Raw genomic sequence first — 288358 nt, forward strand, 5'->3', positions numbered from 1 at the left:
TGTGAGTTCATTACTGCCTGTTCTAGTTATTGTCTTTATTTTGGTAATTCTTTGCAAATCTATTATGTCCTATTCTTCATTTAGGATTAATTTTTTTTCTTCTGCATCGAATTAGCATCCTGGTAACTAAGTTAGTGATAAGTTTGGTATAATTTAGTTTTACTTACTTTGAATAGTTTTAGAATTGGCTCATATAATTTATTGTAAGGCAGGCTACTTGGATGTGGTTAGGATCCCATTAGTTTAAAAAAGAATAAAGTTAGTATAAAGCTACATGTTCTTACAGTTGAGTTTTAACGCAAGCATCATTCTAGTTCATTTATTTATAATTTAATGTGGTAGTTAAATAAATAACTCAAGTTCTGTCTAAAAATATTTGAAGGTTTAAGTTGAAATAGTCTAATAACACTTAAGTTTTAATTGATGTTAAGATTGTTAGTTTAGGTAGTTTTGAGTCTCTGTTTCACTAAATAATTTCATGAGTTTGGTTATAGCATATGGTCAATTTTCTTTTAATCATGTCTATATTTTAAAATTTAAAATCACAGTATTATATTTAATCAATAATTCTTTCTCTTTATAAACAATATAATTGTTAGTGTGTGTCTGGAACTTTGGTGAGAACGTATTGCTATCATTTAATTTTATATTCTGTTAGAATAATATATATGAACTTCCAAAGGGTTCATACCCAACTAGACAGGAATTAATAATATTGGGATCTTCAGTTTATTTATAAGTTTGTTGAATGTGATGTCATATAGCTTAATGGATAGAATTTTATTTCATATTAATTTTGTTGTATGTTGGAACTAATAAAAGGAACAGTAGGGGAAATAAATTTGAGTATAAAAAAAAAAATTGAGCCTAAATACAACTTCGAGCTTATTCCATCAATAAATAGCTCGGAGTACATATGAGTTTTATAGTAAGATAAAGGGTTGCGATTTAATTCAAAGCCCGTTATAAGAAATAAAAAAGTGGTAAAAGAATTTGTGAGGGAGCGAAATGAGTTAGGAACTAATTCAAGACTCGTTGTAAGAAAGTAATTTATATATATATATATATATATATATATATATATATATATATATATATATATATATATATATATATATATATATATATATATATATATATATAAAATGTCTCGGATAAAAAAAAGATAAATAAACGGAATACTCCTAATAAGCTAGTATGCTTTAGGCGCGTGTTAACCAATAAGTTATCATGATTATGCACACGTTCGCGTGATATAGTTATGATTACCCAAATTAAAGGCAAAGTATGCGTTTGCACAACTTTGACAAAACAATCTTAAATATAATAAAGTGTTATTAATTGTGTACACGTACGCGTGACATGATTCCTGACACACTAAGCAAAAACGAATACATGTACGCGTGATTCGTTTCAAGATAATTCTATAATTTCAAATAATCAAGCAATTAAAAGCGGTTTGAGGCAAAAGTGCATAAATTTCTCTAGAACATAAAATATCCAGAATTAGTCAAGCTAGTTATAATTATTAAAGCGACCGTGCTAGAACCACGGAACTTGGGAATATCTCACATCTTCTTCCGGGTTAACAGAATTCCTTACCCGATCTTCTGTGTTTCACAGACTTAATCAGAGTCAATTTCCTTGAATTGGGATTTTAAAATGGTGACTTGGGATACCATAAATATTTATTCCAAGTGGCGACTCTTAAATACAAATAAATTAATCCCTTTTCAAATAATGTCACTTAAATTGGAAAAACTCTTTTCTTTCCATCCCCCGATAAAAAGAAGGTGTGACACATAGCATGCGAGTGAGTCTTATACTTGTGACCGTTGTGTTTCTTTATACATATTGTTCCTGCTTAAACTAGTTATTACTCCTGTCAAACAAGTCTTATTATGTTTTTTCCTGGTTTTGGATATTGGTTGAGTATTGATTCAAGTTGAGATTTCTGTTATGAATTTAAATGATGAAATGAAGTTGTTTAATTGTGATGCCCTTGTCGGGTTGTTATCTGTTGTTTTATATGGTGAGGAAGAGTGATAAAGCACGAAGCGTGATGCCATGCATGTTTCTATTATTGATTGCATGGTGAGGATTGAGAGTAAAAGCACGAAGGGTGATGCCGTGCATTTTCTGTTTGTTGTGTTTACTTGTTGTCATCGGTTTAAGTGTACTAGCTGCTTAGATTCCTTTACTGCTGTGATTCTATATGTTGGAACCCCCATAGCATGTTTCCCCTTCCCGTTTATTTCTGCTTAGTTTTTATTACTTGTTATTCTGCTAGTATATTGTTTAACTACACAGGTTTATGTTGTTGTCGTGTCCTAGCCTCGTCACTACTTCGCCGAGGTTAGGCGCGGCACTTACTAGTACATGGAGTCGGTTGTACTGATACTGTACTCTGCACTTTCTGTGTAGATCCCGGTACTGGACCAGACTGGTCAGAGTTTGAGGTTGCTGCCTTCAATCCACAGGAGATCCAAGGTAGATTTGCCGGCGTTCGCAGACCCTGAAGTCCCCTTCCCTCTATCTTAGTTCCTGTTTTCTTTCATTCCGAAAAACAAATGTATTTTTCCTTTAAACCAGTATTTGTAGAAATTCTTAGACATTCGTGGATTGTGACACCAGATCATTGAGGTAGTCGTGTTGTAGGGTTTTGAACCGTTATCAAAGTTTCCGCACTTTATATCTGTTTAGCTTTAAGTAATGTTTATCATTGTTTTGGTTAATGATTAATGTGTTAGAACCATATCTGTTAGCTTCCCTAGCATTCAAGAGTCAGACGCCTTCACAATCCCGATGATAGAAAATCCAGATAGTGACATAATCACTTAACCCTTATGATGAAATTGAAACAAAGAGGGAGGATAGGAGGGAAACGAAGTAAGACTAACGCTGCATTTTACATCTTACTCAAGGAGGGAGTCACACCATGAATAGTGACTCGATTCACCTTACATATATACTTTTAGATTACTTTAAATATTAATAAAATTTATTACGTAATAAAGGAAGCTTGACTTTAAATTTTAGAAATACTATTTTTCAGTAAGAAATTTGATGGTCATTTCATTTTTGTTCATCAATAAATAAAAGATCAATTATGGCTTAATTAGTTTTACTTATGATCAAACTAAAACCTTGTACCCTCCAAGTTGTTGCGGGGAGAAGTTAATGTAAGCGCCTGATGGTAATACTTTTAATATCCTCCTTCTTAGATAATAGTACAGTCAAACATCTCTATAACAATCTCGTTTGTTCCAAATATGTTTGGATGTTATAAAAAATTGTTGTAATAGAAAATATATATTTTAACAGAACATGAAATTTGGCTCCGGAAAAACTCACCTAGAAATCCGGTAATTAGCGACCACAAAAACCGACCAACGTTGGTCAGTTTTGGCAAATTACCGACCAAAATGCATCCAAACACGCTTGGTCGCTATTTTGATGGTCGTTTTAGTATACCGACCAGGGTTGGTCGCTAATTACTGACCAAGGTTGATCGCAAAGGTAAAAGGACCAACTGTACAATTTAAACCACATACCGCAACTTTGGTCGGTAACATATTTTAATAATTTAATTTTACCGACCAAAGTTGGTCGGTGTATTTAAATTACGTTATTTTATTAATTATTAAAATTTAAAAATTAGCGACCAAAGTTGGTCGATAAAATAAAATATATATTTTTTTAAAAAAATTAAAATTTAACCATACCGACCAAAGTTGGCCGGTAAAGTTGAAATCTGGGTAATCCTTGTTCATTAACCGACCAACTTTGGTCGGTAATTTTTAATTTTTATTTTTTTTAAAACTTAATTGGTCGCTAATCAGCAGAAAATAATTTTTTTAATTAGAAACCGACCAACTTTGGTTGGTTTTTTGGGTTTTAATTTTGGCATAAAATGCCTGTTTTGGCAGCTACACCACCTGGCAGCATACCAAAATCCCTAAATAACAACACAACAACAACAACAATAACAACAACACAATTCAATAAATACATTAAAACTAACAAATTAAAGCTCAATAGAACTAAAAAATCCAAAATCAAGTTAAAACTTATTACAACTAGTTCAAAATTGGTTCTATTTGTCTAGTTCAAAGTATGTAAAAGTCAAGGAGTGTTTTGTACAACATTATCATCACCGTCTGATGAACTTTCATCTAAAAGACGGTATCGAGAAGGGTCTTGTGGAGGACGGGAAGTACGACTACGGTGAGGACGGGAGGAACGATCACGGGGAGGACGGAAGGAATGCTCACGTTCAAATCGAGCCTCTGGCGATGACTCACGAGACCGGGGCAACGAAAAAGCTCCAGTAGATAGGAGAGTTCTGATCTGAGCTTGCATGCCAAGGAACTGAGCATCTCTAACCCTTTCTCTTTCCTTGGCCGCTTCTAGCTCGGATGAGCTTTGTCGGTAATGTGAACTGGATCCCACATTACCAACCAAAGTTGGTCGGTAATGTAAAATTTTCTTTGATTAAACAAGTCTGACCAGTTCGGTCAACTTGTTGACCACTTTACCGACCAAATTTGGCCGGTAATTTATTTAAAATAAATATAAAATATTTTTCTCCCCGTTTCCGACCAACTTTGGTCGTTTTTTTCGACCGACCAACTTTGGTCGCAAAATTTTGATCTCTAATTATCGGATTTCTAGTAGTACTTAAATTTTATAGTGAAGTGTTATTATTTTACAATGCAGTTATAAAGAAGTTTGACTGTATTAACTTATGTTAATCGTGAAAGATTTTATTTCACAAAATAAATATCAAGTAACAAGTTTTTAATGGAGGATATAGTTTTGAAAAAACATATAAGCATGGACCATACTTTGGAACATGAACTTATCCAATATTAAATAATGACAGTATATACATTGAGACAATAGAAAACTAATCTAAGGTCACTGAATTCTTATAATTGTCACGACCCATTAAGCTGCTGAACGACACAGGAAAGGAGCATGTTAGCGTGGATGTCTCAGAATATGCTCAAGGATGCTCACCAGACTGATAACTAGAGGTACCTGCCTCAGATCCTGTACAATTAAGTACAGAAGTATAGTATGAGTACATAAACAATATGTACCCAATAAGTATCATGTCTAATCTCGAAGAAGTAGAGACGAGAAGTCGACTTGACACTTACTAGGGTCAAATAATATGAGAGATGAATTATACTGAGCATGGATAAAATAAATAATTAGCAGTGTATAGAAAGAACTAACAGGTCCTCTCCTAGATAATGTCACAGTTGGAAACTTCCATTCCAGGACAAATAATAATCTCAAGTCATAGAAGAATACTGGGTAAAGCATGCGCAAGTAGTGCCGAGGTCGTACGGCCCGATCCAATCATAAAAGTAAATTGCGCATTGCCGAGGGTCGAACGGCACGAACCATAGATGCATCTATTAACCCGCTCGTGAATCAACCATGCGACGCGGTCAAATGTAATTAAAGACAACAACAAGCAGATAAGAACATATAACTGAGGCGCAATTACTCACTGGATTATCAACTTCTCTTTAAAAAGGCCAAGAAAGGTCATGTTCCTCTTAACTAGTCTCATTTATCATAATCACCATGATTTAAGTAATCCAAATTAACCATAGAGTTGCAAGAATACCACATAAATCATGCTTTTGGGTCCTAAACTACCCGAATTTAACATAATAGTAGCTACGCATGGACTCTCGTCACTTAGTGCGTACGTAGCCCCCACATTTAATGGAAAATTATTAGATTACATCACCTATGGGGACAATTCCCTCTTACCAGATTAGATAGGAGACTCACCTCGCTCCAAAGTGCATTTCCAATACCAAGAACGAGCCCGAACTCTCAATTTGGAGCCGCACGATCCAAAACTAGATAAATGAGTAGGAACTAGTCAATACAAGCTCACAAGATCGCATTCTAACTATTTAAGCAATTCCCCACCCTTAAACACAAGTTTCTCAAAATCCGACCCCAGGCCCACACGCCCGGATTCCGAAATTTTTCAAAGAAAGTTGTTCTTCATAACCCAAGGATCAATAATATATGATTCAAATTCATTTCATAACAAATTTCATGGTCAAATCTAACTTTTATCAAAACCCTAGGTTTTGCTCTAACCCCATAATTTTACCTTAATCTTTGTGTGTTAATCTACCCAAGACTCGAGTATTAAACTAGAAATAGGTAGGATAGACTTACGTCAAGATGCTAGGTGAGGTTCCTCTCTCAAGAGCTCCAAAATCGCCCAATGGATGAGTGAAAAATGGCCAAAATGACTTAGAGCCTGTAATAAATGAAGCTCATTGCTTTAGTGATTTCCGCATCTGCGGCCCCGCTTCTGCGAGAAAGAGGCCGCATCTACGGAATTGGACAAGCGGGTTGGGACCTCTTATGCGGTCTTGAAGCCACTTCTACGGCTTGGGAGCAGCTTTTACGATTTTGGGCCTGGCCTGCTTTAGCTGCATCTGCGAGAGGACGACCGCTTCTGTGGTCTCGCACCCGCGGCTGACCAACCGCAGGTGCGGTTATGACAGAAACCAGATGCTTCAGCTTTTCTCAACTTTTCTAACCTCACTCGAGACTCGTCCGATTGATGCTCGGGGCTCCCGGGCCCAGCCCGAACATACCGACAAGTCTGAAATCATAAAACGGACTCGCTCGAACCTTCGGAACACTCGAAACAACGCTAATTCTACGAATCACCCCCTAAAACTAATTGAATCAAACTTATGAACTTCAAGTTCTTACATTCACTTCTAACGTGCCGAAGCGTACTTATACTACTCGGATTGACACCAAATTTTATGGGCAGGTCTTAAATGTTATATTGGACCTGTACTGGACTCCGGAACCAACCTACGAGCCCGATAACAACGTGATCAATCATTATTTAGTTTCTTTAAATCCTTAGAATTTCAGTTTATTAATTTCTAATAAAAATTCATTACTCGGGCTAGGGACCTCGGAATTCGATTCCGAACATATGCTCAGGTCCCATATTTTCCTACGGGCCCTCCGGAACCGTCAAAACACAAATTTGGATCCATTTGCCAAAAATGTTGACCAAAGTCAAACTTAGCCTTTTAAGAAAATCTTAAGGAACCAAATGAGAATATTTCAACCCAAATTCTTCCAAATCCCGAACCAACCATCCCCGCAGGTTGTTAATTAGTTAAAGTAAGCACGAGAAGTTTTATTTAGGGGGACATGGTTCTAATAAGAAAAAAGACCAGTCGGATTGTGACATTCTCCACCTTTTAAACAAACGTTCGTCCTCGAACGGACATAGAAAAGTACCTGAGGTGTTGAATAAATGTGGGTATCGGCTCCGCATGTCCTCCTCGGACTCCCAGGTCGCCACCTCGACTGGTTGGCCCCTCCACTGGACCTTCACCACTGAAATCCTCTTGGATCTTAACTGGTGATCTTGCCTATCAATAATGGCAACTGGATCCTCCTCATAACTCAGGTTCTCATCCAATTGAATAGTGCTGAAGTCTAACACATGGGACAAGTCGGCATGATACCTCCGAAACATAGAGACGTGAAAAACTGGGTGAACACCCGATAAACTGGGGGGTAAAGCAAGCTCGTAAGCAACCTCCCCAACTCGCCTCAACACATCAAATGGGCCAATAAACCTTGGTCTCAGCTTGCCCTTCTTCCCGAACCTCATAACACCCTTCATTGGCAAGACTTTCAAGAGGACCTTCTCGCCAACCATGAATGATACATCACACGCCTTCTGATCCGCATAACTCTTCTGTCCGGGCTGAGCTGTGCGAAGCCTCTCCTGAATCAACTTTACCTTGTCCAAGGCATCTTGCACCAAATCTATACCGTATAACTTAGCCTCACCAGGCTCAAACCACCTGATAGGAGAACGACACCGCCGATCGTATAAAGCCTCAAATGGAGCCATCTCAATGCTGGACTGATAGTTGTTGTTGTAAGCAAACTCTGCCAAAAGCAAGAACTAATCCCACTGTCCTCCAAAGTCAATCACACATGCTCTGAGCATGTCCTCCAAAATCTGAACTGTCCGGTCCGATTGCCCGTCGGTCTAAGGATGGAATGTTGTGCTAAGCTCTACACGGGTCCCCAACTCACTCTGAACGGCTCTCCAGAAATGGGAAGTGAACGAGGGCCCCTATCTGATACGATAGAAACAGGCACACCGTTCAACCTGACTCTCTCCCGAATGTAAATCTCTCCCGAATGTAAATCTGGGCCAATCTCTCTGAAGTGAAAGTAGTCACAACCGGAATAAAGTGCGCCAACTTGGTCAACCTGTCAACAATGACCCATACTACATCAAACACTTAGTTCCGGGGCAACCCAACTACGAAGTCCATAGTAATGCGCTCCCACTTCCACTCCGGTATAGGCATCTGCTGGAGTAGGCCACCCGGCCTCTGGTGCTCATACTTAACCTACTGGCAATTCAAACACTAAACCACATACTCCACTATGTCCTTCTTCATTCTCTGCCACCAATAATGCTGCCTCAAGTCACGATACATCTTCGTCGCACCCAGATGAATGGAATATCGCGAACTATGTACCTCCTCTAGTTTCCTCTCCCTCAGACCATCAACATTAGGAACACATAGGCGACCCTGGAGTCGCAAAACACCATCTTCGCCAATATAAACCTCCTTGGCACTACCCTAAAACACTATCTCTCTAAGAACTACCAAATATGGATCATCGAACTGTCGGGCCTAGATCTGCCCCAATAATGATGACTGAGCAACCATGCAGGCAAGAACTCGGTTGGGCTATGAAATATCCAACCTCACAAGTCTGTTAGCCAAGGACTGAATGTCTAAAGCTATTGGTCTCTCCTCTTCTGGAATGAATACCAAGCTACCCATACTCTTTGTTTCCTGCTTAAGGCATCCGCGACCATATTTGCCTTGCCTGGATGATAAAGAATGGTGATGTCATAATCCTTCAGCAACTCAAGCCATCTACGCTGTCTCAAATTAAGATCCCTCTACTTGAACAAGTGCTGTAAGCTGCGATGATCAGTATAAACCTCACATGATACCCCATACAGATAATGCCTCTATATCTTCAGAGCATGAACAATCGTGGCCAACTCCAAATCATGCACATGATAATTCTTCTCATGGATCTTCAGCTGACGCGAAGCATATGCAATAACTCGCCCCTTCTGCATCAATACACATCCCAATCCAACGCACAAAGCGTCGTAGTATACCGTATACATCCCTGAACTGGAAGGCAACACAAGAACTGGCGTTGTAGTCAAAGCTGTCTTGAGCTTCTGAAAGCTCGCCTGACAATTATCGGACCAACGGAATGGGCACCCTTCTGGGTCAATCTAGTTAGAGGTGATGCAATAGATAAAAAGCCATGCAGGAATCGTCTATAATAACCTGCTAACCCCAGGAAACTCCCATTCTCGGTCACTGAAGTAGGACGTGGCCAATCCTGAACTGTCTCAATCTTCTTGGGATCCACCTTAATACCCTCTCCTGACACAACATGCCCCAAGAATGCCACTGACTCTAGCCAAAACTCACACTTTGAGAACTTAGCATATAGCTTCTGCTCTCGCAAGGTCTAAAGCACTACTCTCAAATGCTGCTCGTGCTCCCCTTGGCTACGTGAGTATATCAAGATGGCGTCAATGAAGATGATGACAAAGGAATCAATATAAGGTCTAAACACCCTGTTCATCAAGTCCATATATGCCACTGGGGCATTAGTCAAGCCAAAGGACATCACCAGAAACTCATAATGGCCATATCTAGTCCGGAATGCAGTCTTCGAAACATCCGAGTCCCGAATCTTCAACTGATGGTACCCTGACCTCAAGTTGATCTTAGAGAACACCCTAGCACCCTGCAACTGGTCAAAAAAATCATCGATGCGAGGCAATGGATACTTGTTCTTGATGGTGACTTTGTTCAACTGGCGGTAATCAATGCACATCCGCATAGTCCCATCCTTCTCCTTCACAAATAACACTGGTGCACCCCAAGGCGATACACTGGGTCTAACAAATCCCTTCGCTAACAACTCCCCAAGTTGCTCCTTCAACTCCTTCGGAGCCATACGGTACGGTGGGATAGATATAGGCTGGGTGCCTTGAGCCAAATCAATACAGAAATCAATATCACGACCCGGTGACATGCCAGAAAGATCAGAAGAAAACATATCGGCGAACTCTCGAACTATTGGAACTGAATCAATCGTCGGAGACTCTACGGTTGTATCCCGAACATAAGCCAAATAAGCCAAACACCGCTTCTCGACCATATGCCAGGCCTTCAGGAAAGAGATAACCCGGCTAGACGTATCAATTATGGAACCCTTCCATTCCAACCTTGGCATGGCAATCTAGGACGGTGTGATTTGGATATACCTAGTCCATGCCCAGGATAATCTCAAGGTCAATTATATCAACCAATAGGAGATCCGCTCTAGTCACGAAACCACAAAACGTGACCACATAGGACCGGTAGATCCGATCCACAACCACATAATCGCCCACAGGAGTGGACACATGAACATGAGTGACCAAAGGCGCAGGAGGAAGAGGCCGCATCTGCGGAATTGGCCAAACGGGCTAGGACCACTTCTGCGGTCTTGAAGCCGCTTCCGCACAGCCTCTTATGCGGTTTTGGGCCTGGCCTACTTTGGCCGCATCTGTGAGAGGACGACCGCTTCTACGGTCTCACACCTGCGGCTGACCAACCACATGTGCGGTTATGACAGAAACCAGATGCTTCAGCTCTTCTCAACTTTTCCAACCTCACTCGAGCCTCGTCTGATTGACGCTCGGGTCTCCTGGCCCCGTCCGAACATACCGACAAATCTAAAATCATGAAACACACCCGCTCGAACCTTCAGAATACCTGAAACAATGATAAATCTAAGAATCACCCCCTAAAACCAATTGAATCAAACTTATGAACTTCAAGTTCTTAAATTCACTTCTAACGTGCTGAAACGTACTTATACTACTCGGATTGACACCAAATTTTGCGGACAGGTCTTAAATGTTATATTGGACCTGTACTAGGCTCCGGAACCAACCTACGAGCCCGATACCAACATGATCAATCATTATTTAGTTTCTTTAAATCCTTAGAATTTCAGTTTAACAATTTCTATTAAAAATTCATAACTCGGGCTAGGAACCTCAAAATTCGATTCTGGACATACGTCCAGGTCCCATATTTTCCGACGGACCCTTCGGAACCGTCAAAACACAAATCCGGATCCGTTTACTAAAAATATTGACCAAAGTCAAACTTAGCCTTTTAAGAAAATCTTAAGGAGTCGATGAGCATATTTCAATCCAAATTCTCCCAAAGTCCGAATCAACCATCTCCGCAGGTCATAAATTCGTTAAAGCAAATGCGAAATTTTTTATTTAGGGGGACGAGGTTCTAAAAAAAAATAACCAGTCGGATCGTTACAATAATCTTGTCAATATAGGCCAAGACGCGATAGTATAGCAAGAATTAACCCAAAAATAATTATTTCAAATATGTTAGAAAGTTAATATACGTCATTCATCATAGCACATAATAATAATTAAGTTGTTTATGTTTATATCAAGACTCATTAAATTCAACATCACATGATATATTGTTTTGCGATATTCATGATATTAATGGAGGATTGCATGTAGGTGTTCGTAACATGCAGCGGAAGACAATAATAATCCTAGGCAGATTTTTTCGTATTTAGAATTTATTTACATGTCAAAGATCGGATCTAAGACGTACCTGGTGAAGAGAGTCTCGTTTCAAAATTTTCTTCGATAGTGCGAAGACTCTATGCGTATCCATACCGAGACCGTTCCTTGCTATCAACTCTGTGATCAACGAAACACGTGAACAAATTGAACGAAATATTGCGTTGAAATTTTTCTAAAAAATCTGAACTCAAAAGCAGAAGAACAAGAAAACACTTTTCTTGCAATTGTATTTTCTCTCTTGGCTTTGTATTGCACTCTCACTTTCACAAAGTGTTTTTCTTCTCAAGAATTAATAATGCGGAAAATTTTCTACATCACCCTTTATATAGCATCACCTACAAATCCTTTTCTTATTTGGTTGAAGTAATGATTTACTTAGATAAAAGTTTATTCCAAAAATAAACTTTGTATAATTTTCAATAAAATTTCGAATCTCATTCAAATGGGTTTTGCCGAATAGTACTTTCACGTGACTGTTCCAACTCCAAATTGGAATCACTTGCTTTCATATTTATAAAATACTAATCCCATTCCAAATGGGATGACAGTGCACGTGAATCAATCCAATTGTTGGCTGGCCTTGTCTTCACGAGAGGCACCATCACGACCGGTTCGGGTTTAGGGTCGTGACAAAAATAATATTATATATATAATAAATCACCAATTCTTTCCCTAAATTGTTTATTTAAAAACATAAATCCTATTCTCAATAGGATGAGGCGGCAGACACATCCTTTAAGGACTTCCCTGTTGATCCAATTTGGATCTTCACAAACAAATCTTTGTAACTTTTTACATATATCTTTATATAAATAAATATTAATTATAAGCACTAAATATATATACCGCATATACATATTTCAACCAAGAGATATAAATTAATTTTCTATTCCAAATAGAAATATCAATTTATTCACAATATTAATTGTGAGCGTTACTGTGTTAAAACAAAAATCAGAAAACAAAACTGTTAGAAGAATAAAGAAATCTAGAAAATAATAAAGAATCAGAAATATTCCGAGTCCACAATTTTCTTGTGCGTCCTTAAGGAATTTTAACCCCCTCACAAGTTGCCAAGGTAATGGATTAAATCCTCCCAGTATAAAACAGAATAAACCTTCCTGCAACAGTGGCAATACAAACTGTAGGATACCAACGAACTCAAAGAACGGAGCAAAATCACACTTACGAATTTGAGAGAGAGAGACTGCGAATTAGGATGCAGTATATTCAGAAAGAAAGAAGTTCTGGAGTATTTTTCGTGTGTAGAAAATGGAGCCTTGCCTCAGAATTTATAGGCAATTATCAGAAGAGGTGTCTGGAAAAAGTGCCTTTTCAGAAGAATACGCTGCCTGCCGCGGTTCTACCGCGATCACGTCATAACCGCGGTCAAATAGGCTCTTTGAATCTGCCTGCCGCGGTTCCACCGCGACCGCGGCAGAACCGCGATCAGATAGGCTCTCTGAATCTTCAGCAAGATTCTGGTGTATTTTTTTTTCGCAATCCACTAGGCAAGCTTATAGGGCTAGTTTTTTATTAATAAAAAGAAAAGAAAATACAACAATTAGGAATAGTACAAATAAGGGGGACAATAGCACCGGTATTGTTACCCATATGCCTTGGCTATATAATCACTCCTCTGCGCCTCACAAAGCCTATGGCAGCCTCATGTAGAGGATTCATGGTGCAGCTGCCTGCAAAGTCTCACGAGGGCATATAATCTCATAGCCGTGTGGATAATTTCCAAAGGCATAGGACCAAGGTAACACAAACCGGGATAGACCTTATCTTACTAATCCTATTGAGGCGTAAAATAGCCTCACCTACTAGCATGCATGTAAAAAATAAGAACCGGAGAGTACCAAATATTCAATGATCATCACAGAGTTTATAACATACTCTGTGATGATATTACAAATGAGTATACTAACATAATGGTAGAATAAAATGAAGAAGGAATTAAATTGTTGTCCCTTCTTGCCCAAACTTATAAATTCTTCAATTTGTAATTCTTTGTCATCACTGTCCCGACTCTTCAAAATGTCTTCAAAAATCATGACTTCTTTTTTGAACGGTTTGACCTCGTTGAGGTAGTTGGGGCAGCCTTCTTTTGTTTGGCAACTCTCATTGGAGGTCGCCTAACATTTAAAAAATCACTGACCTTCTCGTCCCAACTATTTTTCCTTGTATGTGCTTTCATTATTTTGCCGCTATGCATATGAGATAAATCACCTTGTTTTGCTGCATGTGCACGACATTCTTTCAAAATAGCATCTTCTTCTCCTTCCTCATACATATCTCTATCTACATTCACAGGATGCGGATAGTTGTCGATGAGGTCCTGTGTCATCAAAACATTTCCTTGTGTATTTGCCAAAGCTGTCGTGTTGTGATGTTGCTTTATGACTTGCATTTTATTCCTGTTTTTACTCATATTTCATGTACTAACAAATTGCATTGAACTTACTGAGTTTCGATGTGTAGAGTCTGCCAATGCATCAAGAAGTTTTCTATCTTCCTCAGAAATCATAGGAGTACTGGATTCCTGTTGTTTCTGTCCATCATTTGAGTTCATTATTGCAGTACTTGGTGTGCTTTCAAGTTGTTGTTGTTGTCCAGTCATATTGCTTACAGTAATGTCCTATTGTTCTCTTGAATTTGATGAAAGGACTGCTGCTCTTGATGTGTTCCCTATTTGCTGCTGCTGTTGGAGTGGAGTGTTAGCATTCTGCAGTTATAGTCCAGATTCAAAGCTAGCCAAATATTCCTGTTGCCTCTGTTGTATTATAGCTGGTTTGGTTGTCACCACATATTGCTGGCCAGATTCAGTAACACATCCAGCTGCTTTGTTTGCAATGAGTTGCTGCTGCTGCCTAGATTCAGTAACAACTCCAGCTACATTGTTCCGAGCGTTCGCATCATTTTGTTGCATTGCATCCAAAAGCTGTCTCTCCTCTACTGAAAAAGCTGTGGAGGTTGTCACAAGTTGCTGCTGTCCAGTATTTAGTGTTACTGTTGCTCCTCGATCATCAGTAGGAATTGTAGCTGAGGGGTTTGGATTAAGCTGCTTATGCTCTACATCAAGGATTGGGTTGGTTTCAACTATTTGCTGCTGTCCAGTTATCACTGCTGCTGCTGTTCGATCATTAGCAACTGGAACTACCTGCTTTGTTTGTGTTGCTGCAGCTTGCTTTGAGCTTCCAGCTGGAGAATTTCTGGGCAGAAAAACTGGAGCATAAACGTTCAGTTTGCTTTTGGAAGTTGCTGCTCCTTCCGGTTTTGAAAATGGTGTTGAGTCAATCTCTTCACCTGCACTATAATGATCTTCTTCCTTGTCGGCCTCTTCCGATGAGTATCCAATAAATCCATCTCCCCAATGTTCTTCATCATCCTCCTCACGCTGGTCACGCCAAAACTTGTAATTAATATACGTTTTCCTTACCTTGGCTTGTATAACATCATTATTGTTTCCAGTTGCTAGCATTAACTGTCCAGATTCACCCTCAAACTCCCTAAAGGATTCCACTGATTTAGAGGGAACATCAAATACAAAGGTATTCAAGGTGACCAAGGGCTGTTTAACCAAAGTAGACTTCAACATCATTTCATTCTGTGCATCTTTAATTATTTGTTCTACCTTAGGGTTGGAGAAATGTAGAGTAGGTGCATTGGAAATGTGTGCTTGAATACCAATTAGTTCAGCCCCAACCTGTTCTTTGAATCCTTATGTCGAACACCCAACTTTTTTCCAAAATCAACATTGCCTGGGCCTTCTTGTTCATTGTTGGCTATTGGAACAATTTGTTTGCACGTCCCACTTTCATTTACTCCTGTTGCAACAGTTTCTGAATCTCCAGCAGCAACAAGAATTTCGAATGAATTTGAGCTGGAACCATTGCCGAGGTCATTTCGTCGAAAATCTTGGGTCTGACTTTTTGGTGAAACCTCCTTCTTTGAAGGGGATTTTCTACCTGTTACGACCTTCCAAACTCGCTCCTTTTTGTTATATATTTTCTCTTACTATCCTCAAACACCTTCCCAGTACTATTTTCCATTAACAAACTCTTTTTCCCAGTTTTGTTATTCCCTAAAATCTGGGCAGCTACTGCTCTGTCAGAGATTTGCCCTGTATATTTTTTTTGTTGCTCACCTTCAGCATTATTTTGTGAATTAGCCTTAACACCATCTTTAACACCTGAAGGCATTGATCCCATATCCATATTACCAGTTCCTGCAGCATGCTGATCTCCTACTGCTCTATCAATTGCTTCATTCACATGAGGTGCATTACATATAGCTCGATCTGCAGCAGCTTTCAGTGCACCAGCAGCAGCTAGATACATTCGTGCAAATATAGTAGAGGCAGGGACATCTCTAGAGGGTTTAGGAGGTCCCTTGTCCAACTTTAACACCTCTTCTATAGGATTTTCCTTTGCCTCTTGATCCCTCGGTTGCACAGCTCTCTTGGCATTAAGGTAATCCCTGTCATCACCAACTAATTTTTCAAGACTGCCCAAGCCTTCCACTACATCTCCTCGAGCAGCAGTTTCCTTACCATCCTCGATCCTCCTACGACATGAGTTTTCATCATGCCCTTGGTGCTTACAACAAGTACGGTATTCTGGTAGATTGTTAAACACTATCTGCTGATAATGTTCCACAATTCTCCCAGAATTCTTGTCAACGATATTTATTCGAACTCTCTTAGGATGTTTGTTTAATAAATTAATCAAGACTTTAACCCTTGCTGTACTTGGTCTTGTTCGATCTTGAGTCGCTTTATCAATTGCAATAGGTTTCCCTACTGCTGAAGCTATAGAAAATAAAGATTTCTTTGCAAAAAAATTTGCAGGCAAATCAGGCAAAGAAATCCATGCCACAGCTCTTGAAGTTTCTTCACGAGGATTGAATCCTAACGTCCATGGAAACGTCCTAAAGAAAAATTCATCTCCCTTCGCCTTAACATACCCAGTAGATCTTGAAAAAACCTGAACATAATCTTCAAAGAGATCAAAACGTACCAAGATATGACGAAATTCTAGCTGTCCAACGTTGCAATAACCTTTGATGTCGAATTGTTTCGGAATTAACTGTCGTAACTCTTGAATATCTGGTTTGCCATATGAAAATTTGAGAATTACTGCCTGATGCAGTCCTTCTTCGATGGTGAAAGTGTTCACCTCTTCGACTGTGAATTCTACAGTTTGTTCTCCATGAACCATATGGACAGGAGTTAACTCCAGTTTTGACGAGGTTGCAGCAGATTTCGTTTTTTGAATCAGCGCAACATAGGATTGTTTTGGCATCACATTTGGATTTGTTTCATTAGTATTTTGATTTGTCTCTCCCACAGCCAAAGGCTGGGGAGAGCTCGCAGCATCCATGGCTGCCTCAATTCTCGTCAAAACATCTGATGAAGAACTGAATTTCTAGAAATTCTCGATGCTACAGTGCACGCGAAAAAAGAAATTAAGATCTAGAACAATTGGCTATGACTTTGACTATGAAACCAATTGGGGATTGTGCGCAAAGAGTAGGAGGTTCTTTTGACACCAATCTTGTAATTTTCCACTGCCGGACGCCGGAGTTATGGTCCGGTGAATAGTGATGGCGTCACTATTCACAGTCTTCTTAGGGTGCGATGTTGAGAGAGGCGGTTCCATTCTGGCGTATTTTCAGCAGTGACTTGGCATTTAATTAATTATTAAATAATTAAATAAATTTTGTCCAAAAAATAATCTTATCGATCGATCATTTGACAAATCCAAATCCAAATCCAAATCCAAATCCAAATCCAAATCCAAATCCAAAGCCAAAGCCGAGCCGAGCGAGCGACAACGACGACGGCGCGAGGGTTCATTCTCTTCAACTCCTTTTAAGAGCTTTAAGAAGTGATTCTATATATAAGCACACAAATGTGGTTGTACCTCACCAATGAGGGACAAAGTGTAAGACAAAAGTTCACTTCTTCAAATTTTTCATTTTCCCTCCATTTTATTTCCATCCATTTCCAATTCACACTTCTTCTACTTTAAAGCCCAATGGCTTAAAGTCCAACAATCCCCCACATGAATGAGAATGGCTATATCAAGAAAGATCATAGATGAAAGCTATATGATTTTGCAAGTAAGGATTAATTGCATCTGGATAAGTCAGTTTCCCTTTGAACTTTCCGTAGTGAACATATGTCAGATATACTCGGTCAATCGGTAGATTTGATATCTTTGAGTCGTCGAACTTTAGTGTATACCTAGACAACCATATGTCATACAACTAACCCTTAACCGTCTTTTGGTTCTCATTGTTGTGTTCGTTTTAGCCATGAACACCGCATGGTCTCATAAGTGCGTAGAGAATTGGCCTTACAGAATTCTCCTTGAAGCGGCTTACACTTCACACTTACGTAGGTGATTCCTAAACGTGTAATCCTTTAGATTGACACTATTTGATAGATACCTCATCAAACTTTGGTAATCATTAAAGAACGTGTAAAGTTCTATCCTTGTTACTGAACATTGTCTTCATCACGAGAATGGACCAAAGATTTTATTTTGACAATGTTGAACCGGTCAATCACAACTTTGTTTGAGCTCCTTGAACCTAGATCTCGGAACATCCAAGATTCTAGGTAGAGTTACCACCATGTTGACTTGTCCTCGGCCATAGTCCCATTTCCTTTGATGATTTCTCAACTCCCTCTCTAGTTAAGAATTTTATAAGCGGATCCGCCACATTATCCTTTGATTTTACATAATCAATAGTGATAATTCCACTAGAAAGTAGTTGTCTAATGGTGTTATGTCTTCGTCGTATATGACGAGACTTTCCATTGTACATAGCGCTCCCTGCTCGTCCTATGGCAGCCTCACTATCACAATGTATGCAAATAGGAGCCAAAGGCTTTGGCCAGAACGGAATGTCTTCTAAGAAATTTCGAAGCCATTCAGCTTCTTCACTGGCTTTATCCAAAGCTATAAACTCTGATTCCATTGTAGAACGAGCGATACACGTCTGTTTGGAAGATTTCCAAGATACTGCTCCTCTACCAACAGTAAAAACATATCCACTTGTGGACTTTATTTCTGTTGAGCCGGTTATCCAATTTGCATCACTATATCCTTCGATAACCACATGATATTTATTGTAGTGCAAGGCGTAGTCTTGGGTATACTCCAAGTATCCCAGAACTCGTTTCATTGCCACCCAGTGATGTTTGTTGGGATTACTTGTGAATCGACTAAGTTTACTTATTGCACAAGCTATATCAGGTCGTGTACAGTTCATGATGTACATTAAGCTTCCCAACACACGAGCATACTCCAATTGAGACGTACTTTCACCTTTATTCTTTATAAGATGATGGTTTAAGTCAATTGGAGTTCTTGCACTTCTAAATTCCAAGTGTTTGAATTTTTCCAGTACCATTTTCACGTAATGTGACTGAGACAAAGCTAGACCTTGAGGAGTCCTCTGGATTTTAATTCCTAGAATTACATCGGCAACTCCTAAGTCTTTCATATCAAACTTACTAGCAAGCATACGTTTAGTAGCTTGAATGTCGGCAATGTCTTTGCTCATTATTAGCATATCATCAACATATAAGCAAACAATGACTATATGATTTGGAACGTTCTTAATATAAACACATTTATCACATTCATTAATCTTAAAACCATTTGACAACATTGTTTGGTCAAATTTCGCATGCCATTGCTTGGGTGCTTGTTTTAGTCCATAAAGGGACTTGACAAGTCTACACACCTTCTTTTCTTTTCCCGGAACCACAAACCCTTCAGGTTGGTTCATGTAAATTTCTTCCTCAAGATCACCATTTAAGAATGTTGTTTTTACATCCATTTGATGGATTTGAAGACCATACAAGGCGGCTAACGCTATTAGCATCCGAATGGATGTAATTCTTGTTACCGGCGAGTATGTGTCAAAATAGTCAAGACCTTCTCGTTGTCTAAATCCTTTGACAACAAGTCTTGCCTTGTATTTGTCAATAGTACCATCGTCCTTCATTTTCTTCTTGAAAATCCATTTAGAACCCAACGTTTTGTTATCTGGAGGAAGATCAACCAATTCCCAGGTATGGTTGCTCAATATGGATTCTATTTCACTATTGACAACTTCTTTCCAATATTGTGCTTCTGAGGAAGACATTGGTTCCTTGAAGGTACGAGGCTCATTTTCTAACAGAAAAGTCAGAAAATCTGGATCGAATAAAGTAGATATCCTTTGACGTTTACTTCTTCTTGGATTTTCTTCATTAGGCATACCATCTGTTATTTCCTCCCGAGGTCGTTTTGACTTTTGGCAGGTCACTTCACTTTCCTTTTTATACGGATAAATAGTTTCAAAGAATTCAGTATTATCTGATTCTATTATCGTATTAATGTGAATCTCAGGATTTTCTGATTTATGAACCAGAAAACGATATGCCTTGCTATTGGTTACATATCCAATAAACACACAATCAACCATTTTTGGACCTATCTTAACCCTTTTAGGTTTAGGAACATGTACCTTAGCTAAACACCCCCACACTTTGAAGTATTTCAAGCTAGGCTTCCTTCCTTTCCACTTTTCATAAGGAATGGACCGTGTTTTACTATGAGGTACACGGTTGATTATCCGGTTAGCTGTAAGTATAGCTTCCCCCCCACAAGTTCTGTGGTAAGCCAGAACTTATTAGTAATGCATTCATCATCTCCTTCAACGTTCGATTCATCCTCTCCGCAATTCCATTAGATTGTGGAGAGTAAGGGGAAGTTGTTTGATGAATAATGCCATTTTCCAAACAAATTTCCTCAAAAGGAGATTCATATTCGCCACCCCTATCACTTCTTATCATTTTGATCTTTTTGTTTAGTTGCGTTTCAACTTCACTCTTGCATTGCTTGAAAGCATCAATTGTCTCATCTTTACTATTAAGTAAATAAACATAGCAGTATCTCGTGCTATCGTCAATAAAAGTAATAAAATACTTTTTCCCACCGCGAGATGGTGTTGACTTCATGTCGTAAATATCTGTGTGAATTAAGTCTAAAGGACTTGAATTCCTTTCAACAGACTTATAAGGATGCTTAGCATACTTTGATTCCACACATATTTGGCATTTGGAATTAACGAAATCAAATTTTGGCAATACTTCTAGATTTATCATCTTCCGCAATGTTTTGAAGTTTACGTGACGGAAACGCGAATGCCATAAAGTGTTTGACTCAATTAAGTAAGAAGAAACATTCACTTTATTGATAGGAACTGCTATTACATTTAGCTTAAAAAGGCCCTCATTTAGGTAACCTTTTCCTACATATACATCATTCTTACTTAGTACAACACTATTAGAAACAAAAATACATTTGAATCCATTCTTGACAAGAAGTGAGGTAGACACAAGATTCTTGCGAATTTCTGGAACATGGAGGACTTTGTTTAGAGTCACTATTTTTCCCGACGTCATCTTTAACGCAATCTTGCTAACTCCTTCAATTTTGGCCATAGATGAATTTCCCATGAAGATTGTCTCGTCGGGTCCTGCGGGGACATAAGAAGAAAATAACTCCTTGTTAGCACAAACATGGCGGGTGGCTCCAGAATCTATCCACCATTCTTTTGGATTTCCTACCAAGTTGCATTCAGACAACATGGCACATAAGTCCTCCATTTCGTCTTCAACCATGTTAGCTTGATTCTTTTTCTTCTTATCATTCTTTGGCGCACGACAATCCACGGCCTTATGCCCAGATTTTCCACAGTTGTGGCAATTACCCTTGAACTTTTTCTTGCTTGGGTAATTCTTTGGTCCAGAAGCCTTCTTCCTCTTCTTATTTTGTGGCGCCTCCTCAACAACGTTTGCCCCCATTATTGTCGAGTTTCCACGTGACTTCTTTTCAGCATTTTTGTTGTCTTCTTCTATCCTCAAACGAACAATCAAGTCTTCTAGTGTCATCTCCTTCCGCTTGTGTTTAAGATAGTTCTTAAATTCCTTCCACAATGGAGGTAACTTCTCAATGAAAGAAGCGACTTGAAAGGCCTCATTTATGACCATACCTTCAATAACAAATTCATAATTAATAATAAGATAAATGTTATTAATAAAATTATTGATTCGGGTCATACCTTCAGCAAGGAGGTCATGCACAATAACTTGTAATTCTTGGACTTGAGTTATGACTGACCTAGTGTCAATCATCTTGAAATCCAAAAACCTTGCAGCCACGAACTTCTTAAGTCCGGCATCCTCAGTCTTGTACTTCTTCTCAAGCGCATTCCATAACACTTTTGAAGTTTCCATGACACTATAAACATTGAACAAGCCATCTTCCAAACAACTCAATATCAGTTTTTGCACAAGAAATCAGAATGTTTCCATGCTTCAGTTACAACAAGTCGTTCATCATCCGGAGTATTTTTAGCCATGACCGGAGGATCCTCCTTGATGAAACATTGCAAACTCAATGTAGTAAGATAGAAGAGAATCTTCATTTACCAGCATTTGAAGTCAATACCAAAAAACTTTCCGGGTTTTTCTGCTGGTGCCGTAGCTTGAGCAGGAGTAGAACGACTTGACGAGGCAGCAACACTCGTAACAGTAGCACCCGTTCCTACAACACTTCCATTAGTTTGGTTTTCATTCGTCATATTTCTGTAAAGTTGAAAACAATACAGAACTTATTAAATCAGTAAAGTTTTGATATCTTCAAACCGAATACCAAACCAAACATACAACACGTAACAATGGTGAAGTTTTTATATACTTCAAATCCGTACATTTATTATTCCGGCAAAGTTTTTATGTACTTTAAACCGGACAGAAACAATTATAGGAGTAGAAAGCAACAAGGCTTTAGTCTCCAACAGAGTATATAGAAAACAGTTTAATAATCAACACAGAAACGTTAGTAATTGTAAAATTCCTTAAGCTTGTGAGCATTACTGTGTTAAAACAAAAATCAGAAAACAAAACTGTTAGAAGAATAAAGAAATCTAGAAAACAATAAAGAATCAGAAATATTCTGAGTCCACAATTTTCTTGTGCGTCCTTATGGAATTTTAACCCCCTCACAAGTTACCAAGGTAATGGATTAAATCCTCCCAGGATAAAATGGAATAAACCTTCCTGCAATAGTGGCAATACAAACTGCAGGATACCAACGAACTCAAAGAATGAAGCAAAATCACACTTACGAATTTGAGAGAGAGAGACTGCGAATTAGGATGTAGTGTATTCAGAAAGAAAGAAGTTCTGGAGTGTTTTTCGTGTGTAGAAAATGGAGCCTTGCCTCAGAATTTATAGGCAATTATCAGAAGAGGTGTCTGGAAAAAGTGCCTTTTCAGAAGAATACGCTGCCTGCCGCGGTTCTACCGCGACCGCAGCATAACCGCGGTCAAATAGACTCTCTGAATCTGCCTGTCGCGGTTCCACCGCGAACACGACAGAACCGCGGTCAGATAGGCTCTCTGAATCTTCAGCAAGATTCTGGCGTATTTTCAGCAGTGACTTGACATTTAATTAATTATTAAATAATTAAATAAATTTTGTCCAAAAAATAATCTTATCTATCGATCATTTGACAAATCCAAATCCAAAGCCGAGCCGAGCGAGCGACGACGACGACGGCGCGAGGGTTCATTCTCTTCAACTCCTTTTAAGAGTTTTAAGAAGTGATTCTATATATAAGCACACAAATGTGGTTGTCCCTCACCAATGAGGAACAAAGTGCAAGACAAAAGTTCACTTTTTCAAAATTTTCATTTTCCCTCCATTTTATTTCCCTCCATTTTCAATTCACACTTCTTCTACTTTAAAGCCCAATAGCTTAAAGTCCAACATTAATAACATCATATGTGCTAGCAAAGAATATAATAATATTTCATTTGGACTAATAACTAAATTTATTTCACTAATTAAATTCTTTAATTTAATTATCACATAATAAAGTAATTAATCCTTTAGCAAAGATCAGAACACTCGTTAGTGTGCGACCCCATAGGTTAATACTAACCCGGTAGTAAATTAATCATATCAATATACTAATCAAGGGTAGCATCTAACAACAATCCTTAACGACCGAATAGCATGAAGTATACAATTTACTCTCAAGAACCCGTAGAAGAATAAAGTAGTATTTCCTTCTGCCCTTATAGCTCTGAGTCACCCTAGGATATGGTTCAATTGTCAAATCCTAATAGGCGACCAACTATGTGTCCATGTCAAATATAATCGACCATTGAATGACCTAGGAAACTCTTTTCTTCTTTTATTCAATCACCCTGGCCAAGGTCTTAGTTTGGTCGTTTATAATTCACGACAACATGGAGCTTAAACTCATTACCAAGAGTTGACAGATTCCATCTTGAGCAATCACTAATTCTACAAGTAATTAATCATACCCAATATCCTTTGAACTATCGCTCTAGGGACATAGGTGTCTAGTATCAAAGCACAATAAATAACTTGTCAATTACTATGATGATCTCAGGTCAAAGGAAACTCTTACATCACATTCTTCAAGAGAATATCCTATTGACAGTTTATGGTAATTCTAACCATTAGGAATTATCCAATGAGTCAGTTCAATGATCATATATCTATATGCATCATCTATCTATGTGATTTAGTTAATGAGATCAAATAATCTTTATATCATAAAGACGATCACATAAATATCAATCTAAAAGGATTACTAATGTCCAAATTAAAAATCCTATGATCAAAAACAAATTTAGATTAAATTATAAGAAACTTCACTCTCATTATCGTGATCTCCATCACAATGTTAAGTCTCAAAATTTAATCAAGGACCTTATCAAATTAATAAAGCAATTAATAACAATGATAAAAGAATATTAAATGCCATATATATTTTATATCAAATGAAGTTCACAAAAATATGTTCAAATCATCAAATATGAGAATGAATCTAGGGCATATCTACTATATCCCTAACAATCTCCCACTTGCACTAGAGCTAATCACTCTTGTACTTCATCCAGAATTTCCACTTGTGCTTCAAACTCCTTTGCGCCAAGAGCTTTAGTGAATGGGTCTGCAGCATTTTCCTTTCCATCAACCTTTTGAATCTCAACATCTTTATGTTCAATGATTTCTCTTATCAAGAGAAACCTTTACAGAACGTGCTTGGATTTTTGGTGTGATCTTGGTTCTTTTGCTTGAGCAATGGCTCCAGTGTTGTCACACAACAATGGGACCGAACCTTCTATTGAAGGAACCACACCAAGTTCAGTTAAGAACTTTTTCATCCATACAGCTTCACTAGCTGCTATATATTCTACTTCACTCACTGAATCAGCTACTATAGCTTATCTGGAACTTTTCCAACTCATCGCACCACCATTTAAGGCGAATACATAACCAGAAATAGATTTGCTATTATCTCTATATGAAGAGAAACTTGCATCAGTATAACCTTCAAGTTTCAACTCAGAATCTCTATATATGAGGAATTGGTCTTTAGTCCTTCTTAAGTACTTAAGTATGGTCTTTACCACCTTTCAATGTTTCTCACCAGGATTTGCCTGATATCGGCTAGTCACTCCAAGTGCATAAGCCACATCAGGACGTGTACATGTTATGGTATACATGATAGCTCCCACCGCACTAGCGTATGGGATCCTACTCATGTGTTCTCTCTCTCCAGGTGTTTTAGGACAATCCTCCCTATTGAGAGTAATTCCAGTGCCTATTGGTAGATAGTCTCTTTTGAATTATCTATGTTATACCTCTTTAAGATGGTATCAATGTACAAAGACTGGGAAAGTCCAATCAGCTTCCTAGATCTATCTCTATAGATCTTTATTTCTAATATATAAGCTTCTTCTCCCAAGTCTTTCATGGAGAACTGTTCAGATAGCCAAATCTTGGTACTTTGCAATGCCGGTATGTCATTCCCTATGAGCAATATATCATCAACATACAATACTAAAAATATAATCGTGCTTCCACTAACCTTTTTGTACACACAAGGTTCTTCTTCGCATCTAACAAAATTAAACTTTTTAATTGTCTTGTTAAAGCGAATATTCCAACTTGGAGAAGCTTGCTGTAGTCCATAAATGGATCTTTGTAGCTTGCAAATTTTATAATCATCAGACGAAGATCTGAAACCTTCAGGTTACGTCATGTACACATCCTCTTCTATCTCACCATTAAGGAAAGCTGTTTTCACATCCATTTGCCATATTTCATAATCATAGTATACTGCTATAGCAAGCAAAATCCAAATAGATTTGAGCATTGCCATGGGAGAGAACGTCTTATCGTAGTCGACTCCTTCTTTCTGACGATATCCCTTGGCAACAAGATGTGCTTTGTAGGTCTCCACCTTTCTGTCTACTCCAATCTTTTTCTTAAAAACCCATTTACAACCTATAGGTTTTATATCCTTTGAAGGTTCAACCAAAGTCCATACTTTATTTTCCTTCATGAATTCCATTTCGGATTTCATGGCCTTTTGCCATTTCTCATAATCAGAACTTTATGTAGCCTATTCATAGGTCTTAGGGTCATCATCATTATGATCAACCTTATTTGATACATCATCTTGATGTAACGACCTAACCGGCCGTTTTGAGCTTTTATACTTCGCTCATCAGTTTTTAGGCATGACTGGCCCCGTGTAATGTATTATGACTATATAAATCATCGGTTTTGGTTATCAGGATAATTAGAATAGATTTGGAAGAACAATTCTCAGTTTGAAGCTTTAAGTTTGAAAGATTTGACCAAGTTTTGACTTTTTAGTATTCGATCTCGGATTTGAATTTCTATGATTTGGTTAGCTTTGTAGGTGATTTTGGACTTGGGAGCGCGTCCAGAATGTATTTTGGAGGTCCGTGGTAGATTTAGGCTCGAATTGGCAAAATTGGAAATTTGGCATTTTCCGGTCGGTAGTGAAAATTTTGATATCGGGGTCGGAATGGAATTCCGGAAATAAGAGTAGGTCCTTTGTGTCATTTGTGACGTGTGCGTAAAATTTCAGGTCATTCAGACGAGGTTTGATAAAATTTTTGATCAAATTCGAAATTTGGAAGTTTTGGAATTCTTAGGCTTGAATCCGAGGATGATTCAATGTTTTGATGTTGTTTTGAGCGTTCTGAAGGTTGGAACAAGTTGTAATGATATTATGAGGTGTGTTGTCATGTTTGGTCGGGGTCCCATGAGGCTTGGATAAGTTTTGAAAGAGTTTTTGGAAGATTTTGGCATTTTGAGCATAAGAATGTAATGATCCAAAGGTCCATTTTTAGTTCTAGAGATCTAAATTTGATTTCGAGACTTCCAGAATTTTGATATGAATTATAGGAGTGATATGGAAAGTTTAATCTAATTTCATCAAGTCGCGATTGGGTTTTTGATGCGAATCATGAGTTAATTGTTTAACGAGAGAAATGGGTATCGCACTGAGCAAATAAGCTCCGAATTGAGTTTCGATTGAAGGAATATGTTCGTATTATTATTTGTGACTCATAGGAACAAGAATCATCAAATTCCGAGTTTGTATGATGAATTTAGAGCCATTTTAGTGAAATTAAAGACTGCTGGTGCATCAGATCTGGTGTGCACCTTTAGCGACCAGATTGGACCACTTTTAGCGACACGAATTAGCTTTTAGCGACCAGAATCGGGTTTATTAATGCCGTTCTATTTTTTTAGCTCATTTTGACATTTTTTTGTGAAAGAACACGGCTTGGGGCAATGTTTGAGCAAGAAATCGTGAAAAATCTTAAGGTAAGTCACTTGTGATCATTTCTACTCCATAATATTGAATTATCATTGAATAATCCTACTAGATTACATGTTTTTGAGGTGTAAATTAGGGATTTGGACCTAGGGATTTGAAAATAAGATTTGAAGATTTAGAGGCCGAATTGTTATCGGAATTTAGTAATTTTGGTATGGTTGGACTCATGGTTGAATGGGTTGTCGGATTTTGTGAGTTTTGTCGGATTCCGAAGCATGGGCTAGGGGGTCGGGTTTGAGCCAAGTTCGGGATTTTTGATCTAATTTGATAATTTTCATAGGCAATTCATTCCTTTAGCGTATATTGATGATTATATACTGATTTTGGTTAGATTCGGAGCATTTGGAGGCCGAGTTGAGCGGCGAGGGCATTGCACGGTAGAATTTCATCTGGATTGAGGTAAGTAATGATTGTAAATGTTGTCCTAAGAGTATAAAACCCCGGATTTCACATCGTTGTGCTACTTTGAGGTGACGCGCACGCTAGATGACGAGCGTGGGGTCGTGCACCATTGGGGATTGAGACTTGGTCCGTCTCGTACGACTGTTAAGTCGCGTATTTGATTGAAAATTGTTTGATATCATTGTGTTTTGGAAAGTATTACCATATTTTGGGCTGAATGCCATATTTGGGCCTCGTGCCAACTGTTTTGGACCCTTAGGGGCTTTTTACTACTATTACTCACTATTTTGACATAATGTCTGTATTCAGTAATGCTGTGCTTTACTGTTTTCATAACTCAGCCGTATTTACCCCGTTTTGATATTTTAAATGATATTTTGGAGGCCCGAGTGGCTTGAGAGATTTCTGACTGAGTGAGGCCGAGTGCCTGTATTGTGAGGATATTATGGGATCGGGCTTCACGCCATAGCAGGTTGTTACTGATTCATGATATTGTGAGGTCGAGGGCCTGATTGATTCATGCCACAAAGTGGCTTGTTGTTATGAGGCCGAGGGCCTGATTTATTATGCCACGAGATGACTTGTTATAGAGCTTGGGCTGTAGGAGCCCTTCCGGAGTCTGAACACCCCTGTGAGCGCGGGTACCTAGTGTGAGTGATGTGATGTAGCCCAAGGGCCTGTTGATATTTTATATTGTTGCCCGATGGGCTGTTCTTGATATATGTTTTGCCCGAGAGGCAGTTCTTGATTCATGTTATGCCCGGGGGGCTGATTACGAGAGATTGTGAGGTAGCCCGAGAGGCTGGTTCTGTTGCTATTATGCCCGAGGGGCAATTTATGGTACATGTTTTTCCGAGGGAATGTTTACGTTTCTATCATTTTTACACACTGTTTTATCACACGTTTGAAACCATTGGAAGATGTTTTGAAAAGGAAAGGGTTTTTACTGAACTCAGTTTGATTTATGAAGTAAATGATTTCTGTACTATTTTGGAAATTTATTGTATTTGCTGTAGCGTTATGACATGGTTTGCGTGTTTTCTTACTGCTCAACTTTCATTTACTTTTATTACTTACTGAGTTGGCGTACTCACATTACTCCCTACACCTTGTGTGCAGATTCATGTATTTTTGAACCCGATAGCGGGTGTTGATTGCTCAGTGGCAGAGTCGTCGGAGTTAGCAAGGTAGTTGTCCAACGTTCGCAGCCCTGCTCTTCTCCCTCTTGTATTCCTTAGACTGTTTTTATATATTTTCAGACCCTTCATTATATTCAGACCTTAGTAGATGCTCGTGACTTGTGACACCCCAATGTCGGGATTGTGTTATATTTCCACACTAGTCATTTAGACCTTTATTATGAGATTTCTTGTTGAATTAATGGCTTAAAATGACCTTTATAGAAAAATGGTTGATTTGGATATTGTGTCGGCTGGCTTAGTTTCACGATAGGTTCCATCACGACCGGGTTGATTTTAGGGTCGTGACACTTGTACCATTGGATTTAATCTAGTTGGTACATAACGTTATCTTGTAGACCTTCTAAGAGGTACTTGTACAACTTGTTCACCTTGTGCTGGATTTGGTAGGTGTTCAATTTGGTTTGGAACTGGTTCACTAACCTGTTCTTGAACTTCAACTGTTGAAGATGGCAACTTCAAAACATCCAATTAAGGTTCTTCAACTTGGGTCTCATGATCTTTATTTTGTGTTGATTCATTAGTTTCTTGAACTTCATCTAGTTCTATTTCTCCATTATAATTTCCTTTCCAAAAAGGTTGTTGTCACGACCCAAACTGATGGGCCGCGATGGGCACCCAATACCTTACTCAACGGAGTACCAACATAACATATCTTTTCATGTCATACTATCATAAATAACTGAGCCGGCGAGGCTTCCGTAAAATAGGTAGAATACAACAGGTAATGCCAACTTATACATAAGATATATGGGCCTCTAAGATCAAAATAACCACATGAACACTAAACATAGGCCGACAAGGCCATACAATCTTTTATGTACATGACATTTGTCTACAAGCCTCTAGGAATATATAATTTTTATAAAGGTCGAGACAGAGTCCCGCCATACCAAACAATACACATCTAACTCATACTAACCAAACAAGCAACTCCGAAGCAAATGGAGCACACCAACATCTTTCGCTGAGCTAATAGCCTACTTGGAGGACTCTTGAGCTGTCTATCGGGACCAGCGGGCATGAAACACAGCATCCCCAGGAAAAAAGGGACATCAGTACAAATAATGTAGTGAGTATGTAAGGCACATAAATAAGTACATAATAGACATGGAGGAAATATAGAGTAAATAACTCCACCTGTAAGTCTGAATAACTTTGTAAATCATGAAATAATTATAGTATCATGCATATGCATATGAATGTCATATCGTAAATAGGTACATGTTTCATAACATCATCAGCCTTTGAGGGCATCCCATCATATCATCTTGGCCACTATGGGCAAAATCATCAACGTATACCAACTGATCATATAGTGGTGCGTATATAATACCATAACCTTTCCCATATCCCATATACATATATATATATACATACATATATACGCATATATAATGTCATCTGGTCATGAGTCAATGTACATGAATGCAATGCATGGAAAGTACGTTAATAAAATCTTTCGGAATGTTATAAGACCATTTTGCCTTTGAGTAATATTATAAAGTAAACTCTTTTCAACTTTTGTATTTTTCTGAGACACATGAACAAATGATAGAATAATATGACACATGGAAAATCAAGAATATAGGCACCCCTAGTATTTCTATGAATAGAGTCATTTATGAAAGTTGCGTATTTTGCTCGTTTCATTTGTATCGTATGGATCATGCCAAAAGAAAGAAGGGATAGCCTTAACATATCTGAATCGATTCTCTTGACAATCCTCTAACACACGTTAATTGCAGCAAAACACAGAACATGTCGTATGAAAGGTTCGAAGCATCAACGCTGCAATGTAAAGATAATGTTGGCTAAAAATTTTCTTTAAAGAATTTGCAGCAACGTTCCAATGCAAGAAAGGAAGCTCTTTCTTAAGAGATTGGAAAATGGATGTTTGGACTAGGAATGTTACAAGAAAATGAAAAGCTTGGCTGAATTTTGGGCTTAAGAGACTAGAAAGTATTATTCAATTATGAGTATTATCTTTAAGATTTGGATGGACCCCACATTCCAAGCTTGGTGTCAATTCTCTTGGTCAAAATGTGACACCTCTTTACCTTATTTAATTAGTCATTAGGTAGATAAGAAAGGCTTGCCACGTTGGGGAGGGGTAAATCTTATCCCAAACCTATTAATTAATTATTCACTAATTTTAATTAACTAGGCAATCTTCCATTACCCAATAATTAATCAATTACCTTAAATTACTTAAAATACTACCCTACTATCATGATCATAGGGTTCCTTGTATGACATTAGTCTATAAATACCGGGTATTATGGCTCGGACCATATTTTATCTCAAATCAACAACGTTCAACGAAACTTATTTTCTTTGATTCGTTTACCCTTTATCCTTTACGAGTACTTACTTATCACTTGTTATAAATATTATAAATACGTATAACCCCAAGATAATCTCATCCCCGAGTTTACGTCGATTAATTTACTACAAAACTTTTAAAGTACGAAAATATGGGGTGTAACATCATTCCCCCCTTTAGAACATTCGTCCTCGAATGTTGACTGATGTACTTATCATTATTATAGCCTACAGTTCTTGTGAATACTTTAGTACTCTCCTTGCCATCTTAGGCAATTGTTCTGTGAATAAATCCAAAGTGTAGGGTATTCCCAATTGTAGGTCTCTTTCTTACACCACGGCCTGTGGTCGGGATTATTTCAATCTCGTAACTGTTGCTACCTTCTACCATGCAACCCGTACGACTCTAACCTTGTAAGTGCGCCTATGCGACTCTTCTCTCCTTTTTCCTCCAACTTTTTGCCCATCTCTAGGCCTCACCTTCTAAACATATACAGAGCTTGACAAGATGTCGCTCTGGGAATCTATAGGTATACTGAACTTCTTCACTCGGTACTTTGTCGAACTTACGAATATTGCTATAACTTATTTCATAGTCTAGTAATCATCCGTATGACTTTACTGCATCTAGATAGGTCATATTATACCATAACTTTTACTTCGATTCATCGTTATTGAGGTCCGCTACCAAATTCCAGGTTACCCTTTCACTGCTTATCATAATGTATAAGTCTAAGTCCTTTAATGCTTCATCATTATTGTTCACCTTAGGGATGATGTCCTAATCTCATCTCATACTTTATAATTTTTATCCATCCATTGTTGATTCACCTCAATATTTATCTACAATATACCACTGATAACTTGAAACTTCTTATGTAATATCTTGCCACTAGGGTTTACGTCTCATCGTGGAATATTTGAAGCGATTTTCTTGATTTACCTAGGGGCGATATGACACTATACTTCCATAATTGTATTTCATAGCATCCCAATGTGATTTACCCTACATGGGTATTTCAGTCCTATACAATTCATCAAATCATTACTCCATCGAAGGCCCAAACGTCATCCTTCATCCATCTTAATTACACCTTCATTCTACTACTGGGGTAGCATTCCATCTCCTCTAAATGCTACTAGTCTTAGACTTCTTTGAGTTCATTTAGGAAATACTGAGCTTTCAATAACTTAGAGAAACAATCAGCTCTTCTTGTTTTCATGGGTTTAATCCCGAGGACTTATCCATTCTTGTTACCTTCTGTAACGACCCGGTCGGTCATTTCATGAGTTACCGCTCTATTTCTCCTATTTTTGCTTCTTATTGCTTTGTTTATTAGTTCTATGTGTGCTCGGATTGGTTGGCTCAGGTTTAGAGAGGTTTTGGTAAGGTTTGAGACACTTAATCTTTTTTTAGGAAGCTTAAGTTGAAAAAGTCAACTAGATGTTGACTTATGTGTTAGGGGGCTCGGATGTGAGTTCCGATGATTCAGATAGCCTCGGGAGGTGATTTGGGACTTAAGAGCGTGATCAGAATGTGTTTTGGAGGTCCGGAGTAGATTTAGGCTTGAATTGGCGAAATTGGAATTTTGACCCGGTTGATAGTGAGATTTTGATATAGGAGTCGGAATGAAATTTTGGAAGTTGCAGTAGGTTTGTTGTATCAATTGGGATGTGTGTGCAAAATTTCAGGGCATTCGGACGTGGTTTAGTATACTTTTTGATCAAAAACGTAATTCGGAAGATTTTGGAAACTTAGGTTTGAATCCGATGTGTTTTGGTTGATTCGATGTTGTTTGAGGTATTTTGAAGATTGGTATAAGTTTGGATGGTGGTATATGATGTGTTTTTGCTTTTGGTTGAGGTCCCGGGGGCCTCGGGGTGATTTCGGATAGTTGGCAGAAAGTTTAGAAGTTGGTTTTGGCAGCTGAAGGTATGCTATTGCTTTCATAATCGCACCTACGGCTAGGGGACCACAGGTGCGGTCTCGCAGAAGCAAGTTTGGAGTCTCAAAAGCAGAAGAAGCCAAGGAAGGCAGGAACCGCACCTGCGATGGTGCAGGTGCGGGTTATGTATCGTAGATGCGAAAGCTGAAGGGCTTAAGTGAAAATCGTAGAAGCAGTTCATGGACCGTAAAAGCGGTACCGCAGGAGTGGGATTGGCCGCAGATGCGAAATCCCGGGGCCAGAAGGTATAAAAGCATTTCTTCGCGATTTTTGAGTTGTTCTTCACCATTTCAAGTCGGTTTTGGAGCTTTTTGGGAGATTTTGAAGAGGGAATCAAGGGATATCGTCTGGAGGTAAGATTTTTTAGTCTAATAATTGATCCTATGGTATTATTTCACGGATTAGGGCCGTAATTATGGAAATTAAGGGTTTACAATTGGGGAACTAGGGCGTGGTATTGGAGACCTTTACTTGAGGATTTGAGGGTCCATTCATGGTCGGATTATGGGACTTTTGATATGTATGAACTCGTGGGGAGATAAGGAATCTATTGATGTAAATTTTATCGAAATTCCGAGACGTAGGCCCGGGGGTCGGATTTTGGTTAATTTCGGGATTTATGCTATAACTTGATTATTTTCGTATGGGCTTCGTTCCCTTAGCATATTTTGATGTCGTGATTCTGATTATGCATAGATTCGACGCGAGTGGAGGCCGATTCGTGGGGCAAAGGCGTCGCGGGCTAGAGTTTGGATCGGATTGAGGTGAGTAATGATTGTAAATGTTGTCCTGAGGGTATGAAACCCCGAATTACACCTCGTTGTGCTATATTGAGGTGACACACACGTTAGATGACGAGCGTAGGCTTGTGCACCGTTGGGAATTGTGACTTAGTCCGTCCCGAATGACTGTTTTACCGCGTATTTGATTGAAAACTGTTTGCTATCATCATGTTTTGGGCTGAATGCCATATTTGGGCCTCGTGCCAACTATTTGGACCCTTATGGGATTTTTACTGATATTTCCTCACTGTTTTGACTTTATACTTGTACTCAGTCATGCTATATTCTACTGTTTTCATAACTTAGACATATTTACTCTATTTTAACACATTAAATGATATTATAAATGATCATTTGGGCTGAGCATCATGTTTTATTGTTGCCCGAGTAGCTTATGATATTTTGACTGAGTAAGGCTGAGGGCCTGTATTGTAAGGATACTCTGATTTATGATTATGAGGCCGAGGGCCTGATATTGTACGCCACGAGGTGGCTTGTTGATATGAGGCTGAAAGCCTACTGATTATACCACGAGATGGCTTGATATTGTACTTGGGCCGTAAGGGGTCCCTCCTGGAGTCCGTACACCCCCAATGAGCGCGGGTACCCATTGTGACATGACATATAGCCCGAGGAGCTGGTGTTGTTCCATGATATTGCCCGAGGGGCGGATTCTGTTGACATTGTTCCCGAGAGGCGGATTTTATGTGTTTATCTATTCTTGCTGCTTTTCATTCCATTGTTTAATTGTTAAAAAGATGTTTTAAAGAAGCTTAATCTGAACTAAGGCAACTTTATATGTTTTCACTGTTTCATTATTTTTACTGGTTTTATACTGCTTCTTTATAGTATGTTGATATGCTTTTACGTGATTTCTTATCGCTCAGTCTTCATTTATTATTATTACTCACTGAGTTGGAGTACTCACTTTACTCCCTGCACCCTGTGTGCAGATTCAGGCGCTTTGGGTCCCGCTAGCGAGTGTTGATTTCATCCAGCTTCGGTGGATTCGGAGATTCACTAGGTAGTTGCTCGGCGTTCGCAACCCAGTGCTTCTCCCCTATCTTATTTACTTTAGTTTAGTTCTGTAATAGATCATGTATACCTTTTCCTGTCTTTACTCGGATAGTAGATGCTCATGACTGGTGACACCCCGATGTCAGGCTATGTCTATTCCGAAAATTGTCTTATTCACCTTTAATTTGGGGTTATTATTATTATGTTAAAGACTTAATTTGTATTATTTTAACTGCTTAAAATGAATTGGGTATGTGTCGACTGGCCTTGTCTTCACGAGAGGCGCCATCACGACTGGGTTCGGGTTTAGGGTCGTGACAAGTTGGTATCAGAGCCTAGGTTACATAGGTCTCACGAGTCATAAGTAGGTTTAGTAGAGTCTCGCGAATCGGTACAGAGACGTCTGTATTTATCCTCAAGAGGCTACAGAACCTTTAGGAAAAACTTCATATTCTTGAAATTCTTGTCATGCGAATCTGTTGATCCGAGTACTAAACGTCTGCTATTCTATTCTCTCACAGATGGTAAGGACACGCGCTACTGGTCAGAATGGATGACCACCCCACTAGAGGTCGAGGACGCGATCGTGGTCGCAATAGGGGTAGGGGTGTGGCCCGCACAGCAGCTAGGGCAGCACCTGCAGATCCACCAGCCGCCCTAGTTTAAATGCTCCAGCAGCACCATCTTAGGCACCAGCCGTGCCCATTGTGATTCCGAGTCTTCAGGAGGTCTTGGCTCAAATTCTATCAGTATGCACTGGCCTAGCTCAGGGGGTTTCAGTTACTACAGCCATAGCTACTTCTCAGGCCGGGGGAGACACTCAAACTCCCGCCGCTCGCACACCTGAGTAGGTCATGCAGGGACTTCAAACACCGGGGGCACATCCAGCCCAGTCGGTTGCAGCTGCTCAAGACTCTATAGCTCCTACCATGTTAGAGGATGAGTAGCGTAGGTTGGAGAGGTTTGGCAAACTTCAGCATCCGACTTTCAGTGGTATAGAAGGCATGGATGTCTAGGGTTTCTTGGACAAGTGTGAGAGGATTCTTCGCACATCGGGTATTCTTGAGACCAGTGGGGTCGCTTTCACTACTTTTTAGTTTTTTGGAGCTGCCTTCACTTGGTAGGAGGCTTATGAGAGGTGTAAGACTGTTGGTGTAGCAACCCTTACCTGGCAGCAACTCTCCGTTCTCTTTCTGGAGAAGTATGTGCCGCAGTCTCGCAGAGAGGAGCTGCGCAGGCAGTTTGAGTGGTTGCGTTAGGGAGAGACGACTGTGATGCAGTATGAGATGAGGTTCTCCGAGTTAGCTCGTCATGCTATTTGGTTGGTTTTGACAGATAAAGAGAGGATTAGGAGGTTTGTGGATGGCCTCACTTATCAGCTTCGTATTCTCATGACCAGGGAGAGGGTGTCTGGTGCTACTTTTGAGGAGGTTATTGACATTGCTCGTGAGATTGAGTTAGTTCGTTGCCAGGAGCGAGATGAGAGGGAGGCTAAGAAGCCTCGAGGATCTGGTAGTTATGGCGGTGCTCCTTCAAGAGGTCAGTTTCAGCATGGTAGAGGCCATCCATTCAGGTATGTTCAGCTAGCTCGCCCAGGTTATCGTAGGGCATCATCGGGTCATGGTTCTCACAGTTCTCATCAAGGCAAGTCATCATGTACTGCCCTTCCAGCTCAGAGTTCGTCCCGTGCTCCATCAGTTCAGGGCTCTTCTATGCCAGGTGCATCTACTAGTCATTCTGGTGCTAGGTGTCGCACCTCCTTTTTCCGCCCCGCGAGGGGTGAAGGAAGTTTTCTCCAATTAAAGGATAGTCGAAACGGGATTTGTTTGTTTGTTTCAGAGTCGCCACTTGGGAATTTTAAGGCGTCCCAAGTCACCAATTTTAATCCATGAATCGAGGAGAATATGACTCTGTTTATTATTCTGCGAACCAGAAATCCTGAGTAAGGAATTCTGTTAATCCGGAAGAAGGTGTTAGGCATTTCCGAATTCCGTGGTTCTAGCACGGTCGCTTAACTGTTTTTATTCTTGGCTTAATTATCTCGATTTTACATTTTTTATTGCATGATTTTGTTATCGCTTCTGTTTAGATTGTTTATAATTAAAGACCCTTCTTCGAATCGAATCACGCATACGTGTATTCGTTTTATATATTATATATTTTTTAACGTGAAAAATCATGTCACGCGTACGTGTACACAATGATATTGATAATATATTTATTATAAAATAATTATTTTTTCGAAATTGTGTTTTAAATAAAATCAAGAACGTTCGCACTTTTTGTATGATTAAGTAGTGAACCGCACATCTCGGGTTTTTATGAAATTAATATTGATATCCCCCGACGAATTAAAATTTTGGTTCAAAGTTGCGCGAACGCATAATCCGAACTGCCTTTAAAAATGTAATTTAGGCCACGCGAACGTATCCCTAATTTCACAAAAATATTCTTGATAAAATTCTCTACAAATTGTTTATTGCATCCACTTATTTTTATATGAAAGCCATAAAGAAACATTGATTTAGACGTCTCTAAATTACTCGAAAAGGATTCACAAATTATTGAGTGTTGACCACAAATTATATTTTTTCGCGTATAAATTATATTCCTCCAAGCCATTCGAATTTAAGGAGTAAGAATGAACAACATGTGATTAATACTACCATTTGTAGTGAATACATTATTTGCCTACCCAAATAAACAACGTGCGAATTACGTATAAACATTCGGAAAGAATTGATGTAAGAAAGGAAATGATATTTTCCAAGAATTTTCATTATTCTATTTGAGGCGAATACTATTTTTTATATTTTTTTTAAAAAATGTTGCAATTTATAAATACAATCTTCTTCTACACCATTTGTTTTTAATCCAAATGTATAATTATTTGGTTAATTTGCTCACGATGATTGAATTTAGGATAAATATAATCAAACCAATTCTTATTCTCGGCCTATGCGAATATTTGCAAACACTAGCTCTATATTTTGTACAAATTATTGACATTATTTTTTATACTTTGTTTTTTTTAGAATTGAATTGAACGCACTCTCACAATAACTATGACCATTTGTTATTAAGAAAGAGAACTAATCTACCAATTGATTTAATAAGACGACATCACATATAACGCAAACATACATCATGAACTGTTTGCAACATTCCAACATTGTAATCGTAACGGATTATATCAATTCACCTTTCAACTATTGATTATACACATAACCATTATTGCGCCATATATAATCAAAATACAACTAACAATCATCTAGCTTTGAACAAAATCAAATATTGGACGAGATATGCTAGTAATATAGTTTCTTGGTATTTCCATACTATCCTACGCTTAACCAACAGTATCACAAAATGTAATTAATGGCCAACTTTCTGCCATGTTCCCTATCTCAACAATTCAAACAGTAAATGTCATCACTAGTCCTAAAAACATATAAGATTATCGTGGAATTTACTACTCCAGAAGGTTAATTAGTTAACAGTTTATCATGTCAAGTATAATACTATATTAACCAATTAAAACAAAACTGAAACTTAAACTAATAAAATTTAAATGAGTAGAAGACATCCTTATAATTCCAAACTTCATTTACTTGCCATGTTGAAGCTTTTCATGACATGAATTTACAAATATGTACCTGATATTGGAAGCAAAAGAAAAATGATAATGAGAATCAGCGGCAGTAATAACAATATAGCACAGCAGCAACAACCCAGCAACAGTAACAACCCAGGAAAAGAGTTTGCAAACCAGTAGAGCAGTAATCCCAAAAACAAAAGCTTTTAGCTTTGAATGAAACAACAACCATTAATACTAATTTCAAACAAAGAAAGAAAGCAGAAGATTTGCAAGTTTTTATTTTTATTTTTGAAAGCTTAAATATTTTTCGGAAATTTTCTTTCTCTTAAATGTTCAACCCTTTTTTTTCTCTCTTCTATTCTCTGTCCGTTTTTTCTCTCTCGTTTTTTTTCTCTTTCTGTCTATCTGTGTTTTTTCTCTCGTATCTGTTTTTTCTCTTCTCATTTCAAGACTTCTTATAACCCATCCCATAAATCTTTCCATTAATTAAAATCAATACTTTTTCTCTACCCAACCCATTATCTTCCCACTCATCCCCAATACATTAAATAAACATATCACACCACCCCATTATATTTTGTCCCCCATGCCTAACATAAAATAATACAAGATTCCCCCACACTAAAATTTGTCTTGTCCCCCCTTTATATTAAACAACTATATCACAACCCACCCCATTTCATTTTGTCCCCCATGCTTCATATAAACAATTACAAAATGTACAATTCCTAAACTACCCCTCCGCCCCTATTACAAATTACTATTTTACCCCCGAAAGTACTATAAATTACCAAACTACCCATCAGCTATAACACATCAATTAATCAAACTTAACCAAAATATAGACAATATGATTAATTTCTAACAATGTTCAAACAACAAATTTCATGAACATGATTTCTTCAACATTTCAACAACAAATCACATGAACATGATTTCTTCAACATTTCAACAACAAATCAAATGAACACAAATTGAACAACAAAGAACAACTAAAATTTGATTGAACAATATTTTAGCAACAAACAATCCTATTTTCGGATTCAACAACAACAACAAACAAGTATATTTAGATTTCTAAATTCAATAATATTGAACTTAAAATCAACTACAACAACATTACAACAAACAATTCCTATATTAAACCTCAACAAGATTATGAGACAAATTCAAGAAATAATCATAAGTGATAAACAAGAAATCAAACTATACAAATTTCGGATTCAACAACAATCAAACAAAGTATGAACATGAATAAGTCTATTTTAACACAACAAACATGAAGGATTAAATGATTAAATCAATATATTTCCTTCAACACAACTAAATTCTTTTTAGACAAATAACAAGATCGACGAAGAAACAATTATGAACTTAAACTTGAACTTAACAATATTAACAATTTCTAAAAATACATAAACACATGAAACAAATTGAAGAAACAATTAATTAAACTTCAATTTGTATCTCACCAACATTAAACTAACAAAATCTTACCTAAACAATAAGACAAACATGAAATAAACATGAAAAACAAATTAATTAATTTACCATTTGAATCTGAAAATTAAAATCAACAAAACACATGAACAAACTAGAAAATTATCTCAACGATGAACAACGAACAAAACAAGAATCAAATATTTAACGATTTTAACTTCGAGAAATATAAAAACGAAATATGGACAAAATAAAACTCCAAAACAACTAACCGGAGATGAATCAACGAAGAACTTTGATTGTAAACAAATCTGTCCGAGCCTCGACCAAAGCTCGAACAAATGACGACGAAGACGAAGAGAAGATGAAGCAGCCCGTAGCTACTGCCGCGACGAGCAGCAGTAGCGGTCCGTCCAACACCTGCTGCGACGAGCAGCAGCAGCACGACGTAGGAAGCAGAAGCAGCGGCGGAGGAAGACGAAGTAGCTACGGCATAGTAGCAGCTGAAGACGTGAGCAACAGCAGTAGTGTCGACGCGGCTGAAGCGAGCTTCGCGTTGGGTTGTTCATGTTTTTTTTTGAGGTCGTTCATGGGAGGGCAGCTTGGAGGTGTTGGTGCGTGTGTGTGTGAGTGTGACGTTGGGCAGCCATGGTTGAGCTTTGAGGGGGAAGCCATGGATGACCTTGGAGAAACTTGAGGAAGAAGAAGAAGATAGGAGGGGGGGCGGATGACTTCTTAGTCTTTTTAGGGTTTTTTCTTCTTTTTTCTTTTGTTTTGTGTTGTTTGTAAGATAATAGGGGTGTTGGGTTATGGACTAGGTCGACCCAGTTTGAAATGGACTGGGTCGTAGGGAAGGTTGGACAATTTTTTGGGCCTGTGGCTTGAAATTGAAGAAGAGGCCCAATTCCGATTTTCTTTATATTTTCGCTATCTTTTCTTCTTTTATTTTTCTAAAACTAAATTATAAAAATACTTAAACTATTATTAAGAACTAAATTAAGTTATAAAAGCGCAAATTAACTCCCAATAACAATTAACGCACAATTAAATAATAATTAAGCATAAAATTGTATATTTGGACATTAAATGCTAAAAATGCAAACGATGCCAATTTTTATAACTTTATTTTTTTGTAAAACAAATTTAATTACTAACAATTGTAGAATTAAATCCTACATGCAAAATGTGACATATTTTTGTATTTTTATTAATTTAACAAATAAACATGCACAGACAAATACAAATAATTATTCAAAATATCACAAAATTGCACACCAAAGAAAAATCATTTTATTTTTGAATTTTTTGGGAGTAATTCTCATATTGGGCAAAAATCACGTGCTTACAGCTGCCCCTCTTTGCCCGAAGACACGAAGGGTTTTCGTGCAAAGATAAAGCGAGCGATTTTTTGCCCATCCGAGTACTCCGTGTGAAGCATTTTTTGAAAAAGATTTGACCGAACCTTTGCTTCAAAGGTTTCCTACATATCCTGGGCTAAACAGGAATCAGGTCAATGTAGTTCTGGAAATTTTGGGTAGCTGGGACTACCATGGGACTGTGATGCTACTGCTGTTTCGTGCTGCTTTTACTGCTTGCTGATCTCCTTATTACACCTTGCTTCAAAGGTAATACAAAAAGCTAAACTAGACTATGGTACATGAATTATAAAATCTTATCTAGATCATGCCCTTGTGTTTCTTGTTGTCTTGATATCTTGGTGACTCTTGGGCATTTGGCTTATTCCGCATTCCCTTTCATTGTGTCCCGTATTTTCTTTCTCTGTTTGGGACTCTTGTTGTTTCCTGCTGGGGACTTTGTTGGACTCCTCTGCTTTATTGTCCTCTGACTTGGTCTTGAAATGTATGCCTCTGTTGTATGGGCGGGCTCCCAACTTCAATACTTGAAAATTAAAGACTGAAATGTATGCCTCTGTTATCTGGGCGGGCTCCCAACTTCAAATAAACAACTTTTGAAATAAACGCCATTCCTCTCTTCAGGCGGGCTCCTGACTTCAACAACAACTTCTAAAATAAAATGTCTTTCCTCTCTTCAGGCGGGCTCCTGATTTCAACAATAACTTTGAAAATAATCGCCATTACTCTTTTCAGGCGGGCTCCTAACTTCAACAACTATAAAATAAAATCCTATTCGAGGGCGGATGAACCCGAAATATCCTATTCGAGGGCGGATGAACCCGAAATATCCTATTCGAGGGCGGATGAACCCAAAATATCCTATTCGAGGGCGGATGAACCCAAAATATCCTATTCGAGGGCGGATGAACCCAAAATATCCTATTCGAGGGCGGATGAACCCAAAATATCCTATTCGAGGGCGGATGAACCCAAAATATCCTATTCGAGGGCGGATGAACCCAACAATATCCTATTCGAGGGCGGATGAACCCAAAATATCCTATTCGAGGGCGGATGAACCCAAAATATCCTATTCGAGGGCGGATGAACCCAAAATATCCTATTCGAGGGCGGATGAACCCAAAATATCCTATTCGAGGGCGGATGATCCCATTATATCCTATTCGAGGGCGGATGAACCCATTATATCCTATTCGAGGGCGGATGAACCCAAAATATCCTATTCGAGGGCGGATGAACCCAAAATATCCTATTCGAGGGCGGATGAACCCAACAATATCCTATTCGAGGGCGGATGAACCCAAAATATCCTATTCGAGGGCGGATGAACCCAAAATATCCTATTCGAGGGCGGATGAACCCAAAATATCCTATTCGAGGGCGGATGAACCCAACAATATCCTATTCGAGGGCGGATGAACCCAAAATATCCTATTCGAGGGCGGATGAACCCAAAATATCCTATTCGAGGGCGGATGAACCCAAAATATCCTATTCGAGGGCGGATGAACCCAAAATATCCTATTCGAGGGCGGATGATCCCATTATATCCTATTCGAGGGCGGATGAACCCATTATATCCTATTCGAGGGCGGATGAACCCATTATATCCTATTCGAGGGCGGATGAACCCAAAATATCCTATTCGAGGGCGGATGAACCCAAAATATCCTATTCGAGGGCGGATGAACCCAAAATATCCTATTCGAGGGCGGATGAACCCAAAATATCCTATTCGAGGGCGGATGAACCCAAAATATCCTATTCGAGGGCGGATGAACCCAAAATATCCTATTCGAGGGCGGATGAACCCAAAATATCCTATTCGAGGGCGGATGAACCCAAAATATCCTATTCGAGGGCGGATGAACCCAAAATATCCTATTCGAGGGCGGATGAACCCAAAATATCCTATTCGAGGGCGGATGATCCCATTTTCAAAATCTTGGAATTGTCTTACCTCCGACTGTTTTTCTTCGAATCGTGTTGTCTTGCTATCTCTTAAAAATTGAATTGATTTCCTCGTTCTTCCGAGAAAATTTTCGACAATGGCAGAAAATCTTCTGCCCCAGTTTTGGTGCTTTTCCTTGTTCTCTAGGTGGACGCCTGACTTCTGATATTTCAACTGTTCTTCCTTGTTCTCCACGTGGACGCCTGACTGCTATTTCAATTCTTCATCCTTGTTCTCCAGGTGGACGCCTGATTGCTATTTCTTTTCTTCATCCTTGTTCTCCAGGTGGACGCCTGATTGCTATTTCTTTTCTTCATCCTTGTTCTCCAGGTGGACGCCTGATTGCTGTTTCTTTCATTGCTCTTCCTTGTTCTCCAGGTGGACGCCTGATTGCTAATACTTCCATTACTAATCCTTGTTCTCCAGGTGGACGCCTGACTTCTAATACTTCCGTTGCTCTTCCTTGTTCTCCAGGTGGACGCCTGATTGCTGGGGATAATACCACTGGGGGAGTCTCCTTTCTTTCCCTCCTTCAAATTCATTTTTTTGTTGTTTTTTTGTTTTTTTTAACACTGCTGGGGATAAAAGTGTTATCTTCTTGGGATAACGTTGTTGAGGATAACGTTGCTGGGGAATTTTATCCCTTCAAATCGATGCTTCATTCTTCTGGAAGCTGTTGGGGAGGATAATGGCTCTTTGCTTTTCTGAGCACAAATGTCATCCCTTTGTTCTGTCTGCTGGGGATCAACTTCCTCCATTGGAAGCTTATTATGTTGGGGGCAACCCTGGTTCAAAGACCACTTCCTTGGTGCTATCTTTATTCTTCCCTAAATGGGTACCTGATTTCCAGAAAATTTTCTAACTGAAAAGAAAATTTTCTGCCCCAGTTTGCATTTTCCCTTATGGTCTTCACTGCCATTCCCTTTACCTGTTTCAAACCAAACAAAATTTGTTAGTTTAAAAACCCGGTGGTTGGTTATGATACTCCTACTGGGATGGTTTTTCCCTTTCTCCCTTCCCCACTCTATGTTGTCCGACCCTCTTGGAACTTGGTCGAAAATCTGTCGGGGATGCTCCTACATCTCGATGATCTGCCGGGGGCCCTCTTTGAATTAGGTCCACAATTTTCTCAACTGTTGTTTTCCTGTTTTTCTCCAACTTCCCTTGGAAATTTGGTCCTATTGGGATCTAGGCCCTTTTCATCATTTGGTCTTGCGACCAACTTCTTTTCTCTTTATCGCCTTATCTTTGGCATGTCCTATTCGCATTTTGCTTTGCATCATTTTGGCAACTGGTAGTAAGCTCTGAAAATCCTTTTCAAAAACAAACTGCTGGGAAGGTAAAGTCTTTTAAACCAAGAAATGAAAAAGTGATGATTTCAAAAAATAGAAAAAGAAGAAGTCTTTCTGAACAAATGCTGGGGAAAAGGAAAGAAAAGAACTTATCTAAATGATATAACCGATTCCAACGATCATGTCGCGCATTCCGGATTAATCAACCCAGTCTATTTGTATCAATCAACCTTCCAGACGGCCTCATGTTGCTGGGGATAAACAGGCACTCAACTCTTTGCCAAATGCGGATCCTTCCCGCCAATCTTGTCTTGTCGCCTCATAGTGCCCTTCGAGGGGTTTTCACTAATAAGACTCTCTCATTTCTCTCAACTCCCGCCGCCTTATGGTGCCTCTGAAGGTTTTCACCGATAAGACTTTCTCATTTTATTTTATTTTTCAGCTGGGGATTGGAGTGCTGCCGATATGACTCTCTCTGTTGGGGATTCTTTCGGCTATCAATTCATTTCCAGCTTATGATCTTCTTCTTTGCTGGGGATCAGAGTGTTATTCCCGACTTCCATTTGAATTGACTTAGCACTTCTCAGATACTGATCGGGAGGTCTTTTTTGGACATCAATAGGGGTTTTTGTGTATGGCTGAAAGGAGAAGGGGGTATCCAAAGTTCAAAAATAATTTTTAGGGGTAAAATAGTACAACTCTTGGAATCAAACTTTCTTGACAAAATTACAAGCGCCAACTTCTGCCCCAGTTTTTCTTGCTCGGGGATTTTTATTTTGTCACACTATGTTACCTTATGCACACTATGTTACACTATGACCGAGCCGTGAGGCGCCTACGTATCCTTCTTTGAGGAATCAGGTCAAACGTAGTTCCCAATTCCTTTTTTTTGTGACTTTTCTTTTATTCTTATTACTTTTTTTTTCATTTTCATTACTGATTCCAAAAGAGGGGTATGAAAGAGTAAATAAGGCTCAAAAGGGGAAGCAAAGGTCAAAGTGTTTGGGATAGAAGAAAGAATTGCCTTCGTCATTTCATTCTCTGATAAATGCTAAGTACAAACAAACAACAATTACAATTACAAGAAATCATAATATCTCTTAACTGCGTCAGAATTGATAGCCATGTCGACGCATTTCCCTTCGATATCCGTTGATCATAAAGCGTCATCGGGCTTGCTCTGTTTAGATTGCGATAATTAACACACACCTCGGATTGTTTTTTATTTTTTTTTGTTTTTTTACACTGGCACCACATTAGCCCACCAATCAGTATATCGAGCGGCCCGAATAACTTTAGTATTCAGCTGTTTGGTCACTTCTTCCTTAATCTTCACACTCACGTTTGTTTTGAACTTCCTCAATTTTGCTGGATGGGGGGTAATGCCGGGTCAGTGGGCAATTTTTGAACCACTAGATTGGTGCTTAATCCCGGCATGTCGTCGTATGACCATGCAAAATGTTTTGAATTCAGTAAGTGCTTTGATTAGTTCTTCCCTGATGTTTGGTTCCATGTGGACGCTTATCTTAGCTTCCCTGATGTCATCCGCATCCCCTAGATTGACGGCTTCCGTGTCATTTGAGTTGGGCTCTTTTTTTCAAATTGGCTCAACTCTCTGTTAATTTCTTCGAAGGCTTCATCCTTATCGTATTCCGACTTATCATCACAATCTTGTACTATAAGTTCGAAATCAGATTGATTTTTTTAGACTAGGTTGAAGATCCGTCGTGCATGCCATGTCATTAGAACCAGTAGAAAGAGAACTGTTCAGAAGAGAAAAATAAGAAGAAAAATTAAAACAAAATAAGGAATGAGGAAAAAAAACTTTCACTTTATTAAAATACGGGATAGCAAGGTTTCACACTTTGGCGAGCACAAGAAAGATCTGGATTACAACCCTGGAATAATCCAGACAACAAAAAAAGAAAATCAGAGCCCACTACCAAGACTCCCTTCGTATAGGAAGAGGAGTAGCCATTCAATTGTTGATTTTTGCTTTCAACCCCACAAACTGCACATCTGCCTCGTTGGACCCTTTTCCCAACACCATAACTGGCTTGTCATCCACCTTTTCCAACTATACCATCGCTTTCCCACTGGTTAACATTTCTTTTGAACCGACACGGATCATCATCACTGTTTGTGAGGGTTTCTTTAGCTTCCCTCCTTCGTGCATTAGCTCAATCATGTGGGTTTCAAGGTGTGCCGACAACAGGTTCTGATTGATGTTGGGTGCCTCTGGTATCTGAACCTCAATCTTGTTGGTGTCAATAAGATTCTGTACTGCATGTTTCAACTTCCAACACTTCTCGGTATCATGTCCGGGAGCCCCCGAACAATACTCACAGCTTACCGAGTGGTCCATATTTTTGGGAAGGGGATTTGGCAATCTGGGCTCAACAGGACTCAACAAGCCTAACTGCCTTAATTTGTGGAACACGACAGTATAGGTTTCCCCCAACTCAGTGAATGTTCTTTGTATTCTTTCATTTCTGAAAGCCTGATTTCCCCGTAAACCTGCCCCTGGAGGGTTCTTGTAGGCTCTTGGTGGTGAATAGGTGTTTTGCAGTGGTGTATGTGTGTTCTGGGGAGCCGGCGCATGCCATTGCGAGCGAACCGGAGGCTGAGTGTATGTTTGGGCTTGGTGCACGGAGAAGTGTGGTTCTTGAGGTGGATAGTAGTGCTGTGGTGGGCTGTATGGGTAGTTTGTTCTGTGGGGTCTGGGTTGGTCGTAGTATAGTTTACCAGACCTGGACCAACTGCTTGCCTCAATCGTGGCAATTTCTTCTTTCTTCTTTCTTCCCAGCGCACCTCCCGTGCCGCTTTGAATAGCCTGGGTCGTTGCCTTGAGTGTCGAGTAATTCAGGATTTTGTCGGTCCTCAGACCCTCCTCTATCATGACCCCTATCTTTACTACTTCATTGAATGATTTACCTACCGCTGAAACCAAATGGGCATAGTAAGTTGGTTCCAAGGCTTGAAGGAAGTAGTCTACCATTTCACTCTCTTTCATAGGAGGATCCACTCTCGCTGCCTGTTCTCTCCACCGGAAGCCATACTCTCTGAAACTTTCATTGTGTTTTTTCTCAAATTTTGTCAAAGATAGTCGATCTGGGATGATTTCCAGATTGCACTGGAAATGGTATGCAAATGCTTGTGCTAGGTCATCCCAGGTGTACCATCTCCCATGGTCCTGGCGTGTATACCACTCCAAAGCTGATCCGCTTAAACTTTGACTGAAGTAAGCCATCAATAATTCGTCTTTTCCCCCAGCTCCTCGCATCTTGCTACAGAAACCCCTTAAGTGGGCTACTGGGTCGCTGTGCCCATTGTATAGGTCAAATTTGGGCAACTTGAAACCAACTGGCAATTGTACATTTGGGAATAAGCATAAATCTTTGTAGGCCACACTGACCTGTCCTCCTAACCCTCGCATGTCTCAGAACGATTGTTCTAGGCTTTTGACCTTTCTGAACATCTCTTCTTGTTCAGCATTTTTGACTGGTTTGTCAATTTCGGTTGGAAGGTCAAAACGAGGAATAGTTGAATGGATTTCGGAGGCCTTGAAGGTGGGCTCCGGGGGGTAGTATTGACTGTCCTGGGCCTGGAATACGGGCTCACTAGGAGATTCGTGGAATGTAGCCGGGGGAGGTGCTACGAAAACAGGAGTCACTGGTGGAGGAAAGTATGGAACTGGTTTAGGAGGGGAGACTGTGGTGTCTGAGAGGTGGTGCTTCGGTAGTGTTGGTAGATGGGGAAATTTGGGGATAATTCAGTGGTAAGATTATCCTGAGTTTGGTCCATTGATGGAGCAGGGTTAGTTGGGTAAGATGGGGGTGACCGCCCTGTAGACCAGGCCTGGTACATTTCAGCCATTTGCTGCTTGAGTTTAAACATCTCTTCTTTCATTTTCCCGACATCCATCTCCTCTAGCTCAATACCTGTGTCAACATCTGGGATAGACATACTTTCGGGTATTGGTCCTTTTGATCTCGTGTGATAATGATAATATGCCAGTATACTCTTTAGAGAAACCAACTGCTTGTATTCTGGAAATGAACAAACTTGTTAGTTTTGAGAGTTTAACACATATATAATTACACGTTGAGATGCAATGCTCCTAGACAAATAATCCCTTTCTATTATGCATTTGTTCGGTTGCTTGTATCGTCCCAGTTTTCTTGAAATTTTTATTGTTATTTTATTTTATTTTTTATTGTGGTGGTCGAATCTTATAGAGATTGCCTACGTATCATGCCCCCGCATGAATCAGACCTTGCGTAGTTCGGACAAAAAGGCAATCACTTTTATTTATTTCTTGAAATAATACAAAGATGGAACAGGCGTTACATTTGGAAAACATTATATGAAAAATGGTTTAAAACCCGACACACACCCCAAATCAAATAAAAGACATAGCTCTTAACAACTCATTTTTTCCAATCAATGAATCATCTGCTCATGGTTGATTTTGGGTGGCGCTTATTTTGTATCTGAAATTAATTTTAATAAAAATCAGACTCAAAAATAGACGCTATATATATATATATATATAATTTATTTATTTTTTATTTTATTTTTAAAAAAAAACTTTTAAAAATTATTATTATTTTTTTTCTAAAATAACCCATTTTATTCCTCGGCTCTCACACTGATTTTTTCAATCAAGCTGGTCAACAAGCAAATCCGAGGCAAATGAATGTACAGGTAGCAAGTAGGATGCATCAGGATGGTCTTTTTATTTCGGGTTCACCTGTCCTAGACAGACCCAACCCCTGTGTTGAGTCTCCAAGGCCAAATGTACATGATGCAAATATACGTTCCTACTAGGGATCCGGTACATGGCTGAGTTATTCTAAGTGAAAAACCTGAGGTTGATTGTTCTAAACCTGGCTTACCCAAACGGACAGTTTGAGCCGAAGCGGGGGCAACGTACCGGGAGCATGAAAGTCTACCCGGCCTAGTTACTTGTCCCAACTTCGTCTTATTTGGTATGACTTTAACAGAAAGGTGGGCCACGCGCACGTGTGCACCATAAATTTAGAAGACTCAGAAAGAAGGGGGTTTCGTAGCAGTTGTATATATTCATAATTCAAATAATATTAAAGCGGTAAAAGTGTCATTTAGTACATTGGGCATATATCAAAAAAATCAGATAATAAATAAAGCCAAATATAACAGTTATTTAAAGCTCGAATTCTTTAAAACCTGAACCAGTGGTTCTGGCTTACGGTTTTCAACTCAAAATCCCCAGCAGAGTCGCCAGAGCTGTCGCACCTCCTTTTTCCGCCCCGCGAGGGGTGAAAGGAGTTTTCTCCAATTAAAGGACAGTCGAAACGGGATTTGTTTGTTTGTTTCAGAGTAGCCACTTGGGAATTTTAAGGTGTCCCAAGTCACCAATTTTAATCCCTGAATCGAGGAGAATATGACTCTGTTTATTATTCTGCGAACCAGAAATCCTGAGTAAGGAATTCTGTTAATCCGGAAGAAGGTGTTAGGCATTTCCGAATTCCGTGGTTCTAGCACGGTCGCTTAACTGTTTTTATTCTTGGCTTAATTATCTCGATTTTACATTTTTTATTGCATGATTTTGTTATCGCTTCTGTTTAGATTGTTTATAATTAAAGACCCTTCTTCGAATCGAATCACGCATACGTGTATTCGTTTTATATATTATATATTTTTTAACGTGAAAAATCGTGTCACGCGTACGTGTACACAATGATATTGATAATATATTTATTATAAAATAATTATTATTTTTTTTCGAAATTGTGTTTTAAATAAAATCAAGAACGTTCGCACTTTTTGTATGATTAAGTAGTGAACCGCACATCTCGGGTTTTTATGAAATTAATATTGATATCCCCCGACGAATTAAAATTTTGGTTCAAAGTTGCGCGAACGCATAATCCGAACTGCCTTTAAAAATGTAATTTAGGCCACGCGAACGTATCCCTAATTTCACAAAAATATTCTTGATAAAATTCTCTACAAAATATTTATTGCATCCACTTATTTTTATATGAAAGCCATAAAGAAACATTGATTTAGACGTCTCTAAATTACTCGAAAAGGATTCACAACTTATTGAGTGTTGACCACAAATTATATTTTTTCGCGTATAAATTATATTCCTCCAAGCCATTCGAATTTAAGGAGTAAGAATGAACAACATGTGATTAATACTACCATTTGTAGTGAATACATTATTTGCCTACCCAAATAAACAACGTGCGAATTACGTATAAACATTGGGAAATAATTGATGTAAGAAAGGAAATGATATTTTCCAAGAATTTTCATTATTCTATTTGAGGCGAATACTATTTTTTATATTTTTTTAAAAAATGTTGCAATTTATAAATACAATCTTCTTCTACACCATTTGTTTTTAATCCAAATGTATGATTATTTGGTTAATTTGCTCACGATGATTGAATTTAGGATAAATATAATCAAACCAATTCTTATTCTCGGCCTATGCGAATATTTGCAAACACTAGCTCTATATTTTGTACAAATTATTGACATTATTTTTTATACTTTGTTTTTTTTAGAATTGAATTGAACGCACTCTCACAATAACTATGACCATTTGTTATTAAGAAAGAGAACTAATCTACCAATTGATTTAATAAGACGACATCACATATAACGCAAACATACATCATGAACTATTTGCAACATTCCAACATTGTAATCGTAACGGATTATATCAATTCACCTTTCAACTATTGATTATACACATAACCATTATTGCGCCATATATAATCAAAATACAACTAACAATCATCTAGCTTTGAACAAAATCAAATATTGGACGAGATATGCTAGTAATATAGTTTCTTGGTATTTCCATACTATCCTACGCTTAACCAACAGTATCACAAAATGTAATTAATGGCCAACTTTCTGCCATGTTCCCTATCTCAACAATTCAAACAGTAAATGTCATCACTAGTCCTCAAAACATATAAGATTATCGTGGAATTTACTACTCCAGAAGGTTAATAGTTAACAATTTATCATGTCAAGTATAATACTATATTAACCAATTAAAACAAAACTGAAACTCAAACTAATAAAATTTAAATGAGTAGAAGACATCCTTATAATTCCAAACTTCATTTACTTGCCATGTTGAAGCTTTTCATGACATGAATTTACAAATATGTACCTGATATTGGAAGCAAAAGAAAAATGATGATGAGAATCAGCGGCAGTAATAACAATATAGCACAGCAGCAACAACCCAGGAACAGTAACAACCCAGGAAAAGAGTTTGCAAACCAGTAGAGCAGTAATCCCAAAAACAAAAGCTTTTAGCTTTGAATGAAACAACAACCATTAATACTAATTTCAAACAAAGAAAGAAAGCAGAAGATTTGCAAGTTTTTATTTTTATTTTTGAAAGGTTAAATATTTTTCGAAAATTTTCTTTCTCTTAAATGTTCAACCCTTTTTTTTCTCTCTTCTATTCTCTGTCCGTTTTTTCTCTCTAGTTTTTTTTTCTCTTTCTGTCTATCTGTGTTTTTTCTCTCGTATCTGTTTTTTCTTTTCTCATTTCAAGACTTCTTATAACCCATCCCATAAATCTTTCCTTTAATTAAAATCAATACTTTTTCTCTACCCAACCCATTATCTTCCCACTCATCCCCAATACATTAAATAAACATATCACACCACCCCATTATATTTTGTCCCCCATGCCTAACATAAAATAATACAAGATTCCCCCACACTAAAATTTGTCTTGTCCCCCTTTATATTAAACAACTATATCACAAACCACCCCATTTCATTTTGTCCCCCATGCTTCATATAAACAATTACAAAATGTACAATTCCTAAACTACCCCTCCGACCCTATTACAAATTACTATTTTACCCCCGAAAGTACTATAAATTACCAAACTACCCATCAGCTATAACACATCAATTAATCAAACTTAACCAAAATATAGACAATATGATTAATTTCTAACAATGTTCAAACAACAAATTTCATGAACATGATTTCTTCAACATTTCAACAACAAATCACATGAACATGATTTCTTCAACATTTCAACAACAAATCAAATGAACACAAATTGAACAACAAAGAACAACTAAAATTTGATTGAACAATATTTTAGCAACAAACAATCCTATTTTCGGATTCAACAACAACAACAAACAAGTATATTTAGATTTTTAAATTCAATAATATTGAACTTAAAATCAGCTACAACAACATTACAACAAACAATTCCTATATTAAACTTAAACAAGATTATGAGACAAATTCAAGAAATAATCATAAGTGATAAACAAGAAATCAAACTATACAAATTTCGGATTCAAGAACAATCAAACAAAGTATGAACATGAATGAGTCTATTTTAACACAACAAACATGACGGATTAAATGATTAAATCAATATATTTCCTTCAACACAACTAAATTCTTTTTAGACAAATAACAAGATCGACGAAGAAACAATTATGAACTTAAACTTGAACTTAACAATATTAACAATTTCTAAAAATACATAAACACATGAAACAAATTGAAGAAACAATTAATTAAACTTCAATTTGTATCTCACCAACATTAAACTAACAAAATCTTACCTAAACAATAAGACAAACATGAAATAAACATGAAAAACAAATTAATTAATTTACCATTTGAATCTGAAAATTAAAATCAACAAAACACATGAACAAACTAGAAAATTATCTCAACGATGAACAACGAACAAAACAAGAATCAAATATTTAACGATTTTAACTTCGAGAAATATAAAATCGAAATATGGACAAAATAAAACTCAAAAACAACTAACCGGAGATGAATCAACAAAGAATTTTGATTGTAAACAAATCTGTCCGATCCTCGACCAAAGCTCGAACAAATGACGACGAAGACGAAGAGAAGATGAAGCAGCCCGTAGCTACTACCGCGACGAGCAGCAGTAGCGGTCCGTCCAGCACCTGCTGCGACGAGCAGCAGCAGCACGACGTAGGAAGCAGAAGCAGTGGCGGAGGAAGACGAAGTAGCTGCGGCATAGTAGCAGCTGAAGACGTGAGCAGCAGCAATAGTGTCGACGCGGCTGAAGCGAGCTTCGCGTTGGGTTTTTCATGGTTTTTTTTGAGGTCGTTCATGGGAGGGCAGCTTGGAGGTGTTGGTGCATGTGTGTGTGAGTGTGACGTTGGGCAGACATGGTTGAGCTTTGAGGGGGAAGCCATGGATGACCTTGGAGAAACTTGAGGAAGAAGAAGAAGATAGGAGGGGGGAGGCGTGGGGGCGGATGACCTCTTAGTTTTTTAGGGGTTTTTCTTCTTTTTTCTTTTGTTTTGTGTTGTTTGTAAGATAATAGGGGTGTTGGGTTATGGACTGGGTCGTAGGGAAGGTTGGACAATTTTTTGGGCCTGTGGTTTGAAATTGAAGAAGAGGCCCAATTCCGATTTTCTTTATATTTTCGCTCTCTTTTCTTCTTTTATTTTTCTAAAACTAAATTATAAAAATACTTAAACTATTATTAAGAACTAAATTAAGTTATAAAAGCGCAAATTAACTCCTAATAACAATTAACGCACAATTAAGTAATAATTAAGCATAAAATTGTATATTTGGACATTAAATGCTAAAAATGCAAACGATGCCTATTTTTGTAATTTTATTTTTTTGTAAAACAAATTTAATTACTAACAATTGTAGAATTAAATCCTACATGCAAAATGTGACATATTTTTGTATTTTTATTAATTTAACAAATAAACATGCACAGACAAATACAAATAATTATTCAAAATATCACAAAATTGCACACCAAAGAAAAATCATTTTATTTTTGAATTTTTTGGGAGTAATTCTCATATTGGGCAAAAATCACGTGCTTACACTAGGGGTTCCCTTCGGTCCCCGTCTCCAGCACCCGAAGTTGCTATAGTGTGGAGAGATGGGTCATATGTGGAGGCAGTGTCCTCATCATTTTGCGGGTTCATCTCAGCAGAGGAGTCAGCCATCAGCTTTAGCGCCAGTTCCTTCACCATCACCCAACCAGCCAGTTAGGGGTGGAGGTCAGTCAGCTAGGGGTCACCCTAGAGGGGGAGGTCGATCAGGTGGCAGTCAGGAACGTTTCTATGCACTTCCAACTAGGTCCGATGATATTGCTTCAGATGCTATTATTACAGGTATTGTCTCAGTCTGCCACAAAGATGCCTCTGTATTATTTGATCCCGGTTCCACCTATTCTTATGTGTCATTATACTTTGCTCGTTATTTGGATACGCCCCGTGAGTCTCTTGTTTCACCTGTTCATATATCTACTCCGGTGGGCGATACTGTTGTTGTAGACCGTGTGTACTGGTCGTGTGTGGTGACTATTAGGGGTCTGGAGACCCGAGTGGATCTATTGTAAGTATGGTAGACTTCGATGTTATTTTAGGCATGAATTGACTATCTCTGTGTCGTGCTATTCTGGACTGTCATGCTAAGACAATGACATTGGCTATACCGGGTGTGCCACGGATTGAGTGGCGAGGTTTGACTGATTATGTTCCCAGTAGGGTAATCTTATTCTTGAAGGCCCAATGTATGGTTGGGAAAGGTTGTCTTTCGTATATAGCCTTCGTGAGGGATGTCGGTGAGAGACTCCCAATATTGATTCTATTCTAGGTGTGAGGAAGTTTCCCGATGTGTTTCCTGCAAACCTACCAGGCATGCCACTGGACAGGGATATTGATTTTGGTATTGACCTGGTGCCAGACACTCAGCCCATTTCTATTCTGCCGTATCGTATGGCACCAACAGAGTTGAAGGAGTTAAAGGAGCAACTTCAGGAACTCCTTGATAAGGGGTTCATTCGGAGTTGAAGCAACTGGTTCTATTTGTGAAGAAGAAGGATGGAACAATGAGGATGTGCATTGATTATAGGCAGTTGAACAAAGTAACAATTAAGAACAAGTATCCTTTGCCTCGCATTGATGATTTATTCGACCAGCTTCAGGGAGCGAGAGTGTTCTCCAAGATTGATCTCCGTTCAGGTTATCACCAGTTGAAGATCAGGGACTCGATATTCTTAAGACAACTTTTAGGACCCGATCATTATGAGTTCTTGGTGATGTCTTTTGGGCTGACCAATGCCCTAACAACGTTCATGTATTTGATGAACAACGTGTTCCAGCCTTATCTCGATTAGTTTTTCATAGTTTTCATTAATGATATTCTGGTGTATTCGCGAAGTCAGAAGGAGCACCTGGAGCATTTGAGGGTTGTGTTGCAGAGATTGAGGGAGGAGAGGCTTTATGCAAAATTCTCCAAGTGTCAGTTTTGGCTTAGTTCAGTGGCTTTCTTGGGGGACGTGGTGTCCAACGAGGGTATTCAGGTTGATTCGAAGAAGATAGAGGCAGTTCAGAGTTGGCCCAGACCGTCCTCAGCCGCAGAGATTGGCAGCTTTCTTGGTTTGGCAGGCTATTATCGCCGGTTTGTTCAGGGATTCTCATCTATCGCATCGCCCTTGACCAAGTTGACTCAGAAGGGTGCTTCATTTGTATGGTCGGATGAGTGTGAGGAGAGCTTTCAGAAGCTTAAGACAGCCTTGACCACAACTCCAGTGTTAGTTTTTCCATTAACATCAGGTTCGTATACCGTGTATTGTGATGCTTCAAGAGTTGGTATTGGGTGTGTATTGATTCAAGAGGGTAGAGTTATTGCGTATGCTTCTCGCCAGTTGAATCCCTATGAGAAGAACTACCCTGTTCATGATTTAGAGTTGGCTGCCATTGTTTACGAGCTGAAGATTTGGATGCATTACTTATATGGTGTGTCTTGTGAGGTGTTTACTAATTATCATAGTCTCCAACACTTGTTCAAGCAGAAGGATCTCAATTTGTGGAAGCGGAGATGGTTAGAGTTGCTAAATGATTATGATATCACTATATTGTACCATCCGGGGAAGGCCAATGTGGTGGCCGATGCTTTGAGCCGAAAGGCGGAGAGTATGGTGAGTTTGGCATATATTCCAGTTGGGGAGAGACCTCTTGTAGTTGATGTTCAGGCCTTGGCCAATCGGTTCGTGAGGTTGGATATTTCGGATCCCAGTCGGGTATTGGCTTGTGTAATTTCTCGGTCTTCCTTATATGATCGCATCAGAGAGCTCCAGTATGATGATCCTCATTTGCTTGTCCTCAAGGATAGAGTTCAACACAATGATGCCAGAGATGTGACCATTGGTGATGATGGGGTGTTGAGGATACGGGGCTAGATTTGGGTGCCCAATGTAGATGGGCTTTGGGAGTTGATTCTGGAGGAGGCCCATAGCTCGCGGTATTCCATTCATCCGGGTGCCGTGAAGATGTATCAGGATCTGAGATAACATTATTGGTGGAGGAGAATGAAGAAGGACATTATGGGATTTGTAACTCGGTGTCTCAATTATCAGCAGGTGAAATACGAGCATCAGAGACCGGGTGGCTTGCTTCAGCAGATGGATATTCTAGAGTGGAAGTGGTAGAGGATCACCATGGACTTTGTAGTTTGTCTCCCACGAACTTTGAAGAAGTTCGATGCTATTTGGGTGATTGTGGATTGACTGACCAAGTCCGCGCACTTCATTCATGTGTGTACCACCTATTCTTCAGAGCGGTTGGTAGAGATCTATATCTAGGAGATCGTTCGTTTGCATGGTGTCCGAGTTTCCATCATTTCAGATAGGGGCACTTAGTTTACTTCGCAGTTTTGGAGGTCTGTGCAGCGAGAGTTGGGTACTCAGGTTGAGTTGAGCACAACTTTTCACTCTCAAACGGACGGGCAGTCTGAGTGCACTATTCAGATATTGGAGGACATGTTGCGTGCTTGTGTCATTGATTTCAGAGGGTCATGGGATCAGTTTCTACCGCTTGTAGAGTTTGCTTATAACAACAACTACCAGTCGAGTATTAAGATGGCTCTATATGAGGCTTTGTGTGGGAGGCAGTGTAGATCTCCAGTTGGTTGGTTTGAGCCGGGTGAGGCTAGGCTATTGGGGATAGACTTGGTGCAGGATGCTTTGGAAAAGGTAAAGGAAATACAGGAGAGGCTTCATACAGCGCAGTCGAGACAAAAGAGTTATGTTGACCGGAAGGTTTGGGATTGTCGCACCCCCTTTTCTCCCTCCGCACGGAGAGAGGTCCGGGTTTCGACATTCATGGGGGGTGTAATGACTCATTTCCTTTTGGGAATTGGGTATTTGAAGAGTCGTCACCTAACGGATTATGGTGCGTTAGGGCACCTAGAGCGATTAACTCTTGGGTTGGTTTGCATTACCAGAGATTAGGGTAAGGGCTCAAAATAACCTCGAGGAGAAGGTGTTAGGCACCCCTCGTAGTCCAAAATTGTGGGTCCCGACCAAACTTATATTTACAAATTAGTCCATACAAATAGTTGAATCAAATAAATTTCAAGTAAAACATATTGGATAGTTTAAGTAGTAGGATAAAGGTTTGAACAAGCTTTATAAAACAAAGTTTAAATAAGAAAAGGATTTGGGGAAAGGAGGGGTCCTAGGTTGTCTGTCCTATAAGATCACCCCACGCAATGTCTGGTAAACACTCCTCAATGAGGGGCTATACGTGACATTAACACGTAGTCATCATATCCCATGTCTACCCTTCCCATCCCCTTATTGGTCATGCAAAGCGAGTGTTTGGTCACTGATTCCTATTGCGTGCTGCTACCCGTCCCTTCTTAATAGTCCCGGAGGGAGTTAGGACCTCTACTTATAGGTGGTTCTAGACGTACCCCTAAGGTTTTAAAGGCAAAAATCTAAGGCGACAGTCAAAAAGCATCTAGGACTTTCACATAATGGGAGAAAGTAAAAGGCTCATAATTCCTCCTCAAACAAACATTCAGGCAACACGACTCAGACACAAGTAAGGTCTTTATTAATCAAAGTCCTAAAGCAGGATTTCTAAGTGATTATGCAGAAATAAACCACTTGCAGATACAAAAGTCATAACCTATTAGTTGCCTAGGACCTCTTCTTTAGAAGCTTATTAGAATTTAGAGACGTTGAGTGACAGAAACAACTTCAGAGAAATGTGTTTTGAAAATGCCCTAAGGCTTGCCTATATGCAGTACTATGTCTATGTTAATGCAGAAACAGACAAGTTTTTGAAATAAAGCCTTTCAATACCAATAGGCAGGATATCTAATGGGATTAAAGCAATTATGAAAGGACCAGTTTTAGAGACGTTATCGCTTAACAAGACCAGTTTTGAGAAGTAAACTAGGTGAGATGAATTCGACTTATTAGGCTAATTAGACTTTCTAACATAATTACGAATAGAAATCCCTATAGGTATGGTATCTATGTGTATCACTAGTTTTAGTCAATTTGCAGTATATGAGAGTCTTACTAAATCAGAATTATGTCATATAGGCATGGTATCTATACCTAAATTGATTTAAGACATGAAGGCTTGGAACCTAGAAACATGGTTTCTAACATGACAAATTGTACGAACATGGTTTATATCTGATGCAAATGACATTAAAAGTGAAGTCCTTATAGGCATGATTTCTATTTGATGCAGAGGAAATTAGAAGTGGAATCTTATAGGCATGATTCTCTATTATGCAAAAGCAACCAGATTCGACAAGAATAAAAACCCTATGGATATGTTTTCTAGTGAGTGAAGTAGGCAGGTTTGAAAATATATCCTAAGAGCAAGATTTCTACCCATGTTACCCCACAAAGTATACATCTACCCACACTTTTACTAGATACCCCAACTATTTGTTTACAAATTATTACAAGCTAATAAATGAATTACATAAGTAAAATAGAAAATCAAGAAGCTATTCTATAGAGAGCATGCAATCAAGCCCAAGTTTCCCAAAGCCTCCAATGGTCTTTCAAACCTCATTTCCATAGACAAATCAGAGTCTAGGTGCAACAAAGTTCCCTAAGGGTCTCAAGGACCCCGGGCAATGCTTACACCTAGACTTAGTAGCCAAGCATTGAACTAGTGCAGTATGGAAAGGCCAGCCTTAGTATGCTAGAGTTCAGAGGGTTCTCAAGAGTATCCCAAGGCAGTACACATACTAGAGGGGAAAGAACTTATTAACTAAGAGTAGAGTGAAAATACAGGACACAGGTTGAAATAAGTTAATGAAAGACTGGACTCAAAATTTTGTTTTGAAAGCAATTAGTAACACATATTGTTGAAAAGAAGTTGGAATAGTAAACAGAGTTCAAACACTTTAGGATACGATCACACACAGCAAGTTCACAGAATCCAAATGAATTCAGTAATCACATAGGGGTCAAGGGGGTTTGGGGACACACAGACATTTGACTACAGACACATGATCCCAGTAGGAGTATTAGGACTGGTATGGACATGCTCAGAGATAGTTTGACACTGGCATAATCACAAACCAGTCATGAGGAACATAAACACATAGAGGGGAATATGGATTTGGGATTCACAAAATGGTAAGTGCACAATAGGTAAAAGAAAACAATTGTCCAGGCATGCTTGAATCACACAAGGGAACACATGAACTTAAAGCTAGGGGAGTCATACTAGCATGCTTAATTACAAACTTCACAACAAAACTACAAGTAAAAGCAGGCTAGAAATAAAAAAAACTGAAACAAGAAGAGAAACATGTTGTTGTTGGGGTTGTAATCAAAACTAGGACATACCAGTGAAGATAGACGTAAGCAGAATGAAAGAACCAAAGAGCACAAATGATTAGCCTTGGCTTGCAGCCGGCTAGTAGTATCAAATAGCACAAGAGAAGGAGAGCATCGATTTTAGTAAGAGAGGAGTTTGTTTTTGAAAACCAAGTGTGTGTTGTTTGTGAAAGACTTAGAGTATTTATAGTTTAAAGTATGTAGTGGAATAAGGTAAAAATCATAGTAGTATACTAATTTAAAAACTCAAAATCAATCACTTAGAGAATCAAGGATGCACTTCCTTGAGTTAAGGGAGACAAGGTCAAACGAAAAGATTCAGTACCATAGATGAATCAGTGCATGATTAAATAAGGAAATGAGCCAGAGTTCATTAGGCATAAAGTAGTCAATTAGGACCAAATTCAGAAAGACCCACTTAAGGAAACACTAAGTAAAACCAAGTACCATAGTAAATAAGGTAATAAAATCAGTTAATTCAAACAAACGAGTAGAATTCTAGGGCTTTGAAGGAAAATCTTTCAATTAACAATAGTTAAGGAAAATCAGAATAAATCATGAGGGGTCATGATTATGCGTATTTTCAACACATAAATAGAGATGAATGAACAGAAGTAGCAAAAAAACAAGGTCAATTATATAGACAGAAAGAAATAAGAGATGAGAAAACACAGTCATATAGAGGTGATATGAGTAGGCTAAAGATTCAACAGGACATATTCGAAGCATGGTGACCACGAGAGATTAACAAGAACCAGGTAAACAGGCTGACACAGAAATGAAGTAAAGAGAATCATGCTAACACATGAAGCCAAGACAAAGAAAATCATGCTAACACACGGAAGCAGAGTAAAGAAAATCATGCTAACACATAGAAGCAGAGTAAAGAAAATCATGCTAACACAGAAGCAGAGTAAAGAAAATCATGCTAACACACAAAAACAAGTAAAGAAATATCTTTAAAAATTAGGGCTTTTAAACGAGTTAAAGTTAAAAGCAGTACAAACATAAAATCGGTCAAAATAATCAAGGGAAAAAGGTTTAATCATGAAGAATTCAGTTGAAACAGGTATAGAAAGAATTCTGAGAAAACCCTAGTTTTCAAAGAAAGTAAAAACGGTTTAGAATAGAGGATCTTTTAGAAGAAAGCTCGTGAATAAGAAAATCATAGAAGGAAACAGGCTTAAAGCATGAAAATAACACAGATTTGAGTGTCACGACCCCAGTTCACTCTCCGTGAACTGTCGTGATGGCACCTCGTCTCTACGACTAGGTAAGCCTAACAAATGCGGAACATAAATGAAACTTGCAGAAGAAATAATCAAAAACCAAAATAACTGAATGGAAACAATAGTTATAATGCCACTCGGCATATACAACACAACATTCTCAAAACCAAGTACACTATCCCAAAACCCGAAAACTCACGGAAACACAAGCCTTTGGAATATCTAACAGTCTAACTCCAGAATATCTAACAAGAAAGAAAAATACAAAAGGGCAATGTTTAATATCTAGAATAGAAAGGGACTTCTCGGTCTGCGGACGCGGCAGATGTACCTCGAAGTCTCTAGAGCAGTCGCCTCCCTCAAGGATGGTAGGCCTGAGTAGCGGTACGTGGATCTGCACTTGAAAAACATGCGCAAAGGGGTATGAGTACACCACGGCGGTACTCAGTAAGTGCCAAGCCTAACCTCGGTTGGGTAGTGACGAGGAAGGTCAGGGCCCTACTGAGGTTAAATAAAAAACAAAGTATAATAGTGTAGAACAAGACAATATAATTAAGTGCAACGGTAAGAAATAACATAGAATAGAAAGAGCAACAACAACTAGAACAGAGGCAAAATAATCATCGAGGGAACACAACTCAACACAGAGATAGCAACCGGGGATCTACTAGGATACCGTCCTGTAGCCCCAAAAATGTAAATGTCCAGTGTATCTCCCGGGTGTCGTCCCATAGTCCAACTCATAATGCACCGGGGATCTACCGGAATCCCGTTCTGTAGTCCCCAAATGTAAATACCCAGTACTGGGGGAATCTACCGGGCGCAGTCCCGTAGTTTCATACAACTGTGCAAGGGAATCTACCGGAACCCCACATCCGTAGTCCCAAATAAATAGACAAGGGAGATCTACCGGAATCCCACATCCGTAGTCCCAAATGCAAATACACAGCAGCAACATAGAAATATATTCAGCAAATGTCAGTTTCATATTAAGGTAAACAAGTAAATTCTAGTCTTGCATGCTGCGCATAATTTAGGTAAAACAGTTTGAGCAAATAATGCAATTAAATCACTTAGGCGTGCTTTTCTAAGCTAACAATAGGCTTAAAGTGCAAGTAATATAAACATGAAAGGTAACATACTAGTATTTACTTAAAGAAAACCAGATTTCCAACAATAAGCACAAGTACGCACTTGTCACCTCACGTACAAGGTATTTTAATTACCAAATATACCAAATCCTAAGGGGAAGGTCCCCCACACAAGGTTAGACAAGTCACTTACCTCGAACCGGCTTAAAATCAACTCGAGACCAGGTTCTTGCCACGAGTACTCGACCCTAAATGGCCCAAATCTATTCAATTCAATTTCATAATGTAAATAACACTTCAAGTAACTGTTTCTACAAAGAAATTCTAAGCTAATATGCGAAATTAGGTAAAATGACCAAAACGCCCCTCGGGCCCACGTCTAGGAATCGGGTAAAATTTATATTTCCAGAAACCTCGCACCTTCACGAGTCTAGTCATATCAAAAGTACCAAAATCGGACCTCAATTTGTCTCTCAAATCACTCAAAGGTCTCCAATTAGACAAGCCCTAACCCCCCCCCCCCCAATTACCACTGATTTTCCTTAATTTTTCATGCTTAAATTGCAAAAAATCACTCCAATAACGAGTTTAGGGACCAAAGACCTTAACCCAATTAAATACTCTGAAAATCCCTCTTGAAAAGTGCTCCCCAAGCTTCTTCCCGTTTTGAAAAGATGAAAACTGGCTAAATTTCACGAAGGCAAGAATTTATATGTTCTGCCCAGCGATTTCCGCATTTGCGGCCCTTGGACCCTATCTGCGGTCCCACTTCTGCGGAGACAAGTTCACATCTGCGACTTTTCATTAAAGGGTCAGCTTCCGCATCTGCGACTCCCAATCCTCAGATGCGGTACCGCTTCTGCGGTTCCTGAAGAAATGTCCAAATTCCACTTCTGTGGCCACTGAGCCGCTTCTGCGGCGCCGCACCTGTGGAACCCAAACCGCAGGTGCGGTTATGACAGAACCAACAACTGAAGCTGCAACTCTATCTCCAAAATCTTTCTGTCAACTATCCGAATTCATCCCGAGGTCTCCGGGACCTCAACCAAAGGCACCAAGAAGTCACCAACCACTATCCAAACTTGTACCAATCCTTAAAACACCTAAAACAACATCGAAACCTCGAATTAACCATGGATTAAAGCCTAAAAACTCCAAAATTCTCAAAATACGCTTTCGATCAAAAAGTCTATCAAACCTCGTCCGAATGACCTGAAATTTTGCACACATGTCACATTCAACACTACTGAGCTATTCCAACTTCTGGAATTCCATTTGGACCCTCAAATCAAAATCTCACTATCGGATCGGAAACTTCAAAAATTCAACTTTCGGCATTTCAAGCCTAAATTAGCTACGGACCTCCAAAACACAATCCGAACACGCCCCCAAGCCCGAAATCACCTAACGGAGCCAACAGAACCATTAGATTTCCATTCCGAGGTCGTCTTCATATTGTTCTGACTACAGTCAATTTTTCAACACTTAAGCTCTCATTTAGGGAATATGTGTCCCAAAACTCCCCGAAACTTAAAATCGAACATCCCAACAAATCAAAATAGCATGAATAAACTCAGGGAAAGTAGTTAATAGGAGATCAGGGCGTTAATTCTTAAAACGACCGGCTAGATCATCACATCCTCCTACACTTAAACATTCGTTCGTCCTCGAACGAGCATAAAGACATACCTGAAGTAGTGAAAAGATGAGGGTAACGGCTGCGCATATCTTGCTCGGTCTCCCAGGTCGCCTCCTCGACCGGCTGACCCCGCCACTGAACCTTCACGGATACAATGTTCTTTGACCTCAGATTTCTAACCTGCATGTCTAATATTGCCACTGGCTCCTCAACATAGGATAGATCCTTGTCCAACTGGACTGAACTGAAATCCAACACGTCCGACGGATCACCGTGATACCTCTAGAGCATCAAAACATGAAATAATAGATGAACTCCTGCCTAGCTGGGAGGTAAGGAAAGCTCATAAGCAATCTCCCCAACATGCCTCAATATCTCAAAAGGGCCAATAAACCTCGGACTCAACTTCCCTTTCTTCTCAAATCTCATAACGCCCTTCATAGGCGATACTCGAAGCAGAACCCATTCTCCAACCATATAGGAAACATCACGAACCTTCCGGTCCGCGTAACTCTTCTGTCTGGACTGGGATGTACGAAGTCTATCCTGAATCACCTTAACCTTCTCCAAAGCATCCTGAACTAAGTCCGTGCCCAATAATCTAGCCTCACCCGGCTCAAACCAGCCCACCGGGATCTACACCGCCTACCATATAAAGCCTCATATGGTGCTATCTGAATGATGGACTAATAACTATTGTTGTAAGCAAACTCCGCCAATGGCAAGAACTGATCCTAAGACCCACCAAACTCAATCACACACGCACAGAGCATATCCTCAAAAATCTGAATAGTGCGCTCAGATTGTCCGTCCATCTGAGGGTGAAATGCTGTACTCAACTCCACCTGAGTACCCAACTCATGCTGAACGACCCTCCAGAACCGTGAAGTGAATTGAGTACCTCTATCTGAAATGATGGACACTGGAATACCATGCAGACGAACAATCTCCCAGATATAAATCTCTGCCAACCGCTCCAAAGAATAATTAGTACACACAGGAATGAAATGAGCGGATTTGGTCAGCTGATCCACAATCACCCAAATAGCATCGAACTTTCTCAGAGTTCGCGGGAGCCCAACTACAAAGTCCATGGTCATCCGCTCCCACTTCCACTTCAGAATCTCTATCTGCTGAAGCAACCCACCCGGTATCTGGTGCTCATACTTCACCTGCTGATAGTTAAGGCACCAAGTTACAAATCCAACTATATCTTTCTTCATCTGTGTCCAGCAGTAGTGCTGCCTCAAATTCTGATACATCTTCGCGGCACCCAGATGAATGGAATACCGCGAGTTGTGGGCCTCCTCTAGGATCAAATCTCGAATCCCATCAACATTGGGTACACAAATTCGATCCTGCATCCTCAATACACCGTCATCACCAATAGTCACATCTCTGGCATCACCGTACTGAACCTTGTCCTTGAGGACAAGCAAATGAGGGTCATCGTACTACCACTCCCTAATACGATCAAATAATGAAGACCGATAAACCACGCAAGCTAGAACCCGACTGGGCTCTGAAAGATCCAATCTCACAAACTGGCTGGATAAGGCCTGAATATCCATCGCCATAGGCCTCTCCGATGCTAGTAAATAAGACAAACTCCCCATAATCTCCGCCCGGTGACTCAAAGCATCGGCCACCATATTGGCCTTGCCCAGGTGATACAGAATAGTAATATCATAGTCCTTCAGCAACTCTAACCACCTCCTCTGGCACAAATTTAATTCCTTTTGCTTGAATTGGTGTTGTAAGTTCCGATGGTCAGTATAAATCTCACAGGGAACCCTGTATAAATAATGGCACCAAATCTTCAGGGCGTGAACAATGGTGGCTAACTCAAGGTTGTGAACAGGGTAGTTCTTCTTATGTATCTTCAACTATCTGGACGCATAGGTCATCACCCTACCGTCATGCATCAACACCGCTCCGAGGCTAACCCTCAAGGCATCACAATAGATCATATAAGACCTCGAACCTATAGGCAGTATAAAAATTGGGGCTGTGGTCAAAGCTGTCTTGTCGCCTCACACTCCTCCGTCCACTGGAATGGAGCACCCTTCTGGGTCAACCTGGTCATAGGGGCTACAATCGATGAAAACCCCTCCACAAAACGACGATAGAAACCCGCCAAACCAAGGAAACTGTGGATCTCTCTAGCTGAGGATGGTCTGGGCCAACTCTGCACGACCTCTATCTTCTTCGGATCCACCTGAATACCCTCACTCGATACCACATGGCCTAAGAATGCCACTGAATCCAACCAAAACTAAAATTTTGAGAACTTAGCATATAACTTCTTCTCTCTCAGAGTCTGAAGCACAATCCTTAGGTGATGTTCATGATCTTCCCGACTCCGGAAATACACCATAATATCATCAATAAAGACAATGATGAATGAGTCAAGATACGACAGGAACACACTGTGCATCGAATGCATGAAGGCTACTCGGGCATTGGTCAGCACAAATGACATAACAAGGAACTTGTAATGACCATACCGAGTCCTGAAAGCAGTCTTCGGGATATCTAGCTCCCGAATCTTCAATTGATGGTAACTTGAGCGCAAATCAATCTTAGAAAACACCCGTACGCCCTGAAGCTGGTCAAACAGATCATCAATACGAGGCAAAGGATAATGGTTCTTCACTGTAACTTTGTTTAACTAGCAATAATCAATGCACATACCCATAGAACCATCATTTTTCTTCACAAACAAGATAGGAGCACCCCAAGGTGATACACTGGGCCGAATAAAACCCTTATCAAGCAATTCATGTAACTGATCCTTCAACTCCTTCAACTCGGGAGGAGCCATACGATACGGAGGAATAAAAATGGGCTGAGTGCCCGGAAACAGATCAATGCCATAATCAATATCTCTATTAGGTGACATGCCTGAAAGATCAGCCGGAAACACATCGGGAAAATCCCGTACTACTGGAACTGAATTAACTGAAGGGGTATCAATACTGACATATCTCACATAAGCTAAATACGTGTCACACCCCTTCTCAACCATACGTTGAGCTTTAAGCAAAGAAATAACTCTACTGGGAGTGTGATCTAAAGTACCCCTCCACTCAACACGCGGTACACCTGGCATAGCCAACGTCATAGTTTTGGTGTGACAATTAAGAATAACATAATGGGGTGACAACAAATCCATGCCCAAGATAATATCAAAGTCAACCATACTAAGTAACAATAAATCGGCTCTGGTCTAAAAACCATTAAGAGCAACCAAACACGACCGATAAACGCGGTCCACAACAAGAGAATCTCCCACAGGAGTAGAAACATAAACAGGGGAACTCAAAGAATCACGAGATACACTCCAATGCGGAGCAAAATAAGAAGACACATAAGAATAAGTGGAGCCTAGATCGAATAGAACCGATGCATCTCTGTGACAAATCAGTATAATACCTGTGATGACAGAATCGGAGGCAACAACCTCGGTACGGGCAGGAAGGGCATAGTATTTGGCCTGGCCTCCCCCTTTAGGGCGACCTCTACCTCCCTGACCTCCACCTCTAGCAGGCTGAGCAAGTGGGGTAGCAACTAGAGTTGTAACCATAGCCTGAGAACTCTACGGGACACATTGTGGCTGAGAAGTTTGTGGAGGTGCACCCCTCTCAAATCCAGGGAAATCCCTCACCATATGACTTGTGTCACCGCACTCAAAACAAGCTCTGGGAGGACGTGGTAGTTGTAACTAGCTCGGGCCAGGTCTGCGGACTGATATCTGAAAGCACCCCACACAGGAGGCGCGCTAGATACCGGTGGTGCATAATAAGGCTCCTGAGGCCTAGGAGGAGTTGGGATACCACTGGATGCTGGAAGAGATGATTGAAAGGGCTATTCATATAACTCCTACTATGACGACCTACTGCTGGGGCATGGGCACCAGAGAAATGGCCCAACTCTCGAGACCTCATGGCCTCCCTCTCCTCTCTCCCCCTAGCATACATACCCTCAATCCTCCTAACAACGCTCACCACCTGATAATAAGAAATATCCATCTCCAACCATGAGCCATGATAGAACTGATGCTAAGAATAAGGCCCTCAATAAACCAGCGAACCCTCTCGCGAACAGTAGAAACCAAGGCTGGTGCATGCCTAGCCAAACTGGTGTAACAGACAGCATACTCTGAGACAGTCATAGAACCCTGGCGCAAATGCTCAAACTCTGCACGCCATGCGTCCCTGAGGCTCTAAGGAACATACTCTCTCAGGAACAGATCTGAAAATTGAGTCCAAGTCAGTGAAGCAGCCTCATCCAGACTGTCTAACTCATAGGTGCGCCACCACTCATAGGCGGCTCCTCAAAGCTGGAAAACAGTGAAGGAAACCCTGCTCAATCCTGATATACCCATGGTACGGAGAATGCAGTAACTCTCATCTAGAAATCCTAGAGCATCCTCCGATGCTAGGCCACTAAATACAAGAGGCTTGTACCTCCTGAACCTCTCAAGTCTCAGTTACTCCTCCTCAGAAGCCGCTACCCTATCCTCAGGCTGAACTGGCACTGCAGGCGGTATAGGAATAATCTCAAGGACCTTCACAACATGCACTCGCTGCTCAGGAGTGCAGGAGGTGGGAGTCTATGCTCCTTACCTGGCTTGAGATGTAGCTACAGCAAGGGAAAGCAACCCTACCTAAGCCAGTGTGGTGTACATGCTCATGAACTATACCAGAGTCTCCTGAAGAGCTGGAGTAGTAGTAGCGATAGGCGTGTCAGGTGCCTGGACTCCGGCTAGAACTGCTGGTGGTACCTCGGTGGCAGCTCGCGCAGGTGCTCTGGCTGCACCATGTGCGCGTCCTCGGCCTCTACCCCGATTTCGGCCTATTACGGCTGCAGTAGGGGGCGTGGGTGCCTAATCATCTCGGGTAGCACATGTCTTCACCATCTGTGAGAGAATAGAAGACAGAAGTTTAGAATTGTAATGTCAAATATCGCACAACAAGGAAATCAAATGAAGTGGAATTTTCCTAACAGTTACATAGCCTCTCGTAGATAAGTACAGACGTCTCTGTACTGATCAGCGAGACTCTAATAAAATGGCTTGTGATCCATGACTCCTATGAACCTAGAGCTCTGATACCAACTTGTCACGACCCAGTTCGCACTCTGTGAACTGTCGTGACGACACCTAGTCTCTACGACTAGGTAAGCCTAATAAATGCGGAACATAAACGAAACTTGCGGAAGAAATAATCAAAAACCAAAATAACTGAATGGAAACAATAGTTATAATGACATTCAACATATACAACACAACATTCTCAAAACCAAGTACACTATCCAAAAACCCGAAAACTCACGGAAATACAAGCCTTTGGAATATCTAATAGTCTAACTCCAGAATATCTACCAAGAAAGAAAAATATAGAAGGGCAATGTTTAGCAGCTAGAATAGAAAGGGACTTCTTGGTCTGCGGACGTGGTAGATGTACCTCGAAGTCTCTAGAGCAGTCGCTTCTCTCAAGGATGGTAGGCTTGAGTAGTGGTACCTGGATCCGCGCATGAAAAACATGCGCATAAGGGGCATGAGTACACCATGGCGGTACTCAGTAAGTGCTAAGCCTAACCTCGGTTGGGTAGTGACGAGGAAGGTTAGAGCCCTACTGAGGTTAAATAAAATACAAAGTATAACAGTGTAGAACAAGACAGTATAATTAAGTGCAACGGTAAGAAATAACATAGAATAAAAAGAGCAACAACAACTAGAACAGAGGCAAAATAATCACCGAGGGAACACAACTCAACACAAAGATAGCAGCCGGGGATCTACCAGGATACCGTCCTGTAGCCCCCAAAATGTAAATGTCCAGTGGATCTCCCGGGTGTCATCCCGTAGTCCAACTCATAATGCGGCATGGATCTACCGGAATCCCGTTCCGTAGTCCCCAAATGTAAATACCCATTACTGGGGAATATACCGGGTGTAGTCCCGTAGTTCCATATAACTTTGTAGTGGGATCTACTGGAATCCCACATCCCTAGTCCCAAATAAACAGACAAGGGGGATCTACCGGAATCCCACATTCGTAGTCCCAAATGCAAATACACAGCAACAACATAGAAATATATTCAGCAAATGTCAGTTTCATATTAAGGTAAACATGTAAATTCTACTCTAGCATGCTGCACAGAATTCAGGTAAAACAGTTTGAGCAAATAAAGCAATTAAATCACTTTGGCGTGCTTTCCTAAGCTAACAACATGCTTAAAGTGCAAGTAATATAAACAGGAAAGGAAACATACTAGTAGTTACTTAAAGAAATCCGAATTTCCAATAATTAGCACAAGTACGCACTTGTCACCTCACGTACAAGGCATTTCAATTACCAAATATACCAAATCCTAAGGAGAAGGTCCCCCACACAAGGTTAGACGAACCACTTACCTCGAACCGGCTCAAAATCAACTCAAAACCACGTTCTTGCCACGAGTACTAGACTCCAAATGGACCAAATCTATTCAATTCAATTTCATAATGTAAATAACACTTCAAGTAATTGTTTCTACAAAGAAATTCTAAGTTAATACGCGAAATTAGGTAAAATGACCAAAACGCCCCTCGAGCCCATGTCTCGAAATCGGGTAAAATTTATATTTCCAGAAACCTTGCACTCTCACAAGTCCAGTCATATCAAAATCACCAAAATCAGACCTCAATTTGTCCCTCAAATAATCACTCAAAGGTCTCCAATTAGACAAGCCCTAACCCCCCAATTACCACTGATTTTCCTTAATTTTTCATGCTTAAATTGATAAAAATCACTCCAATAACGAGTTTAGGGACCAAAGACCTTACCCCAATGAACTCCTCTGAAAATCCCTCTTGAAAAGTGCTCCCCAAGCTTCTTCCCATTTTGAAAAGATGAAAAATGGCTAAATTTCGCGAAGGCGAGAATTTATATGTTCTACCCAGCAATTTTCGCATTTGCGGCCATGGGACCGCATCTGCGGTCCCGCTTCTACCGAGCCAAGGTCGCAACTGTGACTTTTCATTAAAGAGCCAGCTTCGGCATCTGCGACTCCCAATCTGCAGTTACGGTACCACTTCTGCGGTTCCTGAAGAAATGACCAAATTCTGCTTCTGCGGCCACTGAGCCGCTTCTGCGGCGCCGCACATGCGGAACCCAAACCGCAGGTGTGGTTATGATAGAACCAGCAGCTGAAGCTGCAACTCTAACTCCAAATATTTCCGTCAACCATCCGAATTCATCCCGAGGCCTATGGGACCTCAACCAAAGGCACCAACAAGTCACCAACCACTATCCAAACTTGTACCAATCCTTAAAACACCTAAAACAACATCGAAACCTCGAATTAAGCATGGATTCAAGCCTAAAAACTTCAAAATTCTAAAAAATACGCTTTCGATCAAGAAGTCTATCAAACCTCGTTCGAATGACCTAAAGTTTTGCACACACGTCACATTAAACACTACAGAGCTACTCCAACTTCCGGAATTTCATTTCGACCATCGGATCAAAATCTCACTATCTGACCGAAAACATCAAAAATTCAACTTTTGGTATTTCAAGCCTAAATAAGCTACGGACCTCCAAAACACAATCCGAACACGCCCCTAAGCTTGAAATCACCTAACAGAGTCAAAGGAACCATCAGATTTCCATTCCGAGGCCGTCTTCACACTGTTTCGACTACGGTCAATTTTACAAAATTTAAGCTCTCATTTAGGGACTAGGTGTCCCAAAACTCCCCGAAACTTAAAACCGAACGTCCCTTCAAATCAAAATAGCAGAAATAACTTGGAAAAAGTAGTTAATAAAGGATCGAGGCATTAATTATTAAGACGACCTATCGTCAAACTGAGAGATCTAGAAGAGAGTTAGGGTTTCAAAAGGAAACCTAAGTAGAAATCGAAAGAACCTATTGTAACTTCATAAATCATAACACACATGGTGTGATTTTGCCTAAAATCACACTAGAGAAGCCTCTACCAACAGAATTAGAAACCCTAGGTCCAAATCGACATGGCCCAGGACCCTTGAATGCCTTAGAGATGATGAGCAAGGTGATGAGAGTGACCATTGGAGGCTTGGGGTTTGAGAGATAGTCGTCGGAGATGACCGGAGAAGGAGGTGAGTGGAGGAGTCTAGGGTTAGGTTTGAGAGAAGAGTGGAGATGAGAGAGCATCTGAAGGCAACTCCTTTGAGAAAATGACTTAGGGTTAGGGGTCGATTAGAGTTAAAAAAGGAAGGGAATGATTTGGACCGTTGATTTTGGAGATCAACAATCAGGATTAAAATGGGTAGGTGGGTTCCGGATTTGGGTAAGGGTTAATAAGGTATGGGTCGGGTGATTTGGGTGTGAAATTGAGCTGGAAATGGGTCCAATTTTGGCTATAATTGAAGGCCAAATTTGGCTGTTATTTAACTAGCCAATTTTCCCCTATTTAATTTATAAAAAATAATAGGTAATTTCTGAAAAATAAATTAAGGTTCCAAAATGATTTAAAATACATAATTAACAATTTAAAAATATAGGGTCCAATTTTATGCATATAAAACATAATTATATATTAAAATGGGCTAACATTGCAATTATATGCAATTTAACTTTAAAAATACTAAATATAATTGTAAAAATATATCAAAATTACCTTAGCCATATTTTGGCATAAATATAGAAATCGAATAGATGAATTATTAAAACAATAATTTTGGAAATAATTATTGAGGATTTTATGGATGAAAAAGGGAGAAAATAAATTAATTTAAAATCTTGAAATAATGAAAAAATAATTAAAGTCTTATGCATGCTTATATATGCATATATATGCTATTTTGAAGGCTTTTATGCCTATTTAAGATATATAGGGAAAAATTGGGTATCAATAGGGATGTGTCCTACATAGTTGGTGAGAAGGTTCTGTTGAAGGTTTCGCCCATGAAGGGTGTTATGAGATTTGGGAAGAAGGGTAAATTGAGTCCTTGGTTCATTGGGCCTTTTGAGGTGCTTCGAAGGATTGGGAAGGTGGCTTATGAGCTTGCTTTGCCACCCAGATTGTCGAGTGTACATCCGGTATTTCATGTTTCTATGCTCCAGAAGTATATTGGGATCCGTCTTCAGTTGGATGGTGACTTGACTTATGATATGGAGAGGTCAGCCAGTGGAGGAGGCTACCTGGGAGATCGAGCGGGAGATGTGGAGCAGATATCTCCACCTATTTGAGGCTTCAGGTATGTTTCTTGACTCGTTTGAGGACGAACGTTTGTTTAAGAGGGGGAGGATGTAGCAACCCGGTCGGTTGTTTCATGAGTTACCGCTCCGTTTACCCCATTTTTGCTTCTTATTGCTTTGTTTATCAGTTCTATGTGTGATCGGATTGGTTGGCTCGGGTTCAACGAGGTTTTGGTAAGGTTTGAGATACTTAGTATCTTTTGAGGAAGCATAAGTTGGAAAAAAGTCAACCGGATGTTGACTTATGTGTTAGAGGGCTCAGATGTGAGTTCTGATGGTTCCGATAGCTTCGGGAGGTGATTTGAGAATTTAGTAGCGTGATCGGAATGAGTTTTGGAGGTCTGGAGTAGATTTAGGCTTGAATTGGCGAAATTGGAATTTTGGCATTTTTCGGTTGATAGGTGAGATTTTGATATAGGGGTCAAAATAGAATTTCGGAAGTTGCAGTAGGTTTGTTGGGTCAATTGGGAAGTTTATGCAAAATTTCAGGTCATTCGGACGTGGTTTGATATACTTTTTGATCAAAAGCGTAATTAGGAAGATTTTGGAAACTTAGGCTTGAATCCGATGTGTTTTGGTTGATTCGATGTTGTTTGAGGTGTTTTGAAGATTGGTATAAGTTTGGATGGTGGTATATGATGTGTTTGTGCTTTTGGTTGAGGTCCCGGGGGCCTCGGGGTGATTTCGGATGGTTGGCAGAAAGTTTGGAAGTTGGTTTTGGCAGCTGAAGGTCTGCCATTGCTGTCATAACCGCACCTGCGGCTAGGGGACCGCAGGTGCGGTCTCACAGAAGCGAGTTTGGAGTCGCAGAAGCGGAAAAAGCCAAGGAAGGCAGGAACCACAGAAGCGGTTAAGGAACTGCACCAGCGATGGAGCAGGTGCATCGTAGATGCGAAAGCTGAGGGGCTTAAGTGAAAACCACAGAAGCGGTTTATGGACCGCAAAAGCGGTACCGCAGGAACGAGATTTTGGCAGCAAATGCGAAATCCCTGGGCCAGAAGGTATAAAAGCATTCCTTCGCTATTTTTGAGTAGTTCTTCACCATTTCAAGTCAGTTTTGGAGCTTTTTGGGAGATTTTGAAGAGGGAATCAGGGGATATCGTCTGGAGGTAAGATTTTTGAGTATAATAGTCAATCCTATGGTATTATTTCACGGATTAGGGCTGTAATTATGGAAATTAAGGGTTTAAAATTGGGGAACTAGGGCTTGGTATTAGAGACTTTGACTTGAGGATTTGAGGGGCCATTTGTGGTCGGATTTTAGGACACTTGATATGTATGAACTCGTGGGGAGATAAGGAATCTATTGATGTAAATTTTATCGAATTCCGAGATGTAGGTCTGGGGTCAGGTTTTGGTTAATTTTGGGATTTATGCTATAACTTGATTATTTTTGCATTGGCTTCGTTCCTTTAGCATATTTTGACATCGTGATTCTGATTTTGGATAGATTTGACGCAAGTGGAGGCCGATTCGAGGGGCAAAGGCATCGCGGGCTAGAGTTTGGACCGGATTGAGGTGAGTAATGATTGTAAATGTTGTCATGAGGGTATGAAACCCCAGATTATACCTCGTTGTGTTATATGGAGGTGACACACATAGATGACGAGCGTGGGGTCGTGCACCGTTGGGAATTGTGAATTAGTCCGTCCTGAATGACTATTTTACCGCGTATTTGATTGAAAACTACTTGCTATCATCATGTTTTGGGCTGAATGCCATATTTGGCCCACGTGCCAACTATTTGGGCCCTTATGGGATTTTTACTGATATTTCCTCACTGTTTTGACTTTATACTTGTACTCAGTCATGCTATATTCTACTGTTTTCATAACTCAGCCATATTTATTGTGTTTTAATACATTAAATGATATTATAAATGATAATTTGAGCTGAGCATCATGTTTTACTGTTGTCTGAGTGGCTTATGAGGTCCTGGCTAAGTAAGGCCAATGGCCTATATTGTGAGGATACTCTGATATATGATTATGAGGCCGATGGCCTGAGATTGTACGCCACGAGGTGGCTTGTTGATATGAGGCCGAGAGCCTACTGATTATGCCATGAGATGGCTTGATATTGCGCTTAGGCCGTAAGGGGTCCCTCCCAGAGTTTGTACACCCACAGTGAGCGCGGGTACCCATTGTGACATGCGATATAGCCCGAGGGGCTGGTGTTGTTCCAAGATATTGCCCGAGGGGCGGATTTTGTTGACATTGTGCCTGAGGGGCGGATTTTATGTGTTTATCTATTCTCGTTGCTTTTCATTCCATTGTTTAACTGTTAAAAGGTGTTTTAAAGAAGCTTAATCTAAACTAAGGTGACTTTATATGTTTTCACTGTTTCATTGTTTTTACTGGTTTTATACTACTTCTTTATAGCATGTTGATGTACTTTTACGTGATTTCTTATCTCTCAGTCTTCACTATTGTTATTACTTACTGAGTTGGAGTACTCACTTTACTCCCTGCACCCCGTGTGCAGATTCAAGCGCTTCGGGTCCCGCTAGCGAGTGTTGATTTCTTCCAGCTCAGGCGGATTCAGAGATTTACTAGGTAGCTGCTCGGCGTTCGCAGCCTAGTGCTTCTCCCCCTATCTTATTTACTCTATTTTTAGTTCTGTAATAGACCATGTAGACCTTTTCCTGTCTTTACTCAGATAGTAGATGCTCATGACTGATGACACCCCGATGTCGGGCTATGTCTATTCCGCAAATTGTCTTATTCACCTTTACTTTGGGGTTATTATTATGTTAAAAACTTAATTTGTATTATTTTAACTGCTCAAAATGAATTGGGTGTGTATTGGCTGGCCTTGTCTTCACGAGAGGCGCCATCACGATGGGGTCCGGGTTTAGGGTCGTGACAAGTTGGTATCACAACCTAGGTTACATAGGTCTCACGAGTCATGAGCAGGTTTAGTAGAGTCTCGCGGATCGATATAGAGATGTCTGTATTTATCCTTACTCCAGGTTTAGGGTCATGACACCTTCTCACGTGTCCTTTCTTATCCTTACTCCCGTCTTCCTAAAATCATGTCGCTTTACTATACTTTAGCTTGGTACTTACACATATCTATTTATGCTACTCGCAACCTTCCTTCAATTTGCTTGCATCATAGATTTTCTTGTATTATTCTGGAATATCAAGCGAGACATCGCATCATTTCTAACTCTTCTTTACTCTCTTAACTAGACTTCTTAATACCTAGAACCATAGGCTAGAAAATATGCCACTGACGATGCCGCTATTATTCCTGGATATTGAATCCCCGCTCCTTTATCCTCATTATGGACTATTCACTACCTTCTGCATTTGAGTATCTCATACGGTGTTCACCTTTACTCTACTTATCTTATAATCTTGCATCACGTCTTCTATCTTTCTCATGACCTCCCTTCCACATAGGTATAATTCACATCCACAACTTGAAGCTCTATTATAATACTTATACCTCTGGTGCATACACGATCTGGTGGTAGCCCCATACTGACTTTTTATGAGGCTGGTACTCTGCTAACTGGATTTCTCGTAGAGCCATTATAGAATATAGTTGTTATGCTATCTCTCTTGCACCTCTAATATTAAGAGTGATTCTGCTATGTTCTCAATCATGATTCCTATAACTTCTGGGTCCAATAATCTACTTTGTTGATGTAACTCTTTAGTTTCCTCCTTCTTCTAATCGGCCTTTATGTCGGCTAAGTTATCTTCCAATCTGCAGCTCATGGTATTAGTTATTATTTTAGCCCTTCATGGACGCTATGGAATATCCATGATACAATCTTCTAATAATTCATTCCTTTGTCTATGACCTAGCCTCAATTCTTTCTTTTAACTTATACCGGAATCTTCTACGACTGTATGATTGTCAACATATATGCTGCATGGATAAAATTCCAAACTCTTAAGTGCGTTCATAACATAACCAACTCTGGTTCATTGATCGAATAATTCCTTCCGTTCCTTCTCAGCTTTCTTTAAACGTAAGATATTACTTTTCTTGGTCTTCTTGCCTCTTTGTTGCATGCATAATTAGCTTATTTTAGTTCCCAAACATGCCAGAATTTTTGTGCAACTCATATAATCTCGAATATCACTTCTGATTTTATTCCTTGTTCATTAGCCATGGTAGGTGCCACTTTCTTAGGGAGTGCATACAATGTTGTTTTGAGACTACTGTTATAAAACCATTTCCTCTTTAGGTCACTGAGTTCATGCTGCGGCCTTCTTCCTTATTTTCCTTAACTAGTCTTCCATTGTATTACTTAGGGAGGATCCTCTAACTCTTGTAAAGCTGTGAGCTTATTACATTGTATACTCGATGGACCTTTTGATGTCCTTCCTTGTCTATAATTATCCGTAGTTACTTACCTCCACGCCTTTGTATTTGTAGGGTTGCTTCTGAACTGACATTTTGACTATCTTCCCAGTGACACTCTCTTTATTCCCGTAATACTCATACGGTACCTTTAACTACCCAACTCCTATATGAATATTTCTCAAGTATTACAATAACATTACTGCGAGGCTGAATTCACTATATTGGGTTTTACTATGTTTATCTTGCACGATCTACTAACTCATATGTAACCTCCTGTCTAGTCATAACTAGGCTCTTCCTGAATCAACTACCAACTACTCGTTGGCCCATTCTCATATCAATGTTCCACGTAATCTTTCTTGGGTTATTTCCTTTAGCTTAACTTACCTTTCGCATTGGCTCCTTATTTATCAATAACATTCAGGGCAGGAACCCTTACTTCCTTCCTTGACGTTGTGCTTCTATAATCTTCTGGAATCGTAGCATATCTGTAGGATATGGATAAGTGCAATCTTATTCCCTTTTTATTTGCATTCTTCTGTTACCATTCCATAGTTACTAGAACCACGTAATTCTTACTTAATGCCACATCACTATATATTCCCCCTTTAGGGGAGTACTAAGATTTAGAGCAACGACGATTTACTTATATATGTTTTACTTTTTCATTTTTTGCGTATTTTCACAGCATCGATGATCCTTAATTGCCTTGCGGTAATCCTTCTATACCAAGGATAACAAAATTCCTTACTCGCGAGGGTGACACTTGGTATAACTGGCACATACAGTACCTTAAGCTTAACTTTGCTTAGATTGCTTGATTTAGAGAAGCATCTTCCTGAATGACCATTCTTTTAATTTCTCATGAATCTTCTTCTGTTGTCCATTCTGTTATCGTCGGAACGAAATATGAAATTCTCGCGATACCGACTATTATCAAGTCATTCAGTCCCTAATTCATGTTTAGTTTATCTCGTTCACCAACCCATATTGATTTCTATTACTCTGGTGTCTAACTTCTCCTTCTGGTAGTCGCGTTGGAATCACGAACTTATTTCTCGAAATGAGGATATGACTTTATGGTCTATACTCTTTTGTTGTCTCAAGGCCTGCCACCTCTCGTCTCTTCCTTTATTTGACTACAGACTCTGTAATATTGTCATTTTTTATATTTACCATTTTCATCCATGTATCACATCTTACTCATAATGCTTCATTGACTCTCTTCTTATTTCCCCATTAACATCTTCATCTATCACTTTACTTTTGAAAATTCAAACAAGACATTCTTTTGCTTTCAGCTCCCCTTTCTCTATCCCCTGACTCTTCGGGTTGCCTAACATTCTCGCTTTACTAGGGACGGGAGTCACAATAAGGTAATATTTATCCCTTCAAGGCTTCCAGTGCCTAACTTTGTAATACTCATATCCAGCTGTACTATTTTAAAGCGCACCATCTGGGTGTCTCACTAGTAGGCCTATTAGCACATTTGCAATATCATTCGGAAATGTCAATTGACGCAAACAATCTATCCATCATTTTAGGTTATTCTAACCCCAGTCGGATCGTGATATTATGTCCTTCTCTTACACCATAGTTGTTAGCTCCCATAGAGCATAACTCAGATCGGGGCAGCCAACTATACATACCTTTGTTACTGTTGAAGGTAACTCAAAATGCTTATATTTCTCTGCTTGAATTGTAAATACTATTAATCTTCATAACTGGGTACCTCATACCCTTCTTCACCTTTCTTCTTTTTACTTGCTAAAACTTTTGTCTACCTTTCGATTCTCTTATTCCTTTTTACCGTAAGAGTGGATAAACATTCTTGCCTTAGGGATCCTTATCAAGAAGCTTACACCTCTTAGTACACACATGATCTGCTGGAGACCTTACATTTACTCATCATAGGCATCATATAAAAATCCAATTCCTCTGACTCAGATCTTCCACAACTCTCTCTTTTTCCAACCTTCTTTCCAGATGTAGGTACCGTCTTATTACGAATAAAATAGAATTTTGGAATTTGAATTATTATAAGTGAGCTCTACCACACGATATAGAGTAAGAAGAAAGAGTGACAATCCTAAATGCCCTGTAACCTCCTGCTTATAAGTGTGGTGCACGACACACCCATAAACAAGACTCTACTAAACGCGACTAGTGACAATCTTTTACGTACATGACATCTGTCAACATGCCTCTAGGAATACATAATTTTCATAAAGGTCGGGACAGAGTCTCGCCATACCAAACAATACACATCTAACTCATACTAACCAAACAAGCAACTCCGAAGCAAATAGAGCGCACCAACATCTTCTGTTGAGCTAATAGCCTACTTGGAGGGCTCTCGACCTGTCTATCGAGACCTGCGGGCATGAAATGCAGCGTCCCCAGGCAAAAAGGGACGTCAGTACGAATAATGTACTGAGTATGTCAGGCACATAAATAAGTACATAACAGACATAAAGGAAACATAGAGTAAATAACTCCACCTGTAAGTCTGAATAACTTTGTAAATCATGAAATAATTATAGTATCATGCATATGCATATGAATGTCATGTCGTGCATAGGTACATGTTTCATAACATCATCAGCCTCTGAGGGCATCCCATCATATCATCTTCGTTACTATGGGCAAAATCATCAACGTATACTAGCTGATCAGGTGGTGGTGCATATATAACGCCATAACCTTTCCCATATCCCATATACATATATATATATATACATACATATATACGCGTATATAATGCCATCTAGTTATGGGTCAATGTACATAAATGAAATGCATGAAAAGTACGTTAATAAAATCTTTCAGAATGTCATAAGACCATTTTGCCTTTGAGTAATATCACAAAGTATAGTCTTTTCAACTTTTGTATTTTTCTGAGACGCATGAACATATGATAGAATAATATGACACATGAAGAATCAAGAATATAGGCACCCCTAGTATTTCTATGAATAGAGTTATTTATGAAAGTTGCATATTTTACTTGTTTCATTTGTATCATATGGATCATGCCAAAAGAAAGAAGGGATAGCCTTAACATACCTGAATCGATTCTCTTGACAATCCTCTAACATACATTAATTGCAACAAAATACGAAACATGTCATATAAAAAGTTCGAAACATCAACGCTGCTATGTAAAGATAATGTTGGCTAAAAAATTTTCTTTAAAGAATTTACAGCAACGTTCTTATGCAAGAAAGGAAGCTCTTTTTTAAGAGATTGGAAAATGGATGTTTGGACTAGGAATGTTATGAGAAAATGAAAAGCTTGGCTGAATTTTTGGCTTAAGTGACTAGAAAGTATTATTCAATTATGAGTATTATCTTTATGATTTGGATGGACCCCCTATTCCAAGCTTGGTGTCACTTCTCTTGGTCAAAATGTGACACATCTTTACCTTATTTAATTAGTCATTAGGTAGATAAGAAAGGCTTGCCACGTTGGGGAGGGGTAAATCTTATCCCAAACCTATTAATTAATTATCCACTAATTTTAATTAACTAGGCAATCTTCCATTACTCATTAATTAATCAATTAGCTCAAATTACTTAAATACTACTCACTTTTAATACCCTTTATGTACCCTACTATCATGGTCATGGGGTACCTTGTATGACACTAGTTTATAAATATCAACTATTATAGCTCAGACCATATTTTATCTTAAATCGACAACCTTCAACGAAACTCATTTTCTTTGATTCGTTTACCCTTTATCCTTCATGAGTACTTACTTATCACTTGTTATAAATAACATAAATATGTATAACCCCAAGATAATCTCATTCCCGAGTTTACGTCGATTAACTTACTACGAAACTTTTAACGTACGAAAACATGGGATGTAACAGTTGCTCCTCTAGCCACAAACACTTTATGGTTAGAAGGGTGATAGAAATAATATCTCATTATTTCCTTGGGATACCCAATGAACCTACACTTATCAGATCTTGAGTCAAGTTTATCAGACTGTAACCTCTTAACATAAGCTGGACAACCCCAAACTTTAATGTATTTATCGTTAGGCTTACGTCCTTTCCATATCTCATATGGTGTTGCAGATACTGACTTAGTGGGAACTTTATTAAGTAAGTATATTACTGCTTCCAAAGCATATCCCCATACATTTATTGGAAGATTAGTGAACCCCATCATAGATCTCACCATATCTAATAAGGTTCGATTTCTCCTTTCAGACACACCATTGTGTTGTGGTGTTCCTGGAGGTGTACACTGTGAGAGAATCTCATTCTCTTTGAGATACATAGGAAAATCTTCACTGAGATATTCTCCACCTCTATCAGACCTTAGTACTTTGATACTTTTACTAGTCTGTTTCTCAACTTCACTACGGAACCTTTTAAAATTTCAAAAGATTCAGATTTATGTTTCATAAGATAAACAAATACATATCATGATATATCATCAGTAAAGGTGATGACGTAAGAATATCCACCTCTAGTTTGAAATTTTATGGGCCCACAAACATCTGTATGAATTAGTCCCAATAATTCAGAAGCTCTTTCTCCACTTCCAGTAAATGGAGATTTGGTCATTTTTTCCTTTGAGACAAGATTCACAAGTTGGATATGATTCAAAATCATACTTGTCAGGTACCCTTCCTTATACAACTTGTTAATTCTTTTCTCTCCAATATGACCAAGCCTACAATGCCAAAGGTATGTATGATTTACTTGATCATCTCTTTTCCTCTTAATACTTAAAACATGCATAATCGAATTAGCATTCACATTAGGTAAGACATAAACATCATGTTAGAGATAGCCATTCACATATAAATTATAACCATAATAAATAGAGCAAATACCATTGCTATGTTAATGCAAAAACCACGTTTGTCTAACATAGAAGCTGAAATTATGTTCGAAACAAATTTAGGAATGTAATAACAATCATCCAACATGAGTACTTTACCCGTAGGCATTATTAAAGAAATTGATCCTATAGCTATGGCCGCAACCTTTGCACCATTTCCAACTTGTAGATTAACTTTCACTTTCTTTAGTCTCCTACTTATTTTGAACCCTTGCAACATATTGCAGATGTTATAACCACTGCCAGTATCTAATACCCACAGTGAAGAATTAGTAGTAGCTAAAGAAACCTTGAAAATATTTTTCATTAATGTCTCACCTTGTTTCTTGTCCTCTAGAGTTGCAAGATATCCTTGTAATTTCTCTTCCAATGCCATTTCTTCTTACTGTGAAAACATTCAGCATCATATACTGACTGCAAGATCAAATCTTCAGAAAACTCTTTACCAAGCTTGTACCCCAACTTCTCATGTTCTTCGGTAAGAACAATCATATGATTGACAAGGGGTCCAATTGGAGAGTTTTCAATGTCCAACAGTGTGTCAACCATCTTCTTAAGATATTCAATGATTGCAGTTGGATTCATATTGTAATGTTTCTTCTGGAGTTCAGAACTCATAGAAGCGAGAATGATGTGTTTAATAACAAGACATTCTTCCAAGTGTTTCTGATAAACCTTGGTGCCTTGAACATCATTCTCTGGTGGGATTATCTTTGCAGTCTTATTGATCACATCAATGAGTTTTTCATGCGTGAGAACAATTCTCAAATTTCTATACCATCATCAAAGTTTGGTCCTACCAACTTGTTAGTCTCAAGTATTTCACGCAGTGATATAACAGACATATTGAGAAATCTAAATATAGAAAAGAAAAGACAATAATATAAGAACATATTTACATATATCACAAAGACATGGACTTTTATCAAAATGATATTTCCACTAATTATTTTAAATTATTTACCCTCATTATAGTTTACGAAATCTTTATTTCTGTTAGTGGAGTAAAGGAACCCTTTAACAATATGTATGAGCCCCTTGGAAGTCAAATCATTTATCACATATATTTTTAAAGTATGTACTCTTACCAATTGTATCCCCATACAATTTTCTTAAATAGCTCTATGACAAATAGTCCCCTGGTAGTCAGGTCGATCTTATTGGCATAATTGAGTTCAACCATCATGATAGCAAAAAACTTATTAAATTTTATACTCCTCGGGTAGTCCAGGCGTCTAGTGTAAAATTGAATAATTCTTTCAATCCATACATCTAATGTAATAAATAATTTTAACATATTCTCGAACTATAAGTCTCCTGATAGTCAGGCCGCTCTTTATAAACAATAAATAAGTAAAATTATTTACTTTGATGGATAGCTTTATAATTAAAATATATTATATTTTATTATTTAAGAACTCAAATTTTAGTAAGAGGGAATTGTTACTAAAATAATTTTTAATAACATGAAGATCAAATCTTTTATAGCATGTGAATTTAGTTCAAACTGTCTACATGCTTAGTCCTAAATTAATTTACATCACATGTAATAAATAATTCAAAATTATGTAATGAACAAGCACGTGACATAAAAACAAAATTCAACACTCTTCTAATATGTTTAGTCTATATATCACATATATTACAAAAATAAGTCATGCCAGAATATTTTTATTAATTAACATCTCATGAACTAACAATAATTATCATAATAGTAGAATCTAATAATCTATTATAGATTACCGTCGTATCTAATAAACTATCTCAATAGTTTAACTTATATGTATACATATTTTATTCACAATAAAAAATATCAATCCATACGCATTCAAATAATTTAACTATTGCATAAGAAATATATGATTTGAACTCTTCAAATATAATTTTAAAATATTTCGTAAATAAATTTTAGACACAATAAATTACGGCTCTGATACCATTGCAGGATTGCATATAGGTATTCGTAACATGTAGTGGAAGACAATAACAATCCTAGGTAGATCTTTTCATATTTAAAATTTATTTATATGTCAAATATCGGATCTAAGACGTACCTGGTGAAGAGAGTCTCGTTTCAAAAATTTCTTCGATAGTGCGAAGACTCTATGTGTATCCACACCGCGACCGATCCTTGCTATCAATTCTTTGATCGACGAAACCTGTGAACAAATTGAACAAAATATTGCATTGAAATATTTCTCAAAAATCTCAACTCAAAGGTAGAAGAACAAGAAAATACTTTTTTTGCAATTGTATTTTCTTTCTTGGCTTTATATTGCACTCTCACTTTCACAAAGTATTTTCCTTCTCAAGAATTAATAATGCGGCAAATTTTCTCTATCACCCTTTATATAACATTACTTACAAACTCTTTTCCTATTTGATTGAGGTAATGATTTTCTTAGGGTAAAAGTTTATTCCAAAAATAAACTTTGTATAATTTTCAATAAAATTTCGAATCCCATTCAAATGGGTTTTGCCGAATAGTACTTTCACGTGACTGTTCCAACTCCAAAATTGGAATCACTTGCTTTCATATTTATAAAATACTAATCCCATTCCAAATGGGATGACAGTGCACGTGAATCAATCCAATTCCAAATTGGAATTACTTAAGAAGCCATTTATTAATATTATTTTATATTCATCTTATATAAAATTGTGACGACCCGACCAGTCGTCTTATGAGTTACCGCTCTGTTTTCCCTATTTTTGCTTCGTTATGCGTTATTTATCCGTGTTATGTGGTATCGGGTTGGTCGGATCGAGTTCGGAAAGGATTTAGTAAGTTTTGAGACACTTAGTCTCTTTAGAGTGAGTTCAAGTTGGAAAAGTCAACCGGATATTGACTTATGTGTTAGAGGGCTCGGATGTGAGTTTCGAAGGTTCGGTTAGCTTCGGGAGGTGATTTGTGGCTTAGGAGCGCGATTGGAATGAATTTTGGAGGTTCGTAGTGGATTTAGACTTGAATTGGCGAAGTGGATATTTTGGCAATTTCCGATTGGTAGGCAAGATTTTGATATAAGGGTCGAAATAAAAATCTGAGAGTTGCAGTAGTTCTGTTATGTCATTTGGGAGGTGTGTGCAAAATTTTAGATCATTCGGACGTGGTTTGGTTGGGTTTTTGATCGGAAGCGTAATTTGGAAGATTTTAAAAAGTTTGGCTTGAATCCGATGTGTTTTGGGTGATTTGATGTTGTTTGAGGTGTTTTGATGATTGGAACAAGTTTGAATAAGGTATTAGGATATGTTTGTGCTTTTGGTTGAGGTCCCGAGGGCCTCAAGGTGATTTCTGATGGTTAACGGAGAAGTTTGGAATTTGTTGCAGCTGTTGAATTGCTGCTTCTGGTATTTTCGCAACTGTGGTTTGGGGGCCGCAGGTGCGGCGCCACACATGCGGGAGTGGAGCCGCAAAAGCGAATTTGGGAGGAAATGTCAGGCACCGCAGATGCGGTGGTTTGACCGCACCTGCGGAGTCGCAGGTGCGTAGAGTTGACCGCAGATGCGGATTTGGCCCATTAAGTGATTTTCGCAGAAGCGGAGGAAAGACCGCATATGCGGTACCGTAGAAGCAGCTATTGTGCCGCAGATGCGGAACAACTGGGCAGAACATATAAGTTATTTTATTTTGCGAATTTGAGTTATTTCACCATTTTTGACTTCGGCTAGGGAGCTTTTTGGCGACTTGAGAGGGAGATTTCAAAAGAACTTCATTGAGGTAAGGAGTTTGGACCTAAAACTCGTTACTATGCTATTATTTCATGGATTAGAGCTAGAAATTATGGAAATCAAAGGTTAAAATTGGGGAAACTAGGGCTTGGAAACTTAGGCCTTTGATTGTGGATTTGAAGGACCATTTAGGGTCGGATTTGAGAACTTTTGTTATGTATGAACTCGTGGGGAGATAAGGAATCTATTGATGTGAAAATTATTGAATTTTGAGACGTGGGCCTGGGGGGTTGGGTTTTGGTAATTTCGGGGTTTGTGCCAATTATTGATTGTTTTCGCTTGGGCTTCGTTCCCTTAGCATATTTTGACGTCCTCATTCTGATTTTGGATAGATTCGACACGAGTGGAGGCCGATTCGAGGGGCAAAGGCATCGCCCCTCGAAGTCAACCAGATGTTGACTTATGTGTTAGAGGGCTGAGATGTGAGTTCCGATGGTTCAGTTAGCTTTGGGAGGTGATTTGTGGCTTAGGAGCGCGATCAGAATGAATTTTGGAGGTCCGTAGTGGATTTAGGCTTGAATTGGAGAAGTTGATATTTTTGCGATTTTCGATTGGTAGGCGATATTTTGATATAGGGGTCGGAATGGAATTCCGAGAGTTGAAGTAGATCCGTTGTGTCATTTGGGAGGTGTGTGCAAAATTTCAGATCATTCGGACGTGGTTAGGCTGAGTTTTTGATCGGAAGCGTAATTTGGAAGATTTTAGAAAATTTGGCTTGAATCCGATGTGCTTTGGGTGATTTGATGTTGTTTGAGGTGTTTTGATGATTGGAACAAGATTGAATAAGGTGTTAGGATATGTTTGTGCTTTTGGTTGAGGTCCCGAGGGTCTTGGGGTGATTTTGGATAGTTAACGGAGAAGTTTAGAATTTGTTGCAGCTGTTGAATTGCTGCTTCTTGTATTTTCGCACCTTGGTTTGGGGGCCGCAGGTGCGGCGCCGCATGTGCGGGAGTGGAGCCGCAGAAGCGAATTTGGGAGGAAGTGTCAGGAACCGCAGATGCGGTGGTTTGACCGCACCTGCGGAGTCGCAGGTGCGGAGAGTTGACCGCAGATGCGGATTTGGCCCCTTAAGTGATTTCCGCAGAAGCGGAGGAAAGACCGCATATGCGGTACCGTAGAAGCAGCTATTGTGCTGCAGATGCGAAATAACTAGGCAGAACATATAAGTTATTTCATTTCACGAATTTGAGTTATTTCACCATTTTTGACTTCGGCTAGGGAGCTTTTTGGTGACTTGAGAGGGAGATTTCAAGAGAACTTCATTGAGGTAAGGAGTTTGGACATAAAACTCGTTATTATGCTATTATTTCATGGATTAGAGATAGAAATTATGGAAATCAAAGGTTAAAATTGGGGAAACTAGGGCTTGGAAACTTAGGCCTTTAATTGTTAATTTGAAGGACCATTTAGGATCGGAATTGAGAACTTTTGATATGTATGAACTCGTGGGGAGATAAGGAACCCATTGATGTGAAAATTATTAAATTTTGAGATGTGGGCCTTTAACCTATGTATGAACTTTTAATTGTTTTCGCTTGGGCTTCGTTCCCTTAGCATATTTTGACGTCCTCATTCTAATTTTGGATAGATTTGATGCGAGTGGAGGTCGATTCGAGGGGCAAAGGCGTCGCGAGCTAGGGATTTGACCGGTTCGAGGTAAGTAATGATTGTAAATGATGTTTTGAGTATTTGAAACCCCGGATTGCACATCGTAGTGCTATATAGAGGTGATATACATGCTTGATGACGAGTGTGGGGTCGTGTACTGTTGGGAATTGTGACTTAGTCCGTCACGAATGACTATTTTACCGCATATTTTACTAAAATCTATTTGCTATCATCATGATTTGGTCTGAATGACATATTTGGGCATTGGGCTAACTATTTGAACCCTTCGGGGATTTTTACTGGTATTTCCTTACCGTTTTGACTTTTTACTGAACTCAGTCATGTTATATTTCACTATTTTCGTAATCAACCATGTTACTCTGTTTTAACTCTTATATGATCTTTTAAATGATATTTTGGGCTGAGAAATATGTTTTACTACTGCCCGTTGCTCATCCCTACCTCTTTTACTAATGTCCTTAGTTCAGTGTTAAACTCTGTAGTTACATTTGAGTATTTAGTGTTGTTAGATGCTCGTGACTTGTGACACCTCGGTTAGGGCTGTGTTGGGTTGAACTTCCACATTTTTATCGATATTATCTGCTACTTCGTAATATTAATCATGTCTTAGTCTGTTTTACTGTTGTTTTAACTGTTTAACGTCGAAATGGGAATTGTTGGCTGGCCTTGTCTTCACGAGAGGCACCATCACGACCGGTTCGGGTTTAGGGTCGTGACAAAAATAATATTATATATATAATAAATCACCAATTCTTTCCCTAAATTGTTTATTTAAAAACATAAATCCTATTCTCAATAGGATGAGGCGGCAGACACATCCTTTAAGGACTTCCCTGTTGATCCAATTTGGATCTTCACAAACAAATCTTTGTAACTTTTTACATATATCTTTATATAAATAAATATTAATTATAAGCACCAAATATATATCACATATACATATTTCAACCAAGAGATATAAATTAATTTTCTATTCCAAATAGAAAACATCAATTTATTCACAATATTAATCATCCTCTATGCTAGCAAAGAATATAATATTATTTCATTTGGACTAATAACTAAATTTATTTGACTAATTAAATTCTTTAATTTAATTATCAAGATAATAAAATAATTAATCCTTTAGCAAAGACCATAACACTCGTTAGTGTGCGACCCTATAGGTTCAATACTAAACCGGTAGTAAATTAATTATATCAATATACTAATCAAGGGTGGCGTCTAGTAACACTCCTTAACGACCAGATAGCATGAAGTATACAATTTACTCTCAAGAACCCGTAGAAGAATAAAGTAGTATTTCATTCTGCCCTTATAGCTCTGAGTCACCCTAGGATATGGTTCAACTGTCAAATCCTAATAGACGACCAACTATATGTCCATGTCAAATATAATCGACCATTGAATGACCTAAGAAACTCTTTTCTTCTTTCGTTCAATCACCCTGACCAATGTCTTAGTTTAGTTGTTTATAATTTATAACAACATGGAGCTTAAACTCATTACCAAGAGTTGACAGATTCCATCTTGATCAATCACTAATTCTACAAGCATTTAATCATACCCAATATCCTTTCAACTATCGCCCTATGGCCATAGGTGTCTAGTATCAAAGCACAATAAATAACTTGTCAATTACTATGATGATATCAGGTCAAAGGTAACTCTTACATCACATTCTTCAAGAAAATATCCTATTGACAGTTTATGGTAATTCTAACCATTAGGAATTATCCAATGAGTCGGTTCAATGATCATATCTCTATATACATAATCTATCTATGGGATTTAGTTAATGAGATCAACTAATCTTTATCCCATAAAGACGATCACATAAATATTGATCTAACTAGATTACTAATGTCTAAATTAATAATCCTACGATCAAGAAAAAATTTAGAATAAATTATAAGAAACTTCAATCTCATTATCATGGTCTCCATCACAATATCAAGTTTCAAAATTTAATCAAGGACCTTATCAAATTAATCAAGCAATTAATAACAATGATAAAAGAATATCAAATGCCACATATATTTTATATCAAATGACATTTACAAAAATATGTTCAAATCATCAAATATGAGAACGGATCTAGGGAATTTCTACTATATCCCTAACAATTAATATGTGGGTTCGTGCAATTTAAACTGAACCAGATAGCAACTAATTATAGAATACGTTTATAACAAATTTCATTAATTTAGAAGTACTTGCAAATTCATAGCTGTAATAAATGGTAACCACTCTATTATATAAAAAGCCATAAGTAACCAAGATCGATATATAAGACGCATTGTGTCTTTAGTTGTCACGACCCAATTCCATTATAGGTCATGATGGCGCCCGATACCATTGTCAGACAATCCAACGCAAAAATATTAATAAGTTATAGTTTTACTTTACTAATACAGTTACAACAATTTCTTAATTCTAATTTAAAATAAGTGATAATTAGTAACGTACAAAAATAATTATACAATCCCAAAAGAATAGTCTACCAATGTGTGCGCCAAGACGTTGTGTCACAAGTATGTTGGCATCTAGTAGAATATACAAAACAATAAATCTATCCTACTGTCTGGAATAGAATAGACAGCCAAAAGTAAAGAGAGACTCCATCATGCTGCTGAACGGCATAGGAAGGGAGAAACTCATCGTGGAATCTCGGACTACGATCAAGAATGCGCACCAGACTGGTAGCCAGATGTACCTTCCTCAGATCATGTACAATTAAGTACAGAAGCGTAGTATGAGTACATAAACAATGTGTCCCCAGTAAGTATCCCATCTAATCTCGAAGAAGTAGAGACGAGAGGTCGACTTGATACTTAGTAGGGTCAAATAATATAATAAAGTGTTATGCTAAGCATGGATATCACAAACAAGTAACAATTTATAGCAAGAAGTGATATGTCATTTCCTGGATAATATCACAGTTAGCCATTTACATTTTGAGGCATTTAACAAGGTAAGCCATCTACGTTGGGCCTACCAATGAACCACACATTAACTCTGGTAACCCACAACAGATAAATAACTGTGCACTACCAGAAAGTTGAATGGCACGAACCATAGATGCATCTATTTCTACCGAGGCGATCGGCCCGATCCACAAATATCAATTATCATCAAGAAGGTACATAAAGGCGCATTTATATTCAAATAAATTCATACAAGTGTTCAAGCAAGTGCATATGTTCACATATGTTCATTTCCAAATCTCTAGCATATCATAAGTGATCTCATTAGCATGAAAGGATATAAACATTCACAAATATGGTATGATACGGGTCCTAAACTACCCGGACAATTAACATAATAGTAGCTACGCACGGATTTTCATATGGTATGATACGGGTCACTTAAATCCCATGATTTTCACTAGTTTTACTGTGTTAATCTACCTAAAACCCAAGTATTACACTCACATTACGTATCATACCATACTCCAGGCTCACGTGCCCAAATTTCGAAAACTTTTGAAGAAAGTTCTTACCCATATCCTAAGGATCAAGAATATATGATTTTTACTCCATTTTATAACAAATTTCGTGGTTAAATCTTGCCTTTATCAAAACTCTAGATTTTCACTTAAATCCCATGATTTTCACTAGTTTTACTGCGTTAACCTACCTAAAACCCAAGTATTACACTCACATTACGTAAAAATAACTTACCTCACAATGCTAGATTAAAATCCCCTCTTTGAAAGCTCCCAATAGCCCAAGTGTAGAAGTGAAATGAAATAAATGGCCTAATTCCCTTTTTTAAAAGCTGTGACCAGGCCTTTAGGCTCGCAAATGCGAAGTCTCAATTGCAACAAAAAGTTTGCAAATGCGAACTGGGCCTTCCTCTGCCTTGATCACAAATGCAATTGAGGGGAGGAAATTGCGGACCCTGCTAGGTTCGCAAATGCGAAGACAGCATTGCAAATACGACCACTATCCTGTCACGACCCAAAAATTGACCCGGTCATGATGACGCCTATCGGGAAACTAGGCCAACCTACACAATTCCCGAAACAACCATTATTCAATAAAAGTCATTTTTATACCATTTATTAAACAATAATCTCATGATGTAAGTCTAGATGAACAGTGCAGAATAAATACACCAGCCCGACATTGGGGTGTTACTAGTGATAAGCATCTACTACAACTGTCTAACAACATAAAGACCAACATGGCCGAGAAAATCACAAGAATACATTAAGGAAGAATAAGGATGGAGAAAAGCAGGGTTGCGGTCGCCAGGCAGCTGCCTTGCTAACTCCGATGAGCCTGCCACCGAGCTCAGAAAACCTGAATTTGCACACAAGGTGCAGGGAGTAATGTGAGTACGCCAACTCAGTAAGTAATAAAAGTAAATGAAGACTGAGCAGTAAGAAATCACGTAAACCACGTCATAGCACCACAATGGTTACAGTATGTTCCCAAAGCAAGATACTATTCAAATCATTTCGTTAAATTTCTAACTTCAGTAAAATCCTTTAGAAAATATCTTTCTAACCTTTTCAATAGAAGTTTAATGAAATATATATAGTGAAAGTGTTAAAAATCATAATTGGCCCCTCGGGCAAAGCATAGTTCGTATACAGCCCCTCGGCAAACAGAAAATTCGTAACCATTTCATAACTTAAAAATCTCGGAGGAAGTAACAAAGCCAAATCAGTGACTAAATTTCGAACACCTCGTAAAAACTTCAGTTAAAATGAAAGTTGTTTAAAGCATTTGTTCAATATTTTTCAATAGAGGCTCAGTCTAAAGATGAGTGAAAGCAGTAATTATATGAACATATTCAACAGAAACTCACTTTAAAGAGGAGTGAAAAAAATAAAGTTTATAAACAGGCCCCTCAGGCAAAGCATCACTCATATATGTGTATGTATATAGCCTCTCGGGCAAGCCACTCAGTCACTCATGACTTAACTCTAAGCAATCAGCGCTCACATTCAGCAGTCAGGCTCAATATGCGGCGTGCAACCCGATCCATATATTACTGCGACGTGCAGCCCGATCCATATATATAGTCGACTACGCTCACTGGGGGTGTGCAGACTCCGGAGGGGCTCCTACAGCCCAAGCGCTATATCGCTGCGGCGTGCAGCCTGATCCAACATATCGTTGCGGCGTGCAGCCCGATCCATATATATATATATTGTTGCGGCGTGCAACCCGATCCATAAATATATAATCCGCACAACCAGGCCTTCAGCCTCTCTCAGCCATTAACCTCACAATCAGACCCTTGGTCTATCTCAGTCATCAACCTCACAATCAGGCATTCGGCCTCTCTCAGCCATCAACCTCACAAGTCACTCAGACTATTAGTAAAACAGGACGTTCAGCTCAAATATCATTTTTAGTGTAAAAATTGAGTAAATAAGGCTAAGTTAGGAAATTACTAAAATACAGCATGATTGAGTATAATTATTATGTCAAAACAGTGAGGGAAAGTAGTAAAAGTCCCACAAGGGTCCAAAATAATTGGCACGAGGCCCAAACATGGCATTCCGCCCAAAACGTAGCAATACTTTTCAAAACACGATGATATGAAATAGTTTTCAATTAAATACGCGACTTAACAGTCGTACAAGACGGACCAAGTCACAATCCCCAACGGTGCACGACTCCACGCTCGTCATCTAGCGTGTGTGTCACCTCAAAGTAGCATAACGATGTGAAATCCGGGGTTTTATACCCTCATGACAACATTTACAATCATTACTTACCTCTATCCGGTCCAAACTCTAGCCTGCGATGCCTTTGCCCCTTGAATCGGCCTCCGGACGCTCCAAATCTAACCAAAATCAGAATTATACCATCAAAATATGCTAAGGGAACAAAGCCCACTCGAAAATATCCAATTTACATCAAAAATCCCGAAATTGCTCAAACCCGGCCCCCAGGCCCATATCTCGGAATCCGGTAGAATCCTCATCAATAGAATCCTTACACTCTCACGAGTTTGTACATATCAAATACATCAAAATCCGGCGTCAAATGCCCATTAAAATCCCCAAAAGAATTCTCAAACTTTTCTTCCATTTTTTCCCAATTTCCACTCTAATTTCTAAAATTAAATGATGAAATTCAAGACTAAATCATGGAATTAAACCAAATATTAGTGAAGAATATTTACCCCAATAGCTCCACTGAAAATCTCCTCAAATATCACCTTCTCCCGATCTCTACAATGGTTTTGTGATATTAGACTTAAACCCTCGATTTTAAACTTAAACATTCTGCCCAGATTTTTCCTTCATCGCGAACGCGGCCTCACTCTCGCGTTCGCGTAGCACAAAATACACTGCCTCTTCACAATACCCTTCGCTAACGCAAACACGGACGTAGACACGCGAACACGTTGCTTCTCTAGTCCAGCCCTTTCGCGAACGCGACACTAACCTCGTGAACGCATAGCACCAGGGCCTGGGGTCCAAGTCTGCTTCACCCTTCTATGTGAACGCAAAACATTCCATGCATTCCCGATACACAAATATACTCAACCTTCACTAAGGCAGGACCAACATCGCGAACGCGAAGGGTAACTGGCCTGCCACACTCAACATCTCTTTGCGAATGCGTGGGCCCTCTTTTGATCCGATTAACCACCCGAAATTCACCCAAGGTCCTCGGGACCTCATCCAAACATGCCAACATATCCCATAACATCATTCAAACTTGTTCCAACCTTCGGAATGCTCAGAACAACATTAAAATACCAAATTTACATCGGATTCAAGCCTAAGAATTCCAAAAACCTCTAAATTCTGCTTTCGATCAAAAATACTATCGAACCTCGTCCGAATGACCTGAATTTCGAAAACACATCACAAATGACACAACAGACCTGCTCCAACTTCCGGAATTCCATTCTGACCCCTATATCAAAATCTCACCTATCAACCGGAAATCGCCAAAATTCCAATTTCGCCAATTCAAGCCTAACTCTACTCCGGACCTCCAAAACACATTCCGATCATGCTCCTAAGTCCCGAATCACCTAATGGAGCTAACCAAATTATAAAAATTCAAATTCGAGATCATATACTAACAAGTCAAAACTTGGTCAAACATTTCAAATTTATAAGCTTCAAACGGAGAACTGTCCTTCTAATTCCATTCCGATCAACCTATAAACCAAAACCGATGATTTACATGTCATAATACATCACACGGGGCTAGTCATGCTCGAGAACTGGCGAGCAAAGTGTAAAAGCTCAAAACGACCGGTCGGGTCGTTACGTCCTCCCTCACTTAAACATACGTGCGTCCTCGAACATGCCTAGAGTCGTTCGAAAAACCATCAAATCACTGTGAAACCTTACCCTGCATATACCCGAGGATGATCCCACATTACCCTATCTTATATAGGTCTGATAACACAATGTAAATGAAATTTCACAATCCAACCTAGCCCATAAACCTTAGAACCACATTTCCACTTCGGAAATCATCTACAAGATTAGAATCTCACATTTATACTCTAAATAAGCACGAACAAGCTATAATAACCCATACCTGCAACCTAAGGTGCAATTACATGACATACCACATAACTTAACACTTGTAGCGACAACTTCTAATCACAACAGTTGCTTAAAACATCCGAATTTTGATAATAAGCCTTTTATCAAATAAAGACTCATTCCAACACTTTCATATACTTCCAATGATAAATGAAACACATAGGAAGTCGTACACTCCTCAGATCAACTATTCGTGAAGCCACTTCTCCTTTAGCAAGGACCATAGCAATATTCTGAGCCGAACGTCGATATTATCCCTACAACACGCTGGCACTGAATTCATTTGTATTCATTCTAGATCCTAACGATCTCATTTAATCCAACACAACTACTCTGATAATGTGACACATCAATACCACCTAAAGCCACAACTCGTGTAATCTGCACACTAATAAGCAACAATCTGAACGTACTCAAATCATGAAAAAATGACTCAAAATGAGAGAGTTGTACTGCTAGCTCACCAATACCACCACAACACAATGTTGAGAACCCATCACACGTCGTAGAACCAGAACACACAAATCTAACCCGAAGGATCATACCTCGACATAACTTCGCCGCAATACGCGACCTTATCCAAACACTGGTTCGCATGAGACGCCTCAAATCACCATGCTCAAAATCATCAACCAAGCGCAATTTGATGCCTAGCACCCAAAAGTGAATCACCATAACCATGGAGAAGCAAATGATGCAATGCCATATCAGTTCGAAAGAACATACCCAATGCGCAACAAACCATGCAACGCCCAATTACCTGTGTTGCCCAAATTCCGCTATAAAGCTCAAATGGAATCACACCATATGCGGATATAACCAACAAATTACAACTCCTTGTAACACAGAAGAGTAACTCATAGATCACTCCAGAACATGGATAAGCTCAACAAGAATCGAATGATCTCTCAACAATAACAGCTTAGAGTCAACAATTCCGACCCGGTGCAGAACACCCATCTACGTTGGGCCTACCAATGAACCACACATTAACTCTGGTAACCCACAACAGATAAATAACTGTGCACTACCAGAAAGTTGAATGGCACGAACCATAGATGCATCTATTTCTACCGAGGCGATCGGCCCGATCCACAAATATCAATTATCATCAAGAAGGTACATAAAGGCGCATTTATATTCAAATAAATTCATACAAGTGTTCAAGCAAGTGCATATGTTCACATATGTTCATTTCCAAATCTCTAGCATATCATAAGTGATCTCATTAGCATGAAATGATATAAACATTCATAAATATGGTATGATACGGGTCCTAAACTACCCGGACAATTAACATAATAGTAGCTACGCACGAACTATCGTCATCTCGTGCGTACGTAGCCCCCGCATTTAGTGGAAAATTATTTAATTATTTCACCTATGGGGACAATTCCCTCTTACTAGGTTATAAAGGAGACTTAACTCGCTTCACGGCCTACTTTCCGGTCCAAGATTAAGCCCAAACCCTCAATTTGGTGCCACACACTCCAAAACTATCCAAATAGCATAGAAACTAATTAATATAGGCTTAAAAGTTCATATCCCAACCATTAGGGTGATTCCCCAACCCTAATTACAAGATTCCTAAAATTCGACTCCAGGCTCACGTGCCCGAATTTCGGAAATTTTTGAAGAAAGTTCTTACCCATATCCTAAGGATCAAGAATATATGATTTTTACTCCATTTATAACAAATTTCGTGGTTAAATCTTGCCTTTATCAAAACTATAGATTTTCACTTAAATCCCATGATTTTCACTAGTTTTACTGTGTTAATCTACCTAAAACCCAAGTATTACACTCACATTACGTACAAATAACTTACCTCACAATGCTAGATTAAAATCCCCCCCTTTGAAAGCTCCCAATCGCCCAAGTATAGAAGTGAAATGAAATAAATGGCCTGAGTCCCTTTTTTAAAAGCTGTGACCAGGCCTTCAGGCTCGCAAATGCGAAGTCTCAATTGCAACAAAAAGTTCCCAAATGCGAACTGGGCCTTCCTTTGCCTTGATCGCAAATGCGATAGAGGGGACGAAATTGCGGACCCTTCTAGGTTCGCAAATGCGAAGACAGCATTGCAAATGCGACCACTATCCTGTCACGACCCAAAAACTGACCCGGTCTGATGATGCCTATCAGGAAACTAGGCCAGCCAACACAATTCCCGAAACAACCATTATTCAATAAAAGTCATTTTTATACCATTTATTACTCAATAATCTCATGATGTAAGTCTAGATGAACAGTCACCAGCCCGACATTGGAGTGTCACTAGGCATGAGCATCTACTACAACTGTCTAACAGCATAAAGACCAACATGGCCGAGAAAATCACAAGAATACATTAAGGAAGAATAAGGATGGAGAAAAGCAGGGTTGCGATCGCTAGGCAGCTGCCTTGCTAACTCCGATGAGCCTGCCACCGAGCTCAGAAAACCTGAATTTGCACACAAGGTGCAGGGAGTAATGTGAATACGCCAACTCAGTAAGTAATAAAAGTAATTGAAGACTGAGCAATAAGAAATCACGTAAACCACATCATAGCACCACAGTGGTTACAGTATGTTCCCAAAGCAAGATACTATTCAAATCATTTCGTTAAATTTCTAACTTCAATAAAATCCTTTAGAAAATATCTTTCTAACCTTTTCAATAGAGGTTTAATGAAATATATATAGTGAAAGTGATGAAAATCATAATCGGCCCCTCGGGCAAAACATAGTTCGTATACAGCCCCTCGGCAAATAGAAAATTCGTAACCATTTCATAACTTAAAAATATCGGAGGAAGTAACAAAGCCAAATCAGTGACTAAATTTCAAACACACTCGTAAAAACTTCAGTTTAAATGAAAGTTGTTTAAAGCATTTGTTCAACATTTTTTAATAGAGGCTCAGTCTAAAGATGAGTGAAAGTAGTAATTTAATGAACATATTCAACAGAAGCTAACTTTAAATAGGAGTGAAAAACATAAAGTTTATAAACAGGCCCCTCAAGCAAAGCATCACTCATATATGTGTATGTATATAACCTCTCGGGCAAGCCACTCAGTCACTCGTGACTTAACTGACAGCAATCAGCGCTCACATTCAGCACTCAGGCTCAATATGCGGCGTGCAACCCGATCCATATATCATTGCGACGTGCAGCCCGATCCATATATATAGTCGACTACGCTCACTAGGGGTGTGCAGACTCCGGAAGGGCTCCTACAGCCCAAACGCTATATCGCTGAACCGTGCAGCCTGATCCAATATATCGTTGCGGCGTGCAGCCCGATTCATATATAATCCGTACAACCAGGCCTTCAGCCTCTCTCAGCCATTAACCTCACAATCAGACCCTCGGTCTATCTCAGTCATCAACCTCACAATTAGGCATTCGGCCTCTCTCAGCCATCAACCTCACAAGTCACTCGGACTATTAGTAAAACAGGACGTTCAACTCAAATATCATTTATAGTGTAAAAATTGAGTAAATAAGGCTAAGTTAGGAAATTACTAAAATACAACATGATTGAGTATAATTATTATGTCAAAACAGTGAGGGAAAGTAGTAAAAGTCCCATAAGGGTCCAAACTAATTGGCACGAGGCCCAAACATGGCATTCCGCCCAAAATGTAGCAATACTTTTCAAAACACGATGATATCAAATAGTTTTCAATTAAATACGCGACTTAACAGTCGTACGGGACGGACCAAGTCACAATCCCCAACGGTGCACGACTCCACGCTCGTTATCTAGCGTGTGTGTCACCTCAAAGTAGCATAACGATGTGAAATCCGGGGTTTTATACCCTCATGACAACATTTACAATCATTACTTACCTCTATCCGGTCCAAACTCTAGCCCGCAATTCCTTTGCACCTTGAATCGGCCTCCGGACGCTCCAAATCTAACCAAAATCAGAATTATACCATCAAAATATGCTAAGGGAACAAAGCCCACTCGAAAATATCCAATTTACATCAAAAATCCCGAAATTGCTCAAACCCGGCCCCCAGGCCCATATCTCGGAATCCGATAGAATCCTCATCAATAGAATCCTTACACTCTCACGAATTCGTACATATCAAATACATCAAAATCCGGTGTCAAATGCCCATTCAAATCCCCAAAAGAATTCTCAAACTTTTCTTCCATTTTTTCCCAATTTCCACTCTAATTTCTAAAATTAAATGATGAAATTCAAGACTAAATCATTTAAATAAACCAAATATGAGTGAAAAATATTTACCCCAATAGCTCCACTGAAAATCTCCTCAAATATCACCTTCTCCCGATCTCTCCAATGGTTTTGTGACATTGGACTTAAACCCTCGATTTTGAACTTAAACATTCTGCCCAGATTTTTCCTTCATCGCGAACGCGGCCTCACTCTCGCGTTCGCGTAGCACAAAATACACTGCCTCTTCACAATACCCTTCGCGAACACAAACGCGGATGTAGCCACGCGAACACGTTGCTTCTCTAGTCCAGCCCTTTCGCGAACGCGACACTAACCTCGTGAACGCATAGCACCAGGACCTGGGGTCCAAGTCTGCTTCACCCTTCGATGTGAACGCAAAACATTCCATGCATTCCCGATACACAAATATACTCAACCTTCACTAAGGCAGGACCAACATCGCGAACGCGAAGGGTAACTGGCCTGCCACGCTTAACATCTCTTCACGAATGCGTGGGCCCTCTTTTGATCCGATTAACCACCCGAAATTCACCCAAGGTCCTCGGGACCTCATCCAAACATGCCAACATATCCCATAACATCATTCAAACTTGTTCCAACCTTCGGAATGCTCAGAACAACATTAAAATACCAAATTTACATCGGATTCAAGCCTAAGAATTCCAAAAACCTCCAAATTCTGCTTTCGATCAAAAATACTATCGAACCTCGTCCGAATGACCTGAATTTCGCAAACATATCACAAATGACACAACGGACTTGCTCCAACTTCCGGAATTCCATTCTGACCCCTATATCAAAATCTCACCTATCAACCGGAAATCGCCAAAATTCCAATTTCGCGAATTCAAGCCTAACTCTACTCCAGACCTCCAAAACACATTTCGATCATGCTCCTAAGTCCCGAATCACCTAATGGAGCTAACCAAATTATAAAAATTCAAATTCGAGATCATATACTAACAAGTCAAAACTTGGTCAAACATTTCAAATTTATAAGCTTCAAACGGAGAACTGTCCTTCTAATTCCATTCCGATCAACCTATAAACCAAAACCGATGATTTACATGTCATAATACATCACACGGGGCTAGTCATGCTCGAGAACTGGCGAGCAAAGTGTAAAAGCTCAAAACGACCGGTCGGGTCGTTACGTCCTCCCTCACTTAAACATACGTTCGTCCTCGAACATGCCTAGAGTCGTTTGAAAAACCATCAAATCACTGTGAAACCTTACCCTGCATATACCCGAGGATGATCCCACATTACCCTATCTTATATAGGTCTGATAACACAATGTAAATGAAATTTCACAATCCAACCTAGCCCATAAACCTTAGAACCACATTTCCACTTCGGAAATCATCTACAAGATTAGAATCTCACATTTATACTCTAAATAAGCACGAACAAGCTATAATAACCCATACCTGCAACCTAAGGTGCAATTACATGACATACCACATAACTCAACACTTGTAGCGACAACTTCTAATCACAACAGTTGCTTAAAACATCCGAATTTTGATAATAAGCCTTTTATCAAATAAAGACTCATTCCAACACTTTCATATACTTCCAATGATAAATGAAACACATAGGAAGTCATACACTCCTCAGATCAACTATTCGTGAAGCCACTTCTCCTTTAGCAAGAACCATAGCAATATTCTGAGCCGAACATCGATATTATCCCTACAACACGCTGGCACTGAATTCATTTGTATTCATTCTAGATCCTAACGATCTCATTTAATCCAACACAACTACTCTGATAATGTGACACATCAATACCACCTAAAGCCACAACTCGTGTAATCTGCACACTAATAAGCAACAATCTGAACGTACTCAAATCATGAAAAAATGACTCAAAATGAGAGAGTTGTACTGCTAGCTCACCAATACCACCACAACACAATGTTGAGAACCCATCACACGTCGTAGAACCAGAACACACAAATCTAACCCGAAGGATCATACCTCGACATAACTTCGCCGCAATACGCGACCTTATCCAAACACTGGTTCGCATGAGACGCCTCAAATCACCATGCTCAAAATCATCAACCAAGCGCAATTTGATGCCTAGCACCCAAAAGTGAATCACCATAACCATGGAGAAGCAAATGATGCAATGCCATATCAGTTCGAAAGAACATACCCAATGCGCAACAAACCATGCAACGCCCAATTACCTGTGTTGCCCAAATTCCGCTATAAAGCTCAAATGGAATCACACCATATGCGGATATAACCAACAAATTACAACTCCTTGTAACACAGAAGAGTAACTCATAGATCACTCCAGAACATGGATAAGCTCAACAAGAATCGAATGATCTCTCAACAATAACAGCTTAGAGTCAACAATTCCGACCCGGTGCAGAACACCCATCTACGTTGGGCCTACCAATGAACCACACATTAACTCTGGTAACCCACAACAGATAAATAACTGTGCACTACCAGAAAGTTGAATGGCACGAACCATAGATGCATCTATTTCTACCGAGGCGATCGGCCCGATCCACAAATATCAATTATCATCAAGAAGGTACATAAAGGCGCATTTATATTCAAATAAATTCATACAAGTGTTCAAGCAAGTGCATATGTTCACATATGTTCATTTCCAAATCTCTAGCATATCATAAGTGATCTCATTAGCATGAAATGATATAAACATTCATAAATATGGTATGATACGGGTCCTAAACTACCCGGACAATTAACATAATAGTAGCTACGCACGAACTATCGTCATCTCGTGCGTACGTAGCCCCCGCATTTAGTGGAAAATTATTTAATTATTTCACCTATGGGGACAATTCCCTCTTACTAGGTTATAAAGGAGACTTAACTCGCTTCACGGCCTACTTTCCGGTCCAAGATTAAGCCCAAACCCTCAATTTGGTGCCACACACTCCAAAACTATCCAAATAGCATAGAAACTAATTAATATAGGCTTAAAAGTTCATATCCCAACCATTAGGGTGATTCCCCAACCCTAATTACAAGATTCCTAAAATTCGACTCCAGGCTCACGTGCCCGAATTTCGGAAATTTTTGAAGAAAGTTCTTACCCATATCCTAAGGATCAAGAATATATGATTTTTACTCCATTTATAACAAATTTCGTGGTTAAATCTTGCCTTTATCAAAACTATAGATTTTCACTTAAATCCCATGATTTTCACTAGTTTTACTGTGTTAATCTACCTAAAACCCAAGTATTACACTCACATTACGTACAAATAACTTACCTCACAATGCTAGATTAAAATCCCCCCCTTTGAAAGCTCCCAATCGCCCAAGTATAGAAGTGAAATGAAATAAATGGCCTGAGTCCCTTTTTTAAAAGCTGTGACCAGGCCTTCAGGCTCGCAAATGCGAAGTCTCAATTGCAACAAAAAGTTCCCAAATGCGAACTGGGCCTTCCTTTGCCTTGATCGCAAATGCGATAGAGGGGACGAAATTGCGGACCCTTCTAGGTTCGCAAATGCGAAGACAGCATTGCAAATGCGACCACTATCCTGTCACGACCCAAAAACTGACCCGGTCTGATGATGCCTATCAGGAAACTAGGCCAGCCAACACAATTCCCGAAACAACCATTATTCAATAAAAGTCATTTTTATACCATTTATTACTCAATAATCTCATGATGTAAGTCTAGATGAACAGTCACCAGCCCGACATTGGAGTGTCACTAGGCATGAGCATCTACTACAACTGTCTAACAGCATAAAGACCAACATGGCCGAGAAAATCACAAGAATACATTAAGGAAGAATAAGGATGGAGAAAAGCAGGGTTGCGATCGCTAGGCAGCTGCCTTGCTAACTCCGATGAGCCTGCCACCGAGCTCAGAAAACCTGAATTTGCACACAAGGTGCAGGGAGTAATGTGAATACGCCAACTCAGTAAGTAATAAAAGTAATTGAAGACTGAGCAATAAGAAATCACGTAAACCACATCATAGCACCACAGTGGTTACAGTATGTTCCCAAAGCAAGATACTATTCAAATCATTTCGTTAAATTTCTAACTTCAATAAAATCCTTTAGAAAATATCTTTCTAACCTTTTCAATAGAGGTTTAATGAAATATATATAGTGAAAGTGATGAAAATCATAATCGGCCCCTCGGGCAAAACATAGTTCGTATACAGCCCCTCGGCAAATAGAAAATTCGTAACCATTTCATAACTTAAAAATCTCGGAGGAAGTAACAAAGCCAAATCAGTGACTAAATTTCGAACACACTCGTAAAAACTTCAGTTTAAATGAAAGTTGTTTAAAGCATTTGTTCAACATTTTTTAATAGAGGCTCAGTCTAAAGATGAGTGAAAGTAGTAATTTAATGAACATATTCAACAGAAGCTAACTTTAAATAGGAGTGAAAAACATAAAGTTTATAAACAGGCCCCTCAAGCAAAGCATCACTCATATATGTGTATGTATATAACCTCTCGGGCAAGCCACTCAGTCACTCATGACTTAACTGACAGCAATCAGCGCTCACATTCAGCACTCAGGCTCAATATGCGGCGTGCAACCCGATCCATATATCATTGCGACGTGCAGCCCGATCCATATATATAGTCGACTACGCTCACTAGGGGTGTGCAGACTCCGGAAGGGCTCCTACAGCCCAAACGCTATATCGCTGAACCGTGCAGCCTGATCCAATATATCGTTGCGGCGTGCAGCCCGATTCATATATAATCCGTACAACCAGGCCTTCAGCCTCTCTCAGCCATTAACCTCACAATCAGACCCTCGGTCTATCTCAGTCATCAACCTCACAATTAGGCATTCGGCCTCTCTCAGCCATCAACCTCACAAGTCACTCGGACTATTAGTAAAACAGGACGTTCAACTCAAATATCATTTATAGTGTAAAAATTGAGTAAATAAGGCTAAGTTAGGAAATTACTAAAATACAACATGATTGAGTATAATTATTATGTCAAAACAGTGAGGGAAAGTAGTAAAAGTCCCATAAGGGTCCAAACTAATTGGCACGAGGCCCAAACATGGCATTCCGCCCAAAATGTAGCAATACTTTTCAAAACACGATGATATCAAATAGTTTTCAATTAAATACGCGACTTAACAGTCGTACGGGACGGACCAAGTCACAATCCCCAACGGTGCACGACTCCACGCTCGTTATCTAGCGTGTGTGTCACCTCAAAGTAGCATAACGATGTGAAATCCGGGGTTTTATACCCTCATGACAACATTTACAATCATTACTTACCTCTATCCGGTCCAAACTCTAGCCCGCAATTCCTTTGCACCTTGAATCGGCCTCCGGACGCTCCAAATCTAACCAAAATCAGAATTATACCATCAAAATATGCTAAGGGAACAAAGCCCACTCGAAAATATCCAATTTACATCAAAAATCCCGAAATTGCTCAAACCCGGCCCCCAAGCCCATATCTCGGAATCCGATAGAATCCTCATCAATAGAATCCTTACACTCTCACGAATTCGTACATATCAAATACATCAAAATCCGGTGTCAAATGCCCATTCAAATCCCCAAAAGAATTCTCAAACTTTTCTTCCATTTTTTCCCAATTTCCACTCTAATTTCTAAAATTAAATGATGAAATTCAAGACTAAATCATTTAAATAAACCAAATATGAGTGAAAAATATTTACCCCAATAGCTCCACTGAAAATCTCCTCAAATATCACCTTCTCCCGATCTCTCCAATGGTTTTGTGACATTGGACTTAAACCCTCGATTTTGAACTTAAACATTCTGCCCAGATTTTTCCTTCATCGCGAACGCGGCCTCACTCTCGCGTTCGCGTAGCACAAAATACACTGCCTCTTCACAATACCCTTCGCGAACACAAACGCGGATGTAGCCACGCGAACACGTTGCTTCTCTAGTCCAGCCCTTTCGCGAACGCGACACTAACCTCGTGAACGCATAGCACCAGGACCTGGGGTCCAAGTCTGCTTCACCCTTCGATGTGAACGCAAAACATTCCATGCATTCCCGATACACAAATATACTCAACCTTCACTAAGGCAGGACCAACATCGCGAACGCGAAGGGTAACTGGCCTGCCACGCTTAACATCTCTTCACGAATGCGTGGGCCCTCTTTTGATCCGATTAACCACCCGAAATTCACCCAAGGTCCTCGGGACCTCATCCAAACATGCCAACATATCCCATAACATCATTCAAACTTGTTCCAACCTTCGGAATGCTCAGAACAACATTAAAATACCAAATTTACATCGGATTCAAGCCTAAGAATTCCAAAAACCTCCAAATTCTGCTTTCGATCAAAAATACTATCGAACCTCGTCCGAATGACCTGAATTTCGCAAACATATCACAAATGACACAACGGACTTGCTCCAACTTCCGGAATTCCATTCTGACCCCTATATCAAAATCTCACCTATCAACCGGAAATCGCCAAAATTCCAATTTCGCGAATTCAAGCCTAACTCTACTCCAGACCTCCAAAACACATTCCGATCATGCTCCTAAGTCCCGAATCACCTAATGGAGCTAACCAAATTATAAAAATTCAAATTCGAGATCATATACTAACAAGTCAAAACTTGGTCAAACATTTCAAATTTATAAGCTTCAAACGGAGAACTGTCCTTCTAATTCCATTCCGATCAACCTATAAACCAAAACCGATGATTTACATGTCATAATACATCACACGGGGCTAGTCATGCTCGAGAACTGGCGAGCAAAGTGTAAAAGCTCAAAACGACCGGTCGGGTCGTTACGTCCTCCCTCACTTAAACATACGTTCGTCCTCGAACATGCCTAGAGTCGTTTGAAAAACCATCAAATCACTGTGAAACCTTACCCTGCATATACCCGAGGATGATCCCACATTACCCTATCTTATATAGGTCTGATAACACAATGTAAATGAAATTTCACAATCCAACCTAGCCCATAAACCTTAGAACCACATTTCCACTTCGGAAATCATCTACAAGATTAGAATCTCACATTTATACTCTAAATAAGCACGAACAAGCTATAATAACCCATACCTGCAACCTAAGGTGCAATTACATGACATACCACATAACTCAACACTTGTAGCGACAACTTCTAATCACAACAGTTGCTTAAAACATCCGAATTTTGATAATAAGCCTTTTATCAAATAAAGACTCATTCCAACACTTTCATATACTTCCAATGATAAATGAAACACATAGGAAGTCATACACTCCTCAGATCAACTATTCGTGAAGCCACTTCTCCTTTAGCAAGGACCATAGCAATATTCTGAGCCGAACATCGATATTATCCCTACAACACGCTGGCACTGAATTCATTTGTATTCATTCTAGATCCTAACGATCTCATTTAATCCAACACAACTACTCTGATAATGTGACACATCAATACCACCTAAAGCCACAACTCGTGTAATCTGCACACTAATAAGCAACAATCTGAACGTACTCAAATCATGAAAAAATGACTCAAAATGAGAGAGTTGTACTGCTAGCTCACCAATACCACCACAACACAATGTTGAGAACCCATCACACGTCGTAGAACCAGAACACACAAATCTAACCCGAAGGATCATACCTCGACATAACTTCGCCGCAATACGCGACCTTATCCAAACACTGGTTCGCATGAGACGCCTCAAATCACCATGCTCAAAATCATCAACCAAGCGCAATTTGATGCCTAGCACCCAAAAGTGAATCACCATAACCATGGAGAAGCAAATGATGCAATGCCATATCAGTTCGAAAGAACATACCCAATGCGCAACAAACCATGCAACGCCCAATTACCTGTGTTGCCCAAATTCCGCTATAAAGCTCAAATGGAATCACACCATATGCGGATATAACCAACAAATTACAACTCCTTGTAACACAGAAGAGTAACTCATAGATCACTCCAGAACATGGATAAGCTCAACAAGAATCGAATGATCTCTCAACAATAACAGCTTAGAGTCAACAATTCCGACCCGGTGCAGAACACCCATCTACGTTGGGCCTACCAATGAACCACACATTAACTCTGGTAACCCACAACAGATAAATAACTGTGCACTACCAGAAAGTTGAATGGCACGAACCATAGATGCATCTATTTCTACCGAGGCGATCGGCCCGATCCACAAATATCAATTATCATCAAGAAGGTACATAAAGGCGCATTTATATTCAAATAAATTCATACAAGTGTTCAAGCAAGTGCATATGTTCACATATGTTCATTTCCAAATCTCTAGCATATCATAAGTGATCTCATTAGCATGAAATGATATAAACATTCATAAATATGGTATGATACGGGTCCTAAACTACCCGGACAATTAACATAATAGTAGCTACGCACGAACTATCGTCATCTCGTGCGTACGTAGCCCCCGCATTTAGTGGAAAATTATTTAATTATTTCACCTATGGGGACAATTCCCTCTTACTAGGTTATAAAGGAGACTTAACTCGCTTCACGGCCTACTTTCCGGTCCAAGATTAAGCCCAAACCCTCAATTTGGTGCCACACACTCCAAAACTATCCAAATAGCATAGAAACTAATTAATATAGGCTTAAAAGTTCATATCCCAACCATTAGGGTGATTCCCCAACCCTAATTACAAGATTCCTAAAATTCGACTCCAGGCTCACGTGCCCGAATTTCGGAAATTTTTGAAGAAAGTTCTTACCCATATCCTAAGGATCAAGAATATATGATTTTTACTCCATTTATAACAAATTTCGTGGTTAAATCTTGCCTTTATCAAAACTATAGATTTTCACTTAAATCCCATGATTTTCACTAGTTTTACTGTGTTAATCTACCTAAAACCCAAGTATTACACTCACATTACGTACAAATAACTTACCTCACAATGCTAGATTAAAATCCCCCCCTTTGAAAGCTCCCAATCGCCCAAGTATAGAAGTGAAATGAAATAAATGGCCTGAGTCCCTTTTTTAAAAGCTGTGACCAGGCCTTCAGGCTCGCAAATGCGAAGTCTCAATTGCAACAAAAAGTTCCCAAATGCGAACTGGGCCTTCCTTTGCCTTGATCGCAAATGCGATAGAGGGGACGAAATTGCGGACCCTTCTAGGTTCGCAAATGCGAAGACAGCATTGCAAATGCGACCACTATCCTGTCACGACCCAAAAACTGACCCGGTCTGATGATGCCTATCAGGAAACTAGGCCAGCCAACACAATTCCCGAAACAACCATTATTCAATAAAAGTCATTTTTATACCATTTATTACTCAATAATCTCATGATGTAAGTCTAGATGAACAGTCACCAGCCCGACATTGGAGTGTCACTAGGCATGAGCATCTACTACAACTGTCTAACAGCATAAAGACCAACATGGCCGAGAAAATCACAAGAATACATTAAGGAAGAATAAGGATGGAGAAAAGCAGGGTTGCGATCGCTAGGCAGCTGCCTTGCTAACTCCGATGAGCCTGCCACCGAGCTCAGAAAACCTGAATTTGCACACAAGGTGCAGGGAGTAATGTGAATACGCCAACTCAGTAAGTAATAAAAGTAATTGAAGACTGAGCAATAAGAAATCACGTAAACCACATCATAGCACCACAGTGGTTACAGTATGTTCCCAAAGCAAGATACTATTCAAATCATTTCGTTAAATTTCTAACTTCAATAAAATCCTTTAGAAAATATCTTTCTAACCTTTTCAATAGAGGTTTAATGAAATATATATAGTGAAAGTGATGAAAATCATAATCGGCCCCTCGGGCAAAACATAGTTCGTATACAGCCCCTCGGCAAATAGAAAATTCGTAACCATTTCATAACTTAAAAATCTCGGAGGAAGTAACAAAGCCAAATCAGTGACTAAATTTCGAACACACTCGTAAAAACTTCAGTTTAAATGAAAGTTGTTTAAAGCATTTGTTCAACATTTTTTAATAGAGGCTCAGTCTAAAGATGAGTGAAAGTAGTAATTTAATGAACATATTCAACAGAAGCTAACTTTAAATAGGAGTGAAAAACATAAAGTTTATAAACAGGCCCCTCAAGCAAAGCATCACTCATATATGTGTATGTATATAACCTCTCGGGCAAGCCACTCAGTCACTCATGACTTAACTGACAGCAATCAGCGCTCACATTCAGCACTCAGGCTCAATATGCGGCGTGCAACCCGATCCATATATCATTGCGACGTGCAGCCCGATCCATATATATAGTCGACTACGCTCACTAGGGGTGTGCAGACTCCGGAAGGGCTCCTACAGCCCAAACGCTATATCGCTGAACCGTGCAGCCTGATCCAATATATCGTTGCGGCGTGCAGCCCGATTCATATATAATTCGTACAACCAGGCCTTCAGCCTCTCTCAGCCATTAACCTCACAATCAGACCCTCGGTCTATCTCAGTCATCAACCTCACAATTAGGCATTCGGCCTCTCTCAGCCATCAACCTCACAAGTCACTCGGACTATTAGTAAAACAGGACGTTCAACTCAAATATCATTTATAGTGTAAAAATTGAGTAAATAAGGCTAAGTTAGGAAATTACTAAAATACAACATGATTGAGTATAATTATTATGTCAAAACAGTGAGGGAAAGTAGTAAAAGTCCCATAAGGGTCCAAACTAATTGGCACGAGGCCCAAACATGGCATTCCGCCCAAAATGTAGCAATACTTTTCAAAACACGATGATATCAAATAGTTTTCAATTAAATACGCGACTTAACAGTCGTACGGGACGGACCAAGTCACAATCCCCAACGGTGCACGACTCCACGCTCGTCATCTAGCGTGTGTGTCACCTCAAAGTAGCATAACGATGTGAAATCCGGGGTTTTATACCCTCATGACAACATTTACAATCATTACTTACCTCTATCCGGTCCAAACTCTAGCCCGCAATTCCTTTGCACCTTGAATCGGCCTCCGGACGCTCCAAATCTAACCAAAATCAAAATTATACCATCAAAATATGCTAAGGGAACAAAGCCCACTCGAAAATATCCAATTTACATCAAAAATCCCGAAATTGCTCAAACCCGGCCCCCAGACCCATATCTCGAAATCCGATAGAATCCTCATCAATAGAATCCTTACACTCTCACGAATTCGTACATATCAAATACATCAAAATCCGGTGTCAAATGCCCATTCAAATCCCCAAAAGAATTCTCAAACTTTTCTTCCATTTTTTCCCAATTTCCTCTCTAATTTCTAAAATTAAATGATGAAATTCAAGACTAAATCATTTAAATAAACCAAATATGAGTGAAAAATATTTACCCCAATAGCTCCACTGAAAATCTCCTCAAATATCACCTTCTCCCGATCTCTCCAATGGTTTAGTGACATTGGACTTAAACCCTCGATTTTGAACTTAAACATTCTGCCCAGATTTTTCCTTCATCGCGAACGCGGCCTCACTCTCTCGTTAGCGTAGCACAAAATACACTGCCTCTTCACAATACCCTTCGCGAACACAAACGCGGATGTAGCCATGCGAACACGTTGCTTCTCTAGTCCAGCCCTTTCGCGAACGCGACACTAACCTCGTGAACGCATAGCACCAGGACCTGGGGTCCAAGTCTGCTTCACCCTTCGATGTGAACGCAAAACATTCCATGCATTTGCGATACACAAATATAATCAACCTTCACTAAGGCGGGACACATCGCGAACACGAAGGGTAACTGGCTTGCCACACTCAACATCTCTTCACGAACGCGAGGGCCCTCTCGTGAACACGAAGAGCAAAACTCTTCAACGTTGATTTGAACATCTCTTCACGAATGCGTGGGCCCTCTTTTGATCCGATTAACCACCCGAAATTCACCCAAGGTCCTCGGGACCTCATCCAAACATGCCAACATATCCCATAACATCATTCAAACTTGTTCCAACCTTCGGAATGCTCAGAACAACATTAAAATACCAAATTTACATCGGATTCAAGCCTAAGAATTCCAAAAACCTCCAAATTCTGCTTTCGATCAAAAATACTATCGAACCTCGTCCGAATGACCTGAATTTCGTAAACATATCACAAATGACACAACGGACCTGCTCCAAATTTCGGAATGCCATTCTGACCCCTATATCAAAATCTCACCTATCAATCGGAAATCGCCAAAATTCCAATTTCGCCAATTCAAGCCTAACTCTACTCCGGACCTCCAAAACACATTCCGATCATGCTCCTAAGTCCCAAATCACCTAATGGAGCTAACCAAATTATAAATATTCAAATTCGAGATCATATAATAACAAGTCAAAACTTGGTCAAACATTTCAAATTTATAAGCTTCAAACGGAGAACTGTCCTTCCAATTCCATTCCAATTACCATAAAAACCAAAACCGATGATTTACATGTCACAATACATCATACGGGGCTAGTCATGCTCAAGAACTGGCGAGAGAAGTGTAAAAGCTCAGAACTACCGGTCGGGTCGTTACGTCCTCCCTCACTTAAACATACGTTCGTCCTCGAACATGCCTAGAGTCATTCCGAAAACCATCAAATCGCTGTGAAACCTTACCCTGCATATACTCGAGGATGATCCCACGTCACCCTATCTCATATAGGTATGATAACACAATGTAATTGAAATTTCACAATTCAACCTAGCCCATAAACCATAGAACCACATTTCCACTTCGGAAATCATCTACAAGATTAGAATCTCACATTTATACTCTGAATAAGCCCGAACAAGCTATAATAACCCATACCTTCAACCTCATGTGCAATTACATGACATACCACATAACTCAACACTTGTAGCGATAACTTCTAATCACAACAGTTGCTTAAAACATCCGAATTTCGATAATAAGCCTTTTATCAAATAAAGCCTCATTCCAACACTTTCGTATACTTCCAATGATAAATGAAACACATAGGAAGTCATACACTCCTCAGATCAACTATTCGTGAAGCCACTTCTCCTTTAGCAAGGACCATAGCAATATTCTGAGCCGAACATCGATATTATCCCTACAACACGCTGGCACTGAATTCATTTGTATTCATTCTAGATCCTAACGATCTCATTTAATCCAACACAACTACTCTGATAATGTGACACATCAATACCACCTAAAGCCACAACTCGTGTAATCTGCACACTAATAAGCAACAATCTGAACGTACTCAAATCATGAAAAAATGACTCAAAATGAGAGAGTTGTACTGCTAGCTCACCAATACCACCACAACACAATGTTGAGAACCCATCACACGTCGTAGAACCAGAACACACAAATCTAACCCGAAGGATCATACCTCGACATAAGTTCGCCGCAATGCGCGACCTTATCCAAACACTGGTTCGCATGAGATGCCTCAAATCACCATGCTCAAAATCATCAACCAAGCGCAATTTGATGCCTAGCACCCAAAAGTAAATCACCATAACCATGTAGAAGCAAATGATGCAATGCCATATCAGTTTGAAAGAACATACCCAATGCGAAACAAACCATGCAACGCCCAATTACCTGTGTTGCTCAAATTCTGCTATAAAGCTCAAATGGAATCACACCATATGCGGATATAACCAACAAATCACAACTCCTCGTAACACAGAAGAGTAACTCATAGATCACTCCAGAACATGGATAAGCTCAACAAGAATCGAATGGTCTCTCAACAATAACAGCTCAGAGTCAACAATTCCGACCCGGTGCAGAACACCCATCTATCTTGGGCCTGCCAATGAACCACACATTAACTCTGGTTACCCACAACAGATAAATAACCCTCTGAAGGTTCACAATGACTGAATCATAGCACATACTATCATCTGACTAGCTTACCCACATCTTTACAGTCCACAACCGCGAAATAACCTGTTTATGAGAACTCCCAGTCTCCAAATCCATAAAGCACTCGAATCACCATATCTGATCCCAACTCCACCGCCCGAATATCTAATACATCCCTACTACTCGATCATCCCACGAGGGGTACTTCTAAAAATTCTTCTATGCCACCAAACAAACCTTGAATATCACCAGTCGATCAGACAAGATAGTGTCGTAATACCAATAAAGCATCCATAACTCAAACACATCGCTCTTTCTGAAATGTATACCCTCATCAAGCCATACCAATTAGTAATATCATTTCCCAATTCATCTGAAGCAGCCCATGTTGTCTAAGAATTTATGGCCCTTCCTTTCAGAACTAAACCTTGACCTTACACATGCAAATTTCGACCCTACACAACATACCGCATATACCACGTCGTCCTATGATAAATATGAGGACTTCATAACCCCTTCCGAGCCACAAGCAACTATGTACTCAACTAGCCAAGAACTTTCCTTTGATCCTATCTAGAAGGAAAATCACTACACATCTCATGCTCCTCACGCTCGTAGAAAATATTCATCTCTAACTGTGGTAGAAACCATCAAGAACCCTCCAAATTCCATTTGCACAAAACTAAAATGTCAGGATTGAATCCTGCTAACTCAACCAAGCTACGCAGGACACTAAAACCCAAGAGCATTGCCGCGAAACACCTGTAGAAACTCATTACCTCGTAAGCACCCAAAGAACTAGTAATATCCTTACCTACACCGTCTAAGGTTCGTAAGCCGCTGAATACTCTCTTAAATGTTCCCAAAAGTACCACATTCAAAATACTTAACCTGAAGAGACTTCCTGAGAATCCGAAGTCATTACCTCCACCTTCCTGATATTAATATACAGAATCCCATAATTGATATACAAATGCCACAAGCCTTGACACCCTCCAATGCAAACCTCAGTTTCTAGCCAATTATACAACTTGAAAATCTCCAATTATTACTTGTAAAATCTTGATTCCACTAGAACCATTCTCGAGAGTCATCCACTCTACTCAAACCGCAATTAGACAGATCAAACGGACTGGATGACCCGTGCTCCATTAGCACTCCGACACCGCATAATGTAACCTCACCTTAATGCAACCAAGCAACTTCCTATTCAATTCACTGCACATCCTTTACCAATAACCACTCAACACATTCTGTGATTCTCATACACCTATGAAGCATAACATAACCTTTGTCAAAATTTTCCTTTACTCGAGCCATCCTCGGTCTCAATCTCTGTAAGCCATAGCTGATTCACCCGTATGCCTCAAACTGGAACCAACATAGCACATAACCGTGCAATCAACTAAGAAATAGCAGACTCCCCCACTTGGCTCGAAACCATAGATCAAAACATACACAATAACTCATAATGCATATACTCTATTACTGCCATTATACCATAGTGAGATTAAACTCAATCCTTCATAAGCCTGTGAAACACAGACCATCTAGTACTTTAAATCTTCTGCAATTCTCGCATTTACTCTTGTAACAGTCAAGCCTACTCTCTTAAGCGACCCAAATTTAAATTGCAACACACATATTTTACTTGTAAATGAGATCTTCCAACAGACAACATAAGGGTCGCCCAAACTTCAGAACACTCGCAGGAGATAACCCACCTGCTTCGGCTCAAACTAACATTTCTTTATACCCTTCCACCGTCATAAATATTATGCAGTCACTTAATCTTCCTGAGTCTGAACTCATATCGCAACATAAAATTTACTTCATTCCCCAACTAGAAAACATGAAAAGATTCTTCACACTCCCATAACATGGGGCTATACATCAAATCAAGATGGAAATCAAGCACCAAATAGTTCTTACTGCCCCTAAGCAAACCCTTCTCATCCCGTTCAAATCATATGAATACATCTCATAGTCACATCACACTCATCACGTAGCTATCCAGTCATCACTCTCACTAATTGGGACATTATCAGACCTACAAATCCAGAAGCATGTGCTCACACAATCAACGTCTCAGTGCTCAAGATATAGGCAAAACTCGACCTCAAGTCCTCATGACTGGCCCAACATCAACACACAGAGATCACATCTCGCTCCTCGATCAGGGAATCACAAGCCATCGATGCACATCTAGTACTGAGCGCTCATGCACGCATACGAACGTGTGGAAGGAATTTCAAAAGTTACATTTCAAGCTGAATCAAGGATGCACGACAAGAATTCAAGAATGTAAAGTTTTTCCTAAAGGTTCTGCAGCCTCCCGAGGATAAGTACAGATGTCTCTGTACCAATCCGCGATACTCTACTAAACCTGCTCAGGACTCGTGAGACCTATGTAACCTAGGCTCTGATACCAACTTTTCATGACCCAAAAACTAACTCGGTTGTGATAGCGCCTATCGTAAAACTAGGCCAGCAGATACAATTCCCGAAACAACCATTATTCAATAAAAATCATTTTTATACAATTTATTAATCAATAATCTCATGATGTAAGTCTAGATGAACAGTGCAGAATAAATACATCAGCCCGACATTGGGGTGTCACTAGTCATGAGCATCTACTACAACTGTCTAACAACACAAAGACCAACATGGCAGGGAAAATCACAAGAATACATTAAGGAAGAATAAGGAGGGAGAAAAGCAGGGCTGTGATCACCAGGCAGCTACCTTGCTAACTCCGATGAACCTACCACCGAGCTCAGAAATACCTGAATCTGCACACAAGACGCAGGGAGTAATGTGAGTACGCCAACTCAGCAAGTAATAAAAGTTAATGAAGACTGAGTAGTAAGAAATCACGTAAACCACGTCTTAGCACCACAGTGGTTACAATATGTTCCCAAAATAGGATACTATTCAAATTATTTCGTTAAATTTCCAACTTCAGTAAAATCCTTTAGAAAATATCTTTCTAACCTATTCAATAGAGTTTTAATAAAATACATATAGTGAAAGTGATGAAAATCATAATCGGCCCCTCAGGCAAAACATAGTTCGGATACAGCCCCTCGGCAAACAAAAAATTTGTAACTATTTCATAACTTAAAAATCTCTGAGGAAGTAACAAAGCCAAATCAGTGACTAAATTCCGAACACCTTGTAAAAACATAAGTTTAAATGAAAGTTGTTAAAAGCATTTGTTCAACATATTTCAATAGAGGTCCGGTCTAAAGATGAGTGAAAGTAGTAATTTAATCAACATATTCAAGAGAAACTCACTTTAACGAGAAGTGAAAAACAGTAAGTTCATAAACAGGCACCTTAGGCAAAGCATCACTCATATATATATATATATATCACTCGTATATGTGTATATATATATAGCCCCTCAGGCAAGCCACTCAGTCACTCATGACTCAACTCTCAGCAATTAGTGCTCACACTTAGCACTCACGCTCAATAGGTACCTCATCATAACCACTGCGGCGTGCAGCTCGATCCATATATGTAGTCGACTGCGCTCATTGGGGGTGAACAGACTCCGGAGGGGCTCTTACAGCTCAAGCACTTTATCGCTGCAGCGTGCAACCCAATCTAAAATATTTGTTGTAGCGTGCAGCCCGATCCATAAGTATAAAATCTTAACAACTAGGCCCTCGACCTCTCTCGGCCTCTCTTAGTCATTAACCTCACAATCAGACCGTCGGTAGATCTCAGTCATCAACCTCACAATCAGGCCTTCGGCTTCTCTCAACCATCAACCTCACAAGTCACTCGGACTATCAATAAAATAGGACGTTCAGCTCAAATATTATTTATAGTGTAAAAATTGAGTAAATAAGGCTGATTTAGGAAATTACTAAAATACAGCATGACTAAGTACAATTATTAAGTCAAAACAGTGAGGGAAAGTAGTAAAAGTCCCATAAGGGTCCAAAATAGTTGGCACGAGGCCCAAATATGGCATTCCACCCAAAACATAGCAATACTTTTCAAAACGTGATGATATCAAATAATTTTCAATCAAATACGCGACTTAACAGTCGTACGGGATGGACCAAGTCACAATCCCCAACGGTGCACGACTCCATGCTCGTCATCTAGCATGTGTGTCACCTCAAAGTAGTACAACGATGTGAAATCCGGGGTTTCATACCCTCAGGACAACATTTACAATCAAAACTTACCTCTATCCGGTCCAAACTCTAGCCCGTGATGCCTTCACCCCGCGAATCGACCTCCGAATTCTCTAAATCTAACAAAAATCAGAATTATACCATCAAAATATGCTAAGGGAACAAAGCCCACTCGAAAATATCCAATTTACATCAAAAATCTCGAAATTGCTCAAACCCGGCCCCCGGGCCCACATCTCGGAATCCGATAGAAACCACATCAATAGAATCCTTACACTCTCACGAGTTCGTACATATCAAATACATCAAAATCCGACGTCAAATGCCCATTCAAATTCCCAAAAGAATTCTCAAACTTTCCTTCCATTTTTTCCCAATTTCCACTCTAATTTCTCAAATTAAATGATGAAATTCAAGACTAAATCATGGAATTAAACCAAATATGAGTGAAGAATACTTATCCCAATAGCTCCACTGAAAATCTCCTCAAATTTAACCTTCTCCCGAGCTCTCCAATGGTTTTGTGATATTTGACTTAAACCCTCGATTTTGAACACAAACATTCTGCCCAGATTTTTCCTTCATCGCGAACGCGGCCTTACTCTCGTGTTCGCGTAGCACAAAATACACTGCCTCTCCACAATACCCTTCGCAAACGCGAACGCAGCCATGCAAACGTGATGCTTCACCCGTCCATCCCTTTCGCGAACGCGACACTAACCTCGCGAATGCATAGCACCAGGGCCTGGGGTCCAAGTCTGCTTCACCCTTCTCCACGAACACGAAACATTCCACACGTTCGCGATGCACAAATAGACTCAATCTTTGTGAAGGCGGGACCAACATCGCGAATGCAAAGGGTAACTAGCTTGACACGCTCAACATCTCTTCGCGAATGTGAGGTCCCTCTTGTGAACACGAAGAGCAAAACTCTGCAACACTGATCTGAAGAAATTTGCAACTTTAAAAACAAGAATTTTATCTGATAAACCACCCGAAACTCACCCGAGGCCCTCGGGACCTCAACCAAACATGCCAACATATCCCATAACATCATTCAAACCTGTTCCAACCTTCGGAACTCTTAAAACAACATTAAAATACCAAATTTACATCAGATTCAAGCCTAAGAATTCCAAAAACCTCCAAATTCTGCTTTCGATCAAAACGCCTAACGAACCTCGTCTGAATGACCTGAAATTTTGCACACACATCACAAATAACACAACAGACCTACTCCAACTTCCGGAATTCCATTCTGACCCCTATATCAAAATCTCACCTATCAACCGGAAATTGCCAAAATTCCAATTTCGCCAATTCAAGCCTAACTCTACTCCTGACCTCCAAAACACATTGTGATCATGCTCCTAAGTCCTGAATCACCTAACGGAGCTAACCAAATTATAAAAATTCAAATTTGAGATCATATCCTAACAAGTCAAAACTTGGTCAAACCTTTCAAATTTTTAAGCTTCAAACGGAGAACTGTCCTTCCAATTCCATTCTGATTACCCTGAAAACCAAAAACGACGATTTACATAAGTCATAATACATCATACCGGGATAGTCATGCCCGATAACTGGCGAGCAAAGTGCAAAAGCTCAAAATGACCGGTCGGGTCATTACATACCCCCATCCAGGCTTCATCGCAAATACGATGCTTACCTCGCAAATGCGAGTTTGCCAATGCGAACAGTTACCTCGTATTTGCGAGACCTGCAACCTTGCCCAGAAATCTGGGGTGTTTTTCACCCCAACCTATGTGCGAAACTCTCCCAAGCCCTCGGGGCTCCACTTCGAACACTCACACAAGTCCAACAACATTGCACAAACTTATTCGAGCGATTAAATCGCCGAAAAGACATCTAAATTTACGGATTCAACACCAAAACGCATGAAATCCTTAAGAACATTCAAATTCCTATGTTTACAACCAGATATCCGAATCACGTCAAATCAGTCCCGTTTCTCACCAAATTTTACACACAAGACTTAAATGTTATATTAGACCTGTACCGGGCTCCAAAACCAATATACGGGCCCGATACCAACATGATCAAGCATTATTAAATTTCTTTAAATCCTTAAAATTTCAATTTAACAATTTCTAACAAAAATTTCTTAGGGCTAGGGACCTCGGAATTCAATTTCGGGCATACACCCAGGTATATATTCCTACGGACCCTCCAAGACCGTCAAAACACAAGTCCGGGTCTGTTTACTAAAAATGTTGAGCAAAGTCAAACTTAGCCTTTTAAGCAAATCTTAGGAAATCAAGTGTGTCTATTTCAACCCAAACACATCCAAATCCTGAACCAACCATCCCCGCAGGTCATAAATTAATTAAAGCAAGCGCGGGAAGTTTTATTTAAAGGAACATGGTTCTAAAAGGCAAAACGACCAGTCAGGTCGTTACATTCTCCACCTCTTAAACAAACGTTCATCCTCAAACGGACATAGAAAAGTACCTGAGCTGCTGAATAACTGTGGATATTTGCTCCACATGTCCTCCTCAGACTCCCAGGTCGCCTCCTCGACTGGTTGGCCCCTCCATTGGACCTTTATCGCGGAAATCCTCTTGGATCTCAACTGGCGATCCTGCCTATCAATAATGGCAACTGACTCCTCCTCATAACCTAGACTCTCATCCAGCTGAATAATACTGAAATCTAACACATGGGACATGTCGGCGTGATACTTCCGCAGCATCGATACATGGAAAACTGGATGAACTCCCGATAAGTTGGGGATAAATCAAGCTTGTAAGCAACCTCCCCAACTCACCTCAACACCTCAAATGGGCCAATAAACCTTGGGATCAACTTGCCCTTCTTCCTAAATTTCATAATACCCTTCATTAGCGAGACTTTAAAGAGGACCTTCTCGCCAACCATGAATGATACATCTCGCGCCTTCTAATATGCGTAATCGTTCTGTCAGGACTGAGCTGTGTGAAGCCTTTCCTGAATCAACTTTACCTTTTCCAAGGCATCTTTCACTAAGTCTGTACCGTAAAACTTAGCCTCACCAGACTCAAACCACCCAATAGGAGAACGACATGTCGACCATATAAAACCTCAAATGGAGCCATCTCGATACTGGACTGATAGTTGTCCTTGTAAGAAATCTCCACCAAGGGCACGAACTGATCCCACTACCCTCCAAAGTCAATCACACATGCTCTAAGCATGTCTTCCAAAATCTGAACTATCCACTCCGACTGCCCGCCGGTCTATGGATGAAATGATGTGCTGAGCTCCACACAGGTCCCCAACTCACTCCGAACGGCTCTCCATAAATGCAAAGTGAACTGAGGGCCTCTATTCGATATGATGGAAACAGGCACACCGTGCAACCAGACTACCTCCCGAATTTAAATCTGAGCCAATCTCTCTGAAGTGTAAGTAGTCACAATTGGATTAAAGCGTGCCAACTTGATCAACCTATCAACAATGACCCACACTGCATCAAACTCCCGCAAGGTCCAGGGCAACCCAACTACGAAGTCCATAGTAATGCGCTCCCACTTCCACTCAGGTATAGGCATTTGCTGAAGTAGGCCACCTGGCCTTTGGTGTTCATACTTAACCTACTGGCAATTCAAACACCTAGCCACATACTCCACTATGTCTTTCTTCATCCTCCGCCACCAATAATGTTGCCTCAAGTCATGATACATCTTCGTAGCACCCGGATGAATGAAATACCGCGAACTATGTGCCTTCTCTAGGATCCTCTCCCTCGACCCATCAACATTAGGAACACATAGGCGACCCTGGAGTCGTAGGACACCATCATCGCCAATAGAAACCTCCTTGACACTAACCTGTAGCACCGTCTCTCTAAGAACTGCCAAATGCGGATCATCGAACTGCCAGGCATTAATATCCCCCAATAATGAAGACTGAGCAACAACACACGCAAGGACTCGGCTGGGCTCTGAAATATCCAACCTCACAAGTCTGTTAGCCAAGGACTAAATGTCCAAGGCTAGTGGCCTCTCCTCTGCTGGAATGAATGTCGAGCTACCCATACTCTCTACTTTCCTGCTTAAGGTATTCGCGGCCACATTTGCCTTGTCTGGATGATAAAGAAGGTGATGTCATAATCCTTCAGTAACTCAAGCCATCTACGCTGCCTCAAATTGAGATCCCTCTACTTGAAAAAATGATGTAAGCTGCGATGATCAGTGTAAACCTCACATGACACCCCATATAGATAATGCCTCTATATTTTAAGAGCATGAACAATCGCCGCCAACACTAGATCGTGCACAGGATAATTCTTCTCATGAATCTTCAGCTGGTGGGAAGCATATGCAATAACTCGCCCCTCCTACATCAATACACAACCCAAGCCTGTTGATACCCAATTTTTTCCTATATTTATATATATGCATAAATACCTTAAAAATAGCATATATATGCATATATAAGCATGCACAAGGTTTTTATAATTTTTTCTATAATTTTAAGGATTTAAACTGATTTATTTCCTTCTCTTTTATTCATAAAAAACCCCCAATAATTATCCCCCAAATTATTGTTATTGTAATTTAGTCATTTAAATCTATATTTATGCCAAAATATGGTTAAAATATTTTTTATGAATTTTTATAATTGTATTTGGTATTTTTTAAACTAAATTGCATATAATTGCAATATTAGCTCATTTAATATATAAATACATTTATATGTGTAAACTTGATCTCCTATATTTTTTAAAATATTAAATATCTATTTTAAATCATTTTAGTACACAAAATTATTTTTCAGAAATTATTTATTATAAATGATATAGGGCAAATTGGCTATTTAAAATTTAGCCAGATTTACAGTTCAATTATAGCCTAAATTAAACCCAATCCCAGCCCATATTCCAACCAAACTACCCGACCCAGACTCTAAACCCGCCTGCCCGACCCTAGACCCGCCAAATCCTAACCGTTGATCCAAAAGATCAATGGCCCTTATCCATTCCTTCCTTTTTTATCCCAAACGACCCCTAGTCCTAGCTCATAACTCAGAGACTGTCGCCTCTGTATTCTCTCATCTTCTCTCCTCTATCAACCCCCAAGCTAACCCTAGCTCTTTCAACGGCCGACATCCTTCTTCGGTCTTCTCCGGTGATCTCCTTTTAACTCCTAAACCTCCAATGGCTCCTCTATTGCCATTCTCACCTTCTCTGAGGCCTTCAAGGGCCTTGGGCCACGCCGACTTGTATCTAGGGTTTGCTATTTGGCTGTTCTTGGCTTCTTCGTTGTGATTTCGAGCAAAATCACACTGTATTTGTCACGATTTTTGGGTTTCTAAACATGTTCTTTCATATCTACTTGGGTTTCTTCTGAAACCCTAATTTTTGCTTACATCTCCTAGATCTGTATTATTTTTAAACGATTTGAGTCTATTTCCTTGATGTTTTACAATGTCCTTGTAACGCTTTACAAGAATCATCGATTTCAAAGTGTTTTCTCCTTCTTCTCAAATTAGGGTTTTTGGAACTTTTTCTAAAACTTTGTTTAAACCGATTCTTTATGTTCAAACTTCTATCTCTTGCATATTTCGACTGATTCTATGATTTTCCTACCTCTTCAACTTGCCTATGTTAAAAACCCTAATTTCTTAGTTCTAATCTTGGGTTTTTGAGTTTTGTTTTGATAACTTGTTCGATTAATCTATATGTTTCTATGATTCTGTGATTTTAGCCCTATGTTTGCTTGTTAGAGTTCCTAATTATGGCTATCCCTGCCTATTGTGTGATTTTACCCTATTTTGTTCACCAATGTTTCTGATTCTTGACTTCTCCTACCTGTATCATGCCTATTCTACTAATTCAGACTATGCTCTACATGAATCCCTAATTTATATACGATTTTTGTCCTACTCAACCTCTTAGAATTTTGGTTTTTGCTTACTATGTACTTGTTCTTATAAAGTTGTGCTAAATTAGTGTTATTTTCTACTTTTGAATCCTTGAGTCTTTGTGATTGATCTTTCACTGATTTCGCATGATATCTCTACTAATTTTTAATCGTGTAAAATATTTTCTGACCTTATTCTGCGGTTAATTATGCTATTAATTGATTTCTTAAGTTCTTTCCTTGATTGAAATATGCTGAACCTAACCTCTATTACATGTTGTGTACTTGTACTATGTAGAAAATATTTTCTTATTTGTTAAGCTCAGCCTTATACGATTTTCTTCCTTATTTGCTACATGTCTATTACCATTTGAAGTTGACTCCTCAATCAAAGGGAGTACTTACCTTGATTTTGTAACTAATTGATTCTGAGTCCCCATAATTACTGATGAACTTTGATTTTTACCTTATTTGCTACCTTCTTTCAAACTATATATACACACTCTTTCATTAACACAACACACAAACACCCTTGGTTCAAAAACTCTCTCTCTCTCACACTTAAAACTTTCTACTCTATTTTGTGCTACTTGCTACTACTCTAAGTTAGTTGGTTGCAAGCCAAGGCTAACCATTGTGTTCTCCTGCTCTTTCACTTTGCTTATTGTCTTCTTTACTGGTATGTTCTAGTTTAAATTCAAAGTTCCAATAACAATATGATTCTTTTATTGCTTTAGTTCATCCTATTTCTAGTTTGCTTCTATTTATGGTTTTGTTGTGAAACTTGCAGTTGATATGTTCACATTATTAGCATGTTATGTACTTCCCTTCTTTAGGACCAGTGTATTACCCCTCTGTGTTGTTTCTGAGCATGTCTATACCAATTATCTCTACCTATTATGTGCTTACCATCATATGCTCCATGTACCACCAAATCCCTATCACCCCTATATGTAAGTTTGTTCTTTATGTATGGTTCTGTGACTATGTCTGGTCAGCTGTTTCCGATCATCTTTGTACTAATTCCCAAGACCTTTACTTGTTATACAATCAAGTGTTGTATGTATCCCCAAATCCATTGACCCCTGTTTGTGACTACTGAACTTGCTTTGGTTCTGTGACTCCAGGCTATGTATGAACCTATCTTAAAGGTGTTGTGTTTGGTCTTTTGTTCACTACTTCAATCTCTTTTCAAATTGTCTCTGTTGTTTTACTAAATTATTTTCAAATAAACTTCCTTTTAATACAGTTTTTCCATTAAAATCTTTCAATTTTTGTGTCAAGCACTTTCACTCTACTCCTAAGTCAACAAGTTATGCCCCCTCTAGTATGTGTACTGCCTTGGGATCCTCTTGAGAACCCTCTGAACTCTGGCATACTGAGGTTGGCCCTACCACACTGCACTTATTCAATTTTGGCTACCAAGTCTAGGTGTAAGCACTACCCGGGATCCTTGAGATCCTTAGGGAACTTTGATGCACCTAGACTATGACATTGTCTATGAAATTGAGGCATTTGAGGCTATTGGAGGCTTTGAAAATCTGGGCCTAATTGAAGGCTCCCTATAGGATAGCTTCTTATTTTCTTATTTACTTATGTAATTTATCCATTTGGTCTATAATAACTTGTAAACAAATATTAGGGTAATTAGTGAAAGGGATGGGTAGCTACATGTTTATGGGGTAATACGGGTAGAAATCATGCTTATAGGACTTTACATCTTGTCATATTTATCTCACCATGTTTGAAATCATGCCTATAGGTTTCAAATAATTCTGTAATAGAAATTATGTCTGCAAGTCTTAAAATCAGCCTCACAAGTAGATGCCATACATATAGGATATAATTTAACTCGGATTCTGTTATGACAAGTATTTATGTATATTTCCATGTGTCATCATGCCTGCCAGTCCTTAAAATCAGTATTAAAGTTAGATATCATGCCTATAGGGAACCATACATCAAATTCTTCCTGTCAATCTAGCCTAGTCTAAATAAATCAACTTAGTCCACGTTTTAGTTCACTTCTAAACTGGTTTAACTAAGCAGTTTATACTTCCTAAAACGAGTTCTTTCAAAACTGCCTTAATTTTTCATTAGATAGCATGCCTATGGGATTAAAATGTCCATTTTAAAGCTTGACTTGTTTGACTATAAGACGTAGTTATCAGTGTTCCGCGTAGGCAAGCCTGTAGGGCGTTTTTTTCAAAACTTGCAATTCTGAAACTGTTTTCTTTGACTTAATGTTTTTTTGATCCTAACAGGCTTTAAAAACCAATAGGCAACTGCTAGGGTCATTACTCCTGAGTTTATAAAAATAAATTGCTTGCCTTCTGCATATTCACCTAGACATCCTGCCTTAGAATACTGTTTAATAAAAAGCCCTTAATTGTGCTTGAGTCGTGTTGTTTATGTGCCTTGTTTGAGGAGGAAATTTTGAGCCTTTAATTGATCCCTTTTATCTTATGTGCTAAAAGTCCTAATTGTTTTGTCTATCGCCTTAGAATTTTCACCTTTAAAACCTTAGGGGTCTGTCTAGAACCACCTATAGGTAGAGGTCCTAAATCCTTCCAAGACCAATAAGAAGGGACGGGTAACAGCACGCAATAGAGATAGTTGACCAAACACTCGCTTTGCATGACCACTAAGGGGATGGGAAGGGTAAATATGGGATATGATGACTACACACTAATATCACGTGTAGCCCCTCATTGAGGAGTGTTTACCGGACATTGTGTGGGGTGATCCTATAGGCTAACCAACCTAGGACTCCTCCTTTACCAAAATTCTTTTTTCTATTTAAACCTTTGTTTTACAACTTGTTCAAAAATCTTTATATTATTACTTGAGTTACCCAACATGCTTTACGGGCAACCTATTTGATTCAACTGTTTATTTATATGGACTAATTTGTGAATATAAGTTTGGCTGGGACCCACAGTTGTGGACCAAGAGGGGTGCCTAACACCTTCCCCTCAAGGTTATTTCGAGCCCTTGCCCTAAATCTTTGGTAATTCAAACCAATCCAAGAGTTAATCACTCTAGGTGCCCTAATGCACCATAACTTGTTGGTGGCAACTCTTCAAATACTCAATTCCCAAAAGGAAATGAGTTATCATACCCCATGGAATGTCGAAACCCGGACCCCTCTCCGCGAGGAGGGAAAAAAGGGGGCGCGACAAAGTCAACGTGTGAAGCGTCACAATATACCGTATACATCCATGAATGGAAGGCAACACAAGAACTGGTGTTGTAGTCAAAGCTGTCTTGAGCTTCTAAAAGCTCGCCTCACAATCATCAGACCAGCGGAAAGGAGCACCCTTCTGGGTCAATCTAGTTAGAAGTGATGCAATAGATGAGAAGCCCTGCACGAATCGTCTGTAATAACCTGCTAACCCAGGGAAACTCCTGATCTTGGTCACTGAAGTAGGACGTAGCCAATTCTGAACTGCCTTAATCTTCTTGGGATCCACCTTAATACCCTCTCCTGATACAATATGCCCCAAGAATGCCATTGACTCGAGCCAAAACTCACACTTAGAGAACTTAGCATATAGTTGTTGCTCTCGCAAGGTCTGAAGCACTGCTCTCTAATGCTGCTTATGCTCCCCCAGGCTACGTGAGTATATCAAGATGTCGTCAATAAAGACGATAACAAAAGAATCAATATAAGGTCTGAACACCCTATTCTTCAGGTCCATAAATGTTGTTGGGGCATTAGTCAAGCCAAAGGACATAACCAGAAACTCATAATGACCATATCTGCTCCGAAATGCAGTCTTCGGAACATCCAAGTCCCGAATCTTCAACTGATGGTACCCTGACCTCAAGTCGATCTTAGAGAACACCCTAGTACCCTGCAACTGGTCGAACAAATCATCAATGTGCAGCAACGGGTACTTGTTCTTGATAGTAGCCTTGTTCAACTGGCGGTAATCAATGCACATCTGCATAGTCTCATCCTTCTTCTTTACGAACAACATTGGTGCACCCCAAGGTGACATACTAGATCTAACAAACCCCTTTGCTAACAACTCCTCAAGCTACTCCTTCAACTCTTTCGGGGCCATACGATATGGTGGAATAGATATAGGCTGGGTGTCTGGAGCCAAATCAATACAGAAATCAATATAACGATCTGATGGCATGCCGGGAAGATCAGAAGGAAACACATCAGTGAACTCCTAAACTACTAAAACTGAATCAATCATCGGAGACTCTATGGTGGTGTCCCGAACATAAGCCAGATAAGCCAAATGCCCTTTCTCAACCATATACCGATCCTTTAGGAAAGAGATAACCCGACTAGATGTATCAACTGTGGAACCCTTCCACTCCAACCCTGGAAACCCTGGCATCGCTATTGTAATAGTCTTGGCATGGCAATCCAGGACGCGCGTGGTATAGGAATAACCAATCCATGCCCAGGATGACCTCAAAGTCGATCATATCAAGCAATAGAAGATCTGCTATAGTCTCGAAACCACAGAATGTGACCATAAAGGACCGGTCGATTCGAGCCACAACCACAAAATCGCCCACAAGACTGGACACATGAATAGGAGTGCTCGAAGGCTCAGGAGGGATAACCAGGAAACAAGAAAACAGAGATGATATATATGAATAGGTAGACCCTAGATCAAATAATGCTGAAGCATCTCTACCACAGACGGAAATAATACATGTGATAACGGCATCTGAGGCCAATGTATCTAGTCTGTCCAGAAGGGCATAGAATCTGGCTGGAGCGCCGGCTAGATGGCCTCCACCTGACTGAGCAGTAGCTGACTAATCTCTCCTTGTCTGGCCTCCACCTCTAGGGCAGCCTCTACCACTCTGTCCCTAACCTTTAGGCGGCTGGGCAACCGGTGCTGCAATCATGGGCTGTTGAACCTGCTGCACTGCCTTGCCCTGAAGTCTGGGGCAGTACCTATTCATATGACCCAGGTCTCCACACTTAAAACAACCCTGCGGTGCGGCGGCCTACTGTCTTAACGGCTGAACTTGATAGCCTGTAGACCCACTACAAGAAGCCTGAATAGCCGGTGGACGGTATGAACTCTCCGACATAGCACTAAAATAGGAACCAGAAGAACCCTAGGGACCTGAATACCCACTGGAGGAACACTGAATAGCTAGCCTAAGTCCCATTTTTTAAAGCTGTGACCAGGCCTCCGATGTCGCATTTGCGACATTAGGCTCGCAAATGCAAAGTCGCAATTGCAACAAAAAGTTCGCAAATGTGAAATGGGCCTTCCTCTGCCCATCGCAAATACGATAGAGGGGACGCAATTGTGGACCCTGCTAGGTTCGCAAATGCGAAAACAACATCGCAAATGCGACCACTGTCCTGTCACAACCCAAAAATTGACCCGGTTGTGATAGCGCCTATCGTAAAACTAGGCCAGCAGATACAATTCCCGAAACAACCATTATTCAATAAAAATCATTTTTATACAATTTATTAATCAATAATCTCATGATGTAAGTCTAGATGAACAGTGCAGAATAAATACACTAGCCTGATATCGGGGTGTCACTAGTCATGAGCATCTACTACAACGGTCGGACAACATAAAGACCAACATGGCCGAGAAAATCACAAGAATACATCAAGGAAGAATAAGGAGGGAGAAAAGTAGGGTTGCGATCGCCAGGCAGCTACCTTGCTAATCCAATTAACCTGCCACCGAGCTCAGAAATACCTGAATTTGCACACAAGGTATAGGAAGTAATGTGAGTACGCCAACTCAGTAAGTAATAAAAGTAAATGAAGACTGAGCAGTAAGAAATCACGTAAACCACGTCATAGCACCACAATGGTTACAGTATGTTCCCAAAACAGGATACTATTCAAATCATTTCGTTAAATTTTCAACTACATTAAAATCCTTTAGAAAATATTTTTCTAACCTTTTCAATAGAGGTTTAATGAAATATATATAGTAAAAGTGATGAAAATCATAATCGGCCCCTCGGGCAAAACATAGTTCGAATATAGCCCCTCGGCAAACAGAAAATCCATAACTATTTCATAACTTAAAAATCTCAGAGGAAGTAACAAAGCCAAATCAATTACTAAATTCCGAACACCTCGTAAAAACTTCAGTTTAAATGAAAGTTGTTTAAAGAATTTATTCAACATTTTTCAATAGAGGATCGGTTTAAAGATGAGTGAAAGCAGTAATTTAATCAACATATTCAAGAGAAACTCACTTTAAGGAGGAGTGAAAAACAGTAAGTTCATAAACAGACCCCTCAGGCAAAGCATCACTCATATATGTGTATGTATATAGCCCATCGAGCAAGCCACTCAGTCACTCATGACTTAACTCTCAGCAATCAGCGCTCACACTCAGCACTCAGGCTCAATAGGCACCTTATCTTAACCGTTGCGGCGTGCAGCCCGATCCATATATCATTGTGGCGTGCAGCCCTATCCATATATATAGTCGATTGCCCTTACTGGAGGTGTGCAGACTCTGGAGGGGTTCCTACAGCCCAAGCGCTATATATTGTTGCAGTGTGCAGCCCGACCCAATACTGTTGCGGTGTGCAGCCCGATATATATATCGATGTGGCGTGCAGCCCGATCTATATACATATATATACATATACATATATATATACATATATATATATACATATACATATATATATATATATATATATATATATATATATGTATTGCTACGGCGTGCAACCTGATCCATAAATATATAATCCTCACAACTAGGCCCTCGGCCTCTCTCAGTCATTAACCTCACAATTAGACTCTCGGCCTATCTTAGTCATCAAGCTCACAATCAGGCCTTCGGCTTCTCTCAACCATCAACCTCACAAGTCACTCGGACTATCAGTAAAACAGGACGTTCAACTCAAATATCATTTATAGTGTAAAAATTGAGTAAATAAGGCTAAGTTAGGAAATTACTAAAATACAGCATGATTGAGTATAATTATTAAGTCAAAACAGTGAGGGAAAGTAGTAAAAATCTCATAAGGTTCCAAAATAGTTGGCACAAGGCCCAAACATGGCATTCCGCCCAAAACATAGCTATACTTTTCAAAACACGATGATATCAAATAGTTTTCAGTCAAATACGCGACTTAACAGTCGTACAGGACGGACCAAGTCACAATCCCCAACGGTGCACGACTCCACGCTCGTCATCTAGCGTGTGCGTCACCTCAAAGTAGCACAACGATGTGAAATCCAGAGTTTTATACCCTCATGACAACATTTACAATCATTGCTTACCTCTATCCGGTCCAAACTCTAGCTCGTGGTGCCTGCGCCCCTTGAATCGGCCTTCGGATGCTCCAAATCTAACCAAAATCAGAATTATACCTTCAAAATATGCTAAGGGAACAAAGCCCATTCGTAAATATCCAATTTACATTAAAAATCCCGAAATTGCTCAAATCCATCCACCGGGCCCACGTCTCGGAATCCGATCTCACGAGTTCGTACATATCAAATACATCAAAATCCGACGTCAAATGCCCATTCAAATCCCCAAAAGAATTCTCAAACTTTTCTTCCATTTTTTCCCAATTTCCACTCTAATTTCTCAAATTAAATGATGAAATTCAAGAATAAATTATGGAATTAAACCAAATATGAGTGAAGAATATTTACCCCAATAGATCCACTAAAAATCTCCTCAAATTTCACCTTCTCCCGAGCTCTCCAATGGTTTTGTGATATTGGACTTAAATCCTCGATTTTGAACTTAAACATTCTGCCCTGATTTTTCCTTCATCACGAACGCGGCCTCACTCTCGCGTTCACTTAGCACAAAATACACTGCCTCCCCACAATACCCTTCGCGAACGCGGACGCAACCATGGGAACATGATGCTTTGCTAGTCCATCCCTTTCGCGAATGCAACACTAACCTCGCAAACACATAGCACCAGGGCCTGGGGTCCATGTCTGCTTAACCCTTCTATGCGAACGCGAGACATTCCACGCGTTAGCGATGCACAAATATACACAACATTCGCGAACGCGGGACCAACATCGCGAATGCAAAGGGTAACTGGCCTGCCACACTCAACATCTCTTCGCGAACGTGAGGGCCCTCTCGCGAAGACGAAGAGCAAAACTCTGCAACACTGATTTGAAGAAATCTGCAACTTTCAAAACAAGAATTTGATCCGATTAACCACCTGAAACTCACCCGAGGCCCTCAGGACCTCACCCAAACATTCCAACATATCCCATAACATCATTCAAACCTGCTCAAACCTTCGGAACGCTCAAAACAACATTAAAATACCAAATTTACATCGGATTCAAGCCTAAGAATTCCAAAAACCTCCAAATTCCGCTTTCGATCATAAAGCCTATCGAAGCTCGTCCGAATGACCTGAAATTTTGCACACACATCACAAATGACACAACAAACCTACTCCAACTTCCAGAATTCCATTCTGACCCCTATATCAAAATCTCACCTATCAACCGGAAATCGCCAAAATTCCAATTTCGCCAATTCAAGCCTAACTCTACTCCGGACCTCCAAAACACATTCCGACCAAGCTCCTAAGTCCCGAATCACCTAACGGAGCTAACCAAATCATAAAAATTTAAATTTGAGATCATATACTAACAAGTCAAAACTTGGTCAAACATTTCAAATTTTTAAGCTTCAAACGGAGAACTGTCCTTCCAATTCCATTCCGATTACCCTATAAACCAAAACCGATGATTTACATGTCATAATACATCACACGGGTCTAGTCATGCCCGAGAACTGGCGAGTGAAGTGCAAAAGCTCAAAACGACCGATTGGGTCATTACGTCCTCCCCCACTTAAATATACGTTCGTCCTCGAACGTTCCTAGAGTCATTCCGAAAACCATCAAATCGCTGTGAAACCTTACCCTACACATACTCGGGGATGATCCCACATCACCCTATCTCATATAGGTCCGATAATACAATGTAACTGAAATTTCACAATCCAACCTAGCCCATAAACCTTAGAACCACATTTCCACTTCGAAAATCATTTATAAGATTAGAATCTCATATTTATACTCTGAATAAGCCTGAACAAGCTATAATAACCCACACCTGCAACCTCAGGTGCAATTACATGACATACCACATAACTCAACACTTGTAGCGATAACTTCTAATCACAACATTTGCTTAAAACATCCGAATTTCAATAATAAGCCTTTTATCAAATAAAGCCTCATTCCAACACTTTCGTATACTGCCAATGATAAATGAAACACATAGGAAGTCATAACCACTCCTCAAATCAACCATTCATGAAGCCACTTCTTCTTTAGCAAGGACCATAGCAAATTTCTGAGCCGAATATCGATATTATTCCTACAACACGCTGGCACCGAATCCATTTGTATTCATTCTAGATCTCAATGATCTCATTTAATCCAACACAACTACTCTGATGACGTGACACATCAATACCACCTAAAGCCACAACTCATGTAATCCGCACACTAATAAGCAACAATCTGAACGTACTCAAATGATGAAAAAATGACTCAAATGAGAGAGTTGTACCGTAAGCTCACCAGTACCACCATAACACAATGCTGAGAACCCATCACATGTCGTAGAACCAGAAAACACGAATCTGACACGAAGGATCATACCTCGACATAAGTTCGCCGTAATGCGCGACCTTATCCAAACACTGGTTCGCATGAGACGCCTCAAATCACCATGCTCAAAATAATCAACCAAGCACAATTTTATGCCTAGCACCCAAAAGTGAATCACCATAACCATGGAGAAGCAAATGATGCAATGCCATATCAGTCCGAAAGAACATACCCAATACACAACAAACCATGCAACGCCCAATTATCTATGTTGCTCAAATTCCGTTATAAAGCTCAAATGGAATCGCACCATATGCGGATATAACCAACAAATCACAACTCCTCATAACACAGAAGAGTAACTCATAGATCACTCCAGAACATGGATAAGCTCAAAAACAATCGAATGGCACATCTCTCAACAATAATAGCTTAGAGTCAACAATTCCGACCCGGTGAAAAACACCCATCTATGTTGGGCCTACCAATGAACCACACATTAACTCTGGTCACCCACAACAAATAAATAACCCTCTGAAGGTTCACAATGACTGAATCATAGCACATACTATCATCTGACTAGCTTACCCACATCTTTACAGTCCACAACCGCGAAATAACCTATTTATGAGAACTCCCAGTCTCCAAATCCATAAAGCACACGAATCACCATATCTGATCCCAACTCCACCGCCTGAGTATATAACACATCCCTACTACTCGATCATCCCACGAGGGGTAATTCTAAAAATTCTTCTGTGCCACCAAGAAAAACTTGAATATTAGCAGTCGATCCAACAAGAGAGTGCCGCAATACTAATAAAGTATCATCAACTCAATCACATTGCCTTTTTCTGAAATGTATACCCTCATCAAGCTACACCAATTAGTAAATCATTTCCCAATTCATCTGAAGCAGCCCATGCTGTCTAAGAATTTATGGCCCTTCCTTTCAGAACTAAACCTTGACCTTACACATGCAAATTTCAACCCTACATAATATACCGCATATACAACGCCGTCCTATGATAAATATGAGGAATTTATAACCCCTTTCAAGCCACAAGCAACTACGTACTCAACTAGCCGAGAACTTTCCATTGATCCCATCTAGAAGGAAAATCACTACACATCCCATGCTCCTCACGCTCGTAGAAAATATTCATCTCTAACCGTGGTAGAAACCATCAAGAACCCTCAGAATTCCATTTGCACAAAACTAAAATGTCGGGATTGAATCCTTCTAACTCAACCAAGCTACGCAGGCCACTAAAACCCAAGAGCATTGTCGTGAAACACCTGTAGAAACTCATTACCTCATAAGCACCCAAAGAACTAGTCTTATCCTTACCTACACTGTCTAAGGTTCATAAGCCGTTGAATACTCTCTTAAATGTTCCCAAAAGTACCACATTCAAAATACTTAACCTGAAGAGAATTCCTGCGAATCTGAAGCCATTACCTTCACCTTCTTAATATTGATATACAGAATCCCATAATTGATATAGAAATGCCACAAGCCTTGACACCCTCCAATGCAAACCTCAATTTCTAACCAATTATATAACTTGAAAATCTCCAATTATTACTTGTAATATCTTGATTCCATTAGAACCATTATTGAGAGTCATCTACTCTACTCAAACCGCAATTAGACTGATCAAACAGACCGGATGAGCCGTGCTCCATTAGCACTCCGACACCGCAGAATGTAACCTCACCTTAATGCAACCAAGCAACTTCCTGTTCAATTCACCACACATCCTTTACCAATAACCACTCAACACATTCTGTGATTCTCATACACCTATGAAGCATAACAAAACCTTTGTCAAAATTTTCCTTTACTCGAGCCATCCTCGGTCTCAATCTCTATAAGCCATAACTGATTCACCCGTACACCTCAAACTGGAACCAACATAGCACATAATCGTGCAATCAACTAAGCAGTAGCAGACTCCCCCACTTGGCCCGAAACCATAGATCAAAGCACATACAATAACTCATAATGCATATACTCTATTACTGCCATTATACCATAGTGAGATTCAACTCAATCCTTCATAAGCTCGTGAAACACAGACCATCTAGTACTTTAAATCTTCTGCAAATCTCGCATTCACCCTCATAACAGTCAAGCCCACTCTCTTAGGCAACCCAAATTCAAATTGCAACACACATATTTTACTTGTAAATGAGATCTTCCAACAGACAACATAAGGATCGCACAAACTTCAGAACACCCGCAGGAGATAACCAACTTGCTTCGCCTCAAACTAACATTTCTTTATACGCTTTCACCGTCATAAACATTACGCAGTCGCTTAATCTTCCTGAGTCTGAACTCATATCGCAACATGAAATTTACTTTACTCCCCAACTAGAAAACATGAAAAGATTCTTCACACACCCATAACACGGGGCTATACATCAAATCAAGATGGAAATCAAGCACCAAATAGTTCTTACTGCCCCCAAGCAGACCCTTCTCATCCCATTCAAATCATATGAACACATCTCGCAGTCACATCACACACATCACGTAGCTATCCAGTCATCACTCCCACTAATTGGGACACTATCGGACCTACAAATCCAAAAGCATGACTCGTGAGACCTATGTACCCTAGGCTCTAATACCAACTTGTCACGACCCAAAAACTGACTCGGTCATGATAGCGCCTATTGTGAAACTAGTCAAGCCGACACAATTCCCGAATCAACCATTATTAAATAAAAGTCATTTTTATACCATTTATTAATCAATAATCTCATGATGTAAGTCTAGATGCACAGTGCAGAATAAATACACCAACTCGACATCGGGGTGTCACTAGTCATGAGCATCTACTACAACTGTCTAACAACATAAAGACCAACATGGTAGGGAAAATCACAAGAATACATTAAGGAAGAATAAGGAGGGAGAAAAGCAGAGCTGCGATCGTCAGGCAGCTACCTTGCTAACTCTGATGAACCTCTCACCGAGCTCAAAAATATCTGAATCTGCACACAAGTTGCAGGGAGTAATGTGAGTATGCCAACTCAGTAAGTAATAAAAGTAAATGAAGACTGAGCAGTAAGAAATCACGCAAACCACATCATAGCACCACAGTGGTTTCAGTATGTTCCCAAAACAGGATACTATTCAAATTATTTCGTTAAATTTCCAACTTCAGTAAAATCCTTTAGAAAATATCTTTCTAACCTTTTCAATAGAGGTTTAATTAAATAAATATGGTGAAAGTGATGAAAATCATAATTGGCCCCTCACATAAAACATAGTTCGTATACAGCCCCTCGGCAAACAGAAAATTAATAACCATTTCATAACTTAAAAATTCCGGAGGAAGTAACAAAGCCAAATTAGTGACTAAATTCCGAACACCTCATAAAAACTTCAGTTTAAATGAAATTTGTTAAAAGTATTTGTTCAACATTTTTCAATAGAGGCTCGGTCTAAAGATAAGTGAAAGCAGTAATTTAATCAACATATTCAAGAGAAACCACTTTAAGGAGGAGTGAAAAATAGTAAGTTCATAAACAAGCCCCTCAGGCAAAGCATCACTCATATGTGTGTATGTATACAGCCCATCGAGCAAGCCTCTCAGTCGTTCGAGACTCAGCTCTCACCAATCAGCGCTCACACTCAGCACTCACACTCAATAAGTACCATATAGTAACCGCTGCGACATGTAGCTCGATCCATATATCGCTGCGGCGTGCAGCCCAATCCATATATACAGTCGATTGCACTCACTGGGTATATGCAGACTCCGGAGGGGCTCCTACAGCCCAAGCGTGATCCATATACATATATATATATATATATATATATATATATATATATATATATATATATATATATATACATATATATATATATATTAAGTATCCCATTTAATCTCAAAAAAGTAGAGACGAGAGGTCGACTTGATACTTACTAGGGTCAAATAATATAATAAAGTGTTATGCTAAGAATGGATATTACAAACAAGTAACAGTTTATAGCAGTAAATGATAGGTCATTTCCTGAATAATATACAGTTAGCCATTTACATTTCGAGGCATTTAACAAGGTAAGTCATGAATAAGATTTCACATAGATATCATGCGCACATTATGTAGAGGTTGTACAACCTGGTCCAACATAAAAGAAACTGTGCACTGCCAGCGGGTCGAATAGCGCGAACCATAGATGCATCTATTTCTATCGAGGTGATCGGCTCGATCCACAAATATCAATTATCATCAAGAAGGTACATAAAGGCGCATTTATATTCAAATAAATTCATACAAGTGTTCAAGTAAGTGCATACGTTCACATATGTTCATTTCCAAATCTCTAGCATATCCTAAGTGATCTCATTAGCATGAAAGGTTATAAACATTCATAAATATGGCATGATACAGGTCCTAAACTACCCGGACAATTAACATAATAGTAGTTGTTGATACCCAATTTTTTCCTATATATTTTAAATATGCATAACTACCTTCAAAATAGCATATATATGCATATATAAGCATGTTCAAGGTTTTTATTATTTTTTCCATAATTTTAAGCGATTAAATTGACTTATTTTATCCCTTTTTATCCATAAAATCCCCAATAATTGTTTCCAAAATTATTGTTTTGATAATTCATCTATTTAATTTCTATATTTATACCAAAATATGGCTAAGGTAATTTTTATATATTTTCACAATTACATTTAGTATTTTTAAAGCTAAATTGTACATAATTGCAATATTATCCCTTTTAAGATTTAATTATGTTTTATACGCATAAAATTGGATCTCGTATTTTTAAATTATTAATTATGTATTTCAAATCTTTTTGACACCTTAAATTTATTTTTCAGAAATTGGCTGTTATTTTTTTAAAATTAAATAGATGAAATTGGCTATTTAAATAATAGTCAAAATTGGCTTTCAATTATAGCCAAAATTGGACCCTTTTCCAGCCCAATTTCACACCCAAACCAACCAACCCAGATCATATACACGTCTACTCGACCCAAGTCATCCAAAATCCTGGTCGTTGATCTCTTAGATCAACGGCCCTCATTCAACCTTTCCTTTTTAATTATGAGAGACCCCCCTAACCCTAATCACTTTTCTAAGGGCGCCGCCTTCGATGCTCCCGTCTCTCTTCTCTCTCGACCTAACCCTAATCACTTTTCACTGCCTCCTTCTCCGGTCATCTTCGGCGACCACCCTTTCAAACCCAAGCCTCCAATGGGTCTCTCATCACCCTGCTCATGATCTCTAAGGCCCTCAAGGGTCCTAGGCCATGTCGATTTGGACCTAGGGTTTCTGTTCCTGATATTTATGGGTCTCCGGTGTTATTTTGGGCAAAATCACACCTTATATGTCACGATCGGTGAAGTTTCAACAGGTTCCTTTAATTTTTACTTGGTTTTCTTTTTGAAACCCTAACTCTCTTCTGAATCTCTCAGATCTATGCTATATTTTTGCTTTAAGCCTATCTTCTTCTGTGACTTGCTTATTCTCGAGCTTTCTTCTGAAAGATCCTCTACTTTAAACAATTTTTACTCCCTTTGAGAAACTAGGCTTTTCGGAGTTCTTTATATACCTGTTTCGACTGATTTCTTTATGATTAAACTTTTTTCTTTGTTTATCTTGACCGATTCTAAGTTCATACTGCTTTTTAACTCAACTCTGTTTAAAATCCCTAATTTCTTAAAGATTTTCTTTACCTGTTTCTATGTGTTGGCCTGGTCTTCTTTACCTGTTTCTGTGTGTTAGATTGGTTTTCTTCACTCTTATTCTGTGTGTTAGCCATGACTACTTGACTTTGTTAACTTTCTGTTGGTTACCATGCTTTGAATGGGTTTTTCTACTGAGTCCTTAGCCTACTCGTGTCACTTCTGTATGATTGTCTCCATCTGGTTTGCTCATCTCTTGCTTCTTTCTATTGATATGGCTGACCTTGCATGTCTGCTACGCCTGTTCATTCTTTTCTATTTATATGTTGAAGTACGGAATCATGACTCCCTCTTAATTGATCTTGATTTCCTTAATTTATGGTTTGATTGCAAGATTTTATTATAAAACCCTAAATTTTACTCGGTTGTTTAAGTTGATTGATTCCATTTCCTTATTTTTTGTGGTGCTTCATTCTTTCTGAATCCTTTCCTTAATTAGTGTATTCTGTACTTAGACTCAATGGTATGCTCTATACTTTTACTACTCCTTATATGGTAAAAACCAGTCTTTCTCAACTGATTTTCTTTCCTTGGTTATCCCTGTTGGTATCCGTTTAAGTTGTAATTCCTTGATTAAAGGGGAGTACTTGTATTAATCGGATTCTAATTGTAATTACTTCCATAATTATGCTAAACCTTTACTTGTTACCTTATTTTCTACCTATTTTTAAAGTTATACCCTAAGTCTTTCATTAACAAGACACGAGACTTGGCTTTCAAAAACCTCTCTCTTACTTAAAAAACTCTGTGTTATTTTACTACTGTTAGCCGGCTGCAAGCCAAGGCTAATCATCTGTAAACCTTGGTTAAAGTCTCAACAACAACATGTTTCTACTCATGTTTCAGTTTCTTTTATTTCTGGCCTGCTTTTACTTGTGGTTTTATTGTGAAGTCTGTATCTAAGCATGATGATATGATTCCCCTCCCTTTAAATTCATGTATTCCCTTTGTGTGATTCAAGCATGCCTGGACAATTGTATTTTTTACCTACTGTGCACTTACCGCTTTGTGAATCCCAAATCCCCTACCCCTCCTCTATGTGTTCATGACAGGTTTGTGATTATGCCAGTGCCCAACTATCTCTGAGCATGTCCATACCAGTCATAATACTCCTACTGGGGTCAGGTGTCTGCAGTCAATGTATATGTATCCCCAAACCCCCTTAACCCCATGTGTGATTACTGAATTTATTCACTTGCTGTGTGTGGTCTTACCCTAAAGTGTTTGAACTCTGTTTTACTAATCCAACTTCTTTCAACCATCTCTGTTACTAATTGCTTTCAAAATGGACCATTAAGTCTAGTTTTTTAACAAACTCCTTTCAAACATGTGTTCTGCACTTTCACTCTACTCCTAGTCAATCTCATTTGCATCATAATAGAAACCATGCCTATAAGGACTTCACTTTTAATTTCACTTGCATCAGATACAAATCATGTTCTTAAATGCTGCATTTGTCATGTAGAAACCATGTTTCTAGATTCCAAGTCATCATGTTTTAAATTAACTCAAGTGTAGATACCATGCCTATAGGGTGTAATTTCGATTCAGCAAGCCTTTCATATGTTACTGCAAGTTGACTAAAAATAGTAATACGCCTAGATACTATGATCTAATTCGCAATTCTGTTTAGCCTAATAGATCAAATGTACCTTGCCTAATTTACTTCTCAAAATCGGTCAATAACTTTTTTTCTAAAATTAGTCCTTTCAAAACTGTTGTAATCCCATTAGATATCCTGCCCATAGGTTTAAAAGGGATTATTTCAAAACTTGCTTGTTTCTGCATTAACATAAGTATCAGTCATGCTTGTAGGTAAGCCTTAGGGCATTTTCAAAACTTGCACTGCTCTGAGGTTGTTTCTGTTACTCAACGTTTCTGAATCCTAATGAGCTTTTAAAAGTGATCCTAGGCAACTAATAGGTTGTGACTTCTGCATCTGAAAGTGGTTTATTCCTGTATAATCATTTAGAAATCCTGCTTTAGGACTTTGATTGCTAAAGACCTTATTTGTGGTTGAGTCGTGCTGCATGTATGCTTTTTTGCGGAGGAAAATATGAGCCTTTAATTGCTCTATTTATGTAGAAGTCCTAAATTTCTTTTCTTTGACTATCGCTTTAGAATTTTGCCTTTAAGGCTTAGGGGTATGTCTAGAACTACCTATAGGAAGAGGTCCTAATTCCCTCCGGGACTATTAACAAGGGACGGATAGTAGCACGCAATAGGAATCAATGACCAACACTCGCTTTGCATGACCAATAAGGGGATGGGAAGGGTAGACGTGGGATATGATGACTAAGAGCTAATGTCACGTGTAGCCCCTCATTGAGGAGTGTTTACCGAACATTGCATGGGGTGATTCTGTAGGATAGACAACCTAGGACCCCTCTTTACCCCCTAACCTTCTCCTTTTTTAAACTTTTCTTCATAATTCTTTCAACCTTTATTTCACTACTTGACTTGTTCAAACGTACTGCACCTATTTGATTCAATTATTTGTATGGACTAATTTGTAAAAATATAAGTTTGGTCGGGACCCACAGTTGTAGACCAAGAGGGGTACCTAACACCTTCCCCTCGAGGTTATTTTGAGCCCTTACCCTAATCTCTGGTAATGCAAACCAACCCCAGAGTTAATCACTCTAGGTGCCCTAATGCACCAAAAAGGAAATGAGTCACTGCACCCCATGGAATGTTGAAACCCAGACCTTTCTCGTGAGGAGGGAAAAAGGGGGGTGCGACAGCATGGCGACTCTGCTGGGGATATTTTTTAGGCTCTTACCATAACAAACTTGTCTTTACAAATTAGTCCAAGCATGTTTTATCCCGTACCCTCCTCCCTTATTTGTATTTAATTGTCTATTTCTTTTTAAGCATTTATGATTTCTTTATTACCTTGAAAACTGACTTGTCTCTTTGTTTTCCTTTTCTTGTAACTGTCTTTTCAATTATTTAAATGTTGTATTTATTTTTCCAATGTGAAAATACTTGCCTACATGTTATTAACTGTTGCATAAAGCATGCTCCACATCATACTCCACTCGTGCCAAACAAATACTATAGCAACGCTTGATGAGTGGTTGTATGCTTCCTATATCATTACCCCCCATTTATTCGGAAAGGCTTATTTGCGGTAAAACTAGTCGATCAGCAGTGCAGTCGACAGTTCCGTGCCTTCCCCCTTGAGTTGTCCGCTCAAGGGTACCAGTCTAAAACCCCATAGAAACCTTACTCTATTTAAATTGCGCATGCATCATAGTCAAACCTAGTCGGGTCAGTTATGTTGTCCATATAATGATCCTTTAAGATAGCCTTGTCCAAAAGTCCAATGGGTTTCCATAAACCCAAACGGACATCATCACATTTTGTGCATTAATTTGGAGAATTAAATGTCGATGTGCTGATCATAAAGGTATAAATAGTCGAGTCCGGTAGGGGTAGGGTCTCACCCTTTTGTTTTGTAGAAAATGAGGCACGAGGTCCCCAGTTTCGGTATGGTTAGCATGCCCCTACTCTTGCTAGATTGGTGGAGGAGTCTTCCATCAAATGACCGAATCAATGAGTGGAAAGAGACGGCCGCCAAGGCTAGCAAAAAGTTGGAATATCTGGAATACAGTCTGCTGAAATTGGAAGGAAAGGCGAGGAAGAGAGTCACCGACTGCCAGAACACTGAGGGAAATAAAGGAGAGCACCTGGCAAAGGCATTTTTACTGGTGAACCTACGCGAACTGGAGGATTTGATCAGCGAGAGCATTCAACCCGAGGAAGGTCCTTCTGAGGCCAAATAGATTAGGCTTACTCGCTTTCCAAATGTAATAAGGCCAAGTGGAAGTAGTGACTTATTATTATCTTAGTATCGCTTTGGGATTCATCTATTTTTATATTATGAAATGAAGCATTTATTGACATTTGAAATTCTCCAAGTATATTTGTCACTAGGCCTACCTCGGGCACAAAGAGGTTCCCAAATTAGGACACACTTTACATTCCCGCACTATGTGTTTAAATATTGCAATACTTTTTATAATCCTCACTGACTTGACTACCTTTTGTTTTATTTTTGTTTTTATTATTCCCCTTCCCAAAGGTTAGTTCGTGCACTCTGGCATCATCATCTTATTTCACAAGATCCATGGGCCCTCCACCCACTCCTCCTCTTAGTCCCTCTAAAGGCAAGAACAAAGGCAAGTATAAAATGGAAGATTTAAACAATATCAGGAAGAAGAATACAGATGAACGGGTAGAGGCCACTGATGGCCAGGGTATTCGGGTTCCTAACGATAATGTATCACAACTTGAACAGAAATTGTTGAAATTCTAGGAAGAGCTCGATCAAGTTCGAATCTAGCAAACCTGTCATTTCCCTCAACACCCCAAATATCAACTTCCCCAGCGCTAAAAACCCTACACCTCCTCAAAATATCCCAAAACAGTAGAATCATCTCGTGCCTCACCATTACGCTGCTCCAATAAAGAACTAATGTAACACCTGCCATACCTCAAACAACATTCCACTAATCATCCTACAACCTCAGAACTCCACAAACGACCATTTCCACACCCATACACCAGGCCACCATAACACTCCTATCTACGTGGAGACCATGCCACACTCCACCCAACCTATCTCATGCACACCTGAGTCTGATGAAAAGGACCTGCTTATCAGGAACTTGGCCGAGGAACTTAAGAAACCGACCAGCCGGATTCAGGGCGTTGAGGGAAGCAAAGGAATCGAGGGGCTGAACTATGAGGACCTTTGCATACAACCTGATGTCGAACTGCTCGAGGGGTACAAACCTCCTAAGTTCGAAATATTTGATGGTACGGGTGATCCAAGTGTCCATCTGAGGACATATTGCGACAAGTTGGTTGGAGTAGGGAAGGATGAAAGGATCCGCATGAAGCTTTTCTTGAGGAGTTTGAAAGAAGATGCATTATCTTGGTACATCAGCCAAGATCCCAAAAAGTGGTCAAGCTGGGTAGACATGTCATCTTACTTTATGGATAGATTCAGGTTTAATACAGAAAATGCACCAGACGTGTTCTATATCCAGAATTTGAAGAAGAAGCCCATGGAGACTTTCGCGAGTATGCTACTCGCTGGAGGTCCGAAGCTGCTAAGGTCACACCCACCTTAGAAGAGGAGCAAATGAACAAGTTCTTTGTCCGGGCTCAGGACCCGCAATACTATGAATGGCTGATGATGATTGAGAACTACAAGTTCTCCGACATTATCAAATTAGGTGAAAGAATTGAAGAAGGTAATAAAAGTGGTATGGGCACAAACTAGGGTAACACCCAAAAAGTTGGGTAAAGGGCTTTATAGTCCAGTGGTGTGTCCAAGAAAAGGGACGTAGGGGTCGTGATGGTTGCACAAAGGATTTCTCCCCTCAAATACCAAACTTATCCAACACCTCCACTCATATACAAGCCAACCCCAAATTACCAAGCACCACCATACCAAGCTCTGCCACTAACTTATCAGTCATCTCCACCTCCTACATATCAACCTACTTCACCCAGATACTCGCAACCCACTCATGTCTACCAAACTTATAATGCTCAACAATTCCACTATCAATCACCTCCTACACACCAAAATTTCCCTATACCCCGACCTAACTTTGATCGCAGACTCCAAAGTAATATACAACCATCGCTGAACCCATCGACCAGCTGTATGAGAGGCTCAAAGCTGCTGGTTATGTCACCCACATCCCTTCTACAACCCCTGAGAATCCTTCTCAGTGGGTTAACCCAAACAAGTCTTGTGCATACCACTCCGGCATGAAAGGGCACACACGCTCCTTGAAAGACAAGATACACTCTTTGATTGATAACAAGATCATTGTGGCAAAGGAGCCCGCTCCAATTGTCCACAACAACCCTCTGCTAGACCATAAGGGTGGAGGTATCCACATGATTGAAGTAGAAGATGACTGGGATCCCGAGGGATCAATCGGGTTGATCGCAGAAAGTGATGACCCAAAGAAACCGACAATTACTCTCAATCCAATCATAGTCTAGATCAAACTGTCTAAGGACACTAAGGTGAATATGTCTATACCTCTTGAGTTTGAAGCAGCACCATCCATAAAGACACCGGTACCGATTGAGGTTGAATTCGCATCTCCGACGAATGCACCCACACCACTTGAGGTTGCAGTCTTGCCACCCAAGGCACATGTTCCATTCGAAGTGAGGATAGCCGCGCCGATCCCAGTGGCGATGTCAACCATGCCACCATTCTATACAAATGTTGTACCCTAGGACTATACAACGGAGGCGAGAAGGAAAGGCAAGGTCAGGATTGAAGAAAGTGTCGCAGCATAGGGTATGACAAGAACTGCTAGAATCTATACCCCTGAACATCTAGCCGAATCAAGCAAGCAGGCCTCCAATCGGCCACCCCTCATTGAGTCAGGTCCGGATGACCTTTGGAGGAAAGTATAGTCCAAGGAATATTCGGTCATCGACCAATTAAATAAGACGCCAGCGCAAATATCCATTCTCTCTTTGCTGCAAAATTCTTAGATGCACAAGAGTAAAGGTACTAAATGAAGCGTACGTACCAAGTAACATCACTAGCGGGGAAGTGGCTAATATGGTAGGACAAGTGCTGAAAAGCCATAAGGTCACCTTTTATGAGGACGAGCTGCCACCTTAAGGGCTGGGGCACAACAAAGCAGTGCACATCACCGTGCAATGCAAAGATTGTTTCATCACCAGAATCCTGATCGATGGAGGTTCCAATCTTAACATTTGTCAGCTGGTAACACTTAAGAAGTTGGGTAATGGGATGCATGAGATAAAGGATGTATCAATTAATGTGAAAGCCTTCGATGGTTCTCAGAGGTCCACCATTGGTGAGATTAGTCTATGCCTGCAGATGGAACCAACCTGGTTCGAGGTCGATTTCTAGGTAATAGATGTACCAGCGTCTTACAACTTGCTGTTGGGACGGCTATGGATTCATGATGCTGGGGCCGTAGTATCAACACTGCATCAGGCAGTGAAGTTAGAATGGAATCATCAGGAAGTGATCATTCAAGGCAACGGTAGCAACCCTATATACAGTCGCCAGACCATTCCGGCGATCGAGGGAAGAAGGAAGCTGGGTGGACAAACTTACCACCACATTGAGCGGGTCAATGCTATTGACAAAAACAAATGGTGGGATAGAAAAATCGAGAGTATACTGAGTTGGAGTGGGTACAAAACTGGCAAAGGGCTCGGCAAGAACCTCCAAGGAATATCTAAACCCATAAAACTCAAGAAACATGGCACTACCTTCGGTTTGGGATACGAATACACCTAGGAAAAATTCAATAGTTGGTCGCCACCATGGCGCAGTCCTTACTACCCACTAGAGTAGCCAATACCGTGTCTAGAGTAGACCTTCCAACAGGCCGACATTATTTATGGGTCAGATGAAGAAGAAGCACTTGCAGCAGTGAAGAACTTGTTTCTAGAGGACACTGATATGGACTGTTGCGTTATTCTAGAGGAGGAGGGGGAGCAAGGCTCTTCCATAAAGGCTGTGAGCAGAGGGGCATATCTCAAAAATTGGACCATCAGGACAACCAAAGCCTGACGAGCCTCGGGGTAGCAACGCTAAAACAAGCTTTACTCACTGTTTTATTTACTAAATGATTTTCTTTTCGCATTTTTTATTCAATTCCCGCAATAAGATTTTCGATGTTCAAACCGTTACTCAATCTATCAAAAGCATTTTTGATTTTTCTTATGAATTAATATTTATTGCTATCCTTTTGTCTCCTTGCTTTACCAATACAACATTACTATTACTTGTCTTGATGAACCAATGACTGTGATATGCAATGAGAAAACGCAACAAACGAACATGGATTCAGAGGAAGATGACATACCTGACGAGATTGTCAAAGAAGTTGAGAACTTTGAAAACAGACCTAAGTCCAACCTGGACGAGACTAAAATTGTCAACTTGGAAGATGCAGAAAACGTCAAGGAAATGCAAATCAACATTCACCTATCGCCATTAGAGAAGAAATAATACACAAAATTCCTAAAGGAGTATGAGGACATATTCGCCTGGTCGTATGATGACATGACTGGTCTGAGTACGTCTATTGTGGCTCACAAACTGCCAACTGATCCAATGTGTCCACCGGTAAAGCAAAAGCTCAGAAAGTTCATGCCTGATATGAGTTTGAAAAATCAAGGAAGAAGTCACCAAGTAGATCAACGCTAAGGTTCTCAGGGTAGTAGAATACCCGACATGGTTAGCCAACATTGTGCCAGTTCCAAAGAAGGATAGGAAGGTCAGAGTCTATGTCGACTACCGGAATCTCAACCGGGCCAGTTCGAAAGACGACTTCCCTTTGCCAAATGTACACATTTTGATTGACAATTGCGCCAAGCATGAGCTACAATCATTCGTAGATTGCTTCGCTAGTTATCATTAGATCTGGATGGATGAGGAAGATGCTGAGAAAACGGCTTTCATTACGCCGTGGGGAGTGTACTGTTACAAGATGATGCCATTCGGCCTGAAGAATGCAGGGGTTGGGCCACCTACATGAGGGGCCATGACTACCATCTTCCATGATATGATACACAAGGAGATAGAGGTATATGTGGATGATGTTATTATCAAATCTAAGAAGGCCATTGACCACATAGAAGATCTGAGGAAGTTCTTCAATAGAGTGCGGAGATACAACCTGAAACTAAACCCCGCAAAGTGCGCATTTGGGGTTCCTGCTGGGAAATTGCTTGGGTTTATTGTGAGTCGCCGAGGAATAGAACTGGATCCATCAAAAGTCAAAGCCATTCAAGAACTACCACCACTAAGGAACAAGAAGGATGTGATGAGTTTCTTGGGAAGGCTTAACTACATTAGCCGATTCATAACACAGTCTACAGTTATCTGTGATCCAATCTTTAAGATGTTAAAGAAGGACGCCGCCACCAAATGGACCGATGACTGCCAAAAGGCCTTCGACAAAATCAAGGAGTACCTGTTAACACCACCAGTCTTAGTCTCGCCCGAGCCAGGTAGACCCTTATTACTCTACCTTGCAGTGTTAGATAGAGCTTTCGGCTACGTTCTGGGGAAGCACGATGAAACAGAGAGGAAGGAACAAGTCATTTATTATCTCAGTAAGAAGTTCACCCCGTACGAGGCCCGATATTCTCTATTGGAACGCACCAGTTGTGATTTGACTTGGGTAGCTCAGAAGCTGAGACATTACTTCTGCGCCTATACTACATATCTCATATCGAGAATTGATCCCTTGAAGTACATCTTTCAGAAGCCCATGCCCACCGGCAAGCTAGCCAAGTGGCAAATCCTGTTGAGTGAGTTCGACATTATTTACGTAACTCAAAAAGTGGTCAAGGGACAGGCACTGGTAGACCACCTTGCTGAAAACCCCGTGGATGGAGGATACGAACCCCTGAAAACGTATTTTCCTGATGAAGAGGTATCATTCATAGGAGAAGACATTGCAGAATCCTATGATGGTTGGAGAATGTTCTTTGATGGAGCAGCAAAATTCAAAGGAGTTGACATAGGAGCAGTCCTGATATCAGAAACCGGTCAGCATTATCCGGTGTCTGCCAAACTCAGGTTCCCCTGCACCAACAATATGGCCGAATATGAAGCCTGCATCTAAGGGCTCAAAATGGCTATTGACATGAACATTCAAGAGCTGCTAGTGATTGGAGATTCAAACTTGCTTATACATCAGGTACGAGGAGAATGGATGACCAAGAACTCCAAGATACTCTCGTATCTACATCATGTATAGGAATTGAGAAAGAGGTTCACGAAGACGGAATTCCAGCATGTTCTCGGAATCCAGAATGAGTTCACTGATACACTGGCTACCCTATCATCTATGATACAACATCCCGACAAGAATTTCATTGATCCCATTCCGGTGAAAATTCATAATCAGCCATCTTACTATGCCCATGTTGAAGAGGAAGCAGACGGAAAGCCTTGGTTTTATGATATCAAGGAATATTTGGCAAAAAGAGAGTACCCGGAGCTTGAGAATCCTACTAAAAAATACACACTTCGGAGATTGTCCAACAACTTTTTTCACAGCGGAGGAATCCTGTATAGGAGGACTCCCGATTTAGGAATATTAAGATGTGTCGACGCAAGGAAGCATCCAGGCTACTAGAGGAAATTCATGTCGGGACCTGCGGTCCACATATGAACGGTTTTGTCTTAGCAAAGAAGATACTCCGGGCTAGTTACATTTGGATGACTATGGAAATGGACTACATCCAGTATGTCCGGAAATGCCACTACTGTCAGATACATGCAAACATGATAAAGGTACCTCCAAGAGAGCTTAGCACAACAAGCTCACCGTGGTCATTCGCCGCCTGGGGAATGGACGTTATTGGACCAATCGAGCCGGCTTCTTCCAACGAACACAGGTTTATCCTAGTAGCCATCTACTATTTCACCAAATGGGTTGAAGCAGCATCTTACAAAGCAGTGACTAAAAAAGTCGTGGCAGACTTTGTCCGCAACCGCATTGTTTGTCGATTCAGAATTCCAGAGTCAATCATTACTGATAATGGCTCCAACCTCAACAGCGACTTAATAAAAGCTATGTGCGAAACTTTCAAGATCAAACACAAGAATTCCACAACCTACAGACCTCAAATGAATGGAGTCATAGAAGCCGCCAACAAGAATATCAAGAAGATATTGAGGAAAATGATAAAGAATCATAGACAGTGGCATGAGAAGTTATCATTTGCTCTATTAGGGTATCGCACCACAGTCCGCACATCAACCGGGGCAACCCCCTATATGCTGGTTTACAGTACAGAGGCTGTCATGTCACGACCCAAACTGGAGGGCCATGACTAGCACCCGACCACACTTGCCGAGCACCAACGTACATTTCATCTAACCTTCATTATTATCTTTTAGGGCTGACGAGATCAATATAAATGGTAGACCTGGATCATGGACAACCAGCAATAAAATATGACGGCATGAACATACATAGTAGGGGATGACCAGACAATCAAGAAACTACATATAAGGTATGAGCTACCACGCTACTATGAAAGACTATACAATAAAAACTAGCCGACAAGGCATACCAAACTATACATGAGCCGACACCTGTCTATGAGCCTCTAAAAGAACATAAGTGATGCAACATAGCCGGAACAGGGCCCCGACATACCCATAATGTCTATAACAAAAATTGCATACCAAGACCAAGGCAAGTCCGGAGAAGGGCTCTCGCCAATCACCGCTGAACTGGACAGTCTACTATGGTGGGGGAGTTGCACCTGCCTGTCTATCAGGACCTGCAGCACGACATGCAGCGTCCACAAATAAAAGGACGTTAGTACGAATAAAGTACTGAGTATGTAAGGCAAGGAACCATAAATACGATCAGTAATGTAAGCAAAAATAAAGAATATACAACCTGTAACATCTTAGTACCTCTGAGGGCTACTTACATGAAATGCATGATACATATGTATAAATACATAAACCTTTAAAGCATTCGCCTCTGTGGGCATCATCATCATTATATCGTACCCGACCATAATAGGCTCGGTAAAAAAAACGTACCCGGCCATCATAAGGCTCGGTAGAATCGTACCCGGCCACGTGGAGCTCGGTAAAACCCAACTGATTAGTGGTTACACAATAGGTGTCGTACCTGGCCAACTATAGCGTGGCTCGGTAGAGTAAAATAGATACATATATATAATGCATGCTCGACTCATGAAATCACATTCTAAACCTTTCTGAGTGACGTAAGGTCGGTATCCTCTGTACACGTTATTAGGACTAACTCTTCACTATGAACCTTATAAGATTTAGGAAGTACGAACAACATTGATAACATAAGAATAAGAGAAGCAACATTAACATCAATCGTTCCATAAGAGGGAAAACAATGTAAGTACTGCTAGCTTCTAAGAGTAGAGTATCTTGGAAGCTCATTCATTACATTATGTACAATCGGAGTCGTGCAAAAGAAGGAAAGGGATAGCCTCACATACCTTGTATATATTGCCCCAATCTCAAGCTATGTAATTGTCAAAACTCCTTAGTCTACAATAAGAGAAACGATACTATCGTTATCATTTAAGCGTCATAACTATTATGTATCGACCACAACCTATTTTACGATGAAACGGACAGCACCTCCCCTATATATATAACCTCACACCATTCAAAACAGTCACCAAACAGCCCAAACAACATCAATAATAAATATATTGAGCCTCCCAAAATAGTCCACACACAACCTAATCACTTCATACATACGACGACCACCGTAGTCGTGTCAAACAACCTGGAAATGTTACGAATAACTATCAGCCCATAACCCTACATATATATGGTGTTTCTCCGCACCCTTCCTCCTCCAAAACTCCACAAGATAGTAGTAAAATACGCAGCCCAACAACAACGCAAAACAGTCCACAAAACAATAACATTACTACCAAGCCTTTCGATATATATTTCACAAGTTCTAGCTTCAATGGCTTAGCCGCAACTTGGATAATCTTAAATACATATAGAGTAAGAGGTTCCTTACCTTTATACAGAAATAACAACTCCAATTTGACCTTAAATTGCCATGAAATATCCCTCCAATGCTGCCACAACAACAAAAAAGCGAAACTAGCGATCAATTAGTGTTTTTCGGCACTAGAATCACTTTAGAAGGCTTGAAATCACCTAGGATTGATATTAAGAACATGAGGGAGTATTTACAGAACATAAACCCTTTAAAACAACCTCCCACATGAGTTGGAACGACACAAAAATGAGCAACAACAAGAAGAACAAGAGACTTACTAGCGCCACGGAATTCCCGACACTTGATTTGTGTTGTTTGCCCTTTTTTTGGGTCTTGAATCTTGAGAGAACCCTGAGAGGATGTTCCTAGGGTTCTAAGGTCTGAAAATAGTAAGAAAAAATAACTTAAAACGGGTTGGAGGCATCCTATATAGGTCCAAATATCTTAAACCGCCTTAGTGGGCCCCATAGAGAGGTGCTTGGCGCAGTCTCGTGAACACGTGAATATCTCTCTACTCCAAGATCGTATCGATGAACGGTTTAATGCGTTGGAAACTAGACTCATAGATCTTTAATTTGGTTGATAGATCACCCTGTAATTCCTTGTAAATTATGAGAAAATATTAGAAACATTTGACCTAATGTTTAAGTAAAATTATGAACCTAAGTTGCGACAACTTTTGTCGACTTTTGTTTCATAACTCGTTTGACTTCAAGACTTATGTTACGGATATTATATGATTAAAATACCTTAATAAATGATCTCTTGAGTGTGTTAAGCACCGCTAGATTACCTGAAAATACGAGTTACAACATCCTTGATTCGTTTAACTTCTAATACTGGTTAATCACCCTTATACACTCTTGTATCACTTAAGACCAATAGGATTGACTTCTTATCATCTCAAAGATAATTCCTTCTTGAATTTATGTTAACTAATATATGGCATGAACTAACACATGTGGAGATATGGGTTGTAACACCCTCCCCCTTAGGAACATTCGTCCTCGAATGTAAGGGTTTATGGGGAGTTTAAATCATCGTGGATTCCAATGGAAATTTCCGATCAATTTTCCCCTATAAAATGGTCACTAGCAAAACTTTCAAGTAACTAAGCCCAACATATGGCTTCACAAGGCTACACAAAGCATTATGCGTATTTACATTATCTACATATCACCATTTTGTATTAAGGAGGAGTATTCTCAAATTATTGCTTACCTCATAGAGCCGTTTCACCTTCCAATGTATCCTGTCTTCCACCAGAATCCTTGTTATCTTCATTCTGGAATAAGTAAAGGTATTTAGACTCCATTTCCTCTTCTGCTTCCCATGTCATTTCTTCCATATTTTTGTTCCTCCACAATACTTTGACGGAAGCTACATCTTTTGTTATCAGCTTGCGGACTTGCCGATCTAATATCGCCACTGGCACTTCTTTATATGATAGGTCCTTTGTAACTTGTACATCTTTGATAGGGACGACTCGATAAGGGTCTCCAATACATTTTCTCAACATAGATACATGGAATACCGGGTGGACAAATTCCAATTCGGATGACAATTCTAACTCATAAGCAACCTGTCCAATTCGTCGAAGAATTTTATACGGCCCGATATACCTTGGACTCAGCATACCTTTCTTCCCAAAACGCATAATACCCTTCATTAGTGAGATCCTCAGGAAAACCCAATCACCAACCTCAAACTCCAGATCACGACGTCGGACATCAAAATAAGATTTTTGCCTGCTTTGTGCCGTCCTCAATCGTTCCTGTATCACTTTCACCTTCTCAATAGCTTGGTGAATCAAATCTGGCCCATATAATTCTGTTTCATCGACTTCGAACCATCCAACTGGTGATCTACATCTCCTCCCGTATAGTGCCTCGTATGGGGCCATTTTAATACTGGAATGGTAGCTATTATTATAGGCGAATTCTATGAGTGGAAGATGATCATCCCAATTCCCCTTAAAATCTAGAACACATGCTCGTAGCATATCTTCCAGTGTCTGAATGGTACGTTCAGCCTGTCCGTCAGTCTGCGGATGAAATGCAGTACTGAGATTTACCTGTATGCCTAAACCCTTCTGGAAAGACCTCCAAAAGTTAGCCGTAAATTGAGCTCATCGGTCTAATATAATAGATACGGGCACACCATGAAGCCTAACAATCTCCTTGATATACAACTTTGTATAATCTTCAGTCGTGTAAGTTGTCTTCACTGGCAGAAAATGGGCACATTTTGTAAGTCGATCAATTATCACCCAGATGGAGTCAAACTTATGATAAGAGCGAGGTAATCCAATAATGAAGTCCATATTAATCACCTCCCACTTCCAGGTCGGAATCTCTATATTTTGAAGCAATCCACCGGGTTTCTGATGTTCTATCTTTACTTGATGACAATTGGGACACTGGGCTACAAATTCTGCAATAGACTTCTTCATATTATCCCACCAATACTGCTCCTTGACATCATGATACATCTTTGTCGAGCCGGGATGGATGGAATATCGGGATTGATGAATCTCATTCATAATCTTCTCTCGCAACCCTGCCACATTAGGCACACACAATCGGCTCTGGTATCTCAGTTCCCCGTCTTTTCCGATCCCAAAAGCCATACTTTTACACTGTTGAATGCTTTCTCTTAATCGTACTAAGATAGGATCTTCATATTGTCGTGTTTTTACCTCGGCTACCAAAGATGATTCTGATGTATTCTGTACAGTAACACCTCCGTCATCAGAGTCTAACAATATGATTCTCATATTGGCTAGCTGATGAAGCTCTTTAATCAACCCCATGTACCTGCCTCAATATGTACTAAGCCTCCCATTGATTTATGACTGAGAGCATCTGCCATAACATTGGCTTTACCGGGATGATACAATATCTCGACGTCGTAGTCTTTCAATAATTCAAGCCACCTATGCTGCCTCAAATTCAACTCTTTCTGCTTGAAGATGTATTGTAAGCTCTTGTGATCTGTGTAGATGTCAACATGGACGCCGTATAAGTAGTGCCGCCATATCTTCAAAGCATATATTACTGCAGCCAATTCCAAATCATGGGTTGGATAATTCTTTTCATGCTTCTTCAATTGTCTTGATGCATAAGCAATCACATTCCCACGCTGCATCAATACGCACCCCAAACCTATACCTGAGGCATCACAATATACCACATAACCTTCTGTTCCTTCAGGAAGAGTGAGCACTGGTGCAGATGTCAATCGATTCTTCAGCTCCTGAAAACTACGTTCACAAGTGTCAGACCACTAGAATTTGGTAGCTTTCTGTGTTAACTTAGTCAATGGTGATGATATAGAGGAAAATCCTTCCACAAACCGCCTATAATATCCTGCTAGCCCTAGGAAGCTGCGGACTTCTGATGGTGTTGTAGGTCTCGGCCAATTTTTTACTGCATCGATCATCTGAGTGTCGACACTAATACCCTCATCAGATATCACATGGCCAAGGAATGCTACTGAGTTCAGCCAGAATTCACATTTTGAGAGCTTAGCATATAACTTACGATCCTGAAGTATCCGCATGTGGCCCGCATGTTCCGCCTCCGAACGAGAATACACTAGAATGTCATCAATGAATACAATCACGAACACATCAAGATAGGGCCTGAATATAGTATTCATGAGATCCATAAAAGCTGCTGGGGCATTTGTTAGCCCGAACGACATCACCAAGAACTCAAAGTGCCCATATCTTGTCCGGAAGGCCGTCTTTGGAATATCCTTCTCCCTAACCCTCACCTGATGATACCCTGAACGTAAATCAATCTTAGAGAAATACTTGGCACCCTGGAGTTGGTCAAACAGGTCATCAATTCTTGGAAGTGGATACTTGTTCTTTATAGTAGACTTATTCAACTGTCGATAGTCGATACACATCCGTAACGACCCGTCTTTCTTCCGAACGAATAGGATTGGTGCACCCCAAGGTGAAGTGCTAGGCCTAATAAAGCCCTTATCCAGCAAGTCCTTCAACTGCACCTTCAACTCTCGCAACTCAGCCGGGGCCATTCTGTATGGAGGAATAGAGATCGGTTGAGTGTCAAGCAACACATCAATGCTAAACTCAATCTCCCTTTCAGGAGGAAGGCCTGGGAGTTCATCTGGGAAAACATCTGGGAATTCATTGACCACAGGGATTGATTGTAAAGTAGGCGGTTTTGCCTCCGCATCCCTAACGTGAACGAGATGATAAATGTAACCTTTTTAGATCATTTTCCTTGCCTTAAGATATGAAATAAACCTACCTTTCGGTGTAGCAATGTTCCCTTTTCATTCAATGACGGGTTCACCCGGAAATTGGAACCTAACCATCTTCGTACGACAGTCAACATTTGCATAGCATGAGGCCAACCAGTCCATTCCCATTATCACATCAAAATCAACCATTTCTAACTCAAATAAATTTGCCGAGGTTTGACGACTACAAATCATCACAGTGCAACCTCTATATACCCTTCTAGCAATCACAGAATCTCCTATCGGAGTAGATACCGCGAGGGGTTTACTTATCAATTCAGGTTCAATGCCAAACTTATTAGCCGCAAAGGGTGTAACATATGATAATGTAGATCCCGGATCAATCAGCGCATATACATCATAAGAAAACACAGATATAATACCTGTAACAACATCTGGAGATGACTCGAGATCCTGTCGACCTACTAGAGCATAGGTTCGATTTTGAGCACCACTCGAACTCAGCACTGCACCTCTACCCCTACCACGACCTGTCGACTGCTGAAAACCCCGTGCTGGAGGTTGAACTGATGAGGAAGAACCAGACACAGATCCAGTCGGCTGAGCCATACCATCACCTCCTCTATTAGGACAATCCCGCATCATATGGCCAGGCTGCCCGCACGAATAGCATGCATCAGAACCTCGACGACACAGTCCAAAGTGGGCCTTGCCGCACTGATCACAATGTGGTGTTGGGGGTCTCATCTGACTAGTATCCCTGTGATGTTGCGATCCAGATGCCCGCGAACTCTGACCTGGACTAGAATAGGATCGATCATATCGAGGCCTTTGAAACTGTGGAGGAGCACTAGCTACAGGTGGCGCCGATCTCCTCGAAAACTGTGGCCTGATGCTGCCTCTGAAGTCATCAGAATACCCTGCAAATCTCGCCCTCTTATGCTGGCCCCTATCCTGCTCCCTAACTGCCCTCTGGTGGCGCTTACGATCCTCTAGGGTCTGGGCATAAGCTTGAATACGGGAAATATCCATGCCCTCCACCAAGGAGGCTGTCGTACACTTATTTATCAGATGTGGTCCCAACCCATTCACGAACATATGCACCCTATCACTCATCTCGGCCACCATATGGGGAGCATACCTTGCCAAAGAATCAAACTGCATACTGTACTCTCGTACACTCATATTAACTTGTCTAAGGTTCAAGAACTTATCAGCTCAAGCTCGTCGTATCTCAACTGGCAAGTAGTGACGAAGAAAGGCCTCAGGAAATTCCTTCCACACAGTTGGAGGAGGGTTCGGACCCCTGGATCTCTCCCAACTATCATACCAGAGAACCGCTAAATCCCGTAGCCGATAAGAAGCCAACTCTACTGCCTCTGTATCACTAACATGCATAACCCGAAGTGTACGATGAACCTGGTCAATAAAAGTCTATGGGTCCTCCTTGGGGTCTGATCCGGTAAACACTGGAGGGTCTAAATTAATAAAATCACGAACTCTTGTACTAACTGGTTTCTCAGCAGCACCTGTATTCTGCCTCTGAGCCTGAGCAGCTACCAAGCTAGTCAATAACTGCAAAGCACTCTGCATATCCTGGTCTGGAGTACCAGACGGAGGAACTGGAGGCGCTGGGTGCCTTCTAATATCCTCTGGAGGAGATGGAGTAGATGAGGTATGAGAGGGCATCTCACTTTGAGCCTCACTTTGTCCTGCTCTGACTTGGGGCACCTGACTGGTACCCTCTCCCGCTGCTGTATCAAGCCGTCTACTAATCGTTTGCTTCCTAGTCAAAGGCATCACTAAAAAAACAAGGTGAATATTAGAGACGAACACTTACGACTCAACTCTACGCACGATCTAGATTCAGGAAGAAGGTAACAACCCTAGATGTCATGTAGCCTCCTGATTATAAATGTGGCGCGCTACACATCCATAATCAAGACTCTACTAGACACGGCTCATAGACAACCCCTAGGACAGACTTGCTCTGATACCAAGTTTGTCATGACCCAAACTGGAGGGCCATGACTAGCACCCGACCACACTTGCCGAGCACCAACGTACATTTCATCTAACCTTCATTATTATCTTTTAGGGCTGACGAGATCAATATAAATGGTAGATCTGGATCATGGACAACCAGCAATAAAATATGACGGCATGAACATACATAGCAGGGGATGACCAAACAATCAAGAAACTACATATAAGGTATGAGCTACCACGCTACTATGAAAGACTATACAACAAAAACTAGCCGACAAGGCATACCAAACTATACATGAGCTGACACCTGTCTATGAGCCTCTAAAAGAACATAAGTGATGCAACATAGCCGGAACAGGGCCCCGACATACCCATAATGTCTATAACAAAAATTGCATACCAAGACCAAGGCAAGTCCGAAGAAGGGATCTCGCCAATCACCGCTGAATTGGACAGTCTACTGTGGTGGGGGAGCTGCACCTGCCTGTCTATCAGGACCTGCAGCACGACATGCAGCGTCCACAAAAAAAAGGACGTCAGTACGAATAAAGTACTGAGTATGTAAGGCAAGGAACCATAAATACGATCAGTAATGTAAGCAAGGATAGAGAATATAAAACCTGTAACATCTTAGTACCTATGAGGGCTACTTACATGAAATGCATGATACATATGTATAAATACATAAACCTTTAAAGCATTCGCCTCTGTGGGCATCATCATCATTATATCGTACCCGGCCATAATAGGCTCGGTAAAAAAACGTACCCGGCCATCATAAGGCTCGGTAGAATCGTACCCGGCCACGTGGAGCTCGGTAAAACCCAACTGATCAGTGGTTGCACAATAGGTGCTGTACCCAGCCAACTATAGCGTGGCTCGGTAGAGTAAAATAAATACATATATATAATGCATGCTCGACTCATGGAATCACATTCTAAACCTTTCGGACTGACGTAAGGTCGGTATCCTCTGTACACGTTATTAGGACTAACTCTTCACTATGAACCTTATAAGATTTAGGAAGTACGAACAACATTGATAACATAATAATAAGAGAAGCAACATTAACATCAATCATTCCATAAGAGGGAAAACAATGTAAGTACTGCTAGCTTCTAAGAGTAGAGTATCTTGGAAGCTCGTTCATTACATTATGTACAATCGGAGTCGTGCAAAAGAAGGAAAGGGATAGCCTCACATACCTTTTATATTTTGCCCCAATCTCAAGCTATGCAATTGTCAAAACTCCTTAGTCTACATTAAGAGAAACGATACTATCGTTATCATTTAAGCGTCATAACTATTATGTATCGACCACAACCTATTTTACGATGAAACGGACAGCACCTCCCCTATATATATGACCTCAAACCATTCAAAACATTCACCAAACAGCCCAAACAACATCAATAATAAACATATTGAGCCTCCCAAAATAGTCCACACACAGCCTAATCACTCCATACATACGACGACCACCGTAGTTGTGTCAAACAACCTGGAAATGTTACGAATAACTATCAGCCCATAACCCTACATATATATGGTGTTTCTCCACACCCTTCCTCCTCCAAAACTCCACAAGATAGTAGTAAAATACGCAGCCCAACAACAACGCAAAACAGTCCACAAAACAATAACATTACTACCAAGCCTTTCGATATATATTTCACAAGTTCTAGCTTCAATGGCTTAGCCGCAACTTGGATAATCTTAAATACATATAGAGTAAGAGGTTCCTTACCTTTATAAAGAAATAACAACTCCAATTTGACCTTAAATTTCCATGAAATATCCCTCCAATGCTGCCACAACAACAAAAAAGCGAAACTAGCGATCAATTAGTGTTTTTCGGCACTAGAATCACTTTAGAAGGCTTGAAATCACCTAGGATTGATATTAAGAACATGAGGGAGTATTTACAGAACATAAACCCTTTAAAACAACCTCCCACACGAGCTGGAACGACACAAAAATGAGCAACAACAAGAAGAACAAGAGACTTACTAGCGCCACGGAATTCCCGACACTTGATTTGTGTTGTTTGCCCTTTTCTTGGGTCTTGAATCTTGAGAGAACCTTGAGAGGATGTTCCTAGGGTTCTAAGGTCTGAAAATAGTGAGACGAAATGACTTAAAACGGGTTGGAGGCATCCTATATAGGTCCAAATATCTTAAACCGCCTTAGTGGGCCCCATAGAGAGGTACTTGGCGCAGTCTCGCGAAAACGTGAATATCTCTCTACTCCGAGATCGTATCGATGAACGGTTTAATGAGTTGGAAACTAGACTCATATATCTTTAATTTTGTTGGTATATCACCCCGTAATTCCTTGTAAATTATGAGAAAAGATTAGAAACATTTGACCTAATGTTTAAGTAAAATTATGAACCTAAGTTGCGACAACTTTTGTCGACTTTTGCTTCATAACTCGTTTGACTTCAAGACTTATGATACGAATATTATATGATTAAAATACCTTAATAAATCACCTCTTGAGTGTATTAAGCACCGCTAGATTACCTGAAAATACGAGTTACAACATCCTTGATTCGTTTAACTTCTAATACTGGTTAATCACCCTTATACACTCTTGTATCACTTAAGACCAATAGGATTGACTTCTTATCATCTCAAAGATAATTCCTTCTTGGATTTATGTTAACTAATATATGGCATGAACTAACACATATGGATATGGGTTGTAACATGTCATTCCCGTTGAGGTAGAAATTCCTTCCCTAAGGATCATACAAGAAGCTTAGCTCGACGATGCAGAGTGGGTAGAAAGTCGTTATAAGCAACTAGCCCTTATAGATGGAAAGAGAATGAATGCAGTCTGCCATGGTCAACTCTATCAGAACAGAATGTCCAGAGCCTTCAACAAAAGAGTCAAGCCAAGACAGTTCGCACCGGGATAGCTGGTACTAAAGAAAAAAATTTCGCATCAGGATGAAGCCAAAGGGAAGTTATCTCCCAACTGGCAGGGCCCATACATCGTCCACCGGGTTTTGATAGGAGGAGCCCTCATACTTGCAGAAATGGACGGAGAAGTCTGGCCAAAGCCTATCAATTCAGATGCAGTCAAGCGTTACTATGTGTAATCTGTATGCTTTCCTTATATGATGTAAATTGAACTGTGCCTGACCTAATTCCCATTTAAGAGGGGATACATAGGCAGTCTTATGGATTCGTTCATAATGCAATAAAATTTTATTTTCCCCCGCAATTGGAAACTGGGGTAGAATTTTGAGGAGCACCCTTAAAATTCTGAAGTAATTTCAGTCGATCGCCGCACGAGCAACAGTCTGAAACATCAAACTGGGGCAGCATTTTGAGAAGGACCCTCAAAATTCCGTATGAGAAGTTGCAATGTCCTGAACTACGTCATAGTCATCAGTTAATCTAAAAGTTATTTTTAATTTATGTCATACTTTTACAAAATCATGTGTTTATTATTGAAACTACTTGTTTAGCAACGCTACCCCAATAATACAGACGGTATCACCAGATCAAAATCGAACGAGTCAAGCAAAGCTAGCGGGGATACGAGCTAACCTTCCCCTTTACAAAATTCACGATTTTTCTTTGGATGCAGGCACTAGGATTCTGAAATCATTAGACATATTGTACACCCATGGGACAAACATTTTTCAAAATATGATTCTCAGAACCGTTGCACTTACCAACATTTGCTATCAACACATACCAATGATGTTCTATATGTCACAATGTTCCCAGTAATCACAACGCTGCAATCTGCTATCAACTAAGAAAACTCTACTCTCATTTGTTATCTTATTTCTTGCACAAAGTTAGCGTTCTACCTTCCGAGACTAAATGTTGTATCCATCTGCATTTGCATTGCATAAGGTTACTATTCTGCCTTCCAATTTGCATAAGGCTACCATTCTGCCTTCCGAGACTAAACGATGTCTCCATCTGCATTTGCATTGCATAAGGCTACTATTCTGCCTTCCAATTTTCATAAGGCTACCATTCTGCCTTCCGAGACTAAACGGCTATCTCCATCTGCATTTGCATTGTATAAGGCTACTATTCTGCCTTCCAATCTACCAAAGGCTACCATTCTGCCTTCCGAGATTAAGCTCTACCTCCATCTGCATCCGCATTGCATAAGGCTACTATTCTGCCTTCCAATTTGCATAAGGCTACCATTCTGCCTTCCGAGGTTAAGCTCTACCTCCATCTGCATCTGCATTGCATAAGGCTACTATTCTGCCTCCCAATTTGCATAAGGCTACCATTATGCCTTCCGAGGTTAAGCTCTACCTCCACCTGCATTCGCATCTTGCATAAGGCTACTCTCCTGCCTTTCGAGGCTAAGCTCTGCCTCCAATTTTCTTCGAAACTAAGCACTATCCCAAGCACTATTTATCTCTCTTCTCTTACGGTCTAAGCTCTGCCCTTCAATTTGCAAGACTGAGCTTTGTCTTGTCCGCATCATACTACTGCATCTTTCATGAGCTGAAATATCACCTACTCATATAAAGGCATCATTGTTCGGAGGCACTATCTTCAGAGCCCGAGAACACCATGACATGGCCTGGGGATCTCTTTCAATCTTTTGCATATCATTATTCAAAGGCGTCATGGTTCGGAGGCACCATCCTCATGGCCCGAGAACATCATTTCATGGCCTGCGAATCCCTCATTAAACAATTCATTGCCCAGGACGTCATGGTCTAAGGACATCATCTTTAATCGTCCGAAGACAACCTTCATTGTCCAAAGGGAATTTGCATCATGTTTAAATTTTTGGAAATACGTTTGTAGCATCTTTTATCTGCAGGTAATCAATAAGAAAATGCTATCCTAGTAGGAGAAATCCCGTTCCAGTTCCCTCCAACCGTCCTGAGCCTTAAATAATCACCGTAACCGCTTCTACACATCGTGTCCGTTCTTACAAAATTTCATCGACATACTCCGCAGGTGAATCCATAACTACACATGTCCTGATTCCTATAAAATCAGGGATATGTAGGCAACTCGGAAATCGAAGCTCGACCTCTGTCTTTCAAAACATCCCATCCGATCAAAAATGGCCATCATGTCTTTACCCTAAACTCTTTCATCCTTCCCGGGTAAAGAGGGGCAGCTGTTGATACCCAATTTTTTCCTATATTTTAAATATTCATAAATACCTTCAAAATAGCATATATATAAGCATGTCCAAGATTTTTATTATTTTTCCATAATTTTAAGGGATTAAATTGACTTATTTTCTCCCTTTTTATCCATAAAATCCCCAATAATTATTTCCAAAATTATTGTTTTGATAATTTATCTATTTAATTTCTATATTTATGCCAAAATATGGCTAAGGTAATTTTTATACATTTAGTATTTATAAAGCTAAATTGTACATAATTGCAATATTAGCCCTTTTAAAATTTAATTATGTTTTATACGCATAAAATTGGATCTCAAATTTTTAAATTGTTAATTATGTATTTCAAATATTTTTGGCATCTTAAATTTATTTTTCAGAAATTGCCTGTTATTTTTTATAAATTAAATAGATGAAATTGGCTATTTAAATAATAGCCAAATTTGGCTTTCAATTATAGCCAAAATTGGACCCCTTTCCATCCCAATTCACACCCAAACCACCCAACCCAGATCCTATACACGTCTACCCGACCCAAGCCATCCTAAATCCTGGTCGTTGATCTCTTAGATCAACAGCCCTCGTTCAACCTTTCCTTTTTAATTCTAAGAGACCCCCTAACCCTAATCACTTTTCTAAGGGTGCCCCCTCAGATGCTCAAGCTCTCTTCTCTCTCGACCTAACCTTAATCACTTTTCACTGCCTCCTTCTCCGGTCATCTCCGGCGACCACCCTTTCAAACCCAAGCCTCCAATGGGTCTCTCATCACCCTGCTCATCATCTCTAAGGCCCTCAAGGGTCCTAGTCCATGTCGATTTGGACCTAGGGTTTCTGTTCCTATTACTTATGGGTATCCGATGTGATTTTAGGCAAAATCACACCTTATATGTCACGATCGGTGAAGTTTCAACAGGTTCCTTTAATTTTTACTTGGTTTTCTTTTTGAAACCCTAACTCTCTTCTGAATCTCTTAGATCTATGTTATTTTTATGCTTTAAGCCTATCTCCTTCTTTGACTTGCTTATTCTCGAGCTTTTTTCTAAAAGATCTTTTACTTTAAACCATTTTTTACTCCCTTTGAGAAACTAGGGTTTTCGGAGTTCTTTCTATACTAGTTTTGACTTATTTCTTTATGATTAAACCTTTTTCTTTATTTATCTTGATCGATTCTAAGTTCTTAGTTCTTTTTAACTCAACTGTATTAAAAACCCTAATTTCTTAAAGATTTTCTTTATTTGTTTTTGTGTGTTGGCCTGATCTTCTTTACCTCTTTCTGTGTGTTAGATTGGTTTTCTTCACTCTGGTTCAGTGTGTTAGCCATGAATACTTGACTTTGTTAAGTTTCTGTTGCTTACCATGCTTCAAATGAGTTTTTCTATTGATTCCTTAGCCTACTTGTATCACTTCTGTATGATTGTGTCCATCTGATTTGCTCATCTCTTGCTTTTTTCTATCGATATGGCTGACCTTGCTTGTCTGCTACGCCTGCTCATTCATCTCTATTTATATGTTGAATTAAAGAATCATGACTCCCTCTTGATTGATCCTGATTTTCTTAATTTATGATTTGATTGCAAGATTTTCTTATAAAACCCTAAATTTTACTTGGTTGTTTAAGTTGATTGATTCCATTTCCCTATTTGTTGTGGTGCTTCATTCTTGCCGAATCCTTTCCTTAATTAGTGTAATTTGTACTTAGACGCAATCATATGCTCTATACTTTTACTACCCATTATATGGTAAAAAACCAATCTTTCTCAAACTGATTTTCTTTCCTTAATTATCCCTGTTGGTATCCGTTTAAGCTGTAATTCCTTGATTAAAGGGGAGTACTTGTATTAATTGGATTCTAATTGTGATTACTTCCATAATTGTGCTAAACCTTTACTTGTTACCTTATTTTCTACCTATTTTTCAAAGCTATAAATACCCTAAGTCTTTCATTAACAAGACACGAGACTTGTCTTTCAAAAATCCCTCTCTTACTTAAAAACTCTGTGTTATTCTACTACTGTTAACTGGCTGCAAGCCAAGGCTAATCATCTATAAACATTGGTTCTTTTATTTTGCTTACCTCTATCTTCACTGGTATGTCCTAGTTTAATTTAAAGTCTCAACAACAACATGTTTCTACTCCTGTTTTAGTTTCTTTTATTTCTGGCCTGCTTTTACTTGTGGTTTTGCTGTGAAGTCTGTATCTAAGTATGCTGATATGATTCCCCTCCCTTTAAATTCATGTATTCCCTTTGTGTGATTCAAGCATGCCTGGACAATTATATTCTTTTACCTACTGTGCACTTACCACTTTGTGAATCCCAAAATCTCTATCCCTCCTCTATGTGTTCATGACTAGTTTGTGATTATGCCAGTGTCCAATTATCTTTGATCATGTCTATACCAGTCCTAATACTCCTACTGGGGTCAGGTGTCTACAGTCAATGTGTACGTATCCCCAAACCCCCTTAACCCCATGTGTGATTATTGAATTCATTCACTTGCTGTGTGTGATCTTACCCTGAAGTGTTTGAACTCTGTTTTACTAATCTAACTTCTTTCAACCATCTCTATTACTAATTGCTTTCAAAATGGACCTTTCATTCCAAATTTTTAACAAACTCCTTTCAAACATGTATCCTGCACTTTCACTCTACTCCTAGTTAATAAGTTCTGGCCCCTCTATTATGTGTACTGCCTTGGGATCCCCTAGAGGATCCTTGGAACTCTGGCATAATGAGGCTGGCTTTCCACACTGCACTGGTTCAGTGCTTGGCTATTAAGTCTAGGAGTAAGCATTGCCCGGGGTCCTTGAGGCCCATAGGGAAATTTGATGTACCTAGACTCTGATTTGTCTTTGTAAACAAGGATTGAAAGACCATTGGAGGCTTTGGGTAACTATGGCCTGATTGCAAGCTCTCTATAGAATAGTTTCTTAATTTTTATTTCACTTATGTAATTCATTTGTTGGCCTGTAATAATTTGTAAACAGATATTTGGGGCATGTGAAAGGGTGGTTAGATGTATACTTTATGGGGTAACTTGGGTAGAAATCCTGCATTAGGATTTAATTTCGAATCTGCTTGCCTCACTCACTAGAGAACATGCCTATAGGGTTTCTGTTCCTGTTGAATCTGATTGCATTTGCAAAGTAGAAGCATGCCTGTAGGGTTTTGCTTTCAATCTCATTTGCATCATAATAGAAATCATGCCTATAAGGACTTCACTTTTAATGTCACTTGCATCAGATACAAATCATGTTCTTAAATCCTACATTTGTCATGTAGAAACCATGTTTCTAGGTTCCAAGTCATCATATTTTAAATCAACTCAAGTGTAGATACCATGCCTATAGGGTGTAATTCCGATTCAGCAAGCCTTTCATATCTTATTGCAAGTTGACTAAAAACAGTAATACGCCTAGATACCATGATCTAATTCGCAATTCTGTTTAGCCTAATAGATCAAATGTACCTCGCCTAGTTTACTTCTCAAAACCGGGTAATAACTCTTTTTTCTAAAATTAGTCCGTTCAAATCTGTTGCAATCCCATTAGATATCTTTCCCGTAGGTTTAAAAGGGATTATTTCAAAACTTGCTTGTTTCTGCATTAACATAAGTATCACTCATGCATATAGGCAAGCCTTAGGGCATTTTCAAAACTTGCACTGCTCTGAAGCTGTTTCTGTCACTCAACGTTTCTGAATCCTAATGAGCTTTTAAAAGTGGTCCTAGGCAACTAATAGGTTGTGACTTCTGCATCTGAAAGTGGTTTATTCTTGCATAATCATTTAGAAATCCTGCTTTAGGACTTTGATTGCTAAAGACCTTATTTGTGGTTGAGTCGTGCTGCATGTATGCTTGTTTGCGGAGGAAACTATGAGCCTTTAATTGCTCCATTTATGTGAAAGTCCTAAATTACTTTTCTTTGACTATCGCTTTAGAATTTTGCCTTTAAGGCTTAAGGGTATGTCTAGAACTACCTATAGAAAGAGGTCCTAATTCCCACCGGGACTAGTAAGAAGGGACGGATAGCAGCACGCAATAGGAATCAATGACCAACACTCGCTTTGCATGAACAATAAGGGGATGGGAAGGGTAGACGTGGGATATGATGACTACGCGCTAATGTCACGTGTAGCCCCTCATTGAGGAGTGTTTACCAGATATTGTGTGGGGTGATCCCGTAGGATAAACAACCTAGGACCCATCTTTACCCCCTAACCTTATCATTGTTTAAACTTTTCTTCATAATTCGTTCAACCTTTATTTCACTACTTGACTTGTTCAAACGTACTGCACCTATTTGATTCAATTATTTGTATGGACTAATTTGTAAAAATATAAGTTTGGTCTAGACCCACAGTTTTGGACCAAGAGGGGTGCCTAACACCTTCCCCTCGAGGTTATCTTGAGCCCTTACCTTAATCTCTGGTAATGCAAATCAACCCAAGAGTTAATCACTCTAGGTGCCCTAACGCACCATAATCCGTTAGGTAGCGACTCTTCAAATACCCAATTCCCAAAAAGCAAATGAGTCACTACACCCCATGGAATGTCGAAACCCGGACCACTCTCCGCGAGGAGGGAAAAGGGAGGCGCGACAGTAGCTACGCACGGACTCTCGTCATCTGGTGCTTACGTAGCCCACGCATTTAGTGGCAAATTATTCAATATTTCACCTATGGGGACAATTCCCTCTTACAAGGTTAGAAAGGAGACTTACCTCGCTTCACGGCCTACTTTCCGATCCAAGCTTAAGCCCAAACCCTCAATTTGGTGCTACACACTCCAAAACTATCCAAATAGCATAGAAACTAATCAATATAGGCTTAAAAGTTTATATCCTAACCATTAGGGTGATTCTCCAACCCCAATTACAAGATTCCTAAAATTCGACCCCGGGCCTACGTGCCCGGATTCCAGAAATTTTTGAAGAAAGTTGCTACTCATAGCCTAAGGATCAAGAATATATGATTTTTACTCCATTCCATAACAAATTTCGTGGTTAAATCTTGCATTTATCAAAACCCTAGGTTTTCAATCAAATCCCATGATTTTCACTAATTTTAGTGTGTTAATCTATCCAAAACCTAAGTATTACACTCACATTAAGTAGAAATAACTTACCTCACAATGCTAGGTTGAAATCCCCCCTTTTAAAGCGCCCAAATCGCCCAAGTGTAGAAGTGAAATGAAATAATGGCCTAAGTCCCGTTTTAAAAGCTGTGACCAAGCCTCTGATGTCGCATTTGCGACATCAAGCTCGCAAATGCGAAGTCACAACGACAAAAAGTTCGCAAATGCGAACTGGGCCTTCCTCTGCCTTGATCGCAAATGCGATAGAGGGGTCGAAATTGCGGACCCTGCTGGGTTCGCAAATGCAAAGGCAACGTCGCAAATGCGACCACTGCCCCCAGCCAGGCTTCGTCGCAAATGCGATGCATACCTCTCAAATGCGAGTTCGCAAATGCGAACAGTTTCCTGCATTTGCGAGACCTGCAACCTTGCCCAGAAATACCAGAAATCTAGGGTATTTTTCACCCCCAACCTATGGCCGAAACTCACCTAAGCCCTCGGAGCTCCACTCCAAACACTCACACAAGTCCAACAACATTGCACAAACTTGTTGGAGTGATCAAATCACTGAAATAACGTCTAAAACTACGGATTCAACACCAAAACGCATGAAATCCTTAAGAACATTTAAATTCCTATTTTTACAACCGGACGTCCGAATCACGTCAAATCAGTCCCGTTTCTAAACAAATTTCACAGACAAGACTTAAATATTATATTGGACCTGTACCGGGCTCCAGAACCAACATATGAGCCTGATACCAACATGATCAAGCACTATTCAATTTCTTTAAATCCTTAGAATTTCAATTTAACAATTTCTAACAAAAAATCATTATTCGGACTAGGGACCTCAGAATTCGATTCCGGGCATACGTCCAGGTCCCATATTTTTCTATGGACCCTCCGAGACCATCAAAATACAAATCCGGGTTCGTTTACTAAAAACGTTGACCAAAATCAAACTTAGCCTTTTAAGCAAATCTTAAGGAATCAAATGTGCCTATTTCAACCCAAACTCTTCCAAATCCCGAACCAACCATCCCCGTAGGTCGTAAATTAATTAAAGCAAGCGCGATAAGTCTTATTTAGGGGGACGGGGTTCTAGAAAGCAAAACGACCCGTCAGGTCGTTACATTAAAATAGATTTATGTTCTAAAAAGAATGATTCATATATATATATATATATATATATATATATATATATATATATATATATATATCGTTGCGGCGTGATGCATTTGTGTTTGAGATTACATGTACATTTGTTTCGTTGGGATTCTTATTGTTTCCAAGTGCATGTTTTCTTTTTCCTTTGTTTTGTGAACAATTTAGGCTGATTTGAAATAAGGCGTAAATCGTGGGAACAACTATAACAATAGAAGATTAAGCAAAATATACATGCTCAAGGAGAGTTCTTATGGTTCTCCTATATATAGTGACAATCTCCAAGTAGTATTTATCCATATGAACAACAAATACAATAATAATTACTACAACGCCTCAATTTCATATAATTAGTGGGAGGTAGCACAATTTTAACAACAAAAATATTTATCATTAAGGTATACTAAAAAATTATAGTAATAAAAGAGAGAAGCAAATAAGCAAACGAGTTGAGTACACATTAGAGGTAAGTAGATTTTGATGCAGCTGATAGGTTTTACCCACACTAGAATGATTTGATAATAATAAATATGGTAGATATTACAAGTTCCATGATTTTCTTCTATTTAAACATTCACATTGTTAAGATGATGCTCAGTGTTGCACGTTGTTTTAAAATTAGAGTATTACAAAATAATGTTCTAAAATTACGTGTGAAAATGAGACATCTTCTTAAATTTTAATTTTAAAGTTAATATATAATATGCATAACTAAAAAGTACTACAATTAGTTATCAAAAGCACACTTTATTCTTTAGTTATACCAATTGGTGGATCTTTTTACTAGATTACCAATTTTCTTATTGTCAAGTGCATCTCCGAGCCAACAATAATAGTGATGAAAGTAGTAACTCATTCATCCTTAATTAAAAATTATAAATTCGAGTCTGAATAAGGAATTGTTTTTATTAGATATTTTAATATGAAATTTTTGAGGGTGGATTTAGGTTTAATCGAACCTCTACAAATACTACGCATCCAATGGGAAGCCAAAAGAAAAAGTAGACCTATGCAATCTTCCAAAGGATAAATTTTGGCCTCTTTTGAGTTCACAGCTCAGCAGGTTAATTTAATTTTGAGGTACTCATTTTTGGTAGGTTAGTGCTAACTGGTGCTATTGCTAGAATAGTTTATATTCACGTTTTTTCAGTACAACTTCCAGTATTAGTATACATTATACAATACTATCCTTAGATTAAGACAAAATATTAAAGTAAATCATTGGTATACCGTTTGTTTCAATTAATTAAGAGTAATATGTTTAATATGCATTCTATCAGTCCAATTTGTCTGGGAATCTCTCTTTTTTATCTGTCATTTAAAAATATATTGTCTTTGTATATTTAGAAACTAGTTCATTTTAGTTCCAATTTTACTAATGACATGATTTATTGTAGGCCGCGTAAAATTCAAAACCAATAGTTTGATACTCCATATGTCTAAACGTATATGACACATTTTCCTTTTGGTCACTTTCAAAAAATCAGTCCTTTTATATTTAAAAATAATTTAATTTTAAAATACATCTTACTCTTATAGAGATAATTTATAACCACATAAACATTTATGGTTAGATCTCAAGTTTAAAAAAAAAACAAAAAAAAAATCTTTTTTCTTAACTTTTGTGTTAAGTCAAATAATACCACATAAGTACTAAGTTACTAGTAGTACGTTTTATATCTTTTTCTATCTTTGTATTAAATCAAATACAATTAAATAAATAATAACATGGAAAATTATGCTAATAAAGGAAAAACATTTAAATACTAATTTGAGATATAACGAAGAATATACTCTCTTATTTCATTTTATTTCATATTAATCCATTCCAGAAAAATAAAACATTTTTATATTTGAAAAATGTGTCTAATTTAACTAAATGTGCCGAAGTAGTAATTAGCACATGTGAAAATTAAGAATAGTGCAATTTATGCCAGTTTGAGTTGTTGAGCACTGAAAATTATTTCTATTTAAGAAATTAGTCTTTTGGACCAGCTAAAAGAAATGGAATATTCAAAGCTTTTTGCTTAGCTCTTTCCTTCCATTTTCCCAATTACATCAAACACTTTACCCTTTTCGCAGGTTAACACTCGTATCATTACACATCCACAAATAATCAATCTTCCCTCCTCCGTCAAATGGACTTTCCACCACCGGATTTTTTCGCCGGCGGCGGCGACGGAAGGCCATCTCCGACGAGGAGAGGAGAACTACAAGGTCCTCGTCCTACTCCTCTTAAAGTCAACAAAGATTCCTACAAGATCAAGAAACCACCAGTTGCTCCTCCGCCGCATCCTCTGCCTCATACCGCTGCCTTAGCTCCGTCGACGAGCCAGAACCCGCAAACGGTGATAATCTACGCGGTTTCACCGAAAGTGTACCACACGACCGTTAGTGACTTCATGAGTGTTGTACAAAGACTTACTGGATCTTCAACTTCCTCCATGGAACCCTCCACCTCCGGCGCCAGCTCCGGCGATGGGAACTTATCGCCGGCGGCGAAGTTGGCTTCGATAGAAAAAGCGAGTAGTCCTTCTGCTTCTGTTCCTCCGGCTTCTGCTGCTTCTGATTCGTTGGATATTTTGGATATAATTGGGAATTCGAGTGTAGAAATGAGTCATCAGATCCCGGGGATATTGTCGCCGGCGCCGTCAACATTACCGCCCGTATCCCCGCCGGGACTCTTTTCGCCGATACCGGCCGATCCTTTCATGATGATGATGTTAAGTCCAAGTCCGTCAACGTTGTTTTCTGCTCCATTGATTTCTCCTTCGCCAAATGCGTCTGATCTATTCCATCCATTCTTTGACTTTTAGGTAGACTTTTCTTTCTTCTTTTTCTTTTTTATTTTACTTATTTTTGAAAAATTACTTTTTAGCTTCTTTTTTTTCTTCCTTTTTTTTTTTTTTTTATAAAGTTCCTTCTTATTTTCATTAGGTAGTCTATGATGAGGTTAAGTTATTTGTTTGCACATTAAGCACATTGTTGTTTGTACGATAATGTATTTTGCCACATTAGTGGGATTCAATGACAATTGTATCATAGTTGAATTTCCTTTTAGTTTCACATTCTAGCTTTCTATGATTCTATCAGGAACTAGCTCATTTAGCAAATACAAAAAAGTTATTTGTATTATATTATCTTATCATTTTAGCTAGCTTTCTCTTTTTTTCTCACATTGTACTACCTTTCTAATTCTTACTCCCTTCGTTTTAAATTAGATGATGTAGTTTCTTTTTTAGTTTGTTCCAAAATAAATGACTTATTTTTAAATTTATAAATAATTCAACTTTAAACTGTATGACTCAAAATCTGACCACCATAGTTGACCCAGCTAGGATCCCGCATAAGTGGCGGTATGGCAAGGGGCATCACGACCTAATACGGTACGAACACCTACAATATACCTTGAATAGGAAACAACACTCGAGCAACAAGAAAAAAGGTTGTAGCGGGGCAAAGGGAGAAAAGAAGATAGTAAAGGTCCCAAAACTATATATATGAAGTGATTCTCAAAGGAAAGGGGGCCTTTTCGTTTTCTCTCTCTATATTCTCTCCTTGTATTTTTCTTCTAAAAAGGATGTAAAATCGTTGACCTCTTGGGCATCATGAAAGAGGAAATAACAAAGATGAATGAAGATTGTTCGCTCTTATCTCATTTTATTCATTATTTTTCGATTTATTTCCAGATCTGGGGTTTACTATGCTTGACTAAGATTAACCTCATCATTATTATCAATTGTTTTAATAAAAAAGGTTGACATCTTTTGGTCAAACAATTTGGCGCCATCTGTAGGGACTTCTTAGTGAAATTTCCTAGTCTCTTCCAGATCAAAAAGCGGAAACATGATCACCCACCAAAAAGAGCGGTAAGTAAACCTCACGTGCTAATCTAGATCATGATGCTATATGCAAGCAGAAGTTACAACCAACATCTTCCCCTGTACATCGAGCGGTCCATGAATCAGCTAAGGTAAGCGCAACCCACGCAGGGCAAAAGCACAAAATAGAAGGAGAAAGAGAGCTCAATACGGCCACTGAATTTAGAAACCACCGCCCCATCAACCATTGAAACACCAGGCAAAACAAGCAACGCTATAGAACCACCCTCATTCCCCGACTCATCGGATCGGGGTAAGGAAAATATCATTTTGACTCACCTTCTGTTGTTTTCTCAAACAGGAACACAAGCGCCGTGCGGGCAAGCGAGCAAAGAAACATCTCAACTGGATAATGGGAAACTACTACAAAACGACCGAAATATCGCCCACCTGACAGTTCAACTTCTAGAAAATGACGCCCCTTAAGCTGTACTCTCTCCCCCTCACCTAGGAGTTGCCCCAATATGGTTTTCCCGGGGACGCAAGGACCGAGTCGACAAGGGGGACATCCCCAAGTTCAAAGTATAATTCATCGTCCCGCCCACTAATGACATCTCCAGACCGGAAAGCGAAAAGATTAGATAAGGAAACTCCAATATGTGCACAAAACGAACGTGAGCAAAATAGCAACGTTTCATACTATCTGACATTACATGCTCCGATGCGCACAAAATCAAGCGAACTAGGACTCACCTAGGAAGCACAGAGGTTGAGCAAAACTGGGACTCCCCCAGAGGATACCCGACTCTCCAAAAAACTAGGACTTCCCAAGAGGATACCCGACTCTACAAAAAACTGGGACTCCCCTAGAGGATACCTGACTCTCCAAAAAACTAGGACTAACGACAGGTTAATATTTCGGCAAAAGTTTGAAATAATACCCTTAAGGCCAAGGGCCATCGCCAAATAGAAGAGTTTGACCTTGATCGAACAACGACGGGTTAATATTTCGACGAAAGTTCAAAATAATACACTTAAGGCCAAGGGCCATTTCCAAAGAGAAGAGTTCGACCTTGATCGAATAATCACGGGTTAATATTTCGACGAAAGTTCGAAATAACACCCTTAAGGCCAATGGCCATCGCCAAAGAAAAAGTATTTGTCACGACCCAAACTGGAGGGCCATGACTAGCACCCGACCATACTTGCCGAGCACCAACGTACATTTTATCTAACTTTTTTTTTATTATCTTTTAGGGTTGACGAGATCAATATAAATGGTAGACATGGATCATGGACAACCAACAATAAAATATGATGGCATGAACATACATAGCAGGGGATGACCAAACAATCAAGAAATTACATATAAGGTACGAGCTACCACGCTACCATGAAAGACTATACAACAAAAACCAGTCGACAAGGCATACCAAACTATACATGAGTCGACACTTGTCTATGAGCCTCTATAGGAACATAAGTACTGCAACATAGCCGGAACAGGGCCCGACATACCCATAATATCTACAACAAAAATGTATACCAAGACCACGGCAAGTCCAGAGAAGGGATCTCGCCAATCACCGCTGAACTGGACAGCCTACTGTGGTGGGGGAGCTGCACCTGCCTGTCTATCAGGATCTGCAGCACGACATGCAGCGTCCACAAATAAAAGGACGTCAGTACGAATAAAGTACTGAGTATGTAAGGCAGGGAACCATAAATACGAATAGTAATGTAAGCAGGGATAGAGAATATACAACCTGGAATATCTGAGTACCTCTGAGGGCTACTAACATGAAATGCATGATACATATATATGTATACATAAACTTTCAAAACATACGCCTCTGGGGGCATCATCATCATCATATCGTACCCAGCCATAATAGGCTCGGTAAAAACGCACTCGGCCATCATAAGGCTCGGTAGAATCGTACCCGGCCACGTGGAGCTCGGTAAAACCCAACTGATCAGTGGTTGCACAATATGTGCCGTACCCGGCCGACTATAGCGCGGCTCGGTAGAGTAAAATAGATACATATATATAATGCATGCTCGACTCATGGAATCACATTCTAAACCTTTCGGAGTGACGTAAGGTCGGTATCCTCTGTACATGTTATTAGGACCAACTCTTCATTACGAACTTTATAAGAATCAGGAAGTACCAACAACATTGATAACATAAGAATAAGAGTAGAGTATCTTTGGAAGCTCGTTCATTACATTATGTACAATCGGAGTCGTGCAAAAGAAGAAAAGGGATAGCCTCACATACCTTGTATATACTGCCCCAATCACAAGCTATGCAATTGTCACAACTCCTTAGTCTACAATAAGAGAAACGATACTATCGTTATCATTTAAGCGTCATAACTATTATGTATCGACCACAACCTATTTTACGTTGAAACGGACAGCACCTCCCCTATATATATGACTTCACACCATTCAAAAAAATCACCAAACAACCCAAAAAACATCAATAATAAACATATTGAACCTCCCAAAACAGTCCACGCACAACCTAATTACATCATACATACGACGACCACCGTAGTCGTGTCAAACTACCCGTAAATGTTATGAATAACTATTAGCCCACAACCCTACATATATATGGTGTTTCTCCAAACCCTTCCACATCCAAAAATCCACAAAATAGTAGTAAAACACGCAGCCCAATAGCAACACAAAACAGTCCACAAAACAGACCGCTACAAGTGAATAACTCGAACTCACGGCTTCCGATCACCATCCCGTGAGTTCTTACATGTATAGAACGGATTACCATGAATTCACAACAGAGAAAAATGTATGAAAGATGGTAGTAACTTACCTTACTTGTTGGATAACTCAGCCCTTCCCTTGGTTCTTCAAACTCTAGGTTTTACCTTCAAATAGAACTTGAAAGAGAGGGAAAATCGATTAGGGTTTGTGTGGGATTTTTGGGGAGGAGTTGCAGGGGTTAACTTTGGTTTTGATGGTCTGAAATATGGATGAAATAACTGAGTTCATAACCCCTTAAAAGTTCTCTCTTGGCCGACTTAGGTCTTTTAATTTTGTCCTATCATTTTGGCAAGTAGGTGATGCACCTACTTGTCATCTACCAATCTGCGCAGGCTTGCGAAAATATGAATATCTCTATACTCCGAGATTGTATTGAAAAAAGGTTTATTGCGTTGGAAACTAGACTTATAGATATTTAATTTGGTGGGTATATCACCCCGTAATTCCTTGTAAATTAGGAGAAAAGCTTAGAAACATTTAACCTAATGTTTAAGTAAAATTATGAACCTAAGTTGCGACAACGTTTGTCGACTTTTGTTTCATAACTCGTTTGACTTCAAGACTTATGATACAGATATTATATGATTAAAATACCTTAATACATGACCTCTTGAGTGTATTAATAACCTCTAGGTTTACCTGAAAATACGAGTTACCACATCCTTGATTCGTTTAACTTCTAATACTTGTTAATCACCCTTATACACCCTTGTATCACTTAAGACCAATAGGATTAACTTCTTATCATCTCAAATGTAATTCCTTCTTGGATTTATGTTAACTAATATATGACATGAACTAACGCGTGTGGATATGGGTTGTAACACCCTTCCCCCCTTAGGAACATTTATCCTCGAATGTAAGGGTTCATGGGGAGTTTAAATCATCGTGGATTCCGGCCAAGTTTCTCCTATAAATAGAGGACAAACTTGCAAGCGGTTAACTCAACGTATGGCCTTACAGGAGTATTCAAAGCATTATGGACATGTACATTATCTGCATATCGCCATTTTGTATTAAGGAAGAGTATTCTCAAGTTATTGCTTACCTCATAGAGCCATTTCACCTTCCAATGTATCATGTGTTCCACCAGCATCCTTGTTATCTTCATTCTGGAATAGGTACGGGTATTTAGACTTCATCTCCTTTTCTACTTCCCATGTTATTTCTTCCATATTCTTGTTCCTCCACAATACTTTGATGGAAGCTACATCTTTTGTTCTCAGCTTACGGACCTGTCGATCTAATATAGCCACGGGCACTTCTTCATATGATAGGTCCTCTGTAACCTGTACATCTTTGATAGGGAAGACTCGAGAAGGGTCTCCAATATATTTCCTCAACATAGATACATGGAATACCGGGTGGACAAATTTCAATTCGGATGGCAATTCTAACTCATAAGCAACCTGTCCAATCCGTCGAAGAATTTTATACAGCCCGATATACCTTGGACTCAGCTTACCTTTCTTCCCAAAATGCATAATACCCTTCATTAGTGAGATCCTCAGGAAAACCCAATCACCAACCTCAAACTCCAGATCACGACGTCGGACATCAAAATAAGATTTTTGCCTGCTTTGTGCCGTCCTCAATCGTTCCTGTATCACTTTCACCTTCTCAATAGCTTGGTGAATCAAATCTGGCCCATATAATTCTGTTTCACCGACTTCGAACCATCCCACTGGTGATCTACATCTTCTCCCTTATAGTGCCTCGTATGGGGCCATTTTAATACTAGAATGGTAGCTATTATTGTAGGCGAATTCTATGAGTGGAAGATGGTCATCCCAATTTCCCTTAAAATCTAGAACACATGCTCGTAGCATATCTTCCAGTGTCTGAATGGTACGTTCAGCCTGTTCGTCAGTCTGCGGATGAAATGCAGTGCTGAGATTCACTTGTGTGCCTAAACCCTTCTGAAAAGACCTCCAAAAGTTAGATGTAAATTGAGGTCCTCGGTCTGATATAATAGATACCGACACACCATGAAGCCTAACAATATCATTGATATACAACTTCGCATAATCTTCAGTCGTGTAAGTTGTCTTAACTAGCAAAAAATGGGCACATTTTGTAAGTCGATCAATTATCACCCAGATGTAGTCAAACTTATGATAAGAGCGAGGTAATCCAATAATGAAGTCCATATTAATCACCTCCCATTTCCAGGTCGGAATCTCTATATTCTGAAGCAATCCACCTGGTTTCTGATGTTCTATCTTTACTTGTTGATAATTGGGACATTGGGCTACAAATTCTGCAATAGACTTCTTCATGTTATCCCACCAATACTGCTCCTTGACATCATGATACATCTTTGTCGAGCCGGGATGGATGGAATATCGGGATTGATGAATCTCATTCATAATCTTCTCTCGCAACCCTGTCACATTAGGCACACACAATCGGCTCTGGTATCTCAGTGCCCCATCTTTTCCGATCCCAAAAGCCATACTTTTACACTGTTGAATGCTTTCTCTTAATCGTACTAAGATAGGATCGTCATATTGCCGTGCTTTTACCTCGGCTACCAAAGATGATTTTGATGTATTCTGTACAGTAACACCTCCGTCATCAGAGTCTAACAATCTGATTCTCATATTGGCTAGCTGATGAAGCTCTTTAGTCAACCCCCATCTACCTGCCTCAATATGTACTAAGCTTCCCATTGATTTACGGCTGAGAGCGTCTGCCACAACATTGGCTTTACCGAGATGATATAATATCTCGACGTCGTAGTCTTTCAGTAATTCAAGCCACCTACGCTGCCTCAAATTCAACTCTTTCTGCTTGAAGATGTATTGTAAACTCTTGTGATCTGTGTAGATGTCAACATGGACGCCGTATAAGTAGTGCCGCCATATGTTCAAAGCATATATTACTGCAGCCAATTCCAAATCATGGGTTGGATAATTCTTTTCATGCTTCTTCAATTGTCTTGATGCATAAGCAATCACCTTCCCACGCTGCATCAATACGCACCCCAAACCTATACCTGGGGCATCACAATATACCATATAACCTTTTGTTCCTTCAGGGAGAGTGAGCACTGGTGCGGATGTCAATCGATTCTTCAGCTCCTGAAAACTACCTTCACAAGTGTCAGACCACTGGAACTTGGTAGCTCTCTGTGTTAATTTAGTCAATGGTGATGATATAGAGGAAAACCCTTCTACAAACCGCCTATAATATCCTGCTAGCCCTAGGAAGTTGCGGACTTCTGATTGTGTTGTAGGTCTCGGCCAATTCTTTACTGCATCGATATTCTAAGTGTCGACACTAATACCCTCGTCAGATATCACATGGCCAAGGAATGCTACTGAGTTCAGCCAAAATTCACATTTGGAGAGCTTAGCATATAACTTACGATCCTGAAGCGTCTGTAATACTATCCGCAAGTGGCCCGCATGTTCCGCCTCCGAACGAGAATATACTAGAATGTCATCAATGAATACAATCACGAACACATTAAGATAGGGCCTAAATATAGTATTCATGAGATCCATAAAAGTTGCTGGGGCATTTGTTAGCCCGAACGACATCACCAAGAACTCAAAGTGCCCGTATCTTGTCCGAAAGGCCATCTTTGGAATATCATTTTCCTTAACCCTCACCTGATGATACCCTGAACGTAAATCAATCTTGGAGAAATACTTGGCACCCTGGAGTTGGTCAAACAGGTCATCAATTCTTGGAAGTGGATACTTGTTCTTTATAGTAAACTTATTCAACTGTCGATAGTCGATACACATCCGTAACGACCCGTATTTCTTCCTCATGAATAGGACTGGTGCACCCCAAGGTGAAGTGCTAGGTCTAATGAAGCCCTTATCCAGCAAGTCCTTCAACTGCACCTTCAACTCTCGCAATTCTGCCGGGGCCATTCTGTATGGAGGAATAGAGATCGGTTGAGTGTCAAGCAACACATCAATGCTAAACTCAATCTCCCTTTCAGGAGGAAGGCCTGGGAGTTCATCTGGGAAAACATCTGGGAATTCGTTGACCACGGGGATTGATTGTAAAGTTGGCGGTTTCGCCTCCGCATCCCTAACACGAACGAAATGATAAATGTAACCTTTTGAGATCATTTTCCTTGCCTTAAGATAGGAAATAAACCTACCTTTTGGTGTAGAAATATTCCCTTTCCATTCAATGATGGGTTCACCAGGAAATTGAAACCTAACCATCTTCGTACAACAGTCAACATTTGCATAGCATGAGGCCAACCAGTCCATTCCTATTATCACATCAAAATCAACCATTTCTAACTCAAATAAATTTGCCGAGGTTTGACGACTACAAATTATCACAGTGCAACCTCTATATACCCTTCTAGCAATCACAGAATCTCCTATCGGAGTAGATACCACAAGGGGTTTACTTATCAATTCAGGTTCAATGCCAAACTTATTAGCCACAAAGGGTGTAACATATGATAATGTAGATCCCGGATCAGTCAGCGCATATACATCATAAGAAAACACAGATAATATATCGGTAACAACATCTGGAGACGACTCGAGATCCTGTCGACCTACTAGAGCATATGTTCGATTTTGACCACCACTCAAACTCGGCACTGCACCTCTACCTCTACCATGACCTGTCGACTGCTGAAAACCCCGTGCTGGAGGTCGAACTGATGAGTAAGAAGCAGACACAGATCCAGTCGGCTGAGCTTGAGCCATACCATCACCTCCCCTATTAGGACAATCCTGCATCATATGGCCAGACTGTCCTCAAGAATAACATGCATCAGAACCTCGACGGCATAGTCCAAAGTGGGCATTGCCGCACTAATCACAACGTGGTGTTGTGGGTCTCGTCTGACTAGTATCCCTGTGATGTTGCGAGCCTGATGCCTGCGAACTCTGACCTAGACCAGAATGGGTAAATCGATCATATCGAGGACTCCAAAACTGTGGAGGAGCACTAGCTACAGGTGGCGCCGAACTCCTCGAAGACCGGGGCTTGACGCTGCCTCTGAAGTCATTAGAATAGCTTGCAAATCTCGCCCTCTTATGCTGGCCCCTATCCTGCTCCCTATCTGCCCTCTACTGCGCTTACGATCCTCTAGGGTCTGGGAATAAGCCTGAATACGGGAAATATCCATGCCCTCCACCAAGGAGGATGTCGTGCACTCATTTATCAGATGTGGTCCTAATCCGTTCACGAACAAATGCATCCTATCACTCATCTCGGCTACCATATGGGGAGCATACCTTGCTAAAGAATCGAACTGCATACTGTACTCTCGCACACTCATATTACCTTGTCTAAGGTTCAAGAACTTATCAGCTCTAGCTCGTCGTATCTCAACTGGCAAGTAGTGACGAAGAAAGGCCTTAGAAAATTCCTTCCACACAGATGGAGGAGTGTTCGGACCCCTAGATCTCTCCCAACTATCATACCAGAGAACCACTAAATCCCGTAGCCGATAAGAAGCCAACTCTACTGCCTCTGTATCACTAACATGCATAACCCGCAATGTACGATGAACTCGGTCAATAAAAGTCTGCGGGTCCTCCTTGGGGTCTGATCCGGTAAACACTGGAGGGGCTAAATTAATAAAATCACGAACTCTCGTACTAACCGGTTTATCAGCAGCACCTGTATTCTGCCTCTGAGCCTGAGTAGCTACCAAGCTAGTCAATAACTGCAAAGCACTCCGCATATCCTGGTCTGTAGTGCCACACGGAGGAATTGGAGGTGCTGGGTGCCTCCTAATATCCTCTGGAAGAGACGTGGTAGATGAGGTATGAGACGACATCTCACTCTGAGCCTCACTTTAGCCTGCTCTGGCTTGGGGCACCTGACTGGTACCCTCTCCCGCAGTTGTATCAAGCCGTCTACTAATTGTTTGCTTCCTAGTCGAAGGCATCATTGAAAGAAAACAAGGTGAATATTAGAGACGAACATTTACGACTCAACTGTACGCAAGATCTAGATTCAGGAAGAATATAACAACCCTAGATGTCATGTAGTCTCCTGATTATAAATGTGGTGCGCTACACATCCATAATCAAGACTCTACTAGACACGACTCATAGACAATCCCTAGGACAGACTTGCTCTGATACCAAGTTTGTCATGACCCAAACTGGAGGGCCATGACTAGCACCCGACCATATTTGCCGAGCACCAACATACATTTTATCTAACTTTTTTTTTATTATCTTTAAGGGTTGACGAGATCAATATAAATGGTAGACATGGATCATAGACAACCAACAATTAAATATGATGGCATGAACATACATAGCAGGGGATGACCAGACAATCAAGAATACATATAAGGTACGAGCTACCACGCTACCATGAAAGACTATACAACAAAAACCGGCCGACAAGGCATACCAAACTATACATGAGTCGACACTTGTCTATGAGCCTCTATAGGAACATAAGTACTGCAACATAGCCAGAACAAGGCCCCAACATATCCATAATATCTACAACAAAAATGCATACCAAGACCACGACAAGTCTGGAGAAGGGATCTCGCCAATCACCGCAGAACTGGACAGCCTACTGTGGTGGGGGAGCTGCACCTGCCTGTCTATCAGGACCTGCAGCACGACATGCAGCGTCCACAAATAAAAAGACGTCAGTACGAATAAAGTACTGAGTATGTAAGGCAGGGAACCATAAATATGAACAGTAATGTAAGCAGGGATAGAGAATATACAACCTGGAACATCTGAGTACCTCTGAGGGCTACTGACATGAAATGCATGATACATATGTATGTATACATAAACTTTTAAAACATACGCCTCTGTGGGCATAGGCTTGGTAAAAATGTACCCGGCCATCATAAGGCTCGGTAGAATCGTACCCGGCCACGTGGAGCTCGGTAAAACCCAACTGATCAGTGGTTGCACAATATGTGCCGTACCCGGCCGACTATAGCGCGGCTCGGTAGAGTAAAATAGATACATATATATAATGCATGCTCGACTCATGGAATCACATTCTAAACCTTTCGGAGTGACGTAAGGTCGGTATCCTCTGTACACGTTATTAGGACCAACTCTTCATTACGAACCTTATAAGAATCAGGAAGTACCAACAACATTGATAACATAAGAATAAGAGAAGCAACATTAACATCAATCGTTCCATAAGAGGGAAAGCAATGTAAGTACTGCTAGCTTCTAAGAGTAGAGTATCTTTGGAAGCTCGTTCATTACATTATGTACAATCAGAGTCGTGCAAAAGAAGAAAAGGGATAGCCTCACATACCTTGTATATACTGCCCCAATCACAAGCTATGCAATTGTCACAACTCCTTAGTCTACAATAAGAGAAACGATACTATCGTTATCATTTAAGCGTCATAACTATTATGTATCAACCACAACCTATTTTACGTTGAAACGGACAGCACCTCCCCTATATATATGACTTCACACCATTCAAAACAATCACCAAAAAGCCCAAACAACATCAATAATAAACATATTGAGCCTCCCAAAACAGTCCACGCACAACCTAATTACATCATACATACGACGGCCACCGTAGTCGTGTCAAACGACCCGTAAATATTACAAACAACTATCAGCCCACAACCCTACATATATATGGTGTTTCTCCACACCCTTACACCTCCAAAACTCCACAAAATAGTAGTAAAATACGCATCCCAATAGCAACACAAAATAGTCCACAAAACAGTCCGCTACAAGTGAATAACTCGAACTCATGGCTTCCGATCACCATCCCGTGAGTTCTTACATGTATAGAACGAATTACCATGAATTCACAGCAGAGAAAATTGTATGAAAGATGTTAGTAACTTACCTTACTTGTTGGATAACTCAGCCCTTCCCTTGGTTCTTCAAACTCTAGGTTTTACCTTTAAATAAAACTTGAAAGAGAGGGAAAATCGATTAGGGTTTGTGTGGGATATTTGGGGAGGAGTTGCAGGGGTTAACTTTGGTTTTGAGGGTCTGAAATATGGATGAAATAACTGAGTTCATAACCCCTTAAAAGTCCTCTCTTGGCCGACTTAGGTCTTTTAATTTTGTCCTATCATTTTGGCAAGTAGGTGATGCACCAACTTGTCATCTACCAATCTGCGCAGGCTTGCAAAAATATGAATATCTCTATACTCCGAGATCGTATTGACAAACAGTTTATTGAGTTGAAAACTAGACTTATAGATCTTTAATTTGGTGGGTAGATCACCCCATAATTCCTTGTAAATTAGGAGAAAAGCTTAGAAACATTTAACCTAATGTTTAAGTAAAATTATGAACCTAAGTTGCGACAACTTTTGTCGACTTTTGTTTCATAACTCGTTTGACTTCAAGACTTATGATACGGATATTATATGATTCAAATACCTTAATACATGACCTCTTGAGTGTATTAATAGCCTCTAGGTTTACCTGAAAATACGAGTTACAACATCCTTGATTCGTTTAACTTCTAATACTTGTTAATCACCCTTATACACCCTTGTATCACTTAAGACCAATAAGATTAACTTCTTATAATCTCAAAGGTAATTCCTTCTTGGATTTATGTTAACTAATATATGGCATGAACTAACGCGTGTGGATATGGGTTGTCACAGTGTTCGACCATGATCGAATAATGACGGGTTAATATTTCGACAAAAGTTCGAAATAATACCCTTAAGGCCTAAGGCCATCACTAAAGAGATGTGTTCGACCTTGATCGAACAACGATTGGTTAATATTTCGACGAAAGTTCGAAATAATACCCTTAAGGCCAAGGGCCAGAGCCAAAGAAGAAGATTTCGACCTTGATCGAACAACGACGGGTTAATATTTCGACAAAAGTTCGAAATAATACCCTTAAGGCCAAGGGCCATCGCCAAAGAAGAAGAGTTCGACCTTGATCGAACAACGACGGGTTAATATTTCGACAAAAGTTCGAAATAATACCATTAAGGCTAAGGTCCATAGCCAAAGAAGAAGAGTTCTACCTTGATCGAACAACGACGGGTTAATATTTCGACAAAAGTTCGAAATACTACCCTTAAGGCCAAGGGCCGTCGCCAAAGAGAACAGTTCGCCCTTGATCGAACAACGATAGGTTAATATTTCGAAGAAAGTTTGAAATAATACTCTTAAGGCCAAGGGCAATCGCCAAAGAAGAAGAGTTTGATCTTGATCGAATAACTACGGGTTAATATTTCGACGAAAGATCGAAATAACACCCATAAGGCCGAGGGCCATCGCCAAAGAGAAGAGTTCGACCTTGATCGAACAATAATGGGTTAATATTTCAATGAAAGTTCGAAATAACACCCTTAATCCCGAGGGCCATCGCCAAAAAAAGAAGAGTTCAACCTTGATCGAGCAATGACGGATTAATATTTCGACGAAAGTTCGAAATAATACCCTTAAGGCCAAGGGCCGTCGCCAAAGAGAAGAGTTCGACCCTGATCGAACAACCACGAGTTAATATTTTGACAAAAGTTCGAAATAACACCCTTAAGGCCGATAGCCATCGCCAAAAGAAAAATGGCTTCGTCCGAACCAACAGTAGTTTGATCCGACACGGATGACCCAAGTCATAACTGGCTTCATCCGAAATAACGAATATGTTATAAAATCTCGTTTCGAATCAAGAGCGAATATGCTCAAGGCAATAAACCACTTGTTGACCTTGCCCGAATAGACAGTTCAACAACTCCATTCAGATTCGCACGACGAAGTCCAACTCAGTCCGGCTGAGAATAAATTCCTTGAAAATTAGAAATCAACCGTGCATAAATCCAAAATTTCATGCCAATACTTATGCAAAGGAAAAGGAAGGGAAGTGCAAAATACGTGCACCAATGAAAACTTCTTTTTATTTAAAGCAGTTGCATAAATAGTCACAAATTGCATACGGCTAAAAGCCGGGCAAGTCCAAAGAAAAAAAAGAAGAGCAACACAAAGACAACAAACAAAAAAAAACAGCATAAAGATAAACAATTCTTTCATCAGCATCATCACTGTCGTCCTTCTCACCACCGTCTCCAAGAAGTATCTCTTCATCATCAGCATCCTCGTCGGCCCCTGGCGTCGTAGGATCATATCCGCAGTTAACATGAGCCTCTAGTGCCTTTGCTCGTGCTTCTTCATATGCAACCTCAGAAAACATTGACCGCTTACCACAAAATCTTATATATGTCCCGCTGTGCCTCAACATGTACCCAGAGCTCATGTAGATGACGGGGAACGGCGGCGGAGGCAGATTCGACTTGGGACAACAATTGTGCCTTCTCGGTTTCAAGAGCAACGACCTAGTCCCCCAAAGTCGACGCTTCCCGGTTGATATCACCAATACGCTCTTCAAGCCTCGCCTCCCTAAGCGTCATCGTCGCCCTCTCAGATTCCTGCTCGGATTGAAGAACGTAGATAGTGTTCTTTAAAGCTGCCACCCTTGCTGAAGCCGATGCCCAAGCACTCTCAATATTCTCCAACCCGGAAACCTTTCTCTCCAGTTCATCTAACTTTCCCATCCATTCCGTACTCATCGCCTCGACCCTGATGGCATTATGATCCATCTCGGACTGCATCGACCGCACCTTTGCCTGAAGATGCTCGCACTCTGCGGCAACCCCTTTGCCCAACTCAAGTTCTTTGTCCTTTGCACAAAATTGCTCCTCGAGCATGCTGCTCCTGCGAATAGTCTGCATCAATTCTTGATCCCTCTTCTCTAGTTCCTCGCCAAGTGATCGATCACCAACATTCGTCTTCAGCCGCTCGTGCATCTCACGACACTTGTTGCGGTAGCGCCGGTCATTCTCCAACAACATCAGGAAAATCTTGGCCCGAGTGTCGGCCCTATGAGCACTCTCAATATCCACCATGTACGTCTGAGAAACGAAAAGATGGATTAAGGCCAGGTCGCCAAAAATGAAAAGAACATAAAAGAAAAGGGAAACTTACCCTCAAGCCCATAGCGGCCACTTCATGCATCAAATCAATATCACGAACATCCCGGAGAGCCTCGCTCTCGGCGGCAGAACACAAAAGGTCAAGTTGCGGCACTAGGTCCTCCGTCTCCCCCAGGAGGTTGATATCCGATGAGATTTCAAGTATACAGGACGGGCCTCCCTCATGAACCACCGAACGGGTAAGGCTCTCTTCAAACATCCTGACGTCATCAGGATCAAGATCAGACTCAGATTCGTAGTCATCGACCACGATGCCTTTCCCCTTTCTGCGGCTGAAGAAGAGGCACGACCCGGTCCAGAAGATGAAGGCCCGCGCAAAGTAACGACAGTGGCCTCGGGACCCCGACTCCCCATCGCAATAGTCTGTTGGTCACTTATAATGGCCGTGATCTCTGTCGATGGGTTTATCATGGTGACCGGATCCACCTCTGTAGACGGATTAGCATCATTCCCCGTCTCTGACTCCATTAAGGGGGTATCGACCTCTAAGCATATCACGGCTGATGGAGTCGTTTCGGACTCCACTCGTCATCTCTTTGACGGCCCCTCGCCATCTTCAGCAAGGGAAGGTTCCCCCGTTGGGCATATAGTAGAAGCTGGGGCCCCAGATTGAGGAACAGTTTATGCGCACACGGCAACAAACTCAGCTTGAGCAGCCCTTGCCGTAGGTCGAGCAGCAGGCCTCGAAATGGGCCGAGCAAAAGACGTCGGCTGACAAAATGCAAGTGGAGGAGCCCTTTCCCTTCGTACTCTACCTGCTAGTGATAGAAAGCCATATAAACAATAAAGCCAGATTGGAAAACGGAAAATAGAGACTGCGGAAAAACTACTTACCATTAAGGGGCTTATGCCCAAATTTCTCGTAGAAGGACGACCATACGGGAACTCCCGCCGTATGAGGAAGAATGGCGTTCACCCAGTCGTGGATGTCATCGACAAGCGCAGGGGGTAGTTTTGCAGCTACAAAAGTAAAAACAGTTCAATACCGCCTAAAAAGAAGCGATCGACTATCATTCTGACCGAAAATATAAAACTTACGTGCAAAGTTCCATCTCTCAGGGAATCCTGCAGGATCCGCCACGAGGTGCTCGGTCCGCACATAAAAATAATTCTCATAAAAGCGACGGTTGCCCCTGTCGTCCATTTTCACCACCAAGCTCTTCATCCCTCGATGGCGCATGTGGATCATCATGCCTCGAATGAGTTGATGGGCAAAGATATTGAGCTTGTGTCTCAAAGTGATCTCCCGACCAGCAAGTTCCGCGAACTTGAGCAGCATAAGGAACAATTTATTCAAGTACGGTGAAAGTTGAGCCAGACACACCTCGTAGAAACGGCAGAAATCTACCACCAAGGGGGGAGAGGAGGCGTATACTCGACGATGAAGGGGTAGGCATAAAACGCAGAATATCCTGGACGATCAAAATGAATAATATAGTCTCCCACCGCCGGCAGCATTTCAACATGATGAGGAATTCCCCATTTGGCCTTCAACTCCGCAATCCCCACCTCAGTCATAATAGAGGAGGCAGGTTCCAGCTCTTCTCCGGTTGGACTGTGAAAATCGTTCCACGACTTTCCAAGTCGAGGCAATATTTCGGCAACCTTCAGAACCCCCTCATCCTCTATCACTTCTACTCCTCCGGGAGCAGGAACATCACTTTTTGATGCCGGAGTTGCGGTAGGATTGTCAGCGGGGGAAGAGCTACTAGCCATATATATCGATTTAAGGGAATAGAAGGGTTAAGAAAAAGAAGAGACTGGGATGAAAACTTGCGGTTAGCCGGAGAGGATCGAAAATTTGGAATATCGAAAAAGAGGAAAGATTCACGAAACTCTTTCAACAAAGGCAAGAAAAGTGTGCTAGTCAAATGGTGTCTTTTTTCTATTTATAGAGACATAAATTCCCCAAGCGGGAAACCCTAGAGTCGCTAATCGAAACTGATAGGGACGAAACGGTTCAATCCCTAGGAAACATATGTCATAACGACAGTAGCCACGAACGACGCTTCGATTCCGAATGGTCACGACGGTCCAAAGGCATCGCTAGAGCGTCGTGCCGTTGTCTCGATCTAAAATCCATGCCCAAGGCATGAGCGATCAAATTTTTCCTATGGATTCAGAATCATAATCCGCCCACCGATGGACGACCCCGACGAGCGGAGGGACTAACTGTATGGGTCAAAATCTGACCACCGTAATCCACCCGGCTGGGATCCCGCCTAAGTGGAGGTATAGCAAGGGGCATCACGGCCTAATATGGTACGAGCACCTACAGTATACCTTGAATAGGAAACAACACTCGAGCAATAAGAAAAAAGGTTGCAGCGTAGAGGCAAAGGGGGAAAAGAAGATAGTAAGGGTCCCAGAACTATTTATAGGAAGGGATTCTCAAAGGAAAGGGGGGCCTTTTCATTTTCTCTCTCTATATTCTATCCTTCTATTTTTCTTCTAAAAAGGATGTAAAATCGATGACCTCTTGGGAATCATGAAAGAAGTAATAACAAAGATGAATGAAAATTGTTCGCTCTTATCTCATTTTATTCATCACTTTTCGATTCATTTCCAGATCTAGGGTTTACTATGCTTGACTAAGATTAACCTCATCATTATTATCAATTGTTTTAATCAAAAAGGTTTTGACATCTTTTGGTCAAACATAAACTCTCCATTTTACCTATTTTACTCTAATGAGAAGTTTTTATAACCATACAAATATTATGGCACCAAAAGCTTTTACCCCTTAAGCTTTTAAGACCACAAGTTTCAAAAGTCTTCTTCTTTTTTTTTAAACTCCATGCCGAGTTAAACTACCTCATCTAAATTGAAACAGATGGAGTATTTTGTATAGTATTGATGTGAATGAGCTAAGTTGGAATAACATGATTAGTGAGGAACCATACACTAAAGCCTAATAGGCTGCTCTAACTAAACCACCATCTTTTTGTATATTGATAAAACAAGTGAGTATTTATGCATTTAATTTTGACTTATTTGAAATTAAGGCATATTAATTATTAATTTTATAAATAATTTGAGATTGGAGAATTCTTAACGATAATTCTTGTCCTGCTTATGTACATATGTAATAGCCTACATAAATTAGGTGGTTGAACTCTAAATGATGGACACGCTTTAGGAATTTTTCATATTAGAATGGATGAAGAAAGTTAGGATCATATAAGACAAGTTTAGATTTCAATTGTTAGCCGCCTTTTGCCTTAAAGTAAGGGACCGTTTGGTAGGAGGTGGAAGAATAATGCTAAATAGGGTATATTAGAAACGTTGGCACTAGTTATGATGAGATTATTTTTTGTTCACTTTTTGGTTTGGTGTATTAAAGCATTACATAATTTCTAAAAAATTTGGGTATTTACAGTAATATCCTCCATATTCTTTAACTTTGTATACTATTTTTATTGCAATAATTTTATCCGTAATTGATGTTTTGTATTATATGTCATAACAATTAAATTTTTATTCTCTTTTAACTTTAATATTTCAATTAATTTTCCCTTTTAATTTTGCTCCCTTGTAGAAAAAAAGGTTGACTTTAGAGAGAGTAAAGAATGTGGAGGGAGTTTAGCTTTCAATTGTTACGCGCCTTTTGGGTTAAAATCTAAGGGATCTTTTGGTAGGAGGTGTAAGAATAGTGTTGAATAGGATGTATTAGTAATGTTGAGATTAATTATGCTTATTTAACAAATAAGAAAAACTTCATTTTATACTTTGAACGAATTCAAAATCAAATTTAGTACTATTAAATACTATGATATTATTTTGATTATAGTAGAATGCTAAAGGAAAAAAATTAATTAAAATATCAGAATATAAAAATATACAAAATATGGCAAAAAGTATTTGGAATAGGTTATGAGAGATTTGAGGGGCAATTATATCTTTAACCATGTTGATGCAAATACTAAAAAAATTTACATTGCTAATACCATAATTTGTTGTGTATTAATTATACATAAAATAATACCAAATATGATGTATAACTAATACAAGTATTAGTTGTATATAAGTTGAGAAAATGTACTAAACAAAGGATTAGAAATTCACAAAGCTAATGCTTACTTTGGTTTTTCTAATACCTCCTATCAAACGACCCTGAGAACAAAATTAGGCAGGCTAAAAGCCTTGAGGTGGCCCAAAAGGATTGGGTAAAAGCGAAAATACCTTGATAGTTGGGTCTCGGACGTGACATGTTATATTAGAATCGGTACCTCCCCTATTATAGTTGTGGGACAAACCTCAATGAGGATTCTAAGACCCTAAATTGGGTGAATGTAACAACATATCGGCCACTAGCGGTTAATCCCGGAATAAGTTTTTTTTTAAACTTGTCTTAAGAAAATTTCACATCGAAACGAGAGCAGCAAATTAGAAGTCATATAAAGGCAAGTTCAAGATTCAACTATTAAGTCGCCTTTTAAGTTAAAACATAAAGGGACAAATGTGTAAAGTCCAAAACCTTTGGTGGCTCAGAGAGGTTGTGCTAAGAGAACAATATCTAGAAGTTAAGCTTCAGCCTTGAAAGGCAGGCAGAGCGAATGAACATAAATCTTTCTGAATATTATGAATATCCTTCGCCCCTTATCTCCTCGTCTTCGAGGAAAGGTCTTTTCCCTTCTCATTTTTCTTGATGTTCTTGGCTTCGCTTCTCTATTACTAAAATCTTTTGGTCTAAATTTTGAGATCTTATTGTGGCGCTTATACCAACGAATTCTTGTTCACTTGGTTGTTAGTCGGTTCGGGTGCCTTTTTCTTCATTCACTTGGTATCAGATCTTTTCTAAATGAATCATTGTATGAGTTGAATAAACCTCAACGATGGCGTTGAGTCCCTCAAGAGGTGAATATGATATCCAGTGGAGCGCTTATGTTTGAACTCAAAAGGGGGTTCGCTAGAGGGAAAAGTTATGGGCTATTTAAGAGCGAGTTCAACTGAAAATTCACCTTTTGGGTTAAGAAAAAAAGAACAAAATCATATGCACCAAAAGCTTTGAGGTGGCCTAGAAGAATCGGAAAAACGGATAATACCTTTATAGTTGGATCTGGACCGTGACAATATATGCCAAAGAGTTTTTATAGGAGTGATAACGGAACGAGACATGTAACGACCCGACTGGTCGTTTTGAGCTCTAGCGCATTATTCAGCAGTCTGAGGCCATGAGCAGTTTCCTTTCAGGTATTATGACTTGTGAGCGTGGTCGTAATTGAACTTCAGGAAGTTCAGGGTTGATTTGGAAAGAGTATTCTCATTTCGGAAGCTTAAAGTTGAAAGAATTAGCTAGGATTGGATATTCAAGTAAACGACCTCGGAAACGGGATCTGAAGGTTCTAGCAGGTTTGTATGATGATTTCGGACTTGGACGTATGCCCGGATCGGATTTTGGACGAGTGGGGAGTGTTTTGGCGCCTATTGTGGAAGTTAGATTTTAGAATAAATTTCATAAGTTTGGCTTGAAGTGCATTTCAGTGTTATCGATGTCCGTTTGGGATTCCGAGTCTAGGAGTAGTTTCGTATGGTGATTATGGAGTTGGAAGCGCGATCGGAAGTGAATTCGGAGGTCCGCAGGTCATGTTGAAGTCATTTGGCTAAAGATAGAAATTGAAGATTTTTGAGAAGTTTGACCGGAAGTGAACTTTTTGATATTGGGGCCGGAATCCGATTTCGGAAGTTGGAGTAGGTCCGTAATGTCAAATATGACTTGTGTACAAAATTTGAAGTCAATCGGACGTGATTTGATATGTTTAAACATCGAGAGCGGAAGCTTGAAGTTCTAAAGTTCATAAAGCTTGGATTGGAGGTCGATTCATAGTTTTAGCATTGTTTGATATGATTTGAGTCCTCGAGCAAGTCCATAATGTGTTTTGGTACTGGTCGGTATGATTAGTTGGGATCGCGAGGGCCTCGGCTGGATTCCGGATGATTAACGGATTGAAAATGGAATTTTTTGGAAGGCTGAACTTGCTGGTTGCTGTCATAACCGCACCTGCGAGAATTGGGCCGCAAGTGCGGCTAGGAGGGCGCAAATGTGGTTTTGGGTCAGGAGCGAAGGGATCGCAGATGCGGTCAGGGTGCCGAGATGCTATTATGCTATTGTCCGGGTAGATTAGGACCCAAAATCATGCTACACGTGGATTAACTGTAAACTTATTGACAGCTTGAATTGCTTAAATCACATCGAATTAGTAAATGAATTTCTAAAAGGATTAAACTTCATTTTCTTAAATTGTTAAAAGAGAATTGACTTTTATTTGGATAAATGATCCCCGATAAATTCGTAATTGGCTATTGAGCATGTATTTCTATGTGTACCTGCGTCGCATGTAGGATTCGCGAGCAGGGCATTTGTTTATTTATGTTGACCGCGTCGCAGGTATGATGCACGAGCGGGGTAATAGATGTATCTATGGTTCGCGCCGTTTGACCCTCAGCAGTGAACATTTTACATTTCTGTTGGATCGGGCCGTACGACCTCGGCAGGATTTGCGTATGCTTGTAGTGCTTTCCTTGAGACTTATTGCTATTGATATTTGCCCTCCCCGACTTGAGATATTTGAAAACTAGCGGATTTTGAATCCGGAGACTTTTAATATAAAAAGGAACTTTCACCTGTTCGTGACTTACTTGAAATTTCTGTCATTCTTAATAAATCCATGAGAATTCGCATTAATAATATATCATTATTTGGACCACTAGTAAGTGTCGAAGTCGACCATCTCGTCTCTACTTCTTCGAGATTAGACGGGATACTCATTGGGTACACATTGTTTTCGTAGTCATACTATACTTCTGTGCATTTTTGTTGCAAATGCACATGCGTCTCTAGTGGCCTACTGGGCGTGACATCATGGTTGATACGGAGACTTAGGTGAGTTGCACTTCTCGAGGCGACCCGCAGCCAACAGAGTCTCTTTTAGATTATTATATTTATTTCATATCCAATATTGTATTCCGGACAGTTATTGTACTACATTATTTCTTAGAAATTGCTTATGCACTTGTGACACTGGGTTCTGGGATATCTTTGGGTTTATTCAGGAAATTTTAAGAGTTGTTAAACGTTTCATTATTTATTCTGAGGAATTTACTATGTATTTTTTAAACGTATAAAAGAAGTGTTTTCAGAAAATATTTAAACGAGAATCTAATTAAGTATTTTGGTTGGTTTACCTGACAGCGGTGTCCGGCGCCATCACGACTCTTAATGTATTTTGGGTCATGATAACATGGTATCAGACCACTAGGTTCCCTTAGGTCTCATGAGTCATGAGCGAGTCTAGTAGAGTCTCGCGGATCGGTACAGAGACGTCTGTGCTTATCTTCGGGAGGCTACAGGGCTGTTAGGAGTACTTCCCTTCTTGATTTACTCTTCATGCGATTTGATTCCTTTGAGGCTTATGCTGTTATTTCTTTACTACTCCATCTTATGCGACGCAAAATGCTTGTTATAAATTGAGAATTGAAGAATTATAATGGTACTTCAGATGTGGTGCGGGATGTTTCTCCTGGTATATTTGATTGGACTATTATTGTCTCCTTGTGGAAGGGTATTCTATTGTTTCAGCCTAGCAGCGGTACTTCTGAGATCTCTGAGGCTAGGCACAAGTTGCCATGATGCTTATGAACGATTGTTCCGCAGCATTGATGTGATGGTAGGATGTTTGCCTATGTGTCGGAGCTGTGAATGACTTGAAGGGAGGTTTATTTAGTGCATGATCTAGAGATTCGATATTTTATTCCCGGCGGGGGAAAGGCAATCGCACTGAGATTGTTCCGGTTTGGGTTGATGGGTAACAAGACTTGGTATTTTTGAGCGTGGTGGAATGTTCATCTGCGATGTAGTGTCACCGTCCTCAATGGTATATGTTAAGTTCGTCGGTGTTATGGTCTTCTGCAATTCGCCTTGGGGTAAGATATTATGAAATAATATGAGAGAAACGACTGTTAGAGATCGTGGAGTACGGTGGTTCAGGATTGAATCGGTGTTTCTAATGTTGACGGCTCGAGAAAGATTTTCTTCGGAAAAGTTTAAGGTTAGTAGCAATTTGAGGGTTCAAGTGCTGCGAAGATAGATTTTGTTTAAGGCAACAACTGAGCGGTGAAGGATGAGAAAGGACATGTGGGGAGTGTTAGGCGGTGGTTATAATTTCTAGAAGGCCAGTTATAAGAAGCAAAGGTCGAGTAGTCGATTAAAGGGGTGAGTTCCGCCAAAGTGGGAGAGTGGCAGAGTTGCGTGTGGGCTTTGTGGTAGGATGACTACGCACCTTAAGGAGAGTTTGGAATTATTTGGGAATTTTAGTGATTGGAGATTGGGGTCTCCGGATTTAATTTGAAGTATGGGCTATTATGCGGCTGGAGATTTGATATAACGGGAAGGAGCTGCTTGAAATGAAGAAGGATACAACATAACTTTGAATTGGAAGGATGTTGCCGCACATTTAATTGATGTCCACGAGGGGTAAATGGACTTGTGCAGCTAGAGAGTGAACTCAGACTCAGGATTAGTTATTGATGTCGTAGTGATTGTACCCCATGCAACAGCGTTGGAAGATGTCGGGAAGTGATTTCCACAGGTGGGTTATTCCCTGTGAGCAGGTTAGCGGTCACGTGATTGGCGAGGCTTTTGCGGAGAATTCTATTGGTTTTACAGCAAAGAGATCGGTTATGCGAATGTGGTTGATGATTCAGAGTATAAAATGGGTTTTATAGGAAGATTCCGAGAATTTTGGCAGTTGATTGTGCAAGGTTATGTCAATAAGAGATAAAGAATCCTGGTGAATTCCAGAGTTGTGTAATAGTGGCTTCGAGCTAAGTGGGAGAGTCCCACCGCCTATGATTGGGTTGCATGGTTAACTACTTGCGAGGTTTCTGGTTGTTAGCATATTGATGGGTTATTTCAGCTACGGGAAAACAACATAAGTGGTAATTTGAGCAAAAGAATTGTTAAAGGTGTGCTATGGTTGGCCTTATTGGCTCATGTTCAGACTTGGGGAAGGATTCAGGATTTATGCCTTGTATAGAAGCGGGTTTAAAGGGGAGTGATTCTACCGGGTGCTTCACCGAGAGGGTATTCATATGATGGAAGATTCATGGAGTTGATTATATTCGAGGGCAAGTCAGAGCGGGTGGCTCTCAACAACGATCCTAGTGGATTCAAAGGGGTAAAGTGTGGTGCCTAATGATTTTGAGCCTGTAGGTACGGTTGAGAGTCAAGTTTTGTAGCAGCTTATGAGAAGAGGCACAGAATGTTTTATGGTGTTTTGACTTGCAGTGTAGCATTTGGGAGGTATGAAATGGTTTGTGGGATTTGAGACAGCATGGTCTCGTGATTCAAGGTCACTCGGGATGAGTGCAGATCGAGTGTTTTATGTGTTGAATGGAGTTATTATTATTTCTGAGGCAATCAAGGATAAATTGGAAGAAGATAGATTGGTTAGCCATAGTGGAATTGGCATATTTGTGGTAGTGATTAGTTCCTTCATCGTGATCAAGTTATGCAAGTGATTTGTGGCGGTACGTATGAGGCTTGTCGGCCACCATAATCGATGTAATTCAGAAGTACTCTACTGTATGGCTTATTATGTGTAGGAGGGTCCTGGAAAGGCTATAGTGGCTTAGACCACTATTTAGAGATTTGCATATTCTACGGTTGAGAACTCACCTGTGTGTTGCTATGGTTCTCCTGAAGTGAGTTAAGTGAAAAGTTTTATATGATGAAGTGTTAGTCTATTAGTGGTTCCGGAGTTATGATGAAAAGCGTGTTTTATCGTATATTGGCATGTTGGGTGCAGTGAGTGGTATGAAATTTGAAGTAAGGATCAAGGTTGCATTCTATTGTTGACGAGGATGTCACGAGCTCGGATGAGCAGGAAAGGGGTTTTGATGTTTAAAGTAGGTTGGTATTGTCTTCAGCGTCACTTAGGATAGGTGTTTTGTGAAAAAGGCTTCGCATCCTGGTTAAGGATCTCTTGATCACTTTTCAGCGTTAGTGCGGCTGGTGGTTTAGATGTACAGACCTGTTACCTATTACGGAAAGTTGTGGAAGCGTGCCTCACGGGAAGGTTGTATAAGTGTGGCATGTAGTCACTTCATTGATTAAATAAGTTAAACCAAGTATGAAGATTGTAGCGATGTCGTTAAATTGAGAATTTATGCCTGGAGGGCACTCGGTTTATTGGGTTGTTGGCTGTGGAGGGGTACTCCGGTTGTGATAGTTGTTCTTGTATGTTATGAGAAAAGGGAAGTTAGTATGGACCTTTGAAAGGTTATTTGCCTAGTTTGGTATGATCAAGATCAACTTGAGGTTTGTGGATGGATTTAAACGTGAGTATGGGCTCTATATCAGGCCAGATGTGTTCATTTCAACAAAACGCTCCTTATGAAAGAGTTGTCGGGGTGTTATTTTGTCGTCAGCTATTTTATGTAATGATGTATTGCGCCATACAAGTTGTAAGACGGCTTGGTGAATTTCCTATGTGTTGAGATTCCGCGTAGAGATGATGTTATGGGAGCAAGATGGATTTGAGATCCAGATAGTATATCGCACCTCAATTGTGCTCGAATTTTGTAGCTTATGGCGCTATATGTCTCCCCAGGGATGGAATTATATACTTAGTGTGCTTCTGACCAATATTCGGTAATTCATTGAAATGAGCAATCTAGCTCGGTGTGTATCTCCTTATGTGAGTTTTATGGGTGGATCTGGTGGCACGCCGCCATGGTTATGTTGTTTGGATCGGGTTGCACGCCACAACAGTGTGATGCTGAGTACAGTTCCCCGTATCTATTTTTATGTGTTTGGTTTCCTATTTTTGGTGAGGAAATCTCATATTAGCCGTGTGCCTGTGTCACATGTATGATTAACGAGCGGGGTGTTTGTTTAATTATATTGGCCGCATCACATGTATGATTCGCGAGCGGGGTGCCTGTTTAGCATGTTGACCGCATCGCATGTATGATTCGCGAGTGGGGTAATTGGATTTCCTTTCAGAGTAGTTTTCCTTTTGTATCTCGTTTGAATTGGTAGCCTATTGGCACATTGTGGCATCATATGAGACTTTCAATTATGTTCGGGGTGGCTTATTACCTAAGCAGTTCGAACTAGATGAGACAAGATCATTGGATTTAGGATTAGTGTAATCTGATTATATGAAGTATATTAAGGAGCTAAGACCATTATTTGGTTCAGGATGAGGTGATGGTTCTTGTCAGGAGTATAGACCCAATGATTTGTTGATTCAGCAGTTGGTTATGAATTTCTACACATCATTTCCGTCATGGCGGTATTGTAAGAGCTAGAGCAAGACCTATGCAGGTCATGAGGTGCAATGGGAGCATCAAATTCGTGGAATTTCGAATAATGTGATCAGAGAACGTTATTTTGGTCCTGTGAGTAAAGTGGTGCAAGGTTTGAATTCAGCTAAGGTATGCAGCAATGTTTTGCAACTGCGTGCAGTTATTGATACGATGAGCGTATGCTGGAACAGGCCTGACAGAGAATTCCGGATGTTGGAATTGGTCTAAGGCTTATTTGCTTAAGTAAAAAAGGATATCTTCATATTGATCAAGCTAGGGTGTCCAGCTGAGTTGTGGTAGCACAGATAGGTGCTCGAGGTGTTAAACACTGATTTTAGACCACTCCAGTGCAGTTTTTAGCACATTCGAGGATGAACGTATGTTTAAGTTGGAGAGAATGTAACGACTCGACCGGTCGTTTTGAGCTCTAGTGCATCGTTCAGCAGTCTAAGGCCATGAGCAGTTTCCTTCAGGTATTATGACTTGTGTGCGTGGACAGAATTGAACTTCGGGAAGTTCAGGGTTGATTTGGAAAGAGAATTCTCATTTCGGAAGCTTAAAGTTGAAAGAATTATCTAAGATTGGATTTTCGAGTAAACGACCTCGGAATTGGGATTTAAAGGTTCCAGCAGGTTCGTATGATGATTTCGGACTTGGGCGTATGCCCGGATCGGATTTTGGATGACTGGGGTGCGTTTTGTCGCATATTGTGGAAGTTAGCATTTTGGAAGAAATTTCATAAGTTTGGCTTGAAGTGCATTTAAATGTTATCGATGTTCGTTTGGGATTCCGAGTATGGGAGTAGCTCCGTATGGTGATTCTGGAGTTGGAAGCATGATCGGAAGTGAATTCGGAGGTCTGTAGGTCATTTTGAAGTCATTTGGCTAAAGATAGAAATTGAAGATTTTTGAGAAGTTTGACCGGAAGTGAACTTTTTGATATCGGGGTCGGAATCCGATTCCGGAAGTTGGAGTAGGTTCGTAATGTCAAATATGACTTGTGTACAAAATTTGAAGTCAATCGGACGTGATTTGAAAGATTTAAACATCGAGAGTGGAAGCTTGAAGTTCTAAAGTTCATAAAGCTTGGATTGGAGGTCGATTCGTGGTTTTAGCATTGTTTGATATGATTTGAGGCCTCGAGCAAGTCCGTAATGTGTTTCGGGACTGGTCGGTATGATTAGTTGGGATCCCGAGGGCCTCGACTGGATTCCGGATGATTAACAGATCAAAAATGGAATTTTTTGGAAGGCTGAACTTGCTGGTTGCTGTCATAACCGCACCTGCGAGAATTGGGCGGCAGATGCAGAGCCGCAGAAGCGGCTAGGAGGGCGCAGATGCGGTTTTGGGTCAGGAGCGAAGGGACTGCAGATGCGGTCAGGGTGCCGCAGAAGCGGGACCGCACCTGCGATAGATGAGGCGCAGAAGCAGAAATAAGGGGATTTGGGAAGAACCGCAGATGCGGTAGTGTGGCTGCACCTGCGGAACCACAGAAGCGGTCGAGTGACCGCAGGTGCGGAAAGTGCTGGAGGCAGAGGATGTTTTAAAAACGGGGGTTTGGCCATTTCCTCTCATATTTTCTTGGCTTGGGCGATTTTTGGAGAGCTTCAAGAGGGGATTTTCTTCATCAACGTTAAGGTAAGCTAACCCCACCTATCTTGAGTTAAATATATTGATTGGGTATGGATTTTAGCATGTAAATTAGTAGAAATTTGGGGGTTTGAGGGAAAACCTAGAAAATTGATATTCTTGGAATTTGACCACGATTTTGGGTATGAAATTGAGAGTAAATTATATATTTGAGTTCGTGGGGATATGGGTAAAGTGTATCTTCGGAAAATTTTGGAATCCGGGCACGTGGGCCCGAGGGCGTATTCGTCAACTTTTCGATCGGGGTTAGAAATTGTTATAAATTGGATTGTAATGAGTAATTGAACATATATTAATGGATTTGCATAATTATTGGCTAGTTTTGGAGCATTGTGCATCAATTCGAGTCTTCGGAAGAGCGTAGAATGTCGGTTATGGATCTTCGGAGCGAGGTGAGTCTCCTTTCTAACCTTGTAAGAGGGAATTGTCCCCATAGGTGAGTTAATTGATTATGTGCTCCTATTTGTAGGGGCTACGTACGCACGAGGTGACGAGAGTCCGTGCGTAGCTACTATTATGCTATTGTCCGGGTAGTCTAGGACCCAAAAGCATGCTATACGTGAATTAACTGTAAACTTATTGGCAACTTGAATTTCTTAAATCACATCGAATTAGTAAATGAATTTCTAAAAGGATTAAACTTCATTTTCTAAAATTGTTAAAAGATAATTTGCTTTTATTTGGATAAATATTCCCCAATAAATTTGTAATTGGCTGTTGAGCATGTATTTCTATATGTACCTGCGTCGCATGTAGGATTCGCAAGCAGGGTATTTGTTTATTTATGTTGACCGCGTCGCAGGCATGATAGCGAGCGGGATAATAGATGCATCTATGGTTCGCGCCATTCGACCCTCGGCAGTGCACATTTTACATTTATGTTGGATCGGACCGTACGACCTCGGCAGGATTTGCGCATGCTTGTAGTGCTTGTCTTGAGACTTATTGCTATTGATATTTGCCCTCCCTGACTTGAGATATTTGAAAACTAGCGGATTTTGAATCCGGAGACTTTTAATACAAAAGGAACTTTCACCTGTTCGTGACTTACTTGAAATTTCTGTCATTCTTAATAAATCCATGAGAATTCGCATTAATAATATATCATTATTTGGACCACTAGTAAGTGTCGAAGTCGACCATCTCGTCTCTACTTCTTCGAGATTAGACGGGATACTCATTGGGTACACATTGTTTTCGTAGTCATACTATACTTCTGTGCATTTTTGTTGCAAATGCACATGCGTCTCTAGTGGCCTACTGGGCGTGACAGCATGGTTGATACGGAGACTTAGGTGAGTTGCACTTCTCGAGGCGACCCGCAGCCAGCAGAGTCTCTTTCAGATTATTGTATTTATTTCATGTCTAATATTGTATTCCGAACGGTTGTTGTACTATATTATTTCTTAGAAATTGCTCATGCACTTGTGACACCAGGTTCTGGGATGTCTTTCGGTTTATTCAGGAAATTTTAAGAGTTGTTAAACGTTTCATTATTTATTCATAGGAATTTACTATGTATTGTTCTAAACGTATAAAAGAAGTGTTTTCAAAAAATATTTAAACGAGAATCTAATTAAGTATTTTGGTTGGATTGCCTGACAGTGGTGTCCGACGCCATCACGACTCTTAGTGAATTTTGGGTCGTGACAAGACAGGTGAATCATTTTTTTGCCACAGTACCTAGAAAAAAGTCTTTAGGTAGGAAAGATAGGAGAAATTATAAAATTGATCCTTTATGTTTGGGGATTGGTCTAAACTATAATCCTTAAATATGTTCATGAGTAGTTTTGGTCATTCAAGTTTGTCAAAAGTTAAACTTTTCGTCTCTACCAAATATTTAATAACGTCACGACCCAAAGTCCATCAAAGGCCGTGATGGCATCGGACACCTCGGTCAGGCAAGCCAACATTGAGCAATTAATTATACTCTCATTTTAATATTTTAGGAACCATAATTTCCTTTAATTTAACTAGTAAAAGGGAAATCATCACTCAATAAATAAAAATATTTACAACTTTTAATATTAAATATCCCATAATCATCCCAGAACCCGGTGTCACAAGTTCATGAGCAATCACTAGGAAATCAAATGAAGTATAATAATTATCCGGAATACAGATTTGGACATGAAGTAAATACAATACACTAAAAGAGACTATGCTGGCTGCGGGTCGCCTCGAGAGATGCAGCTCACATAATTCTCCGTATCATCCATGCTGCTATGCCCATTAGGCCATTAGAGGTACATGTGCCTGTGTAACAAAAATGCACAGCAAGTGTAGCATGAGTACAAAAGCAACGTGTACTCAGTAAGTATCTTGTCTAATTTCGAAGAAGTAGAGACAAGAGGTCGACTTCGACACTTACTAGTGGTCCAATAATAATATACCAATAATTTAATAAATCGAGGATTTTCATAAAAATGACGGTAACTCAAATAGCATGAGGGAAGTAAATAATTCTTTCGTTTATAGGAAATTCCCAAATTCATTTTCATCATTGATACATTTATCTCAGGCCACGGAGAAACAAATATCAACATCTATGAATTTCAAGGCTAGCAATACAAGCATGCGCAAATTATGCCGAGGTCGTACGACCCTATCCAACAAATATTTAAACTGTACACTGCCAGAGGGTCGAATGACACGAACCATAGATGCATTTATTACCCCGCTCGTGAATCATACATGCGACGCGGTCAAATATAAATGAACAATCACTCCGCTCGCGAATCATACATGCGATGCAAGTACACATAGAAACACGCATTCAAGCAGTCAATCAAGAATTCATCAGGAAAAAACAATTACCCAAAGAAATAGCATGTCTCTTTAACGGTCAAGAAAATGATGTTTAATTCCTTTAGAAATTCATTTACCAATTCAATATGATTTAAGAATTTTAAATCAACAACAAGATTCCAAATATTACAAGTAGAGCATGCTTTTGGGTCCTAGAGTAACCGGACTTATGCATAATAGTAGCTACGCACGAACTCTCGTCACCTTGTGCGTACGTAGCCCCCACAAATAGGAGCACATATCCAATTAATTTACCTATGGGGACAATTCCCTCTTACAAGGTTAGAAAAGAGACTCACCTCGCTCCGAAGCTCACTTTCCGGTCCAAGATTATGCTCAAACCCTCAATTCAGAGCGGAATAATCCAAAACTAAAGAAATAGTGTATAAACTAATCAATACATGTTCAAAAATTCTTATTCCAACTATTAAGGTGATTACCCAACCATAAATGTAAGATTCCAAAAATTCACCCCCAGCCCACGTGCCCGGATTCCGGAAATTTTCGAAGAAAGTTGTTACCCATAACCTTATGAAGTCAAATATATGATTTTTACCAAATTCCATAACTATTTTCGTGGACAAATCTCATTTTTATACAAAACATAGGTTTTCATCTAACCCTTAATTTCACCAATTTTTACATGTTATTCTATCCATAATCTATATATTAAAATCATGTTGTGTAGAAATTACTTATCTCAAAGTGCTAGGTGAAAACGCTCTTCCAAAAGCTCCAAAAATTGCCCAAATTTGAGACTCAAAACTCAAAAATGAGTAAAAAATGGCTGACTCCCATTTTTAGGCATTTTGCCTAGGCAAGTCACATGTATGAAATGCGACTTTGCCTAATTTTCAGGCAAAAAATGAACTACTATCAGCCTTCAGTCAACGGACCATAACTTTCTGTTCAAATGTCCAAATAATAAATGGTTTAACTTTCTAGAAACTAAAATCAAAGATATTCAACTTTCATATTTCGTAAATTCTCATATTCCTTATAGATTGCGAGATATAAGCTTCCAAAGTAGGCTCCTCGCATCAGAAATTTCTGGGGAAATTGCAAAACAACTTTACTAGCCTTGATTCAATCAACCATAACTTTCTGTACAAATAAACAAATGATGAATGATTTATCTTTCTGGAAACTAGAATACAAGGGATACAATTTTAATGTTTTGCAAAGTTTCAGATTCCTAATAGATTGCAAGATATGAGCTCCCGAAATCGACTCCTCGCATTAAAATTTTTTTGGCGAACAACAATTGCAACAGAATTTCAGCAGCTTTCTTTGTCTGAAATTCATTCCGTTAACCTTCCGAAATCCACCCGAGGCCCTCGGGAGCTTAACAAATTATACCAACATGTTCCAAAATATGATACAAACTCGCTCGAGGCCTCAAATCACATCAAACAACGTCGAAATCATGAATCACACTCCAATTCAAGCTTAGTGAACTTTAAAATTTCAAACTTCTACTTTCGTTGCTTAAACCTATCAAATCACGTCCGATTGATCTCAAATTTTACGCACAAGTCATACTTGACATTACAGACCTACTCTAACTTTCGGAATCAGAATCCGATCCCGATATCAAAAAGTCCACTTTCGGTCAAACTCCTCAAAACCTTCAAATTTCTATCTTTAGCCAAATGACTCCAAAATGACTTACTGACCTTCGAATTTACTTTCTATCCCGCTCCCAATACAAGAATCACCATACGGAGCTATCCCCAGACTCGGAATCCCAAACGGACATTGATAACACTGAAAGTCACTTTAACCCAAACCTATGAAATCCTTCCAAAAATGCTAACTTCCACAATAAGTGCCGAAACGTTCCCGGGTATTTCAAAACCTGATACGGACATATGCCCAAGTCCGAAATTATCATATGAACCTGCTAGAACCTTCAAGTCCCAATTCCGAGGTCGTTTACTCAAAAATCCAATTTTAATCAATTCTTTCAACTTAAAGCTTTCGAAATGAGAATTCTCTCTCTAAATCAACTCCGAACTCCACGGAATTCAATTCCGACCATGCTTACAAGTCATAAAACCTGAAGTTAAGCAGCTCATGGCCTCCAACCGCTGAACGATACGCTAGAGCTCAAAACGACCGGTCGGGTCGTTACATTCTCTCCCACTTAAACATACGTTCGCCCTCAAACGTGCTAAGAACTGTGTTGGAGTTGTCCGCAATCACTGTTTAACACCTCGTGCATCTACCCGTGCTTCTACAACCCAGTTGAGCACATTAGCTCGATCAATTCAGAAAATATTCCCCTTTATTTAAGCAAATAAGCTTAGATCCCAATTCCAAAATCCAGAATTCTCCGTCAGGCCTGCTTCCAATATATGAACACCGTATCAATCACTACACGAGGTACCAGAACATGACTGCATACCTTTGCTGAATTCTTACCATGCACCACATCATTCACATGACTATAATAACTAACATTCCCCGAATCTGATGCTCGCAACGCACCTAATGATATATATAAGTCTTGTTCCAACTCTCGCAATACCACCACGACAGCAGAGATGTGTAGAAATTTATAACCAACTGCCAAATCAACAAATCATTGAGTCTATACTTATGACAAGAATCATTACCTCATTGTGAACCAAAAAATGATCTTTACTCTTTAATATACTTCATATAATCCGACTACACTGATCCTAGATCCAATAATCTCGTCTCACCCAGTACGAACTGCTCAGGCAATAAGCCACCCCGGTCATGATCAAAAGTCGCATATGATGCCATAACGTGCCAATAGGCTGCAAGCTTGAACGTGATACATAAGGAAAATGAATTCAGGAAGGGACTACTTAACTCACGTGACTAATATGAACTTTCCTCAGAAAATGGGAAACAAAACACACAAAAGTAGGTGTAGGGAACTGTACTCAACATCACATTGTTGCAGCGTGCAACCCGATCCAAACAACATACCCATGGAGGCGTGCTACCCGATCCACACATAAAATTTACATAAGGAGATATACACCGAGCTAAATTGCTCATTCCAACAAAATACCGAATATCGGTCACAAGCACGCTAAGTGCATAATACCATCCCTAGGGAGACATATAACGCAATAAGCTAACAAACTCACGCACAACTAAGGTGCGATATATTTTCTAAAACTAAAGAGCCATCCTACTCACACAACACTATCGCTGTGCGGAACCTCAACACATAAGAAAATTATCGAGCCATTCACAACTCACACGGCACAATATAACATCACATGAAATAGCCGACTACGAAATAACATCCAACATCCGAGTGCTCCTCCATAAGGAGCGCTATGCTGAAATGAACACATTCGGCCTGATATAGAGCCCATATTCATACTTAAATCCATTCACAGATCTTAAGTCGATTCTGATCGTACCGAACTAGGTCCATAATCTTTCCTGGGTCCATAATAACACCCTTTTCCCATAACACACAAGAACAACCATCATAATCGGAGTAATCCTCCACAGTCCACAACCCAATAAATCGAGTGCCCTCCAGGCATTAATTCTCAAATTAACGATATCACCACAATCTTCATACTTGGTTTAATTCTTCAGTCAATCAAGTGACTACATGCCACACTTATACAACCTTCCCATGGGGCACGCTCCCACGATCTTCCGTAACAGATAACAGGTCTGTACATCCATACCACCGGCCGCACTAACGCTGAAAAGCAATCAAGAATCCTTAACCAGGATGCAAAGCCTTTTTTCACAAAACACCAATCTCAGGTGACATTGAAGATAATGCCAACTTACTCTAAACATTCAAATCCCTTTCCTGCTCATCCAAGCTCATGACATCCTTGTCAACTCCGAACCGCAACCTTGATCCTCTCTTTCAAATTCCATACCACTCACTGCACCCAACATGCCAATATGCGATAACACAAGTTCTTCATCACAACTCCTGAACCACTAATATGGTAACCACTTCCTCACCTGGAAACTTTTTGCTTAACTCATTCCAAGAGGACCATAACAACACACGAGTAACTTCTCATAACTGTAGAGCATTCAAATCCTCAAGTAGTGGTCTAAACCACCATAATCCTTCCGGGATCCGCCTACACATAACATGCCATAATATTTGAATACTTCCAAATATAATCAATTACGGCGGCCGTCGAGCATCGCGCGCACCGCCACCACTATGCCAATTCAACCATGGCTGACCAATCTAACTTCCTCTAATTCATCCTTAACTTGCCTTAGTGATAATATTAGCTCCATTCCTTACATAACCAACCTAAATCCGCACTCATCTTGAGTGACCCCATTCCATGAGACCACATTGTCTCCAAACCCATGAACCGATTCATACCCTCCTTGCACGCATATTCGCATCTTCAACTGATGCACCCATTCTGATAATCCCTCTATGAATCCAAAGTCTTTTTCCCCTTTTCCTCCCAATGCTACACTGCAAGTCGAAAAATCATAGATCATTCTAAGCCTCTTATTATAATCTGCTACAAAAGCTCGATTTTTGACCATACTGCGGGCTTGAATCCTTATGCACCGCATTTTTAAATCCTTTTAATTCACTAGGACCTTTGTTGAGAGCCACCCACTCTGACTTGGTCCCGAATATAATCAACTCCATGAATCGTCTAGCATATGAACACCCTCTCGATGAAGCACCTGGCCAAATCACTTTCCTTGAAACCCGCATCTACACAAGGCATAAATTATGTACCCTTCCCCAAGTATGAACATGAGCCAATAAGGCAAACTATAGCACACCTTTAACAATTCCTTTGCTCAAATTACCTCTTATGTTCCTTTCCCTTAGTTGAAATAACCCATCCATATGCTAATAACCTAAAATCTCACAAATAGACGACCATGCAATCCAACCGTAGGTGGTGGGACTCTCCCACTTAGCTTGAAGCCACTATTACCCAACTTCGGAACCCACCAAGACTCTTTATCTCTCATTGACATAACCTTGCGCAATCCACTCCTAAATTCCTCGAAATCTTTCTGCTAGGATTTCATGAACACTTTGAATCTCTAGCAACATTTACATATTCGACTTCTTACTGGATAGCCAGTAGGATTCTTCGCAGAAGCTTTTCCAACCACGCGACTACTGATCTGCTCAGAGGAGATAACCCATTATAGAAATTACATGCCGTCATATCCCAACAATGCTGCAATGCACCATTACTACAAAATCAGTAACTATCATGAGCCCATGCTGATTCACTAGCTGAACGAATCCATTCGTTCCTCGTGGACATCCACTAAAATACACGACAATATCTCCCCATTTCAAAGTTATGTATGCTTCTTCATATCAAGCAGCTCCTTTCCGTCATATCAAATCTCTTGCCGTATGCTAGCCAATATTTAAAATTACGCTCGTAGACCCAATCACCGTCCACTAAAATTCCCAAACCACTCTAACTTTTCCTCAAGGTATGTAGTTATTCTGCCACTGAACCCATATGTTATTCTGCCATTCTCTCACTTTGGCCAAACTCACTTCTTTAAGAAACTACTCAACTTCCGCTTCTTACACCTGGCCTTCTAGAAGTTTAAACATCGCATGACACTTCCCACATGTCCTTCCTCATCCTTTGCTGCCTAGTTTATGCCTTAGATCAATATATATCTCTGTAGCACTTGAGCCAATAGACCGCTACTAAATTTATACTTTTCTGAAGATCATGTTTTCTCGAGCCGTTGACATTAGAAACATCGACTCAATCCTGAAAAATTATAGTTCGGTTGCCTTTCCTCCGTCGGGAGTAAAATACGGAATCTCTGAATCATGCACTGAGTAGGCCTCCTTTCAGGTCATTCACTGCCCCGACATATTGGTAAGTATCCTACCATCATATCAATACTGGGCGACACCAACGCACGAATCGTCATAATATCGATGCCAATTCTCGAAACCTTAGGTAATACTGATACTGAGCTGAAATGACAGATCGGCCTTCTGCAAGGTGACGACAATAGCCCAAACAACTACGCAGGGAGAAGAATTCCGCACCACATATGTAGTACTATTATAATTCCCCAATTCCCGATTTATAATAAGCACTTCACGTCGCATAAGATTGAGTAGGAAGGAAACAGGGGCATAAGCCTCAAAGGAATCAAACCGCATGATGAGGAATCAAGAAGGGAGGTGCTCCTAAAAAGCTTGTAGCCTCTCGAAGATAAGTACAGACATCTCCGTACCGATCGGCAAGACTCTACTAGACTCGCTCATGACTCGTGAGACCTAAGGGAGCCTAGTGCTCTGATACCATGTTGTCACGACCGAAATTCCATCAAAGGTCGTGATGGCGCCGGACACCTCGGTCAGGCAAGACAACATTGAGTAATTAATTAAACTCTCATTTTAAAATTTTAGGAACCATAATTTCCTTTAATTTAACTAGTAAAAGGGTACTCATCACTGAATAAATAAAAATGTTTCCAACTTTTAATAGTAAATATCCCATAATCATCCCAGAAATCGGTGTCACAAGTGCATGAGCAATCAATAGGAAATCAAATGAAGCATATTAACTGTCCGGAATACGGATTTGGACATGAAGTAAATACAATACACTAAAAGAGACTATGCTGGCTGCGGGTCACCTCAAGAGATGCAACTCGCATAATTCTCCGTAGCATCCATGCTGCTATGTCCATTAGGCCGTTAGAGGTACATGTGCCTGTGCAACAAAAATGCACAACAAGTGTAGCATGAGTACAAAAATAACGTGTACTCAGTAAGTATCCCGTCTGATCTCGAAGAAGTAGAGACAAGAGGTCGACTTCGACACTTACTAGTGGTCCAATGATAATATACCAATAATTTAATAAATCGAGGATTTTCATAAAAATGACGGTAACTCAAATAGTATGAGGCAAGTAAACAATTCTTTCGTTTATAGGAAATTCCCAAATTCATTTTCATCATTTATACATTTATCTCATGCCATGGAGAAACAAATATCAACATCTATGAATTTCAGGGTAAGCAATACAAGCATGCGCAACTCATGCAGAGGTCATACGGTCCGATCCAACAAATATTTAAATTGTGCACTACTAGAGGGTCGAATGGCGCGAACCATAGATGCATCTATTACCCCGCCCGTGAATCATACATGCGACGCGGTCAAATATAAATGAACAATCACCCAGCTCACGAATCATACATGCGATGCGGGTACACATAGAAACACGCATTCAAGAACTCAATCAAGAATTCATCGGGGAAAAACAATTACCCAAAGAAATAGCAATTCTCTTTAAAGATCAAGAAAATGATGTTTAATTCTTTTAGAAATTCATTTACCAATTCAATATGATTTAAGCATTTTAAATCGAGAACAACATTCCAAATATTACAAGTAGAGCATGCTTTTGGGTCCTAGATTACCCGAACTTATGCATAATAGTAGCTACGCACTGACTCTCGTCACCATGTGCATACGTAGCCCCCACAAATAGGAGCACATATCCAATTAATTCACGTATGGGGACAATTTTCTCTTACAAGGTTAGAAATGAGACTCACCTCGCTCCGAAGCTCACTTTCCGGTCCAAGATTATGCTTAGACCCTCAATTCGGTGCGGAATAATCCAAAACTAATGAAATAGTGTATAAACTAATCAATACATGTTCAAAATTCATATTCCAACTATTAAGGTGATTACCCAACCCTAAATGTAAGATTCCTAAAATTCACCCCAGACCCACGTGCCCGGATTCCGGAATTTTTTGAAGAAAGTTGTTACCCATAACCTTATGAAGTCAAATATATGATTTTTACCAAATTCCATAACCATTTTCGTGGTCAAATCTTATTTTTATACAAAACCTAGGTTTTCATCTAAACCCTTGATTTCACCAATTTTTACATGTTAATCTATCCATATCTATATATTAAACTCATGTTGTGTAGAAATTACTTACCTCAAAGTGCTAGATGAAAACCCTCTTCCAAAAGCTCCAAAAATTGCCCAAATTTGAGACTCAAAACTCAAAAATGAGTAAAAAAATGGCTGACTCCCATTTTTATGCATTCTGCCTAGGCAAGTCGCATGTATGAAATGCGACTTTGCTTGATTTTCGGGCAAAAAATGAACTACTACCAGCCTTCAGTCAACGGACCATACCTTTCTTTATAAATATCCAAATGATGAATGGTTTACCTTTCTGAAAATTAGAATTAAAGATATACAACTTTCATGTTTTATAAATTTTCAGATTACTTATAGATTTCGAGATATAAGCTTCCGAAATAGGCTCCTCGCATAAGAAATTTCTAGGGAAATTTCAAAACAGCTTTACCAGCCTTGATTCAATTGACCATAACTTTCTGTTCAAATATCTAAATGATGAATGGTTTATCTTTCTAGAAACTAGAATGCAAGGGCTACAACTTTCATATTTTGCATATTTTCCGATACCTAATAGATTGCAAGATATGAGCTTCTGAAATCGACTCCTCGCATTAGAAATTTTCCGGCGAACAGCAGCAGAAACAGAATTTCAGCAGCTTTCTTTGTCCGAAATCCAATCTGTTAACCTTCCGAAATCCACCCGAGACCCTCGGGAACTTAACCAATTATACCAACATGTTCCAAAATATGATACAAACTCGCTCGAGGCCTCAAATCACATCAAACAACGTCGAAATGATGAATCACACTCCAATTCAAGCTTAATGAACTTTAATATTTCAAACTTCTACTTTCGTTGCTTAAACCTATCAAATCAAATCCGTTTGATCTCAAATTTTGCGCACAAGTCATACTTGATATTACGGACCTACTTCAACTTCTGGAATCAGAATCCGACCCCAATATTAAAAAGTCCACTTCCGATCAAACTCCTCATAAACCTTCAAATTTCTATCTTTAGCCAAATGGCTCCAAAATGACCTACGGACCTCCGAATTCACTTTCTATCGCGCTTCCAATACCAGAATCACCATACGGAGCTATCCCCAAACTCGGAATCCCAAACTGACATTGATAACACTGAAAGGCACTTTAACCCAAACTTATGAAATCCTTCCAAAAATGCTAACTTCCACCATAGGTGCCAAAACGTTCCCGGGTATTCCAAAACCCGATCCGGACATACGCCCAAGTCCGAATTTTTCATACGAACCTGCTGGAACCTTCGAATCCCGATTCCGAGGTCGTTTACTCAAAAATTCAATCTTAGTCAATTCTTTCAACTTAAAGCTTCCGAAATGAGAATTCTCTCTACAAATCAACTCCGAACTCCCCGGAATTCAATTCCGACCATGCTTAAAAGTCATAAAACCTTAAGTGAAGCTGCTCATGGCCTCCAACCGCTGAACGACGTGCTAGAGCTCAAAACGACCGGTCGGGTCGTTACAAATAAGCTTTGATTGTTAAATTTAACAGGAACATTAAAAGAAAAGTTTAACTGAAATCACATTTGGAATAAACTTTATAGTTTATGTTATTTTTGATTTATTTCTGGTGTTTGGTAATTTTTTTTAGGTTTAATTTCTTCTTTGTTTTTTTGTCTATGTCTACTTTAAAGCGGAGTTTCTACTATTGCAATTTTTGGAATTTTATGAGACTTTCCTGATGTTTATCATTATATCTTTTTTTGTCATATTTCCAACGAATGTAACTGCCAGAATTTATTAATATTTGATAAAAATTAAAAGTGCTTAATTATATCAATTTAAAGGACCAAAATTGCTTTAAAATATTTTTAAGAGACTATTTAAACCTACTCCAAGAAGAATGAGCCATTTTAACATTTTTTATAAATCTTTGGTTCTGCAAAGGGCATCCAACACTTTTCTTTTTTCTTTTTTTCTATGTTTTTTTAATCAAATATCTAGTGCTTAAACTTGAATATTTTTTTCTATAGTCAACCGATGGTCCAACGAGAAAGAAATATAGGAAATAGATGAATATTGTTTCAAAATAATTTAACAAAAATCTGTTAAATAGGAAACAATATAATTTTTCTTATAGCTTATGGACTAATAATCAACATCCAACAAGCTAAAGCTAAGAGCATATTTTCAATAGAACGGACTAGTATAATTTTTAAACTCTATTGTCAAGCAATGAGTAACCAGATTTACTTGTCTCTTAATTCAAACCAGAAAAATATTAGAATTTCTCTTTAATACTAAACGGTACTTCTCTAAAGGCACTCCAACCCCGTCTATTGTTATCACACTAATGTATAGGGTAAAATAAGCTATGCAGGTGGCCTCTTAAAGGATGACATGTGGAGTGGAAGGTAATTGTTCCGTTTGGAATCGGAAGGAATGATGATCATAAAGAGGCAATAAATATCCTTCGCCTTGGGGCATTAATGAAGAATATTTCACAACATTGAATGCACTGCCCGTTACAAAGAATTTGTCATTTATGTTCACGTTGTACCTTCATCAGTGGCCCTCATAATTGACATTAAAGAAGGGCACAATCCTAGGACCTTGTTCCCAAGACGTAGCTATAAATAGTGAATTCTTTTATCATTGTACGGGACACGAATTTTTCGGTAAACTGATACTACAATATATTCAAAGCTCTATACAAATTTATCTTCTTGATTTTTGTTCTTATTACTGTTGTGCCCGAAGGCCTCGCTACCAGAACCATTATTTCTGCTATTTCGTCTTCATATCAAGGCTAAGTGTTACATATTTCTTCAATTATTTCATTATTTCAAGATCAAATTAATTCACTTGTCTAGAAACTACGTATAAATTCAACTGTACCGTTTTATGGGTAAAAGGTTTGGCATCTACTGTAGGACCTAGACAACCATGTAATTAAGTTGATCCTTGCCTCTTTTACTAACGTGTTATGATTATTTGTCTTAGAAAAAATCACAAGAAATGGCAAATAATGGTGTTAACAACACACATAATCCTGAGGTTCGAGGAGACCAACCTCATTTTGAGGATTCAATCAGTGACACCCGCAGTGAGGGAATGACGCCACACCCAATCCACGGCAGGCGATACCCACGACATGTCGAGAGGCAACTCCCGTTGATACTAAAGAGGAACATGTTGTTGATGCGGTAAGGGTCCTACAAGAGCAACAAGCGGTCATTCTAGGCCACCTCACATGGCAGGATAAATTTATGACAGAGTTAAAGCATGCACTACCGGGAGCTTCCAATATTGCGAATAGACGAAATCCAGTTCTTCCTGGCGCTCCCGCAAAATTAAACAACGTAGAGGATCGATAACAATACCCCGAGGGGCGAGGTTGGTTATGATAGAGCTTGGGGGGAGTGGACCCGACCCTAATAACGAAAACAATCCTTTCAAGAATGAACTTTTACAGTTTATGAGAGAAGTTAATTCCCTCATGGACCAAATTCGGGGCGCAACACCGGTGCTGAAAGGACCAGACTCAAAGAAGTATATTCAGTTGTCGTAAAAACAAAGCGTGGCACCAAAATTAATCCAGAAGTTTAATATACCCGATGTGCCAAAGTATGATGGAACTTCAGAATCTTAGGAGCATACTACCACTTATACAAAGGCAATGAAGGAGAATGATTTAACTCCTCACGAGATTGAATCTATTTTGCTGAAGAAATTTGGAGAGACATTCACGAGGGGAGCCTTGTCATGGTATTCATTGTTACGAGAGCATTCCATAGATTTCTTTGAGATTCTTGCAGATTCTTTTATTAAGGCTCATGCTGGGGCCCGAAAGGTACAGGACCAAAAGGCCGACATATTCAGAATTGCAAAAGGAGAATCCAAGTTGCTACGTGAGTTCGTTACCTAGTTCCAAAAGGAGAGGATGTTGCTCCCGGCTGTTCCGGACAAATGGGCAGCTGAAGCATTCATTAAGGGACTGAATCCGATAAGTTCAGACGCTTCCCAGAAACTGAAGAAAAGCTTGCTTGAATTCCAACCAACGACTTGGGTGGATGTCCACAACCGGTATAAGCCTAAGAAATGGATCGAAGATGATCAGGTTGGTTTCCCGTAGTCGGCAAAGGGACGTGAGAAGAATAAAGAAAAATCAAAAGACGACTTCGACACGGACAAACGGTCTTTGAGGGGCCGATTTTTTCCCTATGAACAGACCGCGACAGAGGTTTCCAGTCACCAGATAGATTCGCCATCAACAGACGGTCAGATAGTGGTCGGAACAATAGATCATTGTAGGAAAAGGAAGCACAAGTATGCGGGATCCTTCCTACCCCAGGCTATCATAATACAATTTCAACGTTAGCGTAGTAGAGTTTGTAACAACTATGAGAAACATCAATGAAGCACGGTTTCCGAAGCTAATGAGATCTAATCCCAGCTAGAGGGATCCTAATCTGTGGTGTGAATAAGGTGCCATGTGGGTCGGACTCGGGACTAAGTGGGCTAGTCCCGGTCCCGGGCCTGTCCCAATTTAAACGGGCTTCGTGGTCCCGGTCTTGGTGGTCCTTTTGTAGGAACCAGGCCCACGAACTAATGGTCTTGGGCTAAGTGGGCCCATCTCGGGCCTATGTGGGCCCAAGTGGGCCTGAGTGGTCCCAACGGATTTTTTTAAATTTTTTATAGAAATTAGAGAAACAAAGATGGTAATAAAAATATCTAAGGAAATTCCTTGTAAATTAAATTATAGAATTGTGACCTAGATTTTTTAATTCAAATTTAAAGACAAAAATATTGTAGTCAAAGCAATGCGTTAAAATTTGAATATAGCATTAAAAAAATATGGCAATATCTTTCTTAGTCTTCCTCCCCCTTATGGAATGAGTACAACAAGGTGCTAATACTATCATTGATAAGAAAAAGAAACTAATCAAGATGTTCCAAAATACAAGTTACATAATACATACTAATTTTGTTCATACAAGTTACATTGTATCTCTTACAAACTTCATAAATCCATTAAGGTCTGGAAGAATTTCCGTTGGTGGTGGCAGAAAAGAAGCGTGGTCATCACCGATTCTAGGCGAAGCAGAATCCTCCGCAAGTTCTGCTAGCATTTCTTAGTAAGCTTCCTTTTCCTCTGGTCGTGATTCAGCAAGTCAAAAATTTCTTCTTTCCAAACGGATCCAACCTCTGAAAAGTACTGATTTTTCCAGGCTCTCCCTCATAGACGCTCTATAATCACCAAGTTGAAGTCTTGCTTTACTGAAAGCGCTCTCTGACGCCACTGTTAAAGCTTGAATAGTTAAAATGTCTCGGGTCATCCTTGAAAGAACCGGAAAGTGTTTTTCTTTGTCCTTCCACCATTCTAAAATATTAAAGGAGCCTCCAGTATTCACTTTCTCAATTCTCTGTGATAAATAAACTTCAAGCTCATTTAGTTGTGAAAAATCAGTAGTAGTTGAACCTTGAGAACCCCTGAACCCCGCCCAAGAACTAAGTGCTCTTACTCCCGCAGTTCTTTTAGATGATTGAGAATCAGAAGAAGAAAGAGTAGGAATATTTGGTCTAGCCTGATCTAATGCAACTTGATAAGCATTATAAATAGTTCGAGCATTTATTTTAATTGAGGCTATTGCTTCCGGAATTTTAGACAACTCCTCTTCTTCAAGTGTTAAACCATTATAAATAGCTGCATACCAAAATTGAGGACCTCCTGATTTCATAGTAGGATTTAACAAGGCAGCAACACCAAAAATAGGGGGAATAGGAAAAAAATATTTTTTAAACTTTTTTCTCATAGAATCAATAACAAGTTTATAAATTTTCCCAACCTCTGAAAAATGAGCAAACAAATTTGCAAATTCTGCAATATAAACTAAACAGTTAGAAATAATAGGATAATATTGCCCAAAAAATTTATTTGTAGCAATATGAAATTTTTCTAAAAAATCTACAAGCATTTTAATATTAGCCCAATCCACATTTGTAAGGTGCTCATCATCATCACTTACATGAGCATTAAACGTTGAGTTTATGGGGTTTCTATATTCATATGCAATAACTAAACTTTCATACATGTAATTCCATCTAGTTGGACAAGGTTTATGAACCTTTCTTTCTCTTAGGCCAAATTCATCGCATCTTTTAAAATATTCTCTAAGTCTACTTCTACGGTTTGAATAAAAAAGCCAATTAAGAGCCATTTTAAACTTTTCAATTTGGCGAAATGGCCTCGTGGCCACTTAAACTTGTACCGTATTTTAAAGCTGATATATAAACTTACATTATTCCTATTTGAACACTCAAATTCACATATCCGGTAACTAATAAAAGTATTTGACCGTTGACCATGCACATGTGGCAGTGACAGAGATGATGTCGACAAAGTATATGCAAGTCATGAAAATTACGCGCGTGACTACAATAATTTTGATTTAAAAAATCAGAACCAAAAAAATTACAAATTAAAGAAAGAAAGAAAATAAACCAGGCCCACTTCCCCATTCCCCAGCAAAATTCCCTTCACCCCCTGTGTTCTTTTCCCCAATTGTCGTCCTCCCCTACTCTCCCTTCTTTTCTTTCTCCCCCTCTCTAATCTTCCCCCTTCATCCTCTTTTTGTTCCAAATCCAGGCAAAGATAGTGAAAAACAAAGAATAACAATGGATTTTATCAAAAACTTTATGTCAATCCTTTCTCTTACATTAATTCCCTCTCTCCTTTTTATATCCAATCTTAGATCGGAAGATAGATAGAGAAAAGAGAAATATCAGCGCAAAATTATCAAGTTTTGGGTAGAAAATTCCATTTACGGAGGCCGTGTTCTTCCCTCTTTTCGATTTAACCATTTATCTCCTTCTTTGTCATAGCCTAGCCGACTCACCATAGTATTGGGCAGCCTCCATTGTTTCAAAATCATGGATTCCCATTGATTGTTTCTGAAATCATGAACATAGTGGTATTGTGAATTTAATTTAGAAATAAGAGAGAGAACGAACATTGAAGAAAAGTAAAAAAATAAGGAAAGGAATGGAGGTGAGTGAACGGAGAATAAGGGAGAGGTGGGTGAACGGAGGAAAGTGTCAGGTCTTTTTCTCTTTCTTTCTTTTTTCTTTTTTTAATTTGAAACTTCTTTTTTTGCTTATTTAGTATTTAAGAATAGGAACCACAAAAAATATATGTCAGGTAATAAATAGTCTAGTATATGACGTGTTGTACATGTCAGTTCAATTGATATATGTAACGACCTGACCGATCATTTTGAGCTCTAGAGCGTCATTCAGCGGTTTGAGGCTCTGAGTAGCTTCACTTCAGATATTATAACTTGTACTGTCACGACCCAAAATTCACTAAGGGTCGTGATGGCGTCGAACACAGCTTCCAGGCAAGCCAACCAAAATACTTAATTAAATTCTCGTTTTAATGATTTTGAAAACTATGATTTTTCTTCAATTTTACCAGTAAAAGATAATCATTTCAAATCAAATATAAATGTTAAGAAGTTAATACAAGATACCCCATAATCATCCCAGAACCCGGTGTCGCAAGTGCATGAGCATTTACTAGGAATAAAATAAAATACAGTAACTGTCCGGAATACAAGTGGACAAAAATAAAAATACAGTACAATACTCTGAGGAGACTCTGCTGGCTATGGTCGTCTCGATAAATGCAACTCACCTGAGTCTCCGTATCAACCATGCTACTATGCCATTAGCCACACATAAACATGTGCAACAAAAATGCACATCAAGTGTAGTATGAGTACGTAAACAACGGGTACCCAATGAGTATCCTGTCTAATCTCGAAGAAGTAGAGACGAGAGGTCGACTTCGACATTTACAAGTTGTCCAATAGTAATATATTTTTAATGCGAGTAATAATGGATTTATTAAGAATAGCAATAATTTCAAATAAGTCACGAACAGGTAAAAGTTCCTTTTTTATATTAAAAGTCTTCGGATTCATAACCTATTAATTAACAATTATCTCAACTCAGGAAGAGCAAATATCAATATAATTAAATCTCCAGGCAAGCAATTCAAGCATGCGCAAATCATGTCGAGGTCGTACGGCCCGATCCAACATAAATGTAAAATGTGCATTGTCGAGGGTCGAACGGCACGAACCATAGATGCATCTATTAACCCGCTCGCATATCATACATGCGACGCGGTCAAATTTAAATAAACAATCATCCTGCTCGCGAATCATACATGCGACACAGATGCACATAGGAATACATGCTCAAACAACCAATTAAGAATTTATCGGGGGAACATTTATCCCAATAAAAGCCAATTCTCTTTTAACGATTTAAGAAAATAAAGTTTAATCCTTTTGGAAATTCATTTACCAATTCGATAGGATTTAAGCAATTCAACTGTCAATAAGATTACAGATGTTCGAAGTATAGCATGCTTTTGGGTCCTAGACTACCCGGTCTTACATAGATTAGTAGCTACGCACGGACTCTCGTCACCTCGTGTGTACGTAGCCCCCTCAAATAGGAGCACATAACCAATTATTTCACCTATGGGGAGAATTCCCTCTTACAAGGTTAGAAAGGAGACTCACCTCGCTCCGAAGATCCATAACCGGCATTCCACGCCCTTCCGAAGACTCGAATCGACGCACAATGCTCCAAAACTAGCCAATAATTATGCAAATCCATTAATATATATTCAATTATTCACTACAATCCAATTTATAACAATTCCTAACCCCGATCGAAAGTTGACAAAATTGCCCTCGGGCCCACGTACCCGGATTCCAAAATTTTCCGAAGATAAAGTTTACCCATGAATTCACGAACTCAAATATATAATTTAATCTAAATTTCATACCTAAAATCGTGGCCAAATTCCACGAATATCAATTTTCTAGGTTTTCCCTCAAACCCCAAGTTTCTACCAATTTTATGCTCAAATCCGTACATAATCAATGTATTTAACTCAAGATAGGTGTGGATAACTTACATTATCGTCGATGATGAAAATCTCCTCTTGGAACCCTCTAAGAATCGTCCAAGACAAGAAAATATGAGAGAAAATGGCCCAATCCTGATTTTTAAAACACTCACTGCTTCCAGCAATTTCCGCACCTGTGGTCACTTGGCCGCTTCTGCAGTGCCGCAGGTGCGGTTACAATACTGCTTCAGCGGTCCTCCTCCTGCTGCCCTAGCCCACTTCTGTGCTGCATCGGCCGCATCTGCGATCTCGTAGGTACGGGATTTCCTTCTCACCTGCGGCCTCTGAGTCCTTTGCTTCTAACCGCTTCTGCGGCATGACGACCGCTCATGCGGCTTCACACCTGCGGCCCTAGCCTCGTAAGTGCGGTTACACAAGCAACCAGAAACTTCAGCCTTCTCCAAAATTCTATTTTCGATCCGTTAATAACCCGAAATCCACTCGAGGCCCTCGGGACCCCAACCAATCATACCAGCCAGTCCCAAAACACATTATGTACTTGCTCGAGACCTCAAATCATATCTAACAATGCTAAAATCACGAATCGACCCCCAATCCAAGCTTTATGAACTTTAGAACTTCAAACTTCTACTTTCGATGTTTAAACCTAGCAAATCACGTCTGATTGACCTCAAATTTTGCACACAAGTCATATTCGACATTACGGACCTACTTCCAACTCTCGGAATCGAATTCCGACCCCGATATCAAAAAGTCCACTTCCTGTCAAACTTCTCAAAAACCTTCAAATTTCTATCTTTAGCCAAATGACTCCAAAACGACTATGGACCTCCGAATTCACTTCTGATCGCGCTCCCAATACCAGAATCACCATACAGAGCTATTCCCAGACTCGGAATCCCGAACGGACATTGATAACACTGAAATGCACTTCAACCCAAACTTATGAGATTCTTCCAAAATGCTAACTTCCACAATAGGCGCTGAAACGTTCCCGGGTCTTCCAAAACCCAGTCCGGACATACGCTCAAGTCCGAAATCATCATACAAACCTGTTGGAACCTTCGAATCCCGATTCCAAGGTCGTTTACTCAAAAATCCAACTTTAGTCTATTCTTCAAACTTAAAGCTTCTGACATAAGAATTCTCTATCCAAATCAACTCCGAACTTCCCGAAATTCAATTCCGATTGTGCGCACAAGTCAAAATACCTGAAGTGATGTTGCTCATGGCCTCCAACCGCTGAACGATGTGCTAGAGCTCAAAACGACCGGTCGGGTCGTTACATTCTCTCCCACTTAAACCTACGTTTGCCCTCAAACGTGCTAAGAACTGTGCTGGAGATTGTCCGAAATCACTGTTTAACACCTCGTGCACCTACCCGTGCTACCACAACTCAGTCGAGCACATTAGCTCGATCAAACTGAAGATATTCTCTTTCGTTCAAGCAAATAAGCTTATAGCCCAATTCCAACATCCAGAATTCTCTGCCAAGACTGTTTCCAACATACGATCACCATATCAATCACTACACGTTGTACCCAAACATAACTGCACAATTTTTTGCTGAATTCACACCTTGCACCACTTTACTCACAGGACCACAATAACACTCTCTGATCAAATTAGTTGAAATTCCATGAATCTGATGCTCATATTGCACCTCATGACATACATAGGTCTTGCTCTAACTCTTACAATACCTCTACGATGGAAGAGATGTGTAGAAATTCATAACCAACTACTGAATCGACAAATTATTGGGTCTATACTTCTGAAAAGAACCATTGCCTCATTCTGAACCAAATAATGGTCTTAGCTCCGTAATATACTTCATATAATCAGATTGCACTAATCCTAAATCCAATGATCTCGTCTCATCCAGTACGAATTGCTCAGGCAACAAGCAACCCATACATGACCAAAAGTCTCATATGATGCCACAATGCGCCAATAGGCTACCAATTCGAACGCGATACAAAAGGAAAACGAACTCTGAAAAGGAAATCCAATTACCCCGCACGCGAATCACGCATACGACGCGGTCAACATAACTTAACAGACACCCCGCTCGGGAATCCTACATGCAATGTAGGCACGCAGCTAATATGAGCTTTCCTCAGTAAAATAGGAAACAAAACACATAAAAACAGATACGGGGAACTGTACTCAACATCACACTGTTGCGGCGTGCAACCCGATCCAAACAACATACCCATGCGGCGTGCCACCCGATCCACACAAAGAGATACACACCGAGCCAGATTTCTCATTACGACAAAATACCGAATGTCGGTCACAAGCACGCTAAGTGCATAATATTATCCCTGGGGGGGACATATAGAGCCATAAACTACAAAACGCAAGCACAACTGAGGTGCGATATACGATCTGAATCTCAAGAGCCATTCTACTCATATAACATCATCTCTATGTGGAACCTCAACACATAGGAAATTCACCAAGCCGTCTCACAACTCACACGACGCAATATATCATTACGTGAAATAGGTGACGACAAAGTAACACCCCGACTACCCTTCCATAAGGAGCGCATTGCTGAAATGAACACATCTAGCCTGATATAGAGCCCATATTCACATTAAATCCATCCACATACCTCAAGTTGATTCCGACCGCACTGAACCAGGCTAATAATCTTTCAAAGGTCCATAACAACACCCCTTTTCCTCATAACACATAGGAACAACCATCATAACTTGAGTAATCCTCCACGGTCCACAACCCAATAAACTGAGTGCCCTCCAGGCATTAATTCTAAATTTAATAACATCACTTTAGTCTTCATACTTGGTTTAACTCTTCAATTAATCAAGTGGCTACATGCCACACTTATACAACCTTCCCGTGGGCACGCTCCCACAGCCTTTTGTATTAGATAACAGGTCTGTACATCCAAACCACCGGTCGTACTAACACTGAAAAGTGATCAAGAATCCTTAACCAAGATGCAAAGCCCTTTTTTTCACAAAACACCAATCTTGGGTGGCACTGAAGACAATACCAACTTACTTTAAACATCCAGACTCCTTTCCTGCTCATCCGAGCTCGTGACATCCTTGTCAACACCGAACTGCAACCTTGATCCTCACTTCAAATTCCATACCACTCACTGCACCCAACATGCCAATATACGATAGAACACAATTTTTGTCATAACTCCGGAACCACTAAAAAATTAACACTTCATCATATAAAAACATTTCACTTAACTCTCTTCAGGAGAACCATAGCAACACACAGGTGAATTCTCATAACCATAGAATATACAAACCTCTAAGTAGTGGTCTAAGCCACCATAGCCCTTTCTGGATCTGCCTACACATGACAGGCTATAGCAGAAGAATATTTTTGGATAATATCAATTACGGTGGCCGACAAGCCTTACACGCACCGTCACAAATCACTTGCATAACTTGATCACACTGAATGAACTGATCATCACCAGCAATATGCCAATTCAACTATGGCTAACCAACCTATCTCCTTTCCAATTTATTTTTGATTGCCTTAGAAATGATAATGACTCCATTCAACGCATACACGCTCCATCCGCACTCATCCCGAGTAACCTTGAATCACGAGACCATGTTGTCTCAAATCCCACGAACCATTTCATACCTCCCAAATGCTACACTGCAAGTCAAAACATCATAGAACATTATGGGCCTCTTCTCATAAGCTTCTACAAAGCTCTATTCTTAACCAAAACTACAGGCTCGAAATCATTAGGCACTACACTTTACCCCTTTGAATCCACTAGGACCGTTGTTGAGAGCCACCCGCTGTGACTTGGCCCCAAATATAATCAACTCCATGAATCTTCTAGAACATAAATACCCTCTCAACGAAGCACCCGGTAGAATCACTTCCCTTGAAACCCGCACCTATACAAGGCATAAATCTTGAATCCTTCCCCAAATCTAAACGTGTGCCAATAAAGCCAACCATAGCACACTTTTAACATTTCTTTTGCTCAAATTACCACTTATGTTCTTTTACCGTAGCTGAAATAACCCATCAATATGCTAATAACCAGAAACCTCGCAAGTAGTTAACCATGCAACCCAATCATAGGCGATGGGACTCTCCCACTTAGCTTGAAGCCACCGTTACACAACTCTGGAATTCACCAGGATTTTTTATCTCTTATTGATATAACCTTGCGCAATCAACCACCAAAATTCTCAGAATCTTCCTGTAAAACCTCTTTTATACTCTGAATCATCAACAACATTCGCACGACCGGTCTCTTTGCTGTACAACCAATAGAATTCTTCGCAGAAGCCTCGCCAACCACGCGACCGCTAACTTGCTCACAGGGAATAACCCACCTGTGGAAATCACTTTTCGACATCTTCCAATGCTGCTGCACGGGGTACAATCACTACGACATCAATAACCCATCCTGAGTTATAACTCACTCTCTAGCTACACAAGTCCATTCACCTCTCATGAACATCAATTAGATGTGCGGCAACATCCTTCCAATTCAAAGTTATGTTGTATCCTTCTTCATTTCAAGTAGCTCTTTTCCGTTATATCAAATCTTCTGCCGCATAATAGCCCATGCTCCAAATTAAATCTGTAGGCCCCAATCACCAATCTCTAAAATTCCCAAATCATTCCAAACTCTCCTCAAGGTACGTGGTCATCCTACCACAAAGCCCATATGCAACTCCGCCACTCTCCCACTTTGGCGGAACTTACCCCTTTAATCTACTACTCGACCTTTGCTTCTTATACTTGGCTTTCTAGAAATTTTAACCACTGCCTAACACTCCCCACATGTCCTTCCTCATCTTTTGTCGCTCAGTTGTTGCCTTAAATTAAAATCTATCTTCGTAACACTTGAACTCACAAATCGCTACTAACTTTAAACCTCTCCGAAAATCTTTTTTTTTCTTGAGCCGTCAGCATTAGAAACACTGATTCAATCCAGAATCACCGCATCTCGCGATATTTAACTGTCGTTTCTCCAATACTATTTCACAATCTCTAACCCCAAAGGCGAATTGCAGAAGACCATAACATCGGCGAACTTAACACATTCAATCGCGGACGATGACACCACATCGCAGATGAGAATCCCATCACGCTTGAAATCACCAAGTCTTGTTACTCCATCGCTCTAAATCTGGACATCCCTAGGCCAATTGCTTTTCCTCTACCAGAAATGAAATATCAGATCTCTGAATCGTGCACTGAGTAGGCTTCCTTTCAAATCATTCATTGCCCCAACACATAGGCAAGTATCCTGCTATCAAGTCATTACTGTGTGATAACCAATCGTGAACATCATAGCAACCTGTGCATAACCTCTAAGCTCTTAGAAGCACAGCTACCGAGTCGAAATGATATAAAAATCCTTTCGCAAGGAGATGCCAATAACCCAATCAACTATACTGGGAGAAATATCCCGCACCATGTCCGTAGTACCATTACAATTCCTCAATTCTCAATTTACAACAAGTGATTCACGTCGCGTAAGGTTGAGTAGGAAGGAAACAAGGGCATAAGCCCCAAGGAATCAAATCGCATGATGTTGAGACCTAAGGAAACCTAGTGCTCCGATACCATGTTGTCACGACCCAAAATCAACTAAGGATCGTGATGGCGCCAGACACTGCTATCAGGCAAGCCAACCAAAATACTTAATTAAATTCTCGTTTTAATGATTTTGAAAACTATGATTTTTCTTCAATTTTACCAGTAAAAGATAATCATTTCAAATCAAATATAAATATTAAGAAGTTAATACAAGATACCCCGTAATCATCCAAGAACCCGGTGTCGCAAGTGCATGAGCATTTACTAGGAATGAAATAAAATACAGCAACTGTCCGGAATACAAGTGGACAGAAATGAAAATACAGTACAATACAACACATTTTACATTCATAACCTATTAATTAACAATTATCTCAAGTCGGGAAGAGCAAATATCAATATCAATAAATCTCCAGGCAAGCAATTCAAGCATACGCAAATCATGCCGAGATCGTACAGCCCGATCCAATATAAATGTAAAATGTGCATTGCCGAGGGTCGAACGGCACGAACCATAGATGCATCTATTAACCCGATCGCGAATCATACATGTGACGTGGTCAAATTTAAATAAACAGTCATCCTGCTCGCAAATCATACATGCGACGCAGATACACTTGGGAATACATGCTCAAATAGCCAATTAAGAATTTATCGGGGGAATATTTATCCAAATAAAAGCCAATTCTCTTTTAAAGATTTAAGAAAATGAAGTTTAATCCTTTTTGAAATTTGTTTACCAATTCGATAGGATTTAAGCAATTCAACTGTTAATAAGATTACAGATGTTCCAAGTATAGCATGCTTTTGAGTCCTAGACTACCCAAACTTACACATATTAGAAGCTACGCACGGATTCTCGTCACCTAATACATACGTAGCCCCCTCAAATAGGAGCACATAACCAATTATTTTACCTATGGGGACAATTCCCTCTTGCAAGGTTAGAAAGGAGACTCACCTCGCTCCGAAGATCCATAACCGGCATTTCACGCCCTTCTGAAGACTCGAATCGATGCACAATGCTCCAAAACTGGCCAATAATTATGCAAATCCATTAATATATATTCAATTACTCATTACAATCCAATTTATAACAATTCCTAGCCCCGATCGAAAGTTGACGAAATTGCCCTCGGGCCTACGTGCCCGGATTCCGAAATTTCCCGAAGATAAATCTTACCCATGAACTCACGAACTCAAATATATAATTTATTCTAAATTTCATACCCAAAATCGTGGTCAAATTCTAAAAATATCAATTTTCAAGGTTTTCCCTCAAACCCCAAGTTTCTACCAATTTCATACTTAAATCCGTACATAATCAATGTATTTAACTCAAGATAGGTGGGGATAGCTTACCTTATCGTTGTTGATGAAAATCCCCTCTCAGAACCCTCCAGGAATCGCCCAAGACAAGAAAATATGAGAGAAAATGGCCCAATCTCGATTTTTAAAACACTCACTGCCTCGAGCCATTTCCGCACCTGCGGTCACTTGGCCGTTTATGCGGTTCTGCAGGTGCGGTTACAATACTGCTTCTGCGGTCCTCCTCCTGCCCCAGCCCGCTTCTGCGCCGCACCGGCCGCATCTGCGATCTCGTAGGTGCGGGATTTCCTTCGCATATGCGGCCTCTGAGCCCTTCGCTTCTAACCGTTTCTAAGGCACGACGATCGCTCCTGCGGCTCCGCACCTACGGCCCTAGCCTCATAGGTGCGGTTACACTAGCAACCAAAAACTTCAGCCTTCTCCAAAATTCTGTTTTCGATCCATTAATCACTCGGAATCCACCCGAGGCCCCCAGGACCCCAACCAATCATACCAACCAGTCCCAAAACACATTACGGACTTGCTCGAGACCTCAAATCATATCAAACAATGCTAAAATCATTAATCGACCCCCAATCCAAGCTTTATGAACTTTAGAACTTCAAACTTCTACTTTCGATGTTTAAACCTAGCAAATCACGTCCGATTGACCTTAAATTTTGCACACAAGTCATATTCAACATTACGGACCTACTCCAACTCTCGGAATCGAATTCCGACCCCGATATCAAAAAGTCCACTTCCGGTCAAACTTCTAATAAACCTTCAAATTTCTATCTTTAGCCAAATGACTCCAAAACGACCTACGGACCTCCGAATTCACTTTCGATCGCGCTTTTAATACCAAAATTACCATATGGAGCTATTCCCAGACTCGAAATCTCGAACGGACATTGATAACACTAAAATGCACTTCAACCCTAACTTATGAGATTCTTCTAAAATGCTAACTTCCACAATAGGCGCCAAAACGTTCCCGGGTCTTCCAAAACCCAGTCTGTACATACGCTCAAGTCCGAAATCATCATACGAACCTGCTGGAACCTTCGAATCCCGATTCTGAGGTCGTTTACTCAAAAATACAACTTTAGTCTATTCTTCCAACTTAAAGCTTCCGAAATGTGAATTCTCTTTCCAAATCAACTCCGAACTTCCCGAAATTCAATTTCGACTGTGCGCACAAGTCATAATACCTTAATGAAGCTGCTCATGGCCTCAAACTACTGAATGAAGCACTAGAGCTCAAAATGACCGGTCGGGTCGTTACATGTACACATGGTCAGAATTGAATTTCAGGAAGTTCAGAGTTGATTTGGAGAGAGAATTCTCATTTCGGAAGCTTTAAGTTGAAAGAATTGACTAAGATTGGATTTTTTAGTACACAACCTCGGAATTGGGATTCGAACGTTCCAGCAGGTTTGTATGATTATTTCAGAATTGGGCGTATGTCCGCATCGGGTTTTGGATGATCCGGGAACGTTTCGGCATCTATTGTGGAAGTTAGCATTTTTTGAAGAATTTCATAAGTTTGGGATGATGTGCATTTCACTGTTATCGATGTCTATTTGGGATTTTAAGTCTGGGAATAGCTTCGTATGGTGATTCTGGTGTTGGGAGTGCGATCGGAAGTGAATTCAGAGGTCCATGGGTCATTTTGGAGTCATTTGGCTAAACTTGGAAATTTGAAGGTATTTGAGAAGTTCGACCGGAAGTGGACTTTTTGATATCGGGTTCGGATTCCAATTTTTGAAGTTGGTGTAGGTCTGTAATGTCGAATATGACTTGTGTGTAAAATTTGAGGTCAATCAAACGTGATTTGATAGATTTAAACATCGAAAGTAGAAGTTTGAAATTTTAAAGTTCATTAAGCTTGAATCGGAGTGCGATTCATGATTTTAGCATTGTTAGACATGATTTGAGGCTTCTAGCAGGTCCGTGTTATATTATGGGACTGAGGTGTGTGATTGGACTGGGTCCCGGAGCCTCGGGTGTGTTTCGGGTTGTATTTCGCTCTTATTTGATGTTTTAACATCGTTTCTTTGGGAATAAAGGGGTATCAGATTAAGCAAATGAGCTTCAAATTCAGTTTTTATCGAATCATTAGATCCGTATCGTAATTACGGAGCCTAAAATAAATAAACCATCAAATTTGGACATCATATGAGGAATTTATGCTCATTTTTGTGTCGGGAAAAAACTGTTGGTTCTGGTGTGGTTGCAATTGCGACGATGCCCAGTTCGTAATTGCAAACTTTTTGTCGCAAATGCGACCTTTTCCAGCCCTTCCGTGTTCGCAATTGCGAAGGCTTTCTTCGCTTTTGCGAGGGTTCGCAAATGCGACATCTACAACTTGTTTTCAACTGTGTAACTCGAGTTTTTGCTTCATTTTATCATATTTTCAACCTTAGGTCCGAGAGTGGGTGATTTTGAGAGAGGATTCTCGTATCAAATCATTGGGTAAGTGCCTCTAACCAACTTTTAGTTATTTTTATTGATTATACCTTAGATTTAACATCAAAATTCATGAGAATCTAAAGGAAAATTTGGGGTTTTAAAGAAAAACCTAAACATTGAGATTTTTGGATTTTGACCATGATTTTGGGCATGGAATTGAGAATAAATTATATATTTGAGTTCGTGAGGTCATGGGTAAAATTTTATCTTCGAATATTTTTGAAATCCGGGCACGTGGGCCCGAGGATAATTTTGTCAACTTTTCGTTCGGGGTTAAGAATTGTTATAAATTGTACTATAATGAGTTATTGAACATATATTAATTATTGGCTAGTGTACATAATTATTGGCTAGTTTTGGAGCATTTTTGCATTGATTTGAGTCTTCGGAAGAGTGTGGAATGCATGTTATGGAACTTCTGAGCGAGGTGAGTCTCCTTTCTAACCTTGTAAGAAAGAATTAACCCTATAGGTGAACCAAACTAATATATGCCCCTATTGTGGGGGCTACGTACGCACGAGATGACGAGAGTCCGTATGTAGCTACTGGCTATTCCTATGTCCGGATAGTTTTAGGTTTACATAATGCCTTGTTGATATTGTTGTTGATTTATGTTTATTGTTTGTCTTGAGAAGAAGCGAGATTGCGTTTGCTTAGTAAATCTCTTGAAAAGAGTTGAAATTGAGGAATTTGATATCTAAAAGGTTTTATTTGAACTTCGTATTTTTGAAATGAATTGAAGGAATATTATAATAGCTTAAGAAATCTACGTATAACCGCGTCGCATGTATGTTTTGCGAGCGGGGTAATTTCCTTAAAAAGTTACAAGCTGAATTTCCCTTATTTTGAAAAGAATTAAGAAAGAGATATGATTTTAGGGTGATTCTTTAAATTTATATTTTACCGCATCCCATGTATGATTCGCGAGCGGGGTATTTCCTTCTACTACTCTTACGGGATCGGGCCGTTCGTCTCGGCAGGATTTATGTACCACACTCTCATAGGAGCGGTTGTTCGCCTTTGAAAGCTTGAGTATAGTCGTAAAGAAGGGAAATATTACACGTATTTTACACATGTGTGTTTAATATGTTTACTTTGCTTCATATCTATTCACTTCTTTACTATATTTGATGTCATTGGACCACTAGTAAGTGTCGAAATCGACCTCTCGTCACTACCTCTTCGAGGTTACATTGGACTACTAGTACATGTTGTTTTTGTACTCATGCTACACTTGCTGTGCATTTTTGTTGCACATGCACATGTATCTCTTGTGGCTTAGTTCGGCGCAGCGGCATGATTGATACGGAGACTAGGGTGAGCAGCATTTCTCGAGACGGTCCGCAGTCAGCAAAGTCTCCTTCAAAGTAGTGTATTGTATTTCCTTTACCGTCCAATTTGTATTTTGGATGGTTAGTGTATTACATTGTTCTCTAGAAATTGCTCATGCACTTTGTGACACTGGGTTCTAGGATGACTAAGGGATTATTCAGTATTTAGGTTTGCTAAAGATATCATTATTTATTCAGTGGAATTATTAATTGTTTAATGTTTACAAAAGGAATGATTTCAAAGTAGTAAAACGAGAGATTTCTAGTTATTTGATGTTGACCTGCCTGACAGTGGTGTTCAACGCCATCACGATCCTTAGTGGAATTTGGGTCATGACAACATGGTATCAGAGCACTAGGTTCCCTTAGGTTTTACGAGTCATAAGTGAGTCTAGTAGAGTCTTGCGGATCGGTACAGAGATGTCTGTACTTATCTTCAAGAGGCTACAGGGCTGGAAGGAGCACTTCCCTTCTTGATTCCTCATCGTGCAGTATGATTCCTTTGAGGCTCATGACTTTACTTCTTTCCTACTCAATCTATGCGACGCGAATCGCTTATTATAAATCGAGAATTGAGGAATTTTAATGGTACTGTAGATGTGGTGCGTGAAGTTTTGTCCTGCGAGTTTGACTGGGCAGCAAAGGATGAGGAAGGGCCTGTTGGAAGTGTCTTGTGGTGATTAAACTCCTAGAAGGCCAAGTGTGGGAAATAGGAGTCGAGTAGTTGCTGAAAAGAGTGAGTTTGACCAAAGTGGGAGAGTGGCAGAATAACATATGGGTTCCGTGGCAGGGTAACTACACACCTTGAGGAAAAGTCGGAGTGATTTGGGAATTTTAATGGATGGTGATTAGGTCCACAGGCTTAATTTGAAATATTGGCTATTATACAACGGGAGATTGGATGCAGCAAAAATGGGGGTTGCTTGATACGAAGAAGGATACAATATAACTTTGAATTGGATGATATTGTTACATAATTTGGTTGATGTCCAGAAGAAGTGAACGGACTAGTACAGTTGGTGAATGAGCACGAGCTCAGGGTGGGTTATTGAGGTCATAGTGATTGTACCCCGTGCAGCAACATTGGAAGATGTCGGCATGTAATTTCCATATGTGGGTTATCTCTTATGAGCAGATCAGCGGTCGCGTGGTTGGCGAAGCTTCTGCGAAGAATCCTACTGGCTATCCAGCAAGAAGTCGAATATGTGAATATCGCGAGAGATTCAGAGTGTTCATGAAATGCTAACAAAATGATTTTGAGAAATTTGGTGGTTGATTGTGCAAGGTTATGTCAATGAGAGATAAAGAATCTTGGTGGGCCCCAGAGTTGTGTAATAGTAGCTTCAAGCTAAGCGGGAGATCCCACCGCCTACGATTGGGTTGCGCGGCTAACTACTTTTGAGGTTTCTGGCTATCGGCATAAGGGCGTGTTATTTCAGCTAAGGGAAAAGAATATAAGTGGTAATTTGAGCAAATGGTTTGAGAGATGTGTGACATAAACGGCCTTATCAATTATGTTCAGGCTTGGGTAAGGTTCATTCGCTTCGTGTAGATGCGTGTACTTCATTGAGAGGCTGTTCATGTGCTAGAAGAGTGTTGGAGTTGATTATATTCAGGACCAAGTCAAAGTGGGTGACTCTTAATAACGGTCCTAGTGGATTCAGAGGTTAAGGCATGGCGCCTAAGGATTTTGAGTCCATAAGTATGGTTAACTTTGAGTCCACAAGTATGGTTAAGAATTGAGCTTTGCAGCGGATTATGGAAAGAGGCACGGAAGGTTCTATAATATCTTCGGCTTGTGGTATAGCTTTTGAAGGAATGAATTCGGATTTGCAAAGGCTTTTTCAAAATGGGTATATCAAATGAAGATGCAAATATGTGCACAAAGAAGGAATGAGACGGTTTGTGGGATTTGAGATAGCATAGTCACGTGATACAAGGCCACTCGGGAGGGGTGCAGATTGAGTTCGTTATGTGTTTAATGGAGTTGTTACTGTTTCTGAGGCGATTAAGGATAAATTAGAAGAAGTTAGATTGGTTAGACATGGTTGAATTGGCATATTGGTGGCAGTGGTCAGTTCCTCCAGTGTGATTGAGTTATGCCAGCGATTTGTGAAGATACGTGCGAGGCTTGATGGCCGCTGCAATTGATTTTATTCGAAATTATTCTAGTGTTATGGCCCTGTTATGTGTAGGTGGATCCCGGAAGGGCTATGGTGGCTTAGACCACTACTTAGAGATTTGCATATTCTATGGTTATGAGAATTCACTTGTGTGTGGCTATGGTTCTCATAAAATGAGTTAAGTGAAAAGTTTTTATAGGATGAACTATTAATCTATTAGTGGTTCCGGAGTTATGATGAACATCTTGTGCTATCGCATATTGGCATGTTGGGTGTAGTGAGTGGTATGGAATTGGAAATTGAGGATCAAGGTTGTAGTTCAGTGTTGACAATGATGTCACGAGCTCGGATGAGCGGGAAAGGGGTTTGAATGTTTAGAGTAAGCTGGCATTGTCTTCGACGTCACCTGAGATCGGTGTTTTGTGAAAAGGGCTTTGCATCCTGGTTAAGGATTCTTGATTGCTTTTCAGCATTAGTATTGTCGGCGGTATGGATGTGCAAACCTGTTATCTATTACGGAAGGTTGTATAAGTGTGGCATGTAGTCACTTGATTGATTGAAGAATTAAACCAAGTATGAAGATTGTGGTGATATAGTTAATTTGAGAATTTATGCCTGGAGGGCACTCAGTTTATTAGATTGTGGACTGTGGAGGATTACTCCAGTTATGACGGTTGTTCTTGTGTGTTATGGAAAAAAAGGGTTATGATGGAACCAGGAAAGATTTTTGGCTTAGCTCAGTACGATCAGAATTAGCTCAAGGTCTGTGAAAGGATTTAAATATGAATGTGGGCTCTACATCAGGCCGGATGTGTTCATTTTTGCATAGCGCTCCTTATGGAGGAGCACTCGGACGTTGGATGTTATTTCGTAGTCGGCTATTTCATGTGATGCTATATTGCGCCGTGTGAGTTGTGAGACGACTTGCCAAATTTCTTATTTGTTGAGGATGGCTCTTGAGATTCAGATCATATATTGCACCTCAGTTGTGCTTGAGTTTTGTAGCCTATGGCGCTATATGTCTCCCCAAGGATGGTGTTGTGCACTTAGCGTGCTTGCGGCCGATATCCAGTATTTTGTAGTAATGAGTAATTTAGCTCGGTGTGTATCTTCTTATGTGAAATTTTATGTGTGGATCGTGTGGCATGCCGCCACGGGTATGTTGTTTGGATCGGGTTGCACGCCGCAACAGTGTGATGTTGAGTACAGTTCCCTATATCTGTTTTGTGTGTTTTGTTTCCCATTTTCTGGGGAAAGTTCTTATTAGTTGTGTGAGTTTAGTAGTCCCTTCCTGAGTTCGTTTTTCTTATGTATCACATTCGAGCTTGCATCCTATTGTCACATTATGGCATCATATGGGACTTTTGATCGGGACCGAGGGTGGCTTATTGTCTAAGCAGTTCGTACTAGTTAAGACGAGATTATTGGATCTAGGGCCGGTGCAGTCGGATTATATGAAGTATAATAAAGAGCAAAGATCATTATTTGGCCAGAATGAGGTAATGGTTCTTGTCAAAGGTGTAGACTCAATGATTTGTTTACTCAGCTATTGGTTATGAGTTTCCATGCATCTCTTCCATCATGGCGGTATTGCAAAAGTTGGGACAAGACTTAAATATATCATGAGGTGCATTGTGAGGATCAGATTCGGGGAATGTCGGCTATTATGATTAGAGAATGTTATTATGGTCCTGTGAATGACATGGTGCATAGTGTGAATTTAGCAAAGGTATGCAATCTTGTATTAGTGCACTATGTGGTGATTTATACGGTGTTCATATGTTGAAAGCAGGCCTGGCAGAGAATTGCGGATGTTGAAACTAGGCTCTAATGCTTATTTGCCAAAATGAAAGAGGTTATCATTAGATTTTATCGAGATAATGTGCCCAACTGAGTTGTGGTAGCACAGGTAGGTGCACGAGGTGTTAAGCAGTGATTTTAGACTACTTCAGTGCAGTTCTCAGCACGCTCGAGGACGAACGTATATTTAAGTGGGAGAGAATATAACGACCCGACCGATTATTTTAGCACTAGCGCATCGTTCAGCAGTTGAGGCCCTGAGTAGCTTCACTTCAAGTATTATGATTTGTATGCATGGTCGGAATAGAATTCTGGGAAGTTCAGAGTTGATTCAAAGAGATAATTCTCATTTCGGAAGCTTTAAGTTGAAAGAATTGATTAAGATTGGATTTTTGAGTAAACGACCTCGGAATGAGGATTCAAAGGTTCCAGCAAGTTCGTATGATGATTTCGGACTTGGGCGTATGTCCGGATTGGGTTTTGGAAGACCCGGGAACGTTTCGGTATCTATTGTGGAAGTTAGCATTTTTTGAAGAATTTCATAAGTTTGGGTTGAAGTGCATTTTAGTGTTATCTATATCTGTTTGGGATTCTGAGTCTGGGAATAGCTCCGTAAGGTGATTATGGTGTTGGGAGTGCGATCGGAAGCGAATTCAGAGGTCCGTGGGTCATTTTGGAGTCATTTGGCTAAAGTTGGAAATTTGAAAGTATTTGAGAAGTTTGACCGGAAGTGGACTTTTTGATATCGGGGTCGGATTCCGATTTCGGAAGTTGGAGTAGGCCCGTAATGTCGAATATGACTTGTGTGAAAAATTTGAGGTAAATCGGACGTGATTTGATAGGTTTAAACATCGAAAGTAGAAATTTGAAATTTTAAAGTTCATTAATCTTGTATCGGAGTGCAATTCATGGTTTTAGCATTGTTTGACATGATTTGAGGCTTCAAGCAGGTTATGTTATAGGACTGAGATGTGTGATTGGACGGGGGCCTCGGGTGTGTTTCGGGTTGTATTGCGCTCTTATTTTATGTTTCAACGTCATTTCTTTGGGAATAAAGGGGTATCACATTAATTAAATGAGCTCCAAATTTAATTTCTATCAAATCATTAGAACTGTATCGTAATTACGGAGCCATAGAAAAAAGAATCATCGAATTTGGACATCGTATGAGGAAGTTATGCTCTTTTTTGTGTCGGGAAAAAACTGTCGGTTCTGGTGTGGTTGCAATTGCGACGATGCCCAGTTCGTAATTGCAAACTTTTTGTCGCAAATGCGACCTTTTCCAGCCCTTCCGTGTTCGCAATTGCGAAGGCTTTCTTCGCTTTTGCGAGGGTTCGCAAATGCGACATCTGCAACTTGTTTTCAACTATGTAACTCGAGTTTTTGCTTCATTTTATCATATTTTGAACCTTAGGTCCGAGAGTGGGCGATTTTGAGAGAGGATTCTCGTATCAAATCATTGGGTAAGTGCCTCTAACCAATTTTCAATTATATTTTGTGATTATATCTTAGATTTAACATCAAAATTCATGAGAATCTAAAGGAAAATTTGGGGTTTTAAAGAAAAACCTAGAAATTGAGATTTTTGGATTTTGACCATGATTTTGGGCATGGAATTGAGAATAAATTATACATTTGAGTTTGTGAGGTCATGGGTAAACGTTATCTTCGAAAAATTTTGGAATCCGGGCACATGGGCTCGAGAGCAATTTTGTCAACTTTTTGTTCGGGGTTAGGAATTGTTATAAATTGAACTATAATGAGTAATTGAACATATATTAATGGGTTTACATAATTATTGGCTAGTTTTGGAGCATTTTTGCATCGTTTTGAGTTTTTGGAAGAGCGTGGAATGCCGGTTATGGAACTTCGGAGCGAGCTGAGTCTCCTTTCTAACTTTGTAAGAGGGAATTAACCTCATAGGTGAAGCAAATTAATATGTGTCCGTACGTAGCTACTAACTATGACTATGTCCGGGTAGTTTTAAGTTTACACCATGCCTTGTTGATATTGTTGTTGATTTATATTTATTGTTTGCCTTGAGAAGAAGCGAGATTGAGTTTGTTTAGTAAATCTCTTGAAAAGAGTTGAAATTAAGGAATTTGAGATCTAAAAGGTTTTATTTGAACTTCATATTTTTGAAATGAATTGAAGGAATATTATAATAGCTTAAGAAATCTATGTGTAACTGCGTCGCATGTATGTTTCGCGAGCGGGGTAATTTCTTTAAAAAGTTACAAGCTGAATTTCCCTTATTTTGAAAAGAATCAAGAAAGAGATGATTTTAATGTTAAATTTATATTTGACCGCGCTGCAAGTATGATCCGGGAGCAGGGTGATTTAAATACATATTTTACCGCTTTGCACGTATGCTTCGCGAGCGGGGTATTTCCTTCTACTACTCTTATGGGATTGGGTTGTTCGCCTCGGCAGGATTTATGCACCACACTCTCATAGGAGCGGGTTGTTCGCCTCGGCAGGTTAATTGATGCATCTATGGTTCGCGTCGTTTGATCCTCGGCAGTGCATATTTTACTTTTATGTTGGATCAGGCCGTACGCCTCGGTATTTCTTATATATATATATACACACACACACACATCATTCTTATGGGACTCGTGCTTAACAATTGGCTAACAGCCAGTGTATCTGAACATCTTTCCCTGATTTGAAATTGTAACAACCATTTTATGAAAGACACTATACCTTTATGTATATGTTCCGGTTACGGAGGGAAGATGCTAGTTGAGAGCTTGAGTATAGTCGTAAAGAAGGGAATTTTTTCACGTATTTTATACATGTTTGTTTAATATGTTTACTTTGCTTCATATTTATTCACTTCTTTACTGTATTTGATGTCATTGGACCACTAGTAAGTGTCGAAGTCGATCTCTCGTCACTACCTCTTCGAGGTTAGGCGGGATACTTACTGGGTACACGTTGTTTTTGTACTCATGCTACACTTGCTGTGCATTTTTGTTGCACAGGCACATGTTTGTCTTGTGGCATAGTTCGGCGCAACGGCATGGTCGATACGGAGATTGGGGTGAGCTGCATTTCTCGAGACGGTCTGCAGCCAGCAGAGTCTCCTTCAGAGTAGTGTATTGTATTTCCTTTACTATCCAATTTGTATTTTGGACGGTTATTTAGTATTTCAGTATTTAGGTCTGTTAAAGACATCATTATTTATTCAGTGGAATTCTTTATTAATTATTTAATGTTTAAAAAAGGAATGATTTCAAAATAGTAAAACGAGAGATTTCTAGTTATTTGGTGTTGGTTTGCCTGACAGTGGTGTCCGGCGTCATCACGATACTTAGTGGATTTTGGGTCGTGACAATACACACGCACTACTGGATGTATTTATTTTTACTCATTCCATCGAGTTCGAGTGTTTAAATGGTAAAATCCAAAGTTTATGTATCAGCTTTAAAATCTGGTACAAGTCTAAGTGGCCAAGAAGCCATTACGCCTTTCAATTTCAATATTTAAAATTCTCATACGAACACCCACAATTTTAAATAGTAAATATGATAAATACATCTAACATGAATGTTACTAAATGCAGGACTTAGTGTAGTGGTAAGCAAGGCTACAACATTTGTATTACTAGTAGCATTATCCATTGAAACTGACATGATGTTATCACTAATGCAAAAATATCTACAAATATCCATTACTGTGCTAGCAATAAACTGCCCTGTGTGACGAGAATTAAATATTCTATAAGTAATAATGCGCTTTTGCATTATCCAAGAACTCATCAATCCAATGACTAGTAACAGTAAGGTAATCACAGTCATTACCACTTCTACCAATATCAGTTGTAATATCAACACGACAATTTATATGAGTAAATAAATAGCGCAAATATTATTTATATTCATGTTTATATTTATAAATGTCGCTCTTTACGGTTGTCTAAGAAAAACCTTCATAAGTAGGATTAAATATTTTTCTAATATAATGCACAAAATGAGGATCAAAAGGAAAACTATAGGGTAAGCACATAACAGTAACCATTTTTGCCAATTCTTCCCGTTCTTTTTTTGGATCATAATATAAAATACCCCCGGTAACAGTGTTAATTCCCGATTGAAATTGATTTGACCTAGTACTAGGGTCAGCCGAACTAGGAGTAGGTAAACTTGTCCCCTCGGTCAAGGCTTTCATACGAAGATATTTGACTTTATCTTGAGGGTGTATCAATATGTGTCTAGCCAAAGTCCCCCTCCCCTCCCCTCCAAAATATTTAAAACCTAACTCCTTGCCACAAGTTTTACACTTAGTCTTATTTTGTGAAATTAGTTGAGTAAAAAATGGCCAAACAATAGATGTTTCTGTCCGTTTGGTACATTGTCTAGAAAAAGTAGGGGTAGTAACATGAGGGTTAGACGGGGCATCATTTGGATTATCATTAGTTGGGTTAACTTCAGGAGTAGGACTAGTGGGTGTATCGTCATCTGGTTGCGTTTCATCAAAATCTATTTCATCCTCATCATTTTCATCAATAGTTGGATTAGAATAAAAAGCATTCATTAATTCATGGTCTAATTGTTCACCAGCTCCAACATTATGGCAAAATTGACTCTCAGTAAATTGTAATAAACTATTATCATCAAGAATAGCAGGTGTAGGACGGGTATGGGGTTTGGGTCGGGGAGTCGGGGGAAGTGGAGGAACAACAGATTGGCCCTAGATTCGCCACTCTTGGATTTTCCCTTATTTTTACCAAAAAGATTTTTTAAGAAAGTCATCTTAATTAATCAAATAATAGAATAAAAATAAAACAAACAAAACTATAATATTAAAAATTAAGAGTTAGAACGAGTTTAACGAATTGACGAACAACTTGTTGAAAATTTATTATCGTTGAAGACTTGAAGATTTCAATTCACCAACTTCACAATTTTTTCACAAACTGTAACAATAAAGTCAGCGATAGTAGCAATTATAGAAGAAAATTAGAGAGAGATTGATAATTTTGTGAGAAAAATTAAAGAATGAGGGGGTATTTATAGTTGAAAATAGGAAAAAATTGTAGTTATGAAAAATTGGGGTTAAAACAAAGTTTGGGGGTTAAATGGCTATTTTGCAAATATCCAATGGCTATTTTGGCAGACCAAATGGATATTTTTTAAATGCCCAAACGGGCAAATTTTTTTTAAATTTTTGACCGTTTAGGCTCGCCAAGGACCGGTCCGGTCCCGGTCTTATGGTCTGTTTGTAAAGGACCGGCCAAGAAGATCGGCCCACCTCCACGGTTTCGGGCTTATCCAGTTAAGGACTCGTTAGGCCCAAAAGTCCACATGGTCCGCTGTCCTAGACTGGTCCCGGGCCTGGACCGGCCTACATGCCACCCTTAGTTGTGAATACCACGGGACGAATGGCTACTGGACTGGGGATTGCCGACATCTCCGGGAAGAAGTGGCGACACTATTCAAGAAAGGTCATCATAGAGAATTCTTAAATGACCGGGCCAAGAACAATTACGGTTGAAACCGGGATAATGCGGAACCCTCGAAAGCAGGGGAAGATCCCCTGCGCCAGACGATCAACATGCTCTTCGGGGGGAACGAGATCAACGGGGTCACTTCTCGGTAGCAAAAAAGATGAAAGTATCAATAACTCATAGCAAGAGACTCTGGGAAGTTGCCGAAGACGATTTCACTTTCACGGAGGAGGACGTAGATGAATTGCTGCTACCGCACAACGATGCACTAGTAATTTCTTTAAATGTGCTAGACTTTAAAATAAAACGTGTTCTAGTGGATCCAGGAAGTTCGGCCAATATCATACATTGGAGAGTATTGGAACAAGCTAAACTCACCGGAAGCATTATTCTGGCCACAAAACTCCTCGTCGGATTCAACCTTGCGAGCGTGACAACCCGAGGAGATATTTTGTTTCCTACTAACATCGAAAAGAGTTAAACAGATAACGAGCGACCAACCGACGGCAAGGGAGATGAATGCTATTTCGGTCTCCAGTAGCAAAGGGAAGAAACATGCGGCATAGCAACTATAGGAACCGACACCTGCTCCCGAATTAGATGAAGGTAGCCCTGGGGTAGAAGCGTCGAAATCATATTAGGTCCGAAGGTATTTCCATGTACCAGAAGAAACGGATGCAATAAAATCTATGGTGGAAGAGCTTGAGCAAGTCCCATTATTCGAAGAATTCTTAGAAAGGAAGTTCCATTTGGGGACAGGACTGCACCCCGAGCTCAGGTCTGGCTTTATTGAATTTCATAAATCTAATGCTGATTGTTTTGTGTGGTCGCATGCGGATATGACTAGTATCCCAATGGAGGTAGCAGTAATCAGGCTAAGTTTGGATCCCAACATCCCTCCGGTAAGACAAAAGAAATGCCTTATTGTGGAAGCCATGAATAAATTCGTCAAAGAAGAGGTAACTCGCTTACTTGATATCGGTTTGATCTGAGAGGTAAAGTACCTAAACTGGCTAGCTAATGTAGTCGTAATTCCTAAGAAGAACAATAAATTTTGCATGTGTGTAGATTATAAGGACTTGAATAAGGTGTGCCTGAAAGACTCGTTCCCACTGCCAAACATTGATCAAATAATCGACACGACGGCCAGGAATAAGTTAATGAGTTTCCTTGATGTTTATTCCGAGTACAACTAAATTAAGATGAACCTAGAGGATCAGGAAAGGACATCGTTCATAACAAAATTTTGCACATATTGCTATAATGTGATGCCCTTTGGGTTGAAGAACGCTGAAGACACTTATCAGCGGCTCATAAATAAGATGTTTGAAAAATAAATAGGGAAAACTATGGAAGTTTATATAGATGATATGCTCGTTAAGACTTTGAATGCAGGTGATCACCTTAAGCGTATGAAAGGAACTTTTGACATCCTAAGGAAGCATAACACGAAGCTTAACCCCGAGAAATGCGCGTTCGGGATCAGCTCTAGCAAGTTCCTAGGATTTTTGGTATCGCAAATGGGGATTGAGGTAAATCCCGATAAGATCAATGTCATTGAAGATTGGCAGCTTTGAGTAGGTTCATTTCATGGTCATCAGAAAAATGTCACCGTTTCTCTGCACTGCTCAAGAAGAAAAACAACTTTGAATGGACCCTGGATTGCCAGCATGCTTTGAGAGATTTGAAAAGGTACTTGTCAAGCCCTCTGTTACTTTCAAAACCAAAGGAAGGTGAAACACTATTAGTCTACCTCACAGTCTCAGAAGTAGTGATAAGTGCAGTTTTAGTCCATGAGGACGAAGGTACGCAATCTCCCATTTATTATGTTAGTAAAATTTTAGCTGGAGCAGAAACTCGCTACCCGCATTTGGAGAAGCTGGCCTTAGCTCTCGTAGTCGCCGCTCGGAAGCTGAGGCCCTACTTCCAATGTCACCCGATAGTCATGGTGACTACTTTTCCTCTATGGAACATCCTTCACAAACCCGAAATCTCGGGTAGGTTTTCCAAATGGGCCATCGAAATGAGTGAGTTTGACATATAATATAAACCAAGGACTTCGATTAAGTCACAAGTCTTGGATGACTTTGTGGCCGATTTCAGTCTGGGATTGCTGCCTCTAGCAACCAAATAATGGTGTCAAAATAGATATCGGGGGTTTGGACCTTATTTACGGATGGAGCCTCCAATGTAAAAGCGTTCGGGTTTGGCATAGTATTAATCTCGCCTTCGGGAGAAACCCTAAGGCAAGACATCAGAACGGTCCCATTAACTAACAATGAAGTAGAGTATGAGGCTTTGATTGTAGGACTCGAACTGGCCCGAGGACCAGATTCCGAGGTCACAAAAATCAAGTGTGACTCATAGCTAGTGGTAAATCAGGTCTATGGGATTTTCGAAACCAAAGAGGAGTGCATGCAACAATACGTGGTAAAGGTCCAGGATCTACTGGCTCGATTTCGAGAGTGGTCGATTACTCATATCTTGAAGGAAGAAAATGCAGAAGTAGACGCACTTGCTAACCTCAATTCATCAACAGAAATGAAGGCATCATAGTTCGGGACGGTAGTACAACTGATGCACTCGGTCCTGGATGCAGATAGCTAATATTAGGTAAATACTACTAATTTGGTCTGGGACAGGAATGAAATCTTTGATTATCTCGAGCATAGGAAGCTATCCGAAGACTCCAAGGCGTCCTGAGTGTTATGTACCAAAGCAGTATGATATAGCTTCAAAAGGAGGCCAACTGTACAAAAAATCTTTCCAAGGCCCACTGGCCTGATGCTTGGGGGCATCCGAAGCTAATTATGTTATACGAGAAGTCCACGAAGGGATATGCAGAAACCATTCAGGCGTAGATTCCTTAGTGCTAAAACTGGTAGGGGCAGGATATTATTGGCCCCGCATGGAACAAGACGCCAAAGCCTTCATAAAAAATTGCGATAAGTGCCAACGCAATGCACCACTGGTACATCAACTAAAAAAACCATTTTATTCGGTTTTATCTCCGTGGCCATTCATGAAATAGGGGATGGACATCGTCGGACTACTGTCACCGGATCCTAGTAAAGTAAGATTTCTTTTGATTTACTGACTATATTTCTAAGTGAGTGGAAGCAGTTCCTTATTAGAAGATTGGCGAAAGCTTGGTGGTGTATTTCTTGTGGGAAAACATAATTTGAGCTTCGGAATACTAAAAGAGATAGCATGCGATTATAGCCCACAATTTATCGGCGCAAAAATCACAAAGTTCCTCAAAGATTTGAAAATTAAGAGGATCACATCTTCACCGTACCATCCAAGCGCAAATGGTCAACTGGAGTCAATGAACAAAGTGATTATACAAAACCTCAAGAAATGTTTGGAAGCGGATAAAGGTAAATGGCCCGAGGAACTACCCCGATTTTATCGGCATACTGAAAAATGACCAAATCAAGCACAGGAGAAACTCATTTTTCCCTTGTGTACTGAGCAGAAGCCTTAATTCCGGTGGAAGTAAGGGAACCCACCTTGAGATATTTCCAGGCAAATGAGGAGTCAAACGACAAAGCAATGTTGGTCAACTTGGAGCTACTCGATGAGAGCAGAGACTTGCTACATATAAGAATGGCAGCCCAAAAGTAGAGAATGGAATGATATCATAATCGAAGAGCCAACCTCTATTATTTCAAAGTAGGAGACTTGGTCCTAAGGAAAGTAACTCAAAACAGAAGAGCTCAACCCAGGGAAGATAGGTCCAACATGAGAAGGCCTCTACCAGGTTTCAGCTGTCACCGGAAAAGGTTATATATATTGTAGAATCAAGATGGAGAAAAGTTGTCCATCAACTGGAACGTGGCACACCTCAAAATATATTATTACTGATGAATATCACATGTACTGAAAGTATGTGCTGCACTCTTTTCGTCCAATTTTTGTCCCAATTGGGTTTTTCTAGCAAGGTTTTTAATGAGGCAACAACGGAAAATATACTACGAAGAAAGTTTCAACGGCAGAAATAAGACCTTTAATAACAAGGCACACAAGCGAAGAACCATGTGAACGGTTAGATAATCTTTCGCTCAATAGCAAAATTCCTACTGGGAAATTAAGTTTGCTATCGAACAAAGGTTACCCTACCGTTCACAAGTGCAAACCACTAAAGAATTCTTAGATAATCCTTTGCTTGATAGCATAAATTCGTAAGGGGAAGCGAAGTTTGTTACCGAGCATAAGTCTGTCTAGCAATTCATTAGTGCAAAACTTCCAGTGTTCCAATTTGCACTCTTCGCATTCGAACACTGGGGAAAATGGTATGAGGATATGGCAACAGCGACTTCCATATCGATCGGTAAACGAAAATCAAAAACATAATCATATCATCAGGATCGGAGACTAAACGGCATCATCGAGATAAGGGACTGCGTGGCCAGCCCCGTAGAAACAAGTTATACAAGTTAGCCATAAGTAATGGGAATTTCTTTTTTAGCATAACAAATGCTTATGTACTTTTTAAAAATGGAAGGAATAAAATGAAATCCTTTTATTTCTATCTTGTTTCTTGTTTGAACGATGAAGGAACTTTGTTATGTGAAAGTTAAACAAGTACTTCAAATGCTAGTGTTGTAATGAACAAGAGACGCCCTCTTGAAGAATAACGTAAGCATAGAGAACCCTCTCTTATGAAAAACCTCACATAAAAGGGTTGATTTCGGAAGAACTTATGCTCGGAATTAAAATGCCTTCGAGGAAAAATACACTTGAAGCCTTGCACAAAAAGACGCAAATATCAAACTTGCGCAACAACTTACAAAAATGCTCACATTAAAGGGTTAATTTAGGACGAGTTTGTGCCCAAAATACAGATGCTTTTGGGGGAAAAATACACCCAAGGCCTTGCATAATCAGACGCAAACAGTAAAACATGCGCAAAATGCTTAAGCAAAAAAGAATGCAACGGTTAAAGCTTACATAAATGTTTAAACGTAAGAACGCAGAAAGAATCATGCAATACTTGAGAAAAAGATATTTTTATTTACAATAAACGGGCCAAAATAGCACAAGTACAACAATTGGGATGTGAACGTATGAGTTGTGAAACAGCTTGATATATTTCTTATGTGTTGAGGTTCCGTAGTGGTGGTGTTATGTGAGCAGGATGGCTCTTGAGATTCAAGTCATATATCGTACCTCAGTTGTGCTTGAGTTTTGTAGCTTATGGCGATATATGTCTCCCCAGGAATGGTAGTATGCACTTAGCGTATTTGTAGTTGATATTCGGTATTTAGTAGTAGTGAGAAATTTAGCTCGGTGTGTATCTCCTTATATGAGATTCTATGTGTGGATCGGGTGGTACACGGCCACAGGTATGTTGTTTGGATCGGGTTGCACGTCGCAACAGTATGATGTTGAGTACAATTTTCTATATTCTAATTTTTGTGTGTTTTGTTTTCCATTTTCTAAGGAAAGTTCATATTAGTTGTGTGAGTTGAGTAGTCCCTTCCAGAGTTCATTTTCCTTATGTATCACGTTCGAGCTTGTAGCCTATTGGCACGAGCTTGTAGCCTATTGGCACGTTTTGGTCATGTTTGGGGTGGCTTGCTGCCTGAGCAGTTCGTACTGGGTGAGACAAGATTAATAGATCTAGGACCAGTGTGATCGGATTATATGAAGTACATTAAAGAGCAAATACCATTATTTGGTTTAGAATGAGGTAATGGTTCTTTTCAGGAGCATAGCCTCTATGATTTGTTGGCTCGGCAGTTGGTTATGAATTTTTACAAATCTTTTCCGTCGTGGCGGTATTGTAGAGGGTTATAACAGGATTTATATATGTCATGGGGTGTGTTGAGAGCATCAGATTCGTGGAATTTCAGTTATTGCTATTAGAGGATGTTATTATGGTCATGTGAGTTACGCAGTGCATAGTGTGAATTCAGCAAAGCTATGCAATCTTGTATTGGTGCATCGTATGGTGATTGATACGGTGTTCATATATTGGAAGCAGGCCTGGGAGAAAATTTTGGATGTTGAAACTGGGCTCTAAGGCTCATTTTTCTAAATAAAAGAGGATATATTCAGAGTTGATCGAGCTAATGTGCGCAACTGAGTTGTGGTTGCACGGGTAGGTGCACGAGGTGTTAAACAGTAATTTCGGACAACTTTAGTGCAGTTCTCAACACTTTTGAGGACGAACGTATGTTTAAGTGGGAGAGAATGTCACGACCCGACCGGTCGTTTTGAGCTCTATTGCGCCATTTTGCAGTTTGATGCCATGAGCAGCTTCACTTCAAGTATTATGACTTGTACGCATGGTCGGAGTTGAAAGAATTGAGTAAGGTTTGATTTATGAGTAAATGGCCTTCGAATCAGGATTTGAAGGTTCCAACATATTCGTATGATGATATTGGACTTGGACATATGTCCAGACCGGATTTTGGATGACCCGGGAGCGTTTCAGCACCAATTGTGGAAGTTAGCATTTTGGAAGAATTTCATAAATCGGGTTGAAGTGCATTTCAGCGTTATCGATGTCCGTTTGGAACTCTGAGTCTAAGAATATATCTGTATGGTGATTATGGTATTTGGAGGGCGATCAGAAGTGGATTTGGAGGTCCGTAAGTTATTTTGGAGTCATTTGGCTAACGTTAGAAATTTGAAGGTTTTTGAGAAGTTTGACTATAAGTGGATTTTTTGATATCGGGGTCGGATTTCGATTTTGAAGTTGGAGTAAGTCTCTAATGTCAAATTTGACTTGTGTGCAAAATTTGAAGTCAATCGGACGAGATTTGATGGGTTTCGGCATCGAATGTTGAAGTTTGAAATTCTAAAGTTCATTAAGCTTGGATTGTAGGGCGATTCATGGTTTAAGCGTTATTTGATGTGATTTGAGGCCTCAAGCAGGTCTGCGTTATGTTATGGGACTGGTTGGTGTGATTGGACGGGTGTCCCAAGGGTCTCGGGTGGATTTCGAGTGGTTAACAGATCGAATTTTGAGTTAGAAGAAGAATAGAGTTGCCTTCTGGTGTAACCGCACCTGCGAGGCTTAGGCCTCAGGTGTGGAGCCGCAGAATCGGTCTTATGGTTGTAGATGCGATTTTGGTAGGGGAGAGCTAGGACCGCAAATGCGGTCATCTCGCCGCAGAAGCGGGATCACACTTGCGGAGGAGAAGACGTAGAAGCGGGAATGGACTGGGAGCCCTGGACCACAGAAGCGGTAATTGGTCCGCACCTGCAGGACCGCAGAAGCGGTCAAGTGACCGCAAGTATGAAAAGGCCGGAGGTAGTGAGGTTTCTTTAAAATGGGGGTTTGGCTCATTTCAACCCCATTTCCTCCATGGGAGCCGGTTTTGGAGCAACTTGGGAGTGTCATTTTCACCACCAAGCATGAGGTAAGTGGTTTATACTAGTTTGAGTTCAATACATCAATTATGTATATGTTTTAAAATGGAAATTAGTGGAAAATTTGGGAATTTGAGGAAAACCTAGAAAATTGGTATTCTTGGATTTTGACCACGATTTTGGACATAAAATTTAGAGTAAATTATATATTTGAGTTCGTGAGGTTGTGGGAAAACTTTATCTTCGAAAAATTTCAGAATTCGGGCACGTGGGCCCAAGGGCGATTTTGTTAACTTTTCGATCGGGGTTAGAAATTGTTATAAATTGGATTATAATGAGTGTTTGAGCATATATTAATGGGTTTGCATAATTGTTGGTTAGTTTTGGAGCGTTGTGCATCGGTTTGAGTCATCAGAAGGGCTTGGAAACCAATTATGGAACTTCAGAGCGAGGTGAATCTCCTTTCTAACCTTGTTAGAGGGAATTGTCCCATAGATGAATTAATTGGATATGTGCTTCAATTTGTGGGGGCTACGTACGCACGAGGGTACGAGAGTCCATGCATAGCTATTATTATGCTAAGTTCGGGTAGTCTAGGACCCAAAAGCATGCTTTAATGGAAATAACTGTAACCTTATTGACAGTTTAAATTTCTTTAATCTTATCGAAATGGTAAATAATTTTCTAAAAGAGTAAAACTTCGTTTTCTCGACTTGTGAAAGAGAACCTGACACCTCCTTGAATAATTGTTTCCCTGATGAAGTCTTGATTGACTGTTTGAATGTGTATTTCTGTGTGTACCTATGTCGCATGTATGATTCGCGAACGGGGTAATAGATGCATCTATGGTTCGCACCATTCGACCCTCTGGCAGTACACAGATTAAATATTATTGGATCGGACCGTATGACCTCGACATGATTTGTGCATGCTTGTATTGCTTGACTTGAAAATTTATAAGTAACAATATTACCTCCCTGGCTTGAGATAAATGCATAAATGATGAAAATGAATTTGGAAATTTCTTATTAATAAAAGAATTGATTACTTGCTTCATGCTATTGAGTTACAGTCGTTTTTATAAAAATCCTTGATATACTAAAATTATTGGTATATTATTATTGGACCACTAGTAAGCGTCGAAGTCGATCTCTCATCTCTACTTCTTTGAGATTATACGGGATACTCACCGTGTACACGTTGTTTTCGTACTCATGCTACACATGCTGTGCATTTTTGTTGCACAGGCACATGAACGTCTAGTGGCCTCGTTGGGCACAGCGGCATGGTTGACACAGAGACTTAGATGAGCTACGTCTCTCGAGATGACCCGCAGCCAACAGAGTCACTTTTAGATTATAGTAGTTCTTTTTTTTCAATTGTATTTCGGATAGTTATTTTATTGTACTTTATTTCCTAGAAATTAATCATGCACTTGTGACACCGGGTTCTGGAATGATTATGGGATTATTTAATATTAAGTTTGTTAAAGACATCATTATTATTTATGTGAATTTAATTATTTTTTTGGTTTAATGTATAAAAGAAATGATTTCAATAAATACTAAAATGGGAATTTAATTAACTTCTTGGTGTTGTCTTGCTTGACAACGGTCTCCTGCGCGTGACAACATGGTATCAGAGAACTACATTCACGTAGGTCTCACGAGTCATGAGCAAGTCTAGTAGAGTCTTGTGAATCGATACAAAGACGTCTGTACTTATCTTCGAGAGGCTACAGGGCTATTAGGAGCACTTCCCTTCTTGATTCCTCATCGTGCGATTTGATTCCTTTGAGGCTTATGCCTTTGCTTCCTTCCAACTCGTTCTCATGCGATGCGAGGCGCTTGTTGTAAATCAGGGATTGAGGAATGATTGAGGAATTTTAATGGTACTATAGATGTGGTGGTGGATGTTTCTCCCTACGTAGTTGATTGGACTATTGTCATCGACAGAAGGATATTCTGTCATTTCAGCTTAGTAGTTGTACTTCTGAGAGCTTTGAGGCTATGCACGGGTTGCTATGATGCTCATGAATGGTTATCGCACGGTATTAATGTGATGGTGGGATGCTTGTCCATGCCTGGAAGCAGTGTATGACTTGGAAGGAGGTTTTCTCAGAGCATGATTTAGAGATTCGGTACTGTATTTCCGGTGAAGGAAAGTCAATCAGACTATAGACATTCGGGTTTGAGTTGATAGAGTAACAAGACTTCGTGTTTCAAGTGTGGTGGAATTTTTATATACAATGCAATGTCGTCATCCTCGATTGAATATGTTCGGTTCTTCGGTGTTATGATCTTCTACTAATCACCTGTGGGGCAGGATAATGTGAGATAGTATTAAAGAAGCGGCTGTCAGAGATCATGGGGTGCGGTGGTTAAGGATTGAATCGATGTTTCTAATGTCGATGGCTCGAGAAAAGATGATCTTCGAAAAGGTTTAAAGTTAGTAGCGTTCTATTGGTTCAAGTGCTACTGAGAGAGATTTGATCTACGACATCAGCTGAGCAGCAAAGGATGAGGAAGAACATGTGGGAAGCGTCAGGCGGTGGTATAACTTCACCCCCTTGAGGAAAGTTGTGAGTGATTTGGGAATTTTGGTGGACGATGATTGGGTCTACGAGCTTAATTTGAATCATTGGCTATTTATATGGTGGGAGATTGGATGCAACAGAAATAAGGTCCTTGATATGAGGAAGGATGCCATATAACTTTGAATTGGAAGATATTGTCGTGTATTTAGTTGATGTCCATGAGGAATAAACGGACTTGTGCAGCTAGTGAATGAGCATGGGCTCAGGATGGGTTATTCATTTTGTAGTAATTGTGTATTGCAGGGTTGTTGGGAGATGTCGGCATGTAATTTCCACATGTGAGTTATCTCATGTGAGAAGGTCAGTGGTCACGTCTGTGAATAATTCTACTGATTATCCAGTAAGAGGTTGAAAATGTGAATGTTGCTAGAGATACAGAGTGCTCAAGAAATGCTAACGGAAGGATTTGGAGGAATTTGGCGATTTGATTGCGCAAGGTTATGTTAATAAGAGATAAAGAATCTTGGTGGATTCGAGAGTTATGTAATAGGTGGCTCCCAGCTAAGTGGAAGAGTTCCACCACCTGCAATTGGGTTGCATGGTTACTTGCTTGTGATGTTTCTGGCTATCGGCATAATGACAAGTTATTTCAGCTAAGGGAAAAGAATATAGGTGGTAATTCGAGCAAATGATCTGAGATATGTGTCCCATAAATGGCCTTATCGATTCTTGTTCGGGCTTTGGGAAGACTTAGGATTTGTGTTTCGTACAGAGGTGGTTTACAAGGAAGTGATTCAATTGGGTGCTCCATGGAGATGGGTGTTCATGTGCCAGTGGAGCCTTGGAGTTGATTTGTCACGATCCGAATTTCCCACCATTGGGACCGTGATGGCACCTAACATTGTACCCGCTAGGCAAGCCAACGTTACTGATTATTTTACCTTTTTCCTTTATCTTTTAACAATTTACACGTTAACATAAGAAAATCAGCAGAATAAATGCGTAAGAACAGAATTTATAAGATTATCTTAATACAAATGCAAAACCGTAATAAAACTCCACCCAGAATTGGTGTCACAATCTCACGGACAGTCTACGAATACTACAAATAATGGTCTGAACAAAGAAATACACATATATCTCAGAAATAGATAAAACAGAAAAGAAACAAGATAGAAAGGGACGCCAAGGCTTACGGATGCATACAGGACTACCTCGGGTCTCCACTGCTTGGACGCCACTGCTGGGTCGCCGTTGCTGCCATGCTTGTTGTTTAATATAGATTTCATTCATGTTCATACTTTGTTTGTTTGATCTTGAATCCGAAATTTGTGTAGCTTGATTTCTTGTTTACCATTTATGATTATTTCTTGAAATTGTCTCATAATTTTGTTTAAAGTTTAATATAGGAATTGTTTGTTGTAATGTTGTTAGAGTTAATCTTAAGTTCAATATTATTGAATTTAGAAATCTAAATATACTTGTTTGATTGTTGTTGTTGTTGAATCTGAAAATAGGTTTGTTGTTGCTAAAAATATTGTTCAAACAAATTTTAGTTGTTCTTTGTTGTTCAATTTGTGTTCATGTGATATTGTTGTTATGATGTTCATCCGTGTTCATATTGTTGTTTGAATTTAGGTAAAAATTGGTCATATTGGCTATATTTTGGTTGAGTGTGATTAATTGATGTGTTATAGCTGATGGGGTAGTTTGGTAATTTGCAGTACATTCAGGGGTAGTTTTGTAATTTTAGTAAGGTCAGAGGGGTAGTTTAGGAATTGTACATTTTGTAATTTTTTATGTAAAGCATGGGGGACAAAATAAAATGGGGTGGGTTGTGATATAATTGTTTAATATAAAGGGGGGACAAGACAAAATTTAGTGGGGAGAATCTTGTATTTGTTTATGTTAGTCATGGGGGACAAAATATAATGGGGTGGTGTGATATGTTTATTTAATGTAATAGGGATGAGTGGGAAGATAATGGGTTTGGTAAAGAAAAAGTATTGATTTTAATTGATTGAAAGATTTATGGGATGGGTTATATATAGGAAGTCTTGAAACAAGATTAGGGAGAGGAGAGAACACAGACAATAAGACAGAACAGAAAAGAGAGAATACTGAAATAGAGAGAAAAAAAGGCTGAACATTTAAGAGAGAAAAATTCCGAAAAATATTTAAGCTTTCAAAATAAAATAAAAACTAAAAAAAATCTTTTGCTTTCTTTGTTTGAAATCAGTATTAATTGTTGTTGTTTCATTCAAAGCTTGAAGCTTTTGTTTTTGGGATTACTGCTCTACTGGTTTGCAAACTCTTTTCCTGGGTTGTTACTGTTGCTGGGCTGTTGTTGCTGTGCTGTACTGTTATTACTGCCGCTGATTTTCATCTTCATTTTCTTTTGCTTCCAATATCAGGTATATATTTTAGACTCATGTTGTGGAAAGCTTCAACATTGCCAAATAAATGAAGTTCAGAATTATAATTATGTCTTTTACTCGTTTAAATCTATTAGTTTAAATTTCAGTTTTGTTTCAGTTGGTTAATATAGTAGCTTACATTTGATGTGAGAACTGTTAGTTAATCATCCCTTTGAAATTCGCATAAGCTTTGTAATAATGTTATTCATTTCAGAATTTCATTAAGTATAGCTATATTCAAATTATAAGATAGGGAACATGGCAGAAATCTAGCCATTAATTAAATCTTATGATATTGGTGGCTAAGTATGGAATAGTATGGAACTATCAAGAAACTACATTACTAGCATATTTTGTCACAAAAGTCCGATTTTATTTAAAACTAGATTGATGTAAGTTGTATGTTGTTCGTACATGGCGTGATAACAGTTACATGTATAACCATAAGTGAAAGGTGAGTTGATATAATTCGTTACGAGGTTAGAATATTAGGAATGGTTCAGACGTACAACTATATTGCATGTGATGCAATTTTATTGAATCAATTTGTATAATAGTTCTCTTTCTTATCAACTTGATTCTTATCTACCATTGTAAACAAATTAACCAAACAATTATAACTTTGGACTAAAAACAAGTATATGAGAAGGATATGGGATTTATAAGCACGAATTGCAACATTTTATGTCAAGGATATGTAGAAATAGAGTTCGCATTAAATATAACAATGAAAATTCTTCAGAAACTATTAAGTTGTTTATCAAATTAATTCTTTTCAAGTTTTATATGCGATTCGATTTTTGGATATATTAATGTTGTATCCACGATAAAAATGATAGTATTTTTTAGTTACATGTTGTTTGTTTCTTTTTCATATCATTAATTCTTTAAAATTTGAATAGTTTTGAGGTATATAATTCATACGCGTAAAATAAGACTTGCGGTCAACACACAATAACTTTTGAATTCTTTTCAAGAAAATTTAGAGGCGTCTAAATCAGTGTTTCTCTATGGCTTTCATATAAAAATAAGTGGATGCAATAAACAATTTGTAGAGAATTTTATCAAGAATATTTTGTGAAATTAGGGATACGTTCGCGTGGCCTAAATTATATTTTTTAAGGCAGTTCGGATTATGCGTTCGCGCAACTTTGAACCAAAATTTTAATAAAAAAGATTCGTCGGAGGATATTAAATTAATTTCATAAAACCCGAGATGTGCGGTTCACTATTTAAGAAAGGCGAATGTTCTTAATTTTATTTTAAGCACAATTTCGAATATCAAATAAATTTTTTTATAATAAAAATATAAAAATATTATCAACCTTTTTGTGTACACGTATGCGTGGCACGATTCTCTACAATTATAAAAGGTATATAATACGAATATACGTACGCGTGATTCGTTTATATAATTGTAAACAATCTAAACAAAAGCGGTAATAAAATCGGGCAACAAGAAAAAAGGTATTTAGTAAATCAAGATAATTAAGCCAAATATAAAAATGGTTAAGCGACCGTGCTAGAACCACGGAATTCGGGAATGCCTAACACCTTTTCCCGAATTAACAGAATTCCTTACTCAGGATTTCTGGTTCGCAGAATAACAAACAGTCATATTCTCCTCGATTCAGGGATTAAAACCGGTGACTTGGGACGCCTTATAATTCCCAGGTGGCGACTCTGAAACAAACAAACAAATCCCGTTTCGACTGTCCTTTAATTGGAGAAAACTCCCTACGCCCCTGGCGGAGGCGGAAAAAGGAGGTGTGACAGCTCTGGCGACTCTGCTGGGGAACAAAACCCAGAATCTCTGGTTCAGGGTTCAAGAATTCGAGCTTAAAATAACTGCTATAGTTGGCTTTATTTATTATCTGATTTTTACATGATATATGCTTAATGTGCTAAATGATGCTTTTACCGCTTTAATATTATTTGAATTGTGTATATAAAACTGCTACGAAACCCTTCTTCTTTCTGAGTCTTCTGAATTTATGGTGTACACGTGCGCGTGGCCCACCTTTCTGTTAGAAGTCATACCAAATAAAACGAAGTTGGGACAAGTAACTAGGCCGGGTAGACTTTCGTGCTCCCGGTACGTTGCCCCCACTTCGGCTCAACTGTCCACTTGGGTAAGCCAGGGCTAGAACAATATGCCTCAGGTTTTTTCACTTAGAATAACTCAGCTTCATGCCGGATCCTTAGTAGGAACGTTTTTTTGCATCACGTGCATTTGACTTTGGAGGCTCAACACAGGGGTTGGGTCTGTCTAGGACAGGTGTACCAAAAAATGAAAATGACCATCCTGATGCATCTTACTTGTTGCTACTTGCGCATTTATTTGATCCGGATTTGTGTGTTGACTGACTTTTGAATATCAGGAATAATATTTTGAAATTGAAAAAAAAAAAGAAATAGCGGTTAGGGAATTGATTGTTTATTTTTGAAAAAAAAAACCAATGCCCAAATACTGTCAAAACTCTGCCGAAATTTTGAAAAAAAAATGTTTTATTAGTTTGTTTTACTAAAAGCAAAGGAAAAAATAGAAGGAAAATAAAAAAGTCGTTGTTCTGTCTTGTTTTTTTCAAAAAAAAATAGAAAAAATATATAGTTTGTCTTGCCATGAAAATGAAAATAAAAAAAGAGTCTTATTTTTAAAAATATTTTTTTTTTGTTATTTATTTGTTTATGAAAATGCAAAAAAATTAAAAAATAAAAAGAGTCTTTCATTATTTGTCACAAATATATATATATATATATATATATATATATATATATATATATATATATATATATATATATATATATATATATATATATATATATATATATAAGTCCAAAAAGTTTTTCTTTATTTCCAAAATATATATGTATATCTTTATTAGTTGCAAAAAATATTTGTCTTGCCAAAAGTCTAGAAAAGTTTTTTTAGACCCCCAATTTTCAAAACAAAAAATCCAAAAATATTTTCCATTATTGACTTCTTTATAAAGTTTTTTTTAATTATTTAAAAAATATATATATAATAAAATAAAAAATCCGAAAATATTTTGATTCTTCTTTCAAAATTGAAAAGAAAATTCAAAAAAAAAAAAATATCTTTAGAAGCATTTCTTTGATTAAAGGGTAAATTCCGAAAAATATTTTCTTTTTTCTTTAGAATAAGAAAAAAAACAAATGAAAATTTAGAAAAAATATCTTAGAAGTCTTTCTTTTAAAAAGAAAATCAAAAAAAAAACTTCCTTTCTTCTTTTAAAGTAATTCTTTCACAAATTCAAAAAAAAGTTAGTTCATTTACTTATTCTTGATCAGCCCGAACTACGCAGGTTTGATTCTCACCGGATGTGAGATACGCAGGCAACCCTCATCGGGTCCAACCCCTTTTTTGTTAAAATAGCCAAAAACCAATAAATAAATAAAAAACGTGTCAAAATTTTAATTTTGTAATAAATAAGTCGGGCAGTGTGCAGCCTTCCCTTTTGCTAAAAAAAATAGCCAAAAAAAATATGCCAAATTTAATAAAGAAGTCGGGTGACGCTGTTTTGTCAAGACACAGCCGAATGTTCCCGAAAGGGACGTCGGAAGGCGGACTTTGCATAAACAGCCACTTTTTGGGTCATGTTTAAGATTTGGTCTAGTTGACCCACACAGCCTTAAAAATCTTCGTCCCCGAGACGTTGAAAGGCCGTGTTTGCAATGTTGAGTTTTCTATTTTTGAAAAATGATAAAAGAGTCATAAATAAGTCAGGGTGGTGCTGTTTTTGTCAAAAATGGCCGAATGTTCCCGAAAAGGGACGCCGGAAGGCTGACTTCGCATAAACAGCCACTTTTTGGGTCATATGTAGGATTTTGGTCCAGTCGACCCACACGGCCTAAAAAATCTTTGTCCCCGAGGCGCTGAAGGGCCATGTTTGCAACACCCGGTTTTTATTGTAATTTTTTTTTAAAAAACAAAAAACAAAAAAACAAAACAAAGAGTCAACGGTCAGGTAAATACCGTTTAGATTTTTGGTCAAAATAAGTCGAGCCAGCTTCAGCCGCGTCTTAAACCGTTCTTGCCGAAATAGCCTTAGAGTATCTTTCCATTATCGAAAGGTTATTTTCGTAAAAGAATGGACAAGTTCGTAAAGTGTCAAAATAATCCTCCCCGGCCTCAAAATTCATGTGAGATTTGGAAGGGGCCACATTTGCAAAAATAGTCGTTTGGTTGCATTTGTCAAACGGTGAAAGGAACTGGCCGTTTGTTTTTGAGTTTGTAATTCTTTGATTAGAGTATGCGAGTTATTTGATTTTCGAGGCTGTTTGTTGTCTTTTGTCAAAGTCTGTTAGTATGGTCAGTTTTAAAACTTTTGTAATCAAGTTTGTTTTAATTTGAAAATTGAAAACTCCAGAAAAAAAAGATGTTTTATTATTATTTATCTTTGTTTGTCCGAACTACGCAAGGTCTGATTCATGCGGGGTCATGATACGTAGGCAATCTCTATAAGATTCGACCACCACTGAAAAAAAGGGAAGAAAAAAAAATAAAGGAAAGCGCAAGTGCATCGCATTTCTGATAGAACGGTTTAACTGCTTAGGTGCATTGCATCTCTAATATATGATTATCTGTCAAATGCCCTGACACTAACGTGATGGCTTCCCTTTGCTGTGTTCATATATAGAAAAGTGGTTGGTTGTGGTAACTCCTCCTCGCAAAGCAAATGACACAGAACCTCAGAACAGGGTGGGTCGGTACTGATGACCGACAACAATTGGTCGAACAGAACAACGGGTTGGTAGAAGAAGTGAAAATGCTGAGACAACATGTGGCAGACATGTATCAGGCATGGATAACTGGGAAAGCACCACCCCCACCACCGCCAAGCTTTTCAAACTCTGGCATTACCCATCCCCCACACTCTCCATCCCAACCCACTTATGACAGCTTTCCTAGCTAACCGAGTAGCTCCATCACTCTTCCACGCTACTCCCCTCCCCAATGTTACTTCTCTCCACGAGATTCCCAAAGATGGGCTTCACTTTCCAAATACCCAGCTCCACAGAAGATCTATCCACATTCACAAGCCTACCGGAAGCCCCCTGGATCAGGTTTCCGGCCCAATCAAGCATTTAGGAACGAAAGGTTGCTGAAACGAGGAAAGGCTCTCACCCCTATCGGAGTATCTTATGCAAGTATGTTTGAAAGGCTAAAGCATGCTGGCTTGATTGAGCCGCTCCCCGCATATAATCCAGATCCACATGCAAGAAACTTTGATCCGGCAGCGCGATGCGTGTACCACTCCAATGTCATAGGGCACAACATTGAGAGTTGTCGTAATTTGAAAAAGGAAGTAGAGAAAATGATCCAAGAAGGGCGGATTGTGATCAATAACAGTGACATGGAGCACTCGAACCCCATCGAGAACTTGTTGACGGAGGTTGATGATGTTGAAGTTGATAATGGTCTTGGCAATACTAATGCAAAGCTTAGTGGCTAAGATGCCAATTTTGATAAAATGGGAGGACGCTCCGTTCCTTGGTTAGCAAGAGAGAAGCTGTTGGTGGTTTATTTTGTTGTCATTTCTATTGTCCGGATTATTCTTAGGGTTGTAATCCGAATATTGTCTTGTGTCAAACCTTCTTATCTCTCCGTTTTGTCATAACAGTTTGCTTAAATTTGTCCAGGTTGTTTTAGGATTTTATTGTGGCTTGTTTTCGTTTGTTTTGTTATTCAAACCATTCCACCGGTAGTCTAATACAAAATCCGGTCTTTTATTGTTTCCAGTCATCTTTTTGTTTTTTATCATTTTGTTCAGCGCCGATTCTAGTAACATGACATGCGCACACAGTTTGGGCCTAGTCTTTAAAGCTAATCATAAAACCCCGAAAAGGCAATCAAAGCATTTAAAGGAAATAAGAACGGTTTGAGATTATTTGAAGTCCGAGTCATGTGGAACTGGGGCAAGTAAAACATAAAGAAAACCGTTAATTGCAAGATTTGCCGAATTGGCATGAGGATCGGTCATAAGAATGAGAGTGTCGCCCAGCAGTGCTTTATAAATGACAAATGAAAAGCAAGTGTTTAACATAATTGTCAAGTCCAGCACCATCGGAAGAGACTATAAATCTATGTTCAATTGTGTTGTTTGCACTTGGCATGTTTTGAAGACTGGAATGACGAAGGCATTTTGTTCTGCTACCTAAACACTTTATCCTTCGTTACCCCTTTTGAGCCTTATTTATTTTCTTTCATACCCCTCGTTCGGAATCAATAGCAACGACTAGGAAATAAGAGCCTGGAAGGTATAAAAAAAAAGAGAAAAAAAAAGAAAAAAAAAGAGAAAAATGATAACAAAAAACAAAAGAAAGTCAGAAGAAAAAGAGGAATTGGGAACTACGTTTGACCTAATTCCTCAAAGAGGATACGTAGGCGCTTCACGGCTCGGTCATAGGGTGCATAATGGCCACAATGGTCATAGTGTGCCTAGTGTAATAAAAAATTTAAAATAAATAAATAAATAAAATTTTAATTATAAATAAATAATTCCCAAGCAAGAAACTGGGGCAAGGGTTGCGCTTGTGGTAAGCAAAATTGGTTCCGAATGTTGTAATTTTGAACCCCAAATTGATTTGTTGTTTGAGCCTTTAATACCCTTTCTTTCTAGCCTGTCCAAAAACCCACATTACGGTCCAAAGAAAGACCTTCTGACCAGTCTGCAAAAGATGCCAAGTCAGACAAATGAGAGTCTTACCGGCGAACATAACATTCTGTTCCACAGCAGAAAGAACTCTAATCTCCAGCAGAGAGAGTCATACCGGCAACACTCCAAATCCCCAGCTGGAAAGTGATATAAATGAGAGAGTCTTATTGGTAAAAATATTCACGGACACCATAAGGCGATGAAAGCTGAGAGAAAAACCCAAAATGAGAGAGGCTTGATAGTGAAAACCCTTCGGGCACTACAAGTCGAATAAGATTGGGAATCCGATGGGGAATTGCCAATTAAAGGTCTTGAAAGACGATTGACGGCAGAGGATAGGCCACAGGTGCATGTCATGACCATTAGAGTCGGTATTTGCGTTTGATAGGTTTTTATTTATAGTTTCTTTTGTTAAAGAGTCATCTTTTTCCGTTGTCTTTTATTCTGTTTCCTTTTATCTTTTCCTTTCATAGAAATTTCCCCAGTAGAGTCTGTTTGGTCAGAACCAGTGGGAAATGACTTCAAAATAGGCCATCAGCTTTCCAAGATAAGATCTGACTAGTACATACAAATGGTATAGTCAGCAAGGAACAAGCGCGAGGCCAGTATCAAGAAAGATATCTCCAGCAAAAGGAGATTGACAAAAGGATCAACGAGTGTCAAGAGGGATATCCTTGCCAAAATCAAAGGTTATTAAAACCTCAAGGCCAAGGCCCGTGGACAAACAAGGAGAGCAATAAGCATGATTTGGGAAATTCATGCGAGACTAAAAGGTCGAAAAAATGCAAGTTTCCGAACCATGCCACGAAAGAAGAGGGATATCCCCAGCAGAAAAGGATTATCCCCAACAAATAATATCATCCCCAACAAGTTGTGGGACGCAGAGCAAGGAAGGAGAAAGGGAAAACCATCCCAGTGGAGTATCACAGCCAACCACCACGCTTTAAGCTAACAAATGTTTGATTTGAAACAGGTAAAAAAATGGCATTTATAACGGAAATGCATGCCAGAAGAAAGATTGTCAAACTGGGGCAGAAAATTTTCTTCTCAGGTTAGAAAATTTTCTGGAAATCAGGTACCCATTTGGGGAAGAATAAAGATAGCACAAAGGAAGTGGTCTTTGAACCAGGGTTGCCCCCAACATAATAAGTTTCCAATGGAGGAAGTTGATCCCCAGCAGACAGAACAAAGGGATGACATTTGTGCTCAGAAAAGCAAAGAGCCATTATCATCCCCAGCAGCTTCTAGAAGAATAAAGCATCGATCTGTAGGGATAAAATTCCCCAACAGCGTTATCCTCAACAACGTTATCCCAAGAAGATAACACTTTTATCCCCATCAGTGTTGAGAGAATTTAAAGTAAAAAAAAAAACCGGGGGATTTGAAGGAGGGGAAGAAAGGAGACTCCCACAGTAGTATTATCCCCAGCAAGCAAGAACAAAGCAGTCCGAAGAAAGGAAAGGCGTTTTTAAAAAAGGGTTGTTGAAATCTCGCCATCCAAAGAAAGGAATGACATTTTTTGAAAAGTTGTTGAAGTCAGGAGCCCCCTGAAGAATAGAATGGCGATGTATTGGTTGAAGTCAGGATCCCCCCTGAAGAATAGAATGGCGACTTATTGGTTGAAGTCAGGAGTCCCCCTGAAGAATAGAATGGCGATTTACTGGTTGAAGTCAGGAGCCCCCTGAAGAACAGAATGACGATTTATTGGTTGAAGTCAGGAGCCCCCTGAAGAACAGAATGACGATTTATTGGTTGAAGTCAGGAGCCTGCCTGAAGAGAGGAAAGGCATTTTATTTTTAAAAGTTGTTAAAATCTCGCCAACCTAAAGAAAGGAATGGCATTTTTAAAGTTGTTGTTGAAGTCAGGAGCCCACCTGAAGAACAGAATGACGATTTATTGGTTGAAGTCAGGAGCCCCCCTGGAGAATAGAATGGCGATTTATTGGTTGAAGTCAGGAGCCCCCCTAAAGAACAGAATGACGATTTATTGGTTGAAGTCAGGAGCCCCCCTAGAGAACAGAATGGCGATTTGTTGGTTGAAGTCAGGAGCCCCCCTGAAGAACGGAATGGCGATTATTTTCAAAGTTGTTGTTGAAGTCAGGAGCCCGCCTGAAGAGAGGAAAGGCGTTTTTGAAAAAAAAGTTGTTGAAATCTCGCCAACCTAAAGAAAGGAATGGTGATGTATTGGTTGAAGTCAGGAGCCCCCCTGAAGAACAGAATGGCGATTTATTGGTTAAAGTCAGGAGCCCGCCTGAAGAGAGGAATGGCGATTATTTTCAAAGTTGTTGTTGAAGTCAGGAGCCCGCCTGAAGAGAGGAATGGCGATTTATTTTCAAAGTTGTTGTTGAAGTCAGGAGCCCGCCTGAAGAGAGGAATGTCGATTTATTTTCAAAGTTGTTGTTGAAGTCAGGAGCCCGCCTGAAGAGAGGAAAGGCATTTTATTTTAGAAGTTGTTGTTGAAGTCAGGAGCCCGCCTGAAGAGAGGAATGGCGTTTATTTTTAAAAAAAGTTGTTGTTGATGTTGGGAGCCCGCCCAGATAATAGAGGCATACATTTCAGTCTTTACATTTCAGTTGTTGAAGTTGGGAGCCCGCCCAGATAACAGAGGCATACATTTCAGTCTTTAATTTTCAAGTATCGAAGTTGGGAGCCCGCCCAGATAACAGAGGCATACATTTCAAGATCAAGTCAGAGGACAATAAAACAGAGGGTTACGATAGGAATCCCTAGCAGGAAACAGAAGGTTGCAACAAAAGGTCACAGTACAAACTCAAGTACATGTGTCAAAAGAAGAAAAGCACCGGAAGAAATGTAAGCAGACAAGGAAGCAAGGCAACAAAAACAAATTGCACTCTAGCCTAGCTTTTTGTTTTCTTTTAAGCATGGTGTAACAAGGAGATCGGTAAGCAGTGGTAATAGCATGCAACAACAGTAACATTGCAGTCCCACGGTAGTCCCAGCTACCAAAACTTCCCGAACTACATTGACCTGATTCCTGTTTAGCCCAGGATATGTAGGAAACCTTTGAAGCAAAGGTTCGGTCAAATCTTTTTCAAAAAAATGCTTCACACGGAGTACTCGGATTGGCAAAAATCGCTCACTTTATCTTTGCACGAAAACCCTTCGTGTCTTCGGGCAAAGAGGGGCAGCTGTAAGCACGTGATTTTTGCCTTATATGAGAATTACTCCCAAAAAATTCAAAAATAAAATGATTTTCCTTGGTGTGCAATTTTGTGAGATTTTGTGATATTTTGGATAATTATTTGTATTTGTCTGTGTTTGTTTATTTGTTAAATTAATAAAAATATACAAAAATATGTCGCATTTGCATGTAGGATTTAATTCTATAATTGTTACTAATTAAATTTGTTTACAAAAAATGAAAATTACAAAAATAGGCATCTTTTGCATTTTTAGCATTTAATGTCCAAATATACAATTTTATGCACAATTAATACTTAATTGTGCGTTAATTGTTATGGGGAGTTAATTTGCGCTTTTATAACTTAATTTAGTTCTTAATAATAGTTTAAGTATTTTTATAATTTAGTTTTAGAAAAATAAAAGAAGAAAAGAGAGCAAAATATAAAGAAAGTCGAAATTGGGCCTCTTCTTCGATTTCAAGCCACAGGCCCAAAAAATGGCTCAATCTTCCCAAACGACCCAGTTCATTTCGAACTGGGTCGACCCAGTCCAGTACCAACAACCCAACTCCCCCTCTTCATTTTCATTTTTTATTTTTTACAAAAAACAAAAATAAAACAAAAAAAAAAGAAAAACAAAAGAAAACCCTAAAACTAAGAGACCCGCTCCCCTTTCTATCTTTCTTCTTCTTCTTCCTCAAGCAAGACCCCATCCATGGCTGCCCCCACACACCCCAGCCTGCTCCATCCACATGGTCGGACCACCACTCTTCGTCCAACAACCTCCGCCCCTACCCGCCACTGACGAGCTTGTCAAGCTCCCATGGTTGTCTCGTCCTCATCTTCTTGAAGGAGTAACATCACAGGCAGTCCAATGGTTGCTTCGTTTTCTTTTGAACGAGCCAGCTTTCTCCGTCGACACAACCGGACAACCACCAGTCTTTCGTCAACGTTTCAGTTCCACATTCGACGACCAACAACTCCGTCGCGGCTGCTGTCCCTTCTCCTCCGAGTTGCTGCTTCTCCGCCATGGATGAGCACGTACAGGTGCGTCGACCAGCTCTACTGTGAAACGATGCTTCTTCTCCCCGTCGTCCTCCTCAACGGACTGCTGCTGCCATGGTTGTCGTTGCTGCTGCTATCACTGCTTGGATGCCACTGCTGGGTCGCCGCTGCTGGGTCGTCGCCGCTGCTGCCTCATCGCGGCAGTTGCTTCAGCTGCCCCCGACGCTGTCGCCTCACCTTCGTCCTCTTCACTTCGGCGTCGCGTACACGGATGAGTTTTGGTCGATGTCGTCGTCGTTGGTTGGTCGTTGTTCGTCGTTTCAATCCGGTTGGTAGATTTTGAATTTTATTTTTTGTCCGTACCTTGTTTTGATATTCTCGAATCTAAAAACGGCAAATGTTTGTTTTATTCATGTCTATGGTTAGATATTTGATTTTTTGTTTTGTTCATGTTCATATGTTTTGTTAAGTTAATTTTTAGATTTCAAATGGAAATTTAATTAGTGGTTTTTCATATTTATTTCATGTTTGTTTTGTTGTTTAGGTAAAAGTTGTTAGTCTAATGTTGGTGAGATACAAATTGAAGTTTAATTAATTGTTTCTTCAATTTGTTTCATGTGTTTATGTATTTTTAGAAATTGTTAATATTGTTAAGTTCAAGTTTAAGTTCATAATTGTTTCTTCGTCGATCTTGTTATTTGTCTAAAAAAGAATTTAGTTGTGTTGAAGGAAATATATTGATTTAATCGTTTGAATCCGTCATGCTTGTTGTTTTATATAGATTTCATTCATGTTCATACTTTGTTTGTTTGATCTTGAATCCGAAATTTGTGTAGCTTGATTTCTTGTTTACCATTTATGATTATTTCTTGAAATTGTCTCATAATCTTGTTTAAAGTTTAATATAGGAATTGTTTGTTGTAATGTTGTTAGAGTTAATCTTAAGTTCAATATTATTGAATTTAGAAATCTAAATATACTTGTTTGATTGTTGTTGTTGTTGAATCCGAAAATAGGTTTGTTGTTGCTAAAAATATTGTTCAAACAAATTTTAGTTGTTCTTTGTTGTTCAATTTGTGTTCATGTGATATTGTTGTTATGATGTTCATCCGTGTTCATATTGTTGTTTGAATTTAGGTAAAAATTGGTCATATTGGCTATATTTTGGTTGAGTGTGATTAATTGATGTGTTATAGCTGATGGGGTAGTTTGGTAATTTGCAGTACGTTCAGGGGTAGTTTGGTAATTTCAGTAAGGTCGGAGGGGTAGTTTAGGAATTGTACATTTTGTAATTTTTTATGTAAAGTATGGGAGACAAAATGAAATGGGGTGGGTTGTGATATAATTGTTTAATATAAAGGGGGGACAAGACAAAATTTAGTGGGGAGAATCTTGTATTTGTTTATGTTAGGCATGGAGGACAAAATATAATGGGGTGGTGTGATATGTTTATTTAATGTAATGGGGATGAGTGGTAAGATAATGGGTTTGGTAGAGAAAAAGTATTGATTTTAATTGATTGAAAGATTTATGGGATGGGTTATATATAGGAAGTCTTGAAACAAGATTAGGGAGAGGAGAGAACACAGACAATAAGACAGAACAGAAAAAAGAGAATACAGAAATAGAGAGAAAAAAGGGTTGAACATTTAAGAGAGAAAAATTCCGAAAAATATTTAAGCTTTCAAAATAAAATAAAAACTAAAAAAAAAATCTTCTGCTTTCTTTGTTTGAAATCAGTATTAATTGTTGTTGTTTCATTCAAAGCTTAAAGTTTTTTGTTTTTGGGATTACTGCTCTACTGGTTTGCAAACTCTTTTCCTGGGTTGTTACTGTTGCTGGGCTGTTGTTGCTGGGCTGTACTGTTATTACTGCCGCTGATTTTCATCTTCATTTTCTTTTGCTTCCAATATCAGGTATATATTTTAGACTCATGTTATGGAAAGCTTCAACATTGCCAAATAAATGAAGTTCAGAATTATAATTATGTCTTTTACTCGTTTAAATCTATTAGTTTAAATTTCAGTTTTGTTTCAGTTGGTTAATATAGTAGCTTACATTTGATGTGAGAACTGTTAGTTAATCATCCCTTTGAAATTCGCATAAGCTTTGTAATAATGTTATTCATTTCAGAATATCATTAAGTATAGCTATATTCAAATTATAAGATAGGGAACATGGCAGAAAGCTAGCCATTAATTAAATCTTATGATATTGTTGGCTAAGTATGGAATAGTATGGAACTATCAAGAAACTACATTACTAACATATTTTGTCACAAAAGTCCGATTTTATTTAAAACTAGATTGATGTAATTTGTATGTTGTTCGTACATGGCGTGATAACAGTTACATGTATAACCATAAGTGAAAGGTGAGTTGATATAATTCGTTGCGAAGTTAGAATATTAGGAATGGTTCAGACGTACAACTATATTGCATGTGATGCAATTTTATTGAATCAATTTGTATAATAGTTCTCTTTCTTATCAACTTGATTCTTATCTACCATTGTAAACAAATTAACCAAACAATTATAACTTTGGACTAAAAACAAGTATATGAGAAGGATATGGGATTTATAAGCACGAATTGCAACATTTTATGTCAAGGATATGTAGAAATAGGGTTCGCATTAAATATAACAATGAAAATTCTTCAGAAACTATTAATTTGTTTATCAAATTAATTCTTTTCCAGTTTTATATGCGATTCGATTTTTGGATATATTAATGTTGTATCCACGATAAAAATGGTAGTATTTTTTAGTTACATGTTGTTTGTTTCTTTTTCATATCATTAATTCTTTAAAATTTGAATAGTTTTGAGGTATATAATTCATACGCGTAAAATAAGACTTGCGGTCAACACACAATAACTTTTGAATTCTTTTCAAGAAAATTTAGAGGCGTCTAAATCAGTGTTTCTCTATGGCTTTCATATAAAAATAAGTGGATGCAATAAACAATTTGTAGAGAATTTTATCAAGAATATTTTGTGAAATTAGGGATACGTTCGCGTGGCCTAAATTATATTTTTTAAGGCAGTTCGGATTATGCGTTCGCGCAACTTTGAACCAAAATTTTAATAAAAAAGATTCGTCGGAGGATATTAAATTAATTTCATAAAACCCGAGATGTGCGGTTCACTATTTAAGAAAGGCGAATGTTCTTAATTTTATTTTAAGCACAATTTCGAATATCAAATAAATTTTTTTATAATAAAAATATAAAAATATTATCAACCTTTTTGTGTACACGTATGCGTGGCACGATTCTCTAAAATTATAAAAGGTATATAATACGAATATACGTACGCGTGATTCGTTTATATAATTGTAAACAATCTAAACAAAAGCGGTAATAAAATCGGGCAACAAGAAAAAAGGTATTTAGTAAATCAAGATAATTAAGCCAAATATAAAAATGGTTAAGCGATCGTGCTAGAACCACGGAATTCGGAAATGCCTAACACCTTCTCCCGAATTAACAGAAATCCTTACTCAGGATTTCTGGTTCGCAGAATAACAAACAGAGTCATATTCTCCTCGATTCAGGGATTAAAACCGGTGACTTGTGACGCCTTAAAATTCCTAGGTGGCGACTCTGAAACAAACAAACAAATCCTGTTTCGACTGTCCTTTAATTGGAGAAAACTCCCTACGCCCCTGGCGGAGGCGGAAAAAGGAGGTGTGACAATAGGGAGTTTTGAGAGGGTTCTACAGATGCAGCAAAGATCACAGCAGAAACATGCTGAGGACACCTAAACCACACAACTAGAATGACTTTATCGAGATTGACTGACTTAGTGGGAGTGAAACAGAACAGGCAAGTACTTTAAATGAGCATGTTGGGCAAGTATTAACAATGAAGGTATGTTAATTACATAGAAGAAGAGTTGAGGAAGGATAGTAGTTAGCCCAAATAGGCTTAAGTCAAATATGTAGATATGTTAAAAAAGACAGCAAACAAGCAAGCATAGTGGAAACATGCTGATCACAAATTTGAGTAGGCATGATTTGTCATTCTACTTAAGCAGTAAACAGAAGCAAGAATGGACATTAGGCCACAAGAACTAAAGCAGTAAGTAAACACATAGGTTTGATTCTTAAAAATTAATCAGAAGCATACCTAGTTAAAGAATGAAAAACACAAAATGTGAGAAAGGTAGTGTGCAACTTCTAGCCTTCGCTTGCAGCCGGCTAGAATGACAAAGATCACAAGTAGCAAAGAGAGCAGAAAGAGAGCCTTTTAGAGTGTAAAAAGTAGTAATTTTGAACTATTGTTCATTGTCAGAAGTTAAAATAAGAGGACGTTTATATAGTAATCAAAAGCTTAACAAAATAAGATAAGGGATCAATTAAGTAGCAATTAGAGAAATTCATGGAATCAATCACATGTAAAATCAGTAGGTCTTCCTTTTAATCAAGGGATAATCAATCAATGGTAAAAGTAGGACAAGTACTTAAGGAAGGAAATCGAGTACGGCTTAAGTACAGAGTAGGTAATTAGGGGTGAATGAACAAGAGTTTCAATTAAGGAAACAATCAGTAAGAATTAGCTTAATAATAAATAAGGCAAGGGAAAACTAATCAAGGCAACAAGTTCAATCAAACCGAGTAGAGAGTAAGAATCAAAAGTTTTGTTAAGAAAAAGAGTTCAAATCAAACCAAGAAATAAGAAATTCAGAATAATTAAGGGTTCAATCAAAGAGAAAATCACGTAAAGAGTCAGCAAGTTTCGTAGACAAAATAAGGTAAGAAATGAATAGTCAGGATTCGACACAAAACAAATTGGTAAATCAAAAAACGACACTGATTTAAGGAGAAAGATATAGGTCTTAACATGAATAGTTAGAATGAACACAAACATGTAGAATCAGTAAAAGAGTTGAACTAAGAAACTCAGTAGAGGCATATTAGGATAAGAAAACAACGAGACATTCAAATGGCTAAAGAGAAATCACAAGAACCAAGGTAAGAACACAGTCGATACACCAGTACTCAGAAACCAAACAAAGAATGTCAAAAATTAGGGCTTTTAGTATAAACGAGTTAAAGTTGTAGCAAACTTAAGAAATCAGTCAAAACACATAAGAAACAGAAGATTAAACACTCAAAAATCATCAAATATTTTGTAAAAGAAATTTTCGAAAACCCTAGTTTAGAAAAAATGAAAAATCATTCGAAAATCACACGATTCTTGTAAAAAAACAAAGGGCTCTTGTAAAACTCATATGAAATAGGTCTAAACCATCTCAGATCTATACAAATCTAAGAAGTTTAGAAGAAAGAAATTAGGGTTTCGAGAAGAACAATCACGGAGATAAAGAATCAAACTTAGAAACCCATAGATATATGAATATCTCACTCAGAATCAAACCAGGATAGCCTGAAACATGCGATAAATGGCCATAATCGCATGCAAACTAACCCTGGTCCCTTGAGGACCCCGAAGATGGTGATACCAGTACAAGAGAGGCTACTAGAGGCCTGGGGGTGGTGAGGAACCACCATGGATGGGTGACAGCGAGGTCCGATTAGGGTTAGGTTTGAGAGTATTTGATAGAGGAAAGGGATTTCAGGGCGGCGGATGGTGGGAAATGAAAGGCTTTGGGGGGTCGTTTGGGACTAAAAAGGAAGGGATTAATTATGGCCGTTGATCTCTATGATCAACGGCCAAGATTAAAAGGGTTTGGGGCCGGATCGGGTATTAGGGTTTGGGTTGGGTAAGTTTAAATTGAAATTGGGCTGGTGTTGGGTTGAATTAGGACCAAAATTGAAATACAAATAGGCCAGATTTTAAATAGCCACTTTTAATAACTACATAATTTATAAAAAATAATAAATGAGTTCCAAAAAGATATTTCGTGTAGTAAAATGATTTAAAATATTATTTAATATTTTAAAAATATAAAAGACCATTTTATGCATTAATAATATAATTATGCATTAGTATGGGCTATTATTGCAAAGATGTGCAATTTAGCCTAAAACGTAAATGCAATTATAAAAAATACACTAAAATATTTAAACATTATGTTTGCATAAATAATAAATTTAAATGGCTAAATCACCATAAAAGGATATGAAGGATAATTATTTGATATTTTATAAATAAGGAAGAGAAGAAATAAATTGATTTGGAGCTTTTAAAATTATAGAAAAATTATAAAAATGCTTATGCATGCTTATAACCGCATATGTGCTATTTTGAAAATATATATGTATTAAAATATATGAGAAAAAATTGGGTATCAACAACTGCCCCTCTTTACCCGGGAAGGATGAAAGAGTTTTCTGGTAAAGAAATGATGACCAATTTTTACCGGAGGGGATATTTTGAAAGACAGAGACCGGACTCTGGTCTTGAGCTGCCTACATATCCCTGGTTTTACATGAATTAGGCCATGTGTAGTTCTGAATTCATTGGCGGAATATACTGATGAAGTCATTGCAAGGACGGACACAAGATGCAAGAGCAGTTATGGTGAACGGCTAAGTTTGAGGTAGTTTGAAAGAACTGGAGCGAGGTCGCTCCTGCTAGGATAGTGGTTGCTTGCTGGTCACCTGTAGATAAAGAGATTTCACGAACATGTATTTGTGCGAAAATTTAAACATGATGCAGATTCCCTTTGGACCATGAAAGTTATTTTTGGACGGTTAAAGATGACGTTTTTGGACCATGATGTCCTGGGCCATGAATTGTTTAGTGAGGGATTCGCAGGACATGAAATGGTATTCTCGGGCCATGCAGATGGTGCCTCCGAACAATGATGCCTTTGAATAATGATATGCAAATTTGAGGGATCCTCAGGCCATGGCATGATGTCTTCCAGCTATGAGGACGATGCCTTTTAGACTATTATGCCTTTGAATAAGTTGGTGATATTTTAGCCCATGAGATGCAATAATATGATGTTACCAAGACAAGTCTTAGTCTTGTGAAATGAAGGGCAGAGCTTAGCCCGATTGAAAAGCAAATAGATAGTGCTTGAATAGGGCAATATTTATGCAAAGAGGGACAGTGCTTGGTCCCATGCGAATGTGGAGGCAGGGATTAGCCTCATGAAAATGTGGAGGCAATGATTATCCTCATGTAAATATGGAGGCAGGGATTAGCCTCATGCAAGTATGGAGGCAGGGATTAGCCTTATGCAAGCGTGGAGGCAAGGATTAGCCTCATGCAGTATAGAGGTAGGGATTAGCCTCATGCAGATATGGAGGCAAGGATTAGCCTTATACGGATATGGAGGCAGGGATTAGCCTCATGCAAATATGGAGGCAAGGATTAGCCTCATGCAGATATGGAGGCAGGGATTAGCCTCATGTAGGTATGAAGGCAGGGATTAGCCTCATACAGGTGTGGAGGCAGGGATTAGCCTCATGCAAATATAGCGGCAGGAATTAGCCTCATGCAAGTGTGGAGGCAGGGATTAGCCTCATACGGCAGGGATTAGCCTCATGCAGATATGGAGGCAGGGAGTAGCCTCATGCGGATATGGAGGAAGGTATTAGCCTTAGCCTCATGCAAATATGGAGGTAAGGATTAGCTTCATGCAGATATAGAGGTAGAGATTAGCCTCATGCATGTATGGAGGCAGGGATTAGCCTCATGTGGGTATGGAGGCAGGGATTAGCCTCATGCAGGTCTGGAGGTAGGGATTAGCCTTATGCAGGTATGGAGGCAGGGATTAGCCTCATGTAGGCATGGAGGCAGGGATTACACTCATGGAAATATGGACGCAGGAATTATCCTCTTGCGGATATGGAGGCAAGGATTAGCCTCATGCGGATATGGAGGCAGGGATTAGCCTCATGCAGATATGGAGGCAAGGATTAGCCTCATGTAGATATGGAGGCAGTGATTAGCCTCATGAATATATGCAGGACAAGGCTTAGTCCCATGCAAAGAGCGAGTAGCAAATAAGAGTAGTATATTTCTTAGCTGGAGATATATTCAGTGTCTAATGACCGGATTGATAGTGAATATGTTTTGTGTATACATGTTTGTGAATGTCATCGCTACGTCAAATGTGCCTACGTTCAAAGAAAAATTGTAATTTATGAGGGGAGGTTGGTTCGTGCTTCCGTCTGCTGGCCTTGCTTTGCTCCAATCTGGAGGCCTTATTTGAGTTTCCTTGGGTAACACCCGACTGTTAAGAAAATAGAGTTTTCGAAAATATGCAATTATTGATAAAAAAAATAGAGTCATTTTGGAAGCATATTGATATATTAAGTGATTTTTAGATGAACTAGTGATTGTAACGCATTTTAGAGACATTGCAGCTTTCTCATGTTAGAATTTAGAAGGGTCCTCCTCAAAATTCTGCCCCAATTTGGTAGATGATCCTTCAGCCGTTTGTGAACTTTGTTGAACCTTCCTTGGAATTTTGAGAATCCTTCTCAAAATTCTTCCCCAGTTTCTTAACCGATTTCTGACCATCTGACATATGTTGGCCAGACTTGCTCCGGAATTTTGAGGGTCCTCATCAAAATTCTGCCCCAATTTTTTATTTTAGGGAAATGGAAATTTTATTATGATATGACTGAACCCATAAGGTTTCCTACGTATCCCCTCTTAAACAGGAATCAAGTCAAGCATAATTAAATTACATCAGATGAAGAAATGTAAATAGTCTAAGCATAGTATCTCTTGACTACGTCTGAATTGATTGGTTTTTGCCAAACTTCTCCGTTCATTTCTGCAAGTATGAGTGCTCCTCATGTTAGCACCCTGTGAACCATGTACGGACCTTGCCAGTTAGGAGAGAATTTCCTTTTGGCTTTATCTTGGTGTGGGAAGATCTTCTTCAGTACCAGGTGTCCTGGTGCAAATTATCTTGGTTTGACCCTTTTGTTGAAAGCTCTGTACATTCTGTTCTGGTAAGCTGACCGTGACATACTATGTTCATCCTTTTTCCATCTATGAGGGTCAATTGTTCATAGCGGCTCTTTATCCATTCTGCATCACTGAGTTCGGCTTCCTGTATGATTTTTAAAGAAGGAATCTCTACCTCGATTGGGATGACAGCCTCGGTACCATAAACCAGCATGTAAGGGGTTGCCCCGGTTGATGTGCGAACTGTAGTGCGGTATCCCAACAAAGCAAAAGGTAGCTTCATGTTCCATTGTTTGTAGTTTTCTACCATCTTCCTTAATATCTTTTTTATGTTTTTGTTGGCGGCTTCTACGACTCCATTCATCTGAGGTCTATAAGTTGTGGAATTCTTGTGCTTGATTTTGAAAGTTTCACACAGGGCTTCCATTAGTAACTGTTGAGATTGGCGGCATTATCAGTAACAATGGATTCGAGAACTCTGAATCAGCAAACAATACGATCCTTGACGAAATCTTTGGCGACTTTCTTGGTCATGGTTTTGTAGGATGCAGCCTCTACCCATTTTGTGAAGTAATCAATGGCCACTAGAATAAACCTGTGCCCGTTTGAAGTAGTGGGCTCAATTGGACCAATGACATCCATTCCCCAAGCAACGAATGGCCAAGTGAGCTTGTGGCATTGAGCTCATTTGACTACACTTTTATCATATCGGTGTGCACTTGGCATTGGTAGCATTTACGGACATACTGGACGCAATTTGTCTCCATGGTCATCCAAAAGTAACCGGCCCTAAGTATCTTCTTAGCCAAGACAAAACCATTCATGTGCAGGCCACTGGTCCCAGCATGTATCTCCTCAAGTAGCTTAGAAGCTTCTTTTGCATCAGCACATCTTAGCAATCCTAAATCAGGAGTTCTCTTTTACAAGTTTCCTTCACTGTGGAAAAAGTGATTGGACAACCTCCGGAGTGTGCGTTTCTGAGTGTGTTTTGCATGCTCTAGATATTCACCTTTCGCCAAATACTCCTTGATGTCATGGAACCAAGGTTTTCCATCTATTTCTTCTTCGACATGAGTGTAGTATGCAGGCTGATTATGAATTCTCATTGGGATAGGATCAATGTGATTCTTGTCTGGATGTCGTATCATGGATGACAAAGTAGCTAATGCATCGGCAAACTCATTCTAAATTCTGGGAACATGTCGGAATTCAATCTTCGTGAACCTCTTTCTCAATTCCTGCACATGGTGCAAATATGGCAATATCTTGGAATTCTTGGTGGCCCACTATCCTTGTACCTGGTGCACAAGTAAATCTAAATCACCGATTACCTGCAGCTCCTGAATATTCATGTATACTGCCATGTTGAGTCCTAGTATGCAGGCTTTGTTTTTGCCATGTTGTTGGTGAAGGAAAATATGAGTTTAGCAGATACCGGATAATGTTGACCTATTTTTTATACCAAAACTGCTTTGATGCCCACTCTTTTGAAATTTGCAGCTCCGTCAAAGAACATCCTCCAACCATTGTATGCTTCGGTAATGTCCTCTCCTACAAATAACACTTCTTCATCAGGAAAATACATTTTCAAGGGTTCGTATATTTCCTCACACCGGATTTTCAGCAAGATGATCTGCCAATGCTTGTACTTTGACTGCCTTTTAAGTTACGTAGACGATGTTGAACTCACTCAATAGTATCAGCCACTTAGCTAACTTCCCAATTGGCATGGGTTTTTGAAATATGTATTTCAAAGGATCCATCCTGGATATGAGGTATGTAGTATAAGCACAGAAGTAATGCCTCAAGTTTTGGGCCGTCCAAGTCAAAGCACAGTAAGTGTGCTCAAGCAGAGAGTACCGTGCTTCGTAAGGCGTTAACTTATTACTCAAATAGTATATGACTTGTTCTTTTCTCCCTGTCTCATCATGTTGTCCCAGAACACATCTGAAGGCTCCATCCAATACAGATAAATAGAGTAGCAAAGGTCATCCTGGTTCTGGCGGGACCAAAACTGGTGGTGTGGATAAGTACTCTTTAATTTTGTCGAAGGTTTTCTGACAATCCTCGGTCCAACTTGTCTCAGCATCTTGAAGATGGGTTCACATATAACTGTGAACTATGCTATGAAGCGACTGATATAGTTGAGACGTCCTAGGAAGATCATCACATCATTTTTGCTCCTAGGTGGCGGTAACTCCTGAATAGCCTTGACTTTAGACGGATCCAGATCGATCCCTCGATGACTGACAATGAATCCTAGTAATTTTCCTGCAGGAACCCCGAATGCACACTTGTCGGGGTTCAGCTTCAAATTGTACCTCCTTAACCTATCAAAGAACTTTCTCAAGTCTGCTATGTGATATGCGACCCTCTTGGATTTGATAATAACGTCATCCACATACACCTCTATTTCCTTGTGTATCATATCATGGAAGATAGTTGTCATGGCTTTTATGTAAGTAGCCCCAGCATTCTTCAGACCAAATGGCATTATCTTGTAACAATATACCCCCCAAGTTGTAATAAAAGTTGTTTTCTCCGCGTCTTCTTCGTCCATCCAGATCTGGTAATAACCCGTAAAACAATCTACAAAAGATTGGAGTTCATGCTTAGCGCAATTATCAATCAAGATGTGTATGTTTGGCAGTGGAACGTCATCCTTGGAACTTGCTTTGTTTAGATCCCGATAGTCAACACATACTCTAACTTTCCCATCTTTCTTCAGAACTGGCACAATGTTGGCTAACCAGGTTGGATACTCCACAACCCTGAGAACTTTGGCTTTGATCTGCTTGGTAACTTCCTCCCTGATTTTCAGGCTCAAATTTGGTTTGAACTTTCAGAGTTTCTGCTTTACTGGCGGACACATGGGATTAGTAGGCAACTTGTGAGCTACTATGGACGTGCTTAAACTGGTCATATCATCATATGACCATGCAAAAATGTCCTCATATTCTTTTATGAAACGGATGTACTCTTCCTTCTCTGTTGGTGACAAATGAATACTGATGTGAGTCTCCTTGACAGTCTCGGCATCCCCCAAGTTTACTGCTTCGATTTTGTCCAGATTGGACTTAGGCTTATTCTCAAAGTTTTCAACTTCCCTGACAACTTCCTCGGGTATCTCATTTTCTTCATCTGAATCACTATTCTCATGTTGCGTTGCCTCATTACATATCACAGTCACCGGTTCATCAGGAAAAGTAATAATAACGTTGTAGAAAGAAAAAGTGTAGAAAATAGTAATGAATAATAAAGAGCAAATGCATTTGATTAAAATTAAACAACATCCAGACAAGTGCAGCTTGATGAATCGACCACTTATTTTTGAAACAAGAAAGTCTTTAAATTAAAATTACTGAAAATCTTAAATGCCTAGAATGGCTATAGAAATAAAATCTGCCAAGCTACACAGGGACTCGGCGGGACCGGGATGGTGTGGCGGTCTAGTTTTTGAGAATAGCTCCCTTCTCCACAGTCTGAATAGTGAGGCCTTCTTCCTCCTCCTCCTCCTCAATTATGGCACTGCAGTCTATGTTTTCATCCTCCAAGAACAGATTCTTCATCACGGCTAATGACTGTGGTTCCCCATATTGTATCAGCTTGGTGAAAAGTGTTACGTCTCGCGTTTTCGTACATTAAAATTTTGTTTTTCATTAACCGACGTAGACTCAAGGATGATATCATCTTGATGTTAACGTACTTATGCTATTTATAGCAAGCGATAAATAAGTGTTATGAAGGATAAAGGGGTACACGGATTAAAGGAAATGAGTTTCGTTAAAATTGGCCCATTTGGAATAAAATACGGGTCGAGCGATAATACCCGATAATTATGAACTAGTACCAAGCAAGGTACCATATGACCATAGTAGTATAATATATAAAGTATATATGAAGTATTTTAAAAATAAATAGAATTTTAAGTAATTTGGAGCAATTTTTAAATTATGTGGATAATTGATTAATTATCTGGTAACATAACATTACCCGGTTAACTAATAAGTGGATAAAATTAATAAATTAACCCCCATCCACACTTGGCAAAAAGCCACCAAGTCAAAAATGTGACTAAGAAGTCACTTTTGTCTAGGTGGGAAGATAAGCATGAAAAAGAATAAATAACTATCCAAGTTATCTGTTACAAATCAATATGAATCAAATAATCCAAAAAGGTTATTCTTTACCAACTTCAAAAGGAAGCATAAACGTTAATCCTTCAATTCTTAAAAAGAATCAGAAACATTTTCTCTTATGATTTCAAGGCATGACTTAAAGTCTTAGCAAAATAAGACTTAGCTAGAGAACTTGATAAGAAATTCACTAGAGAGGAAAGCACATTCTGTCCTGGTTTCAAACCAAAGACGTTAGCAGCAGAGTATTTCGTCCAAAATCTTTAGCAACCTTTCAATTAAAATTTCATAAAGCAACCAATTTCGTTCCTGAATTTTAAGAATTTCAAGAAGACTTTCGGCCATATTTCGCATAAGCAAATTCATTCAAATAAATCCGCGAACAGGTATGTTAAGGCCCTCCCTTATTTCTTTTGGCATGGTTTGGATTATGCGAAAGAAACGAGCAAATACATGGTTTCTATAAATTATTCTATTTATAGAAATAGTAGGGGTGACTATATTCTTGATTCCCCATGAGAATTATTATTTTCTTCTGTTCGTGGGTCTCAAAATAATACGCAGTTGGAAAAATTTATCCGGAAGGAATACTGAGATTATTACGTATTTTTCATGCATTTCGTACATGTGCATTGACCCATGACTAGATGACGTTATATACGCGTATATTTGTAAATATATGTATATGGGATATGGGAAAATGTTACGGCGTTATATACGCATCACCACCTGATCAGCTGGTATATGATGATGATGTTGCCCACAGTGGCTGAAATATGATTCAAACGACGTTATATACGCATATATGGGTATGTATTCAAATGGCGTTATATACGCATATATATGTATGTATTCAAACGGCATTATATACGCGTATATATGTATGTAAATATATGTATGTGGGATATGGGAATGGTTATGGCGTTATATACGCACCACCACCTGATCAGCTGGTATACGATTATGACTTTGCCCACATTGGCCGATATGATGTGATGGGATGCCCTGAGAGGCTGATGATATTATGTAAATCCATACCTATGCATGGCTTGGCATTTACACGCACGTGCATGACGTTATAAACGTTTCAAAATATACAAAGTTATTCAGATTTAAAGATGTGTTTCAGTATTCCATGTTTCATCTGTGTCTATTACGTACTAATTTCCATGCCTTACATACTCAATACATTTTTCGTACTGACGCCCTATTCCACGGGGCCTGCGTTTCATGCCCGCAGGTGCAGTAGGCAAGCTGACGGTCCTCCTTCTTAGGATCCCTGATCAGCGAGAGTTGGCATGCTCCATTTGATCCGGAGCTACTTTTGATATTGGTACGATACGTTTGTACATATATATGTATATGAGTATGACATGGCTCAGTCCTGTCTTTGTACAGTTATGTTTCTGTTAGAGGTCTGTAGACAGTATGTCTAGTTGGGTTATACGTGGCCTTGTCGGCTTTCAGTTTTTGATGTATAGTTGTCTATAGCAGCCTTGCCGGCTCGCCCACTGTATTCTGTCTGTATACGTACATATGCCTTGATGGCAGGCTTCTTTCACGTATGTTAATTTTGTAATGCAGCAGATGTTATTCAGGTTCATATTTTAGACGCATGCTTAGGGGTGTTTGACAGGTAAGACTCAGGCGCCCGTCGCGGCCCATCGGTTTGGGTCGTGACAAAAGTGGTATCAGAGCAGTTCTGTCCTAGGGTTGTCTACAGACCGTGTCTAGTAGAGTCTTATTTATGGGTGTGTCGTGCACCACACTTATAAATAGGAGGCTACAAGACATATAGGATGTTATCCTTTCTTTTATCTCAAGATCGTGCAATACAAGAATTCTTGTTCCTAATGATACGTTATATTTTCAGCAATGCCTCCAAAGAGTACGGCCGCCCAGAAGGGAAAGTTCGTGGCTGGTGAGACTACTAGTCGAGCACCACGAGTTACCAGGGCTCGGGGAGAATCTCATGGTGAGGTTCCATCTCAGACTTCACATACCCCGCCTTTTCCAGAAGAGTTGCGTAAGGGCACCAGCTCTAGCAGGATACGCCAGGTCAGGAGATGAGAGATGTTGTTCAGTTATTGACCCGATTAGTAGCCGCACAGGCTCGACGTCAGCAGGCAGGTATTTGTCACACAGATAGGTCTGTGAGCGCGAGGGTTCGTAACTTTATTAATTTAGACCCTCCGGTATTTACTGGAGCAGATCCGAATGAGGACCCTCAAGTATTTATTGATAGAGTACAGAGGACATTACGGGTAATGAAGGCCACTAAGACTGAGTCAGTTGAGCTAGCTTCCTATAGGCTCCGAGATATTGCAGTTAATTGGTACGAGTCTTGGGAATTGTCCAAAGGTGAGAATGTCCATCCCGCGGCATGGCAGGAGTTTACAGAAGCTTTTTTTCGTCATTATCTGCCACCAGAACTTAGGCGAGCCAGAGTTGATAGGTTCTTGACCCTTCGGCAGGGAAACATGAGTGTTCGGGAGTACTGTATTCAGTTTAATTCGTTGTCTAGGTATGCACCCACTATTGTATCTAAGACGGAGGATCGGGTTTACCGGTTCGTGATGGGGTTAGAACCTTACTTGCTTAACGATTGTATGTCGGTTTCACTTCATCCAGACATGGATATTTCTCGTATTCAGGCGTACGCTCAAGGTGTAGAGGAGCGTAAACAGAAATAGAGGGCCGATCGTGAGCATGATAGGGCCCAAAATAAGAGGGCGAGGTCTTCGGGTCCTCCTGGTGAGTTTCGAGATGGTCAGAGGCAACAGTATTCGAGATATCCATCCCAGCCCTCGGCTAGCGCGCCCCCTCAGTTTGGAGGAAAGAGATTTGATCGTTCTACATATTCAGGGCCTGGCCAGAATTTTAGGGCCTCAAGTTTTCAGTATAGGGGTGAGTCAAATCAGATGAGGCCACCCTTACCACGATGTACTCAATGTGGTAAGCAGCATACCGGGCAGTGCCGTATGGGGTCAGGTGCGTGTTATACTTGTGGTTATCCGGGCCACGTTATGAGGGATTGTCCGATGAGAGGTGATGCAAGCATAGCTCAGCCAGGGGGATCTGTGGCTGGATCGTCATCATTAGTACGCCCCCTTAGGAAAAGTCCACAAGCACCAATGAGTCATGGTAGAGGCAGAGGCGGAGCATCTAGCTCGAGCATCCCTCAGAACCGCATTTATGCGTTAGCATGACGACAGGACCAATAGTCATCGCCTGATGTTGTTACAGGTATATTATCAGTCTCCTCTGACGATGTATATGCACTAATTGATCCAGGTTCCACCTCATCATACGTTACTCCATTGATTGCTAGTAAGTTTGAAATAAAACCTGAATCGGTTAAACCTTTTGAGGTGTCTACACCTATTGGGGACTCGGTGATAGCTAAGCAGGTATATAGGGATTGTATAATAATAGTTCATGGTCGACCTACCTTAGTAGACTTAATCGAGTTAGATATGGTAGAATTTGATGTTATAATGGGTATGGATTGGTTGGCTTCTTGTCATGCCAATGTTGATTGTAGATCGAAGATAGTCCGATTTCAATTTTCGGGGGAGCCTATTTTGGAGTGGAAAGGTAACACGGCATCGCCGAGAGGTAGATTTATTTCCTATCTCAAGGCAAGGAAGATGATCAGAAAGGGCTGTATTTATCACTTAGTTCGGGTTCAGGATGTGGAAGTAGAGTCACCAACTATTCAGTCCATCCCTGTGGTAAATGAGTTTCCAGATACCTTCCCTAATGAACTTCTGGGTCTCCTGCCACAGCGAGAAATTGAGTTTTCTATTGACCTACTACCAGATACTCACCCAATATCTATTCTTCCCTATAGAATGGCCCCCGCAGAGCTGAAAGAATTGAAAGAACAACTACAGGACTTGCTTGAAAAAGGTTTTATCAGACCTAGTACGTCCCCGTGGGGAGCACCTGTGTTGTTTGTAAGGAAGAAAGATGGTTCCTTAAGAATGTTTATTGATTATAGGCAACTGAATAAGGTGACGATCAAGAATAAGTACCCGCTCCCGAGGATTGATGACTTATTTGATCAGTTGCAAGGTGCCAAGTGGTTTTCAAATATAGACTTGAGGTCCGGGTACCACCAAGTAAGGGTTAAGGATGAAGATATTCCGAAGACAGCGTTCAGGACTAGATATGGGCATTTTGAGTGTCGGGTTATGTCGTTCGGTCTAACCAATTCCCCAGCAGTATTCATCGATTTGATGAACCGTGTGTTCAGGACTTTCTTAGATCTATTTGTAATTGTATTTATTGACGATATATTGGTATATTCTCGTTCAGAGGATGAGCATGTTGGGCATCTGCGTACGGTGCTCAGAGTTCTACAAGAAAGGAAGTTGTATGCAAAATTTTCTAAGTGTGAATTCTGGTTGAACTTTGTAACTTTCCTTGGGCATATCATTTCGGGTGAAGGCATCCTGGTGGATACACAAAAGATTGAGGCAGTAAAGACTTGGCCTAGGCCCACAACACCAACGGAGGTTCGTAGTTTTCTTGGGTTGGCAGGTTATTACAGGAGATTTGTGGAAGGATTTTCTTCCCTTTCAGCACCTTTAACAAAGTTGACTCAGAAGGGAGCAAAATTTCAATGGACTGATGCTTGTGAACGGAGTTTCCAGGCATTAAAGGATAGGTTAACTTCAGCACCGGTTCTCACGCTCCCAGAAGGGACCGATGGTTATGTTATCTATTGTGATGCTTCAGGCGCTGGATTGAGTTGTGTGCTAATGCATCATGGTAAGGTTGTGGCTTATGCTTCTAGACAACTAAGAAAGCACGAAAAGAACTACCCGACCCATGATTTAGAGTTAGTTGCGGTGATTCATGCACTAAAGATGTGGAGGCACTACTTGTATGGCATTCATGTTGATATTTATATGGATCATAAGATCCTCCAGTACATCTTCAAGCAAAGGGAATTGAATCTTCGTCAAAGGAGATGGTTGGAGCTACTTAAAGACTATGACGTTAATATTTTATACCATCCGGGGAAGGCAAACGTAGTTGCCGATGCACTCAGCTGTAGATCTATGAGTAGCCTGTCGTATTTGCAGCCAGAAAAGAGGGAAATAGCCCATGAGGTTCATCAGCTAGCTAGTCTTGGAGTTAGGTTACTGGACTCAGGTGACATTGGAATTACTCTTCAGGATATGACAACATCATCTTTAGTAACTGAAGTGAAGGAACCCCAATACGAGGACCCTGTACTAATTCATTATAGAGATACCACTCTTCAGAAGGAGAAGACACCATTTGAAATTACCGAAGATGGGGTCCTCAGATACCAAGGGCAATTATGTGTGCCTAATATTGCAGGGTTGCGTTGGCAGGTCATGGGAGAAACCCACTATTCCCGTTATTCTATCCATCCAGGAGCGACAAAGATGTATCATGACATTAGGGAAATATATTGGTGGGACGGAATGAAAAAGGACATAGCTTAATTTGTTGCTCAGTGCCCTAACTGTCAGCAAGTTAAAATTGAGCATCAAAAACCTGGTGGAGTATTGCAGGCTATGGAGATTCCGACTTGGAAATGGGAAATAATCAATATGGACTTCATCATAGGCTTACCACGTACCCAGCGTAAGTTCGATTCGATATGGGTGATTGTTGATAGGATCACAAAGTCAGCCCATTTTCTTCCCGTTAGAACTACGTACTCCTCAGAAGATTATGCGAGGCTTTATATTAAGGAGATAGTACGACTGCATGGTGTACCTGTATCTATTATCTCAGATAGAGGAGCTCAATTTACAGCTAACTTCTGGAGATCCTTCCAAAAGGGATTGGGGACTCAAGTAAGTCTCAGTACAACATTTCATCCCCAAACAGACGGACAGGCTTAGCATACAATTCAAACACGGGAGGATATGTTGCGAGCTTGTGTAATAGACTTCAAAGGTAGCTGGGATAATCATCTTCCGCTTATTGAGTTCGCATATAATAATAGCTACCATTCCAGCATTCAGATGGCTCCATACGAAGCCCTTTACGGACAAAAGTGTAGGTCACATATAGGGTGGTTCGACATTGGAGAATTTGGATTACACGGGCCAGACCTGGTTCAGCAAGCCATATAAAAAGTAAAGCTTATCCGGGATCGACTATTGACAGCTCAGAGTCGTCAGAAGTCATATTCAGACGTGCGACGTCGAGATTTAGAGTTCGGGGTTGATGACTGGGTATTCTTGAAGGTGTCACCTATGAAGTGTGTGATGAGATTTGGCAAAAAGGGTAAACTTAGCCCACGGTATATCGGTCCTTATAAAATCATTCGGAGGGTGGGCCGAGTAGCTTATGAGTTAGAATTGCCCTCGCAATTAGAGTCTGTCCATCCAGTTTTTCATGTATCTATGTTACGAAAGTACATTGGCGATCCTACCCGAGTGGTACCTACGAATGATGTACAGATTACAGAGGACTTGTCATATGAGGAAATTCCGGTTGCCATTCTAGACCGACAAATCCGCAAGCTACGGAATAAGGAGGTAGCCTCCGTGAAAGTGCTTTGGAGGAACAACAATGTAGAAGAAATGACTTGGGAAGCCGAGGAAGACATGAAGTCTAGATATCCCTACCTATTTCCTCTTCCAGAGAAGGGTCTAACTGAGACGTCGTAACCTCAAGGTGCGTGTATAAATTCTTCTATTGATTATTATCGTTGTCTTGTGTGTCGTTGAACTATTAAGCTTTTATGGGGAGCGTTGGTAGTAGTATTGTTACAAAAGGCGACCTTGCCAAAGTTATATAGATCACAGAGAGTGAAACATTCGAGGACGAATGTTTCTAAGGGGGGAAGGATGTTACGTCTCGCATTAGCGTACGTTAAAATTTTGTTTTCCGTTAACCGACGTAGACTCAAGGATGAGATCATCTTGACGTTAACGTACTTATGCTATTTATAGCAAGCGATAAATAAGTGTTATGAAGGATAAAGGGGTACACTGATTAAAGGAAATGAGTTTCGTTAAAAGTGTCCCATTTGGAATAAAATACGGGTCGAGCAATAATACCCGATAATTATGAACTAGTACCATGCAAGGTACCATATGACCACAGTAGTATAATATATGAAGTATTTTAAAAATAAAACGAATTTTAAGTAATTTGGAGCAATTTTTAAATTATGCGGATAATTGATTAATTATCGGGTAACATAACATTACCCGGTTAACTAATAAGTGGATAAAAATTAATAAATTAACCCCCACCCACACTTGGCAAAAAGCCACCAAGTCAAAAATGTGACTAAGAAGTCACTTTTGTCTAGGTGGCAAGATAAGCATGAAAAAGAATAGATAATTATCCAAGTTATCTGTTACAAATCCATATGAATCAAATAATCCAAAAAGGTTATTCTTTCCCAACTTCAAAGGGAAGCAGAAACGTTAATCCTTCAATTCTTAAAAAGAATCAGAAACATTTTCTCTTATGATTTCAAGGCATGACTTAAAGTCTTAGCAAAATAAGGCTTAGCTAGAGAACTTGATAAGAAATTCACTAGAGAGGAAAGCACATTCTGTCTTGGTTTCAAACCAAAGACGTTAGCAGCAGCGTATTTCGTCCAAAATCTTTAGCAACATTTCAATTAAAATTTCATAAAGCAACCAATTTTGATCCTGAATTTTAAGAATTTCAAGCAGACTTTCGGCCAAATTTCGCAGAAGCAAATTCATTCAAATAATTCCGCGAACAGGTATGTTAAGGTCCTCTCTTCTTTCTTTTGGCATGGTTTAGATTATGCGAAAGAAACGAGCAAATACACGGTTTCTATAAATTATTCTATTCATAGAAATATTAGGGGTGACTATATTCTTGATTCCCCATGAGAATTATTATTTTCTTCTGTTCATGGGTCTCAAAATAATACGCAGTTGGAAAAATTTATCCGGAAGGAATATTGAGATTATTACGTATTTTTCATGCATTTCGTACATGTGCATTTACCCATGACTAGATGACGTTATATACGCGTATATTTGTAAATATATGTATATGGGATATGGGAAAAGGTTACGGCGTTATATACGCATCACCACCTGATCAGCTGGTATATGATGATGATGTTGCCCACAGTGGCTGAAATATGATTCAAACGGCGTTATATACGCATATATATGTATGTATTCAAACGGCGTTATATACGCGTATATATGTATGTATATATATGTATATGGGATATAGGAATGGTTATGGCGTTATATACGCACCACCACCTGATCAGCTGGTATACGATTATGACTTTGCCCACAGTGGCCGATATGATGTGATGGGATGCCCTGAGAGGCTGATGATATTAGGTAAATCCATACCTATGCGTGGCTTGGAATTTACACGCACGTGCATGACGTTATAAACGTTTCAAAATATACAAAGTTATTCAGATTTAAAGATGTGTTTCAGTATTCCATGTTTCATCTGTGTCTATTACGTACTAATTTCCATGCCTTACATACTCAATACATTTTTCGTACTGATGCCCTATTCCACGGGGCCTGTGTTTCATGCCCGCAGGTGCAGGTAGGCAAGCTGACGGTCCTCCTTCTTAGGATCCCTGATCAGCGAGAGTTGGCATGCTCCATTTGATCCGGAGCTACTTTTGATATTGGTATGATACGTTTGTACATATATATGTATATGAGTATGACATGGCTCAGTCCTGTCTTTGTACAGTTATGCTTCTGTTAGAGGTCTGTAGACAGTATGTCTAGTTGGGTTATACATGGCCTTGTCAGCTTTCAGTTTTTGATGTATAGTTGTCTATAGCAGCCTTGCCGGCTCGCCCACTATATTCTGTCTGTATACGTACATATGCCTTGATGGCAGGCTTCTTTCACGTATGTTAATTTTGTAATGCAGCAGATGTTATTCAGGTTCATATTTTAGACGTATGCTTAGGGGTGTTTGAGTGGTAAAACTCAGGCGCTCGTCATGGCCCATCGGTTTGTGTCGTGACAAAAAGCTTGATCCATATGTGGCAATGGTTGCTCGAGAGGGTAATACGGTCCGCGCCATGGAGGGGACCAATCGTTATAATCTTGCCATGTGTACTGATATCCGAGCCCAAAGGTAGTACCATGACCCTTCAGCCGTATTTGTTTAGTGATACCTTGGAGATTCTTCCCAAGTCCTTTTCCGGGTTCATACCCAGACTATGCCAGTATGCTTTCTATTTTATGGCTCCACCATTTATCTTTCTTGACAGCATTGACACGTTCAATGTGATGATAGGTTTCCCCTTCTAGCCTTCTTCTATGTCCAATAACCGGGATGGTTTGACTGGTGTAAATGGGGTTACTCCCATCTCCGTGAATGATCACCTCCTGACGATTCCATTTGAATTTTATAGCTTGATGTAATGTGGATGCCATAGCCCCAGTGGCATGGATCCATGGTTGGCCCAATAGAAGATTGTATGAGGCTGATATGTCGAGCACCTGAAACTTGACGTCGAACCAAGTTGGTCCTATCTGCAAGCAAAGGCTAATTTCCCAGATTGTGGCCCTTTGAGACCCATAGAAAGCTTTCACATTCATGCTTCCTGCCCCTATTTCATGAAAACCATTGTCCAGTGTTTTCAGAGTGTCTAATAGACAAATATTGAGGCTTGAACCTGCATCAACCAAGATCCTGGCAATAAATTGTTCCTCAAATTGAACTGTGATATGCAATGCTCGATTATGATTCAACCCTTCAGGCGGTAGCTCATCTTTGTGGAAGATGATCTTATGACTTTCCAGTATTTGCCCTACCATATTGGCCATCTCTCTGCTGGTGATGTTTTTGGGTAAGTTTCACTCAACACCTTCATTAAAGCATTCTTATGTGCCTCTGAATTTTTCAATAGTGACATTATGGATATCTGAGCTGGGGTTTGTTCAAATGGTCAATGACGGAATACTCATTTACTTGTATTTTCCTCCAAAGGTCATCGGTTCCTGTTTCAATGACAGGCTACTTGGTAGTGGCATCCTTACTCGACCCTCCCAGGTGTTCAGGTGTATAGACCCTTCCGGTCCTAGTCATTCCTTGTGCAGCATCGGATTCCTCTACCTTTGCCTTCCCTATTCGCCGAGCTTCGGCAATGTAATCCGAAGGTATCACGTTTGAGTGGAAAGGAGGTGTGGTTAATACTATCACTGTAAAAGATGTGACCACTTCTACTTCAAACGGAGCAGGGGTGGCTGCAGGCGGAGCCACCTCTACCTCACATAGAACTGATATAGCTACCTCAACCTCGATTAGTGACTGAGTTTGTACTATAATAGGAGTAAGTGTGACCTAGGGTTTAAAATCATCGCCCTCCCGAATAAGCCCAATTAATCCCTCAGGGTCCTATTCTTCATTCGTCTCTATCACATGTACCCTACTACCTCTATGATCAGGGAGAGGGTTGTTGCAGACATTAGGCGTAGCTTCCTTTGCCTGTATGACCTTGTTGTCAATTAGCGTCTGGATCTTATCTTTCAATGTTCGGCACTTATCAGTGGTGTTCCCCTTCATACCAGAATGGTACGCACAAGTTTTGTTTGGATTGACCCATTAGGATGGATTTTCTAATGCCACAGCGGGAACATGAGTGATGTAACCCGCGGCTTTCAATCTCTCATACAACCGGTCGATAGGTTCAGCAATGGTGGTGTATTGTCTGGGTGGCTTGCGGTCGAAATTGGATCTTGGTCTTGAAAAGTTTTGGTGTGTTGGAGGTGATTGGAAATGGGATAGTTGGGAATTATAGGTATGATAGGCAGTGGTAAGATAAGGGTTGATATGTGGGTGGTGATGCTTGTTATGTGGGTGGAGGTGTCTGATATGTGGGTGGAGGTGTTGGATATGTAAGTGGAGATTTCGGGCCTTAAGCTACCATTATTGCCCCAACGTCTCTTTTCTTTGATATGTAGCCCAATTGTAATGCCTTATTGGTGGCCTGTAATGCCTAAAAATAAGTTACCATCCCATTTTTGATACCTTCCTCAATTCTTTCCCCAAGTTTGATGATATCGAAGAGTTTATGGTTTTCAATAACCATCAATCTTTCATAATACTGCGAATCATGTGCTCTGACAAAGAACTTGTTCATCTATTCCTCGTCCAAATATGGCCTAACCTTGGCTGCTTCTGACCTCCAACGAGTAGCATACTCGCGAAAAGTCTCGGTAGGTTTCTTCTTAAGATTCTGGATGTAGAAAACATTTGGTGCATTCTCTGTAATGAACCTGAACTGGTCCATGAAATCCGATGCCATACTCATCCAATTGGACCATTTCTTAGGATCCTGGTTGATATACCAGGACAAATCATCTCGAGTAAGGCTCCTCATAAAGAGTTTCATCCGGATCTTTTCGTCTTTCCCGACTCCAACAAGCGTGTCACAACAGGTCCTAAGATGAACCCCGGGATCACCTATGTCGTCAAACATATTGAACTTGGGAGGTTTGTATCCCTCTGGCAGTTCTACATCTGGCTGTATGCATAGGTCTTCATAGTTCAAACCTTATATTCCTTGTCGCCTTCGACACCCTGAACTAGATTCATCAACTTCTTGAGTTCTTCAGCCATGTTTTTAATGAGCAGGTCCTTCTCGGAGGATGCTGTGGTATAGGAGACTGGTTGGATAGAGTGAGGCACGGTTTCCACATATATGGGGTTGTTTTGGTGAGTGCCCGGTGCCTGGGTATAGTGGTGGTCATTAGTAGAGTTTCAATGGTTAGAAATGGGTTGTGGTGTATTCTGGAGAGTATTATAAGTGGCGGTTGGCGGGTAATAAATTGGTTGATGGTGGTGTTATGGCGGAGTTGGCAGGGAATTAAGATTTTTGGGTGGGGTTGCATATTGAGGCGGTGCAGGAGGGTTTTGCGGATGTTGGCTTGGTGTGTTTTGGGGAGGTGCAGGGTTCTTTTTGTTTTGTTGGTTGATGTCGGGGACATCCAGGGTGAGTGACAAGTTTGCCAAGTTGCGGACCTTCTCAAGCTCTCCTTGTAGCTCTAATATCTTTTGTTCCAACCTCAAGGCTAGATCATTTGGTGTCGGAGTACTCCGGCCATCTGAAGCTTCTATGTTTTCAGCATTCTCCTTTCGGATACCTCTTAAATCGTCCATTTTTTGCTTTTCCTTTGCCTTTTGTATTGCTTGGAGGAGGAGGAGGTGGAGGGCCTCTAGATCTGGTGTGATATGCTGATGATGCCAGTATGAGCGAACCAACCTTAGGGGATGGGAATAAGAAATAAAGAAAAACAAAAAGGTAAACAAGTCAGTAAGGATTCTGAAATATTTGCAATATTTAAACACATATTGCAGGAATGTAAATTCGTGTCCTAATTTTGGGAGCCTCATTGTGCCCGAGGTAGGCCTAGCGACAAATAAATTTGGATAAATTTAGTGTCAATAGTAGCCTCATCTCATTAAATTAAAAGAAAACGAACCAAAACGAAACTAAATAAGATAGTGTCACTAATGGCTCTTGGCCTTATTACATTTGAAAGGAAAGAAAATAAATCTAATCTACCTGGTCCCAGAAGGACCCTCTCTAGATTGGATTCTCTTGTCGATCAATTCACCCATCTCGCTCAGGTTCAGTAGCAAGAATGCCCTTGCAAGATGCCCTCTTTTGTTCCCTTCACCATTCTGGCAGTCAGTGACCCTTTTTCTCATTTTCCCTTCCAGCTCCATTAAATTGTATTCCAGGTATTCCAGCCTCTCGCTGGATTTAACAGCTCTTTCTTTTCATTCATTAATCATATCCATATCAGCC

The 288358-nt window shown here is 39.6% G+C and overlaps 1 protein-coding gene across 1 annotated transcript; it reads left to right on the top strand.

Moving 5' to 3' along the window:
• Window positions 1–171271: 171271 nt before the first annotated feature.
• Window positions 171272–172358, top strand: LOC107778110 (protein MKS1-like). Its single transcript, XM_016598309.2, has one exon. The coding sequence runs from the start codon at window positions 171431–171433 to the stop codon at window positions 172106–172108; it is 678 nt and encodes a 225-aa protein (XP_016453795.1). The 5' UTR covers window positions 171272–171430; the 3' UTR covers window positions 172109–172358.
• The last annotated feature ends 116000 nt before the right edge of the window (window positions 172359–288358 follow it).

The sequence above is a fragment of the Nicotiana tabacum genome, chromosome 11 (genome assembly GCF_000715075.1).
Source record: "Nicotiana tabacum cultivar K326 chromosome 11, ASM71507v2, whole genome shotgun sequence".
NCBI classification, from domain to species: domain Eukaryota; kingdom Viridiplantae; phylum Streptophyta; class Magnoliopsida; order Solanales; family Solanaceae; genus Nicotiana; species Nicotiana tabacum.

Bases quoted from the DNA above. Each gene is read 5' to 3' on its own strand.
- LOC107778110 (XM_016598309.2), top strand. From the start codon at position 171,431: ATGGACTTTCCACCACCGGATTTTTTCGCCGGCGGCGGCGACGGAAGG.